Source organism: Protomyctophum bolini (assembly GCF_963924005.1).
Source record: "Protomyctophum bolini genome assembly, chromosome: 11".
Classification (NCBI taxonomy): domain Eukaryota; kingdom Metazoa; phylum Chordata; class Actinopteri; order Myctophiformes; family Myctophidae; genus Protomyctophum; species Protomyctophum bolini.
Genome location: NC_137872.1, coordinates 42,798,072 through 43,075,063, shown reverse-complemented (window position 1 = coordinate 43,075,063; position 276,992 = coordinate 42,798,072). Strand labels below are relative to the sequence as shown.

The window sequence follows — 276,992 nt, the reverse complement described above, 5'->3', positions numbered from 1 at the left end:
GTGAAAAATGTAAACGTCGTTTTTCACTCTAGTGTATAGTCATATCAGGAATATTTTAATATCTAACCTTTTTTATGTCCTTTGTTTCCCTTATTGTTTTGTTTAGATTTTCTTGTACGGAGTTTGTACGGAAAAAATAAAATAATAATAATAATAATAACACTAACACTAACACTAACACTAACACTAACACTAACACTAACTAATATTAATAATCATAATAATCATAATAATGATGCTGATGGTGATAAATCCACCCACTTCTTTGCACCTCCAAAGCTGTGCCATGTGGCAGCGTATAGAATCATGTTTCTGGTTCTATAATGCATTCATTCTTCTCATAAAGCAACTGATTCTATGAATGAGTGCAGAAGAGCATCACCATTCGTCATCTGATCATAAGAACATTGGAAAACAAAAGGGGGAAAGAATCAAGTGTCCACCGTGTGCGTGCGTGCGTGGCGTGCGTGCGTGCGTGCGTGCGTGCGTGCGTGCGTGGCGTGCGTGCGTGCGTGGCGTGCGTGCGTGCGTGCGTGCGTGCGGGCATGTGCAGTGAACCGTGCTATTTTTTCCATGACCATGTATGGTGCTGCCCCTGTTGCCTAGCACTGCTGCGATGGAGCAGTGGGTCTGCTCTCTCTCTCTCTCTCTCTCTCTCTCTCCCTGTCTCTCTCTGTCTCTCTCTCTCTCTCTCTGCCTGCCTGGCTGCTTGGCTGCAGAGCAGGCAGAGAGAATCATGCATAACGTTGTTATGTGGCACAAACGTCTTATGTTCATATTCATAACTTTATGTTTTTTTGCGTCGGCACCCCTCCTACATCCAGCTTTGACTTACCGTCCACAAACTTCGTCTTGACCCATTTAGGCCTGACGTCGACATTTCTGACAGCTGACAGCTTTTCCGAAATACTTATGTTTCTATATCAGTGGTGCTCAATATTTCATGTCAAGGACCTCCAAATATTATATGTAATTGGCCGCCGAGCACTATATCTGAAGATTTGTTCCAGGGACTCTGAAAGAATATATATTCAAAGATTTGCACCACATTGTCACAACTTAAAAAAAGAAAACAGATCTACAAGCTAAACATACATACATGATGCTTACAACACCAAAACACCCGAGAATGGGTCACATTCAATTCCCATTGACAACGAATGGAGAACTTTACGTCACATAGTGTCTGACTGAGCAAATGGCATAGTGTCTATTTTATGTCATGAATGATGATGTGCGATGATAAGAGATCATACTACTTCCCTCTTCCCTACATAATGGAAATCAATTATTTTAGACTATGGGGGGATTCTTTTGGAGGTGCACGGCACGCTTGGTTAAGGCTGTCGTGGGTTCCGGGCCACCTGATGATGTAGGGCAGGAGTGGGACACTTTGATGGTGGAGAGGGCCACTATATTTCCACACGCACTCCCTAGGGCGATATATTAACATAATTAAAGGTAGAGTAAGTGATTTCACTTAATTCAAATATCACTTATTTTTTTGTTCTGTTGTGATAATCCTCTCTACTATAGAGTGTGCTGACCATATAAGGAGTTCCTCCCTGTCCCCAGTTAACCCCTGGGGGTCAAAGAACCTTAGGTTTCGTTTTTGACGAAACCTAAGGTTTTTTCAGTGAAATCACTTACTCTACCTTTAACAAAAAAAATCATTTTTATGTAATTACAAAGGCCTTTAATTATACTTGTGTTGAGCAACGAGCTACTCATTTCGACTGAAGTAATTAAAGCAGGTCATGTTTGCATGTTGTGGAATTGTAACAGCTAAACCAATATTATATCAGTATTCTGACATTAACCTGAGGGCCACTTTAAGTAAGGTAAGGTATAGGGGCTGCATGTATAGCCACCAGTTGCCCACCCCATAGGGCCAGTCATTTCTGCTCCATACCGGATCAGAACACCAACCATGGAATTGATGCCAGGCAGGCTAACGCATGCTGGCCTGTGTCTAGTTCCACCGGTGTGACAGTAGCCTAGTATACAGTAGGTATATACATTATGACAATAATGGGGTTAGGGTCAGTCTGTTTAGAAATGTGCCGTTCACTGCCTTTAGCGGGGCGGCGGTGGCTCGGGGTACAGTGGTCGGATGGTCACCGCAATAAGGTTCCCAGTTCGAACCCAGGACTCTGAGGGCTGTATTTTAAACGCACATTTTTGTCTCATGGGCGTCTCATGCACCTCTCCAGCTGCAGCAAGCAGTTCCAATCCACCTGCCACTGAAGAAAGAGGCGCGGACTCATGTCTCTTCAAGGGCTACCATGCATCGAGAACTCTTCAGCTCAACATCAAAACCCCCCAAAAAGATAAAGTACATTAATGTTTGTGTCTCTCATGGGACCTACTCTTACCGAAAGAATATAAGCACTGACGCCCTGGTTTAAAATAAATAGAACATTACTAACCTTTGTAGATCTGCTATTCCTGCTATTTCTTATGTTTTTTTTTTGTAATTCAAAGAATTTTCTTTATATAGCCTATCTTTTGAAATGTTCTGAAGATGTGTATATGGTAGGCCTATATACAGACAGTATACATATTGTCTCTGTTTGGTGGAAACCTCAGACTTTTGTCCAAAGCGGCTATAGGCTACTTTCCAGGATTCAAATTCAAAAGCATCAAAATAAGTAGCATGCAGGCTCGAGCTTGTGGATCTGCTATACCTTTGATGAGACAGAGCAGAACAGTATAATGATCAAGTACGGTAGGCTATGTTGTTAATTTACAACAAAAAAACAAACAACTGCTCTAATCCCCTGAACGTGCATGCTGAAGAAAAGAGCGCTGACGTTGCCCCTTTTTTTTTCATCCCTCCCTCATTCCTCCTCCTCCTCCTCCTCCTCCTCCTCCTCCTCCTCCTCCTCTAATCCAGCTGGCTGCAGGTCTGGCAGAGTAATCCAGGATTAGGAGCCTCTCCTCCCCACGGCCCCCGGGGTCCTTGCACGGGGGCCGTGGGTGGTGTTGGTGGTGCACCCCCCCCCCCTCTCCCCCCCGTCAGCTGTGCCTCAGGCACTGCCGTGTTTTTCACACTTCTGCGACGGTGTTGCCAGATTATGAAAACCCAAGCCCAAAAGAAGCGTCATATAGGCCACATTGAAACCACATATATGGGCTACTTGAAAATAGCCAATTTACAGCTTGTATAAGCTTGTACGTAGCTTGTAGATCTGATATTCTTTTGATTTTAACAACACAAATCTCGTCCCTGGCACAAAATATAATTTTCCGATGGGGGTCCGCACACAAATGCATATTAATTTGGGGGACATGGAAATGTTTGAGAGCCGCTGCTTCAAACAACATTTAGGAAACAAAAGCCCAAATAAGCAACTAAACACTTTAGAAACAAGCCGCCCCAAACTAAATGCAACGTACAAGCAACTTTACAGAAAAACAAGCCCAATGTCGCTTATAATATAACCAGACATGGCAACACTGCTCAGAGAGAGAGAGAGAAAGAGAGAGAGAGAGAGAGAGAGAGAGAGCTGAGTGAGCGCCCCAGCCGGTCCAATAACAGGCAAAACAGTGTCTGATTAGGAAGTGAATGGCATCAAACCCGTCGCCTTTGTCGCCCCGAGGGGGTGAAATTGACTGCGGCTGCTTTATTGGAGATGAATAACGTTAAGGAGGGGATAATTGTGTCCGTTACACAAGTCCTTTTCATCGGAGATGACAAAGATTCGGAAGTGCTGCTGAGATGAAAGGCAACTGCAGGCAGCCACCAACGATGCATATCATATATACAGTATAGGCGTCACTGGGGTGGTTGGCAGCTATACCTGAAATTCTAACCCAAATAATAAGGACAAAGTCTCACTGCACTCACACTGTATATTATGTTCGAGTTTTTGTGTAAAAGGTGTCGATCGGAGAGGCTTATTGTATGTTGTATGACAAAGCAAGGGAGTCTGTCCCCGTTTCACAGAGTGCTGGAGCCCTGGGAGATGGGTGCGTCACACCTACCATCAGCTCCCAGTACGTACAACACCTACCATCAGCTCCCAGTACTTACAACACCTACCATCAGCTCCCAGTACGTACAACACCTACCATCAGCTCGCAGTACTTACAACACCTACCATCAGCTCCCAGTACGTACAACACCTACCATCAGCTCCCAGTACGTACAACACCTACCATCAGCTCCCAGTTATTACAACACCTACCATCAGCTCCCAGTTCTCACAACAACACCTACCATCAGCTCCCAATACTTACAACACCACATACCATCAGCTCCCAGTTCTTACAACATCTACCATCAGCTCCCAGTGCTTAAGTTACAACAACACCTACCATCAGCTCCCAGTACTTAAGTTACAACACCTACCATCAGCTCCCAGTACTTAAGTTACAACACCTACCATCAGCTCCCAGTACTTAAGTTACAACACCTACCATCAGCTACCAGTACTTAGTTACAACACCTACCATCAGCTCCCAGTACTTGAGTTACAACAGCACCTACCATCAGCTCCCAGTTCTTACAACAACACCTACCATCAGCTCCCAGTACTTACAACACCTACCATCAGCTCCCAGTTCTTACAACACCTACCATCAGCTCCCAGTTATTACAACACCTACCATCAGCTCCCAGTGCTTATGTTACAACAGCACCTACCATCAGCTCCCAGTTCTTACAACACCTACCATCAGCACCCAGTACTTACAACAACACCTACCATCAGCTCCCAGTTATTACAACACCTACCATCAGCTCCCACTTACAACACCTACCATCATCACCCAGTACTTACAACACCTACCATCAGCTCCCAGTTCTTACAACACCTACCATCAGCTCCCACTTACAACACCTACCATCAGCACCCAGTACTTACAACACCTACCATCAGCACCCAGTACTTACAACACCTACCATCAGCACCCAGTACTTACAACAACACCTACCATCAGCTCCCAGTTACAACACCTACCATCAGTGTGTCCCTTATCTGTTCAATAAAGGGACATGTCTTTTAGTTTTCCAAATAATGGACGAGTCATGTATTTCAGGGGACGGTTGGCGTCCCTTAGCCTGGGTAAAACCCTCCAACGCCTGGTTTACCCAGGCTATAGGCATCCCTAGGCATCACTGCGTACGTTTGACACGTTGTTTGTTCTGCAGGATACGAGTTCAACGTTGCTGAAAGGAAATATCACTTAATTTACACGCCGTAATAAGCAGCTCAACTTAGTGACCAATAAAGGTGATCGAGCTTTGGTTGTTGGGCCCCCATAGGCTCTGGAACAGCCCACCAGTGGAACTGTTGTTAGGGCCCCCATAGGCTCTGGAACAGCCCACCAGTGGAACTGTTGTTAGGGCCCCCATAGGCTCTGGAACAGCCCACCAGTGGAACTGTTGTTAGGGCCCCCATAGGCTCTGGAACAGCCCACCAGTGGAACTGTTGTTAGGGCCCCCATAGGCTCTGGAACAGCCTACCAGAGGAACTGTTGTTAGGGCCCCCATAGGCTCTGGAACAGCCTACCAGAGGAACTGTTGTTAGGGCCCCCATAGGCTCTGGAACAGCCTACCAGAGGAACTGAGGCTAACCAGTTCCTTAACGAGTTTTAAATCTCTCTTAAAAACACATCTATAATATATAGGTCGTCATTTTTACCTCCTTTCCTGTATTATTGCTTTTTCCCCCCTCCTATCATTATTATTGTTTTGTTATTACATTATTGTTGTATTTTTTATGTATTGTTTTGATTGTTCAAGCACTTTGTAACTTGCATTAAAAAAAGTGCTATATAAGTAAAGTTGTATTATAATTATAACCACTTACTTAGTTGACCGGTGGTGATTGAGTGATTGACAGTTTGCAGAAATACAGTACATTTCAAGCACAAACTCTATACAAAGACTGTTAACTGTGAGTGGACGACCCAATTAAGCATTACACTTGTTTACAAGAGGGTCCACCTTGTTCAATTAATCAAAAAAATAAACATTTACAGTGAGCGGAAAAGGGGGGTGGGTGGTGGGATTCAGATTTTATGGGGGCCAGTTTCGAATTGCAGCCGTCCGTAGGGTCTCTGTCTCTGTACTTTTCTTTCTCTTTAAAGTTATTTGGTGAATGCTGTCATAAATGTTTGGAATGGATATTGTGTTTTTAAAAGTATATATGTGAGTTTAGTATCAAAGAAGTTTTACTCTCCATATATATATATATATATATACCCATGCACATAGACGTGCCCTGGGATTTTTAGGGCCGATTCATACTCCTATTTTACAGCTGTTTCGGTGCTGTAGTGCCGAAATGATTTCGGCCTGTCAGAAATTTTCAGTAGCACCGAAGAGACGACTTTAGGGCTGTACCCACCCCCCCGGAACCTCAAATGACGTCACATTGTAGGATACAGAGCCAAACCGACTTTTATTCGGCTCTAAAATAGGAGTATGAATCGGCCCTTAGGCTATGAAAAGTGTGCCCTGGCAGAAAAAAGGTTGGGAAACACTGCTCTAAGAGGTTGGCACTGGCAGGCAGCGGTGAGAGCAACAAAATAATGTCACCCAGCGACGGCATGAAAAGAATTCCGCGGCTATAGTTATATGCAAATGTTATTTGTTTCCCCAGAAGCAATGACACCGCGGTTTTCGACACGGAAGTGCACTCACACATATTTTAAATCGTGTGAGTCAAGCTATATAAATCCTCGGCTGACAAGAGGAACTTATAAAGAGAGCCTGAGCAATGAGGAACACACGCTAACCACAAATACAAACATGTCGTCGACTCACTTAATGAGCGCTATAGCTGCTCTCCGTTAGGAGGGTGTGTGGGGGTGGGGGGGTTGCTACAAAGCGACCAGAAGCCACAGAGGGGGATTCTGAGGACATTCTTGGGGAATGAATGACAGACCATATCTCTGTTATACGCTGGCATGGTTTTATGACAGATAGCAGAGTCATGTGGACATGAGAGGGGTGCCAGGTGCTGCAACAACCAAACCACAGACTTCCAATGAACTGACAGGAACCGTGTAGTGAGTGCGTGCATGCGGGTGCGGGCGGGGGAGTAGCCTACTCTATAAACAATATACCACAACGTGTAGAAACACTCTGTCACAAGGTAACAAGGCAGCTCTCCACCAAATAGACCAACAGATTAGCCTAGCCTACTACAATTTTACAATTTCAATTTTTTCTTTTAGTTTTTTTGGTTTGTGCCTTTTGATATATAGTTACCGTGAAGACGGACAGGAGCGAGGGAGAGAGAGATAAGGGGAGAGACACGCAGCAAATGTTTACAGTAAGAAAGTGTAACAGAGTTAAATAGTTAGTTAAATTGAGTTGTTCATTTGCCCACTATTGAGCAGTACAAGACATCGTTTTGTTGTTCAAATTAAGATATATAGCACTTGGTTCACTGCATATCACACTTGTATATGTCCTAGTGGTGTTTCCGTAGCTGCCGCTCTGTATGTCCTAGTGGTGTTACCGTAGCTACCTCAGTGGATTCCGTGCTCCTCTGAGGTGAGAGGGTTCTTTGAAAACACTGATATTATTTTATGTTTTTGTTATGAAAGAGTGTTCATTTCAGCTGTAAATTGAAGCATACAGTGTCTAATATACATATGGCGTTGGGTCATTATGATAATCTTTGTCTGAGTGCAATGAATCTTTTTATAAACGGCTTTTGATTTATCACGGGGACTAGTGATGACGTCATACAGTGTTAGTCTTTTTGCGCGAAAATAAAGTGAGTTGACGTTTTTGTGTTGTGTTACCCACAGACAGTCTGAGGTTATGCAGTGGACCAGTTCCAACAACAAATGTGTTTTATTTGTCTGTTCTTACAGGTATGTGCTATATATATATAATGTACCAATTATAACTTGTTATGTTATATTTAATTTAATGATTTGATTGTAGTTCTTCTGTAATTGCAAACTCAATGTTGAGCCCAGTATGCTGCTATGGTATTCTCATGTCAATATTGTATTTGGATTTAAGACCTCTTATAATAAAATGAAAACAAGGTATTAGACAGATAAGCTAATGTTATTGGTTAGGTTAAAAAAAGAGTGGATTCCGTGCTCCTCTGAGACAGTCTGAGGTTATGCAGTGGACCAGTTCCAACAACAAATGTGTTTTATTTGTCTGTTCTTACAGAATAAACTATCATCTGAAGTTCCTGTCCGTGTCTTTGACTACTAAAAGAAGTCCGTTACACTGGTGCCGTGACCCGGATCATCAAGATCAATTCAACATTGGTCGCCGTGGGTGCTACACAACGCAAGTGACTTACAGCGTATGGCATGAATGAGAACAGTGTTGTTTTAGATATGGAGGACTCTGCTAGCCCTGTTCTGCCAAGGAGGGGAGGTGTTCCCTTTACTGATATGTCACAATATGTCACCAGGAGTTATGCCAGTGGGGGGGAGGGGGATTCCCGGCATGGTGCTGACAGTGGGAGGGGTACGGGGCGGTCTCAAGGCCGAGGTTGTACTCCTGTTCGTCAGTTCATGGGGGAGGGTCTTCACACTTCCACACCCGGTAGTGACACTGATGTTATGAATCACCTCACGGATATGGTGGGACAGTTGGGTGCACAGATTGGGGAGTCCATTGTTCAAAAGTTGATGTCAGCTGGAGTAGTTAACATGAACAGTGCTCCACAAAGTACTCCAACCAGTCAGTACCCAAACAGTAGCATTAACAGTCATGAGACTCCGCATGTGACAGTTCATGTATTCAGTTCAGGAGTGGATTGATTTAACTGATAACCATTTCAAAAGACATGCCATACCTGTTCGTGAACAGGGTGATGAAATCATGTGTCGGTTGAGGGGGAAAGCCAGGGATGTTGTGAGGGTTGCTTTACGCAGTGATACATCCATTAATGTTACACAACATCCTGAGCTAATTTACAACGTTCTTCTTCAGTACTTTGAGGATGCTTCCTCGTGTCTCCCTATGGCAGATTTCTATGCCACCTTGCCCAAGCACAGAGAAAGCCCAGTTGACTACTGGATTAGGTTGAACAATGCAGCCGACTTAGCTGTAGCAGGGCTGCGCAGGCAGGGAAAGCGACCAGGGAACATGAGTGATGAAGTAGCACTCATGTTTGTTAAACATTGCCCTGATCAAGAGTTGTCCTGCATTTTGAAATGTAAGCCGATGCATGAATGGACAGCAAGAGATGTTCAAAAGAGGATTGATGATTATCAGAGAGAGGTGAGGGCGAGTGGTAGGATTAGTGGGGTAGCGCAAATGAAGAGCCACACTGCTGTTGTCATGTTTGAGCAGCCCAGTCCATCTATGTCTGAGCAGTGCAGTGACTCAGGGCCCTCTTGTCCTCCTCTCTCATCTCAATACCAGCAGTATCATCCCCCTCCTCAGCCCTCTAATGCTTCAGATCCATTTCAAGGTCAGGTCGGTTGTACCCCAGGCCCTGCCACTGTGCCGGTTGTGGCCCAAAATCTTCAGCAGACAGAAGAGAGACTCCTCAATCGGATGGTTGACATGTTTCAGGGGATGATGGAGAAAATGCAGCAGCGCAATACGGCTGCCCCAGTGCGAGGTGGAAGGTCCCAGCGTGCTCCCGGTGAGAGGCGTGCCAGAGAGACAGCCTGTCGGGTCTGTAATGACTCTAGTCATACCACAGTTTCTCACTGCATGTCTGCCAGACTGTGTTTTTCCTGTCTGGCCCCGGGTCATATCAAAGCTGACTGCCAAGCCAATAATCAGCCATCTCAGCCCCAGTCTGGGGGAAACTAGTGGACCTGTGTTCTGAGGGAGGCGATACAGGTCTGGACATACACTCCCAAAATTGTGATGTGTCTGATATTGAGACGGTTTACATGTCTGTGAAAGCTTCTTGTGATGACACAGAGGTTGTGCATCAAAACATACACCGAGTTGGCAGCAGTGACAGTCTTTTCTACACACCTGTGGCTATGGGTGATAAAGTGACAATGGGGGGTATGTTGGACAGTGGGTCTATGGCTTGCAGCATCAGTGAGGCTGCAGAGGTGAAGCTCGTAGAAGCTGGAGTGATTACTAACAATGATCAGATTGATGTGAAAGTGGTCCTCATAGGATGTGGTGGGCAACGTGTCAAGCCTAAGTCTGCCTTTAACGTGAAGATGGAAGTGTATGGTTGTAAGATGTTGGTTCCCACACTGGTTGTCGCGGGTCAGCACGATGACCTGATACTGGGCACCAATGTGATCAAGCACATCCTACGTGAATCTAAAATGTGCGCCTCTTATTGGAAGGCTGTGTCTGGTCCCTGTTCTGCAAAAGACCCTGAAACCGAACAGTACCTGTCAATGCTCTCTGGTCTGAGTCCGTGGAGAGGGGATAGCATTCCTGACAAAGTTGGCACTGTGAGATGTAATTCAGCTGTCTGTCTTGAACCTGGCCGAGAGTATCTTGTATGGGGGAAACTGCCTGTGGACACCATTGTATCTCCAGGTAGCACTGTTCTAACGGAGCCTACATCGTCTCGTTCGGCCCCCAGGGGAGTTTTAGTGGCTAGGATAGTTACACCATTGTGGGGTGACAGATGGGTGCCTCTGAAGCTCATTAATACGTCCCACAAACCTGTGATGCTGAGGCGTAATTCGAAGCTGGCTGATGTTTACCCCTGTATGGCACTCGAAGACATGGATGTTGCTGAGCAATTGAAGGTTCCCGTGGTCAGCTGTGCTCAGTCGGCCACGCCTGTCACTACTGACAATCAATCAGTTATTGATAAGCTCAAATCTATGGGGCTGAGTACTCTTGATGTACAATCTTGCGATGTGTCTGTGGAGTGCAAGGGGAGGATGGCTGACCTGATTGAACGGTATGAAGCCATTTTTTCACGCCATCATCTTGACTGTGGAGAAGCAAAAGAATTTGTGCACCGCATTCATCTCGTTGATCATAGACCATTCCGGCTGCCGTACAGGCGAGTGCCCCCTAGCCAGTATCAGAAACTACGTCAGGTGCTGTGTGAAATGGAGGAGAAGGAGATCATTTCAAAGTCCTCCAGTGAGTATGCATCACCGTTGGTGCTGGTGTGGAAGAAGGATGGGAACCTCCGGTTGTGTACGGATTTCCGCTGGCTGAACAAGAGGACTCTGAAGGATGCTCACCCCCTCCCCCATCAAGCAGACTGCCTGGCTGCCTTAGGTGGCAACTGTCTATTCAGTTCCATGGATTTGACTTCTGGGTATTATAACATGCCACTGCATCAAGATGACAGGAAGTATTCAGCCTTTACTACTCCTATGGGCCTGTATGAATACAACCGTCTTCCGCAGGGCCTCTGCAACAGCCCTGGGAGTTTTATGCGTATGATGACCAGCATTTTTGGAGACCAAAACTACTTGAGTTTGCTATGTTACTTGGATGACCTCTTGGTGTTTGCGCCGGACGAAGAGACTGCTTTGGAGCGCCTTGAAATGGTGTTTGAGAGACTGCGGTCTCACAATCTGAAGTTGGCCCCCAAAAAGTGCTTCTTTCTGAGAAAGTCAGTGAAGTTTCTCGGTCACATAATAGATGAGAATGGTGTGTCCACAGATCCCAGCAAAGTGGAGAGCATCTCTGCAATGACAAGTGCTGACTTAATGGAGCCTGATGGTGTGACCCCATCGCAGAAGCGAATACGATCATATTTGGGGTTGATTAATTACTATCAGCATTACGTGCCTCACTTTTCTGCTGTCGCCAAACCGCTCTTTTCTCTGTTGAAGGGTGTAAAGAAAAGAGGGAAGACTGGGAAGTGCAAGGTGTTGAATAAAAAGTTGACTGCAGCAGATTGGACCCCGGCGCAGGAACAGGCGTTCGAGGGCCTGAAGACAGCCGTAGTTAATACAGTTGTCCTGGCTCACCCGGATTTCACTCGCCCCTTCATGCTATCGACTGATGCGTCCTTAGATGGTATTGGTGCTGTGTTGTCGCAGGTTCCAGAAGGCGAAATCAGAGCCAGGCCTATCGCATTCGCCAGCAAATCATTATCTCAGTCTCAGAGGAATTATCCAGCCCACCGTTTGGAATTCCTGGCCTTGAAATGGGCTGTCTGTGATAAATTCAGTCATTGGCTGAAGGGTCACAAGTTCACAATCTGGACTGACAATAACCCGCTGACTCACATCTTGACGAAGCCTAAGTTGGACTGTTGTGAGCAACGTTGGGTGGCCAAGTTGGCTAGCTACGACTTTGACATCAAATATGTGCCGGGTCCTCAGAATGTGGTGGCGGACGCCCTCAGCCGTGTACCATTTGTTGGATTCAGGCTGTTGTCAGAGCCTTTTCCGAGTCTCCTTTCTGAAGTCAAGGGTGTTTCAAGTGTTTCTGTTCAAGGGGCCTTCAGGTCATCCTGCGGTCTGAGACAATCTGAGTCAGTGAGCTCCAAATCACACAGCATATGTAGCCCTGTACTTGCGCATACTCAGTTCATTGAGTTGGAGGATGTGTCTGCCATTGTGGAGTCACACATGGAGTGGGAGACTGGTGCGAGGGTCCGTGCTGTGGAGGCATTGCAGTGTTTGCCGCAGTTGTGTTCGCCTGGAGTAGACTCATTGCCAGCCTATACAGAGAAAGACCTACGTGATAAACAGTTGGAGGACGGGGTTCTTTCTCGTGTTTTGTATTATGTGGAGAGAGGTCGACGGCCTTCTGCACGAGAGAAGGTGAAGGAATCTGTCACAGTCGTGAGGTACTTAAAGCACTGGGAGAAACTTGTCGTGGACGATGGTGTATTGTACCGGATTTCAAGAGATCTTGTCACTAAGGCAAGGCGATTCCAGTATGTGGTCCCACTATCACTCAAGGATGTGGTTTTGAGGGGTGTTCACGATGATGCAGGACATCAGGGCCAGTTCAGGAGTCTTGGATTGACTAGGCAGAGGTTCTTCTGGCTAAACCTTGACAGAGACGTGAGGGACTATGTACGCAACTGCCATCGCTGCATTGTCACAAAGACGGTTGAGCCTGAGGGGAGAGCTCCCCTAGAAAGTATAGCATCTGTCAGGCCATTACAGCTTGTTTGTATTGATTTTTGGTCAGCTGAAGACTTTAGAAATAAGTCAATAAATGTCTTGGTTGTGACTGACCATTTTACGAGGATGGCACAGGCATTTCCCTGCAAGGATCAAACTGCTAAGCAGGTGGCACGAGTTCTTTGGGACAAATACTTCTGTGTCTTCGGGTTTCCAGAACGGATTCACAGTGATCAGGGGGCGTCATTCGAGAGTGAGCTCATCAGTGAACTTCTCAGGGTTTCGGGTATTAGGAAATCTCACACAACCCCTTATCATCCAATGGGAAATGGAAGTGTGGAGCGGTTTAATAGGACTCTTGGCGGCATGATTCGTGCCCTGGCTCCTGACAAAAAGGTTGACTGGCCTCGGCGGTTACAAACATTAACATTCATGTATAACTGCACAGTCAGTGAGTCGACAGGGTATGCTCCTTTTTACCTCATGTTTGGCCGGGTTCCCCGGTTGCCCGTTGATGTCCTCTTTCGAACTGTTCTTAATGACTCCAATGTGACGTGCTATGACAAGTATGTAGCATCTCTCACTACGGATCTGGAGGAAGCCATGATCATTGCTCAGGAGCACGCAACTAAGGAGCAGAACAGGCATGCTAAGCTCTACAACAGGAGGGTGAAGGGAGCTGCTATTGAAGTTGGTGACAGGGTGCTCTTGGCAAATAAGAAGGATAGAGGGAAGAGGAAAGTTGCTGATAGATGGGAGTCGACAATTTACACCGTGGTGGACAAAAATGCTGACACTCATACATATAGGATTTGTGACACCGTCACTGGACTGGAGAAGGTGGTCCACAGGAATCTGATCATGTCGGTCAATTTCCTTCCTGTGGATGTCTCGGATGAGGCGCCTGATTCTGCTCGTTCTGGTTCTGTGGCTTCATGTCGCACAGGCATTAGTATGGGGTCCTTGGTGGAGAGTGTTTCTGAGGGAGAAAGTGCGATCCTTTGTGATGGACCTGAGGGGACTGGTGTCGGGGGTTCATCTATGGCCGACGGGGAGGGACGTGACTCGTTGGCTGATCCGTGTACTGTGGATTCTGATGGGCGGACCCGGGATTGGGTTTCGCAACTGTCTGTGTCCGGTCATTCTCAAGCTGATGTTTCTGATTGTGCGGACCAACGGGATGGTCCCGGATCATTACCGGCAGTTGACACTGATATTTCTGACGATCTTGAGAGTGTGGGACGTGCAACATTTTCCTGTGACTCAGTAGCACAGAATGATGGGGTAGGGGACGTACAGGACGTACAGTGCACTCTTGGTCCAGATTTGTCCTCTTCTACGCAGGCTAGGTCTAGGTATGGCCGCATCGTCAGACCGGTTGATAGGCTGATACAAACTATGTTGAGGCAGGATGTTGTAGTTGACACTACCTTCCATGGTTGACCGAGTATGGTGGTTTGCATTGTGCTACCTTTGTGTTTATGAGGTCATTTGCTTTTGTTTTTATGCGGGTATAATACACAGTTTGTGAGGGTCCTGTGGGGTGTATAAGGCACTCTGCTACCAGTTGCTGGGATGGGAGTTTGGTTTTACTTTCATGCCACTTCGCCCTAAGGGGTACTTTCGAGGTTGGTTTTCTGATTGAAGACCCTATTGCTGTGCTATACTGTGTATTTTGTATGCTTGCTCAATGTTGTCAAATTTCGGTGGGGGAGAGTGTAACAGAGTTAAATAGTTAGTTAAATTGAGTTGTTCATTTGCCCACTATTGAGCAGTACAAGACATCGTTTTGTTGTTCAAATTAAGATATATAGCACTTGGTTCACTGCATATCACACTTGTATATGTCCTAGTGGTGTTTCCGTAGCTGCCGCTCTGTATGTCCTAGTGGTGTTACCGTAGCTACCTCAGTGGATTCCGTGCTCCTCTGAGGTGAGAGGGTTCTTTGAAAACACTGATATTATTTTATGTTTTTGTTATGAAAGAGTGTTCATTTCAGCTGTAAATTGAAGCATACAGTGTCTAATATACATATGGCGTTGGGTCATTATGATAATCTTTGTCTGAGTGCAATGAATCTTTTTATAAACGGCTTTTGATTTATCACGGGGACTAGTGATGACGTCATACAGTGTTAGTCTTTTTGCGCGAAAATAAAGTGAGTTGACGTTTTTGTGTTGTGTTACCCACAGACAGTCTGAGGTTATGCAGTGGACCAGTTCCAACAACAAATGTGTTTTATTTGTCTGTTCTTACAGGTATGTGCTATATATATATAATGTACCAATTATAACTTGTTATGTTATATTTAATTTAATGATTTGATTGTAGTTCTTCTGTAATTGCAAACTCAATGTTGAGCCCAGTATGCTGCTATGGTATTCTCATGTCAATATTGTATTTGGATTTAAGACCTCTTATAATAAAATGAAAACAAGGTATTAGACAGATAAGCTAATGTTATTGGTTAGGTTAAAAAAAGAGTGGATTCCGTGCTCCTCTGAGACAGTCTGAGGTTATGCAGTGGACCAGTTCCAACAACAAATGTGTTTTATTTGTCTGTTCTTACAGAATAAACTATCATCTGAAGTTCCTGTCCGTGTCTTTGACTACTAAAAGAAGTCCGTTACAAAAGAACAACACATAGTAATCAAATACATATAGTTATCAAGAATTATATTAAGCAAGCTAAGAAATCTGTAACAGTAGATACCTGTACAATGAAACTACTCTATGAGTTTACACTATATACACTACAGAGTATGTCTAGTCTACATAAAATGCTGGTACATAATTTTGCCTTTGCGTACGCCTGTAAGGTCACCGAGGCTAGTGCACCTGCTACAGACATGGCAGTCGAATTAAGTCTGTTGGAAGGTGTGGGAAAAACAGTTATTGAATGCACCTGAGAGAGCCGACAGCGACGGACGGCTACTATGGTGCTAAAAATAGCCTATAGTATGGCTATACAGGAGATGTATTTTTCAACAACGAGCCTCATGCTGCTATTCGACCGTCGGCTCGGTGACTTGGTCAACACAGTGTAGGCTACCCACCACCCATTCAACACAGTGTAGGCTACCCACCACCACCCATTCAACACAGTGTAGGCTACCCACCACCACCCATTCAACACAGTGTAGACTACCCACCACCCATTCAACACAGTGTAGACTACCCACCACCCATTCAACAGTGTAGGCTACCCACCACCCATTCAACACAGTGTAGGCTACCCACCACCCATTCAACACAGTGTAGACTACCCACCACCCATTCAACAGTGTAGGCTACCCACCACCCATTCAACACAGTGTAGACTACCCACCACCCATTCAACACAGTGTAGACTACCCACCACCCATTCAACACAGTATAGACTACCCACCACCCATTCAACAGTGTAGGCTACACCCACCACCCATTCAACACAGTGTAGACTACCCACCACCCATTCAACACAGTGTAGACTACCCACCACCCATTCAACACAGTGTAGACTACCCACCACCCATTCAACACAGTGTAGGCTACCCACCACCCATTCAACACAGTGTAGACTACCCACCACCCATTCAACAGTGTAGGCTACCCACCACCCATTCAACACAGTGTAGACTACCCACCACCCATTCAACACAGTGTAGACTACCCACCACCCATTCAACACAGTATAGACTACCCACCACCCATTCAACAGTGTAGGCTACACCCACCACCCATTCAACACAGTGTAGACTACCCACCACCCATTCAACACAGTGTAGACTACCCACCACCCATTCAACACAGTGTAGACTACCCACCACCCATTCAACACAGTGTAGACTACCCACCACCCATTCAACACAGTGTAGACTACCCACCACCCATTCAACACAGTGTAGACTACCCACCACCCATTCAACACAGTATAGACTACCCACCACCCATTCAACAGTGTAGGCTACACCCACCACCCATTCAACACAGTGTAGGCTACACCCACCACCCATTCAACACAGTGTAGGCTACACCCACCACCCATTCAACAGTGTAGACTACCCACCACCCATTCAACACAGTGTAGGCTATCACAATGCTTTTTTCCCATAGACATTTCAAAAAGTATTTATTTAAAGACCTTTTAAGCGTCGTACGAAGCCAACTCGAGTCGTGACAAATCATGACAACACACACAATATGGCAGTCGAATTAAGTCTGTTGGAAGGTGTGGGAAAAACAGTTATTGAATGCACCTGAGAGAGCCGACAGCGACGGACGGCTACTATGGTGCTAAAAATAGCCTATAGTATGGCTATACAGGAGATGTATTTTTCAACAACGAGCCTCATGCTGCTATTCGACCGTCGGCTCGGTGACTTGGTCAACACAGTGTAGGCTACCCACCACCCATTCAACACAGTGTAGGCTACCCACCACCACCCATTCAACACAGTGTAGGCTACCCACCACCACCCATTCAACACAGTGTAGACTACCCACCACCCATTCAACACAGTGTAGACTACCCACCACCCATTCAACAGTGTAGGCTACCCACCACCCATTCAACACAGTGTAGGCTACCCACCACCCATTCAACACAGTGTAGACTACCCACCACCCATTCAACAGTGTAGGCTACCCACCACCCATTCAACACAGTGTAGACTACCCACCACCCATTCAACACAGTGTAGACTACCCACCACCCATTCAACACAGTATAGACTACCCACCACCCATTCAACAGTGTAGGCTACACCCACCACCCATTCAACACAGTGTAGACTACCCACCACCCATTCAACACAGTGTAGACTACCCACCACCCATTCAACACAGTGTAGACTACCCACCACCCATTCAACACAGTGTAGGCTACCCACCACCCATTCAACACAGTGTAGACTACCCACCACCCATTCAACAGTGTAGGCTACCCACCACCCATTCAACACAGTGTAGACTACCCACCACCCATTCAACACAGTGTAGACTACCCACCACCCATTCAACACAGTATAGACTACCCACCACCCATTCAACAGTGTAGGCTACACCCACCACCCATTCAACACAGTGTAGACTACCCACCACCCATTCAACACAGTGTAGACTACCCACCACCCATTCAACACAGTGTAGACTACCCACCACCCATTCAACACAGTGTAGACTACCCACCACCCATTCAACACAGTGTAGACTACCCACCACCCATTCAACACAGTGTAGACTACCCACCACCCATTCAACACAGTATAGACTACCCACCACCCATTCAACAGTGTAGGCTACACCCACCACCCATTCAACACAGTGTAGGCTACACCCACCACCCATTCAACACAGTGTAGGCTACACCCACCACCCATTCAACAGTGTAGACTACCCACCACCCATTCAACACAGTGTAGGCTATCACAATGCTTTTTTCCCATAGACATTTCAAAAAGTATTTATTTAAAGACCTTTTAAGCGTCGTACGAAGCCAACTCGAGTCGTGACAAATCATGACAACACACACAATATTTTGGACAAAACAAATAATTACATAGAAGAAAAATAACAAAAAAAGTGTTGTAACCTGCCGTTTATTCTTTGTTTGGCCCGAATAATTGTGTTTGTTGTCATGATTTGTCACGACAAGAGTTCGCTTTGTCCGCAGCGTAAACGTCTTTAAATAAATACTTTCTGAAATGTCTATGAGGAAAATGAACGGAGAATCATTTCCTGGGCCGTGGTAGGGGGCGGGACTGCGACGCTCAGATCTTCAGACGCTTTCCAACACACCGCTGTTGATGAGATGGAGAGCTACCTTAGAGTGCCGTATTAAAAATTGCACTTGAGTGAAAGTATACAAGTATTCTTCGTTTTGAGCTTGCAGATCTCCTATACTTTTGATGCTTCCGTGTGTAGTATGATCAAGTAGGGCGTTGATTTACGGTTAAAAAAACGAACAAACGCAAACAGTTTAACACACAGAGATAAAATATATTTTTCCTCAACAACATCGAAATGTAATTAGTTTAGTAATTGTATACCACCAATGGGAGTGTCATATATGGAGGTCATGTGACAGACAGAGGCCAGGTGCTCAGAACGAACCACATCCTGGTGAATGAAGTGACTGGAAACAGGCTGGAAATGAAGACTGTGGTTGAGAACATTTATACAACCACAGGACGACCACAGCAGTGTTGTTTTTGTCGACTAAAACTAAGACGAAAAATGTTCGTCGACTACCTTTTTCCACTGACGAAAAACTAAATGAAAACTAAGGTATCATGACTAAAACGAAGCTAAAATGTATTGACAATTTCGTCAACAGACTAAAATGGGACTAGTGGACAAGAGATCCAGTATGAGTCATTTTACACTTGGTTGCATGCTGAAAATAGCTGATCTAGAAGCTCACAACATGTCGCAGCGCGACCAGTGTGCAACCACCTTAACAGTGCGTAAATATATCAATCTTATAATCCCTATAATCGAGGTCTCTAAACTGCCTCCACCTGGCCAGCCGGGGCGCCTGGTGGAAGGGGAAAGGAACTGGTTGGAATAACGTGTTCCTTCCATGCGCTATACGTCCAACCAGGGAAACTCCCCCCTCTCAGGTGTAAAAGGAGCAACTTGGACACTCAGGCATGAAGGAAGCATGAGTTCAAGTCCGTTGCTCTCCCCAGGTTGGCGGAGGGTGTGAAGAGCCCAGGACCACATTAGATAATTGACACAGGGGTGAAACATGCATGCTTACAACATTGTGGGATACAAAGTAATAAAAAAAAATCCTGACATATCTACTGTATCTTTGGGTAAAAGATATATATATATATATATATATAGATATATATATTTTACCCAAAGATACAGTATATGTCACGAGGACAACTGAAGAGAATATTTGTTTCCATTATAGGACAGACTGAAAATAACTTTTATACTATATTGTGTATAGTATTTTTGACTATTCACCAAATATAGCAGATCTATAAGGTCTTGAGCTTGTAATCTTTTGGTTGAAGAGACTCTATTCAAAACATGTATATGGATAGTTAAAATAGCCAATCTACATTGACACGTTGTGAGCTTGTAGATTGGCTATTTTAACAATTCAAACATGTCTTAACCCATTCTGAACGGGGGAACCCATTTTGGTGTCAGCATCATGTTATGCTTTAGCTATTGAAAAATAGCAGATCTACAAGCTCATAGCGCGCCACCGAGTGGCGCGCTACGAGCTTGTAGGTCTGCTATTTTTGAAAAATCGAAGGACGACCGACATTTTTTAGAATCTGATCTCAGGTCAGAATGGGTTAATCAGACCAGCGTGTGTCCAGTGGAAACCTCGTATGAATCTGATCTCAGGTCAGAATGGGTTAAGTGATATTGATGAATTCCAAATATCAGTACAAGTGTCCTGACTCCTGAGGATCCACCCCTGGACTTGCAACACGGACGGCACCCGCTCTGAGAAACCCCACAGTATATCATCGTCATGTTATGATCTCACATCTCTTATCTCTCCTACGGTGTTGCACCATGTGTGTACATACTGTATACATGCTGTATACATACTGTACACTAATGGCAGTGCTGCTCCAACAACACCTGAACTTCCCCACGAGGGTCAATAAGCCTTGTTTTTTTATCTAATCTTATCAAGTGTGTGCGTGCGTGCGTGCGTGCGTGCGTGCGTGCGTGCGTGCGTGTGTGTGTGTGTGTGTGTGTGTGTGTGTGTGTGTGTGTGTGTGTGCGTGTGTGTGTGTGTGTGTGTGTGTGTTGTCCTCGCTCAGCACACACAGTCACCTGACAGCAGGCTTACCTGCAGGACTGTGCGAGCCTTTATGCCACGTGGGGCCTGCTGTTTGCGTCAGCGTCCGGATCCCACGGGCCCCAGTGCATGCATGCATGCAGGAGTGTTGCCAAGTCTACTATAATTATAAGCGACTTTGGGTCGATTTAGTGTCGCTTGGAATAGGTGAAAACTAAGCTATGATGATTAAAACTATAAGACTAAATATACTGACAATTTCGTCAACAAATAAAAACCAGACTAAAATGTTAGGAAGGGACTATAGTGGACAAGAGATCCAGTATAAGTCATTTTGCAATTAGTTGCATGCTGAAAATAGACGATCTCGTAAAAACAGTCATTACGAGTATTGTGGTCGACTAAATCCACTGGAGATTTAGACGACTAAAGTCTTGTGATACGTAGTCGACTAAAACTATATATAGACTAAACACTAAAACCTTCCAGGTGCACTAAAATGTGACTAAATTAAAACTATTGAAGAGACTATGACTAAAACAAAAAATGTGCTGCCAAAAACAACACTGCTCTGAGCCTATAGTCCTACTAATGCATCAACCCTCTACACCAGGGGTGGGCAATTAACTTTGACGACGGAGAGGGCCACTATATTTCCACACTCACTCCCTATAGGCCATATACTGTCGTATATTCAAATTGAAATCTTGAATGATCTTTTGCTATTTTTGAATTGGAATCCTGAAAATTAACATTTTTTATGTGATTTCAAATGCCTTTAATTATACTTGTGTTGAAGCATTGAGCTACTAATTTAGACTGAAGTGTAATTAAAGCGGGTCATGTCTGCATGTTGTGGAATTGTAAACAGCTGAAACCAATAATGATATCAGCATTTCTGACATTAACCTTGAGGGCCACATTAACTGAAGGTGGGGGCCGCATGTGGCCCCCCTCCCCCCGGGGCCGCCAGTTGCCCACCCCTGCTCTATACACTACAGTAAACAGCATACACCGTCTACAGTATAATGCACGTTGTACAGTATGTGGACATGCTGCATTTTTAATAGGTCGCCGAGGACGACGATGAGTCATGTTTCCAAACTCTGCCGCTGATGCAATCGTGTTGCAACGAGCGCCAGCTGAGAGAGGCTGGAGTTTGTTTACGCGTGCTCATAAAAACCTGCAGCGCGGCGCGACGATATTATAAAGATGAATAAGAGGCAATAAAGACGGCTGTAAAGATGATACTGGAAGAGGATTGTTTTCTGACTGTTTGTTTTGCCGTCTTCAATAATACAATTCAGACTGTGGTGTTTTATACGAGGGTGCAACCGATAGATTTAATCAGCATTGAGCCATGCAGGGTGTTGTTGTTGCATTTACTATATGAAAACCTGTCCTGCATCTTATACATAACAGTCATGTTACATTTCAGAGAGAGTTTTACCGCCTACAGATATATACACTGAGCTTGGCCATTATTGACATTACAACGGATATGGATCACAGCTTCTTGTTGCATTAAAACACATCACAAGACAGCAGATGCATACAATACTGTCAGACTGTTGAAACACAGACACACACACACACACGCACACACACACGCACACACACAGACACACACACACACACACACACACGCACGCACACACACACACACATGCACACGCATACGCATTAAAACACATAACAAGACATCAGATGCATACAATACTGTCAGACTGTTGAAATACACACGCGCACGCCCACACACACACACATGCACGCACACACGCACACGCACACACACGCGCGCCATGTTTAATGCTATCAGATCGACACATCATATCATCCATTTGTGAGAGCGAAAAACAATGAATTAGGAGAACAGCTGATCTGAGTGAAGATCTAAAAATGACCAACGTGTAAAAAAACCTCCAGCAGGGCATTAATTATGTCACAGCTCAGAACCTCAAACCGCCTTGAACGACAGCCATAGCATTTTAAGCACATTCATCCTGGCGTCCCCATTTAGTGCATGTCATTATGGGCGTAAGCCTCCCAAAGTGCACGATCAAGGAAAATGTCATCAGCCTCGATTAATGTAATGTGAGAGGAGAGGAGAGGAGAGGAGAGGAGAGGAGAGGAGAGGAGAGGAGAGGAGAGGAGAGGAGAGGTATAGGGCTGAAAGTGTCTTGCTCAAGGACACTTCAACATGCATTACTGGACAGGGAGGTGAACCAGTGAGTCACCTTCTGAATACCAAACAGAGCAGCCGCTCTAGCCACTAAGTATAGCCTCATGGCACAGTGGCCCAGCCAGCGTGTTTTCTGCTCTAGAGGGCCAGGCAGTGTTGTATGTAGCCTGGCCCAGCCAGCGTGCTTTCTGCTCTAGAGGGCCAGGCACTGTTGTATGTAGCCTGGCCCAGACAGCGTGCTTTCTGGTCTAGAGGGCCAGGCACTGTTGTATGTATAGCCTGGCCCAGACAGCGTGCTTTCTGGTCTAGAGGGCCAGGCAGTGTTGTATGTAGCCTGGCCCAGCCAGAATGCTTTCTGGTCTAGACGGCCAGAAAGCAACAGTGATCAACAGTGGCGGTTTGATACAACCTGCGACGTATAGCACACAAGTCCACAGAGAAGCCACTTCGAGTGTTTTATTTGTTTGTATGTGCGTGCGTGCGACGTGCGTGCGTGCGTGCAGTCTGCTTCTCTCACATATAGGCCTACAAATCTTGATACAATTAAGTCTGACAAATACACGCACGCACACGCACACACACACACACACACACACACACACACACACACACACACACACACCCACACACACACACACACACACACACACACACACACACACTCACACACACACACACACAGTCTGCTTCTCTCACATATATAGGCCTACAAATCTTGATACAATTAAGTCTGACAAATACACACACGCACGCACGCACACGCGCGCGTACCCACGCACGCACACACTTTGGAGAGCGGGGGGAGCGAGAGGGAACCCATTATAAAGTTAATACTTGTCATGCTCTAAAACTCTCCCTCCACTCCGACACCTCTCGTCGACATACCTGCGAGGCGCTGCGGCGTGACTAAAGATCCAGCCAAGGGGTATATAGATGTTAGAACTCACAGCCAGTCACAGCACATAACTTCACCTCCGTCACCTCCTCCACTCTGTATCCCATCTAGATTAAAACAAAATAATCAGTTTTCTTTTCTTTTTTTATGTTTTATTTTGTGGATTTCGCCTTTATTTTATATTTTTGAGTGGTTTGCAACCACTCCAAGGAACAGCAATGTCCGTGTGTGTGTGTTCACCTATGTGTTCACGTACAGTATGTGTTGGTTAATGAGCACCAGTATAATGAGTACCAGTAGCGGCGCTGTTGTGCAGAAACAGAGAGAGGGGTCGCTGTTGCCTGCTAATGAGAGAGAGAGGGAGAGAGAGAGAGAGAGAGAGAGAGAGAGAGAGAGAGAGATGGGGGGGAAGACATGCAGTGAGGGCCGTCGGGCTCGAACCCGCGGCACACTGCCAGACTGGATTACCAGCCAAGGTGGGTGGACCGCTGCATGAGCCACGGCCCTACAGGCCAAGTCCTAACAGTTTTCTGATGTGATGTTTTCTTCATGGTTTCTGGTGCTCAACCTTTTTCACGTCAAGAAGGACACCCGCCTGCAACTGTATTTTTGGCTGCGGACCGCCATCTGAAAATATGTATAGTTTCATGCAGGGACCCTCGACAGAAGCAAAGATTTGACCTAAAAAACGCTCTGAAAGAATATATATGTTCAGAGATTTGCGACACATTTTTCACGGTTTTTCAAAAAAAATTGCAGATCTAGATCTGATATTTTTCAATAGCTATATATAACGTATACAACACAATGCTTAACTCATTCTGCATGGGCGGGGACCCCTTTTGGTGTCTTATAACTAAGCATTATGTTATACTTAAGCTATTGAAAAATATCAGATCTACAAGCTCATAGCGCGCCACCGAGTGGCGCGCTATGAGCTTGTATAGGTCTGATATTTTTGAGAAATCATGAAAATGCGGCACAAGTCTTTGAATATATTCTTTCAGAGCGAATTTTTTTTTTTTTTTTTTTCAACGTCAGGCGTAAATGGGTTAAATCATGGGTTTTCAACAGGTGGTCCGTGGACCACTGGTGGTCCGTGAAGGTATTGCATGTGGTCCCTGACCATGCATTTGGTAATGTAGGAAAGTGAAGATTTGTATTTTAATTTATTGTATCGACCACAAGTTGAGAAACAATGCAGTAAATGACGTGGTGATATATGATGACGCGTCGATGCTGTCAGTTACTGGGAAGTCAGACGTCAAGAACTTCCACAGAAAAGGGAGGTAGAATCTCAAGGGAAACTGATCGACTGGTTGAGTCATCATTATAAGAAAATGTGCCCATAATTAATTGCATGTGTCTGCTCGCTCATACATACAGTAAGTTACAATAGCAACATGATTTTAATATGGAAGGTTAATTTACCCCCCCCCCCCCCACACACACACAACGCCCATATCCCCCTCCTCCCAACACAACAGTGGTCCCCAGGTTGATTCTCAGTCAGGGTGGTGGTCCCTGGTTCTTAATCAGTTGAAAACCCCTGGGTTAAATCATGCAACGTTCCAAGCCGCCCCGCCCACAGCTATTTCGAGAAGTGCCTCATTTGACGTTTCACACCCCCCCCCCCCCCCTATATAGGATACCGGCGCGTGACTGTCACTGTCACAAAAGATGGCTTCTTCTTCACCTAAACGATCACGACGCCAACACACTCTCTCTCTCTCTCTCTCTCTCTCTCACCCCACACACTTGAATAGAAGGTATTGTGATGGTATATATACACCCTCTCTCTCTCTCTCGCTCCCCGAGGCCGATGGGAGTCAATCCATTTTGCACACATCACGCGGCGTGTGCACGAGAAGACACGTGTTCATTTTCCGTGCTCATTCTTAACGTGAATTGAAGGCACATGCAGGACGGGGGTGATGTGGGGGGACGGGGACACGGGGACGTGCCACGCGTGTCATCCTCAATCATAAGGCCTACTTGAGTATGTATAGAAAGAGCTCAACCTCCATGAATGATTCTGAACATATATATACCTCTACAAGTGTTTGGCTTCCAGAGGCAACAGCTTGTATAATTCCACATCAGTTATATAGAGACTGCGTTCGGAAATGCGCCCCTGAACGCACTCTCTTTTATTCAGTGCACTCGGTGCGTTGTCGTTCGAAAATCCAGTGAGTGAGCTGTGCACCGGGTGCCCACACTGAGCGACCCTATACCCTGAAGCTGGGGGGTCGCCCGGTGTGAATGCGTCACAGCTGTGGTCGGTCGTAAATAAGGGTGCGTTCGGAAATGGGCACCGGGAATGTGGTTAGTTTGTTGAGTGTGGTGGGCGGTGACGTCACAGAGTGCGTTCAGTGTGCCTAATTTACGAACGACCACAGCTGTGAGGCATTCACATGAATCACACCGACACCGGACAACCCCAGCTTCAGGGTAGGGTCGCTCAGTGTGGGCACTCGGCACACCCGGTGCGCCGCGCACTGGATTTTTTAATGACAACGCACTGAGTGCACTGAATAAACGAACGACAAGAGAGCACACCAGTGCGTTCAGGGCGCATTTCCGAACGCACCCTATGGCACACTTGAACGCACTCTGTCACTGCCCACCACAACTCAACAAACTGACCACATTCCCGGTGCACATTTTTACGAACGCACCCAGAGTGTCGCAGTCCCCTTTCATGACGACGCCAGGCCCAGGAAATAATTCCCAATGCATTTTCAAACACAACATTTTGGACCAAACAAATAATTACAAGGAAGAAAAACAACAAAAAAGTCTTACGTCTTTCTTCTTTCCAATTATTTGTTCGGCCCCAAAACATTGTGTTTATTGTCATGATTGACAAGACAAGAGTTTACGCGGCGTAAAACGTCTTTAAATAAATTACTTTTTTAAGGAAAATGAACGGGGAATTATTTTCCGGGTCTCTCGAGGGGGCGGGACTGCGGCGCTCTATAGGAAGAGGAGAATGGGGTAAAGATGAGACAGCTTTTTTCCCATTATTATTAGAAAAAAATAAATCTTACAATGCAATGCTGAAACAATATACTTCGAACTTGGCTTGAAACAAACAACATCTATCAGGAGACCACAAGGGGAGATAAATGTAAATTCCCATCAAATGGAGCCCTTAGTTTTTCCCTTTTCTCTCTTTTGTACGTCTATAGTGTTTTGTATTAGGTGTATTATTGTGTACATTTATGTAAGTCCCCCCAGGACTATTTTGTGTTGTCCTTAATAATGTCTGACTGTAGCATCATGCTTACATTTCTGACGAATACACTTTTCAATATATATAAATACATAATTAAAACTATATTCTTGCCCTTCCTTCACATCTGGAGAATGAAATATTTCAACCTAGATAATTTAAACTTCACACTGATAAAAGCAATAAGGTACACCCGCACACTGTGATGCCTGAGGAAGGTCCGGAGGGACCGAAACGCCGCTTCATTAAATAAGACAAGACTCATGAACAGAGCAAATACACGGTGTGCGGTGATGTACCTTATTGCTTCCATTGATGTCCACTGGCCTATACGCACCTGCAGTGCATATACGCCTAATTTCTAGGCGTGCAAAGGTTTTCTCCTACAAACTTCACACTGACAAAAACTATGTGCTCTACAATAGCACCCCCCGCTCACACACACACACACACACACACACGTGCACACGCAAGCGCACACGCACACGCACACGCACACACACGCACGCGCACACACACACACACACACACACACACACACAGTACGTAGCTCATTTACCAGCCACGATACACAAAACGAATACATACAAGACACCTAATCTGTAACCAGTGGTGGAAAAGGTACTCAATTGTTTTACTTGAGTAAAAGTACCAATACTGCAATTTAGAACTATACTTCGTTACAAGTAAAAGTATGGAATTGAAAGTGTACTTGAGTACAAAAGTACAAAAGTATGTGCATGCAATGTGCCATTTCACAAGTTCAAAATGTGTACAAAATCTGTATTGAAAGTAGCAGATCTACAAGCTAGCTCACAATGTGTTGCGTTGCCACGCATTGTAACATTTTCTCACCGATCAAGACCTTTCCATAGATTTCGTAGATAGCTATATAGACTTGTGTATGACAACATGTTTTACCATCAGTGTTCTGTTAATGTTTTTTTTTCTTTTGTGTATTATTGTGTATTTTTGACACAATACAAACTTGACCTTTGGCTCTGATGCACCTGCACGGTCCCGCTCTACAACAAACCCTCTTTGCTGGGAATATATAATAGACAATTTGAAAAGCTCTAACAACACCTCGCAAGGCAGGCAGCGCCAGGCTATTTTCAGCTATAATTTGTTCCCGTCAGAATAAGGATGCTCGGGTTCAAGTGTCATGGTCTGTCGCTCTACAGACCATATATATCCACATCAGCCACTCCCATTCTCCATTCCCTCTCTCAGTCCTTGTCACACACCTGTTTCCACCCCCTCTTCAGCCCAACAGTGCCATGCCCATTCCACACCTGAGAACACTAATGCAATCACCCTGCTCCCTATAAGACTGGACTAATTTCACAAACACACTGTCAGTACATTGTTCCAGCGTTCTGCCTTGGACTCCTCGTGTGTGTTTTTGGGCTTCCAGGAGGTATTTGTGTTTTGCATATAGCTTTAAGCTTTTGGACTCCTGAGTTTTTGCATTCATGCTTTTTAAAGTATTGCATTTTTTGGGAATTCCTATAGTTTACTCCTTGCATTTCCCTATTTTTGTTGTAATTTATTTCTGCATGCCTTAATAAATAAGTTAATTTGATAAATGTCCTGCTTTTGGCTCTGCAATTGGGTTCTGCATTCCGGGTATCGTGACATCAAGTGGTTAATGTAGAAGAAAAAAAAGATCCCATGAGCGTCACACACATGAACCGCGAAGTGCAGTATTTCTGAGGATGGCCCCTGGGGGGGGGTCCCTCCCTCCTCCCCACACTAAGGCATTTATTCCCCGAAACCCAGCGCAGCTCATCTTACTCAGTGGGGCTCACCTTACACACACCGTCCTTCCGTTCCGACACAGCATATCTCTTAATAATGCATTGTGGGAACACGTCAGCAACGACACACACTGTCACAGTGCGGGGAACACAATGTGAGACACATCTCACCACGGCCGCCGCGCTATGCATGCCGCTGTGACTGTCCCTTCTCGTCTCGTCAGACTCTGCAGAGAGAGAGAGAGGCACGCTGGCGCTGCTAACGAGGCAGCTGTTCCGAAATAAACCTCTTCTCCATATTCTAACTTTTTTTCTTTTTTTTTATCCCGCAATTTTGTAACCCATTTTTCACCCCCTGTGTGAATTAGTGTGATCCTGGACTCTATACACACCCTCCGTCAACCTATAAGGGAGAGCAGCGGACTGACCTCATGCTTCCTTTTATGCATGAGGAGTCCAAGCTGCTTCTTTCCACCTGACAGGGGGGGTGGGGGGGTTCCCTGGTTGGACGTATAGCGCGTGGAAGGAACACGTTATTTCGACCAGTTCCTTTCCCCTCCATCAGGCGCCCCGGCTGGCCAGGGGGAGGCAGTTTAGAGACCAGGATTACTGCATGTTTTTTGCGAGGGTACCTACCCTAGGGGACACGGGGAGAACATGCAAACTCCACACAGAAAGACCCTTTCGCCAACCCCGCCTCGGGTCAATTTGCACATAAAGAAATTATCCATTCATTGTCAATGGGAATTCAACTAAAAATACCGATTTGCTCGTCTTCGTATGACGTCAATTCTCCATTCATTGTCAATGGCATTCAATGTTTTTTGTTAGGACAAAAATCGACGCTATAGGCTGAATATAGGAGGGGCTGTTATAGCGCCCCTCAAAAACACTGGAAGTAGCCGATCAGTAAAGCTTGGAGATCTCCTATTTTTTGACACGTACTTGTATGTGTCGCTGTAGATGCGATCAAGTAGGACTGCCAGAAGAACAGAGACAACTGCAGAGACACAGGAGGTACACAGCCATGACCGCCAGCTACCATCACCACCACTATACTATAAACCCACCCATCCGCTACACCTGCAATACACAAAGTCAAAGTCGTACGATTTGTCACACACGTCACCGCAGTGAAATTTGCTCTCCACATTTTGACCCATCTCTTGGAGCGGTGAGCCGCAGCTGTGCCACGCTCCTATAGACCGATTCACAGAGGGGTGCCCTGGGCGCGGCCATTACCATTACTGAGGTGTAATCCATGGAGCAGGTGCTCCGTAGGCCAGGTGTAGCTAATCAGTGCTGTTGCGCTTAATGGTACACCTCAGTAATGGCCGCACCCAGGAAACCCTCTGTGAATCGGTCTATACGAAACGAACGTAAAAGGACGCCATCATCTTTGGGACTCGGTGCGAATAACCAATTAATTTACACACAAAGACCCACAACAACAAAAAAACTCAAATATGGAGATAAGAGGCTTCTATTGCCTGACATGAGCAACGATATCCAATATAAGATCAAGTCCCCCACCACCCATCCCCCCCCCCCCCCCGTGCTCTCTTAACCCATTTCGACCTGATACCAGATTCTACAAAATGTCTTCTATAAATTATGATATAGTTTTCAGAAAAAAACATATGTTTCTATATCAGTGGTTCTCAAACTATATTTCATGTCAAGGAGCCCCAGAAATATATACAGTACATGTAATCCATGGCCGCCATCTGAAAATATCCAATAATCCAGAGATTTTAGTTAAAAACATTCTCTCTGAAGGAATACATATTCAAAGATTTGCGTCACATTTTCACGATTTTTCAAAAAATAGCAGATCTACAAGCTCGTAAGCGCTTACGAGCTTGTAGATCTGCTGTTTTTCGATAGCAAAATTCTAACAGAATGCTTAAAACACCAAAAGGGGTTCCCGTACAGAACGCCTTAAGGGAAACATAATTACACAGATGATGATGATGATGATGTGCAATAGAGAGAGTATCGTATATCGCACGCGGGATCACGATCAGCCAAAGACGGAGCTCGATAATCATGTTGGCGTCTGAACAGAGGGCCGCCGCAGACTGCGGTCTGGGGTGATATCATATAGGTTTCACTTTCTGTTGGCGGACGACGTGCGCTTTGCTCTTCCCAACGACACAACAACACACTGTTGCGTTGTTATAATACGACCCCTTTGACTATAGGGATATAAGTTACCCATTCTGGGGCGTGAACCCCTTTTGGTGTTTTTAAAAGCATTATGTTATACTTTAGCTATTGGAAAATAGCAGATATACAAACTTGTAGATCTGCTATTTTTTTGTTGTTGAAAATGTGCCTCGAATATGAATATATATTATTACAGAGTGAACATTTTTAACTCAAATCTTCGCTTCTGGGGAGATTCCTGGAACAACATATTTTCAGATGGGGGGCGGAGGCATATTACATCCTTGACATGAAATATTGAGCACCACTGATACAGAAACATAAGGTTTTTCAGAAAACTGTCAGGATTTTAAAAATGTCTTCGTCAGGCCTAAATGGGTTAAAGGCTGTAACATAACAAGTTAAGGGACAAAGAATGTAAAACTGAATTACAGCAACATTTGTAAAAAAGAAAAAAGGTAAAGAAATTCAAATCTAACAGAAAACAACACACTCAACCAAAACATAATAAGAAGAATCAAAAGGGCCACAGTGGGCTGTATTTTGCGTGTCTTAAATACCAGGTCTTATTCCCTAACTTGAGTAAACTAAAGAACTGGAGGCGTGGTCAATGCTCTTTGGCCACTCAGAATAGCCAAATGGCATTGATCACGCCTCCAGGTCTTTCGTTTACTCAAGTTAGGGAATATCATCATATACATCATCTCATTCCGGCACATAACAATTTGCGTGCTCACCTTCGCTTTGCTCCGTTTGTGTTACGCAATGTTTGTGTTCACACAAACACTCTAAAATTCTCCATTCATTTGTCAATGGCATTTTAACCCATTTCGACCTGACACCAGATAATGTCTTCTAAATCCTGCACAGTTTTCTGAATAACCTCATGTTTCTATGTCAGTGGTTCTCAAACTATTTCATGTCAAGGACCCCAAAAATTATAAATTGGCCACGACCCCCATCTGAAAATATGTTGTTCCATGCAGGGACCCCCAGAATCAAAGATTTGAGTTAAAAACGTTCGCCCTGAAAGAATATATATTCAAATATTTGCGCCACATTTTCATGATTTTTCAAAAATAGCACTTGCCCTATACCCCTTAGATATCACTTTTTGTAGACTTAGATAGCATTTCATATAGGCTACAGACTTATAGCATGTTACGTAGACAGCACTAGAATTGCATTTTATGTAGTCATAGCACTTTGTATGTATACTAGATTCATTATATAGATATTCCACGTTCTCATAGCTTACGCATGTTTCATGATATAACTATACTTTTTATGTATGTGATGTATTGCCATGCTTTTGTTCTTGCTTAATGTAAATCACTCTGGATTAAGAGCGTCTGCTAAAAATGCCTAAATTGTAAATTGACACTCTGAGGTCAAATGAAACCCAGGGATGACTCCCGGATTGGAACCCTGCATGGTCTCCCGGGCCGTGTGTGAAACCATATACATCTATACCGTCTGAGTCCGCCCGCTTGGCCAGGGGAGATATCAGGCTTTCTTTTTCTCAAGCATGTTTATCAGGACATTAACAGGAAAGTATTCCAGTAAGCCACCATGGCAGACCATGCATTACTAAGCTTCTATGTTAGATACGTGAAAGGATGACTTCAGCCATTTTCTACTTATCTTCATATAATTGGTCCTCACTAATGCTGCATGATGAAATGGTGGAAAGAAATAAAATAAATTATTGACTCTGTCTGCGTCTCTTAGGAGGGCTGTGTATACTTCAGAAAGCACCTATACCAGGCAGTGACGACATCATTAGGCAGATATTTTAATGTTTTTATTTAAATTTTAATTGATGCGAGAATGATGGTTGCCATTGTAGCATGCTAACTTTCCAGGACTAGAAAGCCTGCAGTTTCCCCATCGATGATGTCACTGGTAGCCAGGCGTCTGAACTCTCCAAAGCGCCGCCCTATGAGACACAGAGTGAGTGAGTAGACAAAAATAGTGGCTGCTGGACTCCTATGCATGAGGAGTCCAGCAGCTTGGACTCCTCATGCATAGATGGAAGCATGAGGTCAGTCCGCTGCCCCCCTCCCCCCCAGGTTGGCAGAGGAAGCGTAGCGCCCAGGATTACATTAGATAATTGGCACTTGGTGAAAAAAAATAAAGCTTATCTACAAGCTCATACTTGGTTCCGCGATGTGAGCTTGTAGATCTGCTATAAACTAAAATTCGTGAAAATATGGTGCAAATCTTTGAATATACTGTATATTCTTTCACAGCGAACGGTTTTAACTTCATTCTTTGCTTCTGGGGGAGTCCCTGGCTGGAACAACATATTTTCAGATGGGGGGGGGTTGGGCTTTCAGCTTTCAGCCTCGCGTCCCACACACAAAACATATTGGTTCTCCTCTAGAAGCTTAAATAATTGTAGGCCTATTTATTTTTGAACATTCTTGGAAAATCTTGAAGGTGTTGGGTTGGGGTCCGCAGGGCGGCCAAATTAATATCATTGTCATCCTTATTGGCACAAAAATGTTTGCGAACTACTAAATTAGAAGGCATGTTTAGGCTCGACCTCATGCAGGTCTTTAGTGGCATTAACCCATTTAGGCCTGACGTCGAAATTTTAAAAATGTCTTCTAAACAGTTTTCTGAAAACCTCATGTTTCTATATCAGTGGTGCTCTATTATCATGGACCCCCAGAATGATGTGTATTTGGCCCATCTGAAAATATGTTGAGTTAAAAACGCTCGCTCTGAAAGAATATATATGAAGATTTGCGCCACATTTAAAAAAATAGCAGACCTATACAAGTTCATAGCGCGGCACTCGGTGCCGGCGCTATGAGCTTGTAGATCTGCTATTTTTCAACAGCTAAAGCATAACATAATGTCCAGAACGGGTTAAAACACGGAGGGCTTCTAAGGTAAAGTGTTCAGCAGCCGCACTGGATGTGACAGCCAGCCTGGCCTGACCTGGCCTGGCCTGGCCTCCGTCACATGGCAGATACATTAGCACCTCCAGGCTTCCTTCGGCAGGGGGGGAGGGGGTGGTGGGGGCTAGGGGGGCCGGCAACCCCCCCCCCACCGCCCTACCATAAACAGCCCCAGCCAGGGGTCTGCATGTCTGCTCCTAATGGACTGAAGCTCATTCGCAGGCATGAGGCCCGGGCTCAGGGGCTCCAGGTGGGGGGAAATCTGGGCCATGTAATTGATAATTAGGGGGCAATAAGCCAGCGGTCAATGGAGGCCTCGCGTCATGGGGTGTGTGTGTGTGTGTGTGTGTGTGGGGAGGGGGGGGGGGGGCTCACACTGTCACTCAGAGCAGGGAGTGAAGTATAGAATGGAGGGGAGGAGGAGGGGGTGGGTTGTATTTTGACAATAGGAGTGAATGAATGGGGAGGGGTGGGTGGGTGGAAGGGTGGTGCGAGTGAGGTGGCTTCCCGAAAGCCTGTTGACTGACTGACTCTGACAGTCAGCCAGCCAGCCAGCCAGCCAGTCAGTCAGCCAGCCAGCCAGCCAGCCAGCCAGCCAGCCAGCCAGCCAGCCAGCCAGCCAGCCAGCCAGCCAGTCAGCCAGCCAGCCAGCCAGTCAGCCACCCAGTCAGCCAGCCAGCCAGTCAGCCAGCCAGTCAGTCAGTCAGTCAGTCAGCCGGTATAGGAAGTGGCCCTTGGCCCTGGAAAACGGTTGAAGACTACACTCTATTTGAATTAGATAACATTTGATACAGCTGCTGGGTATAGCAGAGCAGCAGAGGGACATAAAGTTCCAGCATTGGTCGTGCGGGGCCTACTGTATATATAGCATATGCCATGCAGTCTGCATAATGCAGTCCGTCTGCATGCATGGGCACATATCAGATATAGTAGCATTTGCTGTTAGACCACAAGATCCTAATCGCAATCAGCACGGCTCGTGTGCTCCGACGGCCTCTCGATGACACCCCCGTCTGTCGCTTTAAGCAAAGCGGCCACGGCAAAAAAAAAATCACTCTCTCCGATGTCAACCATTTGCATTTTACGAGCGGCCGATAAGCTTCTGTGAAAGTCCCACGCCACGTGTCATGTTCAACCTCCCGACACACGTATAGCCTGCAGATACTGTACGCACGCACGCGCGCATGCACGCACGCACACGCACGCGCACAGGTGCAGCATGATTACATACCACTCCACTCTGCATTCGTTTCAATCTTTTAAACCCATTTAGACCTGAGGACGATTCTATACAAATGCCTTCTAAACAGTTTTCTGAAAAACCCTATGTTTCTACGTCAGTCGTTCTCAAACATTTTCATGTCAAGGACCCCCGAGATTATATGTAATTGGCCGCCGACCCCCACGTGAAAATATGTTGTTCCAGAGACCGACCCCCCCCCCCCCACCCAGAACCAAAGATTTGAGTTAAAAACGTTCTCTCTGAAATAATATATATTCAAAGATTTGCACTATACATTTTCACGATTTAAAAACTGCATTTTTTTCAATAGCTAAAGTATTACATAATGCTTAACCCATTTAGACCTATACCAATATCTTGAAATCCCTATGTTTCTATGACAGTGGTTCTCAACTTGTTTCATGTCAAGGACCCCTAGAATTATATATATTTGCCCGCTGACCCTCATCTGAAAATATGTAGTTCCAGGGACCTCAGAAGCAAAGATTTGAGTTAAAAACGTTCGCTCTGAAAGCATATATTCAATGATTTGAGGCACATTTTAACACATTTTCAAAAATAGCAGTCCTACAAGCTCATAGCGCGGCACCTGGTGCAGCGCTACGAGCTTGTAGATCTGCTTTTTTCCAATAGCTAAAGTATATTACATATTAAAAAACACCAAATGGGGTTCCCGCCCCCAAAATGGGTTTTAACCTTTTAACATCTCCAAATGTAACCTTTTAAATTCAGTGTTTCCCCAAACAGTGGGTTCGGGTCCCATTGTAGGTCTGAAATAAATATCCACATTTCTAATTTGTTTTGGATTTCCTACAATTTTTCTTTTCATTATTATGTCAAAAGAAAGAAAAAAAGGTAAGGTTTGGCTGCCCCTTGTCCATTACCTGAGTAGAAACAATTAATAGACAGGATACCATTGATATGGTTGACTTTACGCCATTTTCTTTTCAGATGTTTTCCATGAGCTTTCTATCATCTTATTATATAGTATGCAGTGTCACTGAGCAGTATGGGTGGGAGGGTTAAGGGATTTCTTTCTCTTTTTTTTCTTTAATTTTGTTTCATGAAAACAAAAGTATTTCATATCATAATGTTTGTAATCATTTATAATCTGTTCAATAAAAACATAGTTGACAAAAAAAAGAAAGAAAAAAGGTGATAAGAAACGGCCTGCTCGCTCATTGAAGGAAGCATGAGCTCAGTCCGGGCCGGGGCTCTCCCCAGGTTGGCAGGATTACAGTTTAAGACAATTGGGGGTGAAAAAAACAAAAAAAAAAGTGTCAAGGCAGCGGTTGGCCGAACGGTTTGCGGAGCGGTCTTGATATCGGAAGATGTCGCTAGTTCGTATCCCCGGACCGGCACGTTAAAATGACCACCGCTGAAGTGCCCTTGAGCAAGGCATTGAACCCCTAAACAAGTTCTTGAGCGTTACCCTGGGTAAACATGGTACCTTTACTTTCCTTTCAAAGTGAAAATAGCAGATCTACACTATACTCTCACAACATGAGTCACCAAATATATCTTTTGGGTCTCAGCAGCTGAACTAGGTTTGTGAACCAATGCACTATTTTACGCCATGGAAAAAGTATTTAAAAAGTCGATTGAAAATAGCCGATCTACAAGCTCACAACGTGCGGCGTTGGCGGTGTCACGTTCTGAGCTTGTAGCTCTATATTTTCCAGCCATTTCAAAAGAGACAGCTGGTTAACTGTTAACTCTTTGTTTGAACCAGCAAAGCGGCCGCGTCGATGTCACTCTCCAATATGTCACCATTTACATTTTACGAGCGGCTGATAAGGTTCTGTGGAGCGCCCACACACACACACACACACACACACACACACGCTTGATCTGTATTACATTTACTGTTTTACATTTCCACTACTGACATTTGTGTCCTTAATGTTTCTTTGTGCCTTTGAGCTGTAGGCACACTGTAGGCCTATATATATTTGCCTCCTTGTCTGTAGTGTACAGTACAGTAGGCAATTTTCAATTCAATTTTATAAGTGTCAAATCACAACAAGTTGTCAAGACACTTTACATGTATAGACCAGAGACCCAACAGTGTCCGGACAATTATTATTGTAGGTGTTTTAAGCATTATGTTATGCTTTAGCTATTTAAAAATAGCAGATCTACAAGCTCATAGCGCGGCACCGCGGAGTGCCGCGCTATACGAGCTTGTAGATCTGCTATTGAGTGGTGCAACCACTCCAAGGAACAGCAATGTCCGTGTTCACCTACCTATTTGTCCACATATGTGACTATGAGCACCAGTATGACTATTAGTACCAGTAGGGGCGCTGTTGTGCCAGAAACAGAGAGACAGTGCTGCACTGTTGCCTGCTAATGAGAGAGAGAGAGAGAGAGAGAGAGAGAGAGGGGGGGGGGGGGGGAGTTGCACCACTAAGTTCACAAAAATGTGGCGCAAATCTTTGAATATATTATTTCAGAGTGAACATTTTTAACTCAAATCTTTGCTTCTGGGGGAAGGGGGGTCCCTGGAACAACATATTTTTAGATGAGGGTCGGCAGCCAATTTACATAATAGTTTTTGGAGTCCTTGACATGGAAAAACTCATGACATAGAGAAACATTAGGTGCTTCCGAAAACTGTCAGGATTTTTAGAAGACATGTTGTAGAATGAATCGTTCCCGCAGGTCTAAATGAGTTGTGGCCCTCACAGCTCACCCTGGGCGGCAGACCTTTGGTGTTTTAAGCATTATGATATGCTTTAGCTATTTAAAAATAGCAGATCTACAAGCTCATAGCGTGGCACCCAGTGCCACGCTACGAGCTTGTAGATATGCTATTTTCTTGGGAAAAAATGTGAAAATGTGGTGCAAATCGATCGAGTGGAGGCTGGCTATATGTAGCTTACAGCAGCAGAGCTGCTAGAAGTGGAACAGATGGTTTTAAATTAAAACCTGGATATCACAACCCGGGCTGGGCTCACTGTGACGGAGGTATATTATAATACTGTATATATGGAGGTTTTGCCCTTTCCATAGCGACAGGTTGTGTTTATGAATGGTCACTGGAGAGACATGTTTGTTCCTCCCGGAAGGTAGCCTATGGGCGGCGTTCCATGCCGTGATTATGCTCCGGTCGCAGTGGCGCGCACAGATGGACACTAGGGGGTGCTAGAGAAGCAAAAATACTGTACAGTATATGTGGACCATGGTGACATTGATCAATTCTTGATAAAAAAAAGCTTCTAATATATTATTTATGACCCAAAATCCATAAATCTCACACTATTTTTAGGCAACCGGCCCGGTTCCACGCGCTGCACAAGGTGCCCCTTTTTTTCACTTGAGCACTTGAGCCCCTCTACATGTCTGTGCACACCACTGTCCGGTCGGGAGCTGATGGTAACTTTCGTCAATGATTTGTAGTCATCTTGGCAGGAAACAAACACAGAATCAGTATTATGAATGGGTATACTTTCTTATTCCGCCTTGTTGGTTTACTCCCTGATGACTACAAATCAGACTACAACATGATGTCAATTACCATCCACCCGGCCCGGTCATTTTGCGCGAATTTGGCCCAGACCAGCACACCTCAACCAGCGAGCAGATAGCAGAAACTATACCGCCCGCTCCGTCGCGGCACACACAAACAAACAAGCTCTAATACCACCACTTTTACAGAACAACAAATGATACAAACCAACAGACAACTAACTCCGAGGTGGAAAGCCATGGTGACGCTAGGAGACCTGCATGGAAGGTGGCTCATCGTGTCACTTGCTATAGCGTCGCAGTCCCGCCGCCTTTCATGACGACGCCTGCAGGCCCAGGAAATGATTCCTAATGCATTTTTCCCATAGACATTTCCCAATGACCTTTTAAGCGTCGTGCAAAGCCAACTCGAGTCGTGACAACATCATGACAACAAACACAATATTTTGGACAAAACAAATAATTACAAAGAAGAAAAACCTTGTAAACTGCCCTTTTTTTCTTCTTTCTAATTCTTTGTTCGGCCCAAAACATTGTGTTTATTGTCACGATTTGTCACGACAGGAGTAGGCTTTGTCCGCGGCGTAAACGTCTTTAAATAAATACTTTTTGAAAAGTCTATGAGGAAAATGAACGGGGAATTATTTTCCGGGTCTCTTGAGGGGGCGCGACTGTGACGCTCTATAGGGCTATCCTATGAGTGTAGCAGTGTACATTTTGTCGACTAAAACTATGACAAAAATATATATATAAAATGCCAACTATCATTTTTCACTGATGAAATTCTAAATAATAACTAAGCTATGATGACTAAAACTAAGACGACATACATTGTCAATTGTGTCAACAAATATAAACAGAAAAAATGTGAAATCCAGCAGAATTAAAAGATTGATGTTTGATTGCGCTCTGAAAATAACATAACTACAAGCTCACAAGGCGTCGTGTTGCGACACGTTGTGAGCTTGTAGATCGGATATTCTTTAGCACACAACCAAGTTTTAAATCAGCCATTAGGCTATGACGCCATCAAGGCCCGCCAAAACTTATATTTAGTCAACTAAAATCTTATATGCAGCCGAGTAAAACCTAAAAATAAACTTTTCAGATGACTGAAACATACGACTAAAACTAAATAAAATTGGATTCAAAAGATGACTAAATGACTAAAACTATAAAACCTTGTCAAAATCAACACCGTAGTGTTTTTCTCAGAGGGTTTATACTTTAGCGACAATAAGAGCAGTGTTGTTTTTGGCAGCACATTTTGATTTTAGTTTTAGTCATAGTCTCTTGAAAAGTTTTCATTTAGTCACATTTTAGTCACCTGGAATGTGTTAGTGTTAGTCTAGTTTTAGTTGACTAAATGTCATGAGATTTTAGTCGACTAAATCTACTAAAATGTATTTTGGCGGGCCTTGATGCCATCGCAATGACTTGATTTAACACTCGCTGAAAATAGCCGATCTACAAGCTTGTAGATCTGCTATTTTCAGCATGCAACAAAGTGCAAAATGACTCATACTGGATCTCTTGTCCACTAGTCCCTTCCAAAAAGACAGTCCAGTTTTTATTTGTCGAAAAAATTGTCAATATATTTTAGTTTTAGTCAGCTTAGTTTTAATTTAGTCTCCATTTAGTTTTCCTCCGTGGACAAAAGGTAGTCGACGGACACTTTTCGTCATAGTTTTAGTCGACGAAATCAACACTGGATTAAGGGACCTGTATACGAGTTACCGAAAGAGCGAGTCCCGGCGGAGGCCCATGGAGTTATGAGTAATGAGGAATGGCATTTTATTCATTTATGTGTTTATTGTCATTTTGCCGTTATCTGGTTTGGTGCTCTTGAAACGCATTAGGCCAGAGATGGGCTATCAATCAGGGGCTTAATGGGCCGTAATTACACGCAGGCTCGCTAGGCTCCCACATCAGAGGGTCCGTGTGCACCCACACACACACTGCACCGCACGCGCACAGGCACACGCGCACGTTTGGATTATACCATACTTGTGAGGACTTCAACAATTTCAGGACGGAAATATCCTGGGCGTCCCTTATTTTACAACTTTGTCATTTTCTTTTAAACGCAAACCTTAAAGCCGGAAATAACCGAGCTCACAACTGTGTCCGTCGCTTGTAGATTAGGTTATTTTCGGTGAGCAACACCGGGCGGTATATACGCAGCTATACGTTGATATCGGACATATATAGACCCCTAAACGTATATAACCTATGAAGTGTAATCTGTCCATATAACCCTGAACCACAACCTCAATCTGTTACTAATTGTAGTGCGTAAACTTTTAAACAACATACACGTTGTAGCGAGGATGAGGGAAAATGTCCTCACAACGATGCTGTCTCAAAAATCTGCTATACCTGTGGGGACATTTGGCCCTCACAAGTATAGTATACACACACACACACACACACACAGAGAGAGAGGGAGAGGGGACCATGGCCCCTGGTGATCTTATGGTTTGGGTTAGGAGTAATGTACAACTCATTTTGCTTTTCAAAGTGATTATAGTCGTCCCAAGCACTTCTTGCATTCATCAACCAGGTCACAGATACGTGCTGTAAGTCTAAGGGCCCACAGCTGAATGGAAAGACTAAATGAGACCGTTTAAAGAAGAACAACACACACACACACATCTACAAAGCATTTGAGAAAAATAAATACGTACATACATACATACAAAAAAAAGAAGGGACATTGTTTTGTCGGTTCGAAGAGTTTCTTGGAAGGAAGCAAGAGGAGACGGTTCCATGGAAAGATATTTGTCCTAGTAATTCGTGTTCCTTAATCCCTTCTTCCGAGGAACTGTTTTGAATGAGTTGACTCATTCAATAATACTGCAGCGTCACTGCATGTCTGGCACGGAAACAAACAAGTCCCCAGGAGGACGTTTTGTGTGTGTTATTAATAGCCTTCCTAACTCGTGTTGTTTACTTTCATGACTAATGTACGTTGTTCAATCAGTCGATCAAAACCCTCGTATCTACGGTGACGCACTTTGGTCCGGCCTACTATACTATATCACACAAGAGTGTCACAAAAAAGTAAAAGAAAGAAGAAAAATATACGCACGCATGCGCAACAACACTAACAAAACTAAGCCATGATGACTAAAACTAAGACTAAAATATACTGACAATGTCGTCAAAAATACAAACTAGACTAAAATGTTAGGAAGGGACTATAGTGCAGGGGTTTTCAACTGATTATGAACCAGGGACCACCACCCTGACTGAGAATCAACCTGGGGACCACTGTTGTGTTGGGAGGAGGGGATATGGGCGTGGGGGTGTGGGGGGAAATTAACCTTAAACTCATGATGCTGTTCATTGCAATTTATGCATGACGAGCAGTGAGCAGACATTACATTGAGTATGGGCATATTTCTATATAACGTTGACTCAACCAGGCAATCCGGTATACCTACTTTTCCTTGAAATTCTAACTCCCTTTTCTGTGGAAGTTCTTCGTCCGACTTCCCAGTCACTGACAACATTATGCGTCATCGTACGCCTATACAGAATACTTTCCTACGTACATGCATGGTCAGGGACCACATGCCATACCTTCACGGACCACCAGTGGTCCACGGACCACCAGTTGAAAACCCATGGACTATAGTGGACAAGAGATCCAGTAGAAGTCATTTTACACTGAGTTGCATGCTGAAAATAGACGATCTACAAGCTCACAGCGCGGCGTGCTGCGACGCATCGTGAGCTTGTAGACCGGCTATTTCCAGCGAGTGAAAAAAAAAACGGCATCAAGGCCCGCCAAAATACATTTTGTTCGACTAAATCAACTGTAGATTTAGTAGACTAAAATCTTATGATATTTAGTCGACTAAAACTAGACTAACACTAAAACATTCCAGGTGACAAAAATGTGACTAGAACTAAATGAAAACGTTTCAAGAGACTATGACTAAAACGGAAATATATAAATTTGCTGCCAAAAACAACAGTGACACGCACGCACACGCACACGCACACGCACACGCACACACACACACACACACACACATGCACACGCACACGCACACACACACACACACACACACACACACACACACACACACACACACACACACACACACACACACACACACACAACAATTTAAAGTGAAAACTATTTTAAGTCTGTCTCCGGGGCTTTACAAATATTTAACCAAGAAGGTCAAAACAAACGACGTCCTTGCGGAGCATTAAGCATTTATCAGTGGTGTTACTTATGTAGTTACTTATGGCTAATTAAGTCATGTTAGAGCTTCACAAACCTTGGCCCGGTTTCCCAAAGGACACACATGGTGTAAGAGCCTAGGGCTGTATTTTGCGTGTCTTAAGTACCAGGTCTTATTCCCTAACTTGAGTAAACTAAAGACCTGGAGGCGTGGTCAATGCTCTTTGGCCACTCAGAATAGCCAAATGGCATTGACCACGCCTCCAGGTCTTTAGTTTACTCAAGTTAGGGAATAAGACCTGGTACTTAAGACACGCAAAATACAGCCCTAGGTATGCTGTTGCACATGTTCAGATGCCCTCTAGGCCACACACAGAAGCCTGTGAACATTGACATTCCATGCATAGATGTGCCACGCAATGGCCTCAGGCCTGAGGCCTACCATTCTGAAATTGAATTTAATAATATTTGGACTGCAGGACAGCTGACAGTAGGCTCTCTTTACTCTTTACTCTTAAAATATATAGTTGCTTAATGCCCTAGTTTCCACTGCATTACATCTTTGTGTTGCCCTGTTTATTACGTATTGTTGTTTCTGTCCTCCATTGTTATAGTATTTTTTGTATTTCTTGTTTTGGTACTGTATCTGTAATTCTGTATACAGCACTTTGATTCAACTATGTTGTTTTAAATGTGCTTTATACAGTAAATCAAGTGGATTGGACATGGCATATTTGGAAGAGGTTGTTTTCTGTTTCCCCCCCAAAGAAAGCACCAGTTTTGGACACACAGGCACTAGAAGGTTCATTTCCACCCCGACAGGCGATACGGCATGTTTACTGGAAGAGCCACTCCTGCCAGCAGGAACAAAGCAAACCTGGCAACCCTCACAGATCAAGTGTTTTCCTGACTGCGTTGGAGGACCCGGCCACCTGGCGTGCACACGCACACACGCACTAATCCGAACAGGTGTCTCTGACAGCAAACTAAAATAAGTTTACTCAAGTACTGTACTTAAAGCTGTAACTTTCCTCTTCTACCTGATTCGAACCCGGTGTCCTGCGCCAGCGCTGAAATGTGTCAGCCAATAGAGCCTCATGCCTGCATGCTCGCTCAGGGGATGAATTGAATCTCGACCTGTCAGGTCAAAGGTCGTGTCAGATCCTGTGTGATGACCTGATTGTCTACGAACGAAATGTCTCAATAGAAGAGCAGGGGGACAAACTACAACATCTCCAATTGTATCATTTATATTGCGTTAACTTACTCTACCAGAGATTGTTAAGCTTTAATGTTTGTCTTTCAACGATGCTCGTTTAAGCAAACACCTCATAGACAATAAAGAGAAATGTAATGTTTGACTAAAACAAACATTAGCACCCGTTGCTTAAACAAACAGTATGTTGTAATTGATGTCGTAAGATGATAAGAGCGCCGCTCACTTCACACGGGTGTGATTTTATAAGTTATATTGTATTAACATGTACTCTACCATTTGTATTGACATACTATGGAAAATAGCAGATCTCCAAGCTTGTATCACGGCATGACACATTGTGAGTTTTTTAAACAAAATTGTGTCACAGAGAAGTGCTGCATAATGAGAATCAGTGTTGTTTTTGTCGACAAAAACTAAGACGACAAATGTTCGTCGTAAATATATTGACAATTTGGTCAACAAATAAAAACTAGACTAGTGTAAGTCATTTTACACTTGGTTGCATGCTGAAAATAGCAGATCTACAAGCTCACAACGCGTCGCAGCACGATGCGTTGTGAGCTTGTAGATCGGCTATTTTCAGCAACTGAAAGTATAGTCGACTATGATATTCAGTCGACTAAAACTAGACTAACAGTAAACCATTCCAGGTGACTAAAATATGACTAAAACTAAATGAAGTTCCATTCCAAAGACTACGACTAAACTAAAACAGAAATGTGCTGCCAAAAACAACACTGATGAGAATAGGCTACTTTTTTGCTTTTGGTAGGCTACTCCAATTATACAGTAGGCTATATTTAAATGCCAATACTTTTAGTCCTTTCACTCAAATAACATTTTTGCGTATTTGTCTCAAACAACAGCATGTTGGCTGCCGTAACCGTGTGGCCAAGCCTTCGCTCATAAAAAAATAAATAATAATAAACTAAATTAAACAAGATCACGTTGTTCTGGTTGGATTTATAAATGTTTAAACTCCAGGAACAACGACAACAACAACAGTGTGTGAGGAATGACGAGATCCACCTGAAAGTCATCACACACTAATGACTCTTTGATCCACGGACCGTTCAGTCATGACAGAGTTGTACTCGAGACAAGTCTCTTCTTCTCATGCTGCTCTGGGTCTCTATAGTGCAGTGCATGGTTCTCAACCTGTGGGCCGCAAACACTTGAGATATTCAAGTGGGCCCTTCATCGCATGCATGCTCCGTGTCTATTTGGGTCCATTTTAACCCCTATTTGGGCGGAAACCCCTGTTGGTGTTTCAAGCATTATGTTATACTTTAGCTATTGAAAAATAGCAGATCTACAAGCTCGTAGCGCGCCACAGAGTGGCGCCCTACGAGCTTGTATAGGTCTGCTATTTTTTTTTTATTGTAAAAATGTGGTGTAAATCATTGAATATATATTTCAGAGCGAACATTTTTAACAAAAATATTTCCTTCCGGGGGGTCCCTGGAACTACATATTTTGAGATGGGGGTCCGTGGCCCAACGGAGATAATTCTGGGGGTCCTTGACATGAAAAAGGTTGAGCGCCACTGACATAGAAACATAGAATTTTCAGAAAAATGTTAGGATTTAGAAGCCTTCTTTTTTTTATCGACCTCAGTCCAAAACCTACGTCTGGTAAAACAAGAAGTAAATTATTGTATTAGGCCTGTATCGTTTTTGTCAGGCAGAAATCTCGTATCTCCCACAATGGGCAAGACCTATACACTGTACTCTAATGTAACGGAAATGCTTTGGCCATATCTCTGCTATAGCTCAAGGACGGACCTCTGCATCCACTTATTAAAATTGGGTGCAATAGAGCGTCTGCAGTCCCGCCCCCCTACCAGGGCCCAGGAAATGATTCTCAGGTCATTTTCCTCATAGACTTCTCAGAAAGTATTTATTTAAAGACGTTTACGCCCGCGGACAAAGCCAACTCTTGTCATGACAAATCATGACAACCAACATTTTTTTCCGGGCTGAACAAATAATTAGGAAGAAGAAGAAAACGGCAGGTTACAACACTTTTTTTGTTGTTTTTCTTCTTTGTTTTTATAATATATTTTTTATCCCACGATTTTGTAACCCATTTTTCACCCCTGTGTCAATCATCTAATGTGATCCTGGGCTCTACACACCCTCCACCAACCTAGTCCCCATATATGGGGGACAAGGGGAGAGCAACGGACTTGAACTCATGCTTCCTTCATGCCTGAGTGTCCGAGTTGCTCCTTTACACCTGACAGGGGGGAGTTTCCCTGGTTGGACGTAGCGCGTGGAAGGAACACGTTATTCCAACCAGTTCCTTTCCCCTCCATCAGGCGCCCCAGCTGGCCAGGGGGAGGCAGTTTAGTGACCAGGATTACTGCATGTTTTTTGTGAGGGTACCTTAGGGGACACGGGGAGAACATGCAAACTCCACACAGAAAGGCCCTTTCGCCAACCCCACCTCGGGTATGGGCACTGATGACGCGGAGGAGGAAACACGCCGCCAGCACCCACAGCGTCCCGAGCGGGAATCGAACCCAAGACCTTCTAGCTGTGAGGCGGTTTTTCTTCTTTGTAATTATTTGTTTGGTCCAAAATATTGTGTTTGTTTTCATGATTTGTCATGACTCGAGTTGCCTTTGTCCGCGGCGTAACCGTCTTTAAATAAATACTTTTTTGAAATGTCTTTGAGGAAAAATGCATTGGGAATCATTTCCTGGGCCTGGCGTCGTCATGACAGGGGGCGGGACTGCGACGCTCTATTCTTAGGATTTATAGAACGGCGGTGGTTCAGGGGTAGAGTGGCCGGGTGGTAACTGCAAGGTTGCCAGTTCGAACCCTGTGGGCTCTCCCAGAGTTAGTGTCGGAGTGTCCTTGAGCAAGACTCTGAGCAAGACCCTTCCGATGTGCAGTGTGGTGCCTTGCATGGTTTCCGCTGCCATCGGTGTATGAATATGGGTGAATGTAATGCACAATCTATGTAAAAGCGCCTTGGATATAGGCGCTAGATATAAATCCACCATTTACCATTTATTATTTAGAACCACTGTTATTTTAACAGCGGTTCTAAAAAAAAAAGTAATAAATCTTGAAAGTGTTTTTTCATTTTGAATAATGTTGAATTTATATTTAACACAAATCTTCTCTTCTGGACAAAAAGAACATTAGAATGTGCATAGAATTGGCCTCGGGTCTTAATTAATGGGAAATAAAAAAACAGGGGTGGTGATTCATGTAGAGATATTGTATAGTGACTATAACAGTGTGTGGATACAGTTTCATGATTTGAATGAACATTTTAATAGAAATTGCATATATGCAATCATTATCATAATGGCATTTACACACACATGTGCACACTGCACACACACATCACGCACGCAACCCACTTACATTACATTTTGTGCTTCAGTTCTGGCCTGGGTTCTCTCTCTCTCTCTCTCTCTCTCTCTCTCTCTCTCCATTTTTAGCAGGCAGCTGCACACGATAACTACTGGAGGAACTGTAATGCATGTCATTACTACAGAGAGAGAGAGAGAGAGAGAGAGAGAGAGAGAGAGAGAGAGAGAGAGATACAGAGAGAGAGAGAGAGAGAGAGACAGAGAGACAGAGACAGAGAGACAGAGAGACAGAGACAGAGAGAGAGACAGAGAGACAGAGAGAGAGAGAGAGAGAGAGAGAGAGAGAGAGAGAGACAGAGACAGAGACAGAGACATAGACACAGAGACAGAGACAGAGAGACAGTCAGACAGACAGACACACACACACACACACACACACACACACACACACACACACACACACACACACACACACACACAGGGAGATAGGAAGGGCAATTCTAAGGTCCTAATGTTACCTTGTAGCGGTGATTTGAGGAGGTTTTTGTCATTCACACAATCTCTCGTGGGAGACGTTTCAAAGAGGAGGTGCATCGCCGGGCCCAGCATGCAGGCCCTCATCATCACAGCTGGGATTTACAAATCACACACAGCTGGCCATGCACGACGCATGCAGCTCGCTGCGTGGGGGCCATTAATAGGCCCGATGTGAAGTAGTCTATCCCTCCACCATCCCTTCATCTCCTTTTGGGTCATATCGCTGTTGTACGGAATTGAATGTTTAGAAAATCTATTGAAAATAGCCGATCTACAAGGCCGCAACGCATTGTGAGCTTGTAGATCGGCTATTTTCAATAGATTTTCTAAACATTTTTAACTTGTGAAATGTGACATTCTGCAATATGAATACCTCTACTTTTAGTACATTTTGATGCAGATACTTTTGTACGTTTACTCAAGTACATTTTCAATTCCGTACTTGAACAAGTAACGAAGTACTTCTAAAGTGCAGTATTGGTACTTTTTCCACCACTGGTGATGAGTGACGTTATTACAATACGACGCATACAATTGGGGTGGTTGTATTGTGTATTCTGCTCTTATTGGAGACATTTAGGTCGTGTAGGGTGACTGCACGACCTTTGACCTGCAAGGTCAGGCATGCTCCATTAGCGCAAAGGTAAAACGGTAAAAGAAAGTTACATAATAGTGCAGCTTTAACAAAGAGCTTGTCACTGAATAAAACTACTCTGCATCATTTGGAACACACATTCTTTATTGTTGTCCACCCGACAGCAATGCGCTGGAATAAAGTACTGCTCTCTCCCCCTCTCTCTCTCTCTCTCTCTCTCTCTCTCTCTCTCTCTCTCTCTCTCTCTCTCTCTCTCTTGTACCCTTTATGAGTGTCTCTCTCTCTCTGAGCCAGGTTCTGCCGTAGAGACTCATAGGTCCAAAGTATTGGTCTCTCTCTCTCTCTCTCTCTCTCTGTGATGAGTGGTGCTCCCCCCCTCTCTCTCCCTCTCTCTCTCTGAGTGGTGCTCTCTCTCTCATTCCCAGCATGATGAGTGGTATAATTAAGTAGATTGGTCAGGAGGAGGCCTTCTACAGGCTGCTCCCCAACTCATTACCAGATGTTTGGAGGTCACTGCAGTGCGCACACGCACGCACACACGCACGTGCGTGAACGCAGTTTGCATTACTATACTCGTGAGGACCATAGATATAAGAAAGCTAGATGGCTCACCCCCTGCGCTCTGGCTAAATTACCTCGGGGCAGCATAACATTGTGTCTATGGGGGGCATGTGCTTTTAAATAACCATAACTTGCTCAATTTTCAACCGGTTTTCAAACGGTTTGGTTTGTTATAAACGTCCGCATACTCATTATGCTTTTATACGACGTTCATGTAAAAAAAATAAAAAATAAGCAGATAAGCGTCCCGAATCATAGCCACGTTTGTTTGTAATAAACCAACCCGTTTGTAAATCCGTCAAGATTTGAGTTATGACTGTTTTTGTTTGAGCTGCCATTGAACACATACCGTAGCCTACTGTATAGTCCCGAAGCAAGATGGCCGCCGAGTGAACTACGTCAGAGACTCCGCCTTGAGCCGTCTAGCCTACATCCACACTTTTCCTGGGCTGTGTGTGCTCCAGTTCCTGTCGATTTGATCCAATGAAAGCCAATGAAACTGGTCAGATGACCAATGATATCCAATTAAATCAACAGGAACCGGAGCACACACAGCCCAGGAGAAGTGTGGATATCTATGGTGTGGTGAGGACATCACCACATTTTTAGGATGGCCATTTTGAACCCTAGCCCTAAAGCCAAAAAGTTATCACAGTGGGCGACACGTTGTGAACTTATACCCTAAACTTAAACTCTAGTCGAAAATGTACAATTCAATCGATCTAACCTGAATATTTATATTCTATAATTGTATAGTTCTAACCTGTATATTTATCATATCATTCTAACCTGAATATCTTCCTTAATTGTAGCTAAGCCAAACGATAACGCAAACATTTCTCTTGTGAGGTCCAGGGAAATAGTCCTTCAAAATAAATTCTACAAGCCTTGTTAGGAAATTTGGTGCGCACGCATGCACGCACGCATGCACACACACACACACACACACACACACACACTGAAGCACATTGTACAGCATAGAGGTGGAAGGAGCAAGACATGGAGATACAGTGACCAGATTTGACTGAGAGCCTGCCATCGCGCAAATTCCAGCAGGAGAAAAACTTTTTTTCTTTTTTTCAAAAATGAGATTATAGCACATACGTCTGAAATAAATGTCAGAGCTGAAATGGACATGTAAATATGAAATAATGTACGGTAGCTAGGTGTAATGTTAGAGACCACAGAACTTGTGAACCTTTTCAAGCCTGTTTTCTCAGCTCGCTGTTTCTCTGGAAGACATTACTCTATAAGCCATATCTCCAAAACTGGTGGGTCAAACTGAACCAATATGTCAATTTGAAGCTATGATTCCCTGCTTTCATATGACATGAAAAAAATGTGTGTGGACAGTGTGTGGACAGGGTGGACAGTGTGTGGACAGTGTGTGGACAGTGTGTGGACAGTGTGAGGACATTGTGTGGACAGTGTGTGACAGTGTGTGGACAGTGTGTGGACAGTGTGTGGACAGGGTGGACAGTGTGTGGACAGTGTGTGGACAGTGTGTGGACAATGTGAGGACATTGTGTGGACAGTGTGTGACAGTGTGTGGACAGTGTGTGTACAGTGTGTGTACATTGTGTGGACAGTGTGTGTACATTGTGTGGACATTGTGTGTACATTGTGTGTACATACATTGTGTGGACAGTGTGTGTACATACATTGTGTGGACAGTGTGTTTACATTGTGTGTACATACATTGTGTGGACAGTGTGTGGACATTGTGTGGACAGTGTGCCATGTCCTCCAAGCTGTAATTCATCTCAAATTGAGAGGGAAAGGATTGCCACAGGCGGAAGAAAAAAGAGAAAATCCTAAAAAAAGAACAAACACCACAAACAAAGCAACAGCAATAACACTGCAGTAGATTTTTCTTTCTTTCTTTCTTTCCTTCCAGGCCTTGATTAAACACAGCAGACCAAAAACAATGAGCTGAGAACAGGAGGGCCGATATGGGTCTGACAGGACGACCGATATGGGTCTGACAGGACGACCGATATGGGTCTGGGTAGCGTTCAGTTCTTTGGCCAGCAGTGGTGTCAAATTCATACAGCCATGTAAACACTACAGCAGGGCCATCGGTTACCAACCTTTAATGCTTTAGATACCCCCTTCTTGACACACACACACACACACACACACACACACACACGCACGCACACGCACACACACAGAGTATACTACAAATAGCACAAAGAACAATGTCTAGATCAGTGAGCTCAATTAAGATGCACCGCAATGCGACACTTTATGAGGTTGTAGATTTTTTTTTTGCCCAATAAAACACATTGTTGAATATTTTGGAACTAGGCAAGTTGTGATTTTGATTTAATGCAACATGTTGGGACTATATCTTCAAACAAGACAAGTCCACATTCATTCATACCAGCTCTGACGGTGTGGAGAAAAAAAAAAGATACTGTTCCAAAAATGTGAAATCTTTTTTGAGGTTCCAGCTAGGGGTGTCGTCAGCTAAAGCCACTTTAACCCTGTGTTATAATTCTGTATACATTGCAAAGCGTCGTGAGATTGTGGATTGTGTGGACCTATACTATTTTTGGAAATATTTGGACCAAAATTGTTTGTGTGTGTGTGTGTGTGTGTGTGTGTGGTGTGTGGTGTTGGTGGGGGGGGGCAACACATGTAGAGGTCCTTAAAGGACAACTTTAGTTCTTTTTCAACCAAGGTTCATGTTTTAGGTTATTAGAGAAAGTAAAAGATGAGTGTTATTTTCTTCATTTTCTGCTTTCTCTCGTTTTAGGGATTTTAGCTGTTTTCGTGCATGGGGCTAAATATGTATTGTTTCTTTTTTACAAAGTTTTATAGCGATTTTTTTTTAATTATTATTTACCTCTAGTCCTACTAGATCCCAGGAAATTACATCTGGCCACAAAAGATCACAGGATGTTACAGGAGGTTCAAGTAGACATGTCAGTTTGTCACCCCCTTCACGTTCAGTAGAATCTGTGATGTTTTGTGGCCAGATGTCATTTCCTGGGGTCTAGTAGGACAAATAATAAATAAATAAACCGCTAATAAAATTGTGTATTTAGCATGTTCAAATGCCCCCCCCCCCCCCCCCCACCCCCCCCCCCCCCCCCCCCCCCCTGTCAAAAACGGCTAAAATCCCTAAAACGAAAGAAAGCAGCAAATGAAGAAAAACACTCATCTTTTACTTTCTCTAATAAAAAACCTAAAACATGAACCTTGGTTGAAAAAAAAAAAACTTTGTCCTTTTAACATGAAAAGGTTTGGGAACCACCGCTATAACAAAGGAAACCTATATTATTCTGATGTGAGCATTTATGTGGTGTAAAAAAACAAAAACAAAAACAACGATACATTTTTTTGACCTCCGTTTTTCTGGACTGTGGGTGTTTTTCCAGCTAAACAAGTTGTAATCTCTATAATACAGTACGTGACAAATTGCTCATGCAAGGATTATAGCCGTGTATAATATCGCTAAATATTCTGTAAGTGCTGAAGTCTAAACGCAAACATACACACATTGCTGACCGGAAGAAAAAAAAAAAAAAAAAAAGTAAGAGAAACAAACCAACGAAAGGAAATAAATCAAAAGAAACTCCAATGCACCAAAATAATAATTCATCTCATAAACCCATCTGTGAGTCGGTCTCAGCCCTGCTATTGAAAAATAGCAGATCTACAAGCTCATAGCGGCTGCACCGAGTGCCGCGCTACGAGCTTGTAGAACTGCTGTTTTGAAAAATCGTCCCTGGAACAACATATTTCGAGATGGGAGGGGGTCGGCGGCCAATTACATAATAATTCTGGGGTCCTTGACAGACATTGTTTGAGAACCACTGACACATAGAAACATAGGGGGCTTTTTTTCCCAGAAACTGTCAGGATTAGAAGACATTTTGTAGAATCGTTCCCAGGGTCAAAATTGGTTTTAAATAACGAAGGGGGAGCTCCGACCTCATCTCGTGTCCATGAAAAAGAAAAAGGGCCCATGAGGCCGTGCCGTGCACTAAAACGTCGAGATATGCACACATAATTTGATTATTCTCACACAAACATTCCATTGTGAGAGCATGTGGGACGACTTCTATGATGTTCAGTGAATCAATCCTCCACAAGTCTCGTGTTGAACCCTTTGCGTGAATCCAGTCCAGTCCAGTCGCCCCCCTCCCCTCCTTTACCCCCCCCCCACCACCCCGACCCCCCCGACCCCTTCCCATGACCACGTTGGAAGTGCGCCAAGTTTACAGCGTGAGAGGCAGCGCACAGGCACAAAACCTGAAGTCCTTGTTTGAGGAGCAGCAGAATGGAGATGATTGTCCATTGTCCTCCAGCAGGAAAAAAAGAAAAAAAGTATTTTTCTTTCTTTATATATTAGAAGAAGAAGAAGAAGAAGAAAAGAAAAAAGCTCTATAGGTTATTCCCGTCAGCAGCAGAGCATTATGGGTAAATGCCCCCACCCCCCCACCGTGGAGAGGAGTCACACGACAATCACTTCCGAATGTCCGAATACATTCTGGTGAGGCAGGGGGGGTAGCCGCGCCACGCTTCACCGCGCCACACCACACCACACCACGCCAAACAATCAAATGGCTCTTTTCCCACTTCTAAAAAGCACAATGCATTGCTCCTCCTTCAGGCCAGTGTTGATTTCCAACAGCAAACATTTCTTTCGTTTCAGTCACAGTCTTTTGAATACATTTTTTTCATTTACTTTCAGTCTATATTTTAGTCATCTGCATGTTTTAGTTTTAGACTTTTAGACTAGGGATATATTGTTTCCGTTTACATTGTAACCCGTAAACCACCCCTGAAGGCGGAGATAATGTCATACCAAAAAAAAGAAACTCAAAGGAACTTGAGGGAAGCGAAAAAATTGCAAATGTGCATTACGTTATGAGCAGCTTGTAGATTTGCTATTTTATCACAAAACATTTCATAAGCATATATACGAACGGAAAAAGAAACGCAAGCCACAGCGACAGCAGGTTCACTTAGAAGTTCTCATCATATAGCGAAAAGAGCCTCTCAAATCCTCCTTCAAAGATGGCGATGGCGAAACGGGTAAGCCGTTGAGCGACATCCCCCACCCCCCCACACACACACACACACACAACACACACACACACATCCTCCGCCGGCCTCAGTCAGTCAGTCAGTCACTCACTCACACACACACACTCACTTCACGACTGTTTCCGGAAGGTGAAAATGTCCCGGGCCTTGGAGGCCTTATTCTTTCCCACGGGCGGAGGTGTGGCGGAGGAGGTGGGTGGTGGCGCGGCGGGGTTGGGGGAGGGCGAGGGGGGGGTGGGCGAGGGCGAGGAGGGCGAGGAGGCGGGCTGCGGGGTGGAGGTGCCTCCATAGGGGCAGCTCTGGGAGTCGGCGTGCTCGCCCGAGCACTCCACGGTGGGGATGTAGCGGCTGTCCCACATGCCCGGCCCGCACAGCGGCACAGGTCGTGGAGGCTGCAGGGGATCCTGGGGTAGCAGGCGGAACTGGTACAGCAGGCTGCGCGCCTATATATGGCAGGAAAACACAAACAAAAAGGAAGATTTTATTTTTCATGTTTATCGATTTTTTCCTTTTTTGAGTGGTGCAACCACTCCTACAACCAGGAATGTTCGTGAGCCTGTGTATACCTGTATCATGTATCAGTGGTCATGAGCACGAGTATGTGACTTATTAATACCAGTAGGTGGCGCCAGAAACAGAGAGAGGGGTATTGCTGTGCCTGCTGCCTGCTAATGAGAGAGAGAGAGAGAGAGAGAGAGAGAGAGAGAGAGAGAGAGAGAGAGAGAGAGAGAGAGAGAGAGAGAGAGAGAGAGAGAGAGAGAGGTGGGGGGGGGGGAATTGCACCACTCAGTTCACCACAGGTGTGATTTTTTTTGGAAAAAACAAAAAATAAAATATAAAGATTTTAAAAAAATAGCAGATCTACAAGCTCGTGGCGCGGCACCGAGTAGGTCTGCTATTTTTGAAAAGTCGTGAAAATGCGGCACAGATCTTTGAATAATTATATTCTCTCAGAGCGAACGGTTTTTAACTGTGTGTCAGGAACACACACGAAAACGAAAAGGCAGAATTGCATTTTTTGCAGTTTTATTTTTTCCTGTTTATTGATTTTCCTTTTTTTGGGGGGAAAAAACTAAACAAAAACAAAAAAGCACAGATGTTATAGATTGATAAAAAAGAGAAAACTTAAGTGTTAAATGAAAAAGAAAGAAAGAAGAAAACGTCTATGAAGGGGTAACCTTTCAAAAGCAGAAACGCTCAAAGAACGACATATTTTCAGATGGGGGTTGGCGGCCAAATACATCATTCTTGGGGGTTCCTTGACATGAAATATTGAGCACCGACTGATCTAGAAACAAAGGCATTTCAGAAAACTGTCAGGATTTAGAAGACTTTCTTTTCTCCAATTTTGACGTCAGGTCTAATAAATAGGTTAAAACTGGTGGCGTTGTTCTAATCTAGACTATAGTCTGGCTCCGGTGGTGTCACCGATACTTGACCAGACCAGACCAAACCAGACCAGACCAAACCAAACCAAACCAAACCAAACCAAACCAAACCACAAACCATACCAAACCAGGCATGCCGCCCGCGTCCGAAACGGTTGAGGAATGACAGAGTTACCGTGTGGGGGTCCCTCTACTGTACTGTACTGTCACTGTACTGTACTGGCACACCCAAAATCATATACAGTTAATATGTGCGTGTGTGTGTGTGTTAGGTTGCGCACAGGTGGTGAAAAACAACCATGGTGTTTTCGTGCTCAGACCCAGCCAGCCAGCCAGCCACACACATACACACATAGCTCTGTAAGAGAGTGGTTGCACTTCTAGTTACTGTCACCATAAATGCAAAGCAGCAAATAGTGCCGACGCAGGTTTTAAGATAATAGGTCACACAACGGGCACAAAGTCACTGATGCGTTATACGACCTCTGGAGTATTAACCCATTGTGGGCGAGAACCCGTTTTGGTGTTAGCATTACGTTGTGCTTTAGCTATTGAAAAATAGCAGATCTACAAGCTCATAGAGCTTGTATAGGTCTGCTATTTTTGAAAAATCGAAGAACGACTGACAGAGAAACACAGCTGTCATTTTCAAACAGACATTTTTAGAATCTGATCTCAGGTCAGAATGGGTTAAGCTCGTCTGCTCCGCCGAACCACTCATGTATGCAAAATGTCAGGCGCACAACCCCGTCGCAAAACAGAATTACACATGCAAAACCCAGTCACAACAGCAGCAGCAGCAGCAGCATGCCAACACCAGGAGCACCACCGCACTGCTTCACTGTACCTGGCTGACACATGGCAATGCATAAACATGAGGAAGTGCATGTATATACACACGCACGCATACGCTATGCTATTCTCGTGGGGGGGGACATATCACATCAACATTAGAAAGGGATGAGGATTTCATGAATGCCATTTTCTTCAACCCTTAAGGGAGTATATAGTTCACCCAAACTTTGACCGGCACCGCAAACACAGCCGGTCCGTCGAATTTGGAATGGAATGCGACAAAAACTAAAGAATCTCCATGAATTTGCACGCACGCACGCAGGCAGGCAGGTGCACACACACACACACACACACAGCTCATAAATGTGGGCACGGCAGGGCAGCAACCATTCAGCATCTCAGGCCGCTGTGAGGCTACAGTCTATCAAGCAGTAGTAGCCGGAGAGTGAGTGAGTGAGAGAGAGAGAGAGAGAGAGAGAGAGAGAGAGAGAGAGAGAGAGAGCACTGCGCTACACTGACTCACAATGAATGATGGTAATGTCGACTCACATCACCATAACGCATTATGGCCTGTTTGGTGGAGACCTTGTAAGTCCACAAAATAAACATTTTTACGGAAATGGTCAAAAATAACCCATGTTTATTATGTAGTCACAAGCTCTTGTTAAATGACTATTTAATGAATTCAAGGCTTCACGGGGAGTGCAATTGATAGAAATCATCTCTCTAATTGATAGAAAATAGCCTACTGTACGTACCTTTTTCGGTTGAACTACTCTTTAAATACATGTCTTGGTTCAACGTTTGTAAAACCCACAGACCCACTTTCATTTGTAAACAATACAAACATAAAATAGCAGATCTTTACCCTATTGGCCTGACAATAAGACGTTTTTTACTTTTTTCCAATGGAAATATATCCCCAAAAAACGGGGTCGAATTATAATCGGGGACTAGACTATTTGACATTCAATGTTCTTTTTCCACAAATTAGTTTTGAAAAACGAGTTTCCAACATGCCAAAACAAACCAACAACTACAACTCACTTACTGACATCATCTTACAAACATTCAGTCCAGTGTTCATTTCGTCGACTAAAACCAAGATGAAAAATGTTCGTCGACTACCTTTTTCCACCGACGAAAACTAAATGAAAACTAAGCCATGGTGACTAAAACTGAGACTAAATATACTGACAATTTCTTCAACAAATAAAAACTAGACTAAAATGTTATAAGAAGGGACTATAGTGGACAAAAGATCTAGTATAAGTTATTTTACAATTAGTTGCATGCTGAAAATAGACGGTCTACAAGCTCACAACAGCATCAATGCACGACGGCATCAAGGCCCGCAAAAATACATTTTGTTTGACTAAATCAACTGTAGATTTAGTCGACTAAAATCTCATGACATTTAAGTCGACTAAAAACTAGACTAACAACAACATTCCAGGTGATGTCTAAAACTAAATTAAAACTATTCAAGAGACTATGACTAAAGCTAAACTAAACTAAAATGTGCTGCCTAAACAACACTGATTCAGTCACAGTGCGTGCTTTGGCAATGTAAACGTATGTTTTCTCATGCCAATAAAGCCCTTTGAATTGAATTGAATTGCGTGCCATCTACAGTACACAAGGCAGAGATACAGGCAGCATACAAGTCCTCAGTCCTGTATTCTAAATTTGACTAATGAACACATGTGTTAGCAATAAACTATATGTACAGTCATCATTATGCAGAGTGTCCCTTTTTTTAATTTGTCAAAAATGATGCCAATAGATACTGTGTGTAGATCTACCAAGCTAACGCATTGTGAGTTACAGTAGTTGGATGGGATATTTTTTGGAAAAGCTGTAGTACAAACTATAGGGCTTAATTGGTATTGGTATGTTTTGTGATGATCTAAATCTGCCAAAATTACTCAATTACACTGTAGGCATTTAGCAGACGCTCTTAATCCAGAGTGACTTACAATAAGCAAGAACAAAAAAGCATGGCAATACATCACATTCATAAAAAGTAGTTACTGTATGTGTAAGCTAAGAACGTAACAGTGGAATATCTATAATATCTATAATATATTATATATATAATTAAACTATACATACTATACTATACATATTATGAAGTGTTATGACTACATACAATGCAATTCTAGTCTGTCTATGCTGTCTATACGTAACATGCTATAAGTCTGTATAAAATGTTATCCAAGTCTACATAAAGTGCTATCTATAGGGTAAGTGCTACGGGCCATGATGGAGTTTGAAAAGGTGGGTTTTCAGACTACAGCGGAAGCTTGGGAGTCAATAATAGCTGCATATAGCCTAATTATGATCAAATAATGTTAGTGGAGCAAAATGCATGATATTTTGAGATGTATAGTAGAGATGTAATAGTGGTGGAATGCTCAGGGAGCATTTTTAGGGGTCAAAGAGCATCTTGAGCATCTTGCTCAGAGACACTTCGACACATTGCCGAGTCCTGGAATCGAACCTGTGACCTCTGGGTTCCCAAGGTGGGCTCTCTCTAACCATTCAGCCATATTATGGCCTCACGTGACTATACATCAAAATGGAATGTATTACAGTATAAGCCTTTGCATATGTGCGTGTGTGTGTGTGTGTGTGTGTGTGTGTGTGTGTGCGTGTGTGTGTGCTTTAGGGTATTAGGCAACTAGTCGACTAGTAAATCCACTAGTCGACCTTGTTGGTAGACTACTAGTTGACTAGTTCCCCGATTTTGTGTAGGCCTCAAGATCAGGTAGATTATAGTCACCAATGTTCACAGTTTTTCAATGTACAGCTTTTACATAATAGGTATAGTTAAACGTCTAGTCGACTAGTTGCGAATGCAGTGAGCACTTACTATGAGACCTAGCAGATCATGTCTGTCTGTCTGTCCGTGTGTCTGTCCCGCTATCCAAATATGGAGTGTGTTGCATCAGCAATCACTCAGCTCCATATATGGGCACAAAAGGGGCCAGGTCCACTCAGCTCCATATATGGGCACAAAAGGGGCCAGGTCCACTCAGCTCCATATATGGGCACCAGTGGTGGAAAATAACGAAGTACAATTATTTCGTTACTGTACTTAAGTACACGTTTTGAGAATTTGTACTTTTATTTACTATTTTTATTTTTCTGTGTTTTTACTTTTACTTCGTTACATTTACAAGTCAAAAATCGTACTTTTTATCCGCTACATTAAAATTGGACACCTTTCGTTACTCGCTACACATTTCCACGCGAAATATGCGCAATCTCCGCATTTTCCACATAAAGTTTATAAAGTCATCGCCTCACTCATTCGTTCACATTCACACAGAAGCATGGTGGTGCGGTGCGTTGAAAAAGCTGGACAAGAAGCGCCCGTCTCTCTCTCTCTCTCTCTCTCTGGTGCAGTGAATAAATAACAGCGAGCCGCGCTGTGTGTGTGTGTGTGTGTGTGTGTGTGTGTGTGTGTCTGACGTGCGCTGCATCTGCTGGTTATTGCAGTTCTGTTTTCGTCACATTATGTGACGAAAACAGAACTGCAATAGCAGCAGATGCAGCGCATGTGTATGGGACTCACATACACATCTTAACGTCAGGAACGTTACACGACTCACCCATCCAGGTGATTGCAATAATAATCACTGTAGGCCGTCTTTACCGTGCATTGCATGTAAACGTCTGTCGAACGGGATGGTCGTTAAAGTTGATATCGGTTTCAACTTTATCCCCCAATAATGAAATCCACATTTGTGCATAGGCCTATAGCCTACTGTAGGCTTTTTTTACTCTATTTAGAAGACATTTTCAAGCTCTTGCTAATGAAATGATCGATTATTTTTATGGAGAAATCATTTACATGCATCTCAATGGGAGACAGTTTGCCCTGCAAAGTGGAGTGGGTGGGGCTTAATTAGTGAAGGGCTAATTATAATGCGTGAATTTTAAGCAATTATAATGTCTGTTTTGCAAATTGCAATGGCTCTCCCCATTCTCCCCTAAATCTGAAATATATTTTTGTGTGAGCTTGCTTGCACCCTGAGTTGTTTGTAATGTTTGTAATGATAATGAGTGGCCAGTTTAGTTTCTAGTGTTTATCCCAACACAAACATTAAATGCCATTGATAATGAATGGCCAGTTTCAAGACGAGTGTTGAAATAAAGCCACTTTTGGACTTCATTTCTTTGTAGGCATTTTGAAAAGCATGTTGTACTTTTTACTTGTACTTTTTACTTGTACTTTGTAATTTTTACTTTTATACTTAAGTACATTTTTACACCGGGTACTTTTTGTACTTAAGTACATTTAATTTGAGGTACTTTTATACTTTTACTTAAGTAACTTTCTTAATGGGTACTTTGTACTTTTACTTAAGTAATTTTCAAGTAGAGAATCAGTACTTCTACTTAAGTAAAATATTTTTGTACTTTTTCCACCACTGATGGGCACAAAAGGGGCCAGGTCCACATATACAGTAACAGCGGGACAGACTGCGTTCGCTTCCCGCGTTTGCGCGTCTTACTGGTAAACTAGGTCAACTAGTAAAAAATAAGTGAGTGAGTGAGTGAGTGAGTGAGTGTGTGTGTGTGCGTGTGTGTGTGCGTGTGTGTGTCCGTGCGCGCGGTCACCTTTCGCAGCACCAGCTCTCCGTTCATGTGCATGGAGAGGTTGCTGAAGTGCAGCAGCATCTGGTCGGTGGCCAGCTGCTGCTCCGTGACGTCGTCGCCGTAGAGGACCATGATGGCTACGCACAGGAAGAGATGGAAGTAGTCTGTCTGTGGGGGGGGGGGGGGGGGGGGAGAGAGAGAGGGGGGAGAGAGAGAGGGGGGAGAGAGAGAGAGATCAGTCAGGAACCCAATTTGACCTGAGATCAGATTCTTCACACATGGTTACATGGTAGCAGGAAACCATGCAAGGCACCAACCAGGCAGCAGGAAACCATGCAAGGCACCAACCAGCACATGAGGAGCAATTAAGGGTTCAGTGTCTTGCTCAAGGACACTTCGACACTATAACTCTGGGGGGAGCCCCGGTTTGAACTGGCAACCTTGCGGTTACCATCCAGCCATACATTAACCACTTCAACCCCTATACATTTTGGCCCTTTGAAAATAGCCGATCTACAAGCTCACAGTGCGTCGCAAAGTTCTGCTATTTCCAAAAGCTTCTGTACACAGTTTGAACTCGTGAAATGGGACATTCTGCAATACGAGCACTTTTACTTTTAGTGCTTTAAGTACATTTTGATGCCGATAGTTTTGTACTTTAACTCAAGTACATTTTCAATTCCGCACACTTTTACTTGTAACGAAGTACTTCTAAATTGCAGTATTGGTACTTTTACTTAAGTAAAACAATTGAGTACTTTTCCCACCGCTGTTCCATTGTATGTCTGTTGTAGCAGAGTACGGCTCACATCCTCATGCAGGAATTCCCTTTAGTCTTAATTTGTAGGTTAAGATGTTGGCTTTCCACACAGGAGACCGGTGGTCGGAATCCCGGGGCGTTGCATTATGTACGTATTACTGATGAATGGAAACAAGCCCCGTGCATGCAGGGCTTTTTGTGTTATGCTTTCAGCATACAAGCTTTGACACTACTGTAAAAAACGGAATCAATCAATCAATCAATCAATCAATCAATCAATCAATCGCCAGCCGTTTGGTACTGAACAATATGTCCTGTAGTTCAAGCCGCCAAAACATTTCCCCATGAAAGAACAGCTGTGGAATTTTCAAACGAAAAAAAAAAAAAAAAGTAAACAATCTGGAATGAAAGTGCAACAATCTTCTCCGAATACAACTGAAGAATGTAATGGGAAATCCCACACCAGCACCACCACCACCATGCACCACAAGTCACGTCTCCTCCTCAAATAATGGAACATATTTTATTATATCACCCATTCTTGAGATAAGGGACAAAACCTTTTTCAAACTGGATTTTTTTTTTTTTAAGATACATTCAAATCAAATAGATGTATTTGTAGACACAGGTCTCAACTACCAATCTTGAGAAGGAACAGGTTTTTCGCATAACATTTCTTTCTAAAATGGGACATTTATGCACTTAATACCTGATTCATGTCAACTCCGTCAGACACACTAAAATCCCTTTTAATTGAATTTTATCATTTCAACAATAATATAAAGTCCTCAGTTATCTTATAATGGCTTTCAGTAATCAAGTTAAGTAATACAAATCTTTTAATATTATTTAGTTCCAATATCACACTATTATGAAATATCCAATTTCTCAAAACCGTCATTTCAACCTTTATTTTCAATATTATAACATGAAAACCATGTAAAAAAAAAAAAAAATCATCATTACGTATCATTTCAGTTGGTGTTTCAATACATAAGCACAAAAGATTTGACAGCAAATTTTCTATTTCTTTGGAAATTAACAAAAACATCACGGGACGAACGTCTGACGGAGTTGACGAACATCTGACGGAGTTGACAAGTTTAACTGATTTAGGTTCTAGACCACCTAGGATCTTGATTCTGGTGACTAATCCCACATTTTCAAGGATGAGGAATACAGTGGTACTATTTAGATTTGCCCTGTGAACATGGCAGCCATTTTTCAAAATGGCCGCCAACTTTCTGTTATTTCCCAATAACTCAAGTTCTACACCACCTAGGATCTTGATTCTGGTGACTAATCATACATTTTCAAGGATGTGGGATACATTGGTACTATTTAGATTTGTCCTGTGACCATGGTAGACATTTTTCAAAATGGCCGCCAACTTTCTGTTATTTCCCAATAACTCAAGTTCTACACCACCTAGGATCTTGATTCTGGTGACTAATCATACATTTTCAAGGGTGAGGAATACAGTTGTACTATTTAGATTTATCCTGTGACCATGGATGGTAGACATTTTCAAAAATGGTGGACCTGCTATTATTTTACCAATTTACTCAGGGAATATTATCAGAATAATATAAAATCTGTGAATACATTTCTTACCAAGAATTTTCTTCACCAATGTTTGTAAAGGTGTCTACTAACATATCCCACATTGGTTTCTATTTGACCACCCTAGGGGCATGTTTGACAGCTGCTGAAAGTTGGGTACCATCAACAACCAATATAAGGCTAAATGTTCTAAATTTCATTATGCTTTAAGTAGCATGTGGCATGTCAAACTAGGGGCTTTTCATGATTCTGGATCCATTCCAAGCATTAGTTTTGCACAAAAAACACTACGTTGGCTAAAAACGGCCATAGCCATCATCACAGATGTGATGAGGTCAGCACATGTCGGCACCTTTGGGCAAGTGGCTATGGCCAAACTAGGGGGTCTATGGCCAAACTAGGGGTCAAACTCCTTGGGCTAAATTCGGTGAGGTGAACAGTGAGCAGTGAACAGTGAGGGAAAGACTGAAGACAGAAGATTTGGCTTCAGGACCATCAGGCAGGATGTGCAGACACTGAAGGCATCAGTGTCTTTCTCTGTGTCCCCAGCATGTCAACCAAAGCAATGTTACCAAATCAAAGGAGCCTTCACCTCATGTCACCTGGGGCTGGGTGAGCAATCGTATCCTGTATCTAAACTCACAACTAAATACAGACACTTGGCCAGACTGCCGTTTGAAAGGGTCAAACCCCTCATTCTGATTGGGGAAGACCACCCCACCTAATCACACCAACCGAAGAAGTGAGGTTGGGGCCTCCAGGTGGGCCAGCAGCCATCTGCACAAGACTGGGCTGGACCCTGCAGGAAAGCAATCTCCAGCCAAGACAATGTAAGTTGACTATAACAGAGCCCCAGAACACAGAGCTCAGGAGAAGGATGGAGAAACACTGGCAGGAGGCCACCAAGATACAATGCCCCAGATACCCAGAGTGTGCCACCACTGGCAGTAAGGAGATCAACTGCTGCAGCAAAGATGTCATGAAAGGCAAGTCTCCACCAAAAAAAACCCTGAACCTAATCGGGGTGTCAAGAGACCAAAGTTTCTCCCCCACAGTTCCCTGCAGTGGCCAGTGAAGTCAAACTGTGCATCTGTACCTGAAAGGGGCAAGTCAAAGGCCAGAAAGCCCACCTCCTTTTAATGTCCTGTCAGTAGAAACTCAACCTGCACCTGAAATAAGCCCTTACCTCTCCCAGAGAAAGTTCATCCTTGAAAATGTAATGATTAGTCGCCAGAATCAAGATCCTTGGTGGTCTAAAACTTGAGTTATTGGTAAAATAACAGCAGGTTGGTGGTCATTTTGAAAAACAATGGCTGCCATGGTCACAGGACAAATCTAAATAGTACCACTGTATTTCTCATCTTTTAAAATGTATGATTAGTCGCCAAAATCAAGATCCTAGGTGGTCTAAAACTTGAGTTATTGTAAAATAACAGCAGGTGGCGGCCATTTTGAAAACAAAATGGCTGCTATGGTCACAGGACAAATCTAAATATTACCAATGTACCCCACATCCTTGAAAATGTATGATTAGTCACCAGAATCAAGATCCTAGGTGGTGTAGAACTTGAGTTATTGTAAAATAACAGCAGGTGGCGGCCATTTTGAAAAATGGCTGCCATGGTCACAGGGAAAGTCTAAATTGTACCACTGTATCCCTCATCCTTGAAAATGAGGTCTTAGTCACCAGAATCAAGATCCTAGGTGGTGTAGAACTTGAGTTATTGTAAAATAACATCAGGTGGCGGCTCTTTTGTAATATGGCTGCCATGGTCACCACGAGACAAATCTGTGATGGCCCCATAGCCAAAAATGTTCCTTAAGGCATGCTCTAACTGTGTGCCAAATTAGAATACTGCCCATTATTCAAAAACAATAATTTTATTGTTTTAGGAACACTTTTGTCAACTCCGTCAGATACACGTCAACTCCGTCAGACACAAAATCTGACGGAGTTGACGTCTGACGGAGTTGACAAAATGGCATTTGTTTTCATCTTAACCCTCTTTAGTACAATGTAGCCATTTTGTTTTTGCTTAATTTTGTTAGCTAAACCTAACCCCTAAACTAAAATAATAAACATTATTTTGGAATTCTTAACAAAGATCATAATAATGTCCTGACGGAGTTGACATGTAAAAGCTGTGACCACATTGTTATCAACATTGTTTGTTTAAAATATCAAACAATTGAATGCTTGTCAGACCAGGTACTCCACTGTTGCAACAAATATAAATGGGACTTGGAAAAGGAGTCTTCAGGCTAAATCTGTCGACAATATTTTCTGATTAATTTAAGACTTTTAAAAAAACCTGACGGAGTTGACGGAGACGTGGGACGAACATTTGATATGAGATATTTAATAGAAAATATAAATTAAAATTAACTGTGTATATTATTTGCTATGTTGTTGACAATCTACTTTAATTTAGTATGTATATTTATGTGATTGTGACAGTATTAGACACTTTTTTGGCAGTTTGAAATTGTGGCCACTTGCTGGGGACAGGCTAAATACAGGCCTTTTTGGGTACAGGGCCTGCTTTTAACTAATTCAGATGGAATATGAAAACAATTATAATGAAATTAAGGGCATAATAATACACAACTGTATTACACTTAACTTTGCAAGTGCTTTTATTTTTATGAATTAATTTATTTTTTACATAAAATAAGGCTCTTATGTGTGGGACATGTTTTTTCCACTTTTGTCCCTCATCTCAAGAATGAGTGATATGTTGTGTCTGTTATTTCTGTCCAGTTCTCAGCCAGAGCCCAGAAGAGAGATGCGCTTGATTTTTTCCACTGCACATTCTAACATGAATCGATCAGGTTTCTGACTCTCCCTCCCTGGCCTCGTAAAGAGCTCAGAGACCATATCCTAGACACTGTTGAAGGACTTTCATCTTCTTTCTTTCCAGTCAAGTCAGTTCCCTGCCAGCAGCGTTCACTCTCTCTTTTCTCTCCCTAGGCCTGACTCACACCTTCACAACGGACTGACGTACGCTTGTCGTATGAGATGTGTATAGCTGACGCAAGCTCGCTCGCAATGCATTTCCAATGGGAGTCACATGGTTTGACACAACATTTGCGCTGTGTGGCCGGGGGGGAGGGGGCCAGTCGAAACACAGCCGAAAGCCGTACAACACAAATGTTGTGTCAAACCACGTGACTTCCATTGGAAATGCATTTGGGGCAAGATGTATCACACCCTTTGTATATACATCTAGCATGCATCAATGTTGTGTGCTAGATCGAAAGGTGTGAGTCGGGCCTTACTTGGGATTCCCTCGAAAGGAAAAAAATCCTCCTGAGGGAATTCTCCATTTCTTTGTTTCTCTGCCAGTTCATTGTTTTTTGGGAGGAGATCCAGTTTGCAACGGAGGACAGTAAACTTACTTAAGTACAACTCTGTGTACATTATTTTAACTTTACTTCCATTTGTAATACTTTAAACTTCTACTCCACTACTGTACATCTCGATTTCAAAAGGCAAACATTGTACTGATTTACTCAACTAAAATAATGTGAAAACATTACTTAGTTACTTTACAGCTTTAGATCATTATTACGAAAACATGCATAAGGCCATACAGTATATGCTTTGGGTATTTGAAAATGATCCAAACGACAATAAATTGTTGTGCTATTTTCGAAGGATTCTGACAAAGTTAGAAAGTGAAATGGAACCTTCTGCAATAATTATCAGTACTTTTACCGTTGGAACTTGAAGTATATTTTGATGCCAATACTTTAGTAATTTCACTCAAGTTAAAAGGACCACTTTTCAACATATCTTCATATAATTGGTCCTCACAAATGTTCATGATAAAATACCACAATTTTTGTTCTACTTAGTCTGTGTCTCATAGGAGGGCTGTGGTAAGTTCAGAAACCCATCCACTAGTGACATCATCGTTAAGCAGATTTTTCGGGAGTCGGGAGAACGATGGCTTCCATTATCGCATTGCAGACTAGAAACCCTGCGGTTTCTCTTAGCTTGGATTCCCCATCGATGTTGTCACTGGTGGACTTGTTTCTGAGCTGCCCAAAGCCTTCCTATGAGACACATTTTTATCATGAAGACATTAGTGAGGACCAATTATATGAAGGTAGGTTGAAAAGTGGTGAAGTGGTCCTTTAAACATTTTTGAGCAAAGGACTTTTGCAGAGTATTTCCACATCATGGTATTATTTGCCACTTATCCTTCCACCATGCAACTGGCAGTGTGTGTGTGTGTGTGTGTGTGGAATGTGGATGTGTTCAACTCCACACACATACACATCTCTACGTGTCTCTCATCTCCTCACGTCATTCTCCTCCACTGCTGCTTGGCTATAGCCTCGGAAACACAGACATTTTTATTATTTCCAGGGAGAAAAAAAAGTCTGGGACCGAACGAGTCCACTTCAATTCTATAGCCTATTAGTATCGCAACGCGAGGCTACTTCAATTCGGCATTGAATACTACTTCAATTCGCAAACGTCGAATACGCTCTGCTGATTTCTGAACGTCTGCACCTTTGTTAAATTGCGCTCCCACACGCACACCCGTATACACACACACACACACACACACACACACACACACACAACCCTCTCTCTCTCTCTGTCGCTCTATTAGTCTCATGTCGTGCAGCTGCGTCTATACCGTCTCCGTCGGATTAGATGGAAACCTTTGCATGATCAAAACCTATTTTTTACAAAAAAAGAAAGAACCTTTGTTTCCGATTGAACAAGCTCTGGTTAGTAGCTTATACGTTTTATTCGTTAGGACATTAATTAAATCCTTGCACAGACTTATACTATACTTTTGTGCAACACTGTCATACGACAAAGTGGGATAACAAAAACTAAGTAAGGGTTGCCAAAGAAAGTGGTGCAACTCCGTGTGTGTGTGTGGGGGGGGGGGGGGGGCACAGGAACGCGCCCAGGGTGCCGGCCCGGTTCCGGCGAGCCGGCCCGCATCCGAAGCGGTTGAGAAATGACAGAGTTACCGTGTGTGTGTGTGTGTGTGTTGGGGGGGGGGGGGGTCGCCAGGGGGTCCCTCTACTGTACTGTACTGATACACCTGAAATCATACAGTTAATAATGTACGTGTGTGTTAGGCTGCACAACAGTGACACTTGGTTTTTGAAAACCAACCAAATGCTATTTTCGTGCTCAGACCCAGCTAGCCCCCAGCCAGCCAGGCACACTCAAAGCTACTTAATGAAGTGGTTGCACCACGTAAAGAAGAAAAGAAAAAAAGAAAGACACTGGCTGACAGAAGAGTTATGCTGCTTCTCCCAGTCCAAACTCTCACTCTGTGTCTGGCTGCATATCTCTCTCTGTCTCTCTCCGTGTATACCTCTCTCTCGATGTGTGTGTGTGTGTGTGTGTGTGTGTGTGTGTGTGTGTGTGTGTGTGTGTGTGTGTCTCTCTCTCTCTGGCTCACACTAGCTCTCTGCCTCACACTAGCTCTCTGCTCATGCCGTTTTCTTTGAGAACAAACTTCACGCTGTTGCTCGTCGTCTCACAGATTCATGGCCTGGTGTTTCTGGCTTCGTTCTCATATAGCGGTTTGTACAGCATAGATTCCAGAAGACATGAAACAGATACCGTAGCGACATCTCCAAATATCCAAGTCAAGGAGGACTTGGCCTCGTATAAGCCCAGACATTAGGAGGACTTGACTTGTGAAGTTGAGAATTTGCTACCCTTTTCACATTTCTATCTTCGCCGGGCCGACAGGCGACGAGGCACAGAGCATGTATCTGCCCCAGTCTCTGTTTGTGTATGTGTGTGTGTGTGTGTGTGTGTGTGTGTGTGTGTGTGTGTGTGTAGTCTGTGCACACACTATTTGAGCGCACACTCTCAGTAGACCAAGGAAGATACCCCACAGTTTTCAAAAAATGCCTCATGGTGGCGCTATGACGTCCCATTTTACATGTTGGCACCATAACTCTTGAACCCTAGGTTTGTAAAATAACAAAAATGTTTCCTTGCATCGTGATGCAACTCTTTAGTCACTACTACTTCTGAAAATATAACGTGTTCCTTCCACGTGCTACGTCCGGCCGGGGAAACTCTCCCCTGTCAGGTGAAAAGAAGCAGCTTGGACTCCTCATGCATTGAAGGAAGCATGAGGTCAGTCCGCTGCTCAACCCCAGGTTCTCGCCAACCTGGGGGGCGTTCAAACTGGATTACATGATGATTGTGGGAGGAGCCCCGTTTTCATAAAAACATGGCAGAAACCGTCCAAACGATCCCAAATTTGACCCGACACAGAGCCAAAATCCAATTGGAAGTACACCCGCACCACAACATATTTCAGCTTTCTACGACTCATTGCTTGTGAATTGTTGTACATTGGGCCCTGGGTGAGAAATCTCCATGAGAAAATGTCATTATTAGTCAAGAGTGACACATTGCTGTGGAAAACGTGAGCTCACAGCTGATAATGCATTGACTCACCATGCATAATTCACCAGCAAATTAGAAACAAGACAAGTATACATTGAGTGTATAGCCTTACACATAAACGCCACTAACACAGTACATTCCATAGTATTAATGTAACTCCCAGGAATGTACAAATGGAAGCGTTCACAGTTAGCTGCACACTAATGTAGATGTTGCACTTTAACGGTAGTCAGTGTTACCCTCACCCTGTCGCCGCCTGCACTTGGACATGGGCCGACACACATTTCAGTCGGTACAGCTGCCCTTTGACGTACAGCAATTTAAACTAAAACTAAAAAAATCACACCCGTGTGAACTGAGTGTTGCAATCCCCAGGAAATAATTCCCAATGCATTATTTCCCCATAGACAAGTATTTATTTAAAGACCGAGTTGTGACAAATCATGACAACAAACACAATATTTTGGACCAAACAAATAATTACAAAGAAGAAAAACAACAAAAGAAAGTGTTTTAACCTGCCGTTTTATTCTTCTTTCTAATTATTTGTTCGGCCCCGGAAAATGTGTGTTTGTTGTCATGAGTTGTCACGACAAGAGTTGGCTTTGTACGAGTAAAAGGTCTTTCGGCCATTTGAAAATAGATTTTCTACACATTTTGAATTTGTGAAATGGGACATTCTGCAATATGAATACTTTTAGTACTTTTTTGATGCTGATACCTTTGTACTTTTACTCATGTACATTTTCAATTCCGTATTTTTACTTGTAACGAAGTACTTCTAAATTGCAGTTTATCACTCTGCGCTCTGCGATTTATACCTGGTGAATCTTATAGAACTCATCACTGCGTCCTAATATGACAGAGTGGGCTGGCCTTCCTTGGCCGAAATAAACATTAGTATCCATTTATTTTTAACCTAATTTGGGGCGGGAACCCCTTTAGGTGTTTTAAACATTATGTTAATGTTAATGTTAATTTAGCTATTGAAAAATAGCAGATCTACAAGCTCATATAGCGTGGCACCGAGTGCCGCGAGCTACGAGCTTGCAGATCTGCTATTTTCTTTTTAATCATGAAAACGTGGTGCAAGCAAATTTTTTTTTAACTGAAATATTTGCCTCTGGGGGGTGTCCCTGGTGCATCATATTTTCAGATGAAAAAAGTTGAGAACCACTGATATAGAAATTAACATGGGGTTTTCCTCAAACTTTCATAGAAGACATTTTGACGGGACTTTACCGTTGTATATTAAAGCTCTGCATGGATTGTAATCGTAGGACAGTATAGGACACGCTCCAGCGCTCCGGTCACTGGCTCACGCTAAAGGCTCCAAATGTACACACAGAGGTGGGGAAAACAGACTTTTGTTTTTTAGTGCCCCAACCACGTCGTGGAATGACTTACAGCTTAACCCATTCTGACCCGAGATCAGATTCTAAAAATGTCTTCTATACATCCCGACAGTTTTCCATTCTGACCTGTCCTACCGACCCCCGATATAAACTGACTGCTACAATAACCTTAATAATAGCGACGATACAAAATAAATAAATACCCCCAAGCCTCCAAGTGTCTGCAACGGATTTTAAACATGTATTAGATCAAAATGAGGAATTGTTGCCGTTTTGTCGTCTTCGTTTTGTTCTTGCTTACTGTAAATCACTGTGGATTAAGAGCGTCTGCTAAATGTTCAAATTGTAATAAACAAAGGAGTTTATTTATTTTTATTTACTTAACTTTAAAACAAATTGATTACTTTTAAAAGGTGTGAAAGGGAACAACCTTTCTCAAGAACAAACGGCCTTTATTGCTTTTATTATATCATAATTTTTATTGTTTTATCTTCAGTGAACAGTAGCCTACTATGCGTCCTGGATGTGGCTCTCCAGACAAAGACGTATAATATTTGTATACCGGTTAGATATGGACGTCATAAAGTCAAACATTAGCGGAATATTAACTCGACAAACCCAGTTCAGGAACGCCACGTCACAGTGGCTGGGAGTCTGGTCATGGACAGGGTTGTGTCGCTAGCGCCTGTTTTAAAAAAATATATATATAATTATTTTGCAACCCATTTTTTCACCCAGCGTCAATAATCTAATGTAATCCAGGGCGCTACACTTCCTCTGCCAACCTGGGGAGGCAGCGGACTGCCTCCTTCTATGCATGAGGAGTCCAAGCTGCTTCTTTTCACCTGACAGGGGAGGGTTTCCCCGGCCGGACGTAGCACGTGGAGGGAACACGTTTTTCCGACCAGTTCCTTTCCCCTCCGTCAGGCGCCCGGCCGGGCCAGAGGGAGGCAGTTTAGAGACCAGGATTACTGCATGTTTTTTGTGAGGGTACCTAACGTAGGGGACACGGGGAGAACAAGCAAACTCCACACAGAAAGGCCATTTCTTGTAGATTGGCTATTTTCAGCATGCAACCGCAAGTGTAAAATTACTCATACTGGATCTCTTGTCCACTAGTCCCTTCCTAAAATGTTAGTTTAGTTTTTATTTGTTGACCAAATTTTCAGTATATTTAGTCATAGTTTTAGTCATCATGGCTTAGTTTTTATTCAGTTTTTACAATTTAACATAATTGCCTTCCTTGATAAGCATCAACGACCATCACCTGGGCACAGTCAGAGACACACACACACACACACACACACACACAGCTCCCCTCTACAGTGCTCTGCTACTGAAAGTGACTCTCATTTCTCTCCAAAAGCACTTGAATATGATGGAATATGACTAAAGCTCACATCACACACCATAATTCATTTTTTTCGAATTTGTTTTATTTCAATAAATCGATTCATATCGTCTGGATAAATATCGATATATACGATATATCGTTACATGCCCAGGATTATCTGTTAGTGAGCCCAGCAGTGTTACCGTATTACCTGGTAGTGAGCCCAGCAGTGTTACCGTATTACCTGGTATAGTGAGCCCAGCAGTATATTACCGTACTACCTGGTATAGTGAGCCCAGCAGTGTTACCGTATTACCTGGTAGTGAGCCCAGCAGTATATTACCGTATTACCTGGTATAGTGAGCCCAGCAGTGTTACCGTATTACCTGGTAGTGAGCCCAGCAGTATATATTACCGTATTACCTGGTATAGTGAGCCCAGCAGTATATTACCGTATTACCTGGTATAGTGAGCCCAGCAGTGTTACCGTATTACCTGGTATAGTGAGCCCAGCAGTGTTACCGTATTACCTGGTAGTGAGCCCAGCAGTATATTACCGTATTACCTGGTATAGTGAGCCCAGCAGTGTTACCGTATTACCTGGTAGTGAGCCCAGCAGTATATATTACCGTATTACCTGGTATAGTGAGCCCGGCAGTATATTACCGTACTACCTGGTATAGTGAGCCCAGCAGTGTTACCGTATTACCTGGTAGTGAGCCCAGCAGGCCTCCCACATGCGCAGCGCCTCCGTGTCGGGGAACTCCCTCTTGAAGCAGAGCAGGATCCAGCGGTGGCAGAACAGCAGCTGCAGGCCGTCCTCCCCCAGCAGCGTGAGGTGCTGGTGGAAGCAGGGCAGCATCAGCCGCAGCAGCTCTCGCAGGTACATCTGGAGAGAGAGAGAGAGAGAGAGAGAGAGAGAGAGACATAGAGAGAGCACTGGTTGGTTCCCTCACAAACTTTTTTCTTGTCAAGGAAAACCCCCAAATCGGAGCGCCCGCTGCAGGCCTTAAGGGCAAGGCCTTAGAGCAGGGGTGGGCAACTTTGACGATGGCCAATATATTTCCACACTCACTCCAGAGGGGACACAGTGCATGTTACTGTCGTAGCAAAAATAGCCGATCTCCAAGCTCAAAACGTGTCGCGGTGCGGCACGTTTTGAGCTTGTAGATCGGCTATTTTTTGCTATATTTGAATTGAAAACCTGAATTGGAATCCTGAAAAGTAACCTTTTTAATGAATTTTCAAATGCATTTAGTTATGTTAACTTTATCTGGGGGCCAATGCTGGTCCGTTGACTATCATTGCGCAGCGTTCACAATGACACGTGAGCGCTGTTTCATACGCGAGCGCGTGCAAATGCTAGTCAACAGCCTGCAAGCGCGTTCACGATTTGGCCACAATCCATCCCAGAATGCACTCTGTTCCTACCCAGAAGGAGGAGTAAAATCGCCTCATGCGCTTTAATAATAATGAATTGCATTTTTATAGCGCTTTTCCAAGTGCTCAAAGCGCTTTACAATGGTTCATTCATTCATACATTGGGAGGTGAAGCGGCGAACAGTCGACGCCAGCGTCCTCACTTCCCACCCCCAATGCAACCCTTGATGCTGAGTGTCAAGCAGGGAGGCACTGGGTCCCATTATTTAGAGTCTTTGGTATGACCCGGCCAGGGATCGAACCCCGACCTCCCAGTCTCAGGGCGGACACTCTAACCACAAGGCCACTGAGCTGGCTTTGGAGCAACTTAATGCAAGTGGATGGGAGGCGAAATCCGGAGCAGTCTCTATATTCATATACAGTATACTCTAAGGTCCAGGCGCATCATGCCATATTATAGGCTCTGGTCTGACAGCGCGTTGCGTGTTCGAGTCCCGTTCATGATGACCTTTGCTGCGTCTCTCTACCCTTCTCTCTCTCTCTCTCTCCCTCTTTCCTGTCTGTCTTCACTGATAACTATCAATACATCTTTAAAACCAAAAGGACTCCCACATTGACACTAATGAGCACGCAGGCCCCCATAAGAGAAGGTTTTGACGGCTCTAGCAGTAATTCTCAACCCGTTTAATTTCAAGGACCGCCCAGTTTGACATTCATATTAAGTCTACAGACACCCTTCTAAATCATGCATGACAATTTTCTGAAAAACCTCATGTTTTCTATATCAGTGGTTCTCAATATTTCATGTCAAGGACCCCTAAAAATATATGAAATAGGCCGCCGACCCCCCCCCCCCCCCCCCCATCTGAAAATATGTAGTTCCAGGGAATGCATAGAAGCAAAGATTTGAGTTTTAAAAAAACGTTCACTCTGCAAGAACATATATTCAATGATTTGAGGCACATTTTCAGGATATAAAAAAAATAGCAGATCTACAAGCTCGTAGCGTGACACTCGGTGCCGCGCTATGAGCTTGTAGATCTGCTATTTTTCAATACCTGTTGCTTGTTTTTTCGGATACTGAACACAATATTTTGGGCCGATCAAATAATTTATAAGACGAAAAATAAAACAAATAGTGTTGTCTCCTGACTTTCTTTTCTTCTTTCTAATGATTTGATCGTCCCAAAATATTGTGTTCATTGTCATGATTCGTCACGATCCGAATTGGCTCTGTCCGCGGAGTAACCGTCTTTAAATAAATTATATTAAAAGTGCCGATGGGAGAATGCATGGGGCTTCCACTTCCTGGGCCACTCGTTTTTCTGAAAGGGGGCGGGGACTGCGGCGCTCAATTGCATCAACAAATAAACTATGTGAAAATGTCACATTATGCTTGGTTTGCGCACGGGTGGTCACACTCTGAAAATAGCCGATCTACAAGATCACGGTGTGCCGCGGGTGCATTGCGAGTGTGACCATGTAGGCTATATTTATCGCCTATTCTCGGCGGCACGCATCAAAGTATAAATCAGGAATTATTATGACGCCACCTAAGGCCTGCCTAAATACAATTTACTAACTAAAACTGAAGATTTAGGTGACTAAAATCATATAATTATGTGCTGAACTAAAAACACACAGCTGGCATGGCGATGAATGAACACTAGTGTGTCACATGTCACACATCACAGAGCCATTTGTCTGCACTGATGATGAACTAATTCAATCTGTGATAAGTTATCGATTTAATCCATTTGCATTAGTGCATAATTATGTTATGCATCATTTAATCATTCCCATATACAGTATTATTAGTATTTTTCAAAAGAAAAAAAAAGTTTCCCTCAAATTTAGAAGCACGCACATACACACAGACACACAGACACACAGACACACAGACACACACACACACACACACACACACACACACACACACACACACCAGTGTTGTTTTTGTCGACTAAAACTATGACGAATATAATTCGTCGACTACCTTTTTTCACTGACGAAAACTAAATGGAAACTAAATGAAAACTAAGCTATGGAGACTAAAATTATGACTAAATATAGGCCTATACTGACAATTTCGTCAACAAATAAAAACTACACTAAAATGTTAGGAAGGAACTAATGGACAAGAGATCCAATATAAGTCATAAAAATAATGAATAATGAAAATAGCAGATCTACAAGCTCACAAAGTTGTGAGCTTGTAAAAAAATCACACCCGTGTGAACTGAGTGGTGCAACTCCCCTCTCTCTCCCCCATCCTTCTCTCTCTCTCTCTCTCTCTCTCTCTCTCTCTCTCGCACAACAGAACAGCGCCCCTACTGGTACTAATAGTCATACGTTAACTTATGTATAGTCACATAGGTTAACGTCACATAGTTAGGGGGACACGGACATTGCTGTTCCTTGGAGTGGTTGCACCACTCAAAAACGTCTTTACGACGGCATCAAGGCTCGCCCAAATACATTTTGTTCGACTAAATCACCTGTAGACTAAAATCTTATGATATTTAGTCGACTAAAACTAGACTAAACACTGAAACATTCCAGGTGACTAAAATGTGACTACAACTAAATGAAAACGTTTCGAGAGACTATGACTAAAACTAACATATTAGAAACTTGCTGCCAAAAACAAGTGACACGCACGCACACACATACACACACACACACACACACACACAAACACACACACACACACACACACGCTCTCCTCACCAACTGCCTCTCCATGTCCTCGTCCCTCGGGGAGCTGATGAAGATGGTGTTCTCCATCAGTCCCACGAAGCACCAGAAGGTGTCGCTCTCGTCCTGGACCTCCGTGAGCAGCGGAGCCACGAGGTCGGACATGCCCTGGCAGTAGCCCATGTCTGGGTTGAGCACCGCGTAGTTCAACAGGATGCGCCTGGAGGGGGAGGGGAGGCATCCTTTTGGTTAAGAAAATAGACCATGCTGTAGCATTTGTGACAAAATTTGACTGAGGGGCTGCCATTTTCATTCATGTCATATGAAAGCAGGGAATCATAGCTTCAAATTGACATATTGATTGTTCAGTTTGACCCACCAGTTTTTGGAGATATAGGGTAATGTCTTGCAAAGAAACAGCAACAGGCTTGAAAAGGGTTCACTTCTGTGGTCTCTAACATTAGATGTTTAAGCATTACATGTCGATTTCAGCTCTGACATTTATTTCAGACATTCTCTAGTATGTGAAGAGTCTGCCTGTGATATTAACTCATTTTGGATAAAAGGTTGGTGAGGGGTGCGTTGAAACGACCGGATTAAGGTTGGTGAGGGGTGCGTTGAAACGACCGGACTAAGGTTGGTGAGGGGTGCGTTAAAACGACCGGACTAAGGTGAGGGGTGCGTTAAAACGACCGGATTAAGGTTGGTGAGGGGTGCGTTAAAACGACCATATTAAGGTTGGTGAGGGGTGCGTTAAAACGACCGTATTAAGGTTGGTGAGGGGTGCGTTAAAACGACCGGACTAAGGTTGGTGAGGGGTGCGTTGAAACGACCGGACTAAGGTTGGTGAGGGGTGCGTTAAAACGACCGGACTAAGGTGAGGGGTGCGTTAAAACGACCGTATTAAGGTTGGTGAGGGGTGCGTTAAAACGACCGGATTAAGGTTGGTGAGGGGTGCGTTAAAACGACCGTATTAAGGTTGGTGAGGGGTGCGTTAAAACAACCGTATTAAGGTTGGTGAGGGGTCCGTTAAAACAACCGCATTAAGGTTAGGTTTAGGTGTGCTGCCCCGTGAGAGGTTAGGGTTAGGGTTTGAGATAGGTTATAGGACTAATGACTGGTCTAACCAATAACTAGTCTAAATTAAGTAATGCACCCGAATAATTTTACTAATTCAAGTAAACCGAATACCTCATGAACTTATGAACGATGGATCTGTTTTTCATATGAAAACAGGTAATCATAGCGTCAAATTGACATATTGATTGTTCAGTTTGAACCACCAGTTTTGGAGATATGGCTTATAGAGTAATGTCTTGCAAAGAAACAGCGAGTTGAGAAAACAGGCTTGAAAAAGGTTCACTTCTGTTGTCTCTAACATTAGATGTTTAAGCATTTATTTCACATTATAAAAATCCAAATCCAAATAACCAAGTGTAGCATGATGATATACTGTATGTTGTAAGCACACGTGAGCATTTTTTAAACAAAACCTGCTAAATGGGTATGGAGACGTGGGAAGATCTCTGTTACTGAACAAACAATATAACAATGATTACTGGAGCTTTTTTAACAAAACATATCCCTTACAAGTTACAGCACAGTCTCAGTTCATCCATAATGTGATCATTAGCATGTGATCTGTCCAATGCCAGACAACCAGGGACCATTAACCTTTAACAGGCCGCTAATTGTTTTTTCCAGGGTTCGATGGTGCTGTATAAGTATAATGTTCATAAGTCCATGACATTTTCGGTGGCTTGAATTATTACAATTACTCCTACACTGACCACAAGGGAAGAGTTTAAATACAGTGTGTACAACCCTGTGAACCTCTAAATTAATATAATTACTAAAAGCATTTCCACACATATCACAATTATTTGGGTTTCTCTACAGTGTGAATTATCTGTTTAAGATCTTTTAATGTTTGCAATTCTAGAAAAGTGTTGTCCACACTGATCACATCCATATGGCTTCTCTCACCCTCACACATTATGACAATCCGTCACCAGAATACAGGTGTTTTCAATGAATCTGATGAAAGGAGATGTAGTTCGCACACTGGCCTTGAGCTCCACATTTTTGAGGGGTGCGTTAAAACGACCGGATTAAGGTTGGTGAGGGGTGCGTTAAAACGACCGTATTAAGGTTGGTGAGGGGTGCGTTAAAACAACCGTATTAAGGTTGGTGAGGGGTCCGTTAAAACAACCGCATTAAGGTTAGGTTAAGGTGTGCTGCCCCGTGAGAGGTTAGGGTTAGGGTTTGAGATAGGTTATAGGACTAATGACTGGTCTAACCAATAACTAGTCTAAATTAAGTAATGCACCCGAATAATTTTACTAATTCAAGTAAACCGAATAAGTCATGAACTTATGAACGATGGATCTGTTTTTCATATGAAAACAGGTAATCATAGCGTCAAATTGACATATTGATTGTTCAGTTTGAACCACCAGTTTTGGAGATATGGCTTATAGAGTAATGTCTTGCAAAGAAACAGCGAGTTGAGAAAACAGGCTTGAAAAAGGTTCACTTCTGTTGTCTCTAACATTAGATGTTTAAGCATTTATTTCATATTATAAAAATCCAAATCCAAATAACCAAGTGTAGCATGATGATATACTGTATGTTGTAAGCACACGTGAGCATTTTTTAAACAAAACCTGCTAAATGGGTATGGAGACGTGGGAAGATCTCTGTTACTGAACAAACAATATAACAATGATTACTGGAGCTTTTTTAACAAAACATATCCCTTACAAGTTACAGCACAGTCTCAGTTCATCCATAATGTGATCATTAGCATGTGATCTGTCCAATGCCAGACAACCAGGGACCATTAACCTTTAACAGGCCGCTAATTGTTTTTTCCAGGGTTCGATGGTGCTGTATAAGTATAATGTTCATAAGTCCATGACATTTTCGGTGGCTTGAATTATTACAATTACTCCTACACTGACCACAAGGGAAGAGTTTAAATACAGTGTGTACAACCCTGTGAACCTCTAAATTAATATAATTACTAAAAGCATTTCCACACATATCACAATTATTTGGGTTTCTCTACAGTGTGAATTATCTGTTTAAGATCTTTTAATGTTTGCAATTCTAGAAAAGTGTTGTCCACACTGATCACATCCATATGGCTTCTCTCACCCTCACACATTATGACAATCCGTCACCAGAATACAGGTGTTTTCAATGAATCTGATGAAAGGAGATGTAGTTCGCACACTGGCCTTGAGCTCCACATTTTTGAGGGGTGCGTTAAAACGACCGGATTAAGGTTGGTGAGGGGTGCGTTAAAACGACCGTATTAAGGTTGGTGAGGGGTGCGTTAAAACAACCGTATTAAGGTTGGTGAGGGGTCCGTTAAAACAACCGCATTAAGGTTAGGTTAAGGTGTGCTGCCCCGTGAGAGGTTAGGGTTAGGGTTTGAGATAGGTTATAGGACTAATGACTGGTCTAACCAATAACTAGTCTAAATTAAGTAATGCACCCGAATAATTTTACTAATTCAAGTAAACCGAATAAGTCATGAACTTATGAACGATGGATCTGTTTTTCATATGAAAACAGGTAATCATAGCGTCAAATTGACATATTGATTGTTCAGTTTGAACCACCAGTTTTGGAGATATGGCTTATAGAGTAATGTCTTGCAAAGAAACAGCGAGTTGAGAAAACAGGCTTGAAAAAGGTTCACTTCTGTTGTCTCTAACATTAGATGTTTAAGCATTTATTTCATATTATAAAAATCCAAATCCAAATAACCAAGTGTAGCATGATGATATACTGTGTGTTGTAAGCACACGTGAGCATTTTTTAAACAAAACCTGCTAAATGGGTATGGAGACGTGGGAAGATCTCTTTTTTTGAACGAACAATATAACAATGATTACTGGAGCTATTTTAACAAAACATATGCCTTACAAGTTACAGCACAGTCTCAGTTCATCCATAATGTGATCATTAGCATGTGATCTGTCCAATGCCAGACAACCAGGGACCATTAACCTTTAACAGGCCGCTAATTGTTTTTTCCAGGGTTCGATGGTGCTGTATAAGTATAATGTTCATAAGTCCATGACATTTTCGGTGGCTTGAATTATTACAATTACTCCTACACTGACCACAAGGGAAGAGTTTAAATACAGTGTGTACAACCCTGTGAACCTCTAAATTAATATAATTACTAAAAGCATTTCCACACATATCACAATTATTTGGGTTTCTCTACAGTGTGAATTATCTGTTTAAGATCTTTTAAGGTTTGCAATTCTAGAAAAGTGTTGTCCACACTGATCACATCCATATGGCTTCTCTCACCCTCAAACATTATGACAATCCGTCACCAGAATACAGGTGTTTTCAATGAATCTGATGAAAGGAGATGTAGTTCGCACACTGGCCATGAGCTCCACATTTTTATTTCATGGAGAAGAGGATACAACGTTACGTTTCGACCCATTCGGGTCTTTGTCAGGATATGTTCAATTAATCATGGTTAAAATGCTTGTATAGGGACTTCTGTTAAAATGGCCCCAAAATGTGAAATATCCCTTTCATATTATTTGACCAATGGCTGTAGCCATAATATATAAGAACGTACACAATATGTATTTTGTAACACGTTTTATTTCATCCATACTTACAACACATGAATGTACAAAATGTGATTGTGTGCTAATTTCTTCCCTGTCACAGACAATGTGTCTAATTTAAAATGTCTTGAAAAATGTCCAATAAGAAAATCCATTAACAAGTTAAACACAATCAATCTAAACAAAAAATATATATACCAAAGGCTTTTCCACACACATCACAATCATTTGGGTTTCTCTCCAGTGTGAGTTCTCTGGTGGCGTTTAAGATTTCCCATTGTAGAGAAATGTTGCCCACACTGAACACATCCATATGGTTTCTCTCCTGTGTGAATTCTCTGGTGGCTTTTAAGGCTGGACATTTCAGAAAAATGTTGTCCACACTGAACACATCCATAGGGCTTCTCTCCAGTATGAATTCTCTGGTGTGTTTTAAGATTTCCCAATGCAGGGAAGCGTTTTTCACACTGATCACATCCATATGGTTTCTCGCCAGTGTGAATTATCTGGTGTTTTTTAAGATTTCCCATTAAAGAGAAGTGTTGTCCACAATCATCACATCCATATGGTTTCTCTCCAGTGTGAATTATTTGGTGTATTTTAAGGCTGTCCATTCGAGAGAAGTGTTGCCCACACTGATCACATCCATATGGTTTCTCTCCTGTGTGAATTCTCTGGTGGCTTTTAAGGCTGGACATTTTAGAAAAATGATGTCCACACTGATCACATCCATATGGTTTCTCGCCAGTGTGAATTATCTGGTGTGTTTTAAGATTTCCCATTGTAGAGAAGTGTTGTCCACAATCATCACATCCATATGGTTTCTCTCCAGTGTGAATTATTTGGTGTATTTTAAGGCTGTCCATTCGAGAGAAGTGTTGCCCACACTGATCACATCCATATGGTTTCTCTCCTGTGTGAATTCTCTGGTGGCTTTTAAGGCTGGACATTTTAGAAAAATTATGTCCACACTAGGCATGCCGCGGTTTACCGAATTTCGGTAATACCGCAGGTCAGAACAGCCACGGTGTTGATACCGTGAGATTTCCGAGCATACGGTATTTTAATACAGCGTCGGTGGGCAGCGCATGCTGCGCATATGCGAAGCAACTCCACTCGCACACTAAGGCAAAACATTTATTTTCACCACACAGCTGCAGTAGATTGAAAAGTTGCTTCCTACCTTTGAGTTAGTGTTGCTGAAAGACACCCAGATCCAATTGTATATTCCATATTTCCATATGTACTATAAGAGTGAACTATAGTGTCAACACACACGGAGGCACACAGTGACAGTTGTGAGCATGCGCAGATCGCACTACCAGCTGCTACAGGTACAGGGTACGCCATTAAAACGGCCATTAGGGGGAGCCATAGTACAGTGAAATACAGTGGGGAATATCTATTGATTCATTGATTGAATACTTTTTTGGCAGAAATGTAATCAGTATAGGGTACAAATACAAAGGGATCACTGAAAAAAGTCCTTGCTGTCTTGTTCCATTCGTCCCTGGCCCAGGACCGAATGGAAACAAGACATCAAGGACTTTCAATCAATTCATAATCATGACAAATAACAAAAATTAATTCAAATTATCATAAAAGGTAAAAATAAAAAAATAAGATATGTAGGCCTGCAGGTTGGGGAACAAAGAAGGGCTTATAAGGAGGTGGGGGTAGTAGTCTAGACATAGGTGGGGGGTTATATAAATACCGTGGAATACCGAGGTATAGATTATCAATACCGGCACCGTACCGTACTGTAAAATCTCATACCGTGGCATGCCTAGTCCACACTGATCACATCCATAGGGTTTCTCTCCTGTGTGAATTCTCTGGTGTGTTTTAAGGCTGTTAATTTGAGAGAAGCGTTTTCCACACTGATCACATCCATAGGGTTTCTCTCCAGTGTGAATCCTCTGGTGTATTTTAAGTCTGGGCATTGTAGGGAAGCATTTACCACACTGATCACAGCAGTGGCATTTTTGTTTAGCCGAGCTTCTTTGTTCATTCACCTCTGGTAGAACGGGGAAAACAGACTGATGATACAACACTGAATTGGAAACAAAAACAAATTAAATGTTGTTAGAGACATTCCTGGACTTAAAATAGCAAAAACTAGTATGAAGTTAATGTACCCAATTATCAATTTAGCATCCATTTATAATTCAATTCTACAATTGTGTTATATTTTAGAAAATACATAGAAAACAGATAGTCAATACTAAAATAAACAAATTACTAGATTAAAAAAAACATCCTTATGGCATGCTTTATATCCATATAGACACAGTAAGTAACTTACAGAGGTCTTGGTGATCATTGAGTCCTCCCTGTTGATCAGAATCGTTTGAGGTGGTGTTGAGAGAGTCCATCTTCTCTTCAAGTCTGGAGTCCACAAAAAGATGTGATCAGAAATGATTGATATCCTGGAGGAGTTGTGGAGAACTGACAACTACAAACTCTGCTTATACTAGAGAGTCTGAGGTGGAACCACTAACTGCTTGGTGTTGATTGGCCAAAGAGTGGAACAATAGAATCATCAGCCACCAATCACAACCTAAGAAACTGCTGCATGTCCTCCACCCCTCTCTGACTCCTCCCCCGGTCATGCTCTCTATGCAACAGTCTAGAAATAATCTGCTAACTGTGAGATTTACAATTTAGGCATTTAGCAGACGCTCTTGATCCAGAGCGACTTACATTTAAGCAAAAACAAAAGCATGGCATACATCACATATATAAAAAGTAGTTATCATGAATCATGTATAAACTAAGAACGTAACAGTGGAGTATCTATGTCAACTATACATAGTACATACTATACTATATTATATATTATACAATATACAAGTGTACTATAGAATGCTATGACTACATAAAATGCAATTCTAGTGCTGTCTACGTAACGAGCTATAAGTCTGACTATCTGGATAATATAATATATTATATTAGTAATATAACTATGATAGTCTAACAATATTGAATAAGTGGATATTAATAAAGTGAATCCTCTGCAGCAGAGGATTGCTCCATATTCTTTCAGTAACATAGAACCAGCTCTGGTGAAGAAACAAGAAAAACAAAAACTGCCACCCACCCCCTAAAGTCAAACAGTCATAAATAGTACACAAGCCTTCACATCTTGTCTTTTTACAAGTATACTACAGCACACCCTGTACTTTTTTATTGTATTAAGTTGCAATGCAAGTTCAATTTGTTTCTGTACAGGACTGGTCATGGCCCAACAACAAATTAGTATATTGTCAAATCCTCAAAGTCTCATATCATATTGTGCAATAATATTCTCATTTTATTTCTTGTCTATATTTACAGTGAAATCCCATTGTGTAAAATATAGGCCGAAACATGTGTCCATAGTGTAAGCCATTATTTATTAATTATCAGGATGAATCAGAATAATTCATTGAGATTATAATAATAATATCCTTAATCCGTCATTAACAACAGAGACACAATAACAGCTGTATTTGTGTAAACCTGGGAAACCTGGACAACTTTAAGCATTGTTCAGGTTGTGCTGCTCTGAGGGAATGAGGAGCACTCAGGTGTGTGGAATTAGTTTCAATAGGGTTGTGATGACTGCACCTTGATTCAATGTTTTTTTTCAAATGCTAAATAATGAACAAACCCCACATTCTTCTCCCAGGTTAAAATGTAAATAGGCTAAAATGCTGATGACTGACGATGCATTCTCTGCACTAATCACAACCTAACAAACAGCTGCATGTCCTCCACCCCTCTCTGACTCCCCCCCAGGCAATGCTGTATGTAACATTCTAGAAATAAACTAAATGTGAGATTGCTTTGTAAGCTTCATATTTAATGTATATATCCAAGACTGAGTATCTGGATAATATGTACAGTCAACAATATTGAATAAGTGGATATTAATTCATTGTTACTGCAGCAGATCGAGCCATTAAGAGGATTTATCCACATTCCACAAAAAACAGTTAGGCCAACTGCCCTAAAATGATTGCAAACAGTCTTCATAAATAGTACACATTAAGGCATCACATCTAAGTAACAAGTATACTACCGCATCCCCTGTACTATTATTTTTTATTTTATTAAGTTGCAATTTAAATTCAGTTCAATTTGTTTCCACTTTAGTATAGAAGACAGTGGCCTGGGTTCTGTACAGGACTGGTCAATGCCTGACAACAAATTAGTATATTGTCAAATCCTCAAAGTATACTGTGCTCTATTGTTCTCATTTTATTTCTTATCTATAATTTACAGTGAAATCCCATTGTGTAATGTGTAGGCCTGTGTGCAGAAACATGTGTCCATAGTGCAAGGCATTCATTCATGATCAGGATAAGTCATTCTTATAATACTCATATCCTATATTCATGTAAAAAGTCAAATCATTGTTCAGGTTGCTCTGAGGGAATGAGGAGCACTTAGTTTCAATAGGCTTGTGGCCTAAATGGTGAACAAAACCCACATTCTTTCCCAGGTTAAACATGCTAGATGATGGCTTCATTCACTATAGACAATGCATTCTATTAAACGTGTTAATGGTCACTGGTTGTTTGGCATTGGGCAGATCACCTGTTAATGACCACATTATGGATGAACTATTTTACACCTCTTTGACTCTGATGAGTTTCAGCAGAACTACAGAAATAGGTCTATCATCACATGGGACTTGTTATTATCCTTTGTGAAATGTTAATGGTGTTGTAAGGGATATGTTTTGTTAAAATAGCTCTAGTAATCATTGATAGGCTATATTGTTTGTTCAGTAACAGAAGTCTTCCCATACATCGTCTCCATACATACTTCACTAGTCATACTGTATACTAGAGCTATATTACATTTCACAAAGGATAATAACAAGTTCCATGTGATGATAGACGTATTTCTGTAGTTCTGCTGAAACTCATCAGAGTCAAAGAGGTGTAAAATGGTCTCAGTTCATCCATAATGTGGTCATTAGCAGGTGATCTGTGCAATGCCAAACAACCAGTGACCATTAACACGTTTAATATCTGCCTTTGAATGCATTGTCTATAGTTAATGAAGCCATCATCTAGCATGTTTAACCTGGGAAAGAATGTGGGTTTTGTTCACCATTTAGGCCACAAGCCTATTGAAACTAATTCCATGAGTGCTCCTCATTCCCTCAGAGCAACACAACCTGAACAATGATTTGACTTGTTTGCCATGAATATAGGATATGAGTATTATAAGAATGACTTATCCTGATCATGAATGAATGCCTTACACTATGGACACATGTTTCTGCACACAGGCCTACACATTACACAATGGGATTTCACTGTAAATATAGATGAGAAATAAAATGAGAACAATAGAGCACAGTATACTTTGAGGATTTTACAATATACTCATTTGTTGTATTGCATGTTGTGTTGCATTGACCAGTCCTGTACAGAACCCAGGCCACTGTCTTCTATACTAAAGTGGAAACAAACATTGCAACTTAATAAAATAAAATAAAATAGTACAGGGGATGCTGTAGTATACTTGTTACTTAGATGTGAGGCCTTAATGTGTACTATTTATGAAGACTGTTTGCAATCATTTTAGGGCAGTCGGCCTGTTTTTTGTGGAATGTGGATAAATCCTCTTAATGGCTCGATCTGCTGCAGTAACAATTAATTAATATCCACTTATTCAATATTGTTGACTGTACATATATTATCCAGATACTCAGTCTTGGATACATACATTAAATATGAAGCTTACAAAGAAATCTCACATTTTGTTTATTTCTAGAATGTTACATTAGAGCATGGCCTGGGGGAGGAGTCAGAGAGGGGTGGAGGACATGCAGAAGTTTGTTAGGTTGTGATTGGTGGAGAGAATGAATCGTCAGTCATCAGCATTTTAGCATATTTACATTTTAACCTGGGGGAATAATGTGGGGTTTGTACATTATTTAGCATTTGAAAAAAAAAAAAAAACATTGAATAAAGGTGCAGTCATCACAACCCTATTGAAACTAATTCCACACACCTGAGTGCTCCTCATTCCCTCAGAGCAGCACAACCTGAACAATGACTTAAAGTTGTCCAGGTTTCCCAGGTTTACACAAATACAGCTATATTAATGGATATAGGATATTAATCTCAATGGATTATTCTGATTCATCCTGAGAATTAATGGGATTTCACTGTAAATATAGACAAGAAAGAAAATGAGAACATTATTGCACAATAGGATATGAGACTTGACAATATACTAATTTGTTGTTGGGCCTTGACTAGTCCTGTACAGAAACCCCACCACTGTCTTCTAAAGTCGAAACAAATTGAACTTGCATTGCAACTTAATACAATAAAAAGTACAGGGTGTGCAGTAGTAAAAGACAAGATGTGAAGGCTTGTGTACTATTCATGAAGACTGTTTGCAATAACTTTAGGGGGTGGGTAGCAGTTTTTGTTTTGGAAAACTTTTTTTCTTGTTTCTATGTTACTGAAATAATATGGATCAATCCTCTTAATGGCTCTGCTGCAGTAACACTTCACTTCATTAAAAGCCGTAGTCTGAAAACCCACCTCTTCAGACTCCACCAAGGCCCGTAGCACTTGACCTAGCATTTTATGTCGACTTAGATAGTATTTTAGACAGACTTATAGCTCGTTACGTAGACAGCACCAGAATTGCATTTTATGTAGTCATAGCATTTTATAGTACACATGTATATTGTATAATATATAATATAGTATCGTATGTATAGTTGACATAGATACTCCACTGTTACGTTCTTAGTTTATACATGATTCAAGATAACTAAATAAATAAATAAACTTTTTATATATGTGATGTATGCCATGCTTTTGTTTTTGCTTAAATGCAAGTCGCTCTGGATCAAGAGCGTCTGCTAAATGCCTAAATTGTAAATTGTAAATCTCACAGTTAGCAGTTTATGTCTAGACTGTTGCATAGGCCATAGAGAGCATGACCGGGGGAGGAGTCAGAGAAGGGTGGAGGACAAGCAGCAGTTTCTTAGGTTGTGATTGGTGGCTGGTGATTCTATTGTTCCACTCTTTGGCCAATCAACACCAAGCAGTTAGTGGTTCCACCTCAGGCTCTCTAGTATAAGAAGAGTTTGTAGTTGTCAGTTCTCCACAACTCCTCCAGGATATCAATCATCTCTGATCACATCTGACTGTGGACTCAAGAGAAGATGGACTCTCTCAACACCACCTCAAACGATTCTGCTCAACAGGGAGGACCCAATGACCACCAAGACCCCTGTACGTTACTTACTGTGTCTATATCGATATACAGCATGCCATAAGGATGTTTTTTTAATATAGTCATTTAGTTTATTTTAGTATTGACTACCTGTTTTTTTCCATGTATTTTCTAAAATATAACACAATTGTATAATCAAATTATAAATGGATGCTAAATTGATAATTGGGTACATTAACTTCATACTAGTTTTTGCTATTTTAAGTCCAATGCCTCTAAACAACATTCCCTTTGTTTTTGTTTTCCCAATTCAGTGTTGCATCAGTCTGGTCTGGAGGTGAATGAACAAAGAAGCGTGACTAAGCAAAAATGCCACTGCTGTGATCAGTGTGGAAAACGCTTCTCTCGAATGGACAGCCTTAAAATACACCAGAGAATTCACACTGGAGAGAAACCATATGGATGTGATCAGTGTGGGCAACACTTCTCTCAATTGGCAAGCCTTAAAACACACCAGATAATTCACACAGGAGAGAAACCATATGGATGTGATGATTGTGGACAACACTTCTCTACAATGGGAAGTCTTAAAAGCCACCAGAGAATTCACACAGGAGAGAAACCATATGGATGTGTTCAGTGTGGGCAACATTTCTCTAAAAAGGAAAACTTAAAAAGACACCATAGAATTCACACAGGAGAGAAACCATATGGATGTGATGATTGTGGACAACACTTCTCTACAATGGACAGCCTTAAAATACACCAGAGAATTCACACTGGAGAGAAACCATATGGATGTGATCAGTGTGGGCAACACTTCTCTCAAATGGAAAACCTTAAAACACACCAGAGAATTCATACTGGTGAGAAACCTTATGTATGTGATGATTGTGGTCAACACTTCTCTACAATGGGACATCTTAAAACACACCAGAGAATTCATACTGGTGAGAAACCCTATGGATGTGATGATTGTGGACAACACTTCTCTATAATGGGACATCTTAAAACACACCAGAGAACTCACACTGGAGAGAAACCATATGGATGTGATGATTGTGGACAACACTTCTCTACAATGGGAAATCTTAAATCACACCAGAAAATTCATACTGGAGAGAAACCCTATGGATGTGATCAGTGTGGACAACATTTCTCTACAATGGGAAGTCTTAAATCACACCAGAAAATTCACACTGGAGAGAAACCATATGGATGTGATCAGTGTGGGCAACACTTCTCTCAATTGGAAAACCTTAAAAGACACCATAGAATTCACACTGGAGAGAAACCCTATGGATGTGGTCAGTGTGGGCAACACTTCTCTCAATTGGAAAACCTTAAAAGACACCAGAAAATTCACACTGGAGAGAAACCCAAATGATTGTGATGTGTGTGGAAAAGCTTTTAGTAATGATATCAATTTAGAAGTTTTTAAACTTGTGGTCAGTGTAGGAATAATTTTACTAATTCAAGTCACCGAAAACGTCATGAACTTATGAACGATGGATCTGTTAGTTATTAGTGTGAACATCATGTCATTAGAGCAGGTGAGAAACATCAGCAAATCAAAATAACCAAGTGTAGCATGATGCATGTTGTAAGCACATGTGAGCATTCTTTTAATATAACCTGTTAAATGGGTATGGAGACGTGGGAAGATCTCCGTTACTGAACAAACAATATAACAATGATTACTAGAGCTATTTTAACGAAACATATCCCTTACAAGCTACAGCACAGTCTCAAAGAAACAGCTAGTTGAGAAAACAGGCTTGAAAAAGATTCACTTCTGTGGTCTCCAACATTAGATGTGTAAGCATTTATTTCATATTACATATTAAAACGACCGGATTAAGGTTGGTGAGGGGTGCGTCAAAACGACCAGATTAAGGTTGGTGAGGGGTGTGTTAAAACGACCGGATTAAGGTTAGTGAGGGGTGCGTTAAAACGGCCGGATTAAGGTTGGTGAGGTTAGGGTTTGAGATAGGTTATACTCAGTGTTTCTCAACCTATGTACCGCGGCACTTTACTGTGCATTTGATCTGTCTAGGTGTGCCTTGAGATTTTGACCGAAAGTAACACTAGCCCATCCCCGAAAGCGATAGCTAGGCGTCCTATTGTTGTGTTGTGTTGTTGTCACACGTGCGATAACGACATGCCGACGGAACAATAGACTCTAACGTCCATCGGCCATAGAAATGTTAATCGCGCCTGGCAACTTTACTGTATAAATGGGGCACAGACATGGCATTCACATTGTACAGCTACTACAAGATGGAACCAGCAGAAAAAAAGAGATGCATCCAGAAGACGCTACATTTCGTTCCCTCCAGAAAGACACCACCAGAACCCGACAGCACAGACAGCGCCGCCGTGTCACCTGCATCTGATGACGGCACAGCAAGCGGCCCCTCGCCGCCGGGGGGAACAACAACGGCGACTACTACCAACGCAACGCCTACAAAGAAAGCCACTGCCAGACTGTACCGTGATGATTACATGAAGTTTGGCTTCACGTTTACTGGGGATACACCGTACCCGATTCCGCTGTGTATATTTTGTGGATTCAAGCTTGCAAACAGCGGCATGGTTCCGAGTAAACTGAAGCGTCACCTTGATACCAATCATGATGAACTCGCTACAAAGAACAAACACTTTTTCGTGAGTTTGAAAGAAAAAAAGGAGAAAGACACAGCGAAGCAGGCAAGTCTCTTGATACTAGAGCTGTTAAAAATGCCACATACATTGGCAGAAACCGTAGTAGCCAGAACTCTCAAACTCGCGGGGGTGTGGGCTTGTTGCCACCAGATCTTGCAAAGGAATTAGCAAATGTGCCGCTCTCAAATGACCAGCATCCCAGCCAGGATAAAAAGTATTTGTTCAGGAAAACAAGCTCAAGGTTCACACTAAGACAGAACTTGTCAAACATATTTACTTTTCTTTTTATAAATTATTTTTAACGATTTTCTTTGTACAAACGTGCTCAAGTTTAAGACCATTGTATTGTGGCTTTTTTTATTTAGAAGTATTACTTTGCATTGACAAATTGAACATGTGTGTGCTATATTTTGTATGAGTTTTCAAAAATAAATTGGTGAAACTGAGGCACTGTCTCTGTCCTTTTCTTTCTCTTTAAAATTTGACGAGTGCTGTCATGTGTGTTTTTAAAAGTATATTGGGTTCATATATATATATGGTGTGTGTGTATATATATATAATATATATATATATATATATATATATATATATATACATACACACACCGTATACCTAGGTGTGCCCCGAGATTTTTAGGCTATGAAAAGTGTGCCCTGGGACAATTTTTTTTGAGAAACACTGGGTTATAGGACTAATGACTGGTCTAACCAATGACTAGTCTAAACTAAGTAATGCACCCGAATAATTTTACTAATTCAAGCCACCGAAAACTTCATGAACTTATGAACGATGGATCTGATTAGTGTGAACATCATGTCATTAGAGCGGGTGAGAAACATCAGCAAATCCATATCTGTTACTGAACAAACAATATAACAATGATTACTAGAGCTATTTTAACAAAACATATCCCTTACAAGTTACAGCACAGTCTCAAAGAAACAGTGAGTTGAGAAAACAGGCTTGAAAATGGTTCACTTCTGTGGTCTTAGATGTTTAAGCATTTATTTCATATTACAGGTCAATTTCAGCTCTGACATTTATTTCAGACATGCTCTAGTATGCTTTAGTGCGTTAAAACTACCGGATTAAGGTTGGTGAGGGGTGTGTTAAAACGACCGGATTAAGGTTGGTGAGGGGTGCGTTAAAACGACCGGATTAAGATTGGTGAGGGGTGTGTTAAAACGACCGTATTACGGTTGGTGAGGGGTGCGTTAAGAAAATGAGAACATTATTGCACAATAGGATATGAGACTTTGAGGATTTGACAATATACTAATTTGTTGTTAGGCCTTGACTAGAAACCCCACCACTGTCTTCTAAAGTCAAAACAAATTGAACTTGCATTGCAACTTAATACAATAAAAAATAAAGGTACAGGGTGTGCTGTAGTATACTTGTAAAAGACAAGATGTGAAGGCTTGTTTACTATTTATGAAGACTACATTTAGGGGGTGGGTGGCAGTTTGTGTTTTGGATAACTGTTTTTCTTGTTTCTTCACCAGAGCTGGTTCTATGTTACTGAAAGAATATGGAGCAATCCTCTTAATGGCTCTGCTGCAGTAACACTTCACTACTATCCACTTATTCAATTTTGTTAGACTGTACATATATTATCCAGATAGTCAGATACTCTATTGGGTATAGATAGATTAATATATTAAATATGAAGCTTACAAAGCAGTAGTCTGAAAACCCACCTCTTCAGACTCCACCATGGCCTGTAGCTTTATAGATAGTATTTTAGACAGACTTATAGCTCGTTACGTGTCTACGTAACGAGCTATAAATCACTAGAATTTCCTTTTATGTAGCCATAGCATTTTATAGTACACATGTATATTGTATAATATATAATATAGTATAGTAGAGTATGTATAGTTTACATAGATACTCCACTGGAGGCTCTTGATCAAGAGCGTTTGCTAAATATCTGAATTGTAAATTGTAAATCTCACAGTTAGCAGTTTATTTCTAGAGAGCATGACCGGGGGAGGAGTCAGAGAAGGGTGGAGGACATGCAGCAGTTTCTTAGGTTGTGATTGGTGGCTGGTGATTCTATTGTTCCACTCTTTGGCCAATCAACACCAAGCAGTTAGTGGTTCAACATCAGGCTCTCTAGTATAAGCAGAGTTTGTAGTTGTCAGTTCTCCACAACTCCTCCAGGATATCAATCATTTCTGATCACATCTGACTGTGGACTGCAGACTTGAAGAGAAGATGGACTCTCTCAACACCACCTCAAACGATTCTGCTCAACAGGGAGGACTCAATGATCACCAAGACCTCTGTAAGTTACTTACTGTGTCTATATGGATATACAGCATGACATAAGGATGTTTTTTTTTATCTAGTAATTTGTTTATTTTAGTATTGACTACCTGCTTTCTATGTAATTTCTAAAATATTACACAATTGTATAATCAAATTATAAATTGATTGACTAGTTTTTGCTATTTTAAGCCCAGGAATGCCTCTAAACAACATTTCATTTGTTTTTGTTTCCAATTCAGTGTTGCATCAGTCTGGTTTCCCTGTTCTACCAGAGGTGAATGAACAAAGAAGCGTGACTAAGCAAAAATTCCACTGCTGTGATCAGTGTGGAAAACGCTTCCATACAATGTCTAAACTTAGAATACACCAGAGAATTCACACTGGAGAGAAACCATATGGATGTGATGATTGTGGACAACACTTCTCTACAATGGGAAATTTTAAATCACACCAGAGAATTCACACTGGAGAGAAACCCTATGGATGTGATCAGTGTGGGAAACACTTCTCTCGAATCGACAGCCTTAAAATACACCAAATAATTCACACTGGAGAGAAACCATATGGATGTGATGATTGTGGACAACACTTCTCTCACTTGGTAAGCCTTAAAACACACCAGAGAATTCACACTGGAGAGAAACCCTATGGATGTGATCAGTGTGGACAACACTTCTCTCAATTGGCAATTCTTAAAACACACCAGATAATGCACACTGGACAGAAACCATATGGATGTTATCAGTGTGGTAAACGCTTCTCTCGAATGGACAGCCTTAAAATACACCAGAGAATTCACACTGGAGAGAAACCATATGGATGTGTTCAGTGTGGGAAACATTTCTCTCAAATGGCACACCTTAAACGCCACCAGATAACTCACACTGGAGAGAAACCCAAATGATTGTGATGTGTGTGGAAAAGCCTTTGTTATACTTTTTGGATAGATTGATTGTGGATTGTTATGGATTTTCTTATTGGACATTTTAAATTAGACACATTGTCTAATAAAACATGTTACAAAATACATATTGTGTACATTCTTATATATTATGGCTACAGCCATTGGTCAAATAATATGAAAGGGGTATTTCACATTTTGGGGCCATTTTAACAGAAGTCCATATACAAGTATTTTTTTTTCAAGCCACCGAAAATGTTGATGGATCTGTTTAGTGTGAACATCATGTCATTAGAGCGGGTGAGAAACATCAGCAAATCCAAATAACCAAGTGTAGCATGATGATATACTGTATGTTGTAAGCACACATGAGCATTTTTTAAATAAAACCTGTTAAATGGGTATGGAGACGTGGGAAGATCTCTGTTACTGAACAAACATAACAATGATTACTGGAGCTATTTTAACAAAACATATCCCTTACAAGTTACAGCACAGTCTCAGTTCATCCATAATGTGATCATTAACAAGTGATCTGTCCAATGCCAGATAATAAATACTGTTTGATAAGCCTATTTCTGTAGTTCTGTTGAAACTCAAGAGTCAAAGAGTCCATGATGGAGTCCATTTGGTAATTTGATTAGCATTATACTGTGGTTACTTTGTGCCAAAAAGTGACAGTCGTCAACCATTTTTTTGGGTATGCAAGAAAAACAGCAAATCTGTGCCTGGTTTGCTGGGACCAGATTACACAAATGACCATTTTTCTTACGTCATCATTGAGAGCTATTCATACATATACACACCACGTACTCTGGTCCCAGCAGTTCAGGCACAATTTGCCATTTTATTTTTACTGATTATGTGTATAGTATACGTATGACTAGCTCTAAATGATGACGTAAGACATATGGTCATTTGTGTAGTCTGGTCCCAGCAAACCAGGCACAGATTTGCTTTTGCATACCCAAAATAATGGTTGACGGCTGTCACATTGAAGAGGCCGCGCTATGCTTGCGCAAGTAATGATTACTGGAGCTATTTTAACAAAACATATCCCTTACAAGTTACAGCGCAGTCTCAGTTCATCCATAATGTGATCATTAACAGGTGATCTGTCCAATGCCAGACAACCAGTGACCATTGACGCCTTTAATCTCTGCATTTGAATGCATTGTCTATAGTGAATGAAGCATCAGCCATCATCATTTAGCCCATTTACATTTTAACCAGGGAAAATAATGTGGGGTTGTGTTCATTATTTAGCATTTGAAAAAGCATTGAATAAAAGTACAGTCACAACAACCCAATTGAAACTAATGCCACACACCTGCATGCTCCTCATTCCCTCAGAGCAACACAACCTGAATTATGACTTAATAATAAATACTGTTTGATAAGCCTATTTCTGTAGTTCTGTTGAAACTCAGAGTCAAAGAGTCCAAGATGGAGTCCGGGATTCCTTGCGAAGCACCGGGCCATGTGATTTTGAATACTAAAGCAGCGTACATAATATATGTACATATTAGTATAGCACGTCAGTGGGATTCAACCCTTTTTAATTCAAATACCACCAGGTTTGAATTGCGCGAGGCTACAGGCCTTGCCCGGTTTAATGCCATTTTATTTTCATCACTGGGGCCCCGCAAGGGTCCATATGGACCCCCCGGTGGTCCCTGGACCCCATGTTGAGAAGCATTGTACCACACTATAAGAATTACTGTAATGTCATGAAACACATTGAGCCGTAACTGCCTACATGACTGCCTGCCTAAATATGTCCCAAACCGCCCCCCTAAGGTCTTCCACTGCTGGCCTGCTCGCTTTGCCTAAAACAAATAACTAAAAAATAATGGGAAGCAGCTTTTTGCTTCTACGGGCCGACGGCATCTCTGTATGCCCTTGCTTTTCCTTTCTTTTTTTCTCCATTGCTCTGTAAAGCACTATACAAATAGAGTTTTATTATTAATATTAATCCATAGTTATATCACACACTGTTAAAGAAATATTCTCAATGTGAAATATCCTGTGTTTTTTCTACAGGTTCAATCCATCCTCTTGGCGCTTGGTATGCCAGAGCAATCCCTCTTGGATGCTGGAAAAACAACCGGCAGCTTTTTCATTCAGGACGACGATACATGGAGATTTAAGGTATGACTGTAACAACTTAATCTCTCGATGATAGGCTATCTTTGCACGTCATTCAATCGGATCACAATTTTTTGCCAGGAACGAGAGGAGTATTACAAAGAACACAACACCACAAAATGGTGATGTCGGTCAACACTGATCCAGACAGGACACTATGCTACCTAAAACACTCCAGTCGACTGAAACTGAGATCATGTGTGACCCATGGTGTGTACCATTTGTGATCACTGTACTCTTACTAGTTATACTGTATATTTTTTAAGAACACATGCACTATCACTGACTGTTACTATATGCGACTATATACTATACATACTGCTGCTGCTAATAGATGCTATCTTACATGTGTGATATTATCTGCTGCTAAGTGTTATCTCTCACCTGCACAACAGACTGTGATTCTATAATATGCTGCTGTTCATTTCTGCTGCAAATGTTTCTCTACTTGGAGATGAGGCATTTTAATTTCCATTTTGACCATGCACCTTATTATATGTATTTATTTTACATTTTATATTTAATATTGCACTTGATAGTTTATATTGTATACTAGTAATGTATATGACACTTTGTATTAGACATTTTATATTAGACATTGTGGCACAACTAAGTGAAAATTGTGATGTATGATTAGTGACGCAGAAAATAAGGTCTTTCTCCCCTCCTCAGCCAGTATACATTAGTGTTCAAATGGCCAGTTATCTGGTTAACATTCCAGATTTGTCTGCATTTCAACTGAGAGAGAATAATTATAATTATTATCACATTTCACATTATGAAAGCATAATAATGATGTTAGTGAAGTAGGTATGGAGACATGGGAAGACTTCTGTTACTGAACAAACAATATAGCTTATCAATGATTAGAGCTATACTATTTTAACAAAACATATCCCTTACAACACCATTAACATTTCACAAAGGATAATAACAAGTTTCATGTGATGATAGACCTGTTTCTGTAGTTCTGCTGAAACTCATCAGAGTCAAAGAGGTGTAAAATGGTCTCAGTTCATCCATAATGTGGTCATTAACAGGTGATCTGTCCAATGCCAGACAACAATAGAGCACCATAGACTTTGAGGATTTGACAATATACTAATTTGTTGTCAGGCATTGACCAGTCCTGTACAGAACCCTATACTAAAGTGGAAATAACTTACATTGCAACTTAATAAAATAAAACATAATAGTACAGGGGTAGTATACTTGTTACTTAGATGTGAGGCCTTAATGTGTACTATTTATTAGTATATGTATTATCCAGATAGTCAGATACTCTATATTGGGTATAGATAGATTCATATATTAAATATGAAGCTTACAAAGCCGTAGTCTGAAAACCCACCTCTTCAGACTCCACCATGGCCCGTAGCAATTGCCCTAGCATTTTATGTCGACTTAGATAGCATTTTATGTCAACTTAGATAGCATTTTATGTAGTCATAGCATTTTATAGTACACATGTATATTGTATAATATAGTATAGTATGTATAGTTGACATAGATACTCCACTGTTACGTTCTTAGTTTATACATGATTCATGATAACGGCTTTTTATATATGTGATGTATGCCATGCTTTTGTTTTTGCTTAAATGTAAGTCGCTCTGGATCAAGAGCGTCTGCTAAATGCCTAAATTGTAAATCTCACAGTTAGCAGTTTATTTCTAGACTGTTGCATAGAGAGCATGACCGGGGGAGGAGTCAGAGAGGGGTGGAGGACATGCAGCAGTTTCTTAGGTTGTGATTGGTGGCTGGTGATTCTATTGTACCACTCTTTGGCCAATCAACACCAAGCAGTTAGTGGTTCCACCTAAGACTCTCTAGTATAAGAAGAGTTTGTAGTTGTCAGTTCACCACAACTCCTCCAGGATATCAATCATTCCTGATCACATCTGACTGTGGACTCCAGACTTGAAGAGAAAATGGACTCTCTCAACACCACCTCAAACGATTCTGCTCAACAGGGAGGACCCAATGATCACCAAGACCTCTGTAAGTTACTTATTGTGTCTATATGGATATACAGCATGCCATAAGAATGTTTTTTTTATCTAGTCATTTGTTTGTTTTGATTTATTTTGGTATTATTACCTACCTACCTGTTTTCTATGTAATTTCTAAAATATAACACAATTGTAGAATCGAATTAGAAATGGATGCTAAATTGATAATTGGGTACATTAACTTCATGCTAGTTTTTGCTATTTTAAGTCCAGGAATGCCTCTAATCAACATTTCCTTTGTTTTCGTTTCCAATTCAGTGTTACATCAGTCTGGTTTCCCTGTTCTACCAGAGGTGAATGAACAAAGAAGCGTGACTAAGCAAAAATGCCACTGCTGTGATCAGTGTGGAAAACGCTTCCCTACAATGTCTAAACTTAAAACACACCAGAGAATTCACACTGGAGAGAAACCCTATGGATGTGATCAGTGTGGACAACCATTCTCTACAATGGGAAGTCTTAAAACACACCAGATAATTCACACTGGAGAGAAACCCTATGGATGTGATCAGTGTGGGAAACACTTCTCTCGAATGGACAGCCTTAAAATACACCAAATAATTCACACTGGAGAGAAACCATATGGGTGTGATGATTGTGGACAACACTTTTCTACAATGGGACATCTTAAATCACACCAGAGAAGTCATACTGGTGAGAAACCATATGGATGTGATGATTGTGGACAACGCTTCTCTCAAATGAACACCCTTAAAACACACCAGAGAATTCACACTGGAGAGAAACCATATGGGTGTGATCACTGTGGACAACACTTCTCTCAATTGGCAAGCCTTAAAACACACAAGATAATTCACACTGGAGAGAAACCCTATGGATGTGATCAGTGTGGGAAACACTTCTCTCGAATGAACAGCCTTAAAATACACCAAATAATTCACACTGGAGAGAAACCATATGGGTGTGATGATTGTGGACAACACTTCTCTACAATGGGAAATCTTAAATCACACCAGATAAGTCATACTGGTGAGAAACCCTATGGATGTGATGATTGTGGACAACACTTTTCTACAACGGGAAATCTTAAATCACACCAGAGAAGTCATACTGGTGAGAAACCCTATGGATGTGATCAGTGTGGGAAACACTTCTCTCGAATGGACAGCCTTAAAATACACCAAATAATTCACACTGGAGAGAAACCATATGGATGTGATGTTTGTGGACAACACTTCTCTACAATGGGAAATCTTAAAACACACCAGAGAATTCACACAGGAGAGAAACCCTATGGATGTGATCAGTGTGGACAACACTTCTCTCAATTGGCAAGCCTTAAAACACACCAGATAATGCACAATGGACAGAAACCCTATGGATGTGATCAGTGTGGTAAACACTTCTCTCGAATGGACAACCTTAAAATACACCAGAGAATTCACACTGGAGAGAAACCATATGGATGTGATGATTGTGGACAACACTTCTCTACAATGGGAAGTCTTAAAACACACCAGAGAATTCACACTGGAGAGAAACCATATGGATGTGATGATTGTGGACAACACTTCTCTAGAATGGCACACCTTAAACGCCACCAGATAATTCACACTGGAGAGAAACCCAAATTATTGTGATGTGTGTGGAAAAGCCTTTGGTATATATGCTTTTTGTATAGATTGATTGTTTTTAACTTGTTATGGATTTTCTTATTGGACATTTTAAATTAGACACATTGTCTGTGACAGGGAAGAAATTAGCACACAATCATGTGTTGTAAGAATGGATGAAATAAAACGTGTTACAAAATACATATTGTGTACGTTCTCATATATTATGGCTACATCCATTGGTCAAATATATGAAAGGGGTATTTCACATTTTGGGGGCATTTTAACAGAAGTGCATATACAAGCATTTTAACCATGTTAGATTAATTGAACATATCCAGATGAAGACCCGAATGGGTCAAAACGTTGTTACCTCTTCTCCATGAAATAAAAAATGTGGAGCTCAAGGCCGGTGTGCGAACTACATCTCCTTTCATCAGATTAATTGAACATATATCCTGACGAACGTGTGTGGAAAAGCTTTTAGTAACTATATTATTGTATTATTTAGAAGTTCACAGGGTTGTACAAACTGGATTTAAACTCTTCCCCTGTGGTCAGTGTAGGAATAATTTTACTAATTCAAGCCACCAAAAATGTCATGAATTTATGAACGATGGATCTGTTTAGTGTGAACATCAAGTCATTGGAGCGGGTGAGAAACAAATCAGCAAATCCAAATAACCAAATGTAGCATGATTATATACTGTAAGCACACGTGAGCATTTTTAAAATAAAACCTGTTAAATGGGTATGGAGACGTGGGAAGATCTCTGTTACTGAACAAACAATATAACAATGATTACTGGAGCTATTTTAACAAAACATATCCCTTACAAGTTACAGCACAGCCTCAGTTAATCCATAATGTGATCATCAACAGGTGATCTGTCCAATGCCAGACAACCAGTGACCATTAACGCCTTTAATCTCTGCATTTGAATGCATTGTCTATAGTGAATGAAGCATCAGCCATCATCATTTAGCCCATTTACATTTTAACCAGGGAAAATAATGTGGGGTTGTGTTCATTATTTAGCATTTGAAAAAGCATTGAATAAAAGTACAGTCACAACAACCCAATTGAAACTAATGCCACACACCTGCATGCTCCTCATTCCCTCAGAGCAACACAACCTGAATAATGACGTAATAATAAATACTGTTTGATAAGCCTATTTCTGTAGTTCTGTTGAAACTCAAGAGTCAAAGAGTCCAAGATGGAGTCCGGGATTCCTTGCGAAGCACCGGGCCATGTGATTTTGAATACTAGAGCAGCGTACATAATATATGTACATATTAGTATAGCACGTCAGTGGGATTCAACCCTTTTTAATTCAAAGACCACCACGTTTGATATGATACCGCAAGGGTCCATTTGGACCCCCCGGTGGTCCCTGGACCCCATGTTGAGAAGCATTGTACCACACTATAAGAATTACTGTAATGTCATGAAACACATTGAGCCGTAACTGCCTACATGACTGCCTGCCTAAATATGTCCCAAACCGCCCCCCTAAGGTCTTCCACTGCTGGCCTGCTCGCTTTGCCTAAAACAAATTGCAACTAAAAAATAATGGGAAGCTGCTTTTTGCTTCTACGGGCCGATAGATTTGTCTGCATTCCAACTGAGATAGAATAATTATAATTATTATCACATTTCACATTATGAAAGCATAATAATGATGTTAGTGAAGTAGGTATGGAGACATGGGAAGACTTCTGTTACTGAACAAACAATATAGCTTATCAATGATTAGAGCTATACTATTTTAACAAAACATATCCCTTACAACACCATTAACATTTCACAAAGGATAATAACAAGTTCCATGTGATGATAGACCTGTTTCTGTAGTTCTGCTGAAACTCATCAGAGTCAAAGAGGTGTAAAATGGTCTCAGTTCATCCATAATGTGGTCATTAACAGGTGATCTGTCCAATGCCAGACAACAATAGAGCACCATAGACTTTGAGGATTTGACAATATACTAATTTGTTGTCAGGCATTGACCAGTCCTGTACAGAACCCTATACTAAAGTGGAAAGAAATTGATAAAATAAAACATAATAGTACAGGGGTAGTATACTTGTTACTTAGATGTGAGGCCTTAATGTGTACTATTTATTAGTACATGTATTATCCAGATAGTCAGATACTGGGTATAGATAGATTCATATATTAAATATGAAGCTTACAAAGCCGTAGTCTGAAAACCCACCTCTTCAGACTCCACCATGGCCCGTAGCACTTGCCCTAGCATTTTATGTCGACTTATAGCTCGTTACGTAGACAGCACTAGAATAGCATTTTATGTAGTCATAGCATTTTATAGTACACATGTATATTGTATAATATAGTATAGTATGTATAGTTGACATAGATACTCCACTGTTACGTTCTTAGTTTATACATGATTCATGATAACTGCTTTTTATATATGTGATGTATGCCATGCTTTTGTTTTTGCTTAAATGCAAGTCGCTCTGGATCAAGAGCGTCTGCTAAATGCCTAAATTGTAAATTGTAAATCTCACAGTTAGCAGTTTATGTCTAGACTGTTGCATAGAGAGCATGACCGGGGGAGGAGTCAGAGAAGGGTGGAGGACAAGCAGCAGTTTCTTAGGTTTTGATTGGTGGCTGGTGATTCTATTGTTCCACTCTTTGGCCAATCGACACCAAGCAGTTAGTGGTTCCACCTCAGGCTCTCTAGTATAAGAAGAGTTTGTAGTTGTCAGTTCTCCACAACTCCTCCAGGATATCAATCATTTCTGATCACATCTGACTGTGGACTCAAGAGAAGATGGACTCTCTCAACACCACCTCAAACGATTCTGCTCAACAGGGAGGACCCAATGACCACCAAGACCTCTGTAAGTTACTTACTGTGTCTATATCGATATACAGCATGCCATAAGGATTTTTCATTAGTCATTTGTTTATTTTAGTATTGACTACCTGTTTTTTCCATGTATTTTCTAAAATATAACACAATCGTAGAATCAAATTATAAATGGATGCTAAATTGATAATTGGTACATTAACTTCATACTAGTTTTTGCTATTTTAAGTCCAGGAATGCCTCTAAACAACATTCCCTTTGTTTTTGTTTTTCCAATTCAGTGTTGCATCAGTCTGGTTTCCCTGTTCTACCAGAGGTGAATGAACAAAGAAGCGTGACTAAGCAAAAATGCCACTGCTGTGATCAGTGTGGAAAACGCTTCTCTCGAATGGACAGCCTTAAAATACACCAGAGAATTCACACTGGAGAGAAACCATATGGATGTGATCAGTGTGGGCAACACTTCTCTCAAATGGAAAACCTTAAAACACACCAGAGAATTCATACTGGTGAGAAACCTTATGGATGTGATGATTGTGGTCAACACTTCTCTAAAATGGGACATCTTAAAACACACCAGAGAATTCACACTGGAGAGAAACCATATGGATGTGATCAGTGTGGAAAACGCTTCTCTCGAATGGACAGCCTTAAAATACACCAGAAAATTCACACTGGAGAGAAACCATATGGATGTGATCAGTGTGGGCAACACTTCTCTCAAATGGAAAACCTTAAAACACACCAGAGAATTCATACTGGTGAGAAACCTTATGGATGTGATGATTGTGGACAACACTTCTCTAAAATGGGAAGTCTTAAATCACACCAGAAAATTCATACTGGAGAGAAACCCTATGGATGTGATCAGTGTGGACAACATTTCTCTACAATGGGAAATCTTAAATCACACCAGAAAATTCACACTGGAGAGAAACCATATGGATGTGATCAGTGTGGGCAACACTTCTCTCAATTGGAAAACCTTAAAAGACACCATAGAATTCACACTGGAGAGAAACCCTATGGATGTGGTCAGTGTGGGCAACACTTCTCTCAATTGGAAAACCTTAAAAGACACCAGAAAATTCACACTGGAGAGAAACCCAAATGATTGTGATGTGTGTGGAAAAGCTTTTAGTAATGATATCAATTTAGAGGTTTTTAAACTTGTGGTCAGTGTAGGAATAATTTTACTAATTCAAGTCACCGAAAACGTCATGAACTTATGAACGATGGATCTGTTAGTTATTAGTGTGAACATCATGTCATTAGAGCAGGTGAGAAACATCAGCAAATCAAAATAACCAAGTGTAGCATGATGATATATGTTGTAAGCACATGTGAGCATTCTTTTAATATAACCTGTTAAATGGGTATGGAGACGTGGGAAGATCTCCGTTACTGAACAAACAATATAACAATGATTACTAGAGCTATTTTAACGAAACATATCCCTTACAAGCTACAGCACAGTCTCAAAGAAACAGCTAGTTGAGAAAACAGGCTTGAAAAAGATTCACTTCTGTGGTCTCTAACATTAGATGTTTAAGCATTTATTTCATATTACATATTAAAACGACCGGATTAAGGTTGGTGAGGGGTGCGTCAAAACGACCAGATTAAGGTTGGTGAGGGGTGCGTCAAAACGACCAGATTAAGGTTGGTGAGGGGTGTGTTAAAACGACCGGATTAAGGTTAGTGAGGGGTGCGTTAAAACGGCCGGATTAAGGTTGGTGAGGTTAGGGTTTGAGATAGGTTATACTCAGCAGTGTTTCTCAACCTATGTACCGCGGCACTTTACTGTGCCTTTTGATCTGTCTAGGTGTGTCTTGAGATTTTGACCGAAAGTAACACTAGCCCATCCCCGAAAGCGATAGCTAGGCGTCCTATTGTTGTGTTGTGTTGTTGTCACACGTGCGATAACGACATGCCGACGGAACAATAGACTCTAACGTCCATCGGCCATAGAAATGTTAATCGCGCCTGGCAACTTTACTGTATAAATGGGGCACAGACATGGCATTCACATTGTACAGCTACTACAAGATGGAACCAGCAGAAAAAAAGAGATGCATCCAGAAGACGCTACATTTCGTTCCCTCCAGAAAGACACCACCAGAACCCGACAGCACAGACAGCGCCGCCGTGTCACCTGCATCTGATGACGGCACAGCAAGCGGCCCCTCGCCGCCGGGGGGAACAAAAACGGAGACTACTACCAACGCAACGCCTACAAAGACAGCCACTGCCAGACTGTACCGTGATGATTACATGAAGTTTGGCTTCACGTTTACTGGGGATACAACGTACCCGATTCCGCTGTGTATAGTTTGTGGATTCAAGCTTGCAAACAGCGGCAAGGTTCCGAGTAAACTGAAGCGTCACCTTGATACCAATCATGATGAACTCGCTACAAAGGACAAACACTTTTTCGTGAGTTTGAAAGAAAAAAAGGAGAAAGACACAGCGAAGCAGGCAAGTCTCTTGATACTAGAGCTGTTAAAAATGCCACATACATTGGCAGAAACCGCAGTAGCCAGAACTCTCAAACTCGCGGGGGGTGTGGGCTTGTTGCCACCAGATCTTGCAAAGGAATTAGCAAATGTGCCGCTCTCAAATGACCAGCATCCCAGCCAGGATAAAAAGTATTTGTTCAGGAAAACAAGCTCAAGGTTCACACTAAGACAGAACTTGTCAAACATATTTACTTTACATATTATTTTTTACGATTTTCTTTGTACAAAAGTGCTCAAGTTTAAGACCATTGTATTGTGTATTTTTTTCCTTGTTTTTACAACTCCTTTTTTTATTTAGAAGTATTACTTTGCATTGACAAATTGAACATGTGTGTGCTATATTTTGTATGAGTTTTCAAAAATAAATTGGTGAAACTGAGGCACTGTCTCTGTCCTTTTCTTTCTCTTTAAAATTTAAATTTGACGAGTGCTGTCATGTGTGTTTTTAAAAGTATATTGGGTTCATATATATATATATATATATATATATATATATATATATATATATATATATATATATATACTAGGCCTGTCAAAGTTAACGCGTTATTAACTAGTTAATTTACAATCCTCTTAACTGCACTATTTTTTTTGACGCGCGATTAACGCACTGTGAAGTTTGACAGAATGGTTGAGAATGTGAATGCAGGCAGTCAGTGAGCCCCGCCTCTCTCCCCCCTCTCTCTATCTCTCTCTCTCTCTCCCGTCAGCCTGTGCGCACTGGGGGAGTTGAGCTGTGAGCAGTGCACTCGTCAGTCGTCAGCTAGGCTGAATGCCTTCAGGGAAGAAATTAGCACACAATCATGTGTTGTAAGAATGGATGAAATAAAACGTGTTACAAAATACATATTGTGTACGTTCTCATATATTATGGCTACATCCATTGGTCAAATATATGAAAGGGGTATTTCACATTTTGGGGGCATTTTAACAGAAGTGCATATACAAGCATTTTAACCATGTTAGATTAATTGAACATATCCAGATGAAGACCCGAATGGGTCAAAACGTTGTTACCTCTTCTCCATGAAATAAAAAATGTGGAGCTCAAGGCCGGTGTGCGAACTACATCTCCTTTCATCAGATTAATTGAACATATATCCTGACGAACGTGTGTGGAAAAGCTTTTAGTAACTATATTATTGTATTATTTAGAAGTTCACAGGGTTGTACAAACTGGATTTAAACTCTTCCCCTGTGGTCAGTGTAGGAATAATTTTACTAATTCAAGCCACCAAAAATGTCATGAATTTATGAACGATGGATCTGTTTAGTGTGAACATCAAGTCATTGGAGCGGGTGAGAAACAAATCAGCAAATCCAAATAACCAAATGTAGCATGATTATATACTGTAAGCACACGTGAGCATTTTTAAAATAAAACCTGTTAAATGGGTATGGAGACGTGGGAAGATCTCTGTTACTGAACAAACAATATAACAATGATTACTGGAGCTATTTTAACAAAACATATCCCTTACAAGTTACAGCACAGCCTCAGTTAATCCATAATGTGATCATCAACAGGTGATCTGTCCAATGCCAGACAACCAGTGACCATTAACGCCTTTAATCTCTGCATTTGAATGCATTGTCTATAGTGAATGAAGCATCAGCCATCATCATTTAGCCCATTTACATTTTAACCAGGGAAAATAATGTGGGGTTGTGTTCATTATTTAGCATTTGAAAAAGCATTGAATAAAAGTACAGTCACAACAACCCAATTGAAACTAATGCCACACACCTGCATGCTCCTCATTCCCTCAGAGCAACACAACCTGAATAATGACGTAATAATAAATACTGTTTGATAAGCCTATTTCTGTAGTTCTGTTGAAACTCAAGAGTCAAAGAGTCCAAGATGGAGTCCGGGATTCCTTGCGAAGCACCGGGCCATGTGATTTTGAATACTAGAGCAGCGTACATAATATATGTACATATTAGTATAGCACGTCAGTGGGATTCAACCCTTTTTAATTCAAAGACCACCACGTTTGATATGATACCGCAAGGGTCCATTTGGACCCCCCGGTGGTCCCTGGACCCCATGTTGAGAAGCATTGTACCACACTATAAGAATTACTGTAATGTCATGAAACACATTGAGCCGTAACTGCCTACATGACTGCCTGCCTAAATATGTCCCAAACCGCCCCCCTAAGGTCTTCCACTGCTGGCCTGCTCGCTTTGCCTAAAACAAATTGCAACTAAAAAATAATGGGAAGCTGCTTTTTGCTTCTACGGGCCGATAGATTTGTCTGCATTCCAACTGAGATAGAATAATTATAATTATTATCACATTTCACATTATGAAAGCATAATAATGATGTTAGTGAAGTAGGTATGGAGACATGGGAAGACTTCTGTTACTGAACAAACAATATAGCTTATCAATGATTAGAGCTATACTATTTTAACAAAACATATCCCTTACAACACCATTAACATTTCACAAAGGATAATAACAAGTTCCATGTGATGATAGACCTGTTTCTGTAGTTCTGCTGAAACTCATCAGAGTCAAAGAGGTGTAAAATGGTCTCAGTTCATCCATAATGTGGTCATTAACAGGTGATCTGTCCAATGCCAGACAACAATAGAGCACCATAGACTTTGAGGATTTGACAATATACTAATTTGTTGTCAGGCATTGACCAGTCCTGTACAGAACCCTATACTAAAGTGGAAAGAAATTGATAAAATAAAACATAATAGTACAGGGGTAGTATACTTGTTACTTAGATGTGAGGCCTTAATGTGTACTATTTATTAGTACATGTATTATCCAGATAGTCAGATACTGGGTATAGATAGATTCATATATTAAATATGAAGCTTACAAAGCCGTAGTCTGAAAACCCACCTCTTCAGACTCCACCATGGCCCGTAGCACTTGCCCTAGCATTTTATGTCGACTTATAGCTCGTTACGTAGACAGCACTAGAATAGCATTTTATGTAGTCATAGCATTTTATAGTACACATGTATATTGTATAATATAGTATAGTATGTATAGTTGACATAGATACTCCACTGTTACGTTCTTAGTTTATACATGATTCATGATAACTGCTTTTTATATATGTGATGTATGCCATGCTTTTGTTTTTGCTTAAATGCAAGTCGCTCTGGATCAAGAGCGTCTGCTAAATGCCTAAATTGTAAATTGTAAATCTCACAGTTAGCAGTTTATGTCTAGACTGTTGCATAGAGAGCATGACCGGGGGAGGAGTCAGAGAAGGGTGGAGGACAAGCAGCAGTTTCTTAGGTTTTGATTGGTGGCTGGTGATTCTATTGTTCCACTCTTTGGCCAATCGACACCAAGCAGTTAGTGGTTCCACCTCAGGCTCTCTAGTATAAGAAGAGTTTGTAGTTGTCAGTTCTCCACAACTCCTCCAGGATATCAATCATTTCTGATCACATCTGACTGTGGACTCAAGAGAAGATGGACTCTCTCAACACCACCTCAAACGATTCTGCTCAACAGGGAGGACCCAATGACCACCAAGACCTCTGTAAGTTACTTACTGTGTCTATATCGATATACAGCATGCCATAAGGATTTTTCATTAGTCATTTGTTTATTTTAGTATTGACTACCTGTTTTTTCCATGTATTTTCTAAAATATAACACAATCGTAGAATCAAATTATAAATGGATGCTAAATTGATAATTGGTACATTAACTTCATACTAGTTTTTGCTATTTTAAGTCCAGGAATGCCTCTAAACAACATTCCCTTTGTTTTTGTTTTTCCAATTCAGTGTTGCATCAGTCTGGTTTCCCTGTTCTACCAGAGGTGAATGAACAAAGAAGCGTGACTAAGCAAAAATGCCACTGCTGTGATCAGTGTGGAAAACGCTTCTCTCGAATGGACAGCCTTAAAATACACCAGAGAATTCACACTGGAGAGAAACCATATGGATGTGATCAGTGTGGGCAACACTTCTCTCAAATGGAAAACCTTAAAACACACCAGAGAATTCATACTGGTGAGAAACCTTATGGATGTGATGATTGTGGTCAACACTTCTCTAAAATGGGACATCTTAAAACACACCAGAGAATTCACACTGGAGAGAAACCATATGGATGTGATCAGTGTGGAAAACGCTTCTCTCGAATGGACAGCCTTAAAATACACCAGAAAATTCACACTGGAGAGAAACCATATGGATGTGATCAGTGTGGGCAACACTTCTCTCAAATGGAAAACCTTAAAACACACCAGAGAATTCATACTGGTGAGAAACCTTATGGATGTGATGATTGTGGACAACACTTCTCTAAAATGGGAAGTCTTAAATCACACCAGAAAATTCATACTGGAGAGAAACCCTATGGATGTGATCAGTGTGGACAACATTTCTCTACAATGGGAAATCTTAAATCACACCAGAAAATTCACACTGGAGAGAAACCATATGGATGTGATCAGTGTGGGCAACACTTCTCTCAATTGGAAAACCTTAAAAGACACCATAGAATTCACACTGGAGAGAAACCCTATGGATGTGGTCAGTGTGGGCAACACTTCTCTCAATTGGAAAACCTTAAAAGACACCAGAAAATTCACACTGGAGAGAAACCCAAATGATTGTGATGTGTGTGGAAAAGCTTTTAGTAATGATATCAATTTAGAGGTTTTTAAACTTGTGGTCAGTGTAGGAATAATTTTACTAATTCAAGTCACCGAAAACGTCATGAACTTATGAACGATGGATCTGTTAGTTATTAGTGTGAACATCATGTCATTAGAGCAGGTGAGAAACATCAGCAAATCAAAATAACCAAGTGTAGCATGATGATATATGTTGTAAGCACATGTGAGCATTCTTTTAATATAACCTGTTAAATGGGTATGGAGACGTGGGAAGATCTCCGTTACTGAACAAACAATATAACAATGATTACTAGAGCTATTTTAACGAAACATATCCCTTACAAGCTACAGCACAGTCTCAAAGAAACAGCTAGTTGAGAAAACAGGCTTGAAAAAGATTCACTTCTGTGGTCTCTAACATTAGATGTTTAAGCATTTATTTCATATTACATATTAAAACGACCGGATTAAGGTTGGTGAGGGGTGCGTCAAAACGACCAGATTAAGGTTGGTGAGGGGTGCGTCAAAACGACCAGATTAAGGTTGGTGAGGGGTGTGTTAAAACGACCGGATTAAGGTTAGTGAGGGGTGCGTTAAAACGGCCGGATTAAGGTTGGTGAGGTTAGGGTTTGAGATAGGTTATACTCAGCAGTGTTTCTCAACCTATGTACCGCGGCACTTTACTGTGCCTTTTGATCTGTCTAGGTGTGTCTTGAGATTTTGACCGAAAGTAACACTAGCCCATCCCCGAAAGCGATAGCTAGGCGTCCTATTGTTGTGTTGTGTTGTTGTCACACGTGCGATAACGACATGCCGACGGAACAATAGACTCTAACGTCCATCGGCCATAGAAATGTTAATCGCGCCTGGCAACTTTACTGTATAAATGGGGCACAGACATGGCATTCACATTGTACAGCTACTACAAGATGGAACCAGCAGAAAAAAAGAGATGCATCCAGAAGACGCTACATTTCGTTCCCTCCAGAAAGACACCACCAGAACCCGACAGCACAGACAGCGCCGCCGTGTCACCTGCATCTGATGACGGCACAGCAAGCGGCCCCTCGCCGCCGGGGGGAACAAAAACGGAGACTACTACCAACGCAACGCCTACAAAGACAGCCACTGCCAGACTGTACCGTGATGATTACATGAAGTTTGGCTTCACGTTTACTGGGGATACAACGTACCCGATTCCGCTGTGTATAGTTTGTGGATTCAAGCTTGCAAACAGCGGCAAGGTTCCGAGTAAACTGAAGCGTCACCTTGATACCAATCATGATGAACTCGCTACAAAGGACAAACACTTTTTCGTGAGTTTGAAAGAAAAAAAGGAGAAAGACACAGCGAAGCAGGCAAGTCTCTTGATACTAGAGCTGTTAAAAATGCCACATACATTGGCAGAAACCGCAGTAGCCAGAACTCTCAAACTCGCGGGGGGTGTGGGCTTGTTGCCACCAGATCTTGCAAAGGAATTAGCAAATGTGCCGCTCTCAAATGACCAGCATCCCAGCCAGGATAAAAAGTATTTGTTCAGGAAAACAAGCTCAAGGTTCACACTAAGACAGAACTTGTCAAACATATTTACTTTACATATTATTTTTTACGATTTTCTTTGTACAAAAGTGCTCAAGTTTAAGACCATTGTATTGTGTATTTTTTTCCTTGTTTTTACAACTCCTTTTTTTATTTAGAAGTATTACTTTGCATTGACAAATTGAACATGTGTGTGCTATATTTTGTATGAGTTTTCAAAAATAAATTGGTGAAACTGAGGCACTGTCTCTGTCCTTTTCTTTCTCTTTAAAATTTAAATTTGACGAGTGCTGTCATGTGTGTTTTTAAAAGTATATTGGGTTCATATATATATATATATATATATATATATATATATATATATATATATATATATATATATATACTAGGCCTGTCAAAGTTAACGCGTTATTAACTAGTTAATTTACAATCCTCTTAACTGCACTATTTTTTTTGACGCGCGATTAACGCACTGTGAAGTTTGACAGAATGGTTGAGAATGTGAATGCAGGCAGTCAGTGAGCCCCGCCTCTCTCCCCCCTCTCTCTATCTCTCTCTCTCTCTCCCGTCAGCCTGTGCGCACTGGGGGAGTTGAGCTGTGAGCAGTGCACTCGTCAGTCGTCAGCTAGGCTGAATGCCTCCTTTGGACTCGTTATACTCGTTATCATTATACAGTATGTTGTAAGCACACATGAACATTTTTTAAATAAAACCTGTTTAAATGGGTATGGAGACGTGGGCAGATCTCTGTTACTGAACAAACAATATAACAATGATTACTAGAGCTATTTTAACAAAACATATCCCTGACAAGCGAGTTGAGAAAACAGGCTTGAAAAAGGTTCACTTCTGTGGTCTCTAACATTAGATGTTTAAGCATTTATTTCATATTACATGTCAATTTCAGCTCTGACATTTATTTCAGACATGCTCTAGTATGTGAAGGTTGGTGAGGGGTGAGTTAAAACGACCGGATTAAGGTTGGTGAGGGGTGTGTTAAAACGACCGGATTAAGGTTGGTGAGGGGTGCGTTAAAACGACCGTATTAAGGTTGGTGAGGGGTGCGTTAAAATTACCTTATTTTGGTTGGTGAAGGGTGCGTTAAAACGACCGTATTAAGGTTGGTGAGGGTGCGTTAAGGGTTGGGAGAGGGTTAAGGTTATGTTTAGGTGTGCTGCCCCGTGAGAGGTTAGGGTTTGAGATAGGTTGTAGGACTAATGCCTGGTCTAACCAATGACTAGTCTAAATTAAGTAATGCACCCGAATAATTTTACTAATTCAAGCCACCGAAAACGTCATGAATTTATGAACGATGGATCTGTTTTTTATGTCATATGAAAGCAGGTAATCATAGCTTCAAATTGACATATCAATTGTTCAGTTTGACCCACCAGTTTTGGAGATATGGCGTATAGAGTAATGTCTTGCAAAGAAACAGTGAGTTGAGAAAACATTAGATGTTTAAGCAGTTATTTCATATTACATATTAAATTTCAGCTCTGACATTTATTTCAGACATGCGTATGTGAAGAGTCTGCCTGTGATATTAACTCATTTCCGATAAAAGGTTGGTGAGGGGTGCGTTAAAACAACCGGATTAAGGTTGGTGAGGGGTGCGTTAAAACAACCGGATTAAGGTTCGTGAGGGGTGCGTCAAAACGACCAGATTAAGGTTCGTGAGGGGTGCGTTAAAACGACCGGATAAAGGTTGGTGAGGGGTGGGTGATGGGTATGGAGACGTGGGAAGATCTCTGTTACTGAACAAACAATATAACAATGATTAATGGAGCTATTTTAACAAAACATATCCCTTACAAGTTACAGCACAGCCTCAGTTAATCCATAATGTGATCATCAACAGGTGATCTGTCCAATGCCAGACAACCAGTGACCATTAACGCCTTTAATCTCTGCATTTGAATGCATTGTCTATAGTGAATGAAGCATCAGCCATCATCATTTAGCCCATTTACATTTTAACCAGGGAAAATAATGTGGGGTTGTGTTCATTATTTAGCATTTGAAAAAGCATTGAATAAAAGTACAGTCACAACAACCCAATTGAAACTAATGCCACACACCTGCATGCTCCTCATTCCCTCAGAGCAACACAACCTGAATTATGACTTAATAATAAATACTGTTTGATAAGCCTATTTCTGTAGTTCTGTTGAAACTCAAGAGTCAAAGAGTCCATGATGGAGTCCGGGATTCCTTGCGAAGCACCGGGCCATGTGATTTTGAATACTAGAGCAGCGTACATAATGTACATATTAGTATAGCACGTCAGTGGGATTCAACCCTTTTTAATTCAAAGACCACCACGTTTGATATGATACAGCAAGGGTCCATTTGGACCCCCCGGTGGTCCCTGGACCCCATGTTGAGAAGCATTGTACCACACTATAAGAATTACTGTAATGTCATGAAACACATTGCGCCGTAACTGCCTACATGACTGCCTAAATATGTCCCAAACCCCCCCCCCCCCTAAGGTCTTCCACTGCTGGCCTGCTCGCTTTGCCTAAAACAAATGGCAACTAAAAAAATAATGGGAAGCGGCTTTTTGCTTCTACGGGCCGATATACTATACACACTGCTGCTGCCAATAGATGCTATCCGTTATGTATACACTTACACTTACATGTGTGATATTATCTGCTGCTAAGTGTTGTCTCTCACCTGCACAACAGACTGTGATTCTATAATATGCTGCTGTTCATTTCTGCTGCAAATGTTTCTCTACTTGGAGATGAGGCATTTTAATTTCCATTTTGACCATGCACCTTATGTATTTATTTTACATTTTATATTTAATATGGCACTTGATAGTTTATATTGTATATACTAGTAATGTATATGACACTTTGTATTAGACATTTTATATTAGATATTGTGGCACAACTAAGTGAATGTTGTGATGTATGATTAGTGACACAGAAAATAAGGTCTTTCTCCCCTCCTCAGCCAGTATACAGTATAGTGTTCAAATGGCCAGTTATCTGGTTACCTTTACAGATTTGTCTGCATTCCAACTGAGATAGAATAATTATAATTATTATCACATTTCACATTATGAAAGCATAATAATGATGTTAGTGAAGTAGGTATGGAGACATGGGAAGACTTCTGTTACTGAACAAACAATATAGCTTATCAATGATTAGAGCTATACTATTTTAACAAAACATATCCCTTACAACACCATTAACATTTCACAAAGGACAATAACAAGTTCCATGTGATGATAGACCTGTTTCTGTAGTTCTGCTGAAACTCATCAGAGTCAAAGAGGTGTAAAATGGTCTCAGTTCATCCATAATGTGATCATTAACAGGTGATCTGTCCAATGCCAGACAACAATAGAGCACCATAGACTTTGAGGATTTGACAATATACTAATTTGTTGTCAGGCATTGACCAGTCCTGTACAGAACCCTATACTAAAGTGAAAAGAAATTGAACTTACATTGCAACTTAATGAAATAAAACATAATAGTACAGGGGTAGTATACTTGTTACTTAGATGTGAGGCCTTAATGTGTACTATTTATTAGTACATGTATTATCCAGATAGTCAGATACTCTATATTGGGTATAGATAGATTCATATATTAAATATGAAGCTTACAAAGCCGTAGTCTGAAAACCCACCTCTTCAGACTCCACCATGGCCCGTAGCACTTGCCCTAGCATTTTATGTCGACTTAGATAGTATTTTAGACAGACTTATAGCTCGTTACGTAGACAGCACTAGAATAGCATTTTATGTAGTCATAGCATTTTATAGTACACATGTATATTGTATAATATAGTATAGTATGTATAGTTGACATAGATACTCCACTGTTACGTTCTTAGTTTATACATGATTCATGATAACTGCTTTTTATATATGTGATGTATGCCATGCTTTTGTTTTTGCTTAAATGCAAGTCGCTCTGGATCAAGAGCGTCTGCTAAATGCCTAAATTGTAAATTGTAAATCTCACAGTTAGCAGTTTATGTCTAGACTGTTGCATAGAGAGCATGACCGGGGGAGGAGTCAGAGAAGGGTGGAGGACAAGCAGCAGTTTCTTAGGTTGTGATTGGTGGCTGGTGATTCTATTGTTCCACTCTTTGGCCAATCGACACCAAGCAGTTAGTGGTTCCACCTCAGGCTCTCTAGTATAAGAAGAGTTTGTAGTTGTCAGTTCTCCACAACTCCTCCAGGATATCAATAATTTCTGATCACATCTGACTGTGGACTCAAGAGAAGATGGACTCTCTCAACACCACCTCAAACGATTCTGCTCAACAGGGAGGACCCAATGACCACCAAGACCTCTGTAAGTTACTTACTGTGTCTATATCGATATACAGCATGCCATAAGGATTTTTCATTAGTCATTTGTTTATTTTAGTATTGACTACCTGTTTTTTCCATGTATTTTCTAAAATATAACACAATCGTAGAATCAAATTATAAATGGATGCTAAATTGATAATTGGGTACATTAACTTCATACTAGTTTTTGCTATTTTAAGTCCAGGAATGCCTCTAAACAACATTCCCTTTGTTTTTGTTTTTCCAATTCAGTGTTGCATCAGTCTGGTCTGGAGGTGAATGAACAAAGAAGCGTGACTAAGCAAAAATGCCACTGCTGTGATCAGTGTGGAAAACGCTTCTCTCGAATGGACAGCCTTAAAATACACCAGAGAATTCACACTGGAGAGAAACCATATGGATGTGATCAGTGTGGGCAACACTTCTCTCAAATGGAAAACCTTAAAACACACCAGAGAATTCATACTGGTGAGAAACCTTATGGATGTGATGATTGTGGTCAACACTTCTCTAAAATGGGACATCTTAAAACACACCAGAGTATTCACACTGGAGAGAAACCATATGGATGTGATCAGTGTGGAAAACGCTTCTCTCGAATGGACAGCCTTAAAATACACCAGAAAATTCACACTGGAGAGAAACCATATGGATGTGATCAGTGTGGGCAACACTTCTCTCAAATGGAAAACCTTAAAACACACCAGAGAATTCATACTGGTGAGAAACCTTATGGATGTGATGATTGTGGACAACACTTCACTAAAATGGGAAGTCTTAAATCACACCAGAAAATTCATACTGGAGAGAAACCCTATGGATGTGATCAGTGTGGACAACATTTCTCTACAATGGGAAATCTTAAATCACACCAGAAAATTCACACTGGAGAGAAACCATATGGATGTGATCAGTGTGGGCAACACTTCTCTCAATTGGAAAACCTTAAAAGACACCATAGAATTCACACTGGAGAGAAACCCTATGGATGTGGTCAGTGTGGTCAACACTTCTCTCAATTGGAAAACCTTAAAAGACACCAGAAAATTCACACTGGAGAGAAACCCAAATGATTGTGATGTGTGTGGGAAAGCTTTTAGTAATGATATCAATTTAGAGGTTTTTAAACTTGTGGTCAGTGTAGGAATAATTTTACTAATTCAAGTCACCGAAAACGTCATGAACTTATGAACGATGGATCTGTTAGTTATTAGTGTGAACATCATGTCATTAGAGCAGGTGAGAAACATCAGCAAATCAAAATAACCAAGTGTAGCATGATGATATATGTTGTAAGCACATGTGAGCATTCTTTTAATATAACCTGTAAACCTATAAATGGGTATGGAGACGTGGGAAGATCTCCGTTACTTAACAAACAATATAACAATGATTACTAGAGCTATTTTAACGAAACATATCCCTTACAAGCTACAGCACAGTCTCAAAGAAACAGCTAGTTGAGAAAACAGGCTTGAAAAAGATTCACTTCTGTGGTCTCTAACATTAGATGTTTAAGCATTTATTTCATATTACATATTAAAACGACCGGATTAAGGTTGGTGAGGGGTGCGTCAAAACGACCAGATTAAGGTTGGTGAGGGGTGTGTTAAAACGACCGGATTAAGGTTAGTGAGGGGTGCGTTAAAACGGCCGGATTAAGGTTGGTGAGGTTAGGGTTTGAGATAGGTTATACTCAGCAGTGTTTCTCAACCTATGTACCGCGGCACTTTACTGTGCCTTTTGATCTGTCTAGGTGTGTCTTGAGATTTTGACCGAAAGTAACACTAGCCCATCCCCGAAAGCGATAGCTAGGCGTCCTATTGTTGTGTTGTTGTTGTTGTCACACGTGCGATAACGACGGAACAATAGACTCTAACGACCATCGGCCATAGAAATGTTAATCGCGCCTGGCAACTTTACTGTATAAATGGGGCACAGACATGGCATTCACATTGTACAGCTACTACAAGATGGAACCAGCAGAAAAAAAGAGATGCATCCAGAAGACGCTACATTTCGTTCCCTCCAGAAAGACACCACCAGAACCCGACAGCACAGACAGCGCCGCCGTGTCACCTGCATCTGATGACGGCACAGCAAGCGGCCCCTCGCCGCCGGGGGGAACAAAAACGGAGACTACTACCAACGCAACGCCTACAAAGACAGCCACTGCCAGACTGTACCGTGATGATTACATGAAGTTTGGCTTCACGTTTACTGGGGATACAACGTACCCGATTCCGCTGTGTATAGTTTGTGGATTCAAGCTTGCAAACAGCGGCAAGGTTCAGAGTAAACTGAAACGTCACCTTGATACCAATCATGATGAACTCGCTACAAAGGACAAACACTTTTTCGTGAGTTTGAAAGAAAAAAAGGAGAAAGACACAGCGAAGCAGGCAAGTCTCTTGATACTAGAGCTGTTAAAAATGCCACATACATTGGCAGAAACCGCAGTAGCCAGAACTCTCAAACTCGCGGGGGGTGTGGGCTTGTTGCCACCAGATCTTGCAAAGGAATTAGCAAATGTGCCGCTCTCAAATGACCAGCATCCCAGCCAGGATAAAAAAAAATTTGTTCAGGAAAACAAGCTCAAGGTTCACACTAAGACAGAACTTGTCAAACATATTTACTTTTCTTTTTATCAATTATTTTTTACGATTTTCTTTGTACAAAAGTGCTCAAGTTTAAGACCATTGTATTGTGTATTTTTTTCCTTGTTTTTACAACTCCTTTTTTTATTTAGAAGTATTACTTTGCATTGACAAATTGAACATGTGTGTGCTATATTTTGTATGAGTTTTCAAAAATAAATTGGTGAAACTGAGGCACTGTCTCTGTCCTTTTCTTTCTCTTTAAAATTTAAATTTGACGAGTGCTGTCATGTGTTTTTAAAAGTATATTGGGTTCATATATATATATATATATATATATATATATATATATATATATATACTAGGCCTGTCAAAGTTAACGCGTTATTAACTAGTTAATTTACAATCCTCTTAACTGCACTATTTTTTTTGACGCGCGATTAACGCACTGTGAAGTTTGACAGAATGGTTGAGAATGTGAATGCAGGCAGTCAGTGAGCCCCGCCTCTCTCCCCCCTCTCTCTATCTCTCTCTCTCTCCCGTCAGCCTGTGCGCACTGGGGGAGTTGAGCTGTGAGCAGTGCACTCGTCAGTCGTCAGCTAGGCTGAATGCCTCCTTTGGACTCGTTATACTCGTTATCATTATACAGTATGTTGTAAGCACACATGAACATTTTTTAAATAAAACCTGTTAAATGGGTATGGAGACGTGGGCAGATCTCTGTTACTGAACAAACAATATAACAATGATTACTAGAGCTATTTTAACAAAACATATCCCTGACAAGCGAGTTGAGAAAACAGGCTTGAAAAAGGTTCACTTCTGTGATCTCTAACATTAGATGTTTAAGCATTTATTTCATATTACATGTCAATTTCAGCTCTGACATTTATTTCAGACATGCTCTAGTATGTGAAGGTTGGTGAGGGGTGAGTTAAAACGACCGGATTAAGGTTGGTGAGGGGTGTGTTAAAACGACCGGATTAAGGTTGGTGAGGGGTGCGTTAAAACGACCGTATTAAGGTTGGTGAGGGGTGCGTTAAAATTACCTTATTTTGGTTGGTGAAGGGTGCGTTAAAACGACCGTATTAAGGTTGGTGAGGGTGCGTTAAGGGTTGGGAGAGGGTTAAGGTTATGTTTAGGTGTGCTGCCCCGTGAGAGGTTAGGGTTTGAGATAGGTTGTAGGACTAATGCCTGGTCTAACCAATGACTAGTCTAAATTAAGTAATGCACCCGAATAATTTTACTAATTCAAGCCACCGAAAACGTCATGAATTTATGAACGATGGATCTGTTTTTTATGTCATATGAAAGCAGGTAATCATAGCTTCAAATTGACATATCAATTGTTCAGTTTGACCCACCAGTTTTGGAGATATGGCGTATAGAGTAATGTCTTGCAAAGAAACAGTGAGTTGAGAAAACATTAGATGTTTAAGCAGTTATTTCATATTACATATTAAATTTCAGCTCTGACATTTATTTCAGACATGCGTATGTGAAGAGTCTGCCTGTGATATTAACTCATTTCCGATAAAAGGTTGGTGAGGGGTGCGTTAAAACAACCGGATTAAGGTTGGTGAGGGGTGCGTTAAAACAACCGGATTAAGGTTCGTGAGGGGTGCGTCAAAACGACCAGATTAAAACTCCTTCAGTGCCACAGTCAGTCAGCCATCTTTGTCACAGGTGCCAGTTTTTTCATACAATATAGAAATCTTTGAAGACCCACAGAATATGTTGTGCTATACCAAAATATGATGTCACATATCTCAAATGAAAGATCTACTACTCTACTTTGCCCAGAAAAAATAAGTGAGTCGTTTGCTTTCACCGTTCTGAAGTTATTGACCTTTGAATGAAGCTTGGTTTTATAAAAACGGCCATCTTGGAAACTGGAAGCTGAGAAAACTGCATTTTAGTGTGAGGTACTTTCTCACTCAGAATTCTCACTAAAGACTTTTATTTTTTATGTCAGTGATATCACACAGTACTTGTTCTCACAAAAAAAAAAAAAAAAAGGAAGGAAAAAAAAAAAAGAAAAAAAAGTTTTTTTTTCTTTTTTACTGAAAAACATTTTTTAAATTTTAAAGCTAGAAAAAAATATAAAAAGAAAAAAAAAAAAAAAAACGGGCCCCCCCGTTTATACAGGGGCCCCCTGGCTCCAGGCCAGGGGTACCCAAGTACCTAATCTGGCCCTGGATAAAAATATCGTTTTGACAGAGTTGGTGCACCACCCTGTGGCACCAGCTGGCGCTGCATGCTGGTTGCAAAGTCGCAGCACACGCATGCACGCGCGCACGTGCACACACGCGCACGTGCATACGCATGCACGCGCGCGCGCATGCACGGGCAACGCGTGTCGAGTACTCTCGGGGTTGTTGCCTTGTTGCGACTGGGAGTGAGTCAATGTCCGATTGGAATGATATACTTTTCTTCACTAGTTCATGGTGGTCGTGAGGTGAGCTACGCACCGTCGCACACACACATCGATGTTTGACGGGAAGGTTTCTTGTGTTGTTTCTGCTTGAGGTCTCAATCATAGAGCTTTATTGGCATGAGAAAACATACGTTTACATTGCCAAAGCACACACACACGCACACGAGGGGGGGGGGTATCTTCCATGTTTGGGAAAGTGTGTGTGTGTGTGTGTACCGTACAAGTAGACTAGTGTTTGCATGGAGTGATTGCTACATTTGATCAAACGAGTATTTAGTTGGTTACTTACTAAAGCGAGAGAGACAGACACATTTGGGACAAGATAATGCATAGATGATCATGCATAGATGACAGTATAAAACACATTGACACATTGACGCGGGGAGCAGCATGCGTTTCTTTTTTCGCTGGCATTCTTACAAGACAAACTGTAATCGGCCAGTCGCCTACAGTGGATTTATCACACTGCGTAATCTCCCGTTTACAATATCATTTGCGTGGGTCTCTCTTTCCACCCACTGACATCTCTTTTGGCTCAACTTTGAGCTAAGATTGAAGGGGACGGGAGGCACGTCGGGTGTTGCACACACACACACACACACACACACACACACGGGGTGTGCGAAGAGAATCATACTAGCGATAACAGAAACGGGGCAAGTGTTCTTGTTACGTCTTACGAGCTTGCTAGTTAGGCCTACGTCTTGCCCACTTGCAAACACTTGCCCCGTTTATGTTATCGCTAGTATGATTCTGTCACCTCGTGTCACCTGCATCTGATGACGGCACAGCAAGCGGCCCCTCGCCGCCGGGGGGAACAAAAACGGAGACTACTACCAACGCAACGCCTACAAAGACAGCCACTGCCAGACTGTACCGTGATGATTACATGAAGTTTGGCTTCACGTTTACTGGGGATACAACGTACCCGATTCCGCTGTGTATAGTTTGTGGATTCAAGCTTGCAAACAGCGGCAAGGTTCAGAGTAAACTGAAACGTCACCTTGATACCAATCATGATGAACTCGCTACAAAGGACAAACACTTTTTCGTGAGTTTGAAAGAAAAAAAGGAGAAAGACACAGCGAAGCAGGCAAGTCTCTTGATACTAGAGCTGTTAAAAATGCCACATACATTGGCAGAAACCGCAGTAGCCAGAACTCTCAAACTCGCGGGGGGTGTGGGCTTGTTGCCACCAGATCTTGCAAAGGAATTAGCAAATGTGCCGCTCTCAAATGACCAGCATCCCAGCCAGGATAAAAAAAAAATTGTTCAGGAAAACAAGCTCAAGGTTCACACTAAGACAGAACTTGTCAAACATATTTACTTTTCTTTTTATCAATTATTTTTTACGATTTTCTTTGTACAAAAGTGCTCAAGTTTAAGACCATTGTATTGTGTATTTTTTTCCTTGTTTTTACAACTCCTTTTTTTATTTAGAAGTATTACTTTGCATTGACAAATTGAACATGTGTGTGCTATATTTTGTATGAGTTTTCAAAAATAAATTGGTGAAACTGAGGCACTGTCTCTGTCCTTTTCTTTCTCTTTAAAATTTAAATTTGACGAGTGCTGTCATGTGTTTTTAAAAGTATATTGGGTTCATATATATATATATATATATATATATATATATATATATATACTAGGCCTGTCAAAGTTAACGCGTTATTAACTAGTTAATTTACAATCCTCTTAACTGCACTATTTTTTTTGACGCGCGATTAACGCACTGTGAAGTTTGACAGAATGGTTGAGAATGTGAATGCAGGCAGTCAGTGAGCCCCGCCTCTCTCCCCCCTCTCTCTATCTCTCTCTCTCTCCCGTCAGCCTGTGCGCACTGGGGGAGTTGAGCTGTGAGCAGTGCACTCGTCAGTCGTCAGCTAGGCTGAATGCCTCCTTTGGACTCGTTATACTCGTTATCATTATACAGTATGTTGTAAGCACACATGAACATTTTTTAAATAAAACCTGTTAAATGGGTATGGAGACGTGGGCAGATCTCTGTTACTGAACAAACAATATAACAATGATTACTAGAGCTATTTTAACAAAACATATCCCTGACAAGCGAGTTGAGAAAACAGGCTTGAAAAAGGTTCACTTCTGTGATCTCTAACATTAGATGTTTAAGCATTTATTTCATATTACATGTCAATTTCAGCTCTGACATTTATTTCAGACATGCTCTAGTATGTGAAGGTTGGTGAGGGGTGAGTTAAAACGACCGGATTAAGGTTGGTGAGGGGTGTGTTAAAACGACCGGATTAAGGTTGGTGAGGGGTGCGTTAAAACGACCGTATTAAGGTTGGTGAGGGGTGCGTTAAAATTACCTTATTTTGGTTGGTGAAGGGTGCGTTAAAACGACCGTATTAAGGTTGGTGAGGGTGCGTTAAGGGTTGGGAGAGGGTTAAGGTTATGTTTAGGTGTGCTGCCCCGTGAGAGGTTAGGGTTTGAGATAGGTTGTAGGACTAATGCCTGGTCTAACCAATGACTAGTCTAAATTAAGTAATGCACCCGAATAATTTTACTAATTCAAGCCACCGAAAACGTCATGAATTTATGAACGATGGATCTGTTTTTTATGTCATATGAAAGCAGGTAATCATAGCTTCAAATTGACATATCAATTGTTCAGTTTGACCCACCAGTTTTGGAGATATGGCGTATAGAGTAATGTCTTGCAAAGAAACAGTGAGTTGAGAAAACATTAGATGTTTAAGCAGTTATTTCATATTACATATTAAATTTCAGCTCTGACATTTATTTCAGACATGCGTATGTGAAGAGTCTGCCTGTGATATTAACTCATTTCCGATAAAAGGTTGGTGAGGGGTGCGTTAAAACAACCGGATTAAGGTTGGTGAGGGGTGCGTTAAAACAACCGGATTAAGGTTCGTGAGGGGTGCGTCAAAACGACCAGATTAAAACTCCTTCAGTGCCACAGTCAGTCAGCCATCTTTGTCACAGGTGCCAGTTTTTTCATACAATATAGAAATCTTTGAAGACCCACAGAATATGTTGTGCTATACCAAAATATGATGTCACATATCTCAAATGAAAGATCTACTACTCTACTTTGCCCAGAAAAAATAAGTGAGTCGTTTGCTTTCACCGTTCTGAAGTTATTGACCTTTGAATGAAGCTTGGTTTTATAAAAACGGCCATCTTGGAAACTGGAAGCTGAGAAAACTGCATTTTAGTGTGAGGTACTTTCTCACTCAGAATTCTCACTAAAGACTTTTATTTTTTATGTCAGTGATATCACACAGTACTTGTTCTCACAAAAAAAAAAAAAAAAAGGAAGGAAAAAAAAAAAAGAAAAAAAAGTTTTTTTTCTTTTTTACTGAAAAACATTTTTTAAATTTTAAAGCTAGAAAAAAATATAAAAAGAAAAAAAAAAAAAAAAACGGGCCCCCCCGTTTATACAGGGGCCCCCTGGCTCCAGGCCAGGGGTACCCAAGTACCTAATCTGGCCCTGGATAAAAATATCGTTTTGACAGAGTTGGTGCACCACCCTGTGGCACCAGCTGGCGCTGCATGCTGGTTGCAAAGTCGCAGCACACGCATGCACGCGCGCACGTGCACACACGCGCACGTGCATACGCATGCACGCGCGCGCGCATGCACGGGCAACGCGTGTCGAGTACTCTCGGGGTTGTTGCCTTGTTGCGACTGGGAGTGAGTCAATGTCCGATTGGAATGATATACTTTTCTTCACTAGTTCATGGTGGTCGTGAGGTGAGCTACGCACCGTCGCACACACACATCGATGTTTGACGGGAAGGTTTCTTGTGTTGTTTCTGCTTGAGGTCTCAATCATAGAGCTTTATTGGCATGAGAAAACATACGTTTACATTGCCAAAGCACACACACACGCACACGAGGGGGGGGGGTATCTTCCATGTTTGGGAAAGTGTGTGTGTGTGTGTGTACCGTACAAGTAGACTAGTGTTTGCATGGAGTGATTGCTACATTTGATCAAACGAGTATTTAGTTGGTTACTTACTAAAGCGAGAGAGACAGACACATTTGGGACAAGATAATGCATAGATGATCATGCATAGATGACAGTATAAAACACATTGACACATTGACGCGGGGAGCAGCATGCGTTTCTTTTTTCGCTGGCATTCTTACAAGACAAACTGTAATCGGCCAGTCGCCTACAGTGGATTTATCACACTGCGTAATCTCCCGTTTACAATATCATTTGCGTGGGTCTCTCTTTCCACCCACTGACATCTCTTTTGGCTCAACTTTGAGCTAAGATTGAAGGGGACGGGAGGCACGTCGGGTGTTGCACACACACACACACACACACACACACACACGGGGTGTGCGAAGAGAATCATACTAGCGATAACAGAAACGGGGCAAGTGTTCTTGTTACGTCTTACGAGCTTGCTAGTTAGGCCTACGTCTTGCCCACTTGCAAACACTTGCCCCGTTTATGTTATCGCTAGTATGATTCTCTTCGTTCACACACACACACACACACACACACACACACACACACACACACACACACACACACACACACACACGAAATCAGCCTGTTGCGACTGCGAGAGTCACTCACTCGTCTGTCCGTCTCTCTCGCGCGCCAACCAAACCAGCCTGTCTTTCGTCTTTGGTGCTTTTTCTACCACCAACGACAAGGGGGCGGCAGAAAAGCAACCATTTGGGGTTGGTTTTTTTTAGCACATGATTTCAGAGTGTTCCTACCATATATGCGAGTTAAAGTCGCAGTCACAAGTTGCGCAACAGTCCCGTCTATTGAAATCCAATTAAAAGTGATTAATTTCGGGATTACGGCTCTGGCTACCAGTGCATAGTTAAATTGGTTACGGGATTACGGCTATGGCTCTTAAACTGTTAAGGTTCGTGAGGGGTGCGTTAAAACGACCGGATAAAGGTTGGTGAGGGGTGGGTGATGGGTATGGAGACGTGGGAAGATCTCTGTTACTGAACAAACAATATAACAATGATTACTAGAGCTATTTTAACAAAACATATCCCTTACAAGTTACAGCACAGTCTCAGTTCATCCATAATGTAATCATTAACAGGTGATCTGTCCAATGCCAGACCACCAGGGACCATTAACCTTTAACAGTTTGACGGCCGGTAATTGTTTAATCCAGGGTTCGATGGTGCTTTATACGACATTCCCGCCTTTAGTTTGATGTGTTTAATCCGCTGTATTGTAATAATTAAAAATAAACTCCGTCTTTGCAGAGGAGGTAGCGAGACCTTCATGTTATGACGACGAAACCGTAAATCAACACATGCTGTGGGCTGCTAGGGCTGCTCCCTTCATTCATAACAAACGGAGGAACCTTTTTTCGCCGGATTTTCACAGATCAAAAGCCCAAATAATTCAGCGTATGCTCTAAAGGTAATAAAACAATCTCGGCAGCGTAGAATATTTGATTAAAATGCGGGTTACGCATTTTACGGAGTCAAACGGTTTTTAATCTCTGCATTTGAATGCATTGTCTATAGTGAATGAAGCATCAGCCAGCATCATTTAGCCCGTTTACATTTTAACCTGGGAAAAGAATGTGGGGTTTGTTCATTATTTAGCATTTGAAAAAGCATTGAATAAAAGTACAGTCACAACAACCCTATTGAAACTAATATGACACACCTGCATGCTCCTCATTCCCTCAGGGCAACACAACCTGAATAATGACGTAATAATAAATACTGTTTGATAAGCCTATTTCTGTAGTTCTGTTGAAACTCAAGAGTCAAAGAGACCATGATGGAGACGAGATGCATCATACAGCAGGTATGGCTTTGACAATTACATTTTAAAGTGATGGCAAAAATATTGATACAAAGATACTGAGTTAAATTTCTGAATTTCTGATCATGCTCTTTTCTTTCTTTCTCTATTCTTGTCTTGCAGCTTGCCATAGGGAATAGGCTTGATCCATACCGACGTCAAACTAGACAACATCAAGCTGGTGAACCAACGAGAACAACCCCTCAAAGTCAAACTCATCTGGCCGTTCCCGTCTCTGAGACCAAGCAACGGAGGATCTTGAGTACAGGTGAGTTATATTGAGCTGTTATTATTTCATTCATCATTGCCTTATTACCTGCTTTACTGAAAGCTCAATGCAGCACATATTAAAATGGAAAGTGTAACGAGTGCAATTGAGAACTTGAAGAAACTTGAAAGTTGCTAACGTTATCCTTTTCTTTTACAACCCACAGAGTAAGACCCTGGGTAGAACTACACTGAAAACACTAACAGCGGTCAAGTCGCAGGATTTTAGCGGAAGTATTGCCCCAAGGAAATTACGTTGACGCTTTGCAAATCAGTTTACATTCTCCGCGAATGTGTTGTGATTGGTCGGGAAAATATCGTATCCGGGGGAAATACATCTGACGGATATTCCGGAGGATACGTCCACCGATAGCTTCTCTGCCTTACGTTGTGACTAGGCTTTTCTTTTCACAGATAAGTAAGCCTGGGACAGAGGCTACAGAGCACCAGAACTCTTCCTGGGCCTCCCGATCACAGAGGTCACTGGGTTTTATACAGTGTGATTGGAGATATCCTAAAAAAAAAACAGCTCTCTACAATCAGGCGTCTTTCCAGACTCACTGAAAACTGCTGTAGTTAGGCCCCTGCTCAAGAAACACAATCTTGATCCCTCTGTGTTGGGGACCTATTTCAAATCTGCCCTTTCTGGGCAAGGTTTTAGAAAAATGCATCTTTCATCAATTGGATGTGTTTCTACATAACAATAATGTGCATAACCAATTATAATCTGGCTTTAGGAAAGGTCACAGCACAGAAACAGAACTTGTAAAAGTAATTAATGATCTGCTGACAAGAAACATGTATCTGTTCTCTTACTTCTAGATCTAACAGCTGCATTTGACACGATTGATCATTCAATTTTAATACAGCGTCTGGAGCACTGGATAGGCCTGTCTGGTATGGCCTGTCCTGGTTTTCCTCCTTTGACTCAGACAAATACGACATCGGTTCTGGTATTCCACAGGGCTCGATTCTTGGTCCTCGGTTATTCTCTGCCATACATACTGCCATTGGGAGAACTCATTACCAATCACGGAGTCAATTTTAATTTCTATGCTGATGATACCCAACTATATCTTTCTGTAGCTCCAAATGACCCCTGTGGTTTAGACCCGCTGTTGACCTGTCTGTCTAGCATCAAATGCTGGATGAGTGAGAACTTGGGGGTCATTATTGATTCTGAATTTAATTTTAATTCACACATTAATCACGTTACCAAGATTGCCTTTTTTCACCTTAGAAATATTGCACGAATCAGAGCCTATTTGTCATTGGATGATGCAAAAATGCTAATCCACGCCTTTGTTTTTTCTCGGCTTGATTACTGCAATGCACTTTTTTCTGGACTGCCTAAGAAAACAACTGACAGATTACAACTTGTCCAAAATGCAGCAGCCAGAGTTTTAACTAGAACTAATTGTTTTTTAATGTTTATGCCTCGCTTTTCCTTTATTTTTTTCTCCATTGCTCTGTAAAGCACTTTGAGCTGCATTTCATGTAATTAAATAGTTTTATTATTATTATAATTAATCCATAGTTATATCCTAACACTGTTAATGAAATATTCTCAATGTGAAATATCATGTGTTTTTTCTACAGGTTCAATCCATCCTCTTGGCGCTTGGATGCTGGACAAACAACCGGCAGCGTTTTCATTCGGGACGACGATACATGGATATTTAAGGTATGACTGTAACAACTTAATCTCTGAAATGTTCGATTATAGGCTATCAATTTGCACGTCATTCAATCGGATCACAAAAAAATGTTTCGTTTTGTGTTTGGCCAGGAACGAGAGGAGTATTACACAGAACACAACAAAATTGTGATGTCGGTCAACACTGATCCAGACAGGACACTATGCTACCTAAAACACTCCAGTCGACTGAAACTGAGGTCATGTGTGACCCATGGTGTGTACCCTTTGTGATCACTGTACTCTTAGTAGTTATACTGTATATTCTTTAAGAACACATGCACTATCACTGACTGTTACTATATACTATACACACTGCTGCTGCTAATAGATGCTATCTGTTATGTATACACTTACATGTGTGATATTATCTGCTGCTAAGTGTTGTCACTCACCTGCACAACAGACTGTGATTCTATAATATGCTGCTGTTCATTTCTGCTGCAAATGTTTCTCTACTTGGAGATGAGGCATTTTAATTTCCATTTTGACCATGCACCTTATTATATGTATTTATTTTACATTTTATATTTAATATTGCACTTGATAGTTTATATTGTATATACTAGTAATGTATATGACACTTTGTATTAGACATTTTATATTAGACATTGTGGCACAACTAAGTGAATGTTGTGATGTATGATTAGTGACACAGAAAATAAGGTATTTCTCCCGTCCTCAGCCAGTATACAGTATAGTGTTCAAATGGCCAGTTATCTGGTTACCTTTACAGATTTGTCTGCATTCCAACTGAGATAGAATAATTATTATCACATTTCACATTATGAAAGCATAATAATGATGTTAGTGAAGTAGGTATGGAGACATGGGAAGACTTCTGTTACTGAACAAACAATATAGCTTATCAATGATTAGAGCTATACTATTTTAACAAAACATATCCCTTACAACACCATTAACATTTCACAAAGGATAATAACAAGTTCCATGTGATGATAGACCTGTTTCTGTAGTTCTGCTGAAACTCATCAGAGTCAAAGAGGTGTAAAATGGTCTCAGTTCATCCATAATGTGGTCATTAACAGGTGATCTGTCCAATGCCAGACAACAATAGAGCACCATAGACTTTGAGGATTTGACAATATACTAATTTGTTGTCAGGCATTGACCAGTCCTGTACAGAACCCTATACTAAAGTGGAAAGAACTTACATTGCAACTTAATAAAATAAAACATAATAGTACAGGGGTAGTATACTTGTTACTTAGATGTGAGGCCTTAATGTGTACTATTTATTAGTACATGTATTATCCAGATAGTCAGATACTCTATATTGGGTATAGATAGATTCATATATTAAATATGAAGCTTACAAAGCCGTAGTCTGAAAACCCACCTCTTCAGACTCCACCATGGCCCGTAGCAATTGCCCTAGCATTTTATGTCGACTTAGATAGTATTTTAGACAGACTTATAGCTCGTTACGTAGACAGCACTAGAATAGCATTTTATGTAGTCATAGCATTTTATAGTACACATGTATATTGTATAATATAGTATAGTATGTATAGTTGACATAGATACTCCACTGTTACGTTCTTAGTTTATACATGATTCATGATAACTGCTTTTTATATATGTGATGTATGCCATGCTTTTGTTTTTGCTTAAATGTAAATCGCTCTGGATCAAGAGCGTCTGCTAAATGCCTAAACTGTAAACTGTAAATCTCAGTTAGCAGATTATTTCTAGACTGTTGCATAGAGAGCATGACCGGGGGAGGAGTCAGAGAGGTGTGGAGGACATGCAGCAGTTTCTTAGGTTGTGATTGGTGGCTGATGATTCTATTGTTCCACTCTTTGGCCAATCAACACCAAGCAGTTAGTGGTTCCACCTCAGACTCTCTAGTATAAGAAGAGTTTGTAGTTGTCAGTTCACAACAACTCCTCCAGGATATCAATCATTCCTGATCACATCTGACTGTGGACTCCAGACTTGAAGAGAAAATGGACTCTCTCAACACCACCTCAAACGATTCTGCTCAACAGGGAAGACCCAATGATCACCAAGACCTCTGTAAGTTACTTACTGTGTCTATATGGATATACAGCATGCCATAAGAATGTTTTTTTTTTTATCTAGTCATTTGTTTGTTTTGATTTATTTTAGTATTACCTACCTACCTGTTTTCTATGTAATTTCTAAAATATAACACAATTGTAGAATCAAATTAGAAATGGATGCTAAATTGATAATTGGGTACATTAACTTCATACTAGTTTTTGTTATTTTAAGTCCAGGAATGCCTCTAAACAACATTTCCTTTGTTTTCGTTTCCAATTCAGCGTTACATCAGTCTGGTTTCCCCGTTCTACCAGAGGTGAATGAACAAAGAAGCGTGACTAAGCAAAAATGCCACTGCTGTGATCAGTGTGGAAAACGCTTCCCTACAATGTCTAAACTTAAAACACACCAGCGAATTCACACTGGAGAGAAACCCTATGGATGTGATCAGTGTGGACAACAATTCTCTACAAAGGGAAGTCTTAAAACACACCAGATAATTCATACTGGTGAGAAACCCTATGTATGTGATCAGTGTGGACAATACTTCTCTCGAATGGACAGCCTTAAAATACACCAGAAAATTCACACTGGAGAGAAACCATATGGATGTGATCAGTGTGGGAAACACTTCTCTCGAATGGACCACCTCATAAGCCACCAGATAATTCACACTGGAGAGAAACCCTATGGGTGTGATCAGTGTGGGCAACGCTTCTCTCGAATGGACAGCCTTAAACGCCACCAGAGAAAAGGGTCTGCGTCAATATGCCGACGGTCCATTGGTCCGATCGACAACCTACCTCAAACCCTAACCTCACCCGGGGCAGACACCTAAACCTAACCACCCATCCTCTCCCGACCCCCAGCGCACCTTGGACCAATGCTCCTTCGGAGCAATGGTCCGTCGGATCATAGGGTGCTTCCCCCAGAGAACTCACACTGGAGAGAAACCCAAATGATTGTGATGTGTGTGGAAAAGCCTTTGGTATACTGTATATACTTTTTGTATAGATCGATTGTGTTTAACTTGTTAATGGATTTTCTTATTGGACATTTTTCAAGACATTTTAAATTAGACACATTGTCTGTGACAGGGAAGAAATTAGCACACAATCACATTTTGTACATTCATGTGTTGTAAGAATGGATGAAATAAAACGTTTTACAAAATACATATTGTGTACGTTCTTATATATTATGGCTACAGCCATCGGTCAAGGGGTGGGTGATGGGTATGGAGACGTGGGAAGATCTCTGTTACTGAACAAACAATATAACAATGATTACTAGAGCTATTTTAACAAAACATATCCCTTACAAGTTGCAGCACAGTCAGTTCATCCATAATGTGATCATTAACAGGTGATCTGTCCAATGCCAGACCACCAGGGACCATTAACCTTTAACAGTTTGACGGCCGCTAATTGTTTAATCCAGGGTTCGATGGTGCTTTATACGACATTCCCGCCTTTAGTTTGATGTGTTTAATCCGCTGTATTGTAATAATTAAAAATAAACTCCGTCTTTGCAGAGGAGGTAGCGAGACCTTCATGTTATGACGACGAAACCGTAAATCAACACATGCTGTGGGCTGCTAGGGCTGCTCCCTTCATTCATAACAAACGGAGGAACCTTTTTTCGCCGGATTTTCACAGATCAAAAGCCCAAATAATTCAGCGTATGCTCTAAAGGTAATAAAACAATCTCGGCAGCGTAGAATATTTGATTAAAATGCGGGTTACGCATTTTACGGAGTCAAACTGTTTTTAATCTCTGCATTTGAATGCATTGTCTATAGTGAATGAAGCATCAGCCAGCATCATTTTGCCGGTTTACATTTTAACCTGGGAAAAGAATGTGGGGTTTGTTCATTATTTAGCATTTGAAAAAGCATTGAATAAAAGTACAGTCACAACAACCCTATTGAAACTAATACGACACACCTGCATGCTCCTCATTCCCTCAGGGCAACACAACCTGAATAATGACGTAATAATAAATACTGTTAAGCCTGATAAGCCTATTTCTGTAGTTCTGTTGAAACTCAAGAGTCAAAGAGACCATGATGGAGACGAGATGCATCATACAGCAGGTATGGCTTTGACAATTACATTTTAAAGTGATGGCAAAAATATTGATACAAAGATACTGAGTTAAATTTCTGAATTTCTGATCATGCTCTTTTCTTTCTTTCTCTATTCTTGTCTTGCAGCTTGCCATAGGGAATAGGCTTGATCCATACCGACGTCAAACTAGACAACATCAAGCTGGTGAACCAACGAGAACAACCCCTCAAAGTCAATCTCATTGACTCATCTGGCCGTTCCCGTCTCTGAGACCAAGCAACGGAGGATGTCACCTGTACTCTTGAGTACAGGTGAGTTATATTGAGCTGTTCATCATTGCCTTATTACCTGCTTTACTGAAAGCTCAATGCAGCACATATTAAAATGGAAAGTGTAACGAGTGCAATTGAGAACTTGAAGAAACTTGAAAGTTGCTAACGTTATCCTTTTCTTTTACGAGCAAGACCCTGGGCAAGAACTACACTGAAAACACTAACAGCGGTCAAGTCGCAGGATTTTAGCGGAAGTATTGCCCCAAGGAAATTACGTTGACGCTTTGCAAATCAGTTTACATTCTCCGCGAATGTGTTGTGATTGGTCAGGAAAATATCGTATCCGGGGGAAATACATCTGACGGATATTCCGGAGGATACGTCCACCGATAGCTTCTCTGCCTTACGTTGTGACTAGGCTTTTCTTTTCGCAGATAAGTAAGCCTGGGACAGAGGCTACAGAGCACCAGAACCTCCCGATCACAGAGGCACTTGACATGTGGTCACTGGGTTTTATACAGTGTGATTGGAGATATCCTAAAAAAAAACCAGCTCTCTACAATCAGGCGTCTTTCCAGACTCACTGAAAACTGCTGTAGTTAGGCCCCTGCTCAAGAAACACAATCTTGATCCCTCTGTGTTGGGGACCTATTTCAAATCTGCCCTTTCTGGGCAAGGTTTTAGAAAAATGCATCTTTCATCAATTGGATGTGTTTCTACATAACAATAATGTGCATAACCAATTATAATCTGGCTTTAGGAAAGGTCACAGCACAGAAACAGAACTTGTAAAAGTAATTAATGATCTGCTGACAAGAAACATGTATCTGTTCTCTTACTTCTAGATCTAACAGCGGCATTTGACACGATTGATCATTCAATTTTAATACAGCGTCTGGAGCACTGGATAGGCCTGTCTGGTATGGCCTGTCCTGGTTTTCCTCCTTTGACTCAGACAAATACGACATCGGTTCTGGTATTCCACAGGGCTCGATTCTTGGTCCTCGGTTATTCTCTGCCATACATACTGCCATTGGGAGAACTCATTACCAATCACGGAGTCAATTTTAATTTCTATGCTGATGATACCCAACTATATCTTTCTGTAGCTCCAAATGATCCCTGTGGTTTAGACCCGCTGTTGACCTGTCTGTCTAGCATCAAATGCTGGATGAGTGAGAACTTGGGGGTCATTATTGATTCTGAATTTAATTTTAATTCACACATTAATCACGTTACCAAGATTGCCTTTTTTCACCTTAGAAATATTGCACAAATCAGAGCCTATTTGTCATTGGACGATGCAAAAATGCTAATCCAGTAAATCCACGCCTTTGTTTTTTCTCGGCTTGATTACTGCAATGCACTTTTTTCTGGACTGCCTAAGAAAACAACTGACAGATTACAACTTGTCCAAAATGCAGCAGCCAGAGTTTTAACTAGAACTAAAATAAGAGAACATATTACTCCAGTTTTGGCTTCACTGCACTGGCTTCCGGTTGTTTTTTATTTTACTTGTGTATAAAGCTCTCAATGGTCCCGCACCTTCCTACCTAAATGACTGCCTGCCTAAATATGTCCCAAACCGCCCCCTAAGGTCTTCCACTGCTGGCCTGCTCGCTTTGCCTAAAAAAATGGCAACTAAAAAATACGGGGAAGCAGCTTTTTGCTTCCACGGGCCGACGGCATGGAACAAACTCCCACTGTACAGTACCTTCGACAGCCTCTGTAGACATTTTTAAAGCACAGCTCAAGACCCACTTCTACACCCTTGCTTTTAATTTATCTTTTATTTTTTGTTATTCATGTCCTCACTGTATTACTGCAGTTTTTGCATTACTACTTGTTTTTTAATGTTTATGCCTCGCCTTTCCTTTATTTTTTTCTCCATTGCTCTGTAAAGCACTTTGAGCTGCATTTCATGTAATGAAATAGTTTTATTATTATTATTATTATTATAATTAATCCATAGTTATATCCTAACACTGTTAATGAAATATTCTCAATGTGAAATATCTACAGGTCAAATCCATCCTCTTGGCGCTTGGATGCTGGACAAACAACCGGCAGCGTTTTCATTCAGGACGACGATACATGGATATTTAAGGTATGACTGTAACAACTTAATCTCTGAAATGTTCGATTATAGGCTATCAATTTGCACGTCATTCAATCGGATCACAAAAAAATGTTTCGTTTTGTGTTTGGCCAGGAACGAGAGGAGTATTACACAGAACACAACAAAATGGTGATGTCGGTCAACACTGATCCAGACAGGACACTATGCTACCTAAGACACTTCAGTCGACTGAAACTGAGGTCATGTGTGACCCAAGGTGTGTACCATTTGTGATCACAGTACTCTTAGTAGTTATACTGTATATTCTTTAAGAACACATGCAATATAACTGACTGTTACTATATGACTATATACTATACACACTGCAGTGCTGCTAATAGATGCTATCCGTTATGTATACACTGATATTATTTGCTGCTAAGTGTTGTCTCTCACCTGCACAACAGACTGTGATTCTATATTATGCTGCTGTTCATTTCTGCTGCAAATGTTTCTCTACTTGGAGATGAGGCATTTTAATTTCCATTTTGACCATGCACCTTATTATATGTATTTATTTTACATTTTATATTTAATATTGCACTTGATAGTTTATATTGTATATACTAGTAATGTATATGACACTTTGTATTATACATTTTATATTAGACATTGTGGCACAACTAAGTGAATGTTGTGATGTATGATTAGTGACACAGAAAATAAGGTCTTTCTCCCCTCCTCAGCCAGTATACAGTATAGTGTTCAAATGGCCAGTTATCTGGTTACCTTTACAGATTTGTCTGCATTCCAACTGAGATAGAATAATTATAATTATTATCACATTTCACATTATGAAAGCATGATAATGATGTTAGTGAAGTAGGTATGGAGACATGGGAAGACTTCTGTTACTGAACAAACAATATAGCCTATCAATGATTACTAGAGCTATACTATTTTAACAAAACATATCCCTTACAACACCATTAACATTTCACAAAGGATAACAAGTTCCATGTGATGATATACCTATTTCTGTAGTTCTGCTGAAACTCATCAGAGTCAAAGAGGTGTAAAATGGTCTCAGTTCATCCATAATGTGGTGAGCAGGTGATCTGTCCAATGCCAAACAACCAGTGACCATTAACACGTTTAATATCTGCCTTTGAATGCATTGTCTATAGTTAATGAAGCCATCATCTAGCATGTTTAACCTGGGAAATAATGTGGGTTTTGTTCACCATTTAGGCCACAAGCCTATTGAAACTAATTCCATGAGTGCTCCTCATTCCCTCAGAGCAACACAACCTGAACAATGATTTGACTTGTTATCCATGAATATAGGATATGAGTATTATAAGAATGACTTATCCTGATCATGAATGAATGCCTTACACTATCGACACATGTTTCCGCACACATGGCCTACACATTACACAATGGAATTTCACTGTAAATATAGATAAGAAATAAAATGAGAATAATAGAGCACAGTAGACTTTGAGGATTTGACAATATACTAATATGTTGTCAGGCATTGGCCAGTCCTGTACAGAACCCAGGCCACTGTCTTCTATACTTCTATACTACATAAAGTGGAAACAAATTGAACTTACATTGCAACTTAATAAAATAAAATAGTACAGGGGATGCGGTAGTATACTTGTTACTTAGATGTGAGGCCTTAATGTGTACCATTTATGAAGACTGTTTGCAATCATTTTAGGGCAGTTGGCCTAACTGTTTTTTGTGGAAGGTTGATAAATCCTCTTAATGGCTCGATCTGCTGCAGTAACAATTAATGAATATCCACTTATTCAATATTGTTGACTGTACATATATTATCCAGATACTCAGTCTTGGATATATATTCATACATTAAATATGAAGCTTACAAAGCAATCTCACATTTAGTTTATTTCTAGAATGTTACATACAGCATGGCCTGGGGGAGGAGTCAGAGAGGGGTGGAGGACATGCAGCAGTTTGTTAGGTTGTGATTGGTGGAGAGAATGAAGTTGTTGTATATTAAAATACCATACAGGAGAGTAAATGTGCACGGCAGACAGACAACGAGATGATGTTCCTTGACGTTTATTTCAGAGTACACAGCACAGCAAACAGCATAGTTCCAACGGCCTCATGCCGTCGGGGAGCATGCCCAGTTACATGGTAGAGAGTTGGAGAACAACCGGCCCAGATATTTCTTTGTCTGGCATTATATCTATCGTGTGTTCATGTGTTCATATGGCTCTCGGCCAATCAGGATGGTCCACGGTCTGACCACTGCCTTGGGTCTCAACCCCTAACAATGACCCCAGTTATTTATTACCCATGGGCCTTTGTCTTGGCTTGCCTTTCTGTTCTGTGCCCAACCCTGATCATGTTTCACTATTACCAGGACTTATGTATCCATCTCCATGTGCATGCGTGTATGTGCACATGACATTTAGTGATGTCCAGGCATCATTAGCTGGTCTGTGTCTTACAAATTCACCACATTCCCCCCTTTCAACAGACTTAGTCTGTTGAATACAAAATGTATAGTCCATATTCATAACTGTTGCTTATACCCCCCTTGACCCTCAGCTGGACACTACAAATTCAAAACACCACAAATAACAGCATTACAGTATAAGAAGTTCCCCAACATGGTTTTCAAACAGACATTCAAGATTACTTGCCATAAATGATTTTCATTACAGTGGGTAGATATACAATTTCGGATCAGTGGAGAATTCTCTTCGTGTTACTTCAAACTCTTATGGCTAAAAATGTTACAGGACAATGAACCATATCACATGGACCTCTCTTCTCGAGATCCACATGAAAACCAATATCTCATCACTTTCAACAAAGCAATTAAGACCACTCTCAACTCGTACGTCATCTATGCGCACAAACAAAGAAACACAAGGAAATCGCATTTTAAGCCCTAGAGAACCACAAAGAGTAAAATCAAACTCTCTTTAAACACTGTAAACTTTCGGCTGCCAATTGCCTTGTAATTTAATCTCTTTTCTGACAAATAAGTAATCCCAAACAATGAATAATGGAAATGATTAGTACAGTTAACTGACATTTAAACAAGACATGCCGCTTGCAGCTCCATTGTTACAAGAGCACTTTTTGATATACAATAATCTACATGTTTTACCACTAAACTCTGCTATTCCAATGCCAGTACATAGTAAATAGACACAATATCAGAATACCCTGAGTCACTTCCTCGGACTCATCCTGACCATAACCACCCGCGGTGATTCCATTAACCACCCGTGGTGATTCCATAAAAGATAAAAAGAAATAACATTGAACGCCAGAGTTTAACTATAATAACACATATCTCTTGATATCTATAGGAAAACACCTCATTGACTCATAATTAGGCTACTTATGACTCAATTTATCTAATTATACGGCAAACATACCAACATGAGGCCTATTAATTCATGTTGAAAACAAACGCAACGCACAATTTGTAATCAGAGTGAAGGAATTGTCCCTCTTCGCCTCTGATATGACAAAGGAAACTTCTTCTGTATGCCGCTCTCTCTAGTTGCTTTGAAATGTCCGCTCAGCTGCACAGGACAAGTTGAGAAAAAGTTCACTGCTGTCTGCCGCTGTCGTCGTCATCAAAAATAAACCTAGTCCAGACACTCAACTGATCATATGAAGTTATTCGTAGTTGCTATTTTATCAAGATTACTCCAGCCCCACATATATAAGAAATATATAATGTAGTTAATAGACTGAACTATTCGTAGCTGCTATTTTATCAAGATTACTTCAACTCCACATATGACACAGAACAATATCTATAATAGAATATCTTATAATGTCAACACACCAAAACCAAGTTGAAAAAGTTCACTGCTGTTTTCCGCTGTCGTCGTCATCATCTCTTCTCTCCCCCCTCCCAACTCTGAACCATCAGAGCTGGGAACACTCGCGAAGAGAAAAGAAAAGGCTGGAACGTCTTCATCACAGACCCCTTGATCAGGTCCACGAAGGCACTCAGCTTAGGTCGGTCAATCGGCCATGGATGATGGAAAGCCCCGCCGCGCCGTGCTGCATCTCACTGCTCGCCGCCCGCGACCGCTGTCCTCACGCCGGCGTGATGTTGGCTCGCTCGCAGGCCGCTCCACCGTCCACCCATCTGGCGGCTGGCCTCGGTCCCCGTTGCGCAACACTCCTCATCGCGGTGGTAGTCGTCATCATCCCCGCTGCGTAGACAAGCACCCGGTCGGGCCCGCTGGAAATTCTTCGTCGCCGTCCACAAAAACTCCCCGTTTTCGAATCAGACTGAATAATTAGACTGAATAAAAAACCGCAGGTTCTGCTCCTAACTGGCACAAAAAGACACCATGAAGGTCGGGTTTCGGTACCATCTGTTGTATATTAAAATACCATACAGGAGAGTAAATGTGCACGGCAGACAGACAACGAGATGATGTTCCTTGGTTTTATTTCAGAGTACACAGCACAGCAAACAGCATAGTTCCGACGGCCTCATGCCGTCGGGGAGCATGTCCAGTTACATGGTAGAGAGTGGGGGACAACCGGCCCAGATATTTCTTTGTCTGGCATTATATCTATCGTGTGTTCATGTGTTCATATGGCTCTCGGCCAATCAGGATGGTCCACGGTCTGACCACTGCCTTGGGTCTCAACCCCTAACAATGACCCCAGTTATTTATTACCCATGGGCCTTTGTCTTGGCTTGCCTTTCTGTTCTGTGCCCAACCCTGATCATGTTTCACTATTACCAGGACTTATGTATCCATCTCCATGTGCATGCGTGTATGTGCACATGACATTTAGTGATGTCCAGGCATCATTAGCTGGTCTGTGTCTTACAAATTCACCACAAAGTCATCAGCATTTTAGCCTATTTACATTTTAACATGGGGGAAGAATGTGGGGTTTGTACATTATTTAGCATTTGAAAAAAAAAACATTGAATAACGGTGCAGTCATCACAACCCTATTGAAACTAATTCCACACACCTGAGTGCTCCTCATTCCCTCAGAGCAGCACAACCTGAACAATGACTTAAAGTTGTCCAGGTTTCCCAGGTTTACACAAATACAGCTATATTAATGGATATAGGATATTATAATCTCAATGGATTATTCTGATTCATCCTGAGAATTAATGGGATTTCACTGTAAATATAGACAAGAAAGAAAATGACTTTGAGGATTTGACAATATACTAATTTGTTGTTAGGCCTTGACCAGTCCTGTACAGAAACCCTACCACTGTCTTCTAAAGTCGAAACAAATTGAACTTGCATTGCAACTTAATACAATAAAAAATAAAAGTACAGGGTGTGCAGTAGTAAAAGACAAGATGTGAAGGCTTGTGTGCTATTTATGAAGACTGTTTGCAATAACTTTAGGGGGTGGGTGGCAGTTTTAGTTTTGGAAAACTTTCTTTCTTGTTTCTATGTTACTGAAATGATATGGAGCAATCCTCTTAATGGCTCTACTGCAGTAACACTTCATTAATATCCACTTATTCAATATTGTTAGACTGTACATATATTATCCAGATAGTCAGATACTCTATATTTGGTATAGATATATTCATATATTAAAAATGAAGCTTACAAAGCCGTAGTCTGAAAACCCACCTCTTCAGACTTCACCATGGCCCGTAGCACTTGCCCTAGCATTTTATGTCGACTTAGATAGTATTTTAGACAGACTTATAGCTCGTTACGTAGACAGCACTAGAATTGCATTTTATGTAGTCATAGCATTTTATAGTACACTTGTATATTGTATAATATAGTATAGTATGTATAGTTGACATAGATATTCCACTGTTACGTTCTTAGTTTATACATGATTCGTGATAACGTGATATATGTGATGTATGCCATGCTTTTTTTTGCTTAAATGCAATTCGCTCTGGATCAAGAGCGTCTGCTAAATGCCTAAATTGTAAATTGTAAATCTCACAGTTAGCAGTTTATTTCTAGACTTTTGCATAGAGAGCATGACCGGGGGAGGAGTCAGAGAGGGGTGGAGGACATGCAGCAGTTTCTTAGGTTGTGATTGGTGGCTGATGATTCTATTGTTCCACTCTTTGGCCAATCAACACCAAGCAGTTAGTGGTTCCACCTCAGGCTCTCTAGTATAAGAAGAGTTTGTAGTTGTCAGTTCTCCACAACTCCTCCAGGATATCATTTCTGATCACATCTGACTGTGGACTCCAGACTTGAAGCGAAGATGGACTCTTTCAACACCACCTCAAACGATTCTGCTCAACAGGGAGGACCCAATGATCACCAAGACCTCTGTAAGTTACTTACTGTGTCTATATACAGCATGCCATAAGGATGTTATTATCTAATCATTGTTTGTTTTGATTTATTTTAGTATTGACTACCTTTTAAATGTATTTTCTAAAATATAACACGATTGTAGAATCAAATTATAAGTGGATGCTAAATTGATGCTAAATTGGGTACATTAACTTCATACTAGTTTTTTCCATTTTAAGTCTAGGAATGCCTCTAAACAAAATTTCCTTTGTTTTCGTTTCCAATTCAGTGTTACATCAGTCTGGTTTCCCTGTTCTACCAGAGGTGAATGAACAAAGAAGCGTGACTAAGCAAAAATGCCACTGCTGTGATCAGTGTGGAAAACGCTTCCCTACAATGTCTAGACTTAAAACACACCAGAGAATTCACACTGGAGAGAAACCCTATGGATGTGATCAGTGTGGACAACACTTCTCTCACTTGGTAAGCCTTAAAACACACCAGAGAATTCACACTGGAGAGAAACCCTATGGATGTGATCAGTGTGGGAAACACTTCTCTCACTTGGTAAGCCTTAAAACACACCAGATAATTCACACTGGAGAGAAACCATATGGATGTGATGATTGTGGACAACACTTCTCTACAATGGGAAGTCTTAAAACACACCAGATAATTCACACTGGAGAGAAACCCTATGGATGTGATCAGTGTGGACAACACTTCTCTCAATTGGCAAGCCTTAAAAAACACCAGATAATTCACACTGGACAGAAACCCTATGGATGTGATCAGTGTGATAAACACTTCTCTCGAATGGACAGCCTTAAAACACACCAGAGAATTCACACTGGAGAGAAACCCTATGGATGTGATCAGTGTGGGAAACACTTCTCTCACTTGGTAAGCCTTAAAACACACCAGAGAATTCACACAGGAGAGAAACCCTATGGATGTGATCAGTGTGGACAACACTTCTCTCAATTGGCAAGCCTTAAAACACACCAGATAATTCACACAGGAGAGAAACCATATGGATGTGATGATTGTGGACAACACTTCTCTACAATGGGAAATCTTAAAACACACCAGAGAATTCACACTGGAGAGAAACCCTATGGATGTGATCAGTGTGGACAACATTTCTCTGACAAGTCCAACCTTAAAAGCCACCAGAGAATTCACACAGGAGAGAAACCATATGGATGTGATGATTGTGGACAACATTTCTCTCACATGTCCAACCTTAAAAGCCACCAGATAATTCACACTGGAGAGAAACCATATGGATGTGATCAATGTGGACAACACTTCTCTGGATTGGGAAACCTTAAAACACACAGGAGAATTCATAGTGGAGAGAAACCCTATGGATGTGATCAGTGTGGACAACATTTCTCTGAAATGTCCAGCCTTAAAAGCCACCAGAGAATTCACACAGGAGAGAAACCATATGGATGTGTTCAGTGTGGGCAACATTTCTCTCAAATGGCACACCTTAAACGCCACCAGAGAACTCACACTGGAGAGAAACCCAAATGATTGTGATGTGTGTGGAAAAGCCTTTGGTATATATACTTTTTGTATAGATTGATTGTGTTTAACTTGTTATGGATTTTCTTATTGGACATTTTTCAAGACATTTTAAATTAGATCTGTGACAGAGAAGAAATTAGCACACAATCACATTTTGTACATTCATGTGTTGTAAGTATGGATGAAATAAAACGTGTTACAAAATACATATTGTGTACGTTCTTATATATTATGGCTACAGCCATTGGTCAAATATATGAAAGGGGTATTTCACATTTTGGGGCCATTTTAACAGAAGTCCATATACAAGCATTTTAACCATGTTAGATTAATTGAACATATCCTGACGAAGACCCGAATGGGTCGAAACGTGTGTGGAAAAGCTTTTAGTAACTATATTATATAATTTAGAAGTTCACAGGGTTGTACAAACTGGATTTAAACTATTCCCTTGTGGTCAGTGTAGGAATAATTTTACTAATTCAAGCCACCGAAAATGTCATGAACTTATGAACGATGGATCTGTTTAGTGTGAACATCATGTCATTAGAGCGGGTGAGAAACATCAGCAAATCCAAATAACCAAGTGTAGCATGATGATATACTGTATGTTGTAAGCACACGTGAGCATTTTTTAAATAAAACCTGTTAAATGGGTATGGAGACGTGGGAAGATCTCTGTTACTGAACAAACAATATAACAATGATTACTGGAGCTATTTTAACAAAACATATCCCTTACAAGTTAAGGCACAGTCTCAGTTCATCCATAATGTGATCATTAACAGGTGAGCTGTCCAATGCCAGACAACCAGGGGCCATTAACACCTTTAATCTCTCTATAGTGAATGAAGCATCAGCCATCATCATTAAGCACTTTTACATTTTAACCAGGGAAAAGAATGAAAACACTATAAGAATTACTGTAATGTCATGAAACACATTGAGCCGTGCCTGTTGAGGTGAAGGGTGTCACTGAACACAACAGTTCGGCTTTCATTTCATCAATTATTTAAACAAATCCATAATCGATTTAGATTTGTCCGTTGGATTAGATTTTTGTATGAAAGTATGAAATATGTTACATTGTTATGCATCGATTAGCCGATATGTGTAAAAGTTTCGCTGTTTCACAAAGAAATGTGCTTCTCGGTTATTTGATTAATAAAAAACAAGAATAAGCAAATTCATAATTGCTAATAAAATAATGGACAGTTGCGGCCGTTGCACACCCCAGACAGAAAGCAGGAGCCATGATGAAGAGGAGGAGGAGGAGAAGCAAAGTGAAGTAATAACATGCTATTTAAATCCTCCTGCTCCACAGAAGCCATTAGCTATGAGTGTACGCATCACAAGTGCTCCAGCGGCTTAGCCAGAGTCAATAAAGCATGAAACTCATTTGCGGCTCCCCCCCCGGGGGTTCAGAATATGAAATAAATAGGCAGGTACTCCTGTCTGTCTGTCTGTGTGTGTGTGTGTGTGTGTGTGTGTGTGTGTGTGTGTGCGTGCGTGTGTGCACCGAGCGGGCTCTGGGATGGCAGAGATAACACAGTTGGAGTGGGGAGGTGGGGAGGGAGAGAGAGAGAGAGAGAGAGAGAGAGAGAGAGAGAGAGAGAGAGAGAGAGAGATAGAGAGAGAGGTTCGATAGATGCTAGTTATACTATGCAGGTGAATGTTGGCTAATTGTTGTAAAAAGGGGTTCCCGCCACAACATGGGTTAAAGGTAATGCTCTGTATCTTGTGATTGAATGTATACGTATGTCTCTTGTTGTCGTTGTTGTACTGTTTACTGTAATTAGAGCTTTTATTATGTAAAAAAAACTTTGTGCTTTGGGCCATGTGCAATATGGACATACAGTATCAATGTTTTTTCTTCCTGCTCATATCCTATGATCTATTTATTTATTTATGTGTGTGTTAGGCTGTGACACTTGGTGGTCAACAAACGCTATTTCCGTACTCGGACGGACACAGCCAGGGACACACGTCGCAGTCCCGCCCCCTTTCATGACGACGCCAGGCCCAGGAAATAATTCCCAATGCATTTTCGCCCCATAGACATTTCAAAAAGTATTCATTTAAAGACCTTTTAAGCGTCGTACGAAGCCAACTCGAGTCGTGACAAAGCATGACAAGAAACGCAATATTTTGGACCAAACAGATAACTATACAAAGAAGAAAAGCCAGACCTCATGATCTCCACGTTGGGGTTGTTGTCTCCTCTGAAGAACACGTTGCTGCGGTCCGTTCTCACCACGTCCTTGTCCACCGTGAACTGGACCTTCCTCCAGAACTCACTGTGCTGCTCTGGACTCATGGACAGTCTAGGGAGGGAGGGAGAGAGAGGGAGAGAGAGAGAGAGAGAGAAGACAGAGAAGAAAAGACAATTCAATAAAATGCATATTTAATTAATATTTTTGAGGGGCGCTAGCCACTTCCAAACGTATCGGCTTTTGAAATGATATGGCAGCAAGTCTATGGACTTTTAATGTTTGTTTACAGCACTTTAAACAAACAGGTGCCCCTAACTTCAGATGATTTGTGTGATTCTTTTGGTTGTTGTAAATCATGCCCTATAGAGCGTCGCAGTCCCGCCCCCCTTTCATGACGACGTCAGACCCAGAAGTGAATTCCCCCGTTCATTTTCGCCATTTGAAGACGTTTACGCCGCGGACAAAGCCAACTCGAGTCGTGACAAATCATGACAACAAACACAACGTTTTGGGCTGAACAAATAATTACAAAGAAGAAAAACGAACCCAAAATAAAAGTGTTGTAACCTGCCGTTTTCTTCTTCTTTCTAATTATTTGTTCGGCCCCGGAAAAAGCAGTTTTCTTTTTTGAAATGTCTATGAGGAAAATGAACAGGGAATCATTTGCGACTGCGACGCTCTATACCTGATCCCACTACACTATACAGCTTCACTAACAATTATCCAAAATGGCAGATCTACAAGCTCCAAACGTGGCACGAAGCGACACATTTTGAGGTTGTTGACTTCAAACAGAAAAGTATACAAGACATCAGGTTCCCACCCATTCCATCCATCCACCCAACTAACAAGTAAAAACATATCGTCGATACACAACATTAGATAAATAGGGTACAAATGGAACCAAATGGACTCTTCTGAGTTACATAACACACCGGATTATACTGTGCAGAGGACCAGAGTAGTACAATAGCACAGCTAACACGTCTGTACAGTGGCAGCGATAGTGTTGACAGATTAGAGGAGACTTTTATATAAACAACCATTTGGATAAATTACCGTTTACACTCTCTCTCTTTCTCACGTCCCGGTAGTTATCTAAGTTATTTATTTTTCTTTACCTCTAGTGTAAAAGAACCACCATCTGAAGGAGTTATTACACAACGAGACAACCGTGAAATATCATAAAACCCTCAGCCGTGTGAGTGTCTGGGACTGAACTGCATGGTGCTGTTGAGAGAGAGACAGTGGACTGTACTGGTGGTGGTGGGGAGAGAGAGAGAGAGAGAGAGAGAGAGAGAGAGAGAGGACTGTACTGGTGTTGTTGAGAGAGAGGGACAGTGGACTGTACTGTTGCTGTTGAGAGAGAGACAGTGCTATAGCACTGTCTCATATGTGTGTGTGTGTGTGTGTGTGTGTGTGTGTGTGTGTGTGTGTGTGTGTGTGTGTGTGCGAGCCTGTGTGTGTGTGTGTGTGTGTGTGTGTGTGTGTGTGTGTGTGTGTGTGTGTGCGAGCCTGTGTGTGTGTGTGTGTGTGTGTGTGTGCGTGTGTGGTAATAAATAGATCATCGTTGTCGGGCAGAAAACTCCTATCTCCCCATTTTAACTGTTTCACATTTTACCGTAAACCAATGCCCTTCTTCGTCATATCACAGTGTGACAAAAGCAGCAAAACTATATCAGATCTACAAGCTCAAAACACGCCGCGATGCGACACGCTTAGAGCTTGTAGATCTGATTTCTTTGGAATCCTGGAAAGTTAACATGTGGGGTTTCCGCCGCGGCGGCAACGAGAAGCAAATGTCCTGGCTAGCAGTGTTGATTTCGGCGACTGATGGAAACTGAATGAAAACTAAGCTGTGGTGACTAAAACCAAGAGTAAATATGCTGATAAATTTCGTCAACAAATACAAACTAGAATGAAATGTTAGGAAGGGACTAGTATACGTCATTTTACCATTTTCAAATAGAAATTTGCTGCCAAAAACAACACTCGGAGGGGGATTTAATGAAGCGCGTTTATCTTTCCAGCGCGGTCCCAGCAGGAACAGACAAAACGTACTACACACTATGATGCAACGCCACGCAACTGTTAACTTCCATGACCCTGTGTTGTTTGTGTGGTTGGACACTCCCCCGAGACACACACACACACACACACACACACACACACACACACACACCTGTGTGTCGATGCGATTACTTCGCCGTGAATCCCCAGCGGCGATCCTCGGGGTGCATACTTAGTTTAGACTAGTCATTGGTTAGACATGGGTTAAGGTTAGGTTTATGGCCCCTATACACACTGTAGGAGTTTTAACCCTCTAGCACCCAGGGTTGCTTTTTAGCAACAAATTTATTTTAATTAATTACTAAATTATTATTATTTTTTTCTGTTCTTTTTTCACCTGAATGTCATCAGTGATGTTCATTGCAATGCCAATTCAATGCCATTAGTCATGATATTTGCATATGAATACCCCCCACAGAGGCTGAAATTCACACAAATAAAAAATGTTTGGACTCTGTGCAATTTTGAACATTTTTTTACCTAAAACTTTTGACCTTTACCCTAATAAAAGTAGGTAAAATAATTGTAACATATGTTTTTTTGTGATCATTAGAATGTCTAGAACATGTTTTATTCATTATTGTGAAAGATATCCCCCAAATGTAAATTATTAATTTATTATATTATTATATAATTATTATATAATTATTATAAAATTTTCATCAAACTTTTTTTTTTTTTTTTTTTTAACATATTTTTTAGTGTCAGTGCTAGTAGTACAAAGTAGTAGTAAGGTTGAAATCTATTTTTTGCAAGTAGAAATTAATGCGGGTGTTAGAGGGTTAAAGTTGTCGGCGAGTCATCAGATCGTTGTGCATTTCACACTGCAGGAGTCTTTTTTTCGGCTGTCATTATATCTTTGTGGCTGTCACACTAAACGATTGATCGCCGACCAGGGATCACACACTGCAATAGTTCACCAAGATGCTACATCATTTGTTTTTTTTATTCCAATTAATTTTGACATGCACGTGCAGGATGCCGTGATACAAGCGCGAGACCCACACAGGGCGTCTCTCTCTCTCTCTCTCTCTCACACACACACACACACACACGGTCCAAACCAAAAGTTTGCTCTGCACTGTTGATTCCGATTCCGGTTTTCAACATTATTCAAGTGAAATGCGTAACGGCAATATTGGACTAATATAGGCTACCAATATGTGGGTTGGGGTAGCCTACAGGGATTTACCGACGGAATGAAGGTTACCGGTATATACAGGTATGCGTTATATATCTGATCATACAGTCGACAGACAGATGGACAGCAGCGCTGTGAGCAGTGTGCTCTCATTGGTTGTAATACAGGCCTTATCGGGGCGCAGTCGCGACCCAGTTCATACTGTACGGTGTTGTTTTCGTCGACTAAAACTAAGACGAAAAATGTTCGTCGACTACCTTTTTTCACTGACTAAAACTAAATTAACCCATTCTGGGCGGGAACCCCTATTGGTATCTTACCCCCTCAGGCCGGGCACCCATATTTGGGTTCTGTACAGTATGTACAGTATTCAAAAATGTAATTTTTTTGATGCTGCTATATAAATATTTGAAGTTTTTCAGAAACCTTAGGTCAGGATTTAGAGGCGTTTTTAGAATTGGCTTTAGGCCTAAAAGGGTTAAAACTAAATAAAAACAAATCTATGATGACTAAAACTAAGACTAAATATACTGACAATTTCGTCAACAAATAAAAACTAGACTAAAATGTTAGGAAGGGACTAGTGGACAAGAGATCCAGTTTTATGCTGGGTTGCATGCTGGAAATAGTCGCGCTGCGACGCGTTGTGAGATTGTATATCTGCTATTTTCAGCATGCAACCAAAGTTTAAAATATGTCATTACGACATCAAGGCCTGTCAAAACACATTTTAGTCGACTAAATCAACTGTAGATTTAGTCGACTAAAATCGTATGACATTTAGTCGACTAAAACTAGACTAAACACTAGGACATTCCAGGCGACTAAAATGTGACTAAAACTAAGTGAGAACTATTCAAGAGACTATGACTAAAACTAAAATAGAAATGTGCTGCCAAAAACTACACTGATACTGTATGATGTCCAGTCGGCGACAGAGTCAAATATCAAACGTGCTAGATGTTGCTAGATCTTCTCGCAGCTCCTTTCACACACGGCGAGCAAAACCTCGCCGATCAAAGCCCCGATTTTACGTCATATCGGGGGGGTTTTATCGGCGAGCGCCAAAAATGCTCCCCGACAGCACAATCGGGCAGTGTCTACGAGCCATTAGGTGTGCTGCCCCGCGGGAGGTTAGGGTTAGGGTGAGGGTTTGAGATAGGTTGTAGTTGTAGGACTAATGATTGGTCTAAACAATGACTAGTCCAAACCAAAAACTGTACTGCACCCGTTGCAAGTTGCAATGTCAAATTTGTACGTGAGTTAAGAGTACTGGGGGTACTTGCTTTATGCAACTAAAAAGTACATTTTATAAATTGTCAAAAGCAATTCAATGCATTTCAGAGTTAAAACTTTCCAAATTACTTTTGGAAACTTCTGAGAAATCTCCACAACATATTAACAAGATAACTGCCACCATGCCAACCGGAATTGGTCGCTTCCAGTCACTTTCTGGAAATGGCAGACAATGGTTGGATTTTAATAGAATAATAGTCAAAGGGAGAAAAAATGTTAATATAATTGTAAATATAGCAGAGTTATAAGCTCACAATATGTCAAATCAAATAATCAATGATGCGTTGTGAGATTGTAGATCAGCTATTTTCACTATTTTATCCATTCCTCAGTCGAAAGTACAATATTTTCCTTTGAAAAATAGTCTAATAATAGTGGAGGGAACTATCCAAAAGTACACATTCTCAAGGTACAGATATTTCTTATTTTCATGACATTTTCAATGCTGCAGGCTAAGGTGGTGTCTGACGGTGAGTTTTCAGACTAAGGCGGAACATAGCTAAAATAGCCACTCTAGATCGGCTAGGATAGCTTTTTTATAGTTATACTGCTGTAATATTTTAAAACTGGTTAACCCATTTAGGCCCGACGTCGAAATAAAAAAAGAATGTATTTTTAAAAATGTATTTTTTTCTAAAAAACCTCATGTTTCTATATCAGTGGTTCTCAATATTTCAGGTCAAGGACCCCTACAATTATATGTTATATGCCTCCGACCCCCATCTGAAAATATGTTGTTTTTAGTTTAAAACTGAAACTCCGAAAGAATATTCAAAGATTTGAGGCACATTTTCACGATTTTTCAAAAATAGCAGACCTACAATATTTTTCAACAGCTAAAGTATAACATAATGCTTCAAACAGCGAAAGGGGTTAAACATGTAATCTATGAAGGAATGAATGCCATGAAAGACCTGGGGTTTGAATTCTCGGCGGGGCTTCCAGCTCAGTTCGGCCGGTCGCTCAAAACAAACAAACAAATTAATAGTTCAAATTAAATATAAAAAACAAAACAATTAATTTAAGTGTTTGTGTTCCAGCGCCGTGTTCCCAGCAGGAACAGAAGAAACGTACACACCTGATGCAACGCCACGCAACTGTTAAGTTCCATGAGCCTGTGTTGTTTATGTGGTTGGACACTCCCCCGAGACACACACACACCTGTGTATCCATGACTCTCTGTCTCGATCGCAGTGAATGACTAGAATTAGTCGACTAAAATCTTATATTTAGTCGACAAATTCTACAGTTGATTTAGTCGTCTAAAATGCATTTTGGCTAGGCCCTTTATGTCGTCGAAATGGCCGATTTTACAATTGCTTAAAATAGCCGACCTACAAGCTCATAGCTCACATAGCTTACGTATGTTCACATAGCTTGTTGTCAACATAGATTCTCATGTAGTTTTCATTTTGCTTTCGTCAGTGAAAAATCACACACGTGTGAACTGAGTGGTGCAATTCCCCCCCATCTCTCTCTCTCTCTCTCTCTCACTAGAGACACAGCACTACCCCTCTCTCTGTTTCTGGCGCCCCCTACTGGTATAAATAAGTAACATACTCGTGCTCATAGACACACACAGGTACACAGGTACACAGGTACATGGACATTGCTGGTTGTAGGAGTGGTTGCACCACTCAAAAAGGTAGTTGACGAATGTTTTTCGTCATAGTATTAGTTGACAATTAGTCGGTCATATACTAAAGACTGTAAAAAAATAGCCCAATGCCTCCCTGCTTGTCACTCAGCATCAATTGTATTGGCCGGGCGTCAAATCAACCAATAAAATGATTCCCAAGCACGGCGCGGCTGCAGCTCACCACTCCTTGGCTGCGGCTCACCGCTCCGAGAGATATTCTTTTTATTTTTATGTTTTATCCCACAATTTTGTAACCCATTTTTTCACCCAGTGTCAATTATCTAATGTAATCCTAGCCTCTGCCAACCTGGGGGGGGGGGGGCAGCGGACTGACCTCATGCTTCCTTCTATGCATGAGGAGTCCAAGCTGCTTCTTTTCACCTGACAGGGGAGGGTTTCCCCGGCCGGACGTAGTGCATGGAAGGAACACGCTATTCCGACCAGTTTCTTTCCCCTCCATCAGGCGCCCCTGCTGGCCAGGGAGAGGCAGTTTAGAGACCAGGATTACTGCATGTTTTTGTGAGGGTACCTACCCTAGGGGACACGGGGAGAACATGCAAACTCCACACAGAAAGGCCCTTTCGCCAAACCCGCCTGTCTCTCTCTATCACTGTGTTCCGTCCGTGACCAACTGACCATGCACGTTCGACAGTCTATTTAGATTGCCTCGCAGTCGTTCGTCGCTGCAGTGGCCGGGCTGTCAACTGTCATTATATGAATGTGCAGCCAAAGCCGTATAGCCTCATGTGGCTGGTGGTGGGCTGGCTGGGTAGCCTATACATATATCTCCGATGCAGTTCCCACTTGCGCTGGCAGCCTGGCACCCATATTTTGGCGTATGCACGGTTGATAAATGAGGGCCATAGATTCTTAGCAGTGTGCGGATGGTGCAGTATTTTCTTTTTCTATACTGTAGGTATGGTAGCATGTTCCTCTCCATGGCGTGTGTGTGTGTGTGTGTGTGTTAAGGCTGTACACTAGACCTTCTTTTAGGACTCAAACTTCGGCAGGAATTTTCGAGCGAACATCCGGACCATTTGTTTCTAATTGATTTGAAAAAATAACCTTTGAGATTTCCGCCTCGATCAAAGCGCAGCGCGTCTCCCCCCGCTCTTTATCAATCCCTCTCGTCTCTCCACACACACACACACACACACACACACACACACACACACACACACACACACAGGCTCCGTGAAAACGAAACTGATCTTGCTTGCTGCTTGCTGGCAGACACTTCTCCAGACGACAGCATTACATACATAGCTTGCTCGTTAGCTGTCACTCATTCATTTGTTCCACCTGTGTACTCTCAAGGTATGAATTGAAGTGGGCACAGGACAAAAGCAGAACCTCCGTCAAACCGTGACCGTTTTGCTTAACAATGATCAGAGTTCACTGCTTTTTGGCAATAGGCTATGTGATGCTAGAGAGCATATGCTAATATATTATGGCTGCTAAGAACGGTTCCCCCCATCAGTGATCATGCTGGGGTGTGTGTGTGTGTGTGTGTGTGTGTGAGAGAGAGACACGTCAGGAGGTATTTCTTTAAATAATCATAACTTCTGACAGGAATGCACTAGAAACTATAGCATATAGCATTCTCGCCGAGATATATTTTCGAGTTAATAAACAAGGAAAAATATATTTTCTTTTAATAAAAAATAAAACGAATGGTTCAAGCCCATGAATTAAGATTCGAGTGCCAACCCTAACGAGCGAACATTCGAACCTTGAATGTTTGGGGACAGCCTTAGTGTGTGTGCGTGTGTGTGCGTGTGTGTGTGTGTGCGCGGGGGACGGCCTGCTCTCAGTGAAACTCATCTCCATCAGGCGATACGAGGCAGCCGTCACGTCATGCGTTTCGTTGCCGGAGGACACCTGTGCTCGTCTCTCTCTCTCTCTCTCTCTCTCTCTCTCTCTCTCTCTCTCTCTCTCTCTCTCTCTCTCTCTCTCTCTCTCTCTCTCTCCTCTAGGAGTTTTGAGCAGGTGACAAGGGAAGTCGAAGGACTAGAAGAATCCACTGGGAAATGGGCTAAACTGGGGAGAAAACGAGGGAAAGTTGACAAAATCCAGGAGCACTTTATTGCCCAAGTCTGTTCGGTAAGTAGGTCACACACACACACAGTACAGTACAGTCTGGTACTCCCGTTCGTACTGCAGAGGAGTTAACGTATTTAGACCTGAGGACGATTCTACAAATGTCTTCTAAATCCTGTTTTCTATGTCAGTCGTTCTCAAACATTTTCATGTCAAGGACCCCGAGAAATAATGTAATTTGCCGCCGACCCCCATCTGAAAAGATGTTGTTCTATGGACCCCCCCAGAAGCAAAGATTTGAATTAAAAATGTTGGCTCTGAAAGAATATATATTCAAAGATTTGCACAACATTTTCACGATTTTTTCAAAAATAGCAGACCTATATAGACAAGCTCGACCTACAAGCTGCCATTTCTCAATAGCTAAAGCATAGCATAATGCTTAAAACACCAAAAGGGGTTCCCGTTCAGAATGGGTTAACACAGAGCTAAGACAGCTCAGCGGAGGCTCTCTCTCTCTCTCTCTCTCTGAGTGACACCATCCATCCACCAGAGCTGTCTCTCTACCATGCGAGCGGAGCCTCGATCGGAGCTTCAGGATCTCACATACTGAGAACATGCCAGCCATGCTATACAGCACTACCACCGAGACAACTGTACAGTACTGATGAAATCATAACCTCCAATCGCACACACACTGCACACGCAGGCACGGACACGCATGAAGGCACACATATAGAGACACGCGCACACACACGGGGGTGTGTATAGATATAACCAGGGCACAGTGTGTGTGTGTTCCTCTATTGATGTGCGAATATGATCTGATAAGCGCTGACATGTTTATTCCCCACAGAGCTGTTAATTCACACCCCGCGCCGCATCCCCTTTAACACTTCCATCTGATTGGCCCTATTGATTGCTCCGTTCGCCGCCACGGAGAGCCGCAGAGCACTCGCATGCGGTTTAATGCGTGTGTGTGTGCGCGTGTGTGCGCGCGTGTGTGTGTGTGTGTGTGTGTGTGTGAGTGAGTGTGCGTGCGCATGTATGCGTGTGTGTGTGTGTGTGTGTGTGCGCGCGCGTGTGTGCACTGGTTTTACTATACTTGTGAAGGCCTTAACCCAGTAAGACCTGAAGCCGATTCTAACAATGTCTTCTGAATCCTATGTTTCTATATCAGCGTTTCTTACACTTTTTCATGTCAAAGACCCTCACAATTGTCTAAATAGCAAGTGCCACGCTGTGTGCTTTTTCAATAGATATATTGAAATAGTATATATTTTATAATAGTATAAATGGTTAACACTAGCATGTCTGTTTTTATTTTTATTGTGAAGTTTATTATCTTTGCCCATGAAGCTTTCCATGACCATCATCATCCATCTATCATCTAAGACATTTTTGACATCTGAAACATTTTCATTTCATGTGTTAACGTGGATATACATAACAGCTCAACATCTAAAATGATCCAGTTTGAATGAGTTCATGTCTCCAAACTCCCCAAAAGTATAGTTACGTGTTTTAATTTTGTTTCTGAAATAGATATTGTGAGGACAATTTCCCTGCTCCTCACACGAGCAATGGTTGTTTTTATGGATTAAAACAATGACTTGGTGAGTTCGGTTTACAACAAGGAAAAAAGACTGAGGTTGGGATTCACGGTTAAGCCTTTTGAAGTTTACATTTAGGGGTTGTAGTTACGTCTGATTTATAGATACACGGTGGGTGTCAATATGCTGAAAATAGCTGATCTGCACGTTTTGTAGAGCAGCTATTTTAGCTTCAGTTTAACAAAAAAACAAAAACAAACATGTGGGATGTACATGTTTGTTTTTGTTTTTGCAGTGGTTCCCTATGAAGACACAAAGGAGAGTATTTGCGTCTCCATAGGGAACCACTGCTGGTCATCAAATCGCTGGCTTAGGAATGCGACAGAAACAAATCCATGAAATCAAGTCTCCATGGTGTGAGCAATCGATAGAGAAACGGTCGTTTTGAGATGTGGACCTCACAAGTATAGTAATACAAACGTGTACGTGTGTGTGTGTAGTTTGTGTACGTACGTGCGTGCGTGCACGTTTGGCAGCCATCACTGCAGGCGGTATAGAGTGACAGTGTATCAGCTCCATCACATGTCACAACAGCAACACGTCTCTCTGTCAGGATTGCATTATTTTTGTCTTATTCCCGTTGCCTCTCAGGCAATGTGACTACATTTGACTGAGGGACTGCCATTGGATTTTTTTTCACGTCATATGAAAGCAGGGAATCATAGCTTCAAATTGACATATTGGTTGTTCAGTTTCACCCACCAGTTTTGGAGATATGGCTTATAGAGTAATGTATTGCAGAGAAAACAGGCTTGAAAGGTACACATCTGTGGTCTCTAACATTACACCTAGCTACATGTTTAAGCATCTATTTCATATTTACGATTTCAGCTCTGACACTTATTTCAGACATGCTCTAATATGTGAAGAGTTTGCGCGATGGCAGGCTCTCAGTCAAATCTGGTCACATATAATACCGCCGGGCTTCAAGTAGTCACGCCGAGACTGTGGTTTATTAGCTCCAGAATGTATCATAGCATTATGCGGGTTTGCTCGCACACCGCCGGGAATACATTGTGCAAAAAGCATGGAATACAGTAGAGTATATTCCAGAAAACACCCGGTAAATTTACCCACAAACTCCGGTAAACTCCCGAAATGTACCATCACCCCTGTATATTACTGTACATTACTGTATATGCCCGCTAAACTTGAGGTTTATGGGCAAATATAGTCCCCATAATTGCCCGTTAATCCCTCTTTTCATGCAGTGATAGCTGATCCACAGATAAGATGTTTTCACCGTGATGTTGTCCGGTCGGATCTTTCTGTCTCTACACCCCTGCGTCTCACTTTCTTCCTCTCTCTCTCTCTCTCTCTCTCTCTCTCTCTCTCTCTCTCTCTCTCTCAATGTCTCTCTCTCTCTCTCTCTCTCTCTCTCTCTCACCGTCTTCACTCTTGTCTCGCTCCTCCCTTCTCTGCTCTGCTCCAGCATCAGAGTTTTGTACTCTGATGCCAGTGTTGTTTTCGTCGACTAATACTAGGACGGAAAATGTTCGTCGACACATTCTTTTCACTGGCGAAAACTAAATGGAAACTAAATGAAAACTAAGGTATGATGACTAAAACTAAGACCAAGTATAATGATAATTTCGTCAACATATAAAAACTAGACTAAAATGTTAGGAAGGGACTAGTGGACAAGAGTATAAGACAAGTCATTTTACACTTGGTTTCACGCTGAAAATAGCCGATCTACAAGCTCACAAAAAGTGAAATCTGTCATCACGACGGCATCAAGCCCCGCCAAAATACATTTTAGTCGGCTAAATCAACTGTAGATTTAGTCGACTATTAATCTGGTGATGTTTAGTCGACTAAAACTAGACTAACACCAAGACACTCAGTGCAGTGCAGTGCAGCGGGCCTCACCTCCTCTGCTGGATGTCGTGGTAGTGCGAGCGTTTCTGCAGCCGCCAGGCCTCTCTCTCCAGCGAGGTGGAGTCACAGCTGTAGTAATGGAGCAGGAAGGGCCACACCTCGCCGCGGATGGACGGGTCGATGCCGCCGAAGAAGATGGCCTGCGGACGGAGCGAGGGGGGGGGGGGGGGCAACAACGGTTCATACAAAAAGACCTTCAATAAAACTAGAAGCCCGTATAGAGGGTATGGACATGCATAAAGTGAATGGCAGATTGAGTGGCAAAGTGAGTGAAACAAAGTGAATGTAATGTTGATTAACACATTCTGTGTATAAATCGTCTGGAAACGTCATAAGGATTGGAACCGAGTGGTGCCTTCGACGTCTGTGGACGTCCTAGCGACGTCCAAACGACACGGGGCGAGATAAGAATATTCAGAATTATTCCTATATATTTTTTTGGCATTTCGCTTTTCGCTTGCCGTATGCTAACGCTCTGTGCAACTATTAGCTTGTCATTGACTCCCATGTTAGCGCGGCGGAAAGAATGACTCGTATCTCCTCATCCAGGGCGCTCTCCGTGGTGATAAATGGATCGATATGCTGGCGCTTCATTTCTGCTCCTCATCCGTCTCTCCCGCAAAATATGAACGCTTTTTGGAGCGTATATAAATATATTAAGATGATCGGGGATTGTGAGGTCACTTTGTCAGTCAACTTTTTTAAGAAAGTGTTTCCGGTTCATGGCTTTCAAAATAAAAGCGATCACTACTCTGGCGATTACTCTGGCACCCCGGAGCTTCTATTTTGATGCACTTCCTGTACTAAATGGCTTAACCCATTTTGACCGGAGGACGATTCTATAAATTCTGACAGTTTTCTGAAAAGACCCATGTTTTTCTGCGTGGTTCTCAAGCATTTTCATGTCAAGGACCCACATCTGAAAATGTGTTGTTCCAGGGACCCCCCCCCCACCCCCCAGAAGCAAAGATTTGATTTAAAAACATTTGCTCTGAAAGAATATATATATTCAAAGATTTTGAGCCACATTTTCAAGATTAAAACAAAAATAGCAGATCTACAAGCTCGTAGCGCGGCACTCAGTATATAGAGCGCTCGGTTGCACTTCCGCATTTGGGCCCCCCCCCCCCCCAGAGATAGTATAGTGTCCAAGTGTCCTTCAGCAAGACGCTGAACCCCTAATTGCTCCCGATGAGAAGGTCGGAGAATGTACTGCACAATCAATCACAATCTACTGTACATAGTGTGTGTGTGTATATAATATATATATATATATAATTACTAGATACACACACAAGAGGAAAGGAAAAAGGTTAATCTAGCTTTTCAACTGAGACATCCAACACTGCGCATTTACAAGCAGTGCATTCTCTCCCACACCCACACACACACACACACACAGAGAGGAGGGTGTACACTAGTACCTTGCGTAGCTTGTACTCCTCCTCCACCTGGCCGCTGTGGTTGAGGTGTCGCAGCCAGGTGGGGACGTCCAGCCGGCGGTAGAGCTTCTCCTCGGGGTGGGTCTCTGCCGAGGGCAGGGTGGGCCTCCGGATGGAGAACTGCATGCACGACTTCTCGTCAGACACCTGTGGACCATGAGGCACCACACGGAGAGAAGAACACACACAGGTGACGTGGTTATTTATAATAATGGCACCTTTCACCAGTGGCGCGCACATATGGACAGTGACACCCATATGTGCACGCCCTTTTGGCAATGTGCCCTTTTGAAAAAAAAATAATAATAATTGCTTTATAGCCTGCATGGGGTCCACCTATGCTTTCTATGGCATATAGGCAGCTCCCGGCAGAATCTGCCCGGAGAATCGAGACGCAGCTGCGCGACATGAGACTAATTAGAGCAACAGAGAGAGAGAGAGAGAGAGGAGAGAGAAAGGAGTGTGTGTGTGTGTACGGGTGTGTACGTGTATGCGTCAATTTAACAAAGGTGCAGACGATCAGAAATCAGCAGAGAGAGTGATCGACGTTTGCGCTACTGTATGCCGAATTGAAGTGGACTCGGTACCAGACTTTTTCTTTCTCCTGGAAATAAAAACTAGGTATGCACCGAAAGGGAAATTCTTGGCCGAAACCGAATACCGAATATAGGAAACAGTTGGCCGAAAACCGAATAACCGAATATGATTAATATTATAGATATTTTTTTCCTACCATTGCTGTCATGTCCGTACCTTAAAGCTACCCGATTATGGCAAAAGACATGATTATGGCAAAACTTAACTTAAATAATAATAACTATTATGGCTCCATAAAACCTTTATTCAGCTCTTTTGAATGCATTAATTGCATACACTATTCGGCGATATATTTTCAGCATAGTCGGGGCCGAAACCGAATAGGCTGAAAATGCATTCATATCCATTTTCGGCCAAATATTTTCTGCAGGCGAATATTCTATATTAAGAAAAACGTCTGGGTTTTCGAGGCTAGCCGCTTCATAACTCTATGGGTGTAATTAAATACCTGGTCCTTGAGCTGCGTCTCACGGCAACACTTCCACTGCTGGAAGACCTCAGCCAGCTTGTCCAGGCCGGCGTGGTGGAAGTGAAGGATCTTGTACTGGCTCTCTCTGCTGGCGATGACCAGCTGGCCGCTGGTACAGGCCTCGTCACTGTGCCAACGCAACGAGAACGACATGTCCGACTTTAGAACAGTGCTCCTCGCAAATATCTTACATTTACAATGTAGGCACTTAGCAGACACTCTGAACACATTTAGACCTGCTGAGGCCGATTCTACAAATGCCTTCGAAACCCTGACAAGTTTTCTGTCGTTCTCAAACATTTTCATGTCATAAGGATCCCCAAAATTATATGTACTTAGCAGTCGACCCCCCATCTGAAAATATGTTGTTCCAGGGACACCCCCCAGAAGCAAAGATTTGAGATAAAAATGCTCTGAAAGAATAAATGCACCACATTTTCACGATAAAAAAATTATAATAGCAGATCTACAAGCTCTTAGCTAGGTCTTCTATTTATTAATAGCTAAAGTATAACCTAATGCTTAAAACACCAAAAAGGGTTCCCGTTCTGAATGGGTTAAAGGGACATTTCACCGTCGCGAGAAACTGCAGTCACTCAATGTCAATAGAGTTTGAAATTTGCACCCTATGGCCAGAATAATTATGAAATCTGTGTGTTTGACTGGATTGCTGAATTCCTACAATGACTATGAATAATGCTTTGGTGCACTGCCCCTCCTTGTGTAGAGGAGGGGAGGCTGCATGGAGGTGTGACTTGTAGTCCAGGAAGGAAGTGAGACCACATTTTCATGACAGGATTTTGGTCATGAATATGAAGGCACCATGACTAAAATATCTAAAAAAAACACACATCAAACCCCCAGGAAAGTGTTTCTTGTGTCCTGAAAATCACTCAAATAAGATCTGGTTGCAAAAAGTGGTGAAGTGGCCCTACAATCCAGAGCGATTTACAGTAGGCAGCATTTTCGCGTCAAGGACACATAAAGTGACACACTGACATTGAATTGTACGGGGAATGACCGAAAGTCCGACCTCCCGGTAGTCGGACCGACCTACGTGGTAGGTTAAGACTGAGGTTAGGGTTAGTGACCCACATGGCCGGTTAAGACCGAGGTTAGGGTTAGGGATAGTGTAAGTGCCATTTTTACTAGCCGATCTACATTGACACGTGAGCTGGTAGATCGCCAATTTTTAACTATTCAAAAATGTTTTTCAAAATAGTAAAACAAAGAAAAAAAAGTGTAGGGATAAGGGCCAGGCATTGACGAGAATAGGGCCCTAAAAACTTGGCTGCTACTCCGTTTAAAGTGCTCTAAACTAAAAAATAAAAAGTCCATAGTCTTGGCTGCTGGTGGATGGATTTGGGAAATTCTCCTTTGGTACCACCCATTCCTGGCCTGGGACATGTGAGAATGGTCTGGTAAAAACAAAATCACACCCATGTGAAGTGAGGGGCGCTCTTTTTTTTTAATATATATTTTTTATCCCACAATTTTGTAACCCATTTTTCACCCCTGTGTCAATCATCTACTGTGATCCTGGGCTCTCCACACCCTCCGCCAACCTGGGGAGAGCAACGGACTTAACTCATGCTCCCTTCATGCCTGAGTGTCCAAGTTGCTCCTTTACACCTGACAGGGGGGATTTTCCCTGGTTGGACGTAGCGCGTGGAGGGAACACGTTATTCCAACCAGTTCCTTTCCCCTCCATCAGGCGCCCCGGCTGGCCAGGGGGAGGCAGTTTAGAGACCAGGATTACTGCATGTTTTTGTGAGGGTACCTGAGGGTACCGCTCTTATCATCATACATCATCATTATGGCATCTCATGAACGACTGAATTTAGACGATTTGTCGTAGATTTTCCCTTTGTGTGTCAAATGGCATTTCATGTTTCCGTTGCCACAAATTTACGTCATATTTGGCGGACATTTGACCCAATTTCTCCTTTCATTGTAAATATAGGCAAAAATCACACTTGTGTGAAGTGAGCAGCGCTCTCATCATCATACATCATCTCATTCTGGCCAATCACAATTTGTGTCCTCACTTTTCCGTCTTCACTTTTCTGCCGTCACTTTTGCCGTTACTTTGCTCAGCCAATCAAATCATCGCTATGGGGTGATCAGCCAATCACAATATAGGAGAGGCTAGAGCCGCTCAAAAACGAGCCTTTACAAAAAAATAATAATAATCACACTCGTGTGAAGTGAGGGGCACCCGGTAATGTTTGTTTAAAGTGCTCTAAAAACCTTTAAAAAGTCCATAGACTTGGCTAGCCTAGCATGGCTATAGCTAATAGCCTGGAACCTCGGTGTGGAAGATGTATTTTCAAGGGGCGGTTCTCTCTTTGAATAGTGGGCTCTGATTGGTCACCCACAACTAAATTTTGTTGTGGGCGAACTGCTACTATATGTTTATTTAAAGTGCTTGGCTGCCACTCTATGTTTGTTTAAAGTGCTCTTAACACTTTAACTGCTACAGGTTCTAGCGGACCATGGCTTACTGGTGCTGAAGGGTTAACATGGGCTTTTTGAACTTTTTGGGGGGCCCACAGCGAGGGGCCTCTTATAGCGTGAATCACACCGCATAAATCAAAAGAAGGCCCAACTTGTCCACTTCAATTTAAAAAAAAAATTATGATTCTACCATCTTCCATTCTGGAGATATTGACCTTTTTCTAACACCTGCTTTTGCCTGCACGCTGCTTGTGAAAAAAAACAACAGAGATATGGAGGCCTGAAGTTGACAGACATTTCAGTTCAGTTTTTTTAGTTCAAAAGACCGATATAAAATTGAGCACAAATAATATCCTATACAAACCATATACCGAATGAAAGCCCTGAATGTCTACTTTTAGGAGGAAAACAGTACACATTGTACACATATACAGTTTGTCACTAATTGGCTATTGAATGCAGCTTGCGCCCACCAGAGAACTTTAGAGAAGGCATGGACCCGAAGAACTATTATTCACAAAATAAGGCCTATAGCGACATGTACATACTATATACCGTATGAAACAGTAGACTCTCTGCTTTCATAAGAAAAATACCACCCAGAAAAATCACACCCCTGTGAAGTGAGCAGTGCAATTGCACTGCTCACTTCACAGGGGTGTGATTTTTATTATTATTACAGTATTAGTATTTTTCTTATGAAAGCAGAGAGTCGACTGTTTCATACGGTATATAGTATGTACATGTCGCTATAGGCCTTATTTTGTGAATAATAGTTATTCAGGCCCATGCCATCTCTAAAGTTCTCTGAAAAAGATAATTTTAGAGAAAGCATGGACCTAACAACTAAATATTCACAAAATAAGGCCTATAGCGACATGTACATACTATATACCGTATGAAACAGAATACTCTCTGCTTTCATAAGAAAAATACTAATACTGTAATAATAATAGAAATCACACCCCAGTGAAGTGAGCAGTGCAATGTTGCACTGCTCACTTCACAACATTGCACTGCTCACTTCACAGGGGTGTGATTTTTATTATTACGAGTAAGACGCGCGAACGCGGAAAGCGAACGCAGATCGTAAATTGCAATAACAATTAGAATAAATTACAGACATGATCTGCAGGGTGTCATAGTTAGTGCTTGGACCACGCCAGCTCCATATATGGTCACAAAAGACGCCATCACACTCATGTCACCATGACTCAGCCATAACCATATAAGGAGTCCCCAAAGCAGGACCACGCCATCACACTCATGTCACCATGACTCACAAATCACTCAGCTCCATATATGGGCACAAAAGGGCCAGGTCCACATATACAGTAAGCGAGACAGACAGACAGACACACACACACACACACACACACAGACAGACAGACAGACAGACAGACGTGATCTGCTAGGTCTCATAGTAAGTGCTCATTGCATTCGCAATTACAGTATTAGTTTTTTTCTTCAGAAAGCAGAGAGTCTTGATGCACATAATTATCTGATCATAAAACGGACTTGGAAACTTTCTTCTGCCTGCATCGTGGTCAGTCTCTCTCCTAAGTTGTTATAAAATATAAATCAGCCTCAATCGTAGCCCCATATGTGCCCTCTCCCTACGCTCATTGAACTCATTCTGTGATTCGAGCTACAATCGCAGTAACAGGGGGGGGGGGGGGCAACTAGGCTTTGAGGAAATGATCTTGCATAATCAACATTATTGTCGATTGTCGTGTGCCGCTCCAAACATGTCCAGACATACCACTAACCTCATCGATCCAGTCTCGCGTATCTATAAGGTGAGACGCGAGACTGGATCGGATTGTGTCTGGACATGTTTGGAAAAAAAAACAACGACGATCGTGGATGGATGCGGCAGAAGCAGAAGCAGCACGCAACGTGTTTGGAAGAAAAAAAACAACGGGAAAGCACCACCTGTCGTTGCAAGACAAACACCCGTATGTTGCTGATAGACAGATAATAATCGATCCGATTATGTCCTGCCGTTCATTTTATCACATTAGGTGCAGGGCAGGCTGCTCGACGGTGAGTTTATAATAGCCTGTTGTAACGAGAAAGGGGGGTGGATGGTTTGATGCGGCAGCAGCAGAAGCAGCACGCAACGTGTTTGGGAGGAAAAAAAAACGAGAAAGCACCACCTGTCGTTGCAAGACAAACACCCGTATGTTGCTGATAGACAGATAATAATCGATCCGATTATGTCCTGCCGTTCATTTTATCACATTAGGTGCAGGGCAGGCTGCTCGACGGTGAGTTTATAATAGCCTGTTGTAACGAGAAAGGGGGATCATGGATGGATGGATGCGAGCAAAGCAACAGCAGCAGCAGTACGGCTCGCGATCAGCGACCAACGTATCATGGCGGTCCCTCGATAATGATGTGCAATCTGTCGATGACTAACTCCACATGTGTCTGGCAAACGTTATGAAATCAATTATATACGGGCAGAGAGCAAATCGCGTTGTATCTTGTTCCGAGAATGAGAGTGCAAGCCTTGCAGTTGAAAGCAGTGGGGACTCGGGAGTGGGGGGGGAACTGCCAATGCGATCCAAGAGGAAGAGACCCCCCCCCCACCATTCTCCCTCGGGAGAAACCATGTAGAAACAGGAGGGGAGGGGGAATCGAGTGTATTCACACAGACAAGAGCATTGTCCCATCCATTTTAGATCCCCTGACATCTGCGTTGGTCTATGCCGGACGGCCGTGTCCATTACGTCGTACGTCCTCGCATAGACCAACCAATAGGCGGTGCCAGACGCTTCTCAGACCAACACCTCTTTTCAGCAGGGGGGGGGGGTTTAACTCTTTTTAGAGCCGATCGGTGTTACATTATGAGTTGTCCGGGCGCAAATATAGTTGAACTATAGTAATCAATAAAAAAACGTTTTTTGGACCATAAAACGTATAAAAACGTTATGCGCTTCTTAGGGGTGGCTATAATAAAACGTTTAAAAACGCTTTCAGCATTCTATGAGTTAACAAACATATATATACATATATGGAGGCCACTTGAAACTGTATTTTCAGGCCACGAAGCGGCATGAAAATCTGAGACAGCAAATATTCACAATAGACTTGCGACCAGCTGGTGGCAGGTCGGCTAGACTTGAGACCAGCTGGTGGCTGCAGTTCGGCGGTCGGTTAGACTTGAAAACAGCTGGTGGCAGTTCGGTGGTCGGTTAGACTTGAAACCAACTGGTGGCAGGTCGGTTAGACTTGAGACCAGCTGGTGGCAGGTCGGTTAGACTTAAAACCAACTGGTGACAGGTCGGCAGTCGGTTAGACTTGAGACCAGCTGGTGGCAGGTCGGTTAGACTTGAGACCCGCTGGTGGCAGGTCGGCGGTCGGTTAGACTCTTGTTATCGTACATCCATTTATGTCATTTAACCATGAAACAATGTTTAAAAGAAAAAATATCTTATTTTAAAGTCCACCGACTGGGAATAGTGTTTTTTAGCTATCTAGCTATATATCTCATGTTGTGTTCATAGCAGACTCCTCACTCAAAAGCAACCTCCACATGCCCCAATATTTTATTTACCTGCCATAGTGTCAACCCTTTAACCCCGTGTCTGATCTGTGCTGTGGTTAAACGCATATTTGCCGATACCGATATGAACAGATATGACAAAAAAGGGCCGATCCGATGGCTGGAAACCAGACGAAATACCGATACAATATGGGGACATCTCTAGTTTTGATGTTTAATTTACGTCATATTTAGCGGAATTATCAGCTCTTATCATATATCATCATCTCATACTGGCTATAGAGCGTCGCAGTCCCGCCCCCTTTGGGAAATAGTTCCCAATGCATTTTTCCCCATTGACATTTCAAAACGTATTTATTTAAAGACCTTATAAGCGTCGTACAAAGCCAACTCTTGTCGTGACAAATCATGACAACAAACACAATATTTTGGACCAAACAAATAATTACAAAGAAGGGGAAAAAAAGTGTTGTAACCTGCCATTTTCTTCTTCTTTCTAATTATTTGTTCAGCCGGAAAAAATGTGTTTGTTGTCATGATTTGTCACAACAAGAGTTGGCTTTGTCCGCGGCGTAAACGTCTTTAAATAAATACTTTCTGAAAAGTCTATGAGGAAATGAACAGGGATTTACTTTCCGGGTCTCTCGATGGCGCGGGACTGCGGCGCTGCATTGGCCAGTTAGAATGCCTGTTGCCTGTGATTGGTTAGCTGATTTGCTCGTTTACATACAACGTACATTTCCCCTTCAATGTCAATGGTGTTTTGGATGTTTATTTTACGTCATATTTAGCGGAATTCTGACGTCATTCCTCCGTTCATCGCCAATGGTAAAACGTGAGACGGGCGGGGACAAAATATAGCGGACATTTGACCGGAATTCTCTTACCGCGGTCAATGGCAAATCTTGAGACGTCATCATGACACGCGTCTAGTAGAACCATATAAAAGAAGGATCCGAAGAGGGATAGAGTGTGTTAGCAGCAAATCCTACTATTGTCATGAGAGACTCTAGACTCTGAAGCCCTGTCGAGATCCTTTTTGAGAAGATGACCCAGTGTTCGGACGGCAAATACTACGAGAGACAAGCGGAGGAGGCCGTTGCTGCTGCCGCCTGCGGTGACAAACCAGTGCGGTGTCCGTCCTGCAACTTCCCAGCCCTGTTGGACGATTTCAAGTCCGGAGATATATTGCAGTTCAGCTGTTCCAACCTGCAATGCCTCGAGGAGAGCTGCAGGAAGTGTGGAGGTCAATGGAAGCTGCATGCGGGCAAGACGTGTGAGCAGTTGGAGACGGACGAGATCAGGACCAGGGTGCTCTTTGAGGAGCGCATGACAGAAGCCTTGGTGAGGAAGTGTGCAAATTGCAACGCCGGTCTGGTCAAGTCCGATGGATGCAACCACATGACCTGCCGCTGTGGCAGCCACATGTGCTACGTGTGCCGAAAGCCCATGCATAACAATATCCACTTCTGCCAGTGCGGGCTCTCGACAGGCCTCCCCGGCACAGTCTGCAGTCACTGTAACAAGTGCCGACAGAATTCTGACCCCACAGCGGACGACGATCGAGTCATCCAGGAGATCCAGAAGGAGGCCGAGGCGGAGCTGAACAGGAACAGTCCGCATCATTCTGGGAAGCGTGTCGGTCCTAGCCTAGCGTAACCAGCCTGGTGACTCTTTAACGGTTCACCAGGCTATGTCGGTCGCCTTCCGGGAACCAACACAATAATGCAAACTACAATGTGAAACATCACACTTGTGTGAAGTGAGGGGCGACCTCTTAACAAACAATAGAAAGTCCATAGACGTGGCTGCTACTGAAGTGCTCTAAACAATATAAAGTTCATAGACTTGGCTGCTACTCAGTTTGTTTGAAGTGCTCTAAACAAACATTAGGGCCCCGTTTTCGTCATTGTCCTTATCCCTAAACTTCTTTGCCTTTTTACCATTTTGAAAAGTTTTAAAGTTGTTCAACTAGCCGATCTACACCATGTGAGCTGGTAGATCGCATAATTGAACAAATTCAAAAATGTTTTCCTGATGTCATAAACTGTCAGAATCAGCTTTTGTTGCGTTCGTTTATGTGCTAAAAGAGTGACTTTGAGAGCTGTTTCCCCGTTATAATGTACAGTAAGTCAATGAGACCCTATTTTTATTTCTGAAAATGGCTAATAAACTGCACAACGGAGTGAAATAATTCATGGAATGGACTAGTTTGCCTATAATAAAGTAAGAAAACAACCCAAACCTCTAAAAAAGTGGTCTTAACCTTTAACCTAGAAAACTAAAGACTTTTGTCAAACCATGATCACTAACCTCAGGTATATTTTACCAAATGCAATATATTCCATAAAAATATATTTATCATCAACGTTTATTGAAGTACATGCAATACAACGAGGTACTCAAAGCAATAAAACAACCCTCATGGGAGGGCAAAAATCAGTGAAAAATGTGGATATTATTAACAATGGATTTAGGAAATTCTCCTTAGGTCTACCCATTCCTGGGATTCCAAGCATTAGCTTTGCACAAAAAAACACCCCTTGCGCTAAAAACGGCCATAGCCACTATCCCAAATGTGATGCCATAATCACATTTGTGATGACGGCCCTTTAAAATCCGCTCGAACACCAAGGGCCACAACAATAATAAAGGACACAAAGTCAGGTCAAAAGTGTGCAAAAATATACTAAATATTATTTAAAATTAAAGCATTAAATGTCAAGAAACTGAACACCCAAACAAGCCATGAATGTACCACAAAAGGAGACACTGAATAAATAAAGGGTTAAATTAATGAATGCCGAAAACAATAATAAATTATAAACTCAAGACCTAACTAGGCATCCTAACAAAAATATGGGCTGGTAAACTAATAGTGGGGGAGCCTGAGGAGCTATTCACTATGTGTGTGTCGGAGTCCCCAGACTCCCCATAAACTACCAAAACCAAAATTAGAACTAAACTAACCAAAAACCAAACGGCAAACAATACTTTCGACCAACCCAGTAACTGAAATAAAGAAACCAAGAGCAACGGAACACAACTATTCGAGTTGGGTGTTGGGGAGACAATGAGCTGCTCTCCACAGCTCCTCTTTATAGCCTGCTACTAATCATGCAACAAGGAACAGCTGACACAGGGTGTGGCAGCCGAGTCATCATCAGGTGATTGACAGGTGTCTATTTAGACCAGCAGAGGTCAGCAATATCACAGGCACTACAACAGAAAGACATTAAGTAACATGAATAGACAGATGATAAGAGTATGAGTAGAGAGAGAGTGTATGTGCCAGCACAGAACACCATGCGTTGATGCCATGTGTGCATATCTGCAAGCACCTAACAACGGCCATGGCCGTTTAAGCCCAAGCAGTGTTTTGTGTGCAAAACTAATGCTCGGAATGGATTCAGCATCACGAAAACCCCCTAGTTTGACATGTCACATGCGACATAAAGCATGATGACATTTAGAATGTTTTGCCTTCTCTAGGTTGTTAATGGTATGGTCACATATTATGCCAATTATGAAAATTGCTCAACATACGAAAGTTAGCATCCGGCAGTTTCCACATGCTGGGGACCCATACTCAACGTTTGTACGTTGTACTCAACATGACTGGGTTCACATTCTGGCAAGTGGACTATTATGTAATTTGGCTTTTGAGCCACAGGCCACCATTAGATGATATATAGCCTCTCAGGCCCACAACTAAAATAATATGTTGTCGTCATTGGATGAGATTTTGTCTACAATTCCCCGCTTAATGTTTTTTTAATGTTATGCCCTCAAGAGTTAAAGATCTACAAGGGTCCATTTGGTTACCAACTCTATGTCATTCAGCTGGGACTACGCAGAGACAGGACCACTGGTTGAAAACCACTGACTTAGGGCCGATTCATACTCCTATTTTTCATTTTCAGTAGCACCGAACAGACGACTTTAGGATGGTTCACAATGTACTTGAAGTACTCATATTGCAGAATGTCCCATTTCACAAGTTCAAAATGTTGAACAATGCGTTGCGTTGCGACAATCACAATGCGTTGCGACGCATTGCGAGCTTGTAGATCGGCTATTTTCAAATTGCTAAAAATGTATGGCGTTGAAGTGGTTTTTGTATGTTTTCTAACCAAAATCTCCAAAGTAACTCAAATTTTCAAATAATTGTAGTGAAGTAAAAGTACAAATTTTGGCTCTGAGATCTAGTGGAGTATAAGTACTGGAAATTGGAAATACCTCAACATTGTACTTAAGTAAAAGTACTTAGTTACTTTCCACCACTGCCTGGACTCAAGACCGCAACTTGCTACAGTCAAATAGAGCAGTAGTTCCCAAAACTTTTTCATGTCAAGGACCCACCAATTGACACTAATTATCCCGCGGACCCCGATTTGAAATAAAATGCCAAGGAACCCCATAAGAGACGATTTTTACGACTCTAGCAGTGACCATTTTTATTTCAAGGGCCCCTGGTGTGACCTGGATTAGGCTACGGACGCCCCATGTAATGGCATTTCTATCCCTGGGACCACAATTTACATTGTAAAATCAATGTTAATTTAACTCGATTTGCTCACATATGTACACGCACGTAAATTCTCCTTTCATGGTCAGTGGCATTTAATGTGTTTGTTGTGTTGGCACTAAATGCCGATTTGCTCAGACATGACGTAAATTCTCCTTTCATTGTCAATGGCTATAATGTTTGTGTTGTCACTATAGAGCCGATTTGCTCAGACACATATGACGTAAATTCAAGTCACTGGAAAATGTGACACGAGTTATGACAAAGAGCTGTATATAGGCCCCTCAAAAATGGAGTTAAGTGGTTTCCTCCCGACAGCAACGTTATGTTAGTCTTAATATGGTGTTTCACACTGATGTCATCAATATGACCTCAATCTTACCCAAACATTAAGTTCCATTCTGCCTGTATTTATGTCTCTATGGTATCTCCTTTCAGGGGTGCAGGTCAGCCTTGGCTGCACTGAACGCAGATCAATCCCTTCAGCCACTTCACTCGAGTTAAACTACAGGAGAAATCGATTCTGAAACTATACTCAGATGTTCAAAAGTGCTTCTTAATTCACCTTGTACACCCCGTGTCCCCAGCGTCACACCCACACCACAGTCCACCCTTTCTAACTTTTGGCTCCAGCACCGTCGCCCAACCCAAGCTAGCCCGGTTGTGGTCCCTCCAGCCCCAACACACATTCCCAGGATGGAGGACGCAAGGGCCCGTCTCTCCGCGTCACAGCAGGGAAACGGGGCAAAGAGGTCTAGGCATCAAGCTCCCATTATCACTGGTGTGTTAAAAGTATTCCCTGATGTCCAGTTAGAGTACATAGCAGAAGTTGTCCGACAAAACAATGACTTGAACCTCGTTTGTAATCTACTGTTGGAGAACCCAGTGTATCCCAGGAGAGAGACTGAAGAAGTTCCCACCGGCATCCTGCTACAGTCTGCACAGACTCTGGGCACCGAGGACCTGTTTGACTACAGCAAGCTGGGGACAGTGGGTGGAAAGGCCATGGAGCAGGCTGTCCACCTGCTGACGGCCGACTTCAGGATGCTCAGCTGCCACGACATCAGATGGGCTCTCGGTGCTCTCAAGGGACACTATGCACTCACACGAAAGGCCTTATCTGAAGCTCTGAAGAAGTGGCAGGAATCAGGCAAACCTTCAGGAAAGCCACGATGGAGTATACGGTCCTCTCAACGCGGCTTCATAGATTTCCAGTTTGAGCACGGTTCAGTGAAATTCAACAGGAGAATGTATTTCCTTGAAAGCGAACGGCGGTGTTTCAAGACCGATGCAGCACTGGAAGCCTCCGTTCAGAGGGAACTCAGGCAGTGGGCAGAGCACGAGGGCTTCCTGCTGGCACTGCAGGTCAATGAGGATGAATATAAAAAGGAAGGCCAGCTGATAGAGTGTGGCTGCTGCTATGGAGAGTTTGTGTTTGAGAAGATGACCCAGTGTTTGGACGGTCATCTCTTCTGTAAAGAGTGCCTGGTCAAATACGCTCGGGAGGCGGTCTTTGGCTCTGGGCAGTCAGAGCTGAGCTGCATGCAGGGTGGCTGCACCTGCTCATACCCAGTGCGTGAACTGGAGAAAGTCCTGCCAGAGAACATCCTGTGTAAATACTACGAGAGACAAGCAGAGGAGGTGGTCGCTGCCGCCTGCGGTGACGAACTAGTGCGGTGTCCGTCCTGCAACTTCCCAGCCCTGCTGGACAAAGATATATCCGTGTTCAGCTGTCCCAACCCGCAATGCCTCAAGGAGAGCTGCAAGAAGTGTCGCGTCCGTCATGTGGGCAAGACGTGTGAGCAGGTCACGGAGATGGACGAGATCAGGACTAGGGTGCTCTTTGAGGAGCGCATGACGGAAGCGTGGGTGAGGAAGTGTGTGAAGTGCGGTGCGGGTCTGGTCAAGACTGATGGATGCAACCACATGACGTGCCGCTGTGGCAGCCACATGTGCTACGTCTGCCGGAAGCAAAAAAAAAAAAAAAATGTGCACTTCTGCAGGTGCGAGGCCCGGGTACTAGACGGCGCAATCTGCAGTCGCTGTGACAAGTGCTCACAGTCGGCTAGCCCCAAGAAAAATGATGAGCAAATCATTAAGGCACTCCAGAAGGAGGGCGAGGCAGAGCTGAGCAAAAAGAGTCCTCATCATTCACGGAAGCGGGTCGGTCCTCCTCTGGAGGACCGACCTCTTTTGAGGTCGGTCAGCATGTGGTCAGTGTGTGTGTGTGTGTGTGTGTGTGTGTGTGTGTGTGTCACTGTGTTTGTCTCTTCTGCCGTCTGCATGACTTTCAAATTATTGTAAACACAACATGAACATAGTACTCTTATTATGCATATCGCATTCTCGCCGAGATATATTTCTGAGTAAAAAATATGAATAAAAAATAATAAAAATATAAAAACGAATGGTTCAAGGCCATAAATTAAGATTTGAGTGCCAACCTTAACGAGCGAACATTCGGGGGACAGCCTTAATAGGTACTATAGGGATCGACCGATATGGTTTTTCCTGGCCGATACCTAGTGATCATAGAGGCTGATAGCCGATATGAAAAGACGATTAAAACCGATAGACGATATTAAAACCAGATTAGATATGTATTAATTTATTTAAATTATATATTTTTTTAATTGTGAAAAATTATATTAACAAAAAAACGCTGTTCTTTAAATGCATTAAGAACATTTATCAAGTCAAAAAGGTAAAATAATATATAATTGCAGGGAGCTCCTATTTAACAGTATTTCTTGAACCAAAAGTATAAAAAGAAATCACACCCGTGTGAAGTGAGGGGCGCTCTTATTATCGTACATCATAATGTAACATGTTGATTTGCTCAGTTAGGTGGTTTCCTCCCGACAGCAATGTTATGTTAGTCTTAAGGCGAGACACCCCAGGTAAATAGGGGAAAAAAGTTAAATAATAGCTATCACAATGAAACTTCCCCAGTTAATTACTTATATTAAAACTAAGATTTTTTGTATTACAAGTTTTCTGAAATTATATGTTTAAATATGCAAATTAGGCATTATATGCGCTAATTTGCATACATTTCGGGACGATAAATCTGAAGATCGGATAAAGCCAGGTTCAAAATTATCATTTCATTTTGTTGACACATTAGAGACAAAGAAAATTACACATGGGATTTTTGATATCTCTAATTATCACTCCACAAATCAGAAAATAGTGTCAACAGGCATAAAAAACCCAATTTTCGGCATTTTTTTTGTATAAAATGTGATGTAAATCAGGCTGCGAATGATATATCAACAAATCCATGTGTAAATGTCTGCGGAATATAGTTATGAATAAGACTGGAACGTTTGGTGTATGTGAGTTCAACTGAAGTGGAGATTCTTTGTCCCAGGTATGAGGAAAACTCATTTTGAGAAAACGGCCTTTAAAGATTTGTATTGTAAAATTCCAAAACGTTTTATTTGAAGCCACTATTTTGAGACAAAATATCTCATCCAAACCTTGGCAACAACATATAATGGCATATATAATTGGAAAGGTCTGGACATCGAGCTGACTGTGGTCTGATCCAAATATGGGCCCTATGCTCATTCTGTAGCTCACACAAAAGCCAATTACCGACGAAGGGTAGATGGAATTAATGTGTACTTTTTTCCTCGTAAAAGTAGACATTCAGGGCTTTCATCCGGTGTATAGTCTGTATAGGATATTGTTTTGTGTTAATTTTTATAACTGACACAACTGTCATCGTACCAAAAACCTAATGTTCTCATGGAAGACAGTTGACTGGCCCTTAAATAGGCTACCCGCTGCTATAGGTCTATTATTGTTATATATCATTGACCTAAATGGCGTTATATCATTATCAACAATGATAGTATGATTGTTGGACATGTGGAAAACGTATAGTTAAACATGCAGAGTGACACATTAGGCATTAGGCCACTACTTTACCTGGATAATAATCCTGTACCGCCACCGTGTAGCGGTTGGTTTCATTAGCGCAATCTTGACAAAATAGCCTACAGCTGCTGCTGCTGAGCATACATGAGCGGAAAAGATACCAAGGATTGGTATCACACCCCCTACCTTTAAGGATGGGGGTCCAGGGCCATACTTATTCATTTTGGGGGGGGGGGGGGTTCCTTGATATGAAAAAAAAAAAAAATAACAATCATACCAACGTGTGCACTGACTGAGCGGGGTTGTGTGTGTGTGTGTGTGTGTGTGTGTGTGTGTGTGTGTGTGTGAGGCACCAGTGACACTTGGTTGTGAAAACAAACCAAACGCTATTTACGTGCTCGGACAGACCCATCAGTGTGTGTAAACAGCAGGGTCAATAGGAATGCGACAGCACTTAGCTGACTGCTCAAAAAAGCTGCATGGGTCGATAGGTCATACTCGGAGATAAGGACAGGTAGACATACGCGCGCACACACACACACACACACCTGAAGAAGAGCCTGAGGGAGCGCATGTGACCCAGGTCCACTCGGAACACGCCACACAGCTGCTCCAGAGCCAGAACCTTCTGCTGCTCCTCCCACCGCACGCCCTGCGATTGGCCGCTGCCCTCCGAGGGGGCGTGGCTGTCCAGGCTGGAGGCGGAGCTCGCCGAGTGGGTCATGGACTCGTCGCACAGCTCCCTGGGAAATGTAGTGCGAGGAGAGAGAGAGAGAGAGAGAGAGAGAGAGAGAGAGAGAGAGAGAGAGAGAGAGAGCGCTGTTAAGGGGGTGGACATTGGATATATTTAGCCCAATTCAGACTGGCAGCCTAAAACCAGACAAAATCTGATTTGTGACCTGAGCCGGATTGGAGTCACACTATGTTTGTTTTTTTATGCACAGTATGTTTGTTGTGCAATTGTTTTATGCAATTTATTCTATAACTCTCTGAGTTATAGACCCATAAGGGTCCCGTTTGGGTCCTATAACTGTCATTTAGCTGCAGGCGACCCCCCCCTGGACCCGGGCCCTACTTCCACTTTGGGAACCACTGGGTTAGCCCAGTGACAGATGCACAGACAGGCTAATAGGGCTCATCCATAGATCACTGTTGTCTAATGTCTCAATGTGGTTCCAAGAGGCCGCGGACGGAAGGAATGCATGGAGGCCAGAACACACACACGCACACACACACACACACACACGCACAGCATGATGTTCCCGACACTGAAACCTGAGCTTGGAGCATGCTGCAGCACCAGGTACGCGCATGCATGCACGCACGCACGCACTCATACGAGATTGAAAATAACACCCCACACCCGGGCAAATAGAGACACAAAACGCTTCTGGCACGTATATTATGTACACGCACGCACCCACAGGTGTGTTATTACTACTATACAAAGCAATGTTACGAAACAGCCTTCTTTACAATTTCGGGGCATTTTGTTAACCGTAAGCCTATGGAGATCTTATCATCGTATATACATCATCATGACGCAGCATGATGTTGATTATTGGCTCAGATACACATGACGTACATTATCCATTCGTTGTCAATGGGGATTTAATGTTTGTGTAAGATCGACATCTACACTATAATATCTGCATATAGGAGGGGCTGGCGCCCCTAAAAATATGAAATCATCATTTATGAACAAAGTTCAATGAGAGAGAGAGAGAGAGAGAGAGAGAGAGAGAGAGAGAGAGAGAGAGAGAGAGAGAGAGAGCGGAGCCGATCCATTCCAACCTGAATCAGTCAGTCTCTAGCTAATCATTTCCCCGTTCTCAGATGAGAAAATAACCGGGCTGATAAATCCAGGCTGCCGGGCTTTCCTTCCTACGCCAGGCCTGCTGATTTACTATACCCCTCCGTCTCATGACCAGACTGCACGCTCGCGCACACACACACACACACACACACACACACACACACACACACACAGCAGCGGTGGCCACAAAGCACTGCGCTCCCGTTAACTTCAAAGTATATAGATACTTAGAAACCTCCATATTCACGTTTTTTTACGCCCTACTTGATCGCACTACGGCGTCACACACATGCAGAAGCGTCGGAAGTTGCAGATCTACGACCTCAAACCGTGGTGCCACAAGTGTCGTGCCTGTGGATCGGATACTTTTTCTGTTGTGTAAATGTATAAACCTTGGAAAAAAGTAACAAACGGTTTTGTTTTGGACATATATACAGTATGAAGGTTCCTCGTCTGGAGTATATATACGTGATCTTGAAAACACTTGACTATTCCAAAAGTACATGCTTTTAAAATAAATACTTAAAAGGACGACTTCGCCAATGTTCAACCTATATCTTAAACTTAATGGGTCCTCATAATGCTCATTAACATATTATGGTGGCTTTTTCGGGCTGTGTCCGACACAGACCTGGCATTTTCAACGGATTTTCAATGAGGGGTCCGCGGCCAAATATATATATACATTTTGGGGGGGGTCGTCGTCACGGAAACAATTTGAGAAGTACTAATTTACAATTTTAGGCATTTAGCAGACAGTCTTGACCCAGAGTGACTTGCAGTGAGTGAGGTAAAAACAAGGTATTTACAACGCGTTTTATAAGGTTACAGGCTTTAGTTTAGACATACTATTGGTCTGGCTGTCATTAGAACCGACAACCTTGCCGCCGCCTCACAGCCAGAAGGTCCTGGGTTCGATTCCCGCTCGGGAATCGAGCGGGAGGTACCCTCACAAAAAAAACATGCAGTAATCCTGGTATCTAAACTGCCTCCCACTGGCCAGCCGGAGTTCCTGATGGGAGGGTAAAGGAACTGGTCGGAATAACGTGTTCCTTCCACGCGCTATACGTCCAACCAGGGAAACTCCCGTCCCCTGTCAGGTGTAAAAGGAGCAACTTGGACACTCAGGCATGAAAGAAGCATGAGTTCAAGTCCGTTGCTCTCCCCAGGTTGGCGGAGGGTGTGTAGAGCCCAGGGTCACATTAGATAATTGACACAGGGGTGAAAAATGGGTTACAAAATCATGGCATTAAAAAAAAATGAAGAAAAACAGAGAACCTACAGTACCTCAAACCCTAACCTAAGCCTATAACCGCAAGCACGGAGCAGCGCATGTCCGTGCAAAGTGCAAAGTGTGTACGCTATATATATATATTTAAAAAAAAACAAGCTGTTTTCATGGAGTATAAACACAGCGTCCCTCCAGGCCTATAGGGTGTGAGACGTTTTGCCGCCCAGAGAACTCCTCCCGCTCAACAACACGAGTCCTCCCCTGAGGAGAGTGGAGCTGTTGCCACCAATCAGCAACTGATTGGTGGCTACAGAGCAGTGTTGTTTTTGGGCAGCACATTTTGAATTTTAGTTTTAGTCATAGTCTCTTGAATAGTTATCATTTAGTCACATTTTAGTCACCTGGAATGTCTTGGTGTTTAGTCTAGTTTTAGTCGACTAAATATCATGAGATTTTAGTCGACTGAATCTACAGGTGATTTAGTCGACTAAAGTGTATTTTGGTGGGCCTTGATGATGTCGTAGTTTTTTTTACATTTGCTGAAAATAGCCGATCTACAAGCTCACAATGCGTCGCAGTGAGCTTGTAGATCGGCTATTTTCAGCATGCAACCCAAGTGTGAAATGACCTCGTTTTTTGTCTAGTTTTTATTTGTTGACGAAATTGTCAGTATATTTAGTCTTAGTTTTAGTCAGCATAGCTTAGTTTTCGTTTAGTTTTCGTCAATGAAAAAAGGTAGTTGATGAACATTTTTCGTCATAGTTTTAGTCGACGAAAACAACACTGCTACAGAGGCCCCCCAGTTAGCCTCCGGGAGAGACTGGAGGAAACTGTTGGGGATATTTTATATAGTATATAATATATAATATATAAATGGGAACCCCCATGGTTCCGTGGCAGGGTTCCAGGGGGTCCCGAAACAACATGGCGGATATGAGAACACATGAGCCTGTTTAATGTTTTTGGGCTATTTTGGAAATATCTTCATCCGGACAAATCATCTCTTATACAGGGGTCCCTATGGGAGGTAAACTGACCCCGTAGATGTTTTGTTTTGTTTACATACTACTTCGATGAAGTACGTTTGGGACAAATTATATATAAATAAATAAAACCTGATGGAAAATAAGTTGCTCGTCGACGAGAGTGTGGGTGTGTGTTTAATTCCTTTACGAAATAAAATATGTCAGTGATGTCTTTTTTTATATTAATTTAAGTGATTTGTCAAATCTGCCACGTTCAATTGTCTGCGTGTCAATTAACCGTCTACTTAAAAAAAGCACTACCATTATTAAAAAGAAAAAGAAAAAGAAAAAACTCAAATAAAACCCTCACAAGAGCCCCCACAAACTCAGCCTCCCAGGCGTCTGTGTGACCTCGAACACCGACCGAGTGAAGACCATATAGAAGTAACATGAACGTCAATTAAATTCTTCTATACAAGACCTCTTTGTGCACACCACGAGGCCGCGTGGCGTTACGACGAGGTCCGAGTCCTTCACACACAATCGACCGTGGTTTGTTATATCGTTGTAAACTTGTTTAAAGAGACTCGTTAAAATACTCAGAGAGGGTTGCAGGGCTTCTATCTCTCCCTCTGGTGATCCCGGGGCCGGCGGTTTCGACTCGTATACGGATGGATTATGAAGTTACATTTTCCGCGAGAACCAAACCAAACTATGTCAAATACAGGAGTGACCGGCCATCGTAAGCGATACGGAGGCAAAATGTGTCGTCAGTATAGTTTGTTTATTCTTGGACCCGCACTGCTTAAATGAGACGATTCTAAGATGATTATTCTCCATGTAGTTTGTATGGAATGACGCCTATATTATCTGTCTGTATGTCCCTCCCAAAAGCTCTCTCTCTCTCTCACCCATGTGAATCATTCCAAGTGACATGGCTCCACTTTCCTGAGAGAGAGAGAGAGAGAGAGAGAGAGAGAGAGAGAGAGAGAGAGACAGACAGAGAGCTGACATTCAGCCCAACACAACAACCTCAGGAGGCCTTCATAGCCAGCCAGCCAGCCACAGGAGAGGGAGAGAGAGAGAGAGAGAGAGAGAGAGAGAGAGAGGGAGGGGACCATAAGGGGAGAGGAGATGAGAGTGAGAGGAGAGATATGGCTGAGCTATAGAACATCGAGGACACAATATACAGACACGAGACAGACGGGGGGCAACAGCTCCGGCAGCAGGAGGCCTTCCGAGATGCAAGAAATAGTTGATATCTCCAATATCTTCATGTCAAGGACCTCCCAAATTCATGGATCTTGGCCCACGCACGGACTGTCTATTTGAAACTATTTTGTGCCAGGGAGGACCCCCCCCCCCCCCCCCCCCCACCCCCCCATAAGAGAATTAAGGCAAAGTGTTTTTGAAAAAGGAAAAAAATGCAGCTGAAACTGTTCCTCGGTTGTTGCTGCATGCAGGGACTCCCTGAAACCTCCCTGAAGGACCCCCCCCCCCCCCGCTTTGAGAATCAGTGCCATCCCTCTGACGCCATGGCAACTGGCGAGAGGCACTCCGGGGTTATTCGGAAACGAGAGGCAGTTAAGTTATTCTGGGCGAGCAACGCGGTTGCAGGTCGAATACGTATACGTTAGGCTCAACGATGAGGGAACGAGGGAGATAGAGACATTTAAAGGTTGCAAACTGTACAGAGAGAGAGAGAGAGAGAGAGAGAGAGAAGTTGCCAAGTCACATACTGACTGCACTTACAGAGAACTTGGCTCTTAAGAGTGTTTAAAAGATTTAAACACACACTGGCACGCACACACACACGCAGCCATTTGGCCTGAAACGCTGCGCGTGTGTGTGTGTGTGTGTGTGTGTGTGTGTGTGTGTGTGTGTGTGTGTGTGTGCATGCGTGCGTGCGTGCGTGAATGCTTAAACGACCTCGGAGGGACTCGTAAAGTCAAACGGCCATGAGGTCAGGAAAGCAACACCGTGGTGCTCCAGATGGCTCCCTTGATTAGCCCGTTAAGAGCAGAAAGGCAGACTCCACACACACACGTACAGTAGAGAGTGGAGCGGAGCAAGTTATCTTCGCACACAGTTCAACATGCTTCAACAAGCTTGGTAAATCTGCAATCTTTTGTAATGGCCAACTCAAAAAGAAAATATCGAAAATGACACGAGATGCTTTCCCGGGGGGGACGCCGGTGAGACAGGACTGTTAGGAAAAAAAAATGGCCGCCGGGATGAGGCTCAACCGCTGCTTATCGTTTTTAATACAGACCGGGACAGAGGAAGGTGGAGCGATATATATACGATGATACAGACATGGACAGAGGAGGGTGGAGCGATATATATACGATGATACAGACCGGGACAGAGGAGGGTGGAGCGATATATACGATGATACAGACCAGGACAGAGGAAGGTGGAGCGATATATACGATGATACAGACCAGGACAGAGGAGGGTGGAGCGATATATACGATGATACAGACCAGGACAGAGGAGGGTGGAGCGATATATACGATGATACAGACATGGACAGAGAAGGGTGGAGCGATATATACGATGATACAGACCAGGACAGAGGAGGGTGGAGCGATATATACGATGATACAGACCAGGACAGAGGAGGGTGGAGCGATATATACGATGATACAGACCTGGACAGAGAAGGGTGGAGCGATATATACGATGATACAGACCAGGACAGAGGAGGGTGGAGCGATATATACGATGATACAGACATGGACAGAGGAGGGTGGAGCGATATATACGATGATACAGACCTGGACAGAGAAGGGTGGAGCGATATATACGATGATACAGACCAGGACAGAGGAGGGTGGAGCGATATATACGATGATACAGACATGGACAGAGGAGGGTGGAGCGATATATACGATGATACAGACCTGGACAGAGGAGGGTGGAGCGATATATACGATGATACAGACATGGACAGAGGAGGGTGGAGCGATATATACGATGATACAGACCTGGACAGAGGAGGGTGGAGCGATATATACGATGATACAGACATGGACTGAGGAGGGTGGAGCGATATATACGATGATACAGACCTGGACAGAGGAGGGTGGAGCGATATATACGATGATACAGACCGGGACAGAGGAGGGTGGAGCGATATATTTAAGCAATAAGCCACGAGAGGTCTCAGGTTACCGGGTATTTTACACTGGCTGGGGGCGTAGGAAGACCCGAGGCGCAGCCGAGGGTCTTCTACCCCGCAGCCAGTGTAAAATACCCGGTAAGCTGGGGCCTCGAGTGGCTTATTGCTTTTCTAAAACGGTTACAAACATATGTACCATATTAACCTAATAAAACTATTGAATTCACAAAAGTAGCTACGCTTTGCGCTACCAGAGCGAGCCACATAACTTCCTTGTTGTGCTCGGCAAGTAGGCTATGTGACGGGTGAATAGCGCTTGATGTTTTTACGGGGCTGCCTGGAGCCACACATCCACAGTCATTATGAGCCGGGCGGTGCTTAGACGCCCGCACGGCATGTGTTTGTAAATCAATCAAGCGCTCTCCTTCCCCAGTTCAGCTACAAGGCTGCAAGATGATACAAAGTGATTGAAGGAGTGGGTTATCGGTGAAATTTACACCGGTCACGTGATGGTAACCAGCCAATCAGAATGAAGTATTGGGACTACCCGTTTTAGAAACGATGATACAGACCAGGACAGAGGAGGGTGGAGCGATATATACGATGATACAGACCTGGACAGAGGAGGGTGGAGCGATATATACGATGATACAGACATGGACTGAGGAGGGTGGAGCGATATATACGATGATACAGACCTGGACAGATGAGGGTGGAGCGATATATACGATGATACAGACCTGGACAGAGGAAGGTGGAGCGATATATCGCACGCTTTCAGGTGGAAACCTTTCATGTCTGAAACTGGGAATGGAAAAGAAATGACCCGTGTTCATCACTTAGTTTTCTTCTCTCCTTTCTCTTTTTTTCTTTGGTTAAATATTTATTTAGAAAAAACCGACAGACAGACTTAAGCCACCCACTTTTCACTTTGTGTACTACTTGTACCATCACTGCAACACACACACACACACACACACAACCCCAATTCCCTTCTCTTTGGCTCCCTCATGTGGTGACAGGTATCACCTGCAAGCAGCCTTTTTGAAAGCATGAACGCAGATAATACAGCAGATAGTGTGAGAAACAAACACCTGGATTAACAGCAACTCTTTACAAGAGTCGGCATGATATATATACTGTGTGTGTGTGTGTGTGTGTGTGTGTGTGTGTTTGTGTGTGTGTGTGTGTGTGTGTGTGTGTGCAAGCAATGTAAGGAGGGCAAGCAATGTCCTTATCTGAGGTAATGACCAGTGTTGCCATGTCTGCTTATTACATGACTTTGGGCTTGTTTTTCTAAAAGTTAAGTTAGTTGCCGTTTTTTCTTTTAACTTTTTAACTTTTTTGGGGGTTTGTTTTCTAAGTGTAGTTGCTTATGTGTAGCCTGGGTTCCAGCCCTATTTGCATTTCCAACAGGTCTGAAATGTCACTTTGACAAGCTTTCTGATGGGGAGTCGACGGCAGTGAGCGGTCAGTCCAGTAGTTCCAAAGCTTTTCAGGACGAGACCCAAAAGAGAGATTGGACGTTTGCGCGCCCGGGAGCCATGAGACTAGGCACATCCCATACACACAAGCAGTGTTGTTTTTGGCAGCAAATTTCGATTTTAGTTTTAGTCATAGTGTCTTGAATTGTTTATTTCGTTTTAGTCACATTTTTGTGTTAGTCTAGTTTTAGTCATACGATTTTAGTCGACTAAATCTACGGTTGATTTAGTCGACTGAAATGTATTTTGTCGGGCATTGATGCCGTCGTAATGACCGATTTTACACTTGCTGGAAAAAGCCGATCTACACGCTCACAAAGTGTCGCAGCGCAACGTGTTGTGAGCTTGTAGATCAGCTATTTTCAGCATGCAACCAATTGTAAAATGACTTACACTGGATCTCTTGTCCACTAGTCCCTTCCTAAAATGTTTAGTCTAGTTTGACTAGTTGACGAAATTGTCAGTATATTTAGTCTTAGTTTTAGTCATCATAGCTTAGTTTTCATTTAGTTTTCGTCAGTGGAAAAAGGTAGTCGGCGGACATTAGTTTTAGTCGACGAAAACAACACTGCACACAAGTATAACACACATGTGTATGGGATGTGCCAGCGTAGTTAGTAGTAGGGATGTGCCGATGAGACATTTTGGCCGTTATCGATATCTCATATAATTCATTGCTGTCATGGCCGATAACCGATATTACCGATGTCGATATGATCTCATTCTGTAAAGATTTATAATAATTTTGTCCATTCTGAAAAAAAATACATGTAACAGGGTGCACTGCACTGCAGGCTTAGGCAAGTCAAATTTAACTTAAGGTTATATCCATACACACCAGGCATATATGCATATTAATATGAGCGTCATATTAAAGTCTGTGTTTCTCCTCCTCTATAGGTAACCCACCGCCCCGGACGAATCTACAGTGACCGCAGAGAGAGAGAGAGAGAGAGAGAGAGAGAGAGAGAGAGTTCCACTTCCCCGGGGGAATATTGACATACAGGGAAAGAAGTACCTGTCAAACCCGGGGACATTCCGAGTGTGATTTATATCAGGGCGCACTAAGCTCAGTTAGGGAAAAGGACCCTAACTGACCGCCCAATCCTGCCTGTGCGACAGACGGCAGAGAAGAGGCGGATTTCTGTTGTTTAGAGCAGGGGGGCAGTCAGACAGATATTTTGTGAAGCCACTAAGGAAATCGGGATTTCCTGAAAGTTCATATAATGGCCTGTTGTGGCGCTGTCATTGGGCCCAAAAAAACCCATAGCCCCATAGAAGTCCATGTATTTGGGCCCAACTTCACCTAGACTGTATTACCTTAATAAACATGGTCATAAATACTTTCTGCTTCCAGTCACTAGTTTAAAGTCTCATTTCTAATGTCATAATATTCTTTTTGGTCCCATTTATTTAAAAAATGACAATAAAGTCGCGTATGTTCTGAGGGGCGTGGCTACCGTTACAGTCTATGATCGGGATTCCCCACCCACTCGAGTCAAAATAAAAACCAACGGAGAAGAAGGGGGGGAAGTCCCGCCTCGTTGTCTGGGCCAGCCAATGGGCCAGCTGGGCCCAAACGGATCTAGAAAAGATGGCGATTTACGATTCAAGGACTGACAGGCTTCATTTTACGTTCATGTTAGACCCGGGGAACGCTTTGTCCATATTTTTTTTACAGTCTATGGTTTAGAGACACTCTGAGTTTGCATTTAATGCCGTGCGCCTGAAGCACATAATAAAGGGCCGTGGTGGCCCACTCTGATCCTGCCTTGTGTGTTGGTGTCCGCTCAGTGCTCACAATATATATAAGGTACATATAATATTGCGAGCTTGTAAATCTGTTCAAGCTGGTTACTTTGGGCTTGTTTTTTTATGTAAAGACAGACAGATTAATCGGTCCGATTGATTAATCGGTCCGATGCCGATTAATCTAAAAACAACGATAGTTAGTAGTATAACAGTACTGTATGTGTGATGTGCCAGTGTAGTAGAGGCCTTTTAGTAGCCTACTAAAAGGTTACATACAGTACATAGGCCTACTTACAGAATGAGTCATACAAAATACTTACTTTTTAGGAAATGGAGAAAATAAAAAAAACATATATTTGCACCGAATATATATTATCACAAGCTATTTTTAGTACTTTTGTGAAACTGTTGTACGACAAAGTAGGTTATTAATACGCAGAATAAAAACAGACAAAGGACGTTATTATTTTGCAAAAAAAACACCATGAAATGATATGCAGGATTTCAGTCCGACAGCAACGCTATGTGTTCTGTGACAATGTGAATACTGCTCCGTCACAAAGCATCCCCTCTTATGTGTGCAACTATATGGTCTTATTCCTGCTTTCAGAGGTTCCACCACCGACTTGCCCGTTTAACGCACTCCTCCTCGCTCCCATGAGCTCACGTAATAATAACCTTCCATCTTGGAAAATATTAACCCATTCTGACCTGAGATCAGATTCATACGAGGTTTCCACTGGACACACACTGGTCTGATTAACCCATTCTGACCTGAGATCAGATTCTAAAGATGTCAGTGGTTCTTTGATTTTTCAAAAATAGCAGACCTACAAGCTCGTAGCGCGCCACTCGGTGGCGCGCTATGAGCTTGTAGATCTGCTATTTTTCAATAGCTAAAGCATAACATGATGCCAACACCAAAATGGGTTCCCGTTCAGAATGGGTTAAGTGTCTCCGCTGGCCTTGACATATCCTGACTGACGGGAGGATTCCTTGACAGAAGAACATCGTAATCTTTAATGGCCTCTTCTTGGCACGCAGCGGGACGGCCCTCTTATCCATTTTTCCACAACCACAACATCTCGTTAAAAAGAAGAAAAAAACCTCTATATAACCCATTTAGGCCTGACATCAAAATGCAATACCTATGTTTCTGTTTCAGTGGTGCTCAATAATTCATGTCAAGGACCCCTAGAATTATATGTAATTTGCCGCCGACCCCCATCTGAAAATATGTTATTCCAGGAACCCCTCGGAAGCAAAGATGAGTTAAAAACGTTCGCTCTGAAAGAATGTATTATTCAAAGATTTGCGCCACATTTTCACGATTTTTCAAAAATAGCTGCTATTTTTCAATAGCTAAAGTATATGACATAATGCTAATAAACGCCAAGAGGGGTTCCCGCCCAAAATGGGATAAACTGTATGAACTCGCTCGGCAGCATGAACTCGTTCTCGGCTCCAAGCGATCCTTTTGATCGACGGCCATCTCGTCCTCGCATCACATTTTGGCGAAAGGCTTCTTTAACCGACTGTTTTTATGTCAATGAACCGTGCAGCCATCGCGTGTCGTATGCCGACACAGTCAAGGAAACAATGGAAGCAAACAGTTTTCTGAAAATAGTACAGGACTTGGATATAGCCTTTACCCTTTACCCTGCGTTTAGATAACACACCAATAGATATTATTTGGTATTTTGGCCAGTGCTTGACCAGTTTTTTGTAGTATAGTTTGTCTGTCTGTCTGTCTGTCTCTCCTAGCTTCAGTCGGCCCCTTTGTCTATGTGTTTACCATGTAGGTTTGTTTAGCATTCTCTCTCTCAGCCCTGACAACTCCGCTGGAGTTGAACACTGTGTCAGTACAAACAGGGCGACTGGGACTGCCCGTGCATGGAATGACTATGCATGCCGTCATGCCTTGGCTTCCGTCTGTGTGTGTCGTACAATGTGTCAATGTTGAGTTGTACTGTATCTGCATGGGCCTCCACAGCACACATGTACAATTAATCTACAGTGACACCATTTCTCTCTCTTTCAAACGCTGTCTGTATTGTGGTCAAAAAGGATTTAGCTGGTCTACTTTTATGCACAGAATGGTGTGTGCGTGTGCTGTCTTTTCTAAATACACACAGATCTCAGAGGACATGAAACCTTAAACCTAGAACAAACCATCACTAAATCTGGGTATATTTTCCCTATATATATATATATATATATATATATCTCCATGATATATGGGGGAGGCAAAAAATATATATTCCTTTGGTCCACCCGTTCCTGGCACATGTAATGGTGAGAATGGGCCAGTGTAAAGGAAAAAAAAGCCCATTGTGAGTATATGGGATTCCAGTAAACATGGTTGAAATTCACCCTAACACCTGCCTACAGAAAAGAAAACAGGGTTGTGGGCAGAGAAACAAAGCTACCTTCTATGATGTCACTCAGCATCATGAAGGTACTGAAAGACCCGCCCACCTCAGACATCAGCAACATTATGAGAATTACAAAAATGTAATCGTCCGGGTGAAAATCACCTGTGCTTAGTGTTCTAGGGTTGAGAAGTTGTGTGACTTCCACGCTGTGTGGAGCAATTAGACTTGCAGTATAATAATTACACAGACTAACCTCCGGGGTGCCTTGGTGTCTCAGCCGGTAAAAAAAAACCCACTAACTATGTAATCCATGTAACATTATTTTTGAGTGGTGCAACCACTCCCTTACGGAGCTATGTGTGTGCCTGGCTGCCTGGCTGGCTGGGTGCGTCTGAGCACGGAAACAGCATGGCTGTTTTTCACCACCACCACCGCGCAACCTAACACACACACACACAAACACATATTAACTGTGATGATTTCCGGTGTGTCAGTACAGTGCAGTACAGTACAGTAACCCCCCACACGGTAACTCTTGTCATTTCTCAACCGTTTCGGACCTGGGGCGGCTCGCCGGATTCGGCCCGGCTCCTTGGGCACGTTCCTGGTCGTCCGTCCGTCCCGTCCCCCCGTCCCCCCGTCGTCGTCCCCCGAGGACTCCCCAGAGACCCCCACATGGTAACTCTCATTTCTCTAACGCTCCGGACGTGGGCGGCTTGCCGGAACCGGGCCTATGTGGGTCTGGAACTTCTGGGGACCCCCCCGGGATCGACCCCCACACGGAGTAGCACCACTCACTTCACACGGGTGTGATCGTTTTAACTTTTTTAAATATCAAATTAATGTAATTTCTTTATATATTTAAGTTACTTGTCATATCTGCCCCGTGCCATTTTTTGATCACGAAGCTTAACCCATTCTGAACGGGAACCCATTTTGGTGTTAGCATCATGTTATGCTTTAGCTATTGAAAAATAGCAGATCTACAAGCTCGTGGCGCGCTACGAGCTTGTAGGTCTGCTATTTTTGAAAAATCGAAGAATCTGATCTCAGGTCAGAATGGGTTAATCAGACCAGTGTGTGTCCAGTGGAAACCTTGTATGAATCTGATCTCAGGTCAGAATGGGTTAAAAGGCAATATTCAATGCCAAAAAAACCCCACAATGCACACACACACACACACACACCCCCTCTTGTCTGACCTGCTCTCGTTGTCCAGGAAGACGGATCCCTGGCTCTCGCAGAGCGCCTCGCTGACGGGCGACAGGCAGAAGGGCGAGGAGAAGGTGTCCGAGTCGGAGCCCATGGTGCTGTCGCGGCTCACCTCGTCAGACAGCTCGTCCCCTTCCTCCAGCGAGGGGGGCGGCGGCGGTGCTCCTCCCGGGGCCTGGTCCTGCTGAAAGAAAAAAGGGGGTATTTATACCCATTTAAATGACCCATTCTGACCTGAGATCAGATTAATAAAATGTCTTCTACACACCGACAGTTTTATGAAAAAGCCATGTTTCCATGTCAGTCGTTCTTCGATTTTTCTAAAATTAGCAGACCTACAAGCTCGTAGCGCGCTATGAGATTGTAGATCTGCTATTTTTCAATAGCTAAAACATAACATAATGCTAACACCAAAAGGGGTTCCCGCCCCAAAATGGGTTTTAAATAACCCATTTTGACCTGAGATCAGATTCTAAAAAAAAATCTTTATTTTATCGTTTTAATTTTTTTTTATCCCCCCGCGGTTTTGTTTTCACCCAGTGTCAATTATCTAAATCATGTAATTCTGGGCTCTTATACACTGCCTCTGCCAAACTGGGGAGAGCAACGGACTGACCTCATGCTTCCTTCAATGCATGAGCGTCCAAGCTGCTCCTTTTCACCCGACAGTGTGGGGGGGGGGGGGGGGTTTCCCTGGTTGGACGTACTGTAGCGCGTGGAAGGAACACGTTATTGCAAACAGTTCCTTTCCACCTCCACTATGAAAAGGGTTATATCAACCCAGTGGTTTTCAACCCTTTTCATATCAAGGTTTGTTCGGCATGTGAGCCACACGGACCATCGTTTGATGAGATTATCATTTAACTTCTCAGACGCAAAATGTAAGACTATTTCCGTTGGATCAGATTTTGTCCCCAATCCCATGCTGTATAGACATGGTACCATTAGGAGAGATAACATTCTCTAAATGTGTAAACTTCTTATAAATGTATTATTATTAATAATAATACTAATAATATCAACCTTGTTGTGCTGGGTGGGTGAAGGCTCTATGCCGGCCTCCACCACCAGGGGCTGCTGCTGGCCCTCAGCGGTGGTGGTGGTGGTGCTGGTCAGGTTCCTCTCCTCGTCCTCCTCTTCCTCCTGGGCTGCGGGGGGGCGGGGGTGGGGCCTAGGGACACAGACACAGACACACACACACACACGCACACACACACACACACACACTCTTCAACAACACCGATCTGCTTGTTTTAGGGGCGCGAGTGTTCATCGCACCGTTGATGTAATCACAAACTTAGCCATATTATAATCAATAATATGTTGGTTGTGTCATGCGAAAGGTTAACAACATTTTTAAATTTAAAATATAGTGGGAGAAAGAAAAGCAGGTCTACACAAGCTCTCAATGTTTCACATGATATATATTTTTTTTTAATACACAAATGCATCAATATAACATGCGGTTTACACATGGTTTACCGAGGAACCATCACCTTTTAACGCTCGTTATGCTAATGACGTGTACACTTGGATGTGTGTAGGCGTCTTTAGGTCCTTTTCCATTTTATAAAAAATATTTTTTTATCGTTTTATTTTTTTATTTCCTTTTTCAGCGATCCAATGCCCGGTTACGAGCATGATGCCGACAAAGGTTGCTCATGACTCTAAATCTACGGCGCTCTCCATGGTTCTGATTAATAGCGCCGATGTTCTGTTGGTCATTTCCAGTGGTGGGAAAAGTACTCAATTGTTTTACTTAAGTAAAAGTACCAATACTGCAATGCCAGCTCAGTGGCCTGGTGGTTAGAGTAACTGGGAGGTCGGGGTTCAATCCCCGGCCGGGTAAAAATGGGACCCAAATGCCTCCCTGCTTGACCCAGCTCCAAGAGATGGGTCAAATGCGGAGAACAAATTTCACTGCGGTGACGTGTGTGACAAATCGTACGACTTTGACGTAGAACTACTTCGTTACAAGTAACGAAGTAACGAAGTAGCGAAATTGAAAATGTACTTGAGTAAAAGTACAAAAGTATCAGCATCAAAATGGACTCAAAGTACTAAAAGTAAAAGTATTCACATTGCAGAATGTCACATTTCACAAATTCAAAATGTGTAGAAAGTCTATTGAAAATAGCCGATCTACAAGCTCACAATGTGTCGCGCTGCGATGCATTGTGAGCTTGTAGATCGGCTATTTTCAAATGGCCAAAATGTATAGGGTTGAAGTGGCTAATGTACGTTTTCTAATCAAAATCGCCAAAGTAACTAGTAACTAAAGTTTTCAAATAATTGTAGTGGAGTAAAAGTAAAACATTTGGCTCTGAGATGTAGTGGAGTAGAAGTAAAAGTATTGTAAATTGGAAATACTCAAGTACAGTAGAAAATTGTACCCCCCCCTACCTCAAGATCAGGTAGATTATAGTTATAGTCGCCAATGTATACAGTTTTTAAATGTACAAATATTTATTTCCACAACAAAAAAATAAAAAAGCGTAGCGTAGCGTACCTGCGTGCTCGGTGGCGGGCGTTGCGGCGCACGGGGGAGCTCTCTGGGGTGATGTAGCGCAGCGCCTCCTCGTCTTGCCTCTGGATGCGGGAGTTTGGAACCCAGGTGAGGATCAGAGTGCTGCCCAGGCTCTCGTCCTTCTCCACGTGCACGCACAGGTAGCCTGCATGCGTGCACACACACACACAGAGAACAGAGAGAGAGAGAGAGAGAGAGAGAGCAAAATGGTATAAATGTTGTGCTCGCTCACGTATTCTAAATACACAGATGGAGGAGGAAACCGTGCAAGGCATCAACCTGCACAACGGGAGCAATTAGGGGTCCAATGTCTTGCTCGAGGACACTTCGCCTGGACCCTGCTTTGAGGGCCATCAGCCACCGTCATACACAACAACAGTGGTATTAAAACACATTCTGGGCGGGAACCCCTTTTTGGTGTTTTAAAGGGTAAGACCACTTTTTTGGAGGTTTGGGTTGTTTTCTTACCTTATTATGATCAAACTAGTTCAGTCCAGGAGTTATTTCGCTCCATTGTGCAGTTTTATAGAAAATAACTTTATAAAAATACCAGCCCAATGAGCCCCATTGACTTACATTGTAACGGGGAAACAGCTCTCAAAGTCACTCTTTTAGCACATAAACGAACGCAACAAAAGATGATTCTGACAGTTTATGACATCCGGAAAACTCATGCGTTTTTTTGTTTTTTTTTAACGTATATTTATAAAGGTACTATTTTGTTTGGAGAGACACTGAAGCTGCAATGCGGTCTTCCGTTTCCGGTTTCATTTGTAAACAAGGAAGCACGCTGGCTGCCTGTGTTGTACGCGCTCTATGGTTGTACGCTGAGAGCACCCACCAATCCATCTGCAGTCGAGCAGTACCCGACACAGACACCCACGGCAAGCATTCATAAGTTTGTAGGCTTACGACTTTTAGAACGGAGGATGAAGTGCGCTGTTCCAGGTTGTTGCAGTCTTGATGGTCTTTCCAGAGACAAATCATTTCACCGTTTTCCGTTCGAAAACAAAGAGCTGTGCGCGTTATGGCTAATTGCTATAAGGAACCCGACGCTCCAGTCCTTTACAGACGCTAGGGAAGCTTACAACACTTATGTGTGCTGTGCTCATTTCCTAAAGACAGACTTCAAGCCTCTTCAAAAGAGGCGAGTGTTGAAGAGTTCAGCTGTACCGTCTGTTTTTCCAGACAGAGAGCATATCTCTGTAACAGCTTCTCAGGTAAGGCTAACACGCTAAGCACTAAGCAAATACTAGTTCAGTAGTTTGAATGCTAATTAGCTGTGTCCATGAACACCCTGCACTAGTTTGTAACCTACCCTCTGTTCACATCAGGACGTTGCCAGCAGTCCACAGGGCCCCATTCTCCTACCACCTACTACTAAGGCTCCACAGGGCTTTTCCACGCCACAGGTATTTTTGTTTTATGTAACTTGGTAGCTAACTTGATATATTTGGAAACTGGTTCCTGATTAACTGCTGTAAGAAGATATTATGTAAAGACCAGATAGTTATCTAGATAATTAGCCCAAGCACTAGTTTGTAACCTACCCTCTGTTCACATCAGGACGTTGCCAGCAGTCCACAGGGCCCCATTCTCCTACCACCTACTACTACACAGGCTCCACAGGGCTTCTCCAAGCCACAGGTATTTTTGTTTGTATATTTGGAAACTGGTTCCTGATTAACTGCTGTAAGAAGATATTGTGTAAAGACCAGATAGTTATCTAGATAATTAGCCCATGCATGGGTGGGGAGAACCAAGGAGCCTAGCCTGATAACTTGTCAGGGCAAGTGTTTATTGGTTCAGGAACTAATTCATGACTGCTAAACAAAATAAAAAAGTAACCTAACTTACTTACTTACTTTTTTATTTTATTTTTTACAGCAGTCATGAATTAGTTCCTGAACCAATAAACACTTGCCCTGACCTACAGTCAATCTTCATCGATAGTGTTTCATATGTATTCATATTCAAATATTTGTGATTGTGTATTAAAATGTGATATATTGCTAATTCGTTCTTGTTATCTTTATTTAGTTGCAGTCAATTTCGGAACCTCCTTTCTGCATTCCAAATCTTCGGCTGTACAGTCCTGTGATCCGAAAGGCCTCTACACAGCCAAGACTACATAAATCCCTATCTGGCTCATACTACGGCATTACGCCAGTTCGGCTTTTCAGCTCTTGGCATCAGGTATCTAAACCATATACAGTATGACCCCTGGGGGTCCCCGGATCCCACTTTGAGAAAGTTTGTTCTAAAGTATAACCCACCCTCTGTTTATGTCAGGAAATCTCTGGTTCTGAAACGGCACAAGTTCCTGCTTTGGCCTCGTGTTCCAGTCATAAAGAAAAGGTGTATACATCAAATAGCCTGGAGATGTCCGCAAATATAATGGAGCTTGAGGAGCCTGAATCCATGTTAGATGATGTATGTATTATACTAAATTTGATAAGTTGAATAGTTTACTGGACTTATCCTATGGTGTATATACCACATTTACCTGTGTAACATTGATTTTCTTTTGTAAACAGGAAACTTGGAAACTACCAACACCAGCAGTTGTAAATCTCCAAACCAAAATATCTACACCAAAACATTTCAGACCATATAAGCCTCTCCGTCCACCAAAATCTCATGCCTCACCTGGCGTTGTGTCACTGGACACAAGTTTTACTTCAATGGACTTGGGTAATGACAGTGGTGATGTCACCTATGATCCATCATCCTCATCAAGTAGCCAAGCTGGGACTGAAAGTGAGGCCAGTTCTGCACCAAGGGAAGACACCCGAATGGAAAGGTAGAAAATGGATAGTTGACGAGTCCCAGCTGATGGCGTTGTTCTGCACATGCCCAGTTTGTGCTGGACTCCTTGATAAGAAGATCGCCACTGTCGGAAGTCGTATAAAAGTCACATGGAATTGCCACAACGGACATGATGGTGTTTGGAGTTCGTGCCCCAGTATCAGGGGAATGCCTCAAAACAATGTATTACTAGCCTCCTCTGTCATATTCAATGGTGCCAACTTTCAACAACTTGAAGACATAGCAGTTCTGATGAACCTTCAAATCCCCTGTAAAACGACAATGAATATAATCCAGTCATCATACCTGTTGCCAGCCATTGATGATGAATACAACCAACAGAAAGAAAATGTCATTAGACATCTAGAGGGACACAAAGTTCACTTGTGTGGTGATGGGAGGTAAGCAATTAAAAATAATGTGACAGACTGACCTTGCTGACAGATAATAATTGTAATCTTGTGTTAATTGTTTTGAGTCTCATCACACGATTTAGCTCTACAATAAATATCTTCCAAACTACAAGAACTAACCGATCTACAAGCTCTCACGACATTGCATTTTAACATGTGAGCTTGTAGATCGGCTATTTTAGTGAAGGTTATTCCCAGAATAACATTCAGTTTGTCGTTATTTCCTTAGGTCTGACTCCCCTGGGCACAGTGCCAAGTACACCACATACAGCTTCATGGACGATGCCACAGACAAAATTGTGCATTTTGAGTTGGTGCAGGTACCGTACAGAAGTGTGTGTGTGTGGTTCAGAAGGGATTTCCACATTATTTTTAGCTCCTAATATATTTTTTACAAGATAATATATTTTCATATGCTGTTCAAACATAGAGGCTCTCTACTCTATATACCCGGTACATACTTTTATGCTCTACATGTATTTTAACAATTGTGAATAGCTGTCTGTCTCATACTTTCAGGTTTCAGAAACAACTAGCAGTGTGGCTATGGAGGCACTCGGGCTGAAACGTGGCCTGGACCACCTGATAGGGATTGGGGTTGATATTGAAGTCATCACCACTGACAGATCTCCCTCAATAAAGAAGATGTTACGAGAGCAGTATGCAGCGATCAAACATGAATTTGACACCTGGCACACTTCAAAAAGTAAGTTATCCTGGGTCAAAACAGCCTATCTATTAGCCAACATTTTCAAGTATTTATTATATTCTAATGAAATTGGCTAATAGATAGGCTGTGTTGTCCATTTCTATATACAAAGTAAATATAATAGTATAGTGATTTGCCCTTTTTGGGGTCAACAAATGAGGATGATTGCTGTTTTTCTATGTTCTCCAATATTTTGAAGGTGTGAAGAAGAAACTGGTGTCTCAGTCAAACAGGAAGCCAACCAGAGAACTCCAACCATGGATCAGAAGCATAACTAACCACCTATGGTTTTCATGTGCCTCTTGTGTTCAGGATGCTGAGGTAAGATTCAGATGTGGAGCAGTAGTTTTCATTTTCCCCACTTTTCTTCCCTGATTAAATTGTTTTGGCCATGATGTAGAAATAAAGGTAATGGGTCGCACACACAAATACTGCGGTTTAGTTTTTATTCTGGCATGATAGATCAATGACAGACATTTCGGCTATCCAGGCTTCATCAGTGTGTGAAGACTGGATAGCCGAAACGTCTGTCATTGAACCATCATGCAAGAATACAAACTAAATCGCCGTCTTGGTGTGTGCGACCCATTACCTTTAGTTCTATAATGTGATTTGAACGGGTAACGCACCATAAGTCAGAGCACGGTGGACACAAGAAAATCTTTGGCCATGATGTAACATCACATCACTACTTTGCTCAATAACCTCCCTATTGTTAAAATGCATCTATTGTGTGGACAGCTTCTATGTTTGAACAGTATATGTAAATATATTGTACTAAATATATTTGTAGGAGCTGAAAAGGACATGGAAATCCCTTCTGAACCATGTCCTTGGAGTTCACTCCTGGACTGAGAACGGTCAGGTTCATAGATGCCGCCATGATCCCATCACAGAAGAGCAACAGAATCGGAAGTGCTGGCTAACAAAGGACTCTGAAGCCTACAAGGTGCTATGCTCCATTGTCTTGGACAAAAGTCTGCTGAAGGATCTCAGCCAAATGGCCCTTTTCAAACACACAGGTAATATGTCTCATATTTCTGTTGGCATATTTATTTTAGATCAATAGAAATAAAGTGACTCAATTTGTTTTTATACGATCTTTGCATCGATGTGCAGACCAGACACTAATATCCCTGTTCTTGTTCATAGGCCAACTGGAGGTGTTTCACAGCATGATGCTGAAATATGCCACAAAGCGAAACCACTACATGTACCCTCAGATGCGAGCAAGAACACAGCTTGCTGTTCTGGATCACAATGCAAACACAGGACGCAAACAGAAATTGAACTCAGACGGTAAATTTCCTTTTTGCTCATTGGTATACCATTAAATTGAATTGAATAACTAAGTGTTTTGTTGTCACACATTGCTCAATAGCACCATAATCTAAAATAATATTTGTTTGTGTAGGAGAAAAACACACTAATGTCGTATACCAGAAGCTGTCTAAAAGCTTTGTGTTGAAGAAGGTCTACGAGGAGAAGAGCTACAATTTCCGTGATGATCTGGTAGGGCGAGCGCTGCAGAGGAGGAGGGATGAGAGTGTCGACTGTAGAGATGCTTCTTCTCGGCTGGTGACAAAAGACCTTCCAAAGAATGTTGCACGGTGTGAGAAACCAGAAAAAGCAGAGCTAGAAACCGGCTACAGATCTCGTTACTTTTAAAGTCATGTTGAGTCTGAATTTTTTTTTTCCTCAATAAAATGCAGTAACAGCCATTATGTCTTTATGCTCCTTTATTCATGTTTGTCATTGATGCCATGCATTCTACATGTACTGTGTACATTATCATCATTAGTTGCACACCAACAAGCACTCAAAGTAATAAACAGGAGTCTTTACTTCACTTATAGAAATCTTAATCCCAGAAACATGATCAAGTATAGACAGTTTGCAGAACAATTTTTTTCCATATTGTATACTGAAAGTAAACATTTTGATTGTGGTAATACAATCTACATTTGCTCATGAATCTTCACATTGCCATAACCATAAAAGACAGGTTTGGATGTACTGCTTTTTTTATTCAAGCAGTTCATATACCTCCTCAATGTCCTTGAATCCCACATAAAAAGGTGAAGGGAATTTATTTCTAATATGTTTCACCATACACGACGGAATTACTCTTCTTTCGTGTCTCCCAAGCCTCTCGCCTCTCAACACCCATTCGATGGTAAGCCTGTATGCCACCAGCCGGTATTGTCTGAAAGCAGAGAATTAAAACATGAAATTGTTACAAACAGTGAAAAATGTATATTCAGATAATTATTACAAAACGTATTTACTACATAGGATTACATTCATTTGTTGTAAAACACTGTTTTCGAGTTGGAGCAGGTAATGAGTGGGATTTTACATTGGAAGACACCTGGCACCTACCTGTAAGCAGGCAAAAAACAGTGATGTCTGCTTCCATATGAAAAGTATGTCCATATGGTACCAGACATTTTGCCTGCTAAATCCCACTCATTACCTACCACACTTTTTCACCTAGTATATATTGTATTTGACCATTTTATATAATTTTTCAAATGCATACAGTCTTATATCAATGAATACTGTACCACGGTCTAGCCATGCTTCACATGATGAGTCAGGTTTGAAGGCTAAAGGCCATAGTCACAAGTGTTACTGTATATAAATATATATTTTTAATGGCAGAATAGCCCTGGTCCAGTGCTAATGGCAGAAACACTGTCATTAGGATATAAGAATACGATCCTACTCACTCGTTGCTGAGGTCCCCATTAGGCCCGGCAGGTTTGGAGTTCTTCTTCCAGTTGATTTTGGGCATTCGGAAAAAGGTACTTAGTACAGCAGGGTGTAGATGCGGTTGGAAGTCTGGGTGTGAGGTTAGACAGATATCTGAATCCTCTTCTTCTGTACTCATCATCTCCATCTCATGCAGTGTAGCGTCTCCAAGTATCCAGTCCCTACAACAGAGACACTCATCCTCTGTTGACATAACACTGCATTCTCCACAGCTGCACCACCACGTCCCCTCCGTTCGTGTCATCTGTGGATAGTCTGGGTCTGCTAACCGCTCCTGGCTTTCTATACGCAACGCTTCACGGCCCCGCAGCTCCTCGTCTGTAAATTCAGGTTCAAAGAGATAGCCAGCAACTAGGAAATGATCGTCATGACCTTCTAAAGTGGCTCCCTCAAACTCGGCCATTATGTATGTTTTGGCGACAGCATGAAATCCGTTTGTTTACATGTGGTAAGAAGGCAACCAGGCTGCATTTCCGGGTGTTCAGAGTTGGACCAATCGGATCGTAGTACCGCGTCACGTGAAAACAGAAGTGATTCGGTTGGCGTAAGCATTCCTACCGGATCTTCCTTCTACACAAATTAGTCAAAACAATACAACGTTGACATTTTTTATTAAAAAAAAAACACGCATGAGTTTTCCTGATGTCATAAACTGTCAGAATCATCTTTTGTTGCGTTCGTTTATGTGCTAAAAGAGTGACTTTGAGAGCTGTTTCCCCGTTACAATGTAAGTCAATGGGGCTCATTGGGCTGGTATTTTTATAAAGTTATTTTCTATAAAACTGCACAATGGAGCGAAATAACTCCTGGACTGAACTAGTTTGATCATAATAAGGTAAGAAAACAACCCAAACCTCCAAAAAAGTGGTCTTACCCTTTAACTAAGTATTATGTTATACTTTAGCTATTGAAAAGTAGCAGATCTATGAACTTGTAGGTCTGCTATTTTTTTTTTTTTCGTGAAAATGCGGCACGAATCTTCGAATATATATTTTTTCAGAAGGCCACCGAGTGGCGCGCTACGAGCTTGTAGGTCTGCTTTTTTTTTTTTTTATCGGACGACTGACATAGCTTTTTCAGAAAACTGTCAGGATGTAGAAGACATTTTTAGAATCTGATCTCAGGTCAGAATGGGTTAAAATACCTTATTGACCTGGAGATCAAATGCAGCCACACATGCACTATGAGAAGAGAACACACGCACACACATTACAATACTGTACTTGTGAGGACATTATACATTTTAGGACGGTGACTTTCTTTTTGTTGACATTTTTAACCTCGGAAATAGCCGATCTACGAATCTATGGTGAGTATGAATCTGGAATAACTCACAAACTAACCTCAAAATACCTCAAAAATGTCATTGTCTATTTATCAAAATGCTATAGCCTAATTGTGGGGACATTTGGCTACGAAGTGTTGTAATACATGTGGCGCGCACGTGCTCCACACAGACAAACTGCCTATAACAGCCGAAACAGAACAGTATTTGGCAAGTTGTTTGTCTTTGCTTTTTGTCATGCCAGCTATTCTTAGGCCACTCAGTTTATGCACATGGCCCAGGCTTCCGAATATCAGTATGGCAAATCTACAGCGATACCCCAGGTTTGTTATACTTCCAAAGTAATGGTTGATACTTAGAATGTTTATCTTGGAATGCCTGGTCCATGTACAAATCACAGACACAGCCCACCTCCAGAATCAGGACCTCCTTGTGAACACTTGTCGTCATGGTATTAGTCGACGAAAACAACACTGACACAGAGGCATGGCGCATTTATAGTAGGATTCTTTTCTTTTTTTTTTAAGCACCAAAACATGGATTAAATAGCGTGGACCCCGGGATATGCAGCCAAACTTAACAGGTTGTCGATGGTGGCCATATGGATTTGGAGCTCTCTGGAATTTTCCCTGCATTTTTGCGCGGTACACATGGGGGCTCAATTTGTTTTTTAACCTTCATAGATGACAAATCCACTGAGAAACAGACCTTTGCTCTCCGCGGTCACGGATTTTGCCTATTTTACATTCGTAATAGTATTATATTGTTTTATTTGTTCATGCATTGTTATCCACACTGTCTGCAAGTGCAATCATATCACCGTCTCTAAAATGCTGTTAGCCAATCTGCACTGTATGTCAGTGGTTCCCAAACTATTAAAGTGTCAAGGACCCGCAAATGGACACCAATTAGCCCGCAGACCCCCATTTGAAAGGAGATGCCAGGGACAGCCTCATATAAGAGAATATTTTTACGGCTCTAGCAGAGATTCTCAACCCGTTTAATCTCAAGGACCCCCAGTTTGACATGAATATTAGTCTACGGACCCCCCCCCATTTAATATCTCTGGGACTCCCAATTTATATTGTAAAATGTTAATTTAACTCTGAGTGAGTACAAATGGAACCAAAAGGATAAAAGGTCCATTTGGTTCCTAATTATCATTTCATTTGGGAACCCATGCTCTACACAGTATGTGACAATAAAGACATAGCTAGAGGTGTGTAAAGTAGACCCACAGCACCCTCCGGTGGACATAATGTGTGAACAGCTTGCCATACATTAATACACAGACAGTCTTATATTACAATACTGCACTTTAACCCCGACGTCCCCATAGTGGCCTGTCACTATAGGCAACGGCATGGTCCATTTATTCATGAATTGTGCCGTTTTGACCCATTTAGACCTGAGGACGATTCTAAAAATAAAAAAATAAGTCTTCTAAAACCTATGTTTCTATAATGTCAGTGGTGCTCAAACTATTTCATATGTCAAGGACCCCTAGAAATGTATGTATTTGGAGAGGAGAGGTGCTATGTGAACTTCTATGTCACCTATGTGTCCGCCCATGTGTTGGTTAATGGGCACCAGTATATAACTATGCGTACCAGTAGGGGGCACTGTTGTGCCATAAACAGAGAGAGGGGTAGTGCTGCACTGTTGCCTGCTAATGAGAGAGAGAGAGAGAGAGAGAGAGAGAGAGAGAGAGAGAGAGGTGTGGGGGGGAGGTACAGTAGTGGACACTGGACACAGTGTGTTTGCATGTGTTGTGCTATTTGTCACAACAAACACACAATAAGCAGAATAACCTCTGTCCAACTTTCTTAATAGTGTCTTTATTGGCCGACTGCAAGAGGCCGACGGGACATTCCTGAGCAGTCTACAGAGTCTCCTCTGTAGTGTGGGTGGGGTGGACAACAGGGAACGCTGCCAACAGATAGGAGGGAATGTTTTTGCACTCTAAAAGAGGCAGAGCATCCGTTTTGTTTTTTGGCAATCATTTCCTTTTCCTCGACTTTGGTCTTTCTTTTTTTCGGATGAAACATTGTTTTTTTTTTATTATTATTATAATGCGTTTAGCCGTTTACCTAGTTTTCAGTCTGGGGCCTATTTCACGAATCTTGGATTAACTAATCCAGGATATAGGCCAAAGCCAGGCTTTTTAAATCCTGATCTTTACAGCCTGGTTTATTCCGTTCCACTAAAGCCAAGCGAGGCTCAGAATTGGCGGATTTGGCGAGCCGGGATCAGCAAGCCTGGCTTAATAGACAGTCTGGCTTGTTGTCTCTAGACCCCTTCTGTGGATCAAAGATTTACTGATCCTTCTTCTTCATGGGGTATTAAGGCAGTTTGCATCCTTAATAGTTGCATTACAGCCCCCTTCTGTATATCTCATTGTCTTTACTAATCTATTCAAGACCAACTGATACAAGGACTTAAGCTTCTAAAATAAATACTGCTGCTGTAATTAAAGAGAGAACATACTCTCAATAGTGGATAGACTGAATGATTAACTACCCCAAAAATATAGTTTACATTTTACCACTACTATTAACTTAAAACAGAATTCTTAATATTGTAAGCATAATGATATTGTCGCATTGTGATATTTGGCCATAACTCCCTCCTCTGAGGGAGCTACCTTTGGGGAAGGGGGCCAGACTGGTGAGGGTCATAGGTTCATGGGTTAGCATGCCAAAGTTTGTTCTATTGCCATTGAGAATGCATTGGGCGTTTAAGTTACATAACTCCGAAACTACAAAACATTTCAAAGTAAAAAGTTCCAGCATGTGTTTCCACAGTAAGCTGAATTTTACAAAGTGTGAATGGAGTTTCTAGGTGAAAGTGATTTTTTGAAGTGCCACTATCTGCCTATAAATGTCTCAAATTTGAAAGCACTATATTTCTAAAACTATGAAACATTTCAAAGATTCCTTTTCAGGCACACATGTCCACCGTAGGATGAACCTAAATAGGTTTGAATGGGGTTTCTAGGTGTAAGTATGTAGGACTAGTAGTGGGTGAAACGTTACAATATGTTGTAAAACAATGAGTAATGGTAATATTTAGTGGTTTTCACTTTTACAAAGAATAATAATATAATATAATAATTATTCTTAACCGTGCACTTGCACGACAGCAAACCTATTCATGGGGAACATTCACCAAAAGCAGCTGATCTACAAGCTCACAAGCTGTCATGTTGTGCAGCCTTCAGCCTATATATTTTGGTTATTTGATTTTATATAGTGCTTAAATTAGTCCTTTAATGCAGACCGATACAAATAAGGCAACATAAACCCATAATAATTGAATACATCTGGAAAACATCATTGGTTTGTGATCAGTTTGACTGCTTAATGAACAGTAAAGACATCAGGATTAGGTTAAACCTGGCTGTTAGCCTGGTCCGGAGCAGGCTAAGTCCAAAGCATAAGTTCCCATGGTAACTTATGTAGCATCACTTTCATGAAACCGAATCAAGCCTCAACATATCCAGGTTAACTGGTTAAGTTAATCTGGCAAGATCAACCAGCTTTCATGAAACCGGTTAAGCACTGATCCAGGATATATTAAGCCAGGATATGTGTTAAAGCCCGGCTTAATCTCTAATCCAAGTTTTGTGAAATAGGCCCCTGGTGTCCTACGGTCTTTATTGTTTAGATAAAAATAAAAAATTCTCCAAAGTTTGTAGAGGATATTTTTTAACCCATTCAGAACGTGAACCCCTGTAAGCGTTATGTTATACTTTGAAATATACTATTGGAGAATTAGCAGATCTACAAGCTCATAGCGCAGCACCCAGTGCCGTGCTACAAGCTTGTAGATCTGCTATTTTTTATCAATATATACTTTCAGAGCGAACGTTTTAACTCAAGCTTCTGAGGGGGAGGGGGGGGGCACAACATTTCAGATAGATGGGGTCGGCGGCCAAATTCATATAATTTTTGGGGTCATTGACATGACATCGTTTGAAAATCACTGATATAGAAACAGAGGTTTTTCAGAAAATTGTCATGATTTTGAAGACATTTGTATAGAATCACTTCTCACTCTCTGGTCATTGCAATCGGGATAGGGCTAAAATAGGAGTTTAAAGTGTACTGCCAAATAGTTGCAGTTGCAACAAGATGTCACTGCGCGAAAAGCATGGAATACGGATGTGTATATTACAGGAAACTCCCGTTAAACTTTCCAACAAACTCTGGTAAACTCCCGAATTGTACCATAACTCCTGTATATTACCGTATATTACTGTATATGCCCGCTAAACTTGAGGTTTACGGGCAAATCCAGCGCCCATAATTGCCCGTCAACTCCTCTTTTCACGCAGTGTGTGCAGGTGTGGACGAGGACGGAATACTATTCATTGATCCAGAGTTGCTCTGGATTAAGAGCTTCTGCAAAAAATGCCTAAATGGTGAATTGAGCAATGATCATAACATGTCCTGAAAATAAAGATAGATTCAGCCATCTCGTTTCTAAAATTTGAGCCAGAATCGTGCAGCACTAGATGGCCGTTCCATTTTAGTTATACTCTTGTGGTTTTGCTACAAAGAGAGAGACTTTAAGAGAGGTTTAAGTTGTGCACTTTGACCCATTTTGATCGGTAACCCCTTTTGGTGTTAGCATTATGTTATGCTTTAGCTATTGAAAAATAGCAGATCTACAAGCTCATAGCGCGCCACCGAGTGGCGCGCTACGAGCTTGTAGGTCTGCTATTTTTGAAAAATCGAAGAGTGACTGACATAGAAGACATTTTTTAGAATCTGATCTCAGGTCAGAATGAAAACTGTCAGGATGTAGAAGACATTTTTAGAATCTGATCTCAGGTCGGGGGGCAGCGGCTGTCCACCTCTGAGCAGCGCTCAGCGGGGTCAATGTAGACCCAATTGGTCTCCAGTTCCAACTCCGATGCTGCAGATTTACCCCCTTTACCCCCCTGGGGTTTAAGAAGTTATGTTGTCTCCGTTTAAAGCCACAGTAGTTATGGCTCCAAGTGCCACGTTATGAATGTATAGTAACCAGCAACTATAGCAAACTAAATACAATAAATGTTTTCACGGACAAAATGAGAACTGTGCGAGGATCTCAATTATTGTAGGACAATTTGAGATTCACATTTGAGCCAAGAATCGTTGCAGCACTCTGAAAATGCATTGTGCCATTGTGGATTTCCAATCCACTAAAAAGGTTGGAAAGCCGTGAAAGCCCTTGTCTTGACATGAATCAAAACTGTGACAGTATATGCAAGTCCATTTGGTTGTCCAGGTTCAGTGCTCTGTTTCCTCTTCAGAACAGTGGAGAACTGACAGGTTCTGGCCTTCTAGTGGAGTGTGTGTCTGTGTCTGTCTGTGTGTGTGTGTGTGTCTGTGTGTGTGTGTGTGTGTGTGTGTGTGTGTGTGTGTGTGTGTGTGTGTGTGTGTGTGTGTGCGCACGTGGGAGCGTTAAAGTGTTCTTCCACGACGTGGAATGTCAAGGTTTTCTTTTATTTAGCAAGCAGCCGTACACACGTGGTTAACATCAGTGGTGGAAAAAGTACTCAATTGTTGTACTTAAGTACAGTTCTTAAGTAAAAGTACTTAGTTACTTTCCACCACTGGTTAACATGATGAACGGCAACGGATGAGACAGAGTTTAGACGACAGCAGGTGAAAAAGAAGACAAGAGGATTAATTAGGGAGCCGGGGTCAAGGTTCAAAGGTGAAAGATAACAGAGTGAAGGTCTAGGGAGAGAGAGAGAGAGAGAGAGAGAGAGAGAGAGAGAGAGAGAGAGAGACTTAGCCTGATGGCCTCAAAAGTCTAATATCTCCCCCGGTCCATAGGGATATCTTTCCATCCCTTTGGCCTAGTGGTTGAGATGTTTGCCTTTCACGGTTTGCCTTTCACGCGGGAGACCCCGAGTTCGAATCCCGGGCGTTACAAGAGCGAGAACCAATCAATCAATGTGAAAGAAAAACCAAAAAGAGTCCAGGACTAAAGTGTTTTAGTTCCGCATGGAACTGAAACACTCAAGACATCTTATTATTATACTGTACAATGAATGACACTTTGAAATACTCTTCCATATTGGGTTCGCATTCTCAGTTGCCGTTTTGGTGCCACAAATCGTTCCTGTGGGAAGATTCGAGATTCGAGAATCAATGATTTATTATGTCAACAAGTTGATAGGAATTTGTCTTGGCTCATACTCGACATATATATACAGACGACCATAGATACACAAACAAGAAGGACAATACAATGCAAGAACCATTAAACCAAAGCTTGTTGCCTTGTTTTGTTGCGCGAACGCGACAACATGTTTACAACAACAGGAGGCTGGTTTTGGTGATTATAGAGGCCTGTCAGACAGGCTTCTATTATCATGCTCTAAATGGGGCTGGTTGTTGTGAAGCCAGGCCAGGGGGGCAGTCAGACAGATATGTTGTGAAGCCACAAGGAAATCGGGATTTCCTGAAAGTTCATATAATGGCCTGTTGTGGCGCTGTCATTGGGCCCAAAAAAACCCATAGCCCCATAGAAGTCCATGTATTTGGGCCCAATTTCACCTAGACTGTATTACCTTAATAAACATGGTCATGAATACTTTCTGCTTCCAGTCACTAGTTTAAAGTCTCATTTCTAATGTCATAATATTCTTTTTGGAAAATGATGGTCCCATTTATTTAAAAAAAGTGTTCTGAGGGGCGTGGCTACCGTTACAGTCTATGATCGGGATTCCCCACCCACTCGAGTCAAAATAAAAACCAACGAAAAAGAAGGGGGGTGGGAAGTCCCGCCTCGTTGTCTGGGCCAGCCAATGGCTCAGCTGGGCCCAAACGGATCTAGAAAGATGGCGACTTACAATTCAAGGACTGACAGGCTTCATTTTACGTCCATATCAGACCGCTTTGTCCATATTTTTTACAGTCTATGAGCCAGGCTCAATCTGTTCTTATAACCTATACTAGGGCTGTGGATCTTTGGGTGCCCCACGATTCGATTCTTGGGGTCACGATTTGATTCAAAACCGATTTATTTTTTTAAATTCAAAAGCGTTTTTTTCATTTCCAGATTCAAAACGATTCTCCATTCAGAATGATTCTCGATTCAATACATATTGAATACAGTCTTGAACCGAAGTGACTGCAGTAACTTGACAATGACTGAAGATATGATGTTTACTGTGATTGGGGTAAGCTTGCATTTAATATCACAAACACCATGTATAGTAATGAAAACTCCTGTAACTGTAACCAGAAAAAAAAATCTATATATATATATATATATTTTTTTTTTTTTTGACACCCCTATGAACCGCTTTTCATATAGGATGCCACACACACACACACACACACACACACACACACACAGGAACCACAAGGTTGCAAGTTCGAACCCGGGCTCCCCCAGAGTTTCTGCCGAAGTGTCCTCGAGCAAGACACTGAACCCCTAATTTGCTCCCGATGTGCCAGTCGGTGCCTTGCATGGTTTCCGCTGCCATCGGCGTGTGAATGGGGTGAATGTAAAGCACAATCTATATGTACAGCGCCTTGGATAAAGGCGCTATATAAATGCAACAATTACACACACACACCCATGTATTGCACGCACAAAAGCAGGTATATATGGGCGGTACCTGGGTGGTGTTCGGCCAGGCCGGGCAGCGGCTCCGCGGGGTGAACGCACACGTTGTTCTTGGAGAAGATGATCTCTCCGTCCAGGCCCGAGCGGCCCGCCGCCAGGCCCCCGCCGCCGGCCCCGGGGTTAAAGGTCAGGAGGTCGGAGGCCTTGGAGGAGGCGCGGCGCAGCAGCCGACCCAGAGACATCTCCGCAGGCACCGCGGGGACGCTGCGCCCATCCTCTGGTGGGAGAGAGACAGAGAGAGACAGAGAGAGAGAGAATTACAATCACCCACGGAGAGTTGATTTGGTACGCTTTACAAAGTCCAGTGTGAACAACCAAACGGACCAAAATCAAAATGCTAATATTTGGTCCTTGCTCCGGACCTTCTAAGCGAACTTTGGGTGTGAAAGTGCCCTAAATGACAAAAAAACTCCCATATCTGTTGGGTTGAAGTACAACAATGTGCAAAACACAGCAGTGAGATTTGACAGCTGCTGTGACAGCAGAAGGATGTCGAGTGGAATACAAGCACCGTAAGGAATGCAAACCATTGTGTGTACGTACACACAGGTTTACTACCTGTAAAAAGCCAACGTCTCCCATATGGATGTGTTACTAGAAAAGGCACCTATTTTTTTAGAGTTTCACAAGATAGTATTACCCAAAGTGCTAATGTGACACAGCTCTGTTTACACCTTTATTGAATTCCTATTTATATCCAATATGTATTTGTAAATACATTGTTCTATTTTGATTGTCTTGTTCCACTTCTGCTTTGGCAATGTAAACGTATATCTTCTCATGCCAATAAAGCTCCTTTGAATTGAATTGAGAGAGAGAGAGAGAGAGAGAGAGAGAGAGAGGGTTGTATTTGACCTTTACCGCAAAGTCCCCCTGAGAAATCTATTTTCATAAGGCTGAGGGAGGTACAGTGGCAGCCAACACGACACAAATCACACCACATTAAGATTATTGCTTTGCTTCCGATCCTTACGTTTCTATGCATTTGATGCATTATCTTGCGCCGTCTGTCCTTTACTGTCAAGTGCTCTGGATTAAACCCATTTAGGCCGAACTTCGAAATAAAATAAAACGTCTTCTCTAAATCCTGAAAGTTTTCTGAAATACCCGTTTCTGTGTCAGTGGTGCTCGATATTTCATGTTCCAGGGACCTCCCCAGAAGCAAAGATTTTGAGACACATTTTCACGATTTTTCAAAAATAGCAGACCTACAAGCTCATAGCGCAGCACCGAGTACCGCACTACGAGCTTGAAGATCTGCCATTTTTCTATAGCTAAAGTATAACATAATGCTTTTACATTTCAATCATACTACACTGAGCTCATCACTCAACCGAAGCATCACTCACTCACCACACGTAGTTTGAGGGATAATCTTTATTGTATGACACTGTACTTCTGTACCTTTTTGGCAAAACTGTTAATAACGCATTATGCAATAGGAAAATAAATACTAAAACAGATGTGGTCCCTTTTGGCCCAAGGCGGACGCAAAGTCACCCCCAGAGTAGGAGACAGTTCCACAACATCAAAGTATATAGAAGGAGAAAGATGTGGAGGGATTTGGAGAGAGAGAGAGAGAGAGAGAGAGAGAGAGAGAGAGAGAGAGAGAGAGAGAGAGAGAGAGAGAGAGAGGGGGGGGGGGGGGTATGGTAAGCCATTTTAACATTTAATCAAACCACCCTCCTATCTGTAATATATCCTTTAGATATCCAAAACCATGTTTCTCCTAGTCAGAACTGCATTCTTGCTAGTAGAAATTGTAATTCAGGATACAGTATCTTGAATTCAGTTCTTCCTAGTCAAAATTAACATTACTCCTATCAACAACTGTCATTCTTCCTAGGAGAAACTAAGTTCTTCCTAGGAGAAATCAAGTTATTCCTAGGAGAAATTAAGTTCTTCCTAGGAGTAATTGCATTGTTCCTAGTCATAATACTAATTACAGATTACATTTGTACAAGTCATAATATTAATTGCAGATATCCATAATTAAATTTGTACTAGTCACAATGTATTCTTGGATATACACAATATAATTATGGATGTCTGGAATGTTTTTGGAATTTTAGATGTCTGTAATGGTAGTTTCTCCTAGTAATAATTGCATTGTAGATATCTGAAATGGTAGTTTATCCTAGTAAGAATTTAATTGTAGATATCTGAAATGGTAGTTTGTCCTAGTAAGAATTGAATTATCCAGAATGTTGATTTTAGATATCCAGAATGCAGTTACGGATATCCAAAACTAAAAGCCCAATACACATGAATGGAAAAATTGACGTCATTTCTCCTAGGAGGAATGACAATATGGATATCTCAAATGGTAATTTTGGATAGGAAAAATGTCCTTGTGGATATCTTAAATTACAGTTTTGGATTGGAGGAATGTCATTGTGGATATCTGAAACGTTAGTTTTGACTAGGAAGAAATGAATTACAGATATCTGGAATACATATCCAGTCTAGCGATTAAATGTTAAAACGGCTTGCCATAGTGGAGAGGAGAGACAGAGACAGAGACATAGACAGACAGAGAGAGAGACTGAAGGTGACACAGTTGGTGTCTGCAGGCCTGTTAAGTTGTTCTGTATACAACATATGTTCACCACCACAGTGTCCTTATAGGAGAGAGTTCTGTTCTGTGCAACATGTGTTCACTGTCCACCACCGCAGTGTCCTTATAGGAGAGAGTTCTGTTCTGTACAACATGTGTTCACCGTTCACCACCGCAGTGTCCTTATAGGAGAGAGTTCTGTTCTGTGCAACATGTGTTCACTGTTCACCACCGCAGTGTCCTTATAGGAGAGAGTTCTGTTCTGTACAACATGTGTTCACTGTTCACCACCGCAGTGTCCTTATAGGAGAGAGGTCAGCTGTGCGTACCTCTGTCCTCCATGGTGAGGCCTTTCCTTGTGCCACGTCTTCTTCACACTCACACACACACACACACACAGTATGCATACACGTACACACACGCTGCGCAGCCGCGCACACATTCACACACGCACACGTACACACATGCACAAAGTTACTGTACCTTTCCTGAACGGTAGCTTATAGCACCGTGTACAGGTAGGTAAATGTCTGTCCCGCCTTATGCAAACATGCACTCTCTCTACCTGGCGCACACACACACAGTCTCACACACAGTCACACACACACACACACACACCACTGTGCAAACACGCTCACTGCACCTGCATGTGTGAAGCTTCCAGCGAGTCATCAAACGGGAACATAACTGAACATGGCACACACGCACGCACACACACACACGCAAAGTCACCACTCCGACGGAAGACAAACTGAAAGGCATTATTCCGGCCATTATGCAAGAGAGAAAAGGGGCTCAGGTCTTTTTTTTTTTTTTTACGTGTTACGTAGGGTCCACACTCTACAGCACAACATATTTTCAGATGGGGTTCCATGGACAAATACATATTAACCTGGGGGTCCTTGACAAAAAAAGAAGTAACAAAACAAAAAAAAACTGTTTCTGAATATGCAAGCACCTTTACTGACAAACAAGCCCAAAGTCGCTTATAATAATAAGCAGACATGGCAACACTGATCCCGACGTCGCACTTCCTTCTCGTGTGGATATTCAGGTTCGAAGGCAAACCGACAGTAAGCCCAACGTTGAGAGATGATGTTTAAACAGGAATTGTACACACTTTATTTTTTGGGGGGGGATTATTACGACTTGTTTATTGTTTGGTGAGAATTGGTCTCTCTCCACAGTACAAACTGCTACTTTGTCATTCAGGCTTGAGGCTTCGTACACACACAAAGAACAAATGTTCTGTGCTCTGCCTGTGTTTCATGGCCGCCTCAATGCTTTGCCAAACAAACACAGGTGTTTGGTCAAACCACGTGACTTCCATTGGAAAAGCATTGAGGCGGCCATGAAAACACAGACTGCACAGAGCATGTTTGTCTGATATGTGTGTACAGGGCCTTAGAAAACACTACAACATGTGTGACACCAGGCCTGGCTGTATCTAATTTTAGACCACTTTGGTCTTGGTTGTCCTCAGTTTTTCCTCTCTATTTACTTTTATTTTAGTTTTTTAATTTTAGTTTGTTTTTTGAGGGCACAAATGCCGGATGAAAGGGCAAGATAGGCCATCAAATATGGTAAAACAATGTAAAAATCTACTAAATAGATTGAATTGCATTAACACATTGTAATACATAGTATGATTACACAAAGCCGTTACCTTTATATTCATATGAACATTTTGAGTGGTGTTATGATTATAGGACTGACTTCTCATTCTAGCACTTAAATCTCATGGGATTTGTAGTTTTAAAAGGTATATTCAGTGATTTCCCTTAATTCAAATATCACTTCTTGTTTTGTTTTGTTGTGATAATCTCCCCTACTATAGATGAGTGTGCTGACCATATAAGGAGTTCCTCCCTGCCCCCAGTTAACCCCTGGGGGTAAAAAAAAAGATTTTTGGCTAGGGCGGCCAAGCCTTCATCCAATCAGGATAGAGAGGGGCCTTCCGCCAATCATGATCGAGCGGGGGCTGGCCTTGGTGTGCGTGCTGTTGGCCTGTTGTATTTCCCCCCCACTGTAGAGCGTGCATGTGTTGTGCACATCTTGCTACCGGGGTGGACCGGGGGGCTTTCCAAATTATCCCCAAACCACTGAATGCTCCTTTAATGATGTAAATGGTGAATGCTCCCTTTATTTAACTCACACCGTGTCTCCACACATCATGCCATTGCTTCTCTTCTCCCTTTTATTTTTGTCTCGAATTTTTCTCATCCGTCAACTTTGTCTTGTTTTACCGTTATTGTAATAGTCTCTATTCATTGTCTTCCAGTCTGAAGCAAGCTGCTTCATTGACGACTCTGCTCTGACCCAGAACACGACACGTGTTGAATCACTCTCGTCTCGTCGACGAGCATAATATACCGATATCCTTAGTTGATACCACGATGACCGTCAACTACACATCAGATGGACCGAAGTCTGTGCAACACTGATACCAGATGCATGTGCTTCTGTTCCTGTACTCGCGTTACGACATTGAGGGGGCAGAAACCGAGCGCTGTTCATGCAGCCTGAACTGAGCCAAGCTGAAGTTGGAAATGCATTGTTTTCAACGAGGGCGGCGCAAACAAGAGCTATTTTAAGCATACGTGTGCAACATGACAACTGTTTTACACTATTGTCCAGTAACAACTAAAGTCTCTATAATGTTTATGTTGTACTATTACTACAAAACAAGTTAAAATAAAAGGGATTTAAGATCATTAAAGCTGGGCTGTTGCCCTGAGTCCAATGCATTTCTGCCTACTTCCGGTCCAGGACTTGGCCCAGTTGGTTGTCCCCATTAGAAGTCCATGTAGGAGAGCCGCCATTGGACTGGCCCCATGAAGTGAACGCAAGTTTGCGTAACTCTGTCTATATCTAAGGCTCTGGTATGCTCTATCTAATGTGTGCAATAACTACCAGAACTTGTGTGTAACTAATACACTGTCCAGGTGTGGCTTGTTCTCCGAACTCGTCTACTCAACTGAACACCCTTAAGGGCAGTCCATACTCCCTCCGACCACCAAACTTTTCGTCGGAAAGAACAGACTTTTATTTTTTCTCCGAAGTATAGAGTTCGGCGAGTCACAACATCTGGGAGTGCAGCTTTCAGAACAAAAATTCGGAAGAATGCGTTTCAGAAGTTGCGAGTGACGTTCTTTCCGACGAAAAGTTCGATGGTCGGAGACAGTATGGACTGCCCTTTAGTTTGAGGGAGACAATCTCAGCACCACATGGGTCAGCTAAAATGAGCAATAAGACCAGCAAGATAAACGTCCTAATGTGCAATTTGACACACACACACACACACACACACTTGTATGAAACTAGAATTCCGCGCCCGCTTCGCGGGGACTCTAATCCCAGAGTTACTTCGCCACGCACTCCGTGCCCTGTTTACAGAGAGAGAGAGAGAGAGAGAGAGAGAGAGAGAGAGAGAGAGAGAGAGACTCCGCACGTCAAAATGAATCTGCTAACGTTGTGGTCACCACTGTTAGCATGTGTGCTATCAGGCAAAAGCTGAGATAGATATAAAACTACTGGCCAAAATGTCATACAAAACACAACACCTAAAATCGGAATGTTATTGTGACCTATTGAGCACAAACAGACCATCATGATTTCCTTGCTGGACCTATAATTTATTTATTTGCATTAAATTTCCACTCGCCCATATAAATAAAAAGCAAGATGGCTGCCGATTGTGAGACTGAAAGGTAGTGTGGGGGCGGGCCTGGTGGGCCTATTAGAAGACACGGCAGTGTTGGGCTGAGAGCTGGTGACTGATTGGCTTGCCACATCTTTTCGGAACATGTTTTCATAGGCTGGAGCGCACATCTTTTGGCCACGTGACCAACAACAAATGTTAAAATAGATACCCGAGACTATTACGAATTCATGGATGATGCTACTTTGACAACTTCAAATGCTCTCTAAACTTCGATCGGCTATCCTCGCTGCGCAACATGCTTCCATAGAAGACATGCATGCTGCTTGGGCTTCCATACGGAGTCCAACTGACCGAAATCAGCCGTGGCGACTGAGAACTTTGCCTCTGTGAACTTTCTGCCCTCAAGCGACCTCATCCTCTGTGCTATAGCAGAGCAGTGTATGTCATCGCCACCAACCCGGCGCGGCGCGGCCGCCCGGTCAGTCAGCCATTTGTGCAGTGGTGGAAAAAAGTACTCAATTGTTTTACTTAAGTAAAAGTACCACTACTGCAATTTAGAACTTGTAAAAAAGTACAAAAGTATCAGCATCAAAATGTACTTAAAGTAAAAGTACTCTGACATATTACAGACTGTCCCATTTCACAAGCTTGTATAGATCGGCTATTTTCAAATGGCCCGAAATGTATAGGGTGGAACTGGTTAATGTATGTTTTTCTAATCAAAATCGCCAAAGTAACTAGTAATTAAAGTTTTAAAATAATTGTAGTGGAGTAAAAGTACAAATGTTGACTCCGAGATGTAGTGGAGTAGAAGTAAAAGTACTGGAAATTGGAAATACTCTCAAGTACAGTAATTAAAAGTACTGCGTGTGTGGAACGCTCCCTCCTTCTTCCTCTTCCCTCAGAAGACCTGTTTACCTACCGTCCGCCTGATTAAACCAGAGCTACACTTCCTGAATGCCAGGCCCCAGACAGGAAGTCTAACTACGGAGGAATCTAGGCATGAACGAACAGCAGCCGGGGACAATTAAAGGTGCAGTGAAACGGAAAGGGTGGGCATTTTATTTTGAAGTTACAGCTCGTCTATGCTGGAAACGCTGGTTCTGAAGTTTCTGAAGATTCAGACATAAGAGTATTAAAAGGATAGAGACTGAACTGGCGCGAAGCTCCGCCCCCTCCGCTATTCATGTCAGTGGCGTTTTTGAAGCACCCGGAAGGCTGCCGGAAGGACCGTCTTGTTCAGCATAGTTGCGTTGCGGTGGAGATTTATTAGAACTCGAGTCGTTAGACTATCTTTAGCCTTGTAGGCATATTTATTTATTCAAACAAGCGGCAATGATATGGCTGTGTTGCCGCTCTGCTCTGTAGTATCAGAATAACAACATCATACCGGAACAGGTAGATCTGTAGGTGACAGAGGTATAGTCAGTGACGTCACGTTCAGGACGCACTGCAGATAACATTGCCCTCTGTAGGACACAAGAAGTAGGGGCGCACATAATGCTATACTTAACACCCCCACTCGATCTTAGCTTATTGTGGTACATAACATACATCATACATTACATCATTTTGACAGAAAATAAAACAAAAACACTTTTTGGCACATTATACTCTTGTACTTTAAGTACCAAACAAATACTGAGCGAACTTTTTCAGTTGTAGCTTAGTGGCTGGTTTTGTCATCAAGTCAGCAATCATGTTGTCAGTAGGACAATAATCCAAACATATTCTCCCACTATTCACAGTTTCTCTTATGAAATGATATTTGATATCAATATGTTTACACCTTTGTCGGTTTACTGGATTCCTAGCTAGTGCAATAGCTCCTTGGTTGTCATCATAAACCTTGGTTTGTGCATACTGACACTTATCAATACCCTTGAGTAGCTGCTGCAAATACATACACTCCTGTATGGCTGACGCTAAGGCCATGTATTCTGCTTCGCAGGTAGAAAGTGCAACAGTTGGTTGTTTTCTGCTCTTCCATGAAATGAGAGCACTCTTCTCGCTTAGACTGGCACAGTACCCTGTGGTGCTACGTCTGTCTGTGACCTCAGATGCCCAGTCAGCATCACTGTGGACTATTAAGCCTAGTTCACCTGTGTCATCCTTTTTGAAACATAACCCACGGTCTGTTGTACCTTTAAGATACCTGAACACGTGTTTTACAGTGCTCCAATGCTCTTCACTTGGTTCAGCAAAATGCTGGGAAAGTTTACTGACCACATAACTTAGATCTGGTCTAGTGCAGGTAGCCAAATAGATTAAACTTCCAACTGCCTCTCTATATATCCTCGGGTCTTCCATATTTTCAGCATTTTCTGTGTATTCGAGTTTTGACTCGCATGGGGTCTCTCTAACCTTACAATCTTGCATCCCAAATCTGGAGAGGATTTTGTCCACATATCTGTGCTGTGACATTGTGACTTGACCTTCTGACTGTTTAAAATCTATCCCTAGAAAATAGTTTAATTTCCCCAGGTCTTTCATTTTAAACCTCTCAGTGAGCATCACTTTGACATTTTTCACAACCTCCTCATTGTTAGCAGCAATTATCAGATCGTCAACCCATACAATCAGAATCACTTTTTCATTTTCTTTTTCCCTTGTGTATTGACAGTTATCAGCAGGATTTTGTTCAAAACCTTTTTCAGTGAGATATGCATGTAACAGAGAATTCCAGTTTCGGCCTGACTGCTTGAGACCATATAAAGACTTCTGTAATTTGCATACTAGCTTCTCTCCAGTTTTTGACTTTTTCTCATAACCTTCAGGTTGTTCGAGATAAATCTCACAATCAATAGGTGCGTGTAGGTATGCGGTTTTCACATCCATTTGATGTAAAACTAAATCTTCCTGCACTGCCTTTTGCATAACTACTCTGACAGTTGTCATGTCAGCAGTAGGTGAGAATGTTTCCTCATAATCGATACCGTATTTCTGGCTGTAACCTTTTGCAACAAATCTTGCTTTATACCTGTCTGACCCATCTGTTTCACTCTTGAGTGTATACACCCACCTACCCCCCACTGCCTTTTTGCCTGGTGGCAACTGGGTGATTTTGAATGTATCATTCTCTTTTAGTGACTGCATTTCGTCATTCATTGCATTTATCCACTGCCGTGAATTGTTTGACTGTATAGCACCCTGGTAATTTTGTGGTATGTTGCAAACTGCCCTATAACATGAGTCTACACAAGTTACCAGTCTGTCTGCTGTGTCTTCAGTGTCATAATCCTGTAAGTGCACAGGCCTTCTCCTAGCTCTAGGTGGGTTCTTTCTACCCTGACCCTCAGCGCTAGGCTGTTCACCTTCAACCCCAGAAACATCATCTTGAACACTTTGACCTGATGCATTTCCCATTTTCTCATCATCATTTTCCTCATTGTCAAGGACCCTGGGGTGTACCTCTCTGTCCTGACATTCAATGTGTGGTCCATGTGTCTGTGTTTCCTTTTCGTTGACTGTCTTGTTTGAGAATTTCACTAACCTGTGTTTTTGAACCTTTTCCGCTTCTGCATAATACACAAGATAAGCTGGGCTGTTCTTGTCGTACCCAATGAAACGACCCTGCTCACATCTGGGATCTAGCTTCCCTTTCTCTTGTGTGTATGCAAAACACACAGATCCAAATTTCTGAAGTTTGGACATGTCTGGCTTCTTGCCTGTGAGCATCTCATAAGGGGTTCTCTTTGTGCGTCTACTGTAACACCTGTTTCGCACATAGGCGGCTGTCTGTACAGCATAATTCCACATTTTGTCTGGTAGTTTACTGTCAAAGAGCATACACCTTCCCATCTCATAGAGGGTTCTCCAACCTCTCTCTGCCGTGCCGTTTTGGTGAGGTGAATAGGGTGCAGATGTCTCATGCTTAATCCTATTTTTGGTTAACAGTGCTTTGAATTCCCTGTTTGTAAATTCGGTACCGTTATCAGAACGTAAACACTTAACTTCTCCGAAAGGGGCGGAGTCTGCTAAGAACCTCTCTGTGGCATGTACTGCATCACTTTTGGATTTTAGAAAGTATACCGTCATGGCACCTGAATAATCGTCTGTAAAAGACTGTGCATATTTGTGACCTTCTAAACTTGGGGTTCTCATGGGACCAGCTAAATCAGTGTGGACCAGCTGTAAGGGCGCTGTAGCCTTTCTGTCTGGCTCTCTATTCCTTGTCTGTGTGAATTTTCCCTTGGCACATATTTCACACAGTTGCGCTGGCCTGACTGCACTGCCTCTGATCTCCATACCTTTTACCACACCCATTAACTTTTGTACATCCTCATAATTGCAATGACCCAATATTTCATGCCAGGTTTGCATGTCGTGGCACATATTGCATTTATCAACATTTTTCTTAACAGTTGGCAAGTAAAACAGATTACCATTCTCATAGAAGTCAAACCTGTCCCCCTTCTTGGCGATCATGTGGCTGTCCCCCTTCTTGAATGTCACTGTTGCTCCTCCGTTCGTTGCTCTTGCCACTGAGAAGATGTCGTGTGGATAGGTTGGCATGTACAGTGCCTCCTGTAGCTGCGCTCTTTGTTGTCGTCCCTCGCTGTCTAGCAGGTAAATCAGCGCCGTCCCTCTGCGTTGCGCCATCCCGCTGCACTTGGTCCCATCCGCCAGCTCGATAGAATGGGTGTCGGGCTGGAATGTGTCATCGAAGCTCTTGAACTTGGCGATATCGTTCACAATATGAGATGTCGCTCCGGCGTCCACCATTATCCCTTTCTTCTTTACGTTGGCTGATGGCCTCTCGCCTTCTTCATGTTTGGCCATGAAACACTGATCCCCGTCGTCGATGTCCTCCTCTTCTTCTGCAACCTTTCTGGCTCCGTCCTGTCCCTTCTTCCTGCATAGAGACTCTGCGTGTGTGTTGCTCTTGCAGTGACTGCACCACACTTTTTGGGTACACCTGGTTCTGATGTGTCCTTTTCCTCCACACTTGTAACATGTCAGAGTGGCTTCACCTTCCTTCCTGTGTGTCTTGATGCCTTGTTTGCTTTGCTTCGTGTTCGTCTTCATCACGCTGTCCGCTGATCCCGTTGTCCTCATCTTCTCAGACTCTTCATAGACCCTCAGTCTTCTCTTGAAGTCCTTGAATGTCACGTTGTCCTCATTTTGTGTAACGTGGACAGCCAGTGGTCTGAATGAGTCTGGCAGTCCATTCAAAATGGTGGCTACAAGCAGCCCGTCGCTCATGTTCTCTCCTGCATCACGAAGAGCTGATATTATATTTTCAGCCCTTATCATGTAATCAGTAACAGTTTCATTTCCTTCCATTTGTATGGTAGTCAATGACGTGTACAGGTTTAGAATCCTGGGCTTGCTTTTTCCCGAATAATGTTCCCTTAATAATGTCAAGGCTTTCCTGCCATCATCGGCGGCATCATGTCTTATCAATGAAAGGCTCTTATCATCTAGTGCATTTACCAGTTGAGCATAACAGTCTGCATTCTTCGCTGGGTCTGCAGCTAATATTGCATCCTCACCAGCTGCGGGTTCTCTCAAAATAGTGTCTTTCAGCTTCAGAATGTGTAAACGGCTTAGGAATCGCGTCTCCCACAGATCATACTTATCTTCTGTTCCATCAAATACAATCTGCTGTTGTAGCGTTCCTGATCCGGCCATTTTCACTTTCCTTCTCTTCAGAGTTCACTATCTCCAAACGTTGTTTGAGCTACGGCTTGTAGAAACTTTTCGCGGGAGTCTCTCGGCGCCGTCTTCATCCAGGCTCGTCTAGTAGCTTCACTTGGCTAACAGTTCTTCTTACTTCTGTTACCTTGTTGTTGCTCTAGACTTGCATCGCATTACTGGGCCCATAACCTGTTCAGCATAGTTGCGTTGCGGTGGAGATTTATTAGAACTCGAGTCGTTAGACTATCTTTAGCCTTGTAGGCATATTTATTTATTCAAACAAGCGGCAATGATATGGCTGTGTTGCCGCTCTGCTCTGTAGTATCAGAATAACAACATCATACCGGAACAGGTAGATCTGTAGGTGACAGAGGTATAGTCAGTGACGTCACGTTCAGGACGCACTGCAGATAACATTGCCCTCTGTAGGACACAAGAAGTAGGGGCGCACATAATGCTATACTTAACACGTCTATTTCCGCATTTTTTCGCTGATTCAGCATTTGGACACCACATTTTGGTGCCCAAATGCGGAAGTGCAGCTGGGCTTTGACATTGAGCGCTCGGTTGCACGGGGTTTCCTCGTCAATAATCCACGGGTCCGCCTGCAGTCCTTCCTCTTACCACTAGGGCCCAGCGCTTCAACATTGGAGTGCCTAGCTGGCCCCTTGGTTTCAGAGCGTTGCATCCCTCCAGGCTATGGGTCCTATACGTCCGTCTCATGCACAGTGGTTTGTTTACAAAGTGACAGAGAGACGGATAAATACAGATGACAGTGAGTGAAGTGACAATTAAAAGGAGTTTTAAGAAAAAAATGGAATACCCAAAAAGAAAATTAATCAACAAACTATGCTATGAAAACTGGTCAGAAACTGGCCATAATTGTCAAGGCAGAAATTTAGAAAATAGCCGTCTGTCTACAAGCTCACAACGGCTCGCAATGTGAGGTGTAGTGATCTTGTATCTATGAATATTGATTGTATCTATGTATTGATGGGGAGCCCCAGCTCAAATATGAATATTGATATGGGGAGCCCCAGCTCAAATATGAATATTGATGGGGGGATCCCCAGCTCAAATATGAATATTGATGGGGGGATCCCCAGCTTAAATATGAATATTGATGGGGGATCCCCAGCTCAAATATGAATATTGATGGGGGGATCCCCAGCTCAAATATGAATATTGATGGGGGATCCCCAGCTCAAATATGAATATTGATGGGGGATCCCCAGCTCAAATATGAATATTGATGGGGGATCCCCAGCTTAAATATGAATATTGATGGGGGATCCCCAGCTCAAACATGAATATTGATGGGGGGATCCCCAGCTCAAATATGAATATTGATGGGGGATCCCCAGCTCAAATATGAATATTGATGGGGGGATCCCCAGCTCAAATATGAATATTGATGGGGGGAAAGGTTGAGAATCACTAATGTTAATTTCATCATACAGTGCAGAATATGCAATAGAAATGCAGTAAAATAAAAAAGGGGGGGGGGTGCTTTTATGAAAGGTATTGTATCTCCTCCAAAAGCAGGCCAACGTAGCCTACTACTGAAGATAAGACTGCAGAGAATAGGACTGAAAAATGCATCGTAAAAGCAATTACAATGTCAATCGCATTGCGAAAGGAGAGCCCAAAATGGATTTCTAAACTCGACATTCTAGTGTTTCAGGTAATATTTTGGTCTATGAATCCAATGCAGTACAATAATTACAACTTCACTCTAAATGGTCTTCTTTTCCTTTCGGCTGAATCATGTGCCCCCATTCCCTCTTCTCTCACACTCAAACTGTACTCTATAATAAACAAGACCAATGTATTTGGCTCACTGTGAAGTCCTTGCTTTCATTAAATGTCAAATGGTGCATTTCTATAGCACTTTTATGCAAAGCACTTTAGAGTACATATTCACCCACACACATGCATACACCAATGGTGGATGCAAAGCACACATTGGGAGCAATTAGGGGTGCAGTTCGACACCAACTCTGGGGGAGCCCGGGATCTAATTGGGAACGTTGCGGTTCCCATCCGGCCACTCTGCCCCTGAGCCACTGCCGCCCCGTTATACTCACTGCCGACTAATTCCAGTTGTCTTGACATTCCAACGAAGCATTTGGTTACTTTTAGTTTACACTACGGATACTTTTTACTAAAGAATGCAACTACTTAAAGGATAACTTTAGTTTTTTTCAACCAAGGTTCATGTTTTAGGTTGGTATTAGAGAAACTAAAAGGTGAGTGTAAATTTTCTTTCATTTGCTGCTTTTTCGTCTTAGGGATTTTAGCAGTTTTTGACAGGGGGGGGGGGGCATTCGAGCATGGGGCTAAATATGTATTTTTTTACAACATTTTATGGCGATTTTTTTTTATTATTTAATATAGTCCTACTAGACCCCAAGTAATTACATCTGGCCACAAAAGATCACAGGATCTATTGAATGTGACAAACTGACATATTGAGCCTATACACAGTGTGGCTTCCCCCCAGTAGGCTACCTTCACATTCAGTAGATCGTGTGATCTTCTGTGGCCAGATGTAATTTCATGGGGTTTATTAGGACTATAGTAAATAATAAAAAAATAAATCACCATAAAATCTTGTAAAAAAACGCATATTTAGCCCCATGCTCGAATGCCCCCGCCCCCCTGTCAAAAAGAGCTAAAATCCCTAAAACGAACGAAAGCAGCAAATGAAAAAGAAATGAACACTCATTTTTTACTTTCTCTCAACCTAAAACATGAACCTTGGTTGAAAAAAACAAAAGTTTTTACACGACTGCCTATGTGTCATGTGATGTCAGTCCTAAACTCAAATCCATAACAGATTCCCTTACTATAACCAGTAATGATGGCACGACTTTGCAAAAAGCTGACAACATTAAATATTTAGGGGTATGGTTGGACCCAGAACTTGCTTTCAAATCTCACATTAACCATGTTTTAAAAAAAGGTTAACTTCGGAATAAATGCTTTATATAGATCCAGAAAATGCTTTTCACTCAGTGTACGTAAGAAACTGGCTTTGCAATTAGTACTTCCACTATTTGACTATTGTGGTTTACCAAAATGCCTCAAAATCAGATCTTGTGCCGCTTAACACTGCATACAATAGACTCTGTCGATTTGTACTTGGCTGACCTTTTCTCACACACCATTGCATAATGTATGAAAGACTTCAATGGACACCTTTACATATAAGAAGACACATGCACTGGCTTCAACTGGTTTTTAAATGTATATTTCAATTATCCTATTTACCTCAAACGTTATTTAACTTCTATCCCTTCAACACAACGTACCAGACACTCCACTCAGGTTTATTTTAATGTTCCTTCGGTTAGTATTGAATTTGGTAAATATGCCTTTTCCTTTAAATCCCCGACAGACTGGAATACTTTACCAAATAACATTAAATCCATCTCATCATTCCCAGTTTTCAAAAGTGCATTGTCTTCCTACTTCAAAGTCTTATGTTCTTGCTTTCAGTAAATATGCCATTATATCACCATGTTTATTCCTTTATTTAATTATTTTTAGGGATGCCCCGATACCATTTTTTTCACTACGAGTATGAGTACGAGTACTATCTTTTAAGTACTCGCCGATACGAGTACCGATACGAGTACTTTTTATTTTTGTTGAGTAACCACTTATTTTACCCCCTTTTTTCACCTATTTAATTTAATTTTTATGCCTTGTACTTCTAATGATACTGTAATGTTGAATTACCACAATAATAATAGCCTGAATGTGGAACGCCCTACCAACAGTCATTAAGACATGTGAATCCCTTGACTCCTTCAAAACCACTCTCAAAGGGCACCTACGGATGGCTGCAATTCGAAACTGGCCCCTGTAAAATCTGAATCCCCCCCCTTTTCCCCTCACTGTATATGTATCTTTTCCCTTTTTGCTTCCTTGATGAATTCCTGTTCTGTTCTTTAACTATATAGAAGTATCTATTTGTATGTCTCTAAATGTTTTGATGAATTGAACAAGGTGGACCCTGTTGTAAACAAGTGTAATGCTTAATTGGGTCGTCCACTCGCATGCAGTTAACAGTCTTTGTATTGAGTTTGTGCTTGAAATGTACTGTAATTCTGCAAACTTTCTTTCATTATGCTCAAGGCAAAAGAAAATCACCTATGGTCCCTGACTCCACTGTAATTCTGCAAACTGTTAATAAATATTTCAATCAATCAATCAAAAAAAAATCAAAAATGTTACTTATTTTTCTTATTAGCAATGAAACATTTTGTTCTATTCAAACCATACATTCAAACACAGTAACACACTAGTATTATCAATCGTTTTGAAAGAAAAATGTTGATCTTGTATAGGTGCCTTTCTTTCATTATGCTCGAGGCAAAATAAAATCACCTATGGTGGCTCCCTGCACTTGTGCGGGGGAGGGGTGGGGGTGCTGTTGCAAAGAAAAACACATGCCAGTTATATTAATCAGCTTAGCAAGGCTGCTAACTTATGGGAGTTTGCGCCCCCTAGCGTAAACACAGAAGCATTATATAAACTCACAGACAATTTTGGCTGGGACTTTGAGACGTGATGACGTTGAGAACCGCCCACCGGTGCGCTAGTATAAAAGCGCGTCAACGTCCCTTAGTCTCCATTCATTTGTTTCTTCTCATGTGTGTAACACAGCGCAAGCGAAGTCTCCCTAAGGTTTAGCATCTGAGTTATTTCCACAAGGACGAGAAAACTTCTCGGTACCGCGGAAACTGCTTTCCTAGAGGCTTCGAGAAGTAAAGAAAAACGGTAAGTCCTTTTTCCTTAACCAAGGTTAATAATAACTTGGTGGGTAATGTAACTTGTGTGGTGGCTCGAGCCCTGCTAAGTTTCTTTACCCGTGTGACGGTCTTTGACACGGCTAGCAATAGCGTGTTTTTGCTTCCACACAAACTTCGGTGACTTAAGGTCCCGGACGTGTGACGGGCTAGAAACGGTCTCGACCCTTTGCTAGTTTCCACACGTGTGCCGGCATCGGTGGCTGCTACCATTAGCCTGCTATAGCCGACACAACACACGCACGTACCGCGGCCTCGAAGCCCGTGACAGCGTGGTGAGCTGCACAAAATATAGTAATATTTCTGCTTAGCTTTCACGTCTGTGTCGACGGCCTGCTTTAACAGCTAGTGTAGCCGACACAGCACACGCACGTCCCGCGGCCCCGAAGCCCGTGACGGCGTGGTGAGCTGCACAAAATATAGTAATATTTCTGCTTAGCTCTCACGTCTGTGTCGACGGCCTGCTTTAACAGCTAGTGTAGCCGACACAGCACACGCACGTCCCGCGGCCCCGAAGCCCGTGACAGCGTGGTATTCTGAACAGCATATAGTAATATCTCTGTTTAGCTCTCACGTTCGTGTTGACGGCCTGCATTAGCAGCTAATAATAGCGCTTTTTTTTTTTCGGCCTCCACATACAACGCCCCGCGGCCCTTCTGGTGGCGGCGCGGTATTCTGAACAGCATATAGTAATATTTCTGTTTAGCTCTCACGTTTGTGTTGACGGCCTGCATTTAACAGCTAATAATAGCTCTTTACTCGGCCTCCACATACAACGTCCCGCGGCCTTTCGAGCCCGCGGCAGCGTGGTGGTGATCCGAAACGCGCAGCCTTGTGAAACTGGTTGATTAAACTCGCGGTTACTGTTGTAACCAGGGGTATATGAACCAGCGAGCCTTGCCTGTAACGTGTTCGCGCAGCCTTGTGAAACTGGTTGATTAAACTCGCAGTTACTGTTGTAACCAGGGTTATATGAACCAGCGAGCCTTGCCTGTAACGTGTTCGCCCACGAAGCCTCCACCTACGTGGCTGCTTTTAACTCTGCTCTTCGTTTCCACGTGCTTCCTAGCCTCGTGTGATGGCAGAGACCACGTCCCGTCGCCAACGCCGCCACGCCCGGGCGGACGCTCACAGCCAGTGCATACAAAGGGCGTGCAAGTCCTGCAAGGGCCTGCTCGCCCATGACGACTTGCATGACGAGTATCTCTACTGCCTGGGCTATGGCCATGCTGTGGAAGCGATGGAAAACCCGGAGCGATGCCCGCATTGCTTCACCTTTTCCGACTTGCTGAAGCGTAGCAGGCAGAAGCGTGCCCACAGGGCGTACCGAACCCAACGGGACGCCCACGCACAGGGGAGAGAGGACGAGGCCCAGCGTCAGGAAGCCTCTAGGGAGGCAGCTGACACTAACCGCTACTCTCCGAGCCTCTTTATCGGAGCCCCGACCCCTAGTGAAGCAGCCCGGGCTGTTGCACAAGGGACGTACGATGCAGAGAGGGGACGTGGGGCCACGCCTGAGGAGGCAGCCCACGCCGTTGCAACCTCTATCGCACAGAAGGCCTACACTGCCGCTCTGAAACAAGGAGCCAGGCACTGGTCCCCTGACATGGAGGCACCGCTCCCCGACGCCCCTGACATCGTCATCCTTGCAGACGACGACGCGGGCCAGGCACGAGCTCTCCCAGAGCGCGACGCTGAGATGGACTCCGACGAGTCCCCATCTCAGGACTCAGCTTCCTCCTACACCTCTGGAGAGGAGGAGGATAACGAGGAGAGCGACAGCGAGAGCGACACCGGAATGGCGGTCCCGCCTCCAGTCGTCAAGACCGTTCAGGTGGCCGACGTCGCCGCCCCCATCGCGACACCAGGTGCTGCAACGGTTGCACCGGCCGACGCCGCTATAGCTCCGATGGCCCCAGTAGCTCCGGCCGAACCAGAGCTCCACTATGATAACACCGACATAGTCGACCTCTTCAAGAAGGCCACAATCCGCTGTGGACTGGTCTGGCCGGCCAGCCTCGAACCTCCGGTGTCTAAGGACACCCTATGCGAGCAGTTCCGCAAGAGGATTCAGGGCAACCCAGTGAAGTCCCAGATCAAGGCCGAGATCCCCCTCGATGACGGGTTCCTGAAATCCCTCATGACGTCTTGGAAACAGCCTTACTCAGCCTCCGCCTCTCTGACCGGAGGCATGAAGCTGCTGGACTGCGCGGGTCAACGGGAAGCAGGCCTCGAGGCCATGCCTCCCATGGACAAGTCCTTCGCCGGATGGCTCATGGGCGTTAATCCCAACGTCTTCCACGAGGACCCGGACTTCTCCTTGCCTTCGGACAAGGACGATTCCAAGATGAATAAGGCAGCGTACAGGTGCGCCTCGACTGCGGCCAGAGCGCTGAACGCTGCGACCCTTCTGCAAGGGTCAGCGTCCTATGTCCTGCTCGAGGCGGGTGACACACCTACCCCCGAGCACATGGCTGAGTTGAGGCGCCTGCACCTCGAGCTCCTCCGTCTCACTCAGGCCCAGACTGAGATGGTGGGCGGGACCATGGCGAGGCTTCTGGTCCTCGAGAGGGCCAGGTGGCTGGAGCTGTCCCCCAAGGTGGGACGCAACCCGCTGAAGCAGAAGGTCTCCACCTCAACGCTCTTCGCGTCCATGCTCGAAGAGATGCGCTCCCGCGACGGGCAAACGAAGACCGACACGGAGGTCATCGGCGCCTGCCTCCCGGCGTCCGGAGCACGGCCCAAACAGGCTCCGCCCTACAGGCCGTCCTACGATCGCCCCAAGGAAAGGGGCGATCGTTCCAGGTCCAGGACGAGCACCTTCACGGGGCCCAAGTTCCCTGCAGGTCAGAGGGCTCCGCCGGCAGCGGCCTCTTCCTCCCGTCCACCGCGCACCCGCAAGAAGGGCGACAGGCCTAGACGCCCCTCGGCGTCTCCGGCCGGCGGCCCCCGCAATGCCAGGAAGGGTGGACCACCCGGCGGGAAGCCGAAATAACCAGACCTGCCCCAAGGGGAGACACCGGACACTGTCTCCCCCACCCGTCCCCGAGTTTCTCTGAAGCGCAGCATAGCGGCCACGGGCCTCATGCAGGACGCTCTCCACGCAGACAGGAAGAAGACTTGTTTGTTGAAAATAAATGTCTCTCCAAAGTTTTCTGTACCACCACTTTCTTTAATAAAGCAGTGTTCTCTACTGAAAACCGGTCTCGTGGGTCGACATTTGAAACTCAAGGGGTTGGGCCCACGGCCCGGGCCTCCAAGGGGGCCTGTGGCTGTCGGCCAAAATGCAAGTGTAACCACCTCGGACACGGCACCAGAGCCCAGGGTCCGTACGGCAGAACAGAGGCTCAAGACCCGAGTTCCGACCGTACGTTGCGCCGCTCCGCCACAAAACGGCTCGGAGCTGGCTTCGACCCCTCTGGCGCTGTGTCTACAAGAGTGGAAACGTTGTGGTGCTCATCCTTGGGTGTTGAACACCATCTCGAAAGGTTACAAACTACAGTTTGCCAGAAGACCTCCCACCTGTGGGAGCGTTCTCTTCTCGCAAGCGAGTGGTCAGGCAGCCGAAATTCTCCAAGACGAGATAACATCTCTGTTGGAGAAAAAGGCTATACGTGTGGTGTCGGCGGAGCAGAGCAACACCGGGTTTTACTCCCGCTACTTTCTCGTGAAAAAGAAGGGGGGGGGCATGCGGCCCATTCTAGACCTGCGGGCTCTGAACGGCTATTTGAAAGTGTTTCGCTTCAAAATGCTCACGAGCAAGGCTCTGCTGCGTATGATGCGTCGAGGGGACTGGTATACTACTCTCGATCTCAGAGACGCGTATTTCCACGTCCCCATCTACCCGCCACACAGGAAATTCCTACGGTTCGGTTTCAGGGGACAGATATACGAATATCTGGTCCTTCCGTTCGGACTGTCACTGAGTCCGAGGACTTTTGTGAAATGTACGCAAGCAGCCGTCGCTCCGCTACGTCAACGGGGCGTTCGGATAGCAATGTACGTGGACGATTGGCTAATTTATGCGGACTCAGAGTCGACTCTGCGACTACACACAGGATGGGTAGTAGATCACCTGACGTCTCTGGGCTTCAGCATAAATTACGCCAAGAGTGTCCTAATGCCGAAACAATCGATAGATTACATAGGCATGACACTGGACGCTGTGTCCTTCACGGCGCGTCTCTCCGACGAGAGAATTCGCTCGTTTCAGTCATGTCTGGCCTTGTTCCGGACAGGCAACAAGGTCCCGTTCCGGACTTGTCAGAGGCTGGCGGGTCTCATGGCTTCTGCGATATCCGTTGTTCGGCTAGGCAGACTGTACATGAGACCGTTTCAAAGATGGATGCAGTCGCTGGATGTGGGTCAGCATCGTCGTCATCAGCTTGTGCACGTGTCGATAGGGTGTTTCGAGGCGCTACGCCAGTGGAGAGGCACTCAGTTCCTCTCGGAGGGCGTGGTCATGGGGATGGTCACATCCCGGAAAGTACTCACGACGGATGCCAGCCTGTCTGGGTGGGGTGCCACCCACGAGGGCAGGACGGCCAGGGGTGTATGGAGTGGCAGCACCAAGTCTGCCCACATAAATTACCTGGAGCTGATGGCGGTGATGTTGGCGTTGCAGCATTTCGAACACTTCATCAGCGGTTCCCATGTCCTGGTCAGGACGGACAACACGACGACGATGTGCTATATCAACAAGCAGGGGGGACTACGGTCCACCAAACTGCATGTGCTAGCACACAGACTGACGTTATGGTGCGACGAGCACCTTCTGTCGGTCAGGGCCTCCCATGTTCCGGGACTCCTGAACACGGGAGCGGATCTGTTGTCCAGGGGCCGGTACCTCTACGCGGCTTGGTCGCTGCACAAGACAGTGGCCAAGCAGATATGGGAGAGGTTCGGCGAGCCACGAGTGGATCTGTTTGCGTCGGAAGAAAACAGCAAGTGTCCTCTGTTTTTCTCCATAGCAGGAACGGCGCCGCTGGGCTTGGATGCCTTGGCGCACCGTTGGCCCCGGGGCCTTCTTTACGCCTTTCCCCCGCTGTCTTTCATCCTTCCCACACTGGAGAGGGTGAGGACGCAGTGCCTGTCGGTGATCCTGGTAGCCCCAGGATGGGGCTCTTGGAGGTCAGACATTGTCCCTCTCCTGTACGATCGGCCCTGGCAGCTTCCAGTACGCAGGGACCTATTGACTCAGGCGGGGGGCGAGATATTCCACCCGCGGCCGGAAGATCTAGACCTCTGGGCCTGGCCCGTGAAAGGCTGAATCTTGGCGCGGAGGGTCTTCCCCAGAGCGTCATCAACACTATTCAGTGTGCGAGGGCGCAGTCGACCAGAGATGCCTATGATTTGAGATGGCGATTGTTTGAGGACTGGTCAAGTGGTGCCTTTTCAGGCGCCAGTGAGGGTCGTTCTGTCGTTCCTCCAGGACCTCTTGGATAAAGGCAGAGCCTTTAGTACTGTCAAGGTGTATCTGGCTGCTATCTCTGCCTGCCACATCGGGTTTGAGGACAAGACGGTGGGCCAGCTCCCGCTGGTACGCCAGTTCATGAAGGGAGCTAGTCGTCTCCTTCCGGTGACTAAGTCTTTGGTCCCTTCATGGGACCTTGCTTTGGTTCTGGACTCTCTGTCCCGGCCACCGTTTGAGCCCTTGGAGGAGTTGAGTATGAAGCTATTGTCGCTGAAGACAGCGTTGTTAATAGCTCTGGTGACCGCTAAGAGGGTCGGTGATATCCATGCGTTGTCCACGAGTGCGGAATGCATGAGGTTTAATGGGGATGCTAGGGTGGTTATGAAGACCAATCCGGCGTTTTTACCTAAGAACCGCCTGGCTGCCCCGGTACCGATGGACCTGGTGGCGTTCTGTCCGCCCCCCTTTGCCTCTGAGGAGGAGAGGAGGAGGCATAACCTCTGTCCGGTGAGGGCATTGAGGTTGTATTTGGACAAAACTAAGGCGACAAGGAAGACTACACAGCTGTTTGTCTCCTGGGATCCCAAGACTATGGGACTGCCTATCTCGAAGATTAGGCTTTCCCAGTGGATCGTGGAGGCTATAGAGCGGGCTTACTCTGGTAGGAATATAGTGCCTCCCATAGGGTTGAAGGCGCATTCCACGAGGGGTATGGCGTCATCCTGGGCCCTCTGTAGGGGGGTCTCTGTTCAGGATGTTTGTTCCGCTGCAAGTTGGGCATCGTCTTCCACTTTTGCCACCTTCTATAGGCTGGATGTGACAGCAGCGCCGATGGCGCATGCGGTCCTGAGCGTGGCCTCCAGTTAGTGGAGTGACTCGGCTCCCTGGGGGGACATTGGTCTTCTCCAGGGTGCTGAGCTGGTTGTTCTGTCGGCTCTTCTTAGGCGCTTATGACAGACCTGGGCCTGGTTGGCTTTCCCAAGGAGGGGCAGTAGTCCTTTTGGGGACGTACTGTGGTCCTTGCTCACAGATGGTACGGGCCCTAAGGGTCCAGACTTCGCGATGACAATAAGGGAGTTAATAAAGTCTCCCATAAGTGAGCAGCCTTGCTAAGCTGATTAATATAACTAGGGGTTACGTATGTAACCAAAGTTATATAACAGCGAGCAAGGCTGCTCACTAGGATTCCCTTCTTGTTGCTTGAGAAGAGAACAATTGTTATCGAATGGAGACTAAGGGACGTTGACGCGCTTTTATACTAGCGCACCGGTGGGCGGTTCTCAACGTCATCACGTCTCAAAGTCCCAGCCAAAATTGTCTGTGAGTTTATATAATGCTTCTATGTTTACGCTAGGGGGCGCAAACTCCCATAAGTGAGCAGCCTTGCTCGCTGTTATATAACTTTGGTTACATACGTAACCCCTAGTTTTCTTTACGGCAAAATAATCTGCGGCTTTTAAATCTTTATAAGGATTTTAAGGACGTTGTAACTTGTGCTTATAACTACAAGAAGATTCCCCTATCCGCCTATACAGTCATGGATTACTTTGTTGGAACTATGATGGAAATAACTTTTAATGAACTGCGGCTGCATCGAGACAAGTGGAGAATCACAACGTAAGTTAATTAATGCTCATTTATTAATCTAATAATGCTGCCCGCTGAATATACACAGACACAAATCTACACTTCACGGACCTGGTGGTCTGATATAAATGAAATAAATACTTTTAATGTGCTCCTGCTACAAGTAGAAACGACAACTATAACTATCAAAATGTTAATTAATTCATCTGATAGTGTCGCCAGATGCCGATGGATCTCCCTTCTACACTTGTCAGTTGTCATTTATGCTTGTAGATCAGCCGTTTTGGGCGCTTTGCTCATTTTGCTGCCGTGTTGTGTTGGGTCAGACTTGCTCCCGTTGCATTGAGCGTTCAGCCGTGTCAATTGAATGTTGTAGTACTCGTCTCAAAGTATCGGCTCAGATACTCGAGTACGAGTACTTTAGGCTAGTATCGACCGAGTATCCGATGCTAGTATCGGTATCGGCACATCCCTAATTATTTTATTTTATTTTGTATTACTATTATCATTATTTAATTATATTTTATTTATTATTATTTTTGCACTCACTGCATAGGACATAGAATCTTCATATTGTGCTACATTATATTATTGGATTCAAAGCCGTAATGAGGTTGTAAGGTTTTCAAGGTTTCAATGTTTAATGTTTTGTCCTGTCCATGTTAGGTGTATGTAATTTGTTTTGTTTTACTGTTTACATGTACAAAAAAGTTGTGACATGTATCTGTGTTGGGAGCCCCTCGAAAACGAGATGGTACATCTCAAGGGGTCTTTTTCCTAATAAAGAAACTTGAATCATCATCATCATCATCATCATCATCATCTGTACGAGTACGACAGCTCACTGCAATAACAACTAGAACTGCACTCTGTCGAGCGCGCAAGTACTGTCGACCGCTACGAACTTTCAAATCTCAGCCTCTCTGTAAAACGTTGAAATTAAATACTGAAGTCGGGTTATAACTGGCCGTCAATGGTGACGTAATTGCGATGTTTCAATATGGGTTGGGTAGCAGGTAACGTATGTATGCAATGTATGTATGCAAGTTGTACGTTGAAAGTAACTGGCTTTTGATGGTGACATAATATAGATAGGTTTCAGATTACATACATGTATACATATAGACATTGGCCCGGTTTCCCAAACGCATATGGTGTAAGACTTGTAGTACTGCACAAGCTCAGATGCTCCTCTAGGCCGCACACAGAAGCCTGTGAACATAGACATTCCGTGCATAGATGTGCCACGCAATGGTATGGTAGGCCTCAGGTCTACCATTCGGAAATTTAATTATATTTGGACTGCTGGACAGCTGACAGTAGGCTATTATATATATATATATATTATTATTTTTTTAATTTTTTTTAAAGAGTAAAGAGAGCCTATTGTCAGCTGCCCAAATATTATTAAATTCAATTTCAGAATGGTAGACCTGAGGCCTACCATACCAGGCCTGAGGCCTGTGTATTTGCGTGAACACAAACATTGGCTGATGATTGGCTGATCACCCCATAGCAATGATTTGACTGGATGAGCAAACTGCAAAGTCCATATTGAGGATAAAAGTGAGGGCAGAATAGCGAAGACGCCAAAAGTGATTGGCCCAGAATGACATTTGTGACGATTTGATTTTGATGGCTGAGCAGGGAATGAGATTGCGAACACAGTGATTGCGAACGCAATGAGCACTAACTATGAGACCTAGCAGAACATGTCTGTGTGTGTGTGTGTGTGTGTGTGTGTGTGTGTGTGTGTGTCTGTCTCACACAAAACTTAACTTAAAAAGAAAACACTTAAAAAAAACCTTAAAGAAAACTTTAAAAAACACACATGCATGCACACATACAAACTAAAAAAATACTTACAAAAACACTTAAAAAATAAAATAATAAAAAAGAGAACTTAAAAAAAACCTTAAAGTAAGTAATTTATTCTAATTGTTATTGCAATTTACGAGCTGCGTTCGCTTCACGCGTTTGAGCGTCTTAGTTGTGTGTGATGATAAGAGCGCCCCTCACTTCACACAAGTGTTATTTTTACAAAAACAAGGGATACATTTCTTTACTTTTGACCCATAAAAATGAATATGCGACCCGCATATGAGTCCCAACCCTACTATCCCACTGGGAAACAATGGAATAGATAGTATCTGCAGTCTTTGTGTGTCCTACATACTGTCTGGCAAATAATAAAGCATTTCTCAGGTAGTTCTGCTACTGTCTGGCAAATAATAAAGCATTTCTCGGGTAGTTCTGCCAACTGTGCACAAAGCAGTCGGACCGCGCTGGACTCTCCTTCAGACACAGGTGCCAAGAGTCACTCGTCATCATCAGCACTTAAAAAAAAACGACAACACAGAAACAGAAAGAAACCGGCGCCACCTGACCGTACAATGCACCTTTCTCGTAATGATAAAAAGGTCGGTTTCTTTCTAAACAGGGCTTTACAACAACAGCTGGTTCGGCAGTGTGATAACGTCAATAATAATGTTGTTCACTGCAATGTTCTTTCGCCGTTAGCCCAGTGGTTATTTTGGTCTGCAGACTCACTGCATGTGATTACAGGGCCATGTGGGTCACTGTGATGATGGCACGCACTGCATTCAGGCTGCTACTAAGGCTCCTCTCTCCACTGTTGCCATGTCTGCTTATTATAAGAGACTGTGGGCCTTTGTTTTAACCAGAGCTCGATTCTTCTGAAAAAACCTATGACACTCTAATGGTTCTCAAAACTATTCTCAAAACAATATGATATGTATTTGCCCCCCCCCCCCCCCCCCCCCCATCTGAATGAATATATTCAAAGATTTGAGCCACATTTTCACGATTTAAAAAAATAGCAGACATTTTTCATAGCACCAAGTGCTGCACTATGAACTATGTAGGTCATGGCTTTAGTTTAGAGACATACTATTGGTCCGACAGTCATTAGACCGACAACCTATACCTCAAACCCTAACCTAACCCTAACCGCAAGCCCGGGAGCAGCGCATGTCTGATCGTTGTTTCTGCATGTCTGTCGGACTAATCTGCGTGTGCCGTGTGCATCCCATAAAAACAACTGGTCAAATTGCCAAATAGTATAAAATAGTATAAGAAAGAGGCAAAACAAATGAAAATAGGCAATCTACCAGTTACTATACTGTAGAAATACTACTCTGCTACAAGTAAAAGTCAGATAATCAAAACATATGACTTTAAAAAGTACTCATTGCAATCATTTACAATCTTTTGAAAATAGCCATTTGAAAACAAGCTCACAACTTGTCACTTTGCAATGTGTTGTGAGCTTGTAGATCTGTCATTTTCAAATAGTGCTGAAAGTGGTTAATGCACGTTTTGAAAAAAAAAAAATAATAATCCAAATATACAATAGTTCTAGTAGTGGTGTAAAAGTAAAAAAAAATATTGGAAAGTGGAGAAGAGAATAGTATTTGAGTACACATACTTAAGTCAGTTTCCACCACCGTTTACTGGCCGTGTGCCCTGAGCCAAAACAACGTTTGAGAACTACTGCTCCATGCGCTGTCATCTTGGCCTCCTCGCCCTCTTGCTATGTTATATCTTGTCAACACCTCAGTGTGTGTGTGTGTGTGTGTGTGTGTGTGTGTGTGTGTGTGTGTGTGTGTGTGTGTGTGTGTGTGTGTGTGTGTAGCCATGCAGCGTTCTTCGCACTCCATGACCCCGGCAGCGCTGTGTGTGTGTGTGTGTGTGTTGTATAGTTTCAGATGACTCGGTGGCACAATGAGACACACAGACACACAGGTGGCTTATCAGTTACTTCACACATCAGGGTCTTTATCATAATAGGCCCTGCATCATGTGCTGCATGTGTTACCAATGATACTAATGAAGATGCTGTGTCCGTTCGGGGCTAACTCCTGGAGTCAGGGTGCTGCCGTTGTGGTGTTGGGTGAAATCAACCCTCAAGGCTTTCTTTTTTTTTTATAATATATATTTTTATCCCACGATTTTGTAACCCATTTTTCACCCTTGTGTCAATCATCTAATGTGATCCTGGGCTCTACACACCCTCCACCAACCTAGTCCCCATGGGGGACAAGGGGAGAGCAACGGACTTGAACTCATGCTTCCTTCATGCCTGAGTGTCCAAGTTGCTCTTTTACACCTGACAGGGGGGAGTTTCCCTGGTTGGACGTAGCGCGTGGAAGGAACACGTTATTCCAACCAGTTCCTTTCCCCTCCATCAGGCGCCCTGGCTGGCCAGGGGGAAGCAGTTTTACCCTCAAGGCTTTCTGACCGATATATGTACTCTAGAAATGCATTCCAGCAGCCAGCTTGCCTCGTTAGGCAATAGACTTTAAATCCATAACACCTGGGTTGGGTGCGTTCGAATGCTGCTCATATCATATTTTTTTTCACAACTTTTTTTGGCTGATAAAGTGAAGTTTGCTTTGGTCATGAACATGTGTTGCAACGTGCTTGCGGTTATGTTTAGGTTTGGGGTAGCCGGGTTAGTAATAGTGGGAAAACGATTAAGGTTGGTGAGGGGTCCGTTAAAACGACTGGATTAAGGTTGGTGAGGGGTCCGTTTGTGGCTTTGTGTGGTGGCACTCAAAACTACTGGGTTGGGCTTGCTGGATGCATGTTCCACACCCCTAGTATGTCTGTCAGAAGCCGTTGAGGGGTGATTTAACCTGCATGCTGAATGCTGATGTTGTGCACATTAGCTCACTGGAAACACTGCTACACCAGTCCAGTGGATCTCAAAGTGGGGTCACTCAAACCCTCATGGTTCCTTGAGGGGGGGGGGGTTTCAAAAGGTTCAAGGTTGTAACTTTATTGTTACATATCGTGTACATACAGGTACATAAGAATAAAACTTAGTTTTTACGGTAGCCTGGTGAAACCACTCCCCCTGCTGGGGGGGGGGGGGGGGGGGGGGGAGGAGAGGGGAGTTGCACCACTCGGTTCACACGGGTGTAAAAAGCTAAATACAGAATTCAGAAATATTAAAATGGGAAAAAAGAATTTGGGAAAAAATAAAACGGAATTGAAAAAAATAATAAAACGGATTTCATATGGCTCTATACAAATGGAACCCCATGTTTTACGACCATTTGCACTCTCTCAGAGTCATGGAGGTCCTTGACATTAGGAACTTTGAGAACCACTGTGCTACTACACCAAATGGAACAGAGCCTTCATCATTACTGCATCGAGCCTATTGCTTCTGGAACAGAAACGACCCGTCAAACAAAGGACTTCACCCAACAGCAATGTCAAACAAAAAGTGACAATTCTGCCATGTTTCAGTGTGTGAGTGAGGAGGAGAGAGCCTCGAGTCTCTTCAGATAATGTCACCGGTGTTATCGGAGACAAACCAGCAGCCAGGTCTCCGAAAACAAGCCCAAAATAAGCGGCGACTAGGGCAGCGCAGATGGGTCAAACTTCATGGTCTAATGTTGCTTTTAGAACAGTGATGTAAAGGTTAATGTGATAAAACTGAAGCAACTACACTTCATAGACAAGCCCACCCCCCCCCCAAAAAAAAAAGCAATCCGCTTGCTGGTTATAAGTGACTTCGCAGAAGAAGAAAGCCCAAAGTCGCTTATAAATAGGCAGACTTGGCAACAACACTGAAAGTCACCCTCGGTGACTTTAATTCAGTTGTCATGATGACATCTGAATAGACGGGACTGTAATGAACTGCCCTGGTGGGATCTGGGCGGACCGACCACGCTACACTGGCCGGAGGGGAGGCAGGCTGAAAAAGAGTCGAGGGAAAAGGCTGGAGAAAAAAAAAAGAAAAGAGTGCAGTGTTGTTTTTGGTAGTTGGTTAGTTTTAGTCATAGTTTCTTCAATAGTTTTCATTTAGTTTCAGTCATATTTTAGTCACCTGGAATGTTTTAGTGTTGGTCTAGTTTTAGCCGACTAAATATCATACGATTTTTGTCGACTAAGTCTACAGTTGATTTAGTCTAAATGTATTTTGGCGGGCCTTGATAGCGTCGTAATGGCTGATTTTACACTTGCTGAAAATATATAGCCGATATACAAGCTCACAACGCATTGCAGCGCGACGTGTTGTGAGCTTGTAGATCGGCTATGTTCAGCATGCAACCAAGTGTGAAATTACTTTTACTGGATCTCTTGTCCACTAGTCCCTTTTTAACATTTTAGTCTAGTATTTATTTGTTGACGAAATTGTCAGTATATTTAGTTTTAGTTATCACGGCTTAGTTCTCATTTAGTTTGTCAGTGAAAAAATGTAGTCGACGAAATCAACACTGCTGTTGTGAACTTATTATCAAACTCATTATCTCCTGATTCTCGTCTATGTCGGGTGGAAACCTCATGTTAAAAACAACTGTTACTTTTCAGGATTCTAATTCCTTAAAAATTGCAGAAAGTTGCAGATCTACAAGCTCAAAACGTGTCACTTTGCACCGCATTTCAAACTTGCAGATCTGCTACTTCTGATGATTTTGTGTGACACTGCTGTTTGATCAAACTATAGGGCGGCCGTTAATTCACAGGAGAAAAACCAAACAGAAACAGTTAGAATATGGAGATAAGAGCATTCTGCCCACGACAGCAACAAAAGAAAGTTATGAGGAAACAACTACACATAAATGACTCAGTGCAGGGCTTCAGTTCCAGCCTCCTACGAGGACATACGACAATGTTTGTAACAGTCAGAGCTGCTGGTCCTCACAGCCACGTGACAGACACACATTTAATCATATTTTGTTGGTTGGTTTTTCATTCATTGATTGAATACTTTAAATTGCAGATAATATAGTTATACGATAATGCTAAAAGGAGAACACGGAATAAAAATCCCTGGGGGCTTGTTTCCTTTATGGTCCCATCTATAAATGCACAATGTCTCGGTCTGTCTATACGTACGTGTGTAAGGCTGTAATGCACGTAACTCAAGAACCGTTAGGTCCACACGGACCTCAAATTTGACACCTGCGTTGTCCAGAACTGGGCGCTGCACATGCTCCATATATGGAGCTGGCCTGTTCTAACATCAAACTATTTGGGCATGCCTGACACAGAACTATAGGAATGAAAGGGACACAGAGAGAGACACACATAAATCTCCATGTATGGGCATAAAAAGGGACACAGACAGGGGTACGGGTACTCTGACACGGGTACAACGGACATTGCGTAGCCGGGTGAGTCATGGATCTCCAACTTCTATCGTTACTGACTCAGTGCTCTATATACAGCCGGGCACCAATCTAGTTTATTCAATTCATAAAGACATACAATTAACTAGACAACCTCGGAGAGGTCGCAATTTAAAAAAATTGCAGAGTGTGGTTGCTGCAGTGGCTTACATATATATACCCCTCCCACTGATATTGCCAGCCTGTTACAGTTTCAAGTCACACCTTAGATCGTGTGTAAGTAATTCGGAGGGGATTTAACCCCCGAAATTCTGGTTTTCCGACAAACGGTTACATTTATCACGTTTGCGGCGCCCCCTATGGATGAAAATGGAATTGCTTTTGGAACTCGGTTGAACGAACCACCCCGGACATGTGATTCAAATTTGGGATGGATTGGACATTCCGTTTGTGATTTATGGCATTTTTCGTGATATAGGCCCCTCCTACTGACTTCGGAAGACGATTACGGCCGAACGATACGCACTACCGAAAATCTGCAAATCTGTTTTAATCGGATGGGTCCAGAGATCACGTGTACAGATTTTTGTGAGATTTGGACAAAATCTGTAGGAGGAAAAGCAAAAAGTGTGTTTTGGACAAAATTCAAAATGGCGGAAAATCCATCATGGCGGAAATGGGCGTGGCCTATATGGGGAGATGCGTCATGACCCAAGGAATCCAGGGAAAAAATAATTTTGATTTTACGACATACGGTTCAAGAGTTATGAGCCAAAAGGTAAAGTGGGCTGTTATAGCGCCACCATGAGGCCGACCTAAAAATATATATTTTTAAGTAATTTTAGTGATAATTAGGAAATATTCCTCCAAGTTTTGTAACTATAGTGCTTACAGTCTCAGAGGGAAAAATACTTGAATGTGATTTTTTGCATTTTTCCATTGAAGTCAATGGGATAATTTAATTCACTAATAAATTCATATCAATTAAACTATACAACATTTCTCTTAGCAAAGTACACGCCATCGATTCCCGATTTTTCCGGTCAATTTGACATATGGCTCAAGTGCGTACAGTCAAAACTGAGGGAGGGGTAGTGCGTCAAAATAAAGACTAGTGGAAGAAAAATAATAACTAGAAAGGCAGTTCCTGTAGAAACTGCGTGGGCTCGCATAAATTGCAATGTATAAAGTTTTTGCCGTGTCAAGTTTGAAACTCTGGGACCGGAGTAATAGTGTTCCCATTGGTGGTCTAAATCCATAATCAATATTTCGGGACTGTAGCATATTGTAAACAAAAGTAGAAAATGTATTAAAGCTGAAGTAAAAGTTAAAAAAAAGTATGAACATTTGGAAAAACTATAGTTTAAGCATAAATAACTGCATAAAGCGGAATAAAGTATGTGGAAGCTGTAGAAGTGTTTTTAAAAGTTTTTCTTTAAATGAAAAAAAAAAATCTTTATTAAAAAAATTCAAGTTTTTTTCTTTTAAGTAAAAAAAAAAAAGAGGTTAAAGGTTTTTTTTTTTAAGTTTTCATTTTTTTCAAAAAATTACTTTTTTTTCAAAATAATACTTTTTTTTCAAAATAATACTTTTTCTTCAAAAAAATACTTTTTTTGGAAAAAATACTTTTTTTTGGAAAAAATACTTTTTTTTGGAAAAAATACTTTTTTTTGGAAAAAATACTTTTTTTTGGAAAAAATACTTTTTTTCATTTTTTTGCGTGCGTGCACTTGCGAGAGCTGTGTAAAGGCCAGCCAATAGGAAGACAGGGTGTGTGTGTGCGTGTGTGCGTGCGTGCGTGCTCTTGCGAGAGCTGTGTAAAGGCCAGCCAATAGGAAGACAGGGTGTGTGTGTGCGTGCGTGCGTGCGTGCGTGCGAAGACAGGGTGTGTGTGTGCGTGCGTGCGTGCTCTTGCGAGAGCTGTGTAAAGGCCAGCCAATAGGAAGACAGGGTGTGTGTGTGTGTGCGTGCGTGCGTGCGAAGACAGGGTGTGTGTGTGTGTGTGCGTGCGTGCGTGCGTGCGCGCGCTTGCGAGAGCTGTGTAAAGGCCAGCCAATAGAAAGACAGGGTGTGTGTGTGCGTGCGTGCGTGCGTTCGAAGACAGGGTGTGTGTGTGCGTGCGTGCGTGCACTTGCATGTGTCTAGCCTAATTGCACAAATAGCAGACCTACAAGCTCACAAGGTATCGCAGAGCAACTCATTGAGATCTTGTAACTTTAATGTCAGCCCTGCAATTAAGCCCTTATATGTCTCAGCTGTGGAAGTAAAAGACTTCCACTTCTATGCCAGTACTATGACTGGGAGATTTCAATGGTCCTGGATGGAGGAAACTATGCCCGAACAAATTGCTCTATCGCAAAAAGTAAAAGTCGAATGCAAATATTTTTTTCGCTGTGAGTGGCCTGAGATATTGACGTACACCATGTGCGATTGTGGTGTTGGTACGATTGAAAATGTGGTTATAAGAGCGAGTTAAGAATTGTCAGCGCGATAATTTCCTCGTAAGAATTATACAATGGAGGTCAATGAGCAGATTTACTGTTTTTGTGTCACTTAAAAGGCCGTAGTTCACATTCTGTATGTCTCTGTGCTTTGGTGGTCACATTGTGTGAAAGAGGACATGTGTGGCTACAAAATGACAAAAGAACATGCGTGTAAAATGAATACTTTGGCCGGGACGACAATTTGTTTGGTAAATTTTCAAGGAAAGAATTTCAGTCTCCACACTCTAGTCAAAGAAGCCCCGCACTCTAAGATGGCACTAATTACGCGAAACGGCCTGCGATTGAACTGCGATTTCGGAAAAAACGTTTAACGTATTCGAATACGGTTTGAACCGTCCAGAGTCCAGAGTCGTGTGAGCGTTCTAAAGTTTAAATCACGTTTCTACGACAAAGTATGCCAGAGTAATGAGGCTGCAAAAGTGAGGTTGATTTAGAGATAAATCCCATTCATTGTCTATGGGAGGCAAAAACTATAAATAAAGTTAAATATTTTAAAAAGTATAAACTTTTTCAAAACAACTTTTTCACCAATGAAAGTTCAAAGATAGATGAACATTATAAAGTTTGAATGAAGTTTCAAAGTGAAAGTATGACGGAGTAATAAGAGCTCAAAAAAGTTAACTGTGAAAAATGGGACCTTTCTTCCATCGACTCTCATTATAAAGGATGTAAAAAAAAGTTTAAAAGTTAAAAAGTATAAAAAGTATAAAACTTTGTAAAAATAAAAATACAAGCACCCATCACTGCAAAGAGCTGAACAGTTTGAAGTTTGAACTAAATTTCTAGCATAAAGTATGTGGAAGTAGTAGGGTGTCAAAAAAACGGCGGAATAAAGAATAAATAAATAAACATAGGCTGGCAATAACTAGTGTGTGCTCGCTGTAGCGAGCCCACAACTAGAAAGCAGTTCCTGTAGAAACTGCGTGGGCTCGCATAAAATGCAATGTATAAAGTTATTGCCGTGTCAAGTTTGAAACTCGGGGACCGGAGTAATAGTGTTCCCATTGGTGGTCTAAATCCATAATCAATATTTCGGGACTGTAGCATATTGTAAACAAAAGTAGAAAATGTATTAAAGCTGAAGTAAAAGTAAAAAAAAAGTATGAACATTTGGAAAAACTAGTTTAAGCATAAATAACTGCATAAAGCGGAATAAAGTATGTGGAAGCTGTAGAAGTGTTTTTAAAAGTTTTTCTTTAAATGTAAAAAGAAAAATCTTTATTAAAAAAATTCAAGTTTTTTCATAAGTAAAAAAAAAAAAGGTTAAAGTTTTTTTTTTTTAAGTTTGCATTTTTTTCAAAAAATTTAATTTTTTTCAAAAAATTTCATTTTTTTCAAAAGATTTCATTTTTTTCAAAAAAATACTTTTTTTTCAAAAAAATACTTTTTTTTCAAAAAAATACTTCTTTTTCAAAAAAATACTTCTTTTTCAAAAAAATACTTTATTTTCAAAAAAATACTTTTTTTTCAAAAAAATACTTTTTTTCAAAAAAATACTTTTTTTCAAAAAATTACTTTATTTTTTATTTTTTTGCGTGCGTGCGTGCGTGCGTGCGTGCGTGCGCTTGCGAGAGCTGTGTAAAGGCCAGCCAATAGGAAGACAGGGTGTGTGTGTGCGTGTGTGCGTGCTCTTGCGAGAGCTGTGTAAAGGCCAGCCAATTGCACAAATAGCAGACCTACAAGCTCACAAGGTATCGCAGAGCAACTCATTGAGATCTTGTAACTTTAATGTCAGCCCTGTAATTAAGCCCTTATATGTCTCAGCTGTGGACGTAAAAGACTTCCAAGTTCTATGCCAGTACTATGACTGGGAGATTATAATGGCCGTGAATGGGGGGAAACTATGCCCCGAACAAATTGCTCTATCGCAAAAAGTAAAAGTCGAATGCAAATATTTTTTTCGCTGTGAGTGGCCTGAGATATTGAGGTACACCATGTGCGATTGTGGTGTTGGTACGATTGAAAATGTGGTTATAAGAGCGAGTTAAGAATTGTCAGCGCGATAATTTCCTCGTAAGAATTATACAATGGAGGTCAATGAGCAGATTGACTGTTTTTGTGTCACTTAAAAGGCCGTAGTTCACATTCTGTATGTCTTTGTGCTTTGGTGGTCACATTGTGTGAAAGAGGACATGTGTGGCTACAAAATGACCAAAGAACATGCGTGTAAAATTAATACTTTGGCCGGGACGACAATTTGTTTGGTAAATTTTCAAGGAAAGAATTTCAGTCTCCACACTCTAGTCAAAGAAGCTCCGCACTCTAAGATGGCACTAATTACGCGAAACGGCCTGCGATTGAACTGCGATTTCGGAAAAACCGTTTAACGTATTCGAATACGGTTTGAACCGTCCAGAGTCCAGAGTCGTGTGAGCGTTCTAAAGTTTAAATCACGTTTCTACGACAAAGTATGCCAGAGTAATGAGGCTGCAAAAGTGAGCTTGATTTAGAGATAAATCCCATACATTGTCAATGGGAGGGAAAAACTATAAATAAAGTTAAATATTTTAAAAAGTATAAACTTTTTCAAAACAACTTTTTCACCAATGAAAGTTCAAAGATAGATGAACATTATAAAGTTTGAATGAAGTTTCAAAGTGAAAGTATGACGGAGTAATAAGAGCTCAAAAAAGTTAACTGTGAAAAATGGGACCTTTCTTCCATCGACTCTCATTATAAAGAATGTAAAAAAAAAGTTAAAAAGTTAAAAAGTATAAAAAGTATAAAACTTTGTAAAAATAAAAATACAAGCCACAATCACTTCAAAGAGCTGAACAGTTTGAAGTTTGAACTAAATTTCTAGCATAAAGTATGTGGAAGTAGTAGCGTGTCAAAAAAACGGGTGGAATAAAGAATAATAAATATAGGCTGGCAATAACTAGTGTGTGCTCGCTGTAGCGAGCCCACAACTAGAAAGGCAGTTCCTGTAGAAACTGCGTGGGCTCGCATAAATGAATGAAAAAAAAAAATCTTTATTAAAAAAATTCAAGTTTTTTTCTTTTAAGTAAAAAAAAAAAAGAGGTTAAAGTTTTTTTTTTTTAAGTTTTCATTTTTTTCAAAAAATTACTTTTTTTTAAAAAAATTACTTTTTTTTCAAAATAATACTTTTTTTTCAAAATAATACTTTTTCTTCAAAAAAATACTTTTTTTGGAAAAAATACTTTTTTTTGGAAAAAATACTTTTTTTTGGAAAAAATACTTTTTTTTGGAAAAAATACTTTTTTTCATTTTTTTGCGTGCGTGCGTGCGTGCACTTGCGAGAGCTGTGTAAAGGCCAGCCAATAGGAAGACAGGGTGTGTGTGTGCGTGTGTGCGTGCGTGCGTGCTCTTGCGAGAGCTGTGTAAAGGCCAGCCAATAGGAAGACAGGGTGTGTGTGTGCGTGCGTGCGTGCGTGCGTGCGTGCGAAGACAGGGTGTGTGTGTGCGTGCGTGCGTGCTCTTGCGAGAGCTGTGTAAAGGCCAGCCAATAGGAAGACAGGGTGTGTGTGTGTGTGCGTGCGTGCGTGCGAAGACAGGGTGTGTGTGTGTGTGTGCGTGCGTGCGTGCGTGCGCGCGCTTGCGAGAGCTGTGTAAAGGCCAGCCAATAGAAAGACAGGGTGTGTGTGTGCGTGCGTGCGTGCGTTCGAAGACAGGGTGTGTGTGTGCGTGCGTGCGTGCGTGCACTTGCATGTGTCTAGCCTAATTGCACAAATAGCAGACCTACAAGCTCACAAGGTATCGCAGAGCAACTCATTGAGATCTTGTAACTTTAATGTCAGCCCTGCAATTAAGCCCTTATATGTCTCAGCTGTGGAAGTAAAAGACTTCCACTTCTATGCCAGTACTATGACTGGGAGATTTCAATGGTCCTGGATGGAGGAAACTATGCCCGAACAAATTGCTCTATCGCAAAAAGTAAAAGTCGAATGCAAATATTTTTTTCGCTGTGAGTGGCCTGAGATATTGACGTACACCATGTGCGATTGTGGTGTTGGTACGATTGAAAATGTGGTTATAAGAGCGAGTTAAGAATTGTCAGCGCGATAATTTCCTCGTAAGAATTATACAATGGAGGTCAATGAGCAGATTTACTGTTTTTGTGTCACTTAAAAGGCCGTAGTTCACATTCTGTATGTCTCTGTGCTTTGGTGGTCACATTGTGTGAAAGAGGACATGTGTGGCTACAAAATGACAAAAGAACATGCGTGTAAAATGAATACTTTGGCCGGGACGACAATTTGTTTGGTAAATTTTCAAGGAAAGAATTTCAGTCTCCACACTCTAGTCAAAGAAGCCCCGCACTCTAAGATGGCACTAATTACGCGAAACGGCCTGCGATTGAACTGCGATTTCGGAAAAAACGTTTAACGTATTCGAATACGGTTTGAACCGTCCAGAGTCCAGAGTCGTGTGAGCGTTCTAAAGTTTAAATCACGTTTCTACGACAAAGTATGCCAGAGTAATGAGGCTGCAAAAGTGAGGTTGATTTAGAGATAAATCCCATTAATTGTCTATGGGAGGCAAAAACTATAAATAAAGTTAAATATTTTAAAAAGTATAAACTTTTTCAAAACAACTTTTTCACCAATGAAAGTTCAAAGATAGATGAACATTATAAAGTTTGAATGAAGTTTCAAAGTGAAAGTATGACGGAGTAATAAGAGCTCAAAAAAGTTAACTGTGAAAAATGGGACCTTTCTTCCATCGACTCTCATTATAAAGGATGTTAAAAAAAGTTAAAAAGTTAAAAAGTATAAAAAGTATAAAACTTTGTAAAAATAAAAATACAAGCCACAATCACTTCAAAGAGCTGAACAGTTTGAAGTTTGAACTAAATTTCTAGCATAAAGTATGTGGAAGTAGTAGGGTGTCAAAAAAACGGGTGGAATAAATAAAGAAGCGGAATAAATATAGGCTGGCAATAACTAGTGTGTGCTCGCTGTAGCGAGCCCACAATAAGTGGAAGTGGAATAAAGTGTTACAATTACAAGAGTCTGGTTGCCCTGTTGGGCAACCACACTAATTATAGAAATTGTCAGTACTAGGAGCAGTAAACTAAACGTACAGTTACAGTCAAAACAGTGAGGGGTCATTTATGTTGGCAAAGCAAGAAGACTTGTCTAGGTCCAAATGCAAATTGTGCTCCTATATGAAAACGTAAGACTTGATATGAACAGGAAGGATTGTAATGTCAGTTGTTTTCTATTTATTGTGTTAAACGTGTCATATAATCCCAAGTGGGATGGGCCAAAGTGGCATGACACGAAGAGAAAATGTCCATTCATTCATTAATGTATGGCTGTTTTGAAGCAGGGTAGGGGGTTGCACTTGCTGGTGTTGTTGTGCCCGTGGGTGTTTCTCACTTCCTTGAAGCATTTTGACAGGTACATGGACACTGGTCCATTGAGTCATCTTGAAATGACCAGGCCCTTTGCAGGTTGCTGTACTCTGTACTCTAGTCCAGCATGAGCCATCAGCGGACCTTTGTGCTGCATAGAAGTGACACCAGCAATCCATTCGGCTGTATTGAATTGAAGCAACCCGTATAACTCACTCCAATGAACTGTGCAAGAAAGGCTGCTATAGCTCAGTGGTCACACATCCGGGATGCCCCCTCACTCACCACCTTCAAAACGGCACTGAAAACCCACCTGTTCAGAATAGCATTCCCGAGCTGATGTGTTTTTTTTTAACCCGTTACATGTCCTGTTTTGAGTGTTTTCATTGGTTTTTACTCCTATTCTTACTTGTTTTTCTAATAAAGTTGTCATTTTCTCATGTTTTCCCCCCCGGCCCCAACACATCTTTGGGTATTAGAAAAGCGCTATATATAAGTCCCAGATATTATTATTATTACTATTTACTACTATTATTATTATTATTAGTGGTTCTCAAAGTGGGGCACCGGGGACCCCCAGGGGTCACTTTCTGTGTGGAGTTTGCATGCTCTCCCCGTGTCCCCTAGGGGTAGGTATACCCTCACAAAAAACATGCGCCTGATGGAGGGGAAAGGAACTGGTCGGAATAACGTGTTCCTTCCACGCGCTACGTCCGTCCGGCCGGAGAACCTCTCCCATGTCAGGTGAAAAGAAGCAGCTTATTAGAGAAAATAAAAGGTGAGTGTTTATTTTCTTTCATTTGCTGCTTTCTTTTGTTTTGGGTATTTTAGCAGTTTTTGACAGGGGGGCGGGGGCATTCGAGTATGTATTTCTTTACAAAATATTATGGCGATTTAATGTTTTATTATTTACCATAGTCCTAATAAACCCCAAGAAATTACATCTGACCACAAAAGATAACAGGCTCTATTGAATGTGACAAACTGACATATTGAGCCCTATACACACAGTATAAGCCGTCCCCCAGTAGGTAGATCACATTCAGTAGATCTTGTGATCTTCTGTGGCCAGATGTAATTTCCTGGGGTATATTAGGACTATAGTAAATAATACAAAAATAAATCGCCATAAAATGTTGTAAAAAAATACATATTTAGGCCCATGCTCGAATGCCCCTGTCCCCCTGTCAAAAACAGCTAAAATCCCTAAAACGAAAGAAAGCAACAAATGAAAGAAAATTAACATTCCTCTTTTACTTTCTCTAATAACAATGTAAAACATGAACCTTGTTTGAAAATAACTAAAGTTGTCCTTTAAGTCTTGTGAAACATTTTAGAAAAATGTCAAATGGTACTAACGTATCATATAAAACACATATTGCACTAACTTGCCTATATAAAATCCTGATCAAGGCTGATTTGACCTCTAGAGACAAATATAAAAGTCAATGCCTCCAAAAATGTAGCCTATATACCGTCTGCTGCACGTTGGCTAGTTTGCATGGAAGGACACAGCCTGTACCATGTTATCTTTAATATCATGAAGGCTTAGCCAAGATGACACGGCTTGTGCATTGTATCATCAGGAGAGGAGAGGGAATTTGCCTTGCCAACACACAGCCCTATTTACACACAGTCAGCCAGGGCAGTCTACCACTCCACCTGGCTGCTATCTATACCGACAGGGGTTTTATTACAACAGTAGGCTATAGCCTCAACTAGTAGGCTTCCTATCTCCCATCTTTGAACATGATAAATATTTAAAAACTAGCTGGCCTGGGGCTGCATTTAGCCCCAACCTTACCTTACCCTCCTGTTACCCGTAGCCTACAGTGTTCACATCCCTCCCAAGGAAGGGAAGGAGAAGGAACTTGTAAAGTTTGTTTGTAAATGCCTGCATAGCATAGCTATAGTACCATGTAAAAAACACAAACTCGCATGTCTATCCAAAGAAGAAAATAGTACTGTATCATAACCGCAAAGGCACCGTTGAGTCTGCGTGCGGCGAACATGGAAAGGAATGAATGAATGACTGCAGCTACATAGTAGCCTGTGTGTGTGTGTGTGTGTGTGTGTGTGACTGTGTGTGACTGTGTGTGTGTGTGTGTGTGTTGCGTGTGAAAGGCAGCTGCAAACAAGCGAACGTCTTTCTTTGCAGAGAAAGCTGTCGCTTCCCGACCAAAAACAACATAGCGAGCTTGGACGACAGGACGACCTAGCTGGTTCTATGGTCGGGAAGCGACGCCGTCTTTGTCTTTGAGTAGTAGACGTATAAATAAATTACGCATGGTGGTGTGTTCTTCATTTTATCTCACCTTCAGTCCCGTCGGAGGAGGAGAGGTCTAGTGGAGCCCATCCCGCTTACAGTAGTCCATAATTATGTTCCGAAGAGAAGAGAGCCCCCCCACTCCAGCTGTCAGCGTGGTGGAACCACCAGGCTGCTTTATTGTGTATTTGTGGATATGTTTCGGGTCTACTAGCCCCGTAATGTCTGTGTATATTAGCCCTGCTGCTGCTGCTATAGTCCCGACGTGTGTGTGTGTGTGTGTGTGTGTGTGTGTGTGTGTGTGAGACACCTCAGCCTCACGTTCTGTGCTGGAGAGGAGAGAGAGCCAACCCACTATCACAATGATATCTATACCCCCTGTTCCCTTCCGGGGAAAGAAACAGGCACGCAACACAAATATGAAGACAAGATTAAACCTCTATGCATTTAAGAACATTCAACGTTGTCCTCCAAAAGACATATATGTAAGAAATAAATAGCACTTTTAGCCAGCAGCAGCTACAGCCAGGCTGTTATTGTCGGATCAGACTATAATAACATCCCCCTGAAAACAGGGAAGTATAGAAGAAAGTTGACCTTTTTCCATCGACGGCGTGACGTTTTAGAGGTTACTGTGGGGAATGCTCGCACGCTGTTGGCTCGTGCCTCTGCGTGGGAGGCGCATCATTATCATATCATCATCACCGTCGTCATCATCATCATCATCATCATCATCATGAGGACCAGTGAATGATGAGGGAGTAAATGTTAACTGTAAACAGCATTAGTACCATGGTGGTGGTAATATTGATTTAATATTTAGTAGGCCTAAATATTGAATTAGGACACGTCACAGGTAGATGATGATCAGCCTATTAATACATTATATGTAATGTAAACGGTGAGGTAATCTTATTAAGCCCTCCTAGGGTTTCTTATCTCACCAACAGCATTCCGCGGCATTGCATCTAAGAAAGAAGCAATAGGCTATGTGGCTACTAAATATATGTAGGCTATATGATTCCCGCATTGTGCAAATCAATAAAATCAATAAATAAAAAAATAATGTCAGTGATTTGTAAACAATATTGGAACATAATGGATAAAAATACATTTCTGTTTGCCTTGCTTCGTAAACCAAGTTGCACAGGGTAGATATGACAAATAACTTTTTTTTTTAAATCAATAAATTAAATAAATATCAATAAATTAAAAAAATGTCAATAAATTAAAAAAAATTCAGTGATTTGTAAACAACATTGGAACATAATGAATAAAAAAAATATGTTTGCCTTGCTTCGTAACCAAGTTGCATAGCCATAGGGTAGATATGACACATAACTTTAGGCCTATGTAAGTAAATTAGGTATTACAATTACTATAACCGTAAAGGCTATTAAAAAAGATACAAAGTAACAGCGTTGTAAACGTGTAGATCTGATATTTCTGAAAATGTGATCATGTAATAATTGTGGCTTTTGCCTATATTTGTGTGACTAGCTATTCCAGGCAATTTAATTCGTGACGACCCATAATTCATGGGCTGCATTTGGCTGACAGCTTGTTGCCATTGATAGGTTTATGGATCCACCTTGAGGAGAATGTTTAGTTTTATATTTTATAAGTGAATAATAAAAAGTCTGAACCAGGACAGAAAATGTCCAGACCATGTCCAGACCCCCGGAAATGCTTTGGCAATGTCTCGGGACATCCAGACCACCTCCGGCGTCGCAGACATAAAAACATATTTTGGTCATAAACATGGTGCAAACAAGGAATAGGCCAGGGTTAAATATGATAAGGAAGAGTAACGTGACAAAAATGAATGACCTACAATGGAACACGGGCTGGGCCGAAGTTAAGGCCTTTCTAACAGCAAACAGGATATGGTGAAGTGTCCGACTGGACATTAGTTGTAAACAAGATAACAATTTATCTATCATGTAATCAACAGCTCTGTACAGGGACGTGCACACATAGACATCAAAAGGGGCTTCAGCCCCTACCCTTTTACCTGTCTGTAATAATAATAATAATAATAAAACTTTATTTGTATAGCACCTTTCATGACATGAAATGCAGCTCAAAGTGCTTTACAGAAAAATGGAGAATAAAAGAAAAGCAAGGCAACAACATTAGGAACAAGCAGTAATGCAATACAGTGAGGACATGAATAACAAAAATAAAAAATAAAAGATCAATTAAAACAACTACCCTCTCCAGACCACGAGTGCAGCATTTACTATCTCTCTAGGTCGTCCTCCATTGTCGCTTCCAGTCATCCCGGTTCTCCATATATACATCTGGCCAGTTCGTTGGTACTTTGCACACCTGCATCGCTCTTGAGTACATCCACGTATGTTAGCGTGGGACGTCCTTGTGATGGTGAAATAAATACAAATGCCACTCCTTTCCATGCCATGCCGGAAGGCAGCATTCAGGTGAATTGCTTTTTTTCCCCCGAAGTCTCCTGAACTTGAACGCAGTATTTTGCGTTGAACTAATTTGTTTAGAAATCCATGTCGTACACCGCATCTCCAGTATATAAAAAAGTGCTGAGTTGCACCCCGAAAATAGCTGATCTACAAGCGACGCGTTGTGAGCTTGGAGATCTGCTATTTTCGCAACTTTTTTGTCCATAAGTGCCCTCTTATGGGATTTCAGCCCCTGCCTCTAAGACTCTCTGCTCGTCCCTGGCTCTGTAGTACACATGGAGGGACGTGCAGAGAATGTTAGAGAGAAATTATCTACAAAAAATAGCAGATCTACAACAAGCTCACAACGCGTCACATCTGCTATTTCTGCATCCGTACTAGATGCCCAAACCACCTAAACGGGCTCCTTTCCACATCAAGGAGCAGCGGTTCTACTCTGAGTCTCAAGGATGACATTTCTCACCCTAAAGAACAGTGCAGCCAATATCATAGTGATCCAAAGCTAGTCTATTCTCATCTAGTTTGTAGACCTTTATTTTTTATTTTTTTTTAAATACCTTTTTTACACAACGCATGCTAACGATACCGCAGCCTGATTACTTCTGACGTTACGCTGATAGCATTGGACGACCAATAGCGAGAAGCACACCGCATACCTCAAAAGAAAGCCTAATTTGTCCACTCCAATTTCTTTTTGATTTTTTTCCATTTTGGACATATTTACCTATGTAACAACTGCTTTTGTAGTAACGTGCTCTTCTTGAGTCTGACGTTATGTCAGACGTTGACAGGCTAAAAATGAACACAAAAGATATGCTATACATACTATACACCGAATGAAAGTCCTGAATGTCAACTTTTACGAGGAAAAAAGTACACATTGATCCCATCTACCCTTCGTCGGTAATTGGCTTTTGTATGAGCCAAAGAATGAGCATAGGGACAGAGGGAACATATTGGGGCTACGTTACTATACTGTTTTGTTTATTTTTGATGATGACGGATCGGGTAGACGCCAGGCGGGCAGATAAAACGATGGAAATAGAGTATACTCTTAAGGGACGAGGGGAGGAGGAAGAAACAGGAGGAGAGGTGGAGACTATGGAAGCCGGAGATAAGCCGATCGAATGTTATGCAGTGTGATTCTGTTGACTGAGTACGCTCGCATGTGCGCCGCCATTATGTGATAGAGACTATATTCTACACAATGCACCCCTCGGGGGAGAGGCGTTTTTTTTTTTTTTTTGGATCAAGTGCAGACCGGAGTGTTGTGGGGTGAATCGGGGCTGCTTGATCAATTTAATTGTCCGTGTGTGTACAAAGGCGATTGAAAATAATCAATAAAAACATGCGCTAAACGTAGATAGCCGTGTCCTGCATCGGACCGTTGGGATTCGAACCACGTAGAAAACCGATTCTCGCATTCGGAGCGTTAAAGTGAATATTCTTAACACAAATGTTTGCTTCTGGAAAAAAATCCCAAGACTGCTAATGTTTTTTTGCAAATCTGCACTGATCTCATTAAATGACCCCTATGAAATCCTCAGGACTGAAATCTGTCCCCAGGACTGAGAACTTTAAGCCCTGGAAACACATGGGTCCTTAACACAATCAGCGACGGGATTCCTTCAAAATAGAAGCACTGGGGTGCCAGGAAGACATTTTTTTACTCTGTAAAGTCGTCGTCCCCCCCCCCCCCCCCCCTTCTGTTCCGGAAAAATATTTCTTTTTGCTTGCTTACCTTGCTCTCGTTTCCATAATAAATAAATAATCCATCGCGTTCATATTTTGAATGAGAGGCAGTTGAGAAGTCAGAAATGTATCTTAGTAGCCTATATACATCAGATCAAAACCACGGAGAGCGCCCTAGATTAGGAGAGACGAGGCATTCTTTCTGGGACAGGACCGGACCACGCATGAACGAAAAGCAAAGCGTACGGTGGCCTTGCAGTCCCACCTCAATTCAGAAATGTCTTCTCTCGTTTGATATAATTGAAGATGCACTAGGACGTGTACACACTTCATTGCAAACCGTCGATTGGATTGCTTATGACGTGTGGACTGAACCAGTTAGCATGTAAAGGCCTATTAATACTCCAGTTTTAGGTGATAATGTTACCACCAAAACGGTGGTTAGTAAAAACACAGAAATGTGTTTGGGTGAGCGGTGAGTCGCTTATCACCGCAGCCGCACAGCATGATAACAGTGTCATGTTGTAGTTTTCGGTGGTCACCTTATCACCTAAAACTGGAGTATGAATGGGCCTTAAACGTTTTAAAACCATTGGTATAAATGTCTTTCTACAATAGTATTACAACGGTCAGAAGGACAGATTGCTGAGTATTACACTTCTGACTCTTCCTGGTCTGATGTCATCACTTTTTCTTTTTAATTAACTTCTGCATACAAAACAAAGCAATCACATTTCATCACCCACCCGTGAGTTTGTAGATGAAGATCAACAGTAGCCTATATGGGAGCAGCACACGGTAGGCCTGGTAACATGAAACATGAAATGGAAACTGTGAGACCAAATTTAATCAATAAAACATTATGCTTCAGGAGCAGTTCTCCTGTGTGAAGGTCCTACTTTAAACCCATTCCACCACAATAGCAGATCTACAAGCTCATTATAGCAAGTAACTTTGTGCATACATCCTGTAGATCTACATTCTTTCAGAGGGGTGCTCCAATCAATGCATGGCTTTCCGAAATTACGTCATGTATGTGGCAGACAAGTCCATGTACTTAAATGTTTGTTTAGGGCATACATGGGCAACTGGCGGCCCGGGGCCACATGTGGCCCCCACATTCACTTAAATGCGGCCCACAGGTTAATATCGGAATACTGATATATAATTGATTTCAGCTGTTACAATTACAAACATGACCCACTTTAAATACGTCTTTCTATAGCCTACATGTAGCTTAATGACTGGAATTCAAACTGGATTCCAATTCGAAAATAGCAAAAAATAATTCAAGATTTAAATTTGAAAATAGCAAAAATAGCCGATCTACAAGCTCAAAACGCGTCACACTGCGACGTGTTTTGAGATAGGCTATTTTTGCAATGTGGCCCTCTGGAGTGAGTGTGGAAATATAGTGGCCCTCTACATCAGTCAAAGTTGCCCACCCCTGGTTTAGGGTATAGTAGTTATGTAATTATTTGCCAGCCAAGTCTATGGACTTTGATGTTTTAGGCCAGGGTATTATGATGTAATTATTTGCCAGTCTGACTTTAATCTGTTTAGGGCAGCCAACATGACAACATAAGAAGAACATTTTAACTCAAATATTTGCTGGTGATATACCGTATTGCACGCACGCACGCACGCACACACGCACACACACACACACACACACACACACACACACACACACACACGCACACACAGGTGACCTGGAGGGATAAAATATATGACAAAATTGACACAAATCTGCCAGTGGACCCCCATTTGAAGAGATATGCCAGGGACCACCATTACGGCCCTGTAGCAGTGATTCTCAAGCCGTTTAATTTCAAGGACCCCCAATTTGACATGCATTAGTCTACGGACCCCCCATTTAATGGCATTTCTATCTCTGAGACCCCAATTATATGATCGTAAAATCCATGTTAAAGGACCACTTCACCACTTTTCTTCATAATAGGTCCTCACTAATAATCATGAAAAATAATTCGCAATTGTTCTCTACTCGGTCAGTGACATCATCGATGGGGAATACAAGCTAATAGAAACTGCAGGCTTTCTAGTCCTGAAAAGTTGCAATGTGAAAATGGAAGCCATCGTTCTCACGATAATGAAAATCTAAACATTTTTGTAAAATAAATCTTGTTTAAAAAAAATCTGCCTAATAATGATGTCACTGGAATACGGTTTCTAAACTGCCCACAGCCCTCCTATGAGACACAGACTGAGTAGAAAAAAATCGTGCCATTTTATCATGATTATTAGTGAGGACCTATGTTACGACCCCCTGTCTATGGTAAGGGGAAATCAAATAATAATGGAGGAGACAGTTTTCAAAAAGAACTTTAAGTTTTATTATCGCTCTTTTTATGTCAACAGAGATTCATTTAACTCCGAGAGACTCTCAGAGTTACAGACCCATAAGGGTCCATTTGTTTCCAACTATAATTTAGCTGGGGAACCCACTTTGAGAACCACTGCCCTATTCACCAATTTAAAAATCACACTTGTGTGAAGTGAGGGGCGCTCTTATATCATCATAAATCATCATACAACAAAATTATTGATTTTACAATATAAATTGGGGGTCCCAGAGATAGAAATGCCATTAAACGGGGGTTCGGGGGGTCCGTAAAGAATCACTGCTAGAGCTGTAAACATCTTCTCTTATTTGGGGACCCTGACATATCTTTTCAAATAGGGGTTCCGCGGGCTAATTAGTGTCCATTTAGGTGTCCTTGACATGAACAAGTTAACTGTAATAAACTAAGTGTACAGTTTGGTCAAATATACCCATAGACTTCGATGGCACGGAAATAGTTTTGCAACCAGCGCGAGAGGAAATAGCAACACCTTCTCTAGGGCGCTAATGAGATCTGCAGTGATTTCATTACTTCCGCATTGGCTTCAGTTCCAGTGGCAGACTTGCTTCTGAATTGGAGGAAAGGGAATAAGGGTTGAGATTAGACAGCCTGGCAGAGTATATAGCTAATCTGTTTCATTTATCCATTTATTATTTTATTTATTTTGTGCATTATTTACATTATCATGTATTCCAACCCATACTCCTTTGAGGTGTTGAGTCGTGAACATCAACGCCATCATTTGAGCATGCAGGCTTGAATAATAGGGCCCAAGTTCAGGTATCTGTTCCTCTATAAAGGTTCAAGTTTCTGTTCTGCTCCACTCCAACTGCACTCTCGATGCTCTTCTGTAGGCTACTCTACAGCAGTGGGTCTAATGTGGGGATGATGGTTAATATAGCTAGCATCATCCTTCCACTCTCACTTATATAGGAATAAAATCACACCCGTGTGAAGTGAGAAGTGACTCTTATCTACTGTAGGCCTACATCATCATGACGTAAAATAGACACTGTCTATTCTATTTGCTCAGACACTATGGCATAAAATGCTACATTCATTGTCAATGGGAATGTTTGTGTATAGGACAAAGTTTGTGAACATCTGGATATAGGGGGGGGGGGGGGATAGCGCCTTTGAGGGGGTGCTCTTATCATCATACACTATCGCATTCTGGCCTATCACAATTTGCGTCCTCACTTTTGAATTTGATGTTTGCGTTTACACTTTTGTTACACAAAACACTCAAAACGAGTCATAGGTGTGACCCTCACAGGTGGGCTAGCACCCCTCAAAGAATTCCTAAACACATGTAGTCAAACGTGATGTTTCCTGTTCTTGAAAGGACACACGTTTTTATTATTCAAGTTTGATACAAATGTTGTAGTTTTCATTAGATTTTACACAAGTCACAATTACAAAAAAACACCATATCAAATTAGTATTTTACACCCCAATCTACTCATCATTTAACAGGTTGACATTTGTGGTTTAATACTGCCACCCAGTGGGCACATTGATGATATGCAGCGTTTCACCAGAATGGTTTGACTCATGCAGAGCCACCCATACTGTTATTGTTGTATCAGTCCTGTTGCTACAATGTCGAGGGACCGAAGCCAAATCATGACTCTTGGATGCTTGTTTATGGCATGTAGAAATACAATCTTGACAGCAGCAGAAATCTGTTCAAGAAAGAAGAATCCTAAATAATCTCTCTCTCTCTCTAATCTCTCTCTCTCTCTCTCTCTCTCTCTCTCTCTCTCTCTCTCTCTCTCTCTCTCTCTCTCTCTCTCTCTCTCTCTCTCCTACCACACCCGGGCAAGTGTGTTTCCCCAAATTCAAGGTACCAAAAGTTAACTCTGAACTTGGGATCTGCTTTTTGCTTCTGTGGCCCTAACCATGGAATGACCTGCAAACTACATTAAAATTTGAGTCGTTTTAAAACATTGGCGAGCACACAGATCCCAACAATATGTAGCCTAACTGTTTTTAGATCGTTTTGAAATTTGTCTTTGCTTTTTATTTGTAAAACTATATTACATGTATACATTTAGATTTTTTCTTTCCCTGATCTCTGATGTATTGTGATTTTTTTTTTTTATATGATATTATTATTACTCGACGACACTAAAAATGTGTTTAATTAATCCGTGTAATTTCGAGAATAAATAAAACTTAAATGAACATTGATAGAAAATAAATAACCATTAGGCTATAGGCCGGCCTACCTTCTTTAATGTGAATTGTCAGCCGTGGTAGAGTTAGGAAGTAGGATACATGTACTCAATTAGCCTACTTGCGCAAGCAGAGCACGCAAGTACTGTGATCGGCTGTATGTCTGTCGGTATGTTTGTATGTTGGTGTACTCCACCGGCCAATAAGGGACCACTGTTCTTGATGACGTAACTAAAGTATGTTTCAAGGTCAATAACGTGTCTAAAGTGGTGCAAGCAGGTGCTATGACTGTTGTGACGGCCCCTGTACCTTTAAGGAGTCTACATGCTGTTCTATGTCAGCCATCTTTAACCCAATCCCTTTGCAGTGTCAGATTGGGAGGGCGGAGCCTGCAATCGGCAGAAGGGGAGACACCTGGCCAGTGTCCTCCCCAAACGCAATTAAAGCACCTGCTGTGAAAATGTTCTCTCTCCTCATTCCTCCTCAGGTAGGCTGCAGGGCAGCAGCACCAGAGCAACTTTGGTTTCGGTTATGTTTTGTTAATTGGGCAGTGTTCCCTGCCATCTTATTTTGGAACATTACAATGAGTTGTTTGATTACATTTATTAATTAATTATTGAAATAAATACTTTTTTCTGCTTAAAACTCCGTCTGGTCTCCCCTCTTTGTTAAGGCCCAAGAGCCAGCCTTAACAAATGGGGGCTCGTCCACAGCAAACGGTTTGGTAAACTACAAGGCTTTGTAGTTTAGTTGCTGATGTGTTAAAACAAGCAAAAGTAAGTTCAGGTTCCCACCTTCCATCAGTGGTAGCTGTGGGGTGGAGCCGTGTCAATTGGGGAACCAGCGGAGGGGTTTTTGGCTACTCGGGTCTCGGAACTTAGGAACGTAAGTACACCTTTCTGTTTACAAGTCACTTTTTGTTGGGCCGACTCTGACAGGCAAAGCGCATTTCCCCTGTGGGACTTGTGTGCATTTATATAGTACACGTAGTGTGGGGAGAAAGGGTTGGAGCTATATGCTCGGGAGCACTCTTTGGCCTTGGGGCGGTGGAGCTTGCTGGAGACCTTTTTCCCTCGCCAACGTTTTATGTGCGTAAATACCTGTCCCAACTATCCCCTGAAGACTAGGGTTGAGATTTAGATAAGTTTTGGGTAGGCAGTTAGAGGGGAGGCTCAATGTAATTTGACTTGTTTGGGGCATTTATTTGGTTAAATGCGCTTCGTTCTTTGGTTTCCGTTGGCTTTGAGTGGTTTGTTTTGTTTTCTTTGGTTTGATTTTGCAATGGAGGTGCCTGATTTTGTTTCTGGTCCGTCGGAGGAGGGCCTAGATTCCTTTAACAAGGACCAATTATTGTCAATTGCCGAGCATTACGGCATTGACATTCCCGACAAAAGGGCGGGAAAAGATAAGGTCAAGGTAATGATCAAGGACCAGCTGTATGAGCAGCACATTTTGAGCCCGCAGCCGTCTCAGTGTGGGGCTCAGGAGGAGGTTGTAGCCGCAGTCTCGATGCCCGCGGGGGCCACTGGGCTAAACTTCGAAGAGCAGAAGGAGTTGTTAACCTTACAGTTAACCTGGCAGTTGAAGTTGAAGGAGAGCGATGCTGACTTGCAAGTACAACTGAAGGAAAGAGATTTGGCAATAGAAAGGTTAAAACATGAAGCAGAGATGAAAAGGTTGGATGTTGAGGGTACACGGCTCAACTTGGTGAGAGATGGCACGATGAGTGAGGTGAAGAGGGGCGAGTCAGGTGGTGACAATGGCAACATTTTGAATAGTTTACGGTTGGTCCCAAAATTCAATGAGAAAGAGGTGGAAGTGTTCTTCACTCTGTTCGAGCGGGTGGCAGACGCTCGGTGCTGGGATGATTCGGACCGGACGGTCCTGTTACAGTGCGTGCTCACTGGACGTGCTCAGGAGGCGTTCGCCTCACTGTCTGCACGGGACAGCACAAGGTATACACTGGTAAAAGCAGCAGTGCTGCGTGTATACGAACTAGTTCCCGAGGCCTATAGACAGCGGTTTCGGAGTTGGCAGAGAGGCAATAATAAGTCCTATCTTGAATTTGCCCGTGACCTGTCAACACATTTCGAGCGCTGGTGTGTGGCTTCAGGGGTGGAAGACTATGATGACCTCGCTGCTTTTGTTGTGCTGGAGCAGTTTAAGAACTCAGTCCCAGAACCAGTCGCCATGTACATTATTGAACAGAAAGCAAAGACTGCAGCTGCAGCTGCAGCACTCGCTGATGAATTCTCATTGACACACAAAGGGCGGGGGGACAACCGTGGGTATGGTGGGTGGTCTGGTGGCGGCAGAGAAGCTGTTTCTATAGTGTTATAGTGTTTCTATAGTGTTATATAGTGTTTATATAGTGTTTCTATAGTGTTATAGTGTTTCTATAGTGTTATAGTGTTTCTATAGTGTTTCTATAGTGTTATAGTGTTTCTATAGTTGTATAGTGTTTCTATAGTGTTTCTATAGTGTTATAGTTGAGAGTGTAGAATGAAACCAAGGGTCCATTTGGTTTCATTTTACACTCAAGGGTTAAAAAAGTGGTCCATTTGGTTACCAACTCTCCATCATTTTAATGCATGGGGACCACCTACAGTAGAAACCCCTTAAGACCACTGGTTGAAAACCACTGGTGTAACGGTGTATTTGCTATAGTATAATTCCTATGCTGCATAGTATTACGTTGTACCATGGCTCCCCCTAGCGACCGTTTATGCTACGTGCACGCTCCAGCCAGGGTTGCCAAGTCTGCTTATTCCCCGCGACTTTTGGCATCTTCTTTTCAAGAGATCCTTTTATTTTCTTTATGGGCCATTATTATTAGTATAATAAATTAATAAAACATTAATTATCATAGACATACATAGTATGTATAATGATAAATGCATAAAATCATTTCTATTAGGATTATATGGCGATGTTATTTTTTTTGTTTTGGCTTGTTTTTGGAGGTGGGTTGGCTTATTTCTCTCACGAGAGTTGGCAACACTAACTCCAGTGCTAATGCGCATGTGCAGTGCACACACAAAGGCTATGTGTGTTCGCCGGGTCCGTCCATTCCAAGTGAACAGACGTTTTAGTAGCTAAAGTTGAACAATCTTGAACCAGTTGGTCGTTTTGAGGGACTGTCTGTCCTTTTCAACCTGAAGACACACAGAGGACAACCCAGAGCTTTGAGAAATCCGGGCTTAATTCACTCAAACGTCTTATTTCTCTCACACTGCTCCAGTCACAACAACAGTTGTGCTAGTAGCTAAGCTAAGTCCCTCGTTGCTGTTTCTCTGATAAAGTACAGTAAGTTATACTATTTTTTTTAATAGTAGCCTAAAACTAACGTAAGATCTGTTGAAATGCACACTGTCACGTGACAGTGGTCGCTAATTGTGTGGATTAGTCGTTTTGTATCAGTTATTGTGTCAGACTTTATAGTTTGACCGTTTATTTTGTAACGCAGATCAATGTAATCTATTTATACAAGTGAGAAGTTGTACCCATACTCATTCTTCATGCTCTATCTCCGACCGAACCACACTTTTACCACACATCTCTATATGCAAAATAAATTCGCCACCCTCCCCGAACTGACATAGCCTATTTTTTAGCCGTTCAAGTTTCTTATTTACTCTGCAAATATTACTTTTATGAAAATCACGATCGAGCCAGCAGATAAACGGGTGCCACAACACGCCGAGAAACAAGGAATTTAACCACGCTACTTGCATACACTGCAACTCGCTTACAATTCGCAAACCTGGCAACACTGCCTGCCTCTTACGTCACCAGCTCTGTTCCTCCTGGCCTCCGTAGTCCGTCGCGCTCACAATCTGTCGCAGCCATCTTGCTTTTCTTTTGGATGGGCGAGTGGACATTTAATGCTAATAAATTAATTATAGGTCCAGCAAGCAAATCATGATGGTCTGATTGTGCTCAATAGGTCACAATAACATTCCGAAATTAGGTGTTGTGTTTTGTATGGCATTTTCCCCAGTAGTAGTTGCATATCTATCTCAGCTTTTGCCTGATAGCACACATGCTAACGTCAGCAGCCATAGCAACATACAGTGTGCGCAGACATAACATGAGTTGTTTACAACACAAACACACGGCCTTTTAACCACGCAATACACACAACAGCTCGGGAGTTATTAAACCGAACGTGGACGCTGTTTCAGTGTTACATTTGCTGCGCATATCGGAATAATTGTAACGGCATGCATGATAAATGTAACAACGCTAAAAAACACCATTAAACATATCGTTTTCAGCTTAAAGCTATTACATTTCATTGAAGCAACTCCTTAGCATTGTTTTCATACCATGGATGTGATAAGATAATGTATCAAACATAAGGGAAATATTAAATAGCATCGGGTGTACCAGTTTGGCCATTTCTTTTTTTTCAATGGGGCAATACATTGATTAAACAAACGTTTGATTGATTGAGTTGTACAACGTTATACAACCCTAAACTAATTTTAGAATACACTACACAATACAATACAATTTTAGAACATATTTTGCACGTTCCATTTTTTTACTCAGAGATCCCTTTAGCTACACATGTAATATTTCCAGGCAACGGACCTACACATGTCAGCTACCATAAACCACTTCAAGTTATTAGGACGAAATAACTGACAGGAGTGACGGTGCTGTGCTGTGAGTAAACTAATAGGGGAGAGCCGCCAAGGATGTAACATTTTGCACGTTTCATTCTTTTACTCAGAGATCCGTTTAGCTACACATGTAATATTTTCAGGCAACGGACCTACACATGTCAGCTACCATAAACCACTTCAAGTTATTTTTTTGATAAAACAGGTCGGGAGTTATTCAACCGAACGTGGACGCTGTTTCAGTGTTACATTTGCTGCGCATATCGGATCAATTGTAACGGCATGCATGATAAATGTAACAACGCTAAAAAACACCATTAAACATATCGTTCTCAGCTTAAAGCAATTACATTTCATTGAAGCAACTCCTTAGCATTGTTTTCATACCATGGATGTGATAAGAAAATGTATCAAACATAAGGGAAATATTAAATAGTATCGGGTGTACCAGTACCAGTTTGGCCATTTCTTTTTTTTCAATGGGGCAATACATTGATTAAACAAACTTTGATTGATTGAGTTGTACAACGTTATACAACCCTAAACTACTTTTAGAATACACTACACAATACAATACAATTTGACAAAACAATGGTACATTTCCAGCCATTCAATTAAATTCCCTTGCTTGAAAGGAAGGAAGTAAGGATGCATCTTAATACAGGATCCAGCAGCATCTTAATGATCTCCCATCTAGAACTGGAAAAACAACATTCCTCACCTATAGGCCATCCTTGGGGTGGGGAGGGGTGCTACTGTAATTGTTGCAGTGGTCAGGGTGCTTAAGTGGGCAGATACTGTAACTAGCCAGGGGTGCTAATGTCATTGTGCTGGGTGTGGTCAGGGTGCTTAAGTGGGCAGCTTAGCTACTGTAACTAGCCTATTTATTTGTTTCTAAAAATGTCAATAATTAAATATATATTTTTTAGATTTGCCAATTTTGGCAGTGCCATTGATTGATAAGTTGCAGCATTTGATGTGTGTAGTTCTTTATCCCTTTCTCAACATTTATACAAGTGAAAACATGTGAGCAAAAAGATGTGATCACCTGTAAACTCACTCATTTACAAACAAGCTCACATCACAACAATAATCCATGTAATAATCACAATAACAATACTAATAATAATAATCATAATAATAACAAGAAGCATCTTTGTAAACTCACTCATTTACAAACAAGCTCACATCAGAACAATAATGCATGTAATAATAATAACAATAATAATAATAATCATTATAAGAAAAACAACAATAACACTAACAACAGTACAGTACAGTAAAGACGTACAGTAAAGTACAGTACAGAGGACAACATTACAGTACAGTGCCATACTAAGGAGTGCAGTACAGTATTATAATAACAACTCCCGCAATTTCTTTCTTCCCATATTGCGCTGCAACGACACTGGGATGAGCCCGGCGAAGCCGGGCGAAATTCTAGTGTTTACATAGGCGTAAACATAGTAAGTAAGTAAGTACATTTTATTTGTAAAAGCACCTTTCAAGACAAAGTCACAAGGTGCTGAACAGAACACGGAACAAGAAATCAACAAGATAAAAAACAAACAGGAAAAACATAGCACAAAAAAGTAAAAAGACAATAAAAAATGTAACGAAGAAAAACAAGGCAAAACTGAAAATGTAGGCATGTGAAATGGTAAACTATAGAGGCAGAATCACAAAAACATAGGTATGTAAAATAAATCGGGTAAGAGCTACATGGGAAAATAAATACGGAATAAATGTGTCTTTAATTGTCTGTTAAAAGAGTCTACTGTCTCAGCGGGGCAGGGCGTTCCAAAGAGTGGGGGCAACCACTGCGAAAGCCCGGTCGCCCTTTGTTCTTAGGTTAGTCCCCGGTATCTTCAGTAGCTGTTTATCTGAGGACCTAATGGGTCGTACATTTGACTTTGGGGGCAGTAGGTCACAGATATATGATGGGGCCAGCCCGTTTAAAGCTTTGTAGGTTGTTAAAATAATTTTAAAATCAATTCTGGCCTTAATTGGAAGCCAATGCAACGAGGCTAAAACAGGGGTAATGTGGGCCCTACGGTTGGTATTTGTGAGTATTCTGGCTGCAGTGTTTTGAATCAGTTGAAGTCGGGATAGAGATGAATGGTTAAGCATGGTATAGAGACCGTTACAGTAGTCCAAGCGGGAGGATATGAATGAGTGTATGATTTATTCCAGGTCTTGGGGTGACAGGATTGACTTGATTTTTGCAGTGTTGCGCAGATGATAGAAGCAGGATTGGGTGATCTTTTTAATGTGACATTCAAGGTTCATCTGGGTGTCAAAGAAGACACCCAGGTTTCGTGCTATGGGGTTGACGTTAGTTGCCAGTGGACCAAGGGATTGACGGATTGTGTTGGAGATAGTTTCAGGGCCTATGATAAGTATTTATGTTTTGTCTTAAGCATTACACTTGTTTATAAGAAGGTCCACCATGTTCAATTCATCAAAACATTCAGAGACGTTCAAATCAGTGTTGTTTTTGGCAGGCATTTTTTAGATTTAGTCAGTCTTAGTCTTTTGGAAAAATGCTTAATTAGTCTTAGTCAGTCTTAGTCATTTCTATCCTTGATAGTTTTAGTCGCCGGAAACTCCTAAGGGTTTTAGTCATTTTAGTAAAAGGTTTTAGTCCAGTTTGTCAATTTTTTTAAAATGTCTTTAAATAAAATGTCTATAGCGTACAGGTATTAATCAGAGCTGGGACTCGATTAAAAAAATGCATTATTTGACCCAAGAACTGTGAGAGCCATTTTTTTATGGATTTTGGTATACTAGTGAATCAATGAATAGTGAATACATAAGTTTAAGCAATAAAACATTGTTTTTGTAGTAATAATATCTAAAAATTAATAATTTATATAGAACTTTTCTAGTACCCAAAAATGCTTTACAAGGGGGACATGATAAATGCAAAAACAACTTTATTAAAGGAAAAACACTAAGTAAATAAAAATAAATATCTGGGGAAAGTAATATTGAAGGTTTTGGATGGTCGGGGCATGTCTCTGAGAGTTTTGGGGTATGCATTCCACAGGGTTGGTGGGGGGGGCTTCAATTGGTGCAGAAAATATGTGACATGAGTTGACCATAAGAAAACACCTCTGTGTTTCTTCCGTGGACATACAGTAACAGCCATAGGAGATTTTACATTTTATTTGGCCATAACTGTTTAGTTAGAATTAGAAACCATGTCATCTGGTCGGGTACTTGAACTGCTACTGGGAGTTGGAATAACATTAACTCTGATCCATAGTGTTAGAAGGAGGAAAGTAGGCTTTCACATCTTTTTTTATGTTAAAAACGAGGGGCTGCACAGCCTGCACTTCCGCGGGTGTGAGTGAGGGGAAAGGATCAACTTAAGTACCATAGAACTCCTGAGTCCTAACTACGCTATCGACCAGAGCTACTGTTGTTGATTGACGTTAGCTTCCAGGCTAGGCTAGGTGCAACATGTTTCGCATTGAGCCGATACTGGAGGCTTGACGAGGCGCGGTGATATGTGAATTCTTTGTTGAATAATTGCACACAACTATGCTGTAATCCACGCTATCATCGGATAGCCTTTTAAATCCTATTTCCAATCCACGGGGACAAGCAAAGTGATCTGCAGCGGCTTGGCTTCCCCCAGTCTGGTGATGTTATTGTCTGACGAAAACACGGAGTCGAAATGGGACTGTGTGTGTGTGTGTGTGTGTGTGTGTGTGTGTGCATGCAGATGGGCGTGACCAACAAGGAAAGGAGAGGAGGATAGACTAGAGGCGAGAGCAGTGACATTATTGGCGAACATTTTCATGCATTTAAAACTTTGTTCGTCAATCCACTAACATGTTCGTCTAGCCTCGTCTTGTCAGCGATAACACAAACACGTCTCGTCATCGCGTCAAACAGAGCTAATTAGCTCGTCAGCGTCAGTCTTGTCCCGAATTATTTGAGTGTCTTTAGTTTTAGTCCGTCTTAGTCCTGGAAAAAGGGGCGTTGACGTCGTCATTTACGTTATCGTCAGTCCTGACGAAAACAACACTGGTTCAAATAGACACTTCTATATAGTTAAAGAACAGAACAGGAATTCATCATGAAGGAAGGAAAAAGGGAAAAGAAACATATACAGTGAGGGGAAAAAAGAGGGGGTGGTGGGGGGATTAAGATTTAAGTCAAGGGATTCACATGTCTTAATGACTGTTGGTAGGGCGTTCCACATTTATGTTATTATTCATGTCATGTCTATGAATTGATAGCGTAGGGCCTAAATGGAAACAAGGCCGCAAGCAGGGCTCGACAGTGCGACTAGGTACTCGCATTTGCGACTAAAAATATCACCGTGCGAGTTGTAAAATCCAATTTGTAGCAAAGGTGCGACTACAGGATTTGACCATTCAATCGTGATAAAGACAAGTCTCTGTCTACAGCAAGTGAGCATTCTATAGTCGTGGTTCTATACCTACATTTATATTTCTGAACGGCGGTGTCGTTCGCCAAAAAGAGAAGAGCTACAAGCTAACAACGTGTCGAGGCTCAATGCGGTGTTCATTTGAAGATCTGTCCCCTTTGCTCCCACCGCCCCTCCCCTCACTGTGTTGCTGCTCCATGCTCTTCTCTGTCACTGCTTGCTGACTGTCAGCAGCGGCAGACAGAAAAGAAGTCGGGATAGCATTAGCATGATAGCACAGATTCAGAAGGAGTTGCTTGGACCCCGACACGTTATTTGCAAAGTTTGTTTGTAATGTTCAAAGTTCAAACGTAACTTACTTTTAACCAAACGCGGGTGAAACAGCGTGCAGCCGTGCACGCACGCGCGCACACACACACACACACACACACACACACATAAAAAACAACTCTTGCTTAGCGTTTGCTTACAAAAGTGTGTGCCCAGCATAAATGATAATGCAAATGACCGAACTGGCTGGATTACCATTAATATCAGTCAGTCAGTCAAAGCCAAGGAGAATGTTACAATACTAATTCACCATCGAGCAGCCTCTGAGTCTGCACTGTCTGAATGTCACACTAACATCATAGAACAGCAGGATAAAAACGGATAGCCTGTCTATCCATCCATGAGCAACATATTATCTATCTAGCTCTGGTCCATAGCTCTAATGTGTTGCACGTATTAGAGGTATGGAGCAGAGCTACTATCGATCTATCTACAAAGTATTATCATAAAACAAATTGATTATATAGATTATATGAAAACAAACATAACAATGATATCATGATGAATATCACTATTTTGTGATAATTGCTGAAAAAATAGTGATATAATATTTTGACATTATTTCTACCTCATATCACTTCATTAAAAACAATCACACCCATGTGAAGTGAGGGGCGCTCTTGTCATCATACATCATCAGATATCATCTCATACTGGCCAATCAGAATGCCTGTGATTGGTTAGCTGATTTGCTCGTTTACATGACATACATTTTCCCTTCAATGTCAATGGCGTTTAATTTATGTCATATTTAGCAGAATTTTGACGTAATTTCTCTGTTGATTGTCAATGGCTCATTTTGAGATGTGTGGGGACAAAGGCTGTATATTGGAGGGGCTAGCGCCCCTTAAAAATACATCATTTTTCATCGTGCTCCTAAAATAATTTGTGTGCTACTACATTTTTCGCACACGTGCTACTTGGAAAAATGCTAAGCGTCGAGCCCTGGCCGCAAGCTTGTTTTTGGTGTTACTCTAGACGAAGTGTTTGACTGTTCTCTGAAAAACTAGAAAAATTACATCTTAAATTTCTCAAGTATATCCTAAAAGTTAAAACAACTACCTGTAGTAATATGGTGTATGTATAGACAGGCTATTTGCAACATTAGGCTAAACAACACTACAATAATCCCAAAGGTCATCGGTAGATATAAAGGACTGGAAAGAAGTCAGAGGATTTGTAACCTATGTAATGAAGCCAGAATTGAAGATGAGTATCGTGTTTTGTTGGAATGTAAGAATACTGGCATTATGAATTTCAGGCAAAAATACCTGCCAATTAGTTTTTTTTACCCACCCTTCTATGTTTAAATTAATTGCATTACTAAAATCTAAAAAACAAAAATTAATCTATAATGTATTGTATACTTTCGATTGTATACTTTTAAGAATCTGTGCTCCAAACCATGTGATCATGGTCGTGAGTTAAATAAATGATGATGATGATGACATTTATATAATAAACCATTCAATCAATCACATCTCAAGTCTAAGTGCATTTTACCCTCAACATTGTAAAGAAAAGGAGGTCTGAAATCTATCTATAAATGCACCGTGTGTCCGCCTGTACGTGTGTACGGCTGTAATGCACATAACTCGAGACCCGTTCGCCCCGCCGACTTCATATTCCACACCCGCGGTGTCGAGACGTTAGGACCCACGGTTGTCCAGAACCGCCACAAAAAACAGAAATCTCCATATATGGGCATAAAAGAGACACAGACAGATGGGTACTCTGACACGGGTGCAATGGGTATTGTATAGCCGGGTGGGGCATGGATCTCCAACTTCCATCGTTACCGACTCGTTACCGGGCACCGGTCTAGTATTTCTAACTTTCTAAACCAGCACAGCTACTATAACTATGCAGGATTATATCTTACAATTTAATAACAAAAATATGACTTGAATGTTTATGGCTGTTAAAGTTAACAACTTTTTTCTATTTTGTTATGATTGATCATTAGAGGCTGGTCATTTGGTTATTTTATTTTATTAAAATGTACGTTTTGAATGAAAAATATGAATTGTGAGCCTACAGTCAGTGTTGGGAAAGTTTTTATTTTATTTTAAATGAACTAGTTCAGTTCCATTGTTTTTTAAATTAGCTAGTTCCGTTCATAGTTCATCGTTCTATTATAGTTATTTTTCGTTCTTTTTATTTGGCTATTGGAAGCTTTTTTTCGTGGCATTTTATGTTTAATCAAAAAACAAGTTTCCTCAGTGTTTGTGTTGGGAGTTGGGACAGTGTCTGCTGTTTGTCTGCGTGCTGTGTGCATGCAGCATGAGTGCATGACCATAATGCAGTAGCTAGATGCGCGCTCCATTGACGGCTGAGAAAGATTAGTTAATTTGTGTCTGATAAGGACTTATTGGTGGGTTTTCTCTAGATATTAAGGCATGTTTAGGGTGTATGTTTTAGCGCCGGGGATTTAGCCTGGAAGGCTCTATGGAAACACTCACTCTTGAACGAAGTTGAACATGAGAAAGTGACGTTCACACACGCCAGAAATGAACGCGTTCACCAAGTAGAAATACAATACATTCCGTTCACAACGTGAACTTCACGTTCAGCCCAGCTGGTCCAGTGGTGCTGCAGAATACTTTCATATTTGGAATTTATCAATGTCTCTTCAGTTTAACCACTTAAACCATTTATACTTGGACCACGTCTGTGTGTGTGTGTAGCATCTATGTCCGATGGCCATGATGGAGACAGCATGTCAGGATGCTGTGATCATTCAGGTTGCTGAATGATAACTAAACATTATTTTCTGTTGGTGATTTCCACAGAGCACCACGCCATCAGATCTCACGCCATAGAGAGATGGCCTCCAAAAGTCATTCATCACGGTCAGAGGAACAGTGGGATATGGACCGCCAGTTACATGGACTGTTTGATGCAACGCTGCAACCCGTAGTAAAGTTGTACATGATGGGTAGGTACCGTTTTATTTACAGCTAGTTAAACATGTGCTCCTCTCTGACTGTCCTGTTGGAACCTTGGATTCAAAAAGTGCTGAAATCTTTGCCACTGAGCCTGGCAAAGTGACGTCAGCAAGGGGCGCATGGCGTGTGATATGGTAGCTGTTGTGGAAATAAAAAAAGCTTCAGAACTCTCATCTCTCAAGCCAATGGATTCCCAGAACTAGCGCGCCGCCTTCAGCACACCCCTGCTTGTAGATCTGCTATTCTCGACACGTGGCCCATACATTCCGCTGTAACACACGTGCCAGTTTCAGGTTACTTACTGTGACTGCGTGTCATAAAATGAACAGAGACGAGATGACAAACGTGTTTATACAACAAAGATTTGTAAAACATATGGGGGTAGTGCGGGAGGCATACTATGATCCGACGGACCATTGCTCCGGTCCGAGGTGCGCTGGGGGTCGGGAGAGGGTTGGGGTTAGGTTTAGGTGTCTGCTAGAGCCATATGATTTTTTTAATTATTCTTTTCCCAATTCCGTTTAATTTTTTCCCAAATTCCGTTTTAATATTTCTGAATTCGGTATTTTGCTTTTTATGCAATCGACCGATATGGTTTTTGGCCGATATTTCCGATTACCGATTAGTGGAGAATCAAAAAGCCAGATATTACCGATATTAATTTAAGTAAAACTTTTTTTTTTACAGTAACATATATTCTAACACAATCGGCCCCGGCACCCTGAGTTGAAAAATGTGCCCCCTCAGTTTATGTTCTATGAAAATACCAAAAATAATTAAAATATATTCGGAATATTATAATTGTCATAGAGATCACAATAACCGTATCGAAACAGAGTTTCCCCCCAGTAATATAGCATGTCATTTTATCACTGGGGAGGCACTCAGGGACACACTGGGGAGGCACTGAGGGGACACTGAGGGGACACTGGGGAGACACTGGGGAGGCACTGGGAAGGCACTGAGGGGACACTGGGGAGACACTGGGGAGGCACTGGGGAGGCACTCGGGGGGACACTGGGGAGGCACTGCAGGGCAGACACTGGGGTGGCACTTGGGGAGGCACTCAGGGGGACACTGGGGAGGCACTCAGGGGGACACTGGGGAGGCACTCAGGGGACACCGGGGAGACACTGGGGGAGGCACTTGGCGGACACTGGGGAGGCACTGGGCAGACACTGCAGGGCAGACACTGGGGTGGCACTTGGGGAGGCACTGGGGAGGTACTGGACATTTCATATCACACACACCATGCCCTTAATTAAGCCCCCTTTTTTTCCCAAATTTATTCCAATTCTGTTTTTATTGGTCATTTCCGCGATTCCGTCCGCGATTCCATTAACACGGATTTCATATGGCTCTAGTGTCTGCCCCGGGGGAGGTTAGGGTTAGGGTGAGGGTTTGAGGTAGGTTGTCGATCGGACCAATGCTCCGTCGGATCAAACACATGCACTCGGTAGTGCCTGCTATGCCACTGAACAAATTGGTATCATCACCTACCTTACATGTTTTCACACACTTCTTCATCACTGTTGGTAGGTCATTGCAAATTGGTTGAGGGCTGATTGAAAGTGGACCGGCGAGACAAAAGTCTCCAAAAGGGACAGAGCAAACTAGGGGTGTAACAATGCATTTCAACAGCGATACGATACATACGATACACGGTTGATGATACGATACATGGACGATATTGGTTCATTATGGTGATCCGATCCGATTTTTTTTTTTAAATCGATACAGTAACTATTTAAAACACATTGACATTATTTTAAACTAAGTAATTAATCCCTTTTTTATCTTCTAAAAATTGCTAAATACCGTGCACAGAAATATTGTATTGATACAATCGATTATTTGCATAGCAAAACGATACGATACATAATCAATGTTGCTGTTTTCGTTACTATATCGTTACACCCCTAGAGCAAACTACCTCCTGAGGAGGCTCAGGTCCTTTAATGTGTGTAGTAGGTACTGTATTGTGTGTAGTATGTACTAGTAGTGTTTTGTGTGTGTTGTCTATTGTACTCTGTAGCATTCTATTTCATGCAGTGGTATTTATGTGTCACATTATGCTGCTGTATCTCATCTACTAGCAACCGAGATGCTGATCACGGAGAGTGACAGAAAACACAATGTGTTTCTCTCTGCTTCCAGATTTCGAGGAGGTTTCCCCTGAACAGCAGGAGAGGAGCCTATGTCTGGTTCAAGTGAAACTGGAACATCCACAGATTAAAGAGGAACAGCAGGAGAGGAGCAGCAGTCTGGTCCAGGTGAAACTAGAAGCTCCACTGATTCAAGAGGAACAGGAGATGCTATTTCAAAAACCAAAGGAGGGTGATGGGTCAATGTTCACATTAGTAGCTGTAGAAAATGAAGATGATGAAAACAGAATGACGCCTCTGGCCAGCACCTCAACTGAACACATGGTTGTGTGTAAAGAGGAAGTTTCTCCTGAACAGGAGAGGAGCTCCAGTCTGCTCCAGGAGGAACCAGAGCCTCCACACGTTAAAGAGGAACAGGAGGAACTACTTCAAAGACCAGAGGAACCTGTTCGGTCAATGTTGACATTACTAGCAGTGAAAAGTGAAGTTGATGAAGACATCTCTTCACACTGCCCTGAAGTTGAAGTTAAACTTGAATCTGACACTGAACTCACTGAAGCCAGTGATGATTGGGGGAAGACAAGTGGACGTATCCACACTGGAGAAAAACCTTTTCAGTGTAAACATTGTGACAAGAGTTTCATTCATTCAGGTGATCTGAAGACACACCAGCGTATCCACACTGGAGAAAAACCTTTTCAGTGTAAACATTGTGACAAGAGTTTCATTCTTTCAAGTTATCTGAAGAAGCACCATCTTGTCCACACTGGAGAAAAACCTTTTCAGTGTAAATATTGTGACAAGAGTTTCACAGAGTCAAGTAATCTGAACAGACACCAGCGTATCCACACTGGAGAAAAACCTTTTCAGTGTAAACATTGTGACAAGAGTTTCAATCAGTCAGGTGATCTGAAGACACACCAGCGTATCCACACTGGAGAAAAACCTTTTCAGTGTAAACATTGTGATAAGACTTTCAGTCTTTCAAGTTATCTGAAGACACACCAGCGTATCCACACTGGAGAAAAACCTTTCCACTGTCACCATTGTGACAAGAGTTTCAGAGTATTTCATCACCTGAAGACACACCAGCGTATCCATACTGGAGAAAAACCTTTTCAGTGTAAACATTGTGACAAGAGTTTTAGTGTATCACATCAACTGAAAAGACACCAGCGTATCCACACTGGAGAAAAGCCTTTTCAGTGTAAACACTGTGACAAGAGTTTCAGTCAGTCAGGTGATCTGAAGACACACGAGAGTATCCACACTGGAGAAAAACCTTTTCAGTGTAAACATTGTGATAAGAGTTTTAGTCTCTCACATCAACTGAAAAGACACCAGCGTGTCCACACTGGAGAAAAGCCTTTTCAGTGTAAACACTGTGACAAGAGTTTCAGCCAGTCATGTCACCTGAAAAGACACCAGCGTATCCACACTGGAGAAAAGCCTTTTCAGTGTAAACACTTTGACAAGAGTTTAAGTCAGTCAGGTGATCTGAAGACACACCAGCGTGTCCACACTGGAGAAAAACCTTTTCAGTGTAAACATTGTGGCAAGAGTTTTAGTCTATCACATCACCTGAAGACACACCAGCGTATCCACACTGGAGAAAAACCTTTTCAGTGTAAACATTGTGACAAGAGTTTCGTTCAGTCAGGTTATCTGAAGACACACCAGCGTATCCACACTGGAGAAAAACCTTTTCAGTGTAAACATTGTGACAAGAGTTTTATACGCTCAGATACTCTGAAGACACACCAGCGTGTCCACACTGGAGAAAAACCTTTTCAGTGTAAACATTGTGACAAGAGTTTCGTTCAGTCAGGTGATCTGAAGACACACCAGCGTATCCACACTGGAGAAAAACCTTTTCAGTGTAAACATTGTGACAAGAGTTTCAGACAGTCATGTCACCTGAAAATACACCAGCGTATCCACACTGGAGAAAAGCCTTTTCAGTGTAAACACTGTGACAAGAGTTTCATTCAGTCAGGTTATCTGAAGACACACCAGCGTGTCCACACTGGAGTAAAACCTTTTCAATGTAAACATTGTGATAAGAGTTTTAGTCTCTCACATCAACTGAAAAGACACCAGCGTGTCCACACTGGAGAAAAGCCTTTTCAGTGTAAACACTGTGACAAGAGTTACAGTCAGTCATGTGATCTGAAGACACACCAGCGTATCCACACTGGAGAAAAACCTTTCCACTGTCACCATTGTGACAAGAGTTTCAGAGTATTACATCACCTGAAGACACACCGGCGTATCCACACTGGAGAAAAACCTTTTCAGTGTAAACATTGTGACAAGAGTTTCACACTGTCAAGTGATCTGAAGAGACACCAAAATATCCACACTGGAGAAAAACCCTTTCAGTGTAAACATTGTGACAAGAGTTTCACACTGTCAAGTGATCTGAAGAGACACCAGCATATCCACACTGGAGAAAAACCTTTTCAGTGTAAACATTGTGACAAGAGTTTTAGATGGTCAGGTAATCTGAAGACACACCAGCGTGTCCACACTGGAGAAAAACCTTTTCAGTGTAAACATTGTGACAAGAGTTTCGTTCAGTCAGGTTATCTGAAGACACACCAGCGTATCCACACTGGAGAAAAACCTTTTCAGTGTAAACATTGTGACAAGAGTTTCAGACAGTCATGTCACCTGAAAATACACCAGCGTATCCACACTGGAGAAAAGCCTTTTCAGTGTAAACACTGTGACAAGAGTTTCATTCAGTCAGGTTATCTGAAGACACACCAGCGTGTCCACACTGGAGTAAAACCTTTTCAATGTAAACATTGTGACAAGAGTTTCAATTTTTCAAGTAATCTGAACAGACACCAGCATATCCACACTGGAGAAAAACTTTTTCAGTGTAAACATTGTGACAAGAGTTTCAGTCAGTCAGGTGATCTGAAGACACACCAACATGAACACAGTACTGGGGTAAAACCTTTCCATTGTAAAAATTGTGACAAGAGTTTCAATCGTTCAAGTAATCTGAAGACACACCAACATGTCCACACTGGGCTAAAACCTTTCCATTGTAAAAATTGTGACAAGAGTTTCAATCGTTCAAGTAATCTGAAGAAGCACCAGCATATCCACACTGGAGAAAAACCTTTCAGTGTAAACATTGTGACAAGAGTTTCAGACAGTCAGGTGATCTGAAGACACCAGCGTGTCCACACTGGAGAAAAACCTTTTCAGTGTAAATATTGTGACAAGAGTTTCAGTCGGTCAAGTATAACGAAGACACACCAGCGTATCACACTGGAGACAAAACTTTTCAACTGTAAACATTGTGACAAGAGTTCATTCATTCAAATTATTAAGGCTTATCAAGCCTGTCATGAAGCATAGCGGCCCATGACATCATGTTTACAATTTATGTTGTAAATTAAATTGTAAATTGTTGGCAAGACCAACAGGGCGTTAAAGACACGCATGTCCGAGCACAGAAGCAGCATCTGCAACCAAGATCCAAAAAGCCCGGTGGCAATGCATTTTCTGTCCGCTAAACACACTGTGGCCACTCTGAGATATCAGGGGATTGAACATGTAAAATGCCCCAGGCGAGGAGGGGATCTAAATAGATTATTGTTACAACGTGAATCCTTTTGGATTTACACTTTAAATACAATGTCCCCAAAGGGAATGAACGAGGACTTCCCCATCAGCTTTTTATAATTTCTTTATTGTATGCTGTATATATTTGAATTGTTAAGTAATAATACCTGATTTTGTGAATCACTGTCTTCGATTCTATAATAATCATGATGTCCTTTTGCTTACTCCGCTGTTGTGGATTTGAAAAATGTGTAACACTGTATTTAATGATATTTCATTAATTGATCTAATGACCATGTTGTGTTGGTTCCACCCACTGACTAGTAATGTGACCCGTGGGTGTCTATTTGAGTGGGTGGATCACTGACATCTTGAGTTTGACCAGATGAAGAGCCTTGGCTCGAAACGTTGTTAATAAATGTATCTTTTGGAGCATATGAGTGTGTGTGTTCCCTTCTCTTTTCAATTTTCAATTTAGGCATTTAGCAGACTCTTAATCCAGATGGATTTACATTAAGCAACATTAAACAATCAAGACAGGAGGTGATCAATAAATAAATGTAATCATCCACGCTTGGCACAAACACTCTGAAAATAACTAATTAACTGATCTATAGCTGCTAGAACATGCTTGATAGTGGGCTCGATAAGGCTGATCGATAAACTGCTCGTTATCAATACAAAATGAACGAGCTCCATCCCTAGTCCACACCGGATAAAAACCTTTTCAGTGTATAAATACAGAACAAAGAATGTTTGTTTTTGCCATCAGTTGTTGAAGTGTCTGAGCAATTATGTTTTAGTTTATTTTATGCCAGTGTTCATATTTAGTTCCGGTGATAAAATGGCCACCAACGTAATCAAAAAAGTCAACCAAAGAACAAGATTCCTTTACAGGATCTCCTCACTGGTCAACAAAAACACCTTGAAGACCGGACCGGACAGGAGCCCTCGTACAAGGTTTCTTTGACTATGCATGCACCTCCTGGTACCACAGCACCTCAAAGGCCCTTAAAACTAGGCTCTAGAATTCCCAAAACAAACTGGTCTGGCTCCTACTTGGCCTCACCCCCCAAACCCACTTCACCCCTGGCCACTTTGACAGGATGGAATGCCTTAGGGTCGACGACCGAGTACAGCATCTTGCAATGGGTCTGGTCCACAATATTCGATACACCACCAAGATACCCATGTACCTATCTAGATACTTCCTTAATGTTAACGAAGTACACACCCACAACACCAGAGGGAGTGCAACGAACCATGTACAGCCCAGATTCGGCACAAACAAGGGACTAAATTATTTTCGCTCCTATGCCACCAAAATGTGCAACGCCCTACCAGCAGTCATTAAGATATGTGAATCGCTTGACTCCTACAAAACGGCTCTCGAAGGGCACCTACGGACGGCTGTAATTCAAAACTGGCCCCCGTAAAATCTGAATCCCTCCCCCACCCCATTTCCCCCACCACTGTATATGTTTATTTTCCCTTTTTACCTTCTATGATGAATTCCTGTTCTGTTCTTTGTCTATATAGAAGTGTCTATTTGTTCTTCTCTAAACGTTTTGATGAATTGAACATGGTGGACCCTCTTGTAAACACAAGGGTCCAAGCTTAATTGGGTCGTCCACTGTCACAGTTATCAGTCTTTGTATTGAGTTTGTGCTTGAATTGTACTGTGATTCTGCAAACCGTTAATAAATATTTCATTCAATCAATAAGACTAGATAGTTTAAGTAGCCTGGGCAGGCCTAAAGTTCAATGGATTGTTCAAAGAGTAAACACTAAGACTAAGTTGCTAAAATACCTTTAGTCTTACTAGAATTAGGTTTATTCTAATTGGGGAACAAAGAACCTTTTTTGCATGGTTGGGAATATAGAACCTGGGGAACAAAGGTACGCTCCCACACCAGCGTGTCCACACTGGAGAAAAGCTCTTGTCACAATGTTAACAGTGACACGAGTTTCAGTCAGTTAAATACAGAGATTGTCTGGCTGTCAAATTCTACGTCTACAACCGTATTACCGCAGTAAAGAAAAAAATCTAGATATTTTACTTTGAATTGAGAGCTACTACAGTACTTTCGAAATGACCAGCTCAACAAGATCTACCCACCAAATTTTCTCATTGCTGAAAATAGTTTATAAATGTACCTGAGGGGGCTTTGGAATAGCGGCTCTGGCTTTACAAATGTCCTGGAATAGGACTTTTATTTATTTTATTTTAAATTATATATATATTAGGATGTCATGTGGTCTACCTGCAGAGCCGTTGTGATCTACTGGTATATCTACCTTTTGGACACCCCTGATCTAGATGTTCTTGCCATAGTTGGACTTGCACTACATTGACTTGTTTTTGTTGCCACTGAAAAAATGTGACCAAGGTTGAGTATTTTTATATTTGTTTGAATGGTTTATTTTTCGATCTTATGTCATTGGAACATTACAAGAAGAATCATGTATTAAACTCATTTGACATGATCGAAAAGGTATAGGCGGAAGTTGCATTATTATTGCATTATTGATTGGTTTGGTTGGTTTCATTTTGAACTCATATCTATTTATCTGGGGACCACCTGGAACCCTCTCAAGGACCACTGGTTTACAGCAAAGCAACATCAGTGTCGCCTATAGAAACGTGAGTTAGAATAAAAATAACAATTAAAATACAGCCTAAACTTTGACCCTGCATTATTTGTCTGCCGAGTTCCTGAAAATGGACAGTTGATATTGCCCTACGTTATTATGGCCAATACATCTTGCTATTTTGAACTGAGGAGACTCATTCTTGAACAAAACGGTCCGATTTTCTACATAAACATCATTCAGTGCACTTGGTGTGCAACAAAATTATCATATTGTAAAGATAATGTCAAGTATCAAAATCCAGTAAAATGCAGTGAACATACAGTATGCATGTATAGTATAATTATGCTCTTTCCTCAAAGCATCCAGTGTCCTTGTGAGTTCCCTGCTGTCCTCTCTAGCCTCTCCTGTGAGACAGCCTTAGACACCGATCTGTGTAAAACCTTGTATGCATAGGCTACTCCGGGTACTCCCTAGAGTAAAACCTTGTATGCATACTCCCTAGACTAAAGACCTAAAGCAGGGATCTGCTTTAGGTTTTACTCTAGGGCCTAGAGTAAAACCTAAAGCAGATCCCTGCACAGATCAATTATGCCCAGCTCTACTAACAGAATAGTTGAACAAACACTGGACAATACAAACCTATATAACATTAATTTCCATACAAAATTGCAAATAAACAATTCTCACAAATCACAGGTACAGTATATATGTGTTTTCATATAGCATTGGTCATCATTCTATAGCATTGGTCATCATTCTATAGCATTGGTCATAGGAACTTCAATCCTCAACCCGTTCCTCAAACACCAACCTCCTCAAAGCCACAAAGACCAACCTACGCACCATGGGTGACCGGGCTTTCTGCTCGGTCGCCCCCCAACTGTGGAACGCTCTCCGCGCCCACCTGAGAGCCCCACAGTTGGTATAGACGCTTTTAAGAGAGGACTCAAAACTTTCCTTTTTACCAAAGCATTTGTATAGCCTTGCCCTTATGTTTTAAATGTTCCTGCTCTTTTTTTATGTTTTTAATGGTGTGCTGTTTCTTTTGCTTTTATTCACTGCTGTAGCACTTTGAGATTCTTGCGAATGTAAAGTGTGTTATAAATATCCATTATTATTTATTATTAATGCTATAGCATTGGTCATCATTCTATAGCATATGGTCATCATTCTATAGCATATGGTCATCATTCTATAACATTGGTCATCATTCTATAGCATATGGTCATCATTCTATAGCATTGTCATCATTCTGTGTTATAGTGTTTCTATAGTGTTTCTATAGTGTTATAGTTGAGAGTGTAGAATGAAACCAAGGGTCCATTTGGTTTCATTTTACACTCTCAAGG

The 276,992-nt window shown here is 42.2% G+C and overlaps 2 protein-coding genes across 2 annotated transcripts; one reads left to right on the top strand and one right to left on the bottom strand.

The window, feature by feature from the left end:
• Positions 1–54,201: 54,201 nt before the first annotated feature.
• LOC308323899 (TBC1 domain family member 16-like) lies at positions 54,202–246,627 on the bottom strand (the record flags this gene model as incomplete). The annotated part of the gene is given in 16 exon segments (XM_080775763.1): positions 54,202–54,467; positions 54,470–54,500; positions 54,502–54,534; positions 60,904–61,050; positions 73,009–73,188; positions 76,410–76,596; positions 144,811–144,945; positions 156,506–156,654; positions 157,939–158,103; positions 159,002–159,149; positions 173,952–174,146; positions 187,353–187,546; positions 188,386–188,533; positions 189,872–190,034; positions 205,504–205,728; positions 246,432–246,627. Coding segments are annotated over 15 exon segments (2,331 nt in total). The 5' UTR covers positions 205,694–205,728; positions 246,432–246,627.
• Positions 170,215–172,365, top strand: LOC308324386 (E3 ubiquitin-protein ligase RNF216-like; the record flags this gene model as incomplete). The annotated part of the gene is made up of 2 exons (XM_080776430.1): positions 170,215–171,731; positions 172,362–172,365. 2 exons carry the CDS (start codon positions 170,215–170,217, stop codon positions 172,363–172,365), a joined length of 1,521 nt encoding a protein of 506 aa, XP_080632556.1.
• Positions 246,628–276,992: the final 30,365 nt, after the last annotated feature.